General features: G+C 38.2%; 1 protein-coding gene and 2 long non-coding RNA genes across 6 annotated transcripts; 1 reads left to right on the forward strand and 2 right to left on the reverse strand.

Annotated features, from left to right (window-relative positions):
• Positions 1 to 1,835: 1,835 nt before the first annotated feature.
• LOC122972743 (RNA-binding Raly-like protein) lies at positions 1,836 to 105,434 on the reverse strand. Of its 2 annotated transcripts, none has more exons than XM_044340057.1 (9): positions 105,066 to 105,434; positions 67,202 to 67,475; positions 17,655 to 17,730; positions 16,471 to 16,518; positions 13,678 to 13,856; positions 8,548 to 8,661; positions 6,455 to 6,624; positions 4,220 to 4,258; positions 1,836 to 2,166 (listed from the first exon to the last, which is right to left on the reverse strand). In XM_044340057.1, the coding sequence occupies exons 2-8, from the start codon at positions 67,455 to 67,457 to the stop codon at positions 4,226 to 4,228; spliced, it is 876 nt and encodes a 291-aa protein (XP_044195992.1). In that variant the 5' UTR covers positions 67,458 to 67,475; positions 105,066 to 105,434; the 3' UTR covers positions 1,836 to 2,166; positions 4,220 to 4,225. The 2 variants fall into 2 exon arrangements, with proteins under 2 accessions (XP_044195992.1, XP_044195991.1); XM_044340056.1 differs by having other exon boundaries at positions 8,548 to 8,664; positions 105,066 to 105,421.
• Positions 105,435 to 240,186: 134,752 nt separating this feature from the next.
• Positions 240,187 to 242,075, forward strand: LOC122972622. 2 transcript variants are annotated; one of them, XR_006399792.1, is made up of 2 exons: positions 240,187 to 240,418; positions 240,738 to 242,075. It is a non-coding gene; the product is annotated as an uncharacterized LOC122972622 (long non-coding RNA). The 2 variants fall into 2 exon arrangements; XR_006399791.1 differs by having other exon boundaries at positions 240,187 to 240,338.
• A 7,373-nt stretch (positions 242,076 to 249,448) lies between these two features.
• On the reverse strand, positions 249,449 to 253,264 carry LOC122972729. 2 transcript variants are annotated; one of them, XR_006399834.1, is made up of 4 exons: positions 252,109 to 253,264; positions 250,339 to 251,678; positions 249,859 to 250,103; positions 249,449 to 249,576 (listed from the first exon to the last, which is right to left on the reverse strand). It is a non-coding gene; the product is annotated as an uncharacterized LOC122972729 (long non-coding RNA). The 2 variants fall into 2 exon arrangements; XR_006399833.1 differs by having other exon boundaries at positions 249,859 to 251,678.
• Between the last annotated feature and the right edge of the window lie 17,816 nt (positions 253,265 to 271,080).

The raw sequence follows: 271,080 nt of genomic DNA on the forward strand, positions 1-271,080 counted from the left end.
TCTCCACTCTGAGCGGACTCTGTTGGAGTCTGCAGCAACTCCACATGAGCTCCCTTGTGGACTTGATGAACTGTGAATTCACAACTGCCCAGTAATGCGACCGTTTATTCCACGTGTCTGCAAGTGCGACAAAGTCAGGACATTTGGATTCAGCCAAGAGCAGAGTTACTTAAAACAATGACAGAATCATATTTCTTTCTATGCTTTCACTTTAAAAACACTGTCAGGAGGAGGTGAGCATACAGCTAATATAGCACAAGTGTGTCAGGTGGTACACTACATAATAGTGCTGTACATTACACAAAAAATGGCAATTAAGGAAATATTGTATTTATAGTCTAGTTGCACAAAAATTTATATTTTTTTAAATCATATTGTAGAATATTTTGCTCCTACAACAGTATCTGTCTCCTTATCTATTACAGTATCAATAATCTGTCAAATATATTAGGTTACATTAAAATAAAAAAAACAACAAACATTTAGGCTAATGACAGAGCAACAGCAGTTAAATCTTACATTAAGTCGACTTCTTTAAAAGCTTTCAGAGCACTGTTCAAACAGGCTTAATAATGAAATCTGAAAGCTTTAACAGATGTTGGCTGATAAACACCATCAGTCCAATTTATGCTACTGAGGAATCACCTGGAAACACCTGGTATAGCTGAACAGTAGTTCCCAACACCTACCTCCTCCTTAGGATGGCTTTAAAGGAGATCTGAAAGCTTGAGAAAACAAACATGCCTCTGTCATTGTTTTGAGCAAAATTACTCTTCACAACTATTACATATCGCAAACAAATGGGCAAACTTGATGTGAATAATTAACAGTAGAACATGCTGACATCCAATCACTTGTGGCATAATTCACTTTGCAGCAATTTATTTATAATCAGGTTAATTATAATCACTCAGCTGAAGCTTAAGCCGCATTTGGAATTTTTGCATGTTAGCAGCTCTACATGGTAGCGATGTACCTGACAAATGTGAACGTCAACAAGCACAAATCATGAAAACTAATGTTAACAAACTGCACCAATGAGAGAAACCAAAGATTCAGTGTTGGAAAGTTTATTTTATATGTATACAGTTTGTATTTCACTTTAATATTGACTGTTATTAAAGAGGAATGTGATATTGTTTTCTATCACCACTTTGTGATTTAGGTTGTATTAAGGCAACACAAGCCATTGTATGTTATACTCAGATAATCTAAAAATCTTTCCACGTGTGATTTAAAATAACACAACTTCCACCATTTCCAGAAACCTTACCTCACTGCCTTGTCTACATCAGATGGAATCAATGCAGAATGCAGAGGGAGATGGCGAAGGAGAAGGAGAAAGGGCATTGGCTCCTGAACAGTAGCAGTCCATGTTGTGATGCACAAGCTGAGCAGGGAGGAGCGCATTGAGACGTTAGGGCACTGCTCCCTGGCAGGAGGCCTGTGCCAGTGTTGGCTCGCAAACACAGGAAGCCCTTTCTGCTTCTGAAACTTGGCAGGAGTTGGAATATATGATGGAACAGCCCCACAGGGCATTTGTGTGATAAATGGATAAAGCTGGATAAAGTTATGCTCACAGCTATTGGCTTAGTTAAATCCGAACCAGACGGAAATGATGTTTCATTCATTTTCTGAATGTTATACTGCGTTTGCAGATTGTTCTGACGGTCATTTATTCATTTGATTTTTGAGCAACAACATAAATTCATTGGAAAACAGTTTGTGAAATTACAGTGCAATCACATTTCATAAAAGCAGCAACAATTGATCAACAAAGTCATGTTCCCTTCGTTCAACGTAATTCAATTTATAAATCAGAAAAAAAACCTTCATTTCCTTCACTTGTCTTTTATTTTTTCTGCTTCTCTCAGGAACAAGATTAGCGCATGATACTGTCAGACTCTTGCAATGAAATATAAGTTCCACAAAATATCCATGAGGTAAAGTCAATGCATTAAAATGGGTGTTGAATACATTTTCTTTAGAGAGCACATCACATTCGCTTTGTGCTGCACAGTTGGGCATCTAAATGTGAGTCAGCATCTCTTGAACACAACTTACAGTCCAGAATGGGTGTCTTGATCCCCTCAGAGATCCTTTTCTGTCTCTTGAAGGTGATGATGAATTCTAATACCACGGACTGGGGGTGTCTGCTTCCTCACCCTGGCAAGATAAAGGAGAGAACCGATGAAAAACACATTATGGACTGTGTCTCCTCCTTAAAACACGATGGCTATTTATAATGCTGTAAATCTGATGAGGATTAAGCAGAGTTTAAAGCTTGTCCATTTTGAAAGGCCTCAGAAATATCTTGGGAAGAGCAGAAATATTTTGCTGAAGCCCAAGCTGCTTTTCTAATCCTTCTGGACATTACTTATTGAGGTTCTTCCCACTCTGATTTTCCTTGGTAGGCCTGCAAGCAAAACATTCATATATTCTCCACGACCTTCAGTGGGATTTTCAGGCTTTTAAATGTATGTGCTCTGAGGAGGTTTTGTGAAATGGCCACTGACAGAATTTTAAAAGGACAGACCTATGGAAAGGAAATGGAAAACTGAAGTGTAACGTGTGGGGTTTTTTTATGTGCTGGGAGAACTGGAACACCAAATGCCTGGACAGGCAGATAAAGATGAGGGGAAAAAAAGGTGCGGTGTTAGCAGAGAAATATTTTTCATGTGCACAAATAAACTTTACAGCATGTCATAAGTGAAAACTCTTGACAAAATATTTTAATACACCTTTTTCAAAAGCTAAATAAAAATAGGCCTAATCCTGGAAAACAAAACTATGACAGCAGGTACAACAATTTTATCAATTGTCTCTGACAGTATTGTTAGCTAACGTTACCGGTTTGTGGAAAAGAAAAAAAAGGAACAGATTTATTAACTATATTTATCTACAATCTCACAGAAAATTAGACAAGAAATTGCAAAGACAAACAATGAAAAACATGAGGGCCAGCATGCATTATTAAAACATTTATAAAAAGTTAAGCTAATGCTAACATAACACTGTCAAGGGCTGTGAATGTGGGTGTAATGCTAGCACTACTTTCAGTTGGTTATTGTTTGTGTTTATAGGCTACTGATGTATGCTGACCATCTAAATTTTATTCTAGTTCGTTAAAGGATTTTACTTTCTTCAAACAAAGCGTCTTTTATTAAACTTTTGGACAGAAGCAGGCTAGCAGTTTCCCCCTTGTTTCCAGTCTTTATGCTAAGCCAAGCTAGCCAGCTGCTGGCTGTAGCTTCATTCAGTAGTTAACACAGACATGAGAGTCTTCTAATCTAACCCTCGGCAAGAAAGTGAGTATATGTATTTTCTGAAATGTCAAAGTATTCCTTTAAGACATTGTAGGCTGTTTTGGTCAGTAAAATTTTAGTCCCACTCGTGTATTTTTAATTTTTATGTCATTTCAGCATTCTGAGCCCACAGCTGGCACCATCTTTGATGTGTACAGTTACCATTGTTATAGGTGTTCTGATCTAGTGCAAGGTTAGTGAGCCATTGATTACCTATTTCTTGTTTTTTTTGACTAATCTCAGACTTAACACTAGAAATAATCAAATGACTAAAAGTAAAATACATTTTTGTCAAAAGATTAAAACTAAAAATCAGGTGCCAAAGTTAACACTGCTGTACAGTCTCTAACGAACAAAGTTGCTTTTTGAGATTTCCATTGCTAATGCAAAAGCAAAAGAAAACTAACATAGCTCAATTCGATGTTACATCAATAGTGTGCAACCCATAAACACTGCTAAGCACCCCCGCTATGAAGAGCCAGCCAGCGCAGAGCCAACTGATGATGTGGCTGCATCATTACCCACACCCTGAGAGGTGAGAGGCAGGAAACTCTTTACCTTAGGGCTCACCATTTGTACCCCCTTCCACACAATTCAATTAGATGAATGTTGTTTATGGGCAGTTCTGGCCCATTGGAATGCCATTATTGCTCCCACTGTCAAATTCGGCATTAGCTGCCCTTCAGTGGAGCTGGTCTTCCAAATGTCATGGAGCTAATGACTTCGGAAATGATTAACGAATGTTTAGAGATGCTCAAGACACAGTTCAGTGGTTAAAGCTTTTAATGAGGACCGGATGTAAGGACTTTAATGAGGACTGGCTGTAAGAGCCTCCAGGACCTTTAGCATGCTTGTACAACAACCTCACAATGGCTGTTATGGACACTTGGATTGGAAAAAAAAAATCCTCTTACCTGATCTCAGTTGTCAATATCCGATACATGGTTCTCTATCTGAAAAGGAAAGCAAAGAGACAAAGTTAAAATCATGCATATGATAGCCTTTTAAACGGAGCACACAGGTTATATTTAATCTCCTCTAAAGGTCATTGCTGATATATGCTCAACAAGAGCAGCCATGCCAACCTATAGAATGGTCTTTGTAGTACATTATCACAATCTGTGATCAATGTGACCTTCAGGAAACAAATAAATCTCTTCCAGCATGTCTCCGAAAAATAATTTCTTCCATTAGCAAAGACACAAAGCTTTCATCATGGACGGCATGCCCATGCTCACGTGGTTAATGGATAATAAATATACCATAATAGAGAAAGCATTGTCAAAAGTATAGCCACACTGCACAGCTGAACCCAGATGAAACTGAAGATAATGGCTTTGATGTCACTGTGAGGTGTGAAATGAGTGACCGCATCGTTCAATTAATACTAGGGGGATATAATGTTTGTAATGGAGCACTGTAGGTGTCTTAAAGCCCCCCAGCATGCATATAGCTGTTAATTATTATTAAGATTAATTCATGAAGTCAGACAGAGAAGACAGTAATTAAATCTTTTTTGTTTAATTGCTAAATTAAACATACATAATTTAACATTAGATAATGGACATAATGGTGGAAAAGCACAGTATATTCATTAAAGAATTACGCGCAAGACCTTCATCAGACACCAGACTGTTTTAAGAGTTCTAGTTCAACAGTAGTTCATCTTGCAGCACATTTTTCATACTGAAATATGCATTTTTACACGATTTTCTGTGATTACAAGTAATCTACAATGCGTTTTTTGAGCACTATTGCAGGTGTGATCAAGTCTAAGCCACAAATGATTTATAAACTTTGCCTGCTAGCCAGCTTGCCTGATGAAATGAGTGAAACAATTAATCACTCAATCAATCAATCAATGTAAAAATAATTGGAAACTATTATTAATCGAGTCAAGTTAAGCAATTTTTGATTTGTATATCCCAATATCAAAAATCACATATTTGCCTCAGGGGGCTTTACAGTCTGTAAAGAAATACAACATCCTCTATACTTAGACCATCGATTCGAATAAGGAAAAACTCCCTAAAAAAAGCCTGATATTCCCTAGTTCCAGATTCTGTTCAACTGTGAGGGTTGGCTGCTTTTTTTGTCTTCTGTTCTGGTAAAATCTACTGAATACCTTGAGCACTAAGAAATGTGATGGACATTACTGTATCTACCATTTTCCAACATTTTATAGGCCAAAGGATTAATCCATTAAGCCAGATTAATCAATGAAAACAATTGTTAGTTGCAGCCCTCATTTGTTAAACCATGAGTAATATGTGAGTGCAATTGTCAATTTTATGTCAAGAAAAAGGCTTTGTTGTTGTAAAAAGTGGGTGAATTAAACTAGTCACTGTCATGCATAAGGTGACTCCCCAAAAATCTAAACTGAGTTTTAAATCCACCAACACTGGTCAAAAATCATTCAAATTAGCAATGCTGAAGAGTATAAATCATTCTGACAATGTGACAACACCAAGAATGAAACAATAAGTTGATTAATTGATAAGTCAAAGCAAAAAAAAAGTCAGAAAATTCGATTGTGTTGCTTTTCTCTATTTTATATCATTTTAAATGGAACATCTTTGAGTTTTAGATGCTAGGTCGAACAAAAAAGGTAATCTGTATACATCACCTTGGGCTCTGGGCATCTTTTTATTTTCTGACATTTTATATACCACGATTGTTAAAAAACAAACCAAAATAAAAATGAGTCTCCTCCACAGATCCTCTGATCATCTATTCCTTTAGTGTCCCTGTTAAAGAAAACCTCTTATGTACTGTTGTACATCCTCCACTTCAGCATCAGATCTACACCAGTCCATGCAGGTCTGGTCTTAAATGCTCTCCTATGTTCCTTCAGCCATCTGCTTTAATTATAGGCTGTATGTGTATGTGTGTGAGCTAGCGCCTGTGCCTGTGTGTGGGCCTGTGAAGAGCCATGCTTCCACTGTTTGAGCCAGGGTCGACAGGGAAAAACTGTCAGTCCAGGCGCCCTCACCATTCACTCATGTGAAGCCCTGCTCTCTCAGATCTCTGGTCATGAATAATTCTGGAAAATTAACTTTCAGAAGACGAAGACTGTCTTCCCACTTGAGATCTCCCAAAGTGCCTTGCTCTCTCCCTCCCTGTCAGGCCCTGTCAAACGTTTCTCTTACCAGATGGTGGCTGCCCTCCTCGTCGTAGTCGTCCTCGCCTCCATCGGTCATCTCTCCCGCCTCCACGTCAAGCGCCCCCTCGCCAGCCTCCTCCCCAGAGTTCTCTGCCGTCTCTGACACGGACTCCTCATGCAGGGAGTCGCAGTTGTCCTCGTACTTTCTCTGAGCCTCTGAGTGAGAAAGGAGGGCAGAGAGAAAGAATTCAGTCTGACAGTTTCTTAGCAGAGAAGTTTACTTGGCTGAATTTTTCTATTTTCTCAATTTGTGAACAAACTGGACCCCCAGCAGTCCCCCGAGGCGATGCACACTGTTGTGCTGAGCGTATGGTTTAACCTCAACAAACAATCAAGTGACTAAGACTGCAATTTGTATACCCTGTCTACACCCACGCATTTCTATAATACACTTCCATTTTAACTAACACAGTAATACTGTAGATGAATGGATGATGGCATGGACACAGGCAGTCGCTGCGTGGGTGGTGTAGACAAGCTTTTGGCATGGTTAACTTTTTCTGAAATTCCACTGAATGCTGCAATCTCTCATACACATTTAGAGTCAGCAAATTACATCTTTTTTGGTTTTAAATTAAAAGTAAATCTGGAAATTTATGGTACCAGCCAAAAGTATGGACACACTTTCTCATTCAAGTGAATGGGAAGATGTGTCTAAACTTTTGACTGGTAGTGTATGTGGAAGAAAAACTGGACAAAAATTGGAAAATCTGATTAAAAAAAAAAAAATTAACTCTACAAAAATTTGTGGAAAACTGCTGCTTAAGGGGCGTTTTCAGACCTGCACTTTTTAGTTTGGTTAAATGGAACTCTAGTTTGTCTTCCTCACTGGTTTGGGCAAGTCTGAACACAGTAATTGTACTCGGGTGCAGACTGAAACAACCATACCGAAACCCTTGAGGATTTTGTCTCAGTGCGGTCCCAAACGAACTGTGGTATGTTTGTAGTAAGAATGTGATCCAACCTCAATCTGACCCAACAACTAGGCATACTCTGTAAGTTTGAGCTAAATGGCCTCTGTAGCCAGGTGTGCTTTATATACTGGGTTGCAGATGAGCGAAATCAACAGTTGCTAGCAGCTAGCTGAAGAATGAACTGATCTGAACTAGCGCTAGAGTAGTTCCTTCAGAACCTTCTTCCTGTGTTTATGTTCTTTCTCCTGCCCTAGACACATCTGACCAATTAGCAGAGTGAACCACGCGTGGCTTGTGGTGATGCATTTTGGTTCGCTTGGATTCTTCTCTGTGTGAAAAGAAACTCATAATTAAGGGGAAAAAGCACCAAGTTCCACTGATTCGGACAAGAGCACTACTACAGGTTTGAAAATGCCCTTAGACTCTATACTAGTATACTGTTTCTTGTTTTATTTTAGAGTTTTGATTTGTAGACACCACATAATTTTGGTTTGAAATGAATACTGTAGAATTAAACTGATTGAACGGACCCAACATATCAACAATGAAGAAATCTGAACAATTAAAAAATCCAAAATGTTGCATTTTTATAGTAATAACTGCTTTGCCACCTGATCCGCCAATGGCCCTTTATGTGAATTTTGGCTTTTACACTTTAAATACATCCATCATCACCTTATGACCAGATAATCTTGGATTTTTCATTGTTTCTTGTATGTGGTTTAGCTGTTCCAATAAACTTCCAATAAATCACACAGCGGTTCACCTGGAGGAGATACAAGACTTATTTATGATTTATGTGATTTATTTGGCGTTCAACTGTCATCAAGTTTAAAGAGAGAATACACCAGAGTGTGAATAAACAGTGCAAACATGCTTGGTGAAAATAGGAACATGTGCTTTGTGGGGTAAAGTCAGAATGACCTTCACAGTGAGCTGCACTTGGAGACTGTCCTGTAGCGCAGGGCATCTATAAAGTCCTCTCATATAAACTGAGTCAGCATGGCGTTGACACCTGTCTGCTGTTATGACAGAGAGCTTTGCTGCTCTTATCTCCCACAATGTCACTAAGACTTATGGCCAGTGTGTGCTCTTAATTTCCCTCCCTCAGTGGTCCTTTTCCTTTCTCCCCCTGCTAGCTCGGATTCTGCTGTCTGTTTCTCACCAGACTCGGCTCTCTGCTGCTTCTCAATCTTCTCCAGACGTCCCAGCAAAGAGTCAATCTTCATCTTGATCTGAGTGAGCTCCCGTTTAATAGTCTGAAGCTGGTCCGTCTTCACTGCTGTGGCACAAAAAAGCAAACACACATCTTCACATACTGCGACTTTAAGATGGGCTTAGTTTCCCTAATACTAATTTGTACACTCATTTTAATGATGTTTTTTCATGTGGTTTATCACAGACTGCATGCTGTCATCTGTTAATACTTTAAGTTTTTAGTTTTATCATAACTCTGAGTCACACTTTCCTCAGGAAAGAACATCTCAATCTGTCCAACTGTAAAGTTACCCATCTGAAAATGTGAACCTGCTGCTTTCAATTTGAAGATTAGTGCATGGCTTACGTCCGCCACGCTGTTCAGCACTGCTCAAGTTTGGCTCAACTGTGCCAATATCTGAACAAACTACTGTTATCTTTCAGTTGCCAGTAGATGTTTGGCATTGGGTTGTTTCCACTGAAGGATGATATCTGGAAAGTCTTGTATTATAAAATGAAAACAGATTGTACTGAAACAGCATTAACGTCAGTCTGATGACAATGCATTTTTGAGTTTATCCAGTTATCCAAGAGTTTAAAGAATTATTGGTAATACTTGCAGGTTGCATAGTTTCCTAACATTTTCCTAGACAGAAAGTGCTATGGTAAATTCTTAGGAAGTTTCCTGGAAAAAACTATAATTTGGTGCTAATTATTATAGGGAAAATGGAGACAGTTGGTGCACTTCCATTTTAGTAATTCCAATTAAATGGTAGTGTAAATTAAATAGTCTTTTGTCAATGCTTAGCAGGTCAACAAATCATGGAAAAAAAATTGAATTGTCTTCAGGCAAGCATGCAATTCAACATATATGAAGAATTTGGTTTTACTTTAGTTTAAATAGATTTTGGTCAATTTTTCCACTTATAAAGATTTTAGCAGTACTTTAAGGAAATTCTTCAGAAAACTGTCAACTGCTTATGGACTTTAACAAATTCAAAGAAGTGTCTCATAATATTCTGTTTTCCCTTAAATTAGTGTTAAATTACAGTTATTTCCAGAAAATTATTAGGAAATTTTGAGGCCAATTAATTAAAGCTCTATCGAATTGTTGTGTAACTCAACAATACAGTACAATGAATTTAACTTAAACTTCATCTATAGAACATTAACTAGCATTTCATATTACTCCAGATTTCTTTGGCATCAAAACTGAAATGTTCAAATGAAAAACAATAGCAGTTCATTCACTTTTTTATATTTATATGTGCATTGTTTTCCATAAACCTTGCTAAAGGTCATTTTGCAGTTAAAATATAAATAACCCGTGGCGTGTATCATAATATGATGCAAAACAGCATTTGGTCTGTTAATCCATTCTAGTTTAAGTACCACTAAAAGGAAAATTAGATGATCAACACTTCTGTTTGGAACACTAAGCTGGATTTAAAAAAAAAAACACAACAAAAAACAAACTAATAATGTGTTTCGATTGCATTTTTAAATTTCATATACTGATTGCAACTTTGCCTGATCATTGCCTCACTAACAGCACTGCAAGAGAAACAGGAGGCACAATTTTCTCTCCCACAGCTTCTGTTTACTGCCTTATGAATAATTGCTCTCCCCTTCTTGCTTTGCTTTAGGTCTTACACTCAGTGTTCACTCCACAATACATTTATGAGGTTTGGGTAAATGAAGCGTAACTGTAACATGTCAAAGTTTGAGTCTTAACCGTGATATGTCATATGCAAATAACATCTGCTGGAAAAAAAAACTATCCGAGGGACGTCACCATTAATTCAATCTGGTCTGTCTCACGGTTGCTCAAACGAGGGTGTACTCCTTAGCAGCTTGAACTGAGCAGATTAACGAATTTGGACCATAAAGTAATAAGATAATCTTATTCCTTAACCCTCGGAAGCTGAAATGTGCCATCTTTTGAGAGGAGGGAAAAACAGACACCAGAAGTTGAGAAGTAAACATAAAATTCTCTTTGACACCTATCAGATTCTGTCAAGGCTGGAAAGAGGATGGATGAGTGCTCGGTAAACAAACCCACGAGTTCCTGTAAAGCTTCAGCCGGAAAATCAAGAGGCAGTAGACATGCACAGAATCAAAACATTACTTGTCTGGTATTATGTCTCCATGCAGCTCTTTAGGTTAATTTCACTGATGTGTATTTACACCCACACCACATCACAATGCAGAGCCACTACTATGTCTGCGTGCTGCTATGTATGAGCTAAACCGTTGCATAAAACATCAACATCTACAGTTAGAGGCGATGTCTGCGCATGATAACATTTTCTGACATATTAGCTCGCGGTAAACTGGATTTCCCAAAAGGACATTTTAATCTTTCAGAAGAATTCATGCTGAAAAACAACTGCCAGGTAAGATCCAATACATACTGTATGTTATTTTTTAGTATGTTACTTCCTTAAAATGGAGCAGAATGATTCATGTGTGCATGAGAGAGACAGAGAAAAGGAGTATATATATCCACACTGAAGGCCATATACATAAGGAATATGTGTGTGGAAATCCAAAGAACTAATCTCATGTTGTTTTGTAAAGCAGCCATCAACTGGAAAGCAACAGAGCAGCAGAAAATTAACTTTTCTGAGGTGAAAAAGGGGGAAAACTGTGGATATACAATGATATCTCGGTGGTGGGACACACTGAAGTGTCTCTATCTGCCTCTCAGTATCACCTGCTTCTATGTGCGCAAACCAGAATACACGAATGCACACGTGCACGTACGTATACCCCCACATTTACTCTTACTTCCTTATTCCAACATTATCTGAGCTTGCTCTGGGCAGCTTACTAGTTATCCTTTGATGATAAGAAAGTGTGGAACAGTCTCTAATTTATCGGCGCCTCCAGGCCTTTTTCCTTTTGTGCTATCAGTCACATAAGCTGCAGAGAGAAAACATACACATCCTAATCCAACACGGCATCTTTAGATAGCATGGGTTAAAGGAAAAGGGAGGAAAAAAATGACATTGTTATTTAATAAGCATTAGGAGAGATTTAGGGAATGAGTAATGGATCTAATTTTAGGACCTGATGATGAACCACAGAAATTTTATCTTGGGGATAGTGAGGATCTCTTGAATCACTGGTCTATGAAGATTAAACTGGACAAAGAGTTTTGGGGCTGGTATTGCTGATGTTATTCATACTGAAACGAATAGTTGTTGAAAAGTTACCAGCTTGGATCTATGAACTCTAGTGATACCATGTTTTATTACTTTTCCTCAATGCACCAATGTACACAAATGTAACCAATAATGCAATCCTGTACATGTATGCATATTTTTCATCAACATCCTAATAAATAAGAGCTATTTCCATAAAAACAGAGCAATCTTCACTACTTGAGATCATTACTGGATGTTGCCATATTTGGGGTGGTGTCTCTCTTTGCACTCATCAATACTTTGATATGAACTGTGGGTCGAATGACTGTTAGTAACATGCAAGGGGTGACTCACAGTGACAAATCCACATAGAATTATCAACTGACTCTGCACATCCCCTCAGCTCTATGAAAAGTTTTAGTGTCTTTCAGCTCATTGTTTTGGTTTTATGGCCCACAACTTGACCGTTTTGGCTCATTCTTGATCATCAATCCTGTTTTCGGACACAGGAAGCCATTGTTTTCAAAAAAAAAGGTCAGATAAACCTGCTGCACACTACCTGCTCAGCACCAAATGGTACACAGACAAAGTTAGCAACTAGCTGGCGAACACAGTAAAATATTTAGCAGCTAAAGAACAAAATATTTACCTCAGAAGGTAAGGTAGAGAGCCGAACAGAGCTAAAGGGAGAGTAAATACTGGACTTAATATTTGTTGGGTGGCCAGAAACAGGACCACAAATGAACATAGGCACCTGTCTCCTACTAAATATCACCTTCAGAAAGTGATATTATGTTCTGTTTCTCGCCTATTTCATACCAAAATAGTGGCCAAAAAAGTGCATACAAAACAGAGCAGGAAAAAAACGTAATGTTTGTGCCTCTGCTCTGAAACGGGGCTGCATGTTAAGCGGTTTTTATAATTTCCTTTCACAATCACAGTCTTTAAATAGGCCAACAGTCCCAACATGTCTACAAAAACTGACAGTGAACAAAGTAGATTGTGAATTAAAGTCAAAGTAGATTTAATGTGGGAAACACAAATCTATCCATCCTCATGAGCCATGCATCCGACGGCTGTTTTTTTCTTTCCCCCTCAAGTGAATCATTACTCGTACAGCCCAAGTGCTTCAAACTGCCCACCCTGTTGTTTGGACAAGCTAACCTCATTTTGCTGCCCAATCTATCTATGCCAAAGTCAATACTGATTTTTCATGGTACTGGCAGGGGCAAATTAGTCTCCCAAACATACAGCAGCACTGCTTAGACAGAGGAGAGAATTCATTGACTCTGTCCAAAAAGAGGATAGGAGATGGGCTTTTTTTCCCTTCTCTATAATACCAACTGCAACTGGGTCCTCCTGACAGACCTTACCAAGCTGCTTGCGCTGATAACACTGGCCTAGACAGGCAACAATGAAACAAACACTGTAGCCAATTACACAGGCGACGGATAGAGAACGTTTAGGAAAACACAGCTGACCACAGCTCCACAGAGATGGCCCCAATCTCACATTAATTACATTTAGGACGTTATAATGCATCACCAGTTAATCAGAAGACCAAATGAGATCCAGATGGATCCTGGTTGACAGGAATAACACTGTTTGCAGAATGGGTGCTGCTCTGAAAGCTTGGATTATATTTGTGTTTGTGATTTAGTGTTTTGCTCTACATTGCAGTGTGCCTTGTTCTGAGCTGCCGGAGTGAATTAAATAGCTTTTTATAGTGGCGCAGCACAAGTAGCACAGCTGAATCATACCATTGCTTCTTCTCTTGGAGCCAGGGTTTTGAGATTTGCATTAAGCCTTCAGTTTTTCAAAAGGACAAAAAAATGCCATTAGTATAATTAGCCAGTTTTTTTGTGAAAAATAAAAAATGAAATAAAAAAAATAATCTGACTAGTCTAGGGAAAACACAAGACAAGTAGAAAGCACCTTATTGTACGTACGTTTGAGCCCAGAGGAGGATGATGTGGGAGGTCTGGAGGATGAAGAGGAGGAAGAGGAGGTAGTTTTGATGGGGAAAGAGGTCTTCCCACGGCGGGAGGAGGGAGCGAGCACCCTGGAGCGTTTGAGAGGGATCACGGCTCTGGGTGGGGGGGCCACTCGGCCGTGGTAGTCAAAAAGCCTCAAGAAAAGAAAAACCTATAATATTACACTTCACCTTTGACACTTTTTCTATAAGCCACTGTCTATTATAAGAGAGCCTACAGCATTCAGAAAATGTCCATCTAGTGGAGCTAAAAGGTTTTTCCGTTTATTTCACCCCTTTATAAAGCCCATTATCTGTTGCCCGCATTGTATTTCAAAATAGATTTTCTATGGATTTTTTTTTTCTTTTCTTCTTTCAAACGGCACACATAAACAAAAAGCAGACACAACATCTACCAATATCTCTCTTTCTGTACAACTATCCAGACCATTATATGCATGAAAATAATCACTTCACATATCCTCTAAAAGTGAAGAGGATGAAAAGAAGAGGGCGCTAAATGTCAAATGAAGGTGTCAGTTGCGACTGCTCTCAGTGACAGTAGATGTCTGTCACAGCTCTCAACAAGTTTGACATTTAGAAAATGCCTCTACAAATAAGCGCTATGATCGCTGGTGGATAAATGACAGAGAAAACAAGTGTTCTTTCATCAGCATGTTTGAGTGGCATGCTTGATCTGTTCAGCCACTTTGACAAGTTGACTATTTGAAGGTTACACTGTGGGAAGGTTACTGAATTACATCTAACACTGGATTTTTGATAAAGAAGAGTCAAGATCTTGAGGGAAAACCTGTCGACCATTTACTAAACCCCTCCCCCAAACAGGAGCTGTCCAATCATAGCTTAGCAAACATACTATAACTATAACGCCAGGTCTGTCAAGCTTTGCATTTCTTCTGTTTAAGTGGCATGTATGGGGCTGTAGTTAGACTAATATTTGCAATTTAAAGAGTTGAGATGATGTTTTTTTTTCAAGCCTTTCCAAACTCTATAACACAAGAGCAAAAGTGTAACAGATTAATTAAAGTGTTTATCAGCTATGATTCACTAACAACATTAATTTGGAGTTATAGGTTAACAAAGCCCTGTTTGCAACCAGCACATTCACTCACTGTGTAGTATTTAACCACTGTGTGGAAGCTGGCCCTGGAAGCTATCAGAAAGTATAGGGTAACATTGACAGCTCTGTGCTGCTCTTTATTAGATTTGGAGGAAGTTTATACTACAGCAAGCCCAGCCAAGATACCCAAGGTAGTGTAATGTTTGCCTTTTTCATTGTAATGTTGAAAGTGAAAACTTACTGTTTGAAAATATGAACAAGTGTGTAAGCAAAGCAACCTAACAGGGTTATGTCAGAATGAAATCAGTCTGTTCTTAGACTTTCTTTATTGCACTTACAGTATATACATGTATTAAAGAAGTATTAGCTTTATTAGAGCTAGTTAGTCCTAATGGAGAGCCAAAGCTAAACCGGAACTTCAGGATTCAGTTCAAGAAGTAAAACCTCATTCTAAACCTTTATGATGTAATAACTAAAATTCCAGCCTTGGAACAGAGCCTTTCTCAACAGTATGTGAGGCTCAGTTGCTTCATATGTTTAGATAAGGATGGTAGCTTTTTGAAAAATGAACTAATATTATTGTTAATTCAATAGTTATGTTTTTAGCAGCCTTTGATGAACACCATTTCCCATTAGCCCTAGACGTTCCTGGGCTAGCTATATGTCACGGCACAACAGAGGAGGCGTGTCCATGAGCTCTGAGCAAACTTTACAAGTTTGTAAACGGCAGAGGTTACAACTAGAAATTTGATAGTTTTTTCAGCCTTTCTAGTTGTAGCTAATCTCTGCTGTCTACTACCTACCCATGGATATGGACATAACCCAAGTTACAATGATGTAAGTAGTGCGCGCTGCGCTTGTAGTCTTTTCATGGGGACTGTAGTTTTCTGTGCTCACAAAGCAATCTTTATCTTTGTTTAACTTTGTTAAAATCAGCACGATTTCAACTTCTGGTAGCAAGTGCAGTAGTGGATGCTGAGTTGTCTTTGAATATGGAAAGTAAACCCCAGGAACGCCAGGAAAGAAAGATAAAAGAAACGCTGAATGAGAGATTGCATTAAGTTATGGAAGCTAGAGGAACACTATGGCTCTTTATACTAGGTCTAACTAGGTTTACCCAATAGACTGATGCTGTTTCTATGTCTTCTACATGTACCATCAACTGGTGAGGATGATATTTTGCATGGGACATGCAGTTTTAGCCTCTGTTTTTTAGCATGATAGTGTATATGTAGCTATAAAGTTAATAGTTAAGACACCTTTTACAAGATTGTGGTTTTGTATAAGGTCAGGTGGAAACATTAAAAAGTCAGCTGGCAACCAATGGTAATCAAAAAACCAGTAATGGAGCTAACGTTAGCTTAATTAGCTAGCCAGCTACCGCTGTTTGAGTATTTGAGTGACAATTGTCATTTCGGCTGGAAAAATTCACAGTTGCTGACTAGATATGAGAAGGCTGCTTTTGTCTACGACAGTTTGAAATCAAGAACCCATTGTTTAAAATATTACTAAGCAAATTTCGAGCTGTAAATCTGCCACTGTTATCATTGTAAACTGCATACGTGTGCCGTGAGAGAATGGAAAGCTTGACAGGTGTAGCGACAGTACAGGAGAGGCAGGACGCAGTAACAGTCGATTGTGTCCTAGTTATATCTGAAATGTTTATAACATAGTGTGAATGATACATACCTGCTGTAGAAATCATCCCTGTAGTACTCGTAATCAAATTCATAACCACTATGAGAGCGAAAGACAGAGAGAGAGATAGAAGGGACAGGAGGGCAGAGACAGACGGAGAGAAACAGATAAAAAAAAATAAAGCAATGGGTTGTATTAAAAGGATCTGGATCCATTTTGGATCTGTCAAAATCAAGTAAGCAGATCAAACTCAAGCTGTTTGGACTTGAACCGACATGCTCTAGTTTATGCTTAAAGCACACCGCAGGTTAAGCAGTAAGCCTAAGCCACACTGGCATGCAAAGACCACAGATCAACAAAGAAAAAAAAAAACATTTGCAGAGGGGAAGTACAGTAAGAGAACGAAAGAAAAATCTTTTCTTAGAACCTGGAGAAGAAAATCAATGTTAAGTAGAGGCTCAGGATGGTAACTAATATAGAATTCAAAGAGAAAAATAAAATAAAAAGAGAGGGGCGTAGAAGGAGCTGTTTTGAAATGCTGCTATTCTTACAGGAATTTTAATTAGGATTAATGTATTATTATTTCAATTTAGAGTGGTGTAGTGTTGGTTTTTGCCTCTCCTGTTCCTGCTCCATAATTACCATATTACATCCTGGCTGTTTTCAGCTGCAGCTATAAAATGCAAAGGGTTTATAATAACACAATGCACAAACTGATAAATTAGTAAAATAAGACGTGTAATGCAACAAACTAACAATTCAAAATAGAGTAAATTAGTGGGAATATAAACTTTGCCAAAGTCAAACTATCACAGAAAAGTATCCCGGTGAATACAAAAGCAAGTCTGCCCCTGTGTCACTTTAGACTCCAGTAAACAAGCACGGCTTTGATCTGTTTGTGACCAGGAGATGTGTACAGGACAGAAAATCAGGGTCATGCTTAATGAAGCTTATACAACAGCATCCCCTTTGAGCTTTACGGGCCCGTGCCAAACCAACTCCAGTCAAGGCTGGGCTATGTGGAGTGTATTAAAAACTTAATTAGAAATTCAAGGTTCAAAAGAAGGAGAAGGGAAAAAAATCATAATAGGAATCCTCGTATTCTAAATGTTACGTCACATTTACATCAGATGAAGCAACGGGACGTGGAAGATTATTAATGGGTATCACGAGAGCTGCACCTTTGCATGTGAAGGAAGAGCATGTTGTAAAAAGGAAAGAAGGAGAAATCTTACCTGTAAACAGCTGAGAGCGGCCGTTTGGAGCCTGCTTTAGGCCTGTATGGCTTGGGCTCACCTGCCATGTTTATGTCTGAAAAAACACACACAGACAAATCACTTGTCAGTCATTTTCAACCTCAGCAAATAGCGTTTATATATCATATAGGACTACAACTAACGATTATTCTTATTATCAATTAATCCGGAGATTATTTTCTCAGCCAATTGATCAATTGTTTGGTCTACAACATGTCAGAAAACAGTGGAAAATGTCTATCAAAAGGTGCCGTCGTTACAGTGTTTCGTCTGACCGACAGTCTAAAACCTTAAGATATTCAATTTACAGTGATGTAAAACAGAGAAATCCTCACACAAGGGAATCTGAAACCAGAAAATGCTTGACATTTTTGCCTCAAAATTATTGAAGTGATTAATCAGTTATCAAATTAGTTGCTGATTTTCTGTTACTTTTCTGTAGATAGACTAAACAGTCATTCTAGCTCTAAAATTGTGCATACATGTAAATAAAGATTTGTTGATAACACTTCATTTTACTTCCCCTATTTAGCATTTATGACAGTAAATAAACACTTAATGGATGATTACAACACACTATGAGGCATTATAATGTAGTTGTTAGCAGATATAAGGACATTTTTAAGTGTTCAATGTATTTGTCAAAAATTAAACTCCTCATGTAAAGTAACTGTATAAACAGATAATGAAGGACAACATACTACAGTTGTAATCATATAAATAGAAAATTAAACACTTGTAATAATACAAAATGTCTTAATATTTCATATTTATACTAATTATTTTAGTAACTGCATAGGCTGATGAAAACCAAGAGATGTGGCTAAAAGCCCTGCAAGACATCTAGTACAGTAAGTGGACCTTAAGAATTGTTTTTCCAAGGTCAAGAATGACTCATCAAGTTCATGTCTTCATAAGTTTGGGATACATCTATAAACAGTCAATTAATGTTTAATAACACATTGTAAGGATCTGTTCATGTCAGTAATCATATATCATTAAATATAATACAGCTATATGATACTATATTATCACTCATTCATTAACTGTTTATACACCAGTTACAGAGGTAGTGTTGTCATGTACATACATTGATAAACAATTAAAATGTCTTCATATCTGCTAACAACTCCATTACAACATGTTAAGTGTTTATATACTATAAATGCTAAATAGGGGTTTAAGTAAAGTGTTTTAGATTTAACTACTGTACTAAAATATCAATTCATGAATAGGATTTCAGTCAATACGCATTACGTTCCTTTCTTCAAAAATCGCAACACAGAGCGACGGCTCAGTGCCTGAACACACGGGAGAATGAATGTACTACTTCATGATAAAGAAAGTAAAATATCAATTCAAAATCTCCAGAGGCTCTGTGTCATTTTCATAGTAAAAACTGGGCTTTTCATTTAAATAAGCAACACACAAAGCTGCAGCACTTTAGGACACATTCACTAATGTTAAGGTGCAATGCGGGAGCCAATTTTCTATGGCAAGACTGGAGACGTTGCTACCGTGCACTGGAAAGATTACAACAATGAAATTCTTGTTGCAAGGCAGGAGAGAATCCTTGAAAACATAAAAACAATGAAAAAGAATAAGCATATAAAGCAAAACCTCCTCCAACAAAAGCTCTATGTAAGAGGAGCTTTGATTTATGGTCCTTCGTTCTTTGTGTTAAAAAAAAAAATGTTACCATCAGGTGTACAGCTTTTTGACCAAGCCAGTCAGTGATGCAGAATTTTCAAATTGCTATCTGTACAATGCCAAGGGTGTTGCAAGGTCCTCGTATTTTTGTGCAGAGACTGAGTGGCTTCTGGGAGAGGAGCCAGTGGGTCAAAATAAGCACCCCGACTCAAAGTGAAACACTCAAAAGCGGAGGAAAATCAGTCCATAAACTTAATGGTTATAGCAGACATGAAGCTATATTCCCGAAAGTAACAAACTGCATGAGAATAACACCTTCTTCAGTATTAAATCCTTATCTGAGGTCAGTTACGAGAAGTACAAATAAAAGAAGATGAATAAACGACACAGAGGAGGCGGAAGAAAATGGATCACTTGAGGCAAAAAGCGAGAAAAAACAAATAATCTCTGCATAGACTGACCAGAATTCCATCATCTGCTTTTTATATTGTCTTTGATGTCACACAACCCATTTGCAACCAAGCTAGTCAGAAAGGCCATCAATCAATCAACAAGGTGCCCTTGAGACACTCAGCCCAAACTCGACGTGGTGAAGTCACTCCGGGTAAAAGTCTAAGTGCTTCATAGGTAGTGGATCACTTTAAAAGCACTTTTTGACAAATTGTTGTTTTTTTTTCATGCAGCCATCTTCTCGCTATCATTTTGTCCCTTCCAGCAATACACATTTGCTTAAATTATTTATGCGCCTGCCCTCCCCACCCCAACACCAAACAAGTAGAAGCGCCCCAATCCCCGGGAGTGGAATTGCACTGGGGTGAAAATAAGCTGCTGGCAAACCCTTGCCTCCTTCTCCCAGTGGCTGCTCTCATGAGAAATAGGATTAAACCCTGGTCTGTTTGTATACTACCTACTTAGACATGCTAGAACACAGACTTTTTAACGCAGAGCTGCATGGCCAATGAGTCAGTGAGTGTGTGAGCATACTTGACGGAGCACGTTGGGATTGACCGTGATGCTGATTTAGGAGATAATTATGATTTTGCTCATTAATCTGATGGTTTACTTAGAGACACATGAAGATCAAACATTTAATTAGAACTCAACTGTCCAACTAAGTATAACTGGTATCCAAAAACTCAAGCAATCAAAATATCCCAGACCTCAGATCTTCTTTTTTTTGACAGAGTTACTACAGTATATGGTTCACATTAAAGGGGAGTTTTTCCCTTGCTGCTGTCGCCAAGTGTTTGCTCATGGGGGAATGTTGGGTCCCTGCTCTGTGTGAAAAGTGCCCTGAGATCAGTTCTGTTGTGATTTTTGCGCTATATAAATAAAATTGACTTGACTTGATATACAGTACTCTGTTCAGCCAAACACTTTCTACACTGCAGGGCAGAAAGAAACAATTATTAATCGTTTGGTTTAAAAAAAATGTAAGAAAAAAGTGAAAAATGCCCAATTTTCCTTGAGCCTATTATGATAATTAACTTTTTTCCAGTTTACAATCACATAACAAAAAGAAAATAAAGAAATTCTCACAATTCAGAAGCTGGAACTAGAGTAAAGAACTTTATTGTATAACAATGAATCAAATCAAAGTAGTTGCCTATCGCCTATTAACTTTCTTAAGACAGACTCATTGATTAATCCACTAATTCTTTTAGCTCTATTCTTAGATACTAGTGCTGTAAAAAAGTAATTTTAAAATGATCATGATTGAATAATACTGCATATAAGCAAGGCATATTAGTCTTTTCAGTGTTTGGTATTTTCCCAAGGAAGCATGAGGTCCAGACTTTAAAGTGTGCACATATCATTGGGTTTTGGTGTGTCAGTATGCCAATTGTATTTCTGTCAATTGACTAATCAATAACTAGCTGTTGTATGTCTACTCTATTGTTTACATTCAGGCAAAACCTACTCTGTACACACATGTATATGGCACAGTATATGGCATTTACTGAGTAAATAGCACTTCTTCTTTTATTGATATTATATTTAATGATCCAAAGGAAGGTTAACTGCCTCTGATATAAAACCTTCTGTAAAACCCCATTAATATTTTCAGTTGTAATTTAATTGGTCAATTACTTTTTCAAACTGATTAATCATTTAGTCTATATAATGTCAGAAAACAATGTGAAATGCCAACACAGTATCCTTGTTTGCAAGATTCCACCTTTAAATTGCTCGTTTTGTCAGACCATTAATGAAACATCCAAAGATATTTAATTTACAATCATATCAAACTGAGAAAAGCGACACTTTATATCTTAGAAGCTGAAATGAGCAAACGTTTGTGAAATTACTTTACTGTTTAATCCATCAAGATTGTTGTGCAATTAATTTTCTGTTATTTGTTTCAGCATGATCAAATGTTTTCTACCCTGACAAAAAAAAATACAGAATACTGATTACTTATAACATTTGGTTTCTAAAAGTTGTTTTAAATCAAAGGCATATTAGCCATCAGCAGCTTTGATGCAAAATCTGTTTTTGCAAACCACCATCAAAACTCACTGCCTTGTTTTCGCACAAAGTCTCAGCTTGGTTCATCTACATATATGAAAAGGGGCTTAGGGGCTTACTATTATAATTACAAGCCACCCTAATAAGGATCCTCAATGCAGCTTTGAGCAGAACACTGTATCTGTGCAGCACTGAGGACTGAATTTGGTATGAATATGTTGTACCCTGAGTCGGGGACCAGAACTGTTTGGTTTATTCAGCGTGTGTCAGCTATTCTGTTTGCCATTGGTTTGTCTGCTTGCTCAATCTGCAGTTTGGTCAGAGAGGGAAGCGGCTGGAGCTCCCCGTGGTGCTGAACAACTTACAAAGGGGTTGTTAAGGGTCTGTTGCATTGCTACAGCTGGCTAGCGACTAGAACAAAAACGGCTCGCCCTTGCAGCTGTGTGAACATACATATGATGCAATTTGAATTTTGCAGCCCTGAAATTATTTATAGATATGTTTGAGCTTGACTCTTATTTTCTGAGACGGCGGGTGTCTGTCTGTCTATAGATACAGAAACATACAACAACCCAGGCATGAATAAATATTTAAGGTAACACTGTTACTGGCTGAGGAATCATTGAAGGGGATGGTTCTGGAGGTAAACTGCATTGGAAAGACAGAGGCACAGATCATAAGTAATCACTGAAGACAGACCTGTGTTACTCTGTCAAGAAAACAAGGATCCGTGACTCCCTGGAGGAACCTGCCCATGTGTTTTATTGGTCTCATTTGTTGCCTTACATCTCTGTCTCCCGCAGACTACTCTTGCTCATGCTTCCTGCTCTGCCCTCGGTCTCGCCCTATCCCTCAACGTCTCTTTCTCTATCTCCATTCCAGTCACTTTCTCTCCCTCTATCACCTCCGCTTCCCTCGCACATGCACTCACAAGGTGACCTGTGGGGCCCTTTTATTTGACACCTGTGCCGCCAACGAAAGCTTTGCAAGCCTTATTCTTCCCCTCCTTTCATTAGCAAGGGATGAATAACACCAGAGCAATGGAAGTCGAGGCTTTGAATAAATCAAGGCTATAAACTGTGCCATATGGCAACATATTGCAGGGGAATCGCTGGGATGAGAAAGTGCTCCAGTGAAAATCAACAAGACCCAAAAACATAAGGAGAGGGGAATAGGGGGAACAGGAAGACACCGTCATATTCCTAGAAAGAATATGAATGAACTACTGGAGCAGACACAAAACCCGCTGGTCCTGCTGAAGCCACAGCAAATCAGACCGCAATCTTTCATTTCTCATCTCCATCTCTCTCGCTCTCTCTGTGTCTTCCTGAAAGAGATGGTCTACTGTTTTTTGTTTTTTTCTCTATCTCACACAGAGGAGGGGAAACCAGCTAATACCCTGAGGCTTCAGAGGAAAGCTAACAGGCACGGGTAGCAGGGGTCACCACAAGGTCAGAAAGAGGGAGAGACAGAGAGATTGTGTCTCGGTCAGCCAAAGAACCTCTTTGTATTAGTGTGGGCAGAGAGTTGGAAGATGGACAGAAGGGTAGATTCCTGAAAATATATTCCTTCTGCAAGATGCTGTGCTCACCAGCCTATTGGAATAATGACAATACAATCACTCAGCTTTCAATAACTAATTTTGCCCAGGCTTCTCTTTAAATGTCGTGATAAAGAATATTGTTTTAACATATGTCAAGCATTACATGCTCAATACCGTTTTAGACCAAAATCCATTTAAAGTGACTGATGCCCTGGTTTTAAATAACATCAACAATATGGCCAAAAAACAACAAAAGCAGTAATTTGCATGTCAAACTACCTTTCCTCCATGTCTAATTCCCTCAACATTAACCTCACAATCAAAACACAGCTGCTTTTTTGTACATTTTTGCTGCTGCAAATGACCTGTTTGGACACCTGCTGTGGTGCAGCACAGCTACAACTGAAAAAACAACAATTGATGTGTCAGTTATCCCCTCTAATACTGTATGTCTGGTTCCTAATACAGAGACTGAAAAAAGCAAGTAGGGATTTAAAGGACACAATGCTCCTAAAAAAAAAAAATTAAAAATCGCTTTTTATTAGCTGTTGTAGTAGAACTAGTTCATTTTTGAAAGAATACCTTAAATAATGAAACAATAGGGATACCAAATGGTGCTTTTTATCCACTGGAACATTTTCAGAGGCTATCAATATATAATAAAATTGCTAAGTGCGAGAGTATTTTGGGTGTTCAGGGATCTGGAAGTAAAGTCTTGTTCATTTTCTGCATAGACAATGTTAGGTGGCTGGCAACTGAAGCTCTTCCCAGACTTGAATTGAAAAAGGAACTCTCCCAGATGAACTATGTTAGAAAATGCCTGACTCTTTGAAAAAAAAATCAAAAGTACTACATTACTACAACTCCCAAGGTGTATTTCCAGGGAAAGCATCCAATCACTGACCTTAAAAGTGTGTTACATGTGATGTTAACGATGAGTGGAAGTTAATCATAAATATTTTAGAAAATATAGTTGCAGCTTAAATGAATTCACTTTTGGATTCTGAGGAAATTCTGAGCAATTCTTCAACTATTGTAAAAAACTATGGTAACTATAGTAAAAAGTAATGTAGAGAACATGATGGAAATATGACAGTTCTGTTTGTTTCATGTATTAATTCGAGCATTACAATTTCTCACTCAACACAGATCTGATGTTTTTGTTTGCTGCTATTTTTTGTCTCAGTGGAATGGAAGGTTTAGTGGACGTTTAAGTCACACTTCATGTACGTCAAGATTTATTCACCATTTATTCATCTGTTTCGATTACACTTTACCACATTTTGATTTTAATGATACATCAAGTTTTCCACCTCAGTCAAGCATAAAAACAGTTTGAGATTTGTGTTTCCACTCATTGGTATTGTGGTATTTAGAGCCACATCAAATTGATGGGAAAAACCTGATTTCTCAGAAATGAAGATGAAATAACTGCATAAAACTGATGGCCATGACATAAACGTATATTACAATATCCAAAGCCCCCTCGTTTCTATGTTGAGGAACATTGATGATATTGAGAAAAAAGAAAAAAAAAAAAATTAAAACAGGAATTAACAGTAGGGAAAAATACCTCTGCAGCCAGTGGCTCCCCCCCATTTTGCAACTGTTGGTTGTAGTGTGGATTTGATGACAAAACAGCAACTGTTATAGATTTATTACAATTTATCACAAAAGCTAAGTCATCCAGCTCTGTCATATGATCAAACCTGTGATATTTATGGGACAGTCTTGCCAACCACTAAAAAACCTTGTCACCATCAAGGTGCAAAGCGTCTTTTGTCTTCCTGATTACCTAAAAAGCTTTGGCGTTCCCTTTTGAGTTATATCGCAGATGTACAGCACACCGACCAGGTGAGTGACTGCAATAAACTCCCTTTCAGACATATCAGTGAAAGACCTTCAAGGAATGAGAAATGTGTTTTCTTTTCCAAAAACAGAAGAAAATTCCCTACAGACCAGAGCTGATGGCTCTACATTTGTCACTTTTTCACTTGCGTGTTCTTTTATTTCATTCTCCTCTCTTCGAAAACACCAACTGTCTATTTGATGAGGTAAACATTAAAGGCAGAGAGAGAGAAACAGGAAGAATGAGAGAGAGGGTGGGAGAAAGAGCAACGCAGAGGGATCTGCCGATCATCTCCTCATGGAACGAGAAACTCTGGCGCCAATCTCCCCAATGTCTTAATTAATTGAACAAAGTAATAATGCAAATTGTTCCACAGTGGGAGACACGTAAGGAAAGAGACAAGAACAGAGTGAAGGAGCTGAATCAGCAGGTGATGGACGTGCAGAAGGGACGGGTAGGGTTGTGGGAAATTAATTTTCGCACAAGCTTCTACTTGGTTGTCTTTGACATGAACTCCACACTGAATTGTGAGGCTGGACCGGTCTACAGGGAAAGCAGGAGGACTGAAATGAAGGAATTGCGACATCTAATACCAACATTGTACATCATTAAATTGAATTTATTGAAAGGATAGCCCCTTGAGATGTAGCATCTCATTTTCAAGGGGGCCCTATAGACACAAATATAAAATTATAAAACAAATACAAACAATAAACAGTATTATATAACAAACATACACTGCAAATACACTGATACAGACAGCTCACTCGCCTTCTCCCACCCACACCCCGAGCCCTCAGCTGTTGTACAAGAAAAATTGGATACAATGACCCAGATAATAAATCAATTACATCAGCATAAAGAGCAATTGATGCAGTTCGTTTTCAGTTTATTGTAAATACACACAAATTGAAAGCATAAACAGATTGTTTTAAGATGAGAAAATAAAGAGGTAATAGATCTCAGAAAAAGAGGAAGATTATTCCAGTCAGGTGGAACTTTGAATGACCTGCGTCCAACTTCCTTGAAAATTCTGGGGACAAAAAAAAAAAAGATATTGCATATGTCTGATAGAACCAAAAGCATTTCAAATAGGAAGGACAATTGAAGTAAACACATTTGAAGTTGAATTGAACCCAGCGAAATTTCTTACTAGATTTTAACTTGCAACTAATTAAGTGATTCTTTCATGAAACAATGGTGAGATCTATATGGGCACCTCAAAACAAATCTACATAGAGAATTATATGCAACATTAAGGGGTCCAAGACAAGTGTCAGAGGTGTTCTGATAGACAATGTCAGCATAATCAATAATAAGTACTATCATCTGTCTTGAAATTAAAAACAATTGATTGAGTGATAAAGTGAACTCAGAGAACCATATGTTCTTTTTATGATAAAATCAATGTGGGGCTTAAAGGAGAGTTCAGGGTCAATCCAAAGTCCAACATATTTGAACGGATCAACCTTCTCAAGGGGTGACCCATCATCAAGATTAATATGCAAAGCAAAGGGATATGAACAACTGTATTGTGTACCAGACAATATGCTGCAGGACTTCTTATGTTATACAAGTTTGTTGTAATGAAACCAGTCTTGGACCGAGTTAAAATCAATCTATGAAGAATTCTGGATTTGTAGTATGTCAGAGTTAGAAGTGTAAATAATAGTGTCATCAGCATAAAGATGAGCAAAACAATTTGAGCCTATATGAGATAAGTCATTAATAAAAATAAAAAAAAGAAGCGGTCCCAGTGTGGAACCTTGTGGAACAGCCTTTTCAACAATTAAATAGCCGGACTAAGAACCCTGAAAGACAACATACTGTTATCTATTATGAAGACAGGCAGCAGAAGCGAGCATTTTGAGTTAAACCAATAGAATAGAGCTTATCAAAGAGGAAATAGTGATCAACCATATCAAAAGCCTTGGGAAGATCGATAGAAATCGCACCTGTGAGTTGGCCTTTATCAAAGGAGGAGAACATGTCATTAGTGAATTTTTTGAAGAAATGTCGTGGTGGAAAAGTTAGGTCTAAATCCTGAGGGATGCAGACAAACTGATGCACTCTGATAATTGAGTAAAAATAACTTTCTCAAAGATTTTATCAATTGGGAAGTAATTCTTCCGACTTGTGTGTCATGAGCTTTTGCATCATAATGTGGAAACAACATGGATGCAACAAAAATGTGTTGTATTTTGTCTCAGACTTGTTACTGAACCAGTACATTCCCTAAAACCACTAAAGTATTGCTTTACCTGACTTGTTATCAGGGTTAATGCTATTACATAACTTTTCTAACTAATCTAGGTCACTCTATGTGGACAGCGACCAGTGGTTACATCCTAATACCATATCACAAATTACATGTGAGCAAAAAATTGATATGGAATACATGAACTTGTAAGAAGTTTTTTGCAATCAACCAAACTTTTACTTTCATCTGCCATGTTTCTGCGTATATGACGTCAACTTTTGGCAAGTCATGTACCAAAATTTTCGCCTACTTTCTGAGTCATTGTTCCAACTTGAGGGGGCATTCACGTGAATTTTCCCAGTTGGAAACATCATTTTTCCAATTATTCTGACACCACATGAATGCCTCATGGGACCTGTCAGAGATTCTCAAGCTATCGCAGCCATCTTGTATCACTACCTGCAGGCAAGGCCCTGGCTGGTTTGGGCATCATAAAACTTAATTGACAGACTTCCTCAAAATCTCTGTGTGAATTACAGTAAAAAATGCCATTCACGGTGGATCCTTACTGTGTTGGACAGGTTTTGATTTTCAAAAAAAAAAATAGTGCAATAGTGCAAATAATAGAAATTGGTTGATAGTTATTCACACTGGATGGGTTTCCACCTTTGAGAAGAGGGGTAACTCTGGCACATTTCCATACGGAGGGAATTGAACAAGTAGATAAGTTAAATAAATCTGCAAGGGGATACATTAATACATGAGCAGCAAGTTTAACAAATTTGGCTTCCAAGCCGTCTGGACCAGCGCTACTGCTTTCTTTTAACTCATATAAATCATGAAAACTATCAGTTGGAAAGATTTTTCTAAAGGAAAATGAACCATTAATAGTAATAAAGTTTGAGGAACCAGCCGTATCATAGGAATTAAAGTGTTGGGAACCACAAATAGACAAAAAAAATGCTGATTAAAAGCTTTGGAAATAAGTGAAGGATCAGAAATAATTTCATTATTAATTCATATCTGGTTTATGCAGCTTTTGTTAATTTTATTGAGAATATGATTCAATGGATTCCAAAACTGTCTAGGGTTTTGAAAATCCTGAGAAAAGCTATCTTTATAGTAGTTGGATTTTGCATTCCTTGTTTTGGTCTTACATAAATTCCTAAAGTATCTGGAGGTTTCCCAATCAGCATAATCTTTAGACGAGCAATATTTGGCCCAGGTTTTATCCCTTTGTTTGAAAAGGTTGATAAGATGTGAGCTGATCCAGGGTATATGTCCTCCTTAAACTCTAATTGTTTTCATGGGAGCATGTTCATCAATTATGTTAGTAACTTCAGAAAGAGACTTCCATTCATAATCAACAAAAGGAATTAAGTGAAATCTATCCAATCTGTCCCAGTTAATAGAAGTTAAGTCTTGAATAAAACAATCTACATTAATATTCTTGCATTGTCTCAGTCTAATATATTTAGGAGGAGAACTTGGAATCTTAATTTTCCACACACAAAATATAATAGAGTGACCGCTTAAACAATCTGACATAACACCAGATTTAATTATCCTTTCAGGACTAGTGACAACTATGCAATCCAAAAGAGATGAAAATTGATAATCCACTCTTGTAGGTTCATTAATTAACCGAAGGAGGTTTACACTACCAAATACATTTCCATCATTGGAGGAGGAACAATCAAACCAGTTGCTATTGAAGTCACCCAAGATAATCATTTTATTATGCCTCTCGAGAGAATTAATAGTTGACAAAATATATTTTGTAGAGTGAGTTGGAGCAGAGGGAGGCCTATAAATGTTGCCAATAGTTAAATTTGTTATCATGAAGAACAATGTTATTGAAAAGACACTCAAAATTAAGTGGCTCTTCATTAGGAGTGACACACTCAGAAACAAGATTTGCAGCAATATATGTGGCCACCCCAACTCCTCTAGAAGCGCTATCAGCTCTATACAGAACAAAATGATCAATTTTAATTTTATCATCAGTGATTTTACTATGTAGCCATGTTTCAGATATAGTGATAATATTGGGTTTGTAAAGAGTAACCCTGGTTCTGAGGAGATCGATTTTTGAAACCAGGTTCCTAATATAAAGATGAATAACCTTTAAACCGTTCGCAGATTTAGTTGACGACATTGCATCATTACAAGAGTCTTGATTGGAGCTGATGCCACTGGTGTCGTATTATGGCATTATCCCTTAATAGGCTAACCAAAATAAAGTTTGCAATAAAGTCATTGTTTGCAAACAGAACAGAGAGAAGTAAACTGAAGTTACTGAAATAATGAAGTCAATGTTCCAGTTACGTGATGTGATCCAGGAGAAAATAACTAAAATATATCAGTCAAACAAAAGAAATTAAGAGGTTGGCAACTTGCAGGATGCTCTGCTCACAATACTGTCATGGGTAAGAGAAGGAGAGGTCATGGAAAAAGAGTTGAGCTTCCTCAGAACAGCAGAACGGTTTTCCCTCCACTATCACTCTCAGCGTACAAGGATCCAGCAGAGAGTGTCTGATATCAGTGGCATAGAGATTCTTTTTGACAGCATCAAACTTTTCTTGATCAAACTACCACTGCAGTCAGAATAAATATGGACTCGAGCACCCATGTAGGTGAGCTCCCTTCTCTCTTAGGCCAGACATAAAATCCTCACTTTGTCTTGGAGATGTGAGAACTTGACCAGGATAGGTCTAGGAGCAGACCTAGAGCTGGAGTTGAAGGTGGGAGAGCGGTGAGCCCTTTCGATGACTGGCAGATTGTTTATAGGTAAACCTCGGCTTGATCTATAGCGAGGAGAAAAATCAAACTTTTATACTTCGAAGTAGATGTAGATGAGTTGATGAAAACAATTAGAACAGGCCCAAATTAGGGAAGCAGACTGATGCTGCATTCACATGCTACTCAGATGGTCCCATTTCCCGAGTTGGGAAGTCATTCTTCCGACTTCAGTGTGTTCATGAGCTTTTGCATCATAATGTGGAAACAACATGGATGCTACAAAGATGTGTTGTATTTCCCAGTTGGAAACATCATTTTTCCAATTATTCTGACACCACATGAATGCCACATGGGACCTGTCAGAGATGCTCAAGCTATCGCGGCCATCTTATATCATGACCTGCAGGCAAGTCCTTGACTGGTTTGGGCATCATAAAACTTAATTGACAGACTTCCCCAAAATCTCAGTGTGAATTACAGTCAAAAATGCCATTCACAGTGGATCCTTACTGTGCTGGACAGGTTTTGATTTTCAAAAAAAGAAAAAAAAAAAAGCTCCCGCTCTATACTGAATCAGACCTCACATTTCATTCGCTTCACTTTCAGACGTTAGCCTTGTTCTTACTTTTTCTGTGCCTGCTAAGCCCTCAATCAAGGTCACAGATGCTTTGGTCCCTTCACACTGAAATAACCATTTACCTTTTCCTTTATCAAGCGCTAGGACATTTTCAGCACCTGCAGAAAAACAGCTTGTTTACTGACACTTCTCCACAAGAGGAGAGTCTCAGCAGGGAAACGCCGTGGACGGCTGTTGTTTAATTACAGGGAAAAAGAGTGGCAAGGAGACGGGAGGGGACTATCTGCATATCAAAGGTGCTGTTCTAGGAACCTTTGAAGATGAAACATCAAACGGGGCTGTTCAGGAGAGCCATGCATCAAAGTTCAAGGTGAGGTGATGTGGCTCTCTACATTTCTCTGATTGAATTCAAAATTTTGATTTACACATCGTATTTCTCTGCATCACATTAGGAACCACTTTTAAAATTCATTATATGGGTTATTTCATGTCACTGACTCTAACTTAAGGTTGGGTGATATGAACCATGAGATGCTCCAAATTGGTCGACCTACATGTCATTTTTTGGCATAAATATTTAATTTGATGAATTTGCCAAAAAAACAGACATTAATGTCTGCTTATTTTATCCATTAACAGTTTCTAAATTCATTTTCCACAATTGTATATCAATATACAGTATATATGCATTTTACGATATAAAAATACATATATTGTCATAGAAAATTTGCATATCCCTTACCCATACTCTACTATGTTATCAGAAGCACAGTCAAAGGAAAAATTACATTATTTCTTGGTTTCATCATTCCAGAAATCACAGAAAAACCTGCACTTTCACAACTTTCAAGGTGACACAAGCTTCATCCAGAAATCCTTTCTCCTTTCTTTAAGACAACAAGAATGTGTCCTGGCATCCGCATGGCATCCGTGACCAAGGTTGCATCTTTTATTGAAAGAATCATAACTTTGTGACATGATTATACACAAACATTTCAAAGATTTGATCTCCAGGTTTGCTTCACTAAATGCAGAAAATACGCAACTGGTTTTGGTCCCACAAAAATACCCTGTAATAACTAGAAACGCCACACTGCAAGTATTACTTTCATGTTTGATTACTTTGATTAATTTATCTAAATGTTTAACCTATAAAACCATCAATAAAATATAAATATAATGTGAAAAATGCCAATCACATGCTCCCAGACCCCAAGGTGACATCATCAAAATATTTGTTTGTTGGAACAAAAGACCCAAAGATGTTTAATTTGCATGAATCTAAAACAGTGAAAAGCAGCAAATCCTCACATTAGAGAAGCTGATAATTAATTATCAGAATTGTTGTTGGAAAGTTTTCTCTAAACTGGCTAATTGATTAACTATTATTATTATTATTATTATTATTATTATTATTATTATTATTATTATTATTATTTATTGATTAGCTAATTTATTATTAATTAACTAACTGTTTCAGAACTAAAAAGTAAGAAACCTTAAAAATTCTTTTACTTTGTAGATTTGTTGTCCCAAAGCCCAAGTTGACGTGTTTAAATTGCTTGTTTTGTCCGAGTGACTGTCCAAAACTTAAAGTTTAATATATAAGAAAACTACAAAAGCAGCAATTTTAGAGGCTCCAACCACTGCATTTTTGAAATTGTGGCAGATTCATTTTCTGATGATTCACCAATTAATCGACTAATCATTTCAGCTCTATTTCTGTGCTGTAGGAATTTCCCAAATTCATCTTCTCCCCTGGCTATAAAACGATGATCAGTGCCTCAAAAAATCACAGCCACTCTCCCATCCTGCCACTCTATAATACAGACCAGAGTTCACTAAGCACCCATTTTATTATACATGACTACAACATCTCAGTGAACATCCCATTACAAAACTGGAGCATTGCTCCCTCTGTAAACACTGAAGTGTGACTTTCAGTCTGCTGCCTTGCCTCAGTGCCTCTCTGCGGATGCATGGACCAAAGTCCAAGGGGATCAGCACATAATCCTCAGCCCCTTCAGGCACCGGCAGAACAGATAAAAGCATGGCATCCGTTTGAGATCACATCCCTCTGTGTGACCTGTAAAAGCCAGTGAGCTGTCTCACATGAGTCAACAATGATGCACTTCAAAAAGCGGACGATTCGGGCGGTTGGACGGATGAACATGACCCGGCGAGGGAACTGCCGCTGAGCTTAACGGTGGGGAGCGAGGCATTCAGCGGAAAACAAACACCAAGCAGTTGGTCGCAAACACATATGCATTTAGAACAAGTGTTTTCCTCTGATACTCTGTGCTAAGAAACAATCATGACAACCGTTGATAATCAGGTTATAGCCAACGACTTTCCTCACTGCTAAAATTAGGCCCTTATTGGCTCTTTGGTATGGAACCTACAACAGAAATCTTTGAGTTGTTCTTACATCATGCTGCTTTATGATTCTCACTAAGACATTTATATTTCATTTTAACCAGGAAATAAAGAGAATTACTGATTGAGAGAAATTTGACAGGCATATTGCTGCCCTATATGCATGAAAATCTGATGTAATCTTGTACTTGCCATTCAAAACCCATGTTCCCTGCATAGGTGTGTGAGTGTGAATGTGAGAGACAAGCGCTGTGATAGGAGGAGCGAGAGAGAGAGAAAGAGAGCAATATGTTACGAGTTCTCTAATTATTTCAGTGTGCTTGCCGTGACACTTGACAGACATTAATTTCACCATTCTGCAGACTGGTACACTGCTGCGGTCGCATCTGTCAACTGTGCACATTAGATCCAATATTAATACATGCCTTTCACCAAAGCCTGTTGCTCTAAATATTCTGCTTCTTCATGATAAGAACAAAAAAAAAAAAAAGAATCTGCCATTTTGCAACATTTCTCCTCCCTAAACCTTGTTGCTCACAGGAATGTTGATAATAAGGTGTCATGTACTTGTGAGTGTTGTCTCTGTGCGTCAGCGCTCGTACGTGTGCAGATGTCAGTGTGTGTGTCACTGAACGCTTGTCTTTATGTCACACTGATTGGCGATTCCCCTGGCAACAGTCCAAACAGCCTTTGCTCCCCTAAACGCGAGTGGAGCTGCTGGTGGGAGAGACGAGGACTCTGGGGGAGCGACATCTTGTGACAGCTCTGTCACATTATTTCATCATCGATATAGGAAACTCATTAGGTCCTTTCTGACAGATAAAATCACACTTCCAGTACACAGTGGAGTGGGATGTCGATGCTTGACACTGTCAAAAAAGTGCGGAGGCATAGCTTGTGAATTTTTTAATTTTAGCAACTGCATCTTAGGTGGTAACTAAAGTATCTGGAACAGATTATATTCTGTAATTGCTTGTGATTTATTCAAGAGAAGTAGAGCAGCCGACTAACAGCTCCACCAAGGATTGTGTTATGCATGATTTGTATTCCTTCCCATGGACATGCAAACTGAAATTTTGGGCAAAATGGAGCTAAGCTGAAAAGAAGTGTAGTCTGCAAGGCAGAAAAAAACACTCTTAGACGCACACACACACAAACATACACACAAACACAACTGCCCTTGACACATGGCTTCACATACATGGAGGACATCTGACAGAAGATCTAGCAGCCTGCCTCTTGTGGCCCCCTCATTCCCCCTCCATCCCTCCCTCGTTCCACACAATAAGCAGCACAGCACACACATACAGCCACAAACTAACATCTGCAGCACAGAAAGACACATTTATTTGTCATGCGCTGCAGCCCTTCTATCAAGAAAGAAATTGCAACTGAAACAAGAACTACTTAAACCCAGACATTTGGAACAAAATCTGCAGAGAAAAATCTAAAGAGTGATTGTCTAAAGGAGGTTTCTTGGATGATTCATTTTGATTAGCACGTCTCGAGCCTCACAGTCTCCCTAGCCTGAAGATGTGAAAACACACAGCAGTCACATACTGTACACAGAAGAACATATAAGGTACACTCACATGCGCAGAAAACAAATCCCGGTGATGCAGAGGGCTGGAACCCCATTTGATCTCCAAAGACTCCTGAGCTGAATCTTAAATATTTATGGCCTTCAGTGTGCGAAATACCCTGTGACAACTGGGGGGTCCTGGTGCCATGGGTGGTACTTCCATAACAGAATATAGGTATACATCAGCCACTATCGATCTAACTATACAAGAACATGCACGGTTGTGGTTTTTATTGGTCTATTTGTTAATTTGTTCTGATATAAGGATTGTTTAAGGACTTTTTAATTTTTTTTTCTCAAGATAAATAAAAGACTTTTATTTAGTATATGAATTAGTTCACATTTATTGGACTTTTTAAATATGCAGAAAGAAGCAGCACAGACATCAAACATATTAATTAATGTGCCTTTTTAAGTTTAAGAGACAAGCTCTTTAACTCACGAAGGACATCTTTCATCAAGGCCAAATCTTCTACAAACCCTGAGTTCGTCAGGTGCTTCCACAGGCCTTCGTATTTCTGTTTCTCAACATCACTGCAAGACATGTCCTTGCTGGCTGTTTTAAAGTGAACACCAGTGCAAGAAGATTCCTGCAGTAATCTTCCATTCCTTGTTGACAGATGATAGACTGAGTACAGCTTTGGGATGAAAAATTCAAAGTTATTGCAGCCAACTACTTTGAGCGAATCTTTCACTGCAAGCTCAAGCCGGTGTGCACGGCAGTGTACAGACTGAACACCGGGGAAGTCCTTTTGGAGTCTGGTTATCAGTCCAGTGGATTTTACTGTTGATTCTGATAAGATTTCTCCTCAAGAAGTCGTCAAATCCTGCCCCATGAAGACTTGAAAAGCACTGTAGATTAAGCTGGCGTCGGGGCCTTCTTTCAGTTCCACCATGTCAAGGAACACATTATCAACATCAACCTCACCTGTTACATTACAACGTACATAAATGATCATATAGGTATGGCTGTGAACAATGCTTTCATCTACTGTGATGCTTAACGGTTACCTTGTGATGCAGCCAGATTCACAAGATCACACGAGAATCCACCTTGTCAGGCTTCAAGTTATGCGCCAGTGACCTATGAGGATTCTTGCATGATCTTGTGCTCTCACAAGTCCAGCTGTCTCGCAAGGTAAGACGGTGATAGACAGATGGTTCATCCAATCACCTGCAAAATATTTTTTGAAAGTGCCTGCCTTTTTCCAAACAGTTTCCATGGACGACTTCTCAGATGGTTCTGTGTAACAAACCATCTGGCGCGTCAGTTTAGCTTAACAGAGGCTCAATCTTTTTAATGTTGTCAACAAATTTGTGCCACATTTCGTGAGCAATGTGCTCATTTATCTCTGTACAAGCTTTGTCAGATTTGTCAACGTTGCCAACATCAGTGCCATTTAGCTCCTGCATCTTGATAAGGGGCATGAGCTTTCTGAATGACTTTCTTTCCTTTACAATGGTGTATGCCGTTCTGAATGCGATAGCAGTCTTTTTAATTGAGCTGGGTTGCATATCCACAACTTGATTGGGCAGGGCGTTTTGTTGCCTTGCTGGCAATTTCCACAGCTCTTTCATGAACAAAACTTTGCTATACAGTAACGGACACAGTCAACCGAATCTCCCATAGCATCTTCCCCATCGGTGCTGCTCTCTGGCACGGGCGGGCCCTACTGTGGGAGCGGCATCGGTATCATATCCAAGCTAGCAGCTGAGGCACTAGCATGATCTTCATTAGCTGCTTGTTCACAGCCATCTTCATTTTCCGTTCCGTTTCTTAACTTTTTGGCGGTGACACCAAAATTTTCTAATAGAACAGTTTGTTTCTTCTTTGACATTGTGAGCCAACATAACACTGGCGCGAATAACAAAAAGCCACAGTGGACGCCCTGTAAATTACACTCTAATTGCATTTAAATGCCATAAATGCTGTGGTTACAATATATCTTTAAGGTGTTATTTTAAAAATGATAAAAGATTTCAAAAGTTACGTAAAAATAAACCTTGTTGTGTGGATGAATAGAAAAAAATCAGGTGAATTTTTGATTTGTGATTTTCAAAGGGTCCCAGCTGTAAATTAGGGAGTCTGAGACCCCCTGGGATCCCCCGTATTTCGCACACTGCCTTCAACTCAAATACTCAAATGCTCAGACTCACAAGAAAGAGGCAGAGAGGTTCTCTTTTCCTAATTAAATGAATCACAATAACGCCATAAAGATACGCACATGGGAACAAGGTGCATATTCACCTTTTGATAAAGAGCAAAGCAAAAAGATCCTCATTAGTTACTGAACAGGGATGAGTTTTACACAGCACATTTGTATCAATATAACAGCCTTCCTTGCTAATTTATTAACTTTTATATAATACATAATTACTATTTATAAAAGCCTTAACATTTGTACCACATCTATGCAGCACCATTACAGAACTGAGCATTTGGTACCAGGAAATAAATAATAAATCACCATAGTCTCAAACTAACTCTTTCCAAATGTTACACCTACACAAACCTCTTTACAGTTGTGTGTCGCTCACTCATCCATCGTTCTAACGTTGCTGAATCTGCACTACTGTGTCTGTATATCTTTATATGCTGCTGGAAGAAGTATTTCCCAACCCTACACTAACTGATGGCAGAACTGTCCCACAACAAAAATAATCATCACTCCTCCAGTACTTAAAATGCTCGTGCTTGCACCCAACAAGCCTAGGGATCTGCAATTGTAGGAGTTTCCATTCCTGCCGAGACCCGATGAAGTTGCTGTGCACGAGCAGGAGCTGTCCAAGGTGCTTAAAGTGATCAGTATATCAGTCTATAATAAAACCTGAGAGTTTGTAATAAACACATCGACATCAACAGATTTACTGTCTGCTGTCCACATAAATCAAACTCAAACATAGCGCTACACTACTACTACTACTACTGTTTCTTAAACACAGGGGCTTGGACCTGTAACCACTGGCAGTCTCTTGCAGCCTTTCTGACCTAATAGCTGACAGATAAAGTTCAGAACAACCTCTTAAACAAGCTCAACTACTCCACCATTTTCAGCCTACTGGCACAGATTCCTTGGCTTTTCCACCATCTCCCTCGCTCTTTTGCTCGAGAGCTCCTGGATTTTTTTGCCTGCTCTTGTCATCTCTTGACACTGACTGTTCTGTGCTCTGTGTCCAAATTTGGGTTCCCTCCCACCTTGTTTTTAAACAAGATGTACATCCAGAAAGTTATGCAGTGCAGTCTATTTGTAGCCTGTGCAGTGCACAATATATCTTTGCATTTCTGTTGAGGAAAGAAAATAATCAAGTTGTCTTTTCTAAACACAGCATATCTACCACAAATCAGTACTTCAAAACCTGTAAACAAACAGGGAGGGAAGTCATGGTATCTGAGTGTGAAATGTACTGAGCCAACAGCACATTAGCTAACTGGTAATTAGCAATGTGTTTACACACTTGAATTGTTAAGAGAGGTATTATCTTTGCATTTTTCTGACTTTTTTTTATTTGAGGAAAGCAGGAAACAGTTAAGCAGTATTGCTCAGTGGCATATTTAGTGTATCTGCCCTTTAATTAGGGCTGCAACGAATGATTATTTTCTTTATCGATTAATTTGTTTATTATCTTGTCGATTTATCGATTAGTTGTTTGCTCTATAAAATGTCCGAAAATGGTGAAAAATTCGGATCACTGTTTCACAAAGCCCAAGGTGACGTCTTCAGATGTCTTGTTTTGTCAGCCCACAACCCAAAGATAATCAGTTTACTGTCATAGAAGACTAAAGATACCAGAAAATAGTCACATTTGAGGAACTGGAATCAGAGAATTTGGACTTTTTTTTTTCTTAAAAAATAACTCAAAACAATTAATCGATTATCAAAATAGTTGGCAATTTTAATTTAATTAGTTGGTAACTAATCGATTAATCGTTGCAGCTCTAGCTTTAATTAGCTGAACATGCAATAAACAGGTGTGCATTCATTTGGATACCGTCAATATATATTGTTATAGTCCTGCAACTGAATTACGGTCACTATCAATTAATCTGCTTATTATTTGCTTGGTGAATCAATCATTACATCACTTGGTCTATGAAATGAATCACAATTTTTTACAGTCAAAATGACCTGAATACCAAAGTAACGTCTTCAAATCAATTGTTTTGTCTCACTCATGGTCCATAACCCAAATATATTCAGTTTACTATCAAATAAGATTGAGAAAAGCAGCAAATAATCACAATAAAGAAGCTTAAACTAGGTAATGGTTAACATTATTGCTTGAAAGATAACAAGACTTCAATCAATCATCTGTCAACTAATCAATTGATCAACTAATCCATTCAGCTGTTACTGTTACATCACTAGTGGTGCTCAATTTAGAACAGAAACTGAGTTTAGACAGCACAAACCTTTTACTTATCTCGCCACCACATAAGTGAAGTAATCTGTGATCATACTGTGTTCACTGTAGAAGAAACCTGCTGTTTGTGTGTGTGTGTGTGTGTGTGTGTGTGTGTGTGTGTGTGTGTGTGTGTGTGTGTATAAAGCACCAGCAGGACAAATGTCATATGAAACTAGAATTTAAATGTAAGTAAGTAATACATCATGCCTGAATGTGAAGTGTACCTGAAATTCATTATTAATAGCTAACACATAGCCTTGATAAGTCAACACATTTCATTGTAATGTATGCTTAAGTCAACAGAATGAATATATTTTAACGGAGCAGGTGCAAGGATGGCTTTTCAAACTGATATCTTGATGCAAAAATGATCAACCAGCAGGTTTCTGGGCTTCCTACTGGTCAGGTAAGGTGACCAGTGCAAAGATTAAATTTTTTTTAAAAAAAAGACAAGATAAAAGCTGCAGCCAGCCCGGCAGGCAGGATTTGGTTTTGCCTTTAACTTTGTCACCCCTGAAACTGTGTCTGCGTAAAACCACATTTCATGCAAATTATTCAACTTAAATAGGCCTGCATCCGATTTAAGGCGATCCGGATGCGTCTTTGCATGCATGTATAACGGCTTAACATCTGCAACTTCTATCTTCTGCAAACAACAGAGCGACATCAGCATAAAGAAAATGTCCTCGGTGTATGATGACATGAAGCTCTAATGATGCTGTGCAAACTTACATCGATGATTGCGACGCTTCCCCTTATACATGGTCATTATGTACGGGTCCAGCTTTGCGCTCTTTCAGATCCTCTTTGCTAGAGACACCGGGAGTCAGGACTTGAGCTCGCTGCGATACTTTCTGACTAGAAATAAATTAGCCCTTCAGACGGAGAATTGGAGGCACTTCTTGAGCGAGGATCATACCAAGCTCAGAGACGGTAGAGGGGGGGCCGAGCTACAGCGCATCTAATCCACACAGACATCAACCCAGTGACCGTCACAAATCCAGGAAATTAGGAGACAAAGATTAGAAAACGAGGAGAAACAAATAGTCCTGACTTCATAAAAAACTGGAGGGAACTGTCGCGATTTAATGCTGATCTTATCTACCCTCGAATTTCATTAATTTGAAAAAACGCATTGTTTGAATCCACTGAAGATGACAGCAATGTGTGCTCTCAGTTTAACTTCTTTATTCTCTTAACCTCAATTTATATTCATAAAGCAGTATTATCAAGCCATGAGCCAAACTTTTCTGACCTTATTACTATGTCAAACAATACACTTTACAATTTTTCTCTTTTATCATCTTTTTCCCTGTTCCCTATGTTTCCACAAGGTATATTACTGTCTGTATTAATAAAGATTATTGAAAAAGAAAAGTCATGACTTTCAAATGGAAAATTATGAATCATCCCTTAATAAAAAAGAGTGCATACTAAATTAAAAATGGATAGAAATACCTCACGAATCAGTAATAGAAAATAAAAAAGTACAATTTATTAACATCAGAAATTGGAGATGAATATGATTTAATTTATGTTAACTAACTGTGGAAATACTGTATTCTAAAGTGTATACAAGTGAGTTACAGCAAATTTTCTCCACAAAACACCATATAGTGTAGGTTTATCTATGCTTTAAAGCTTTAACGTATCTGTAAAATGTTAAGGATCAGGTTTCAACTAGCTTGTTCATTTTAAATCACTCTGCATAAGTATAGAGTTTACAGCCATGCCAGCAGCTCTGGGAGGCTGTACTTCAATCAATAGTTGTTGAGACCTTTCACTTAAAACCACAAATGTCAACCTTATGGTGGCACTAGAGGAAAAGTCAGGATCATCAAAGTAATAAAGTCTCATCCTCTGGGGACTATGAATGTCTGTATAAATGTCACGGCAATCCATCCAATAATTGCTGAGATATTTCAGTCTGGACTGACATTGCCATGAATAGAGCCATGCTGCTAGAATGTCTAAAAATGAAAAATGAGTAGGAACTTTGTCCTCGAAGTGTTTTTCTTTCTACTTTGTATTCTTCAAAAATGCCTCAAATTTATTCAGACTTTCTACTGAGAATAATTTGATTTAGATGTATTCACTGTTCGCTTTTATAGAAGTTTTTTGGCCTCTTTCTTCAAATGGCAATGTATTTTGCAATTTACAATTCAATGTGCGATTTGGTCATGCAGTTTGAAAATGCATTTTGCAATTGGCAATTCAATATGCAAAGTGGCAATACAATCCTCAGTTCAGTTTGAATTATTCATATTATTCATATCAATTGCATTTCATAGTGATGATATATTGGGTCTCTTTATTCAAACGGCAATGCATTTTGGCATCGGCAATTTAATGTGCCAGTGAAGAGGCCAGGATCCTCCTAGTGGAACTGGCAGGTAGTGGCACCTCATTGGCAGCCTGTGGCACTGCAGTGGCAGCCTGAGGCACTCTGTCGGCAGCTGTAAGTCTGTTTTAGCATGGCTCGTGAGCAACTGCATTCTACTTTTTTTGTTTTTCATTTATTTTTTATAATTTTGCCTGTTTTGAAATAAAAAGAAACAAAAATACACTCTTTACTAATCCTCTGTTTTTTATTGCAAGACTGAAATTGTGGTCAAATAAAAAAGTCGGCAACATGTTTTCACATTTTAATTACAAACTGGTCACTGACGTAGTTAAGTGGTGTAAATATTAAAATGTTAAATGAACAGCGCACTCTGGTAGCTGGTAAAGATGCATTCCACAACCCTTGTTGCACCCCCCATTTCTCTCTCCCTTTATTTTTTCCTGTCATATCTACACAGTACCTACAATAAAGGCATAAAATGCCCGCCCAAAATATAAAAAAATACAATTGTAAAAATATTTTAACATTTACTCCATTTACGTCAGTGTCAGACCACTAACTGCCACAGGAGTGCCACTAGATGCCACAGGAGTGCTACTAGATGCCACAGGAGTGCTGTGGCAGCTAGTGGCACAGTCTGTGGCAGTCGTCGCCACAGACTGCCACTGGGGTGCCACTACCTACCAGTGCCACTAGGAAGATCCTGGACTTTCTCCAAAAGAATGTGGTGACAAGTAAATGTAAATGTACTAGACTGGGGGCGTTGTTTCGCTGGCACATTGAATTGCCAATGCTAAAATGCAGTGCCACTTGAATAAAGAGACCAAAAAACCTCAGCAATATGAAATTCAATTGATTGGTCTTTCATTTTAATTTTTAATCAACATAATTCATAAAAAGAATTGAGGATTGAATTGCCACTTTGCACATTAAATTTATAACTGCAAAATGCATTTTCAAATCGCATGACCAAATTGCACATTAAATTGCCAATTGTAAAATACATTTCCATTTGAAAGAAGAGGTCAAAAAACTTCCATAACCTTCCTTTGCTTAATATTTTATCCCAATCCAACCTCTGAAAGAGGACCAAACCCTAAAATCAAGCGCTGTCTTTGACCTTCAAGGTGACACAGATTCTGCCTATAAAGCAGTGATAGATCCTCTCTGTGTTTAAGGCAAGAAGGCAGCAGCATCTAGCAGCTAATTACTGTGCTGTTATATTCATTCATGGCCTGATTATTATCTTATTCCATATGTGTACACAGTGACATTGGCATAAAAAAAAAAAAAAAAAATCCCTCCACAACCTCTGGGCACACTTGAGAAAAGGTGCATCTCATCTTACTTGCAAAGGGGATTGTGTTGCTAAGGAGACAGGGATAAGGAAGCAGCCTGGATCTTTATTTTGTGCGATTCATTCCACTATATTACATTATTGTTGTGTGGGTTGAATAGCAACACTTTTTATTTGGGCCAAGATGAATTGCACAGTAGAAACAAACAACTCTGAAGCCAACTGCATGGAAGTGCAGGAATTCAATCAATATTGTTCTCCTCTGAAACCACTCCTGCTCTCACATGCTCCAGAATGACAAATGGTCTTCTTTAGGTTTCTGCTTTGATGGATTTAATCTAAGTTTCATAGTGAATTTTGTGAAATCAAATGAATCAATACGGCAGATATGATTACTGGTTCATACGCTGGGCTATAGGTCAAAACCATTTATAGTAAAAATGGCCTTTTAGCACTGTGAAACTGTTATATTAAATATTTTTGTGGATGAGGAAAACAGAAAGAAGGTATAAACATGTTACAATGATCAACAGCCAACCTTGCAAAAAAGGAAAAATCTTGCCTGTATTTAAAAGCATAGCAGGGACATCTGCTGTCCATGATGGAATAATACAATAAACAGCCTCAAGATTAGAGGAGGAAACATGCAGTCAAAATGATACAAAGTGAGGACATTTTAATCCATCATAATTAATAGCTCTTCTCTTGATGTGCTTCATTTTGTGAGTTATTGCATTCAAAATGAGATCACTTTAAAAAAGGCCTGCTGTTTTTAATTCTCCCAACTGCCTCAAGGCCCTTGTTTTAATGAGCATCAGAATAAATCTCTGAGCAGAGCAAGGCTCCTCATTTGAAATGTTTTACATTTTCATTTTAAGAAACGTTTTTTCATTAAATGCTCCTTTGTGCAGCTGCATTTAGTAGTCTTGTGGTAGTGCTTCTTTTTCTTAGAATGGTCATGATGTTTCAAGTTGGATGTGAAACTTAAATTGCTGTAAACATAATGGAGAAAAACTGCTCCACCTGAAGTTGACAGTACAGTCTCAGCACAAGATCCATTTAGTAGCTGTTCTGGAGCTTTTGGTCATCTCAAATGGAACTGTAGATGTTGAAATTTTGATTTTTTTCGAGCACTTAAAGGACTCACTCATGTTGGCTTAAAAGATCTTCCACAGCAGATGAGGACGAGCCAAAACTAAATGAAACTATTGGTGAAATTGATTTGTCAACTGCTGTTTTCAAGGTCAAGCCTGAACTTTCATTCTCAGCACTAGCTGAGGTTTTTCCCTGACAGCCCCAAACCTCAAAGTCACTGCACTGTCTGGATAAAAATATTCAGTGTCTCAAACTTGAACTCCTCAGGAGGGTCGATCCTTCCAGAAACATGAGCTCAAACAAATTTCCATGATCTCCATGATGCTATTGAACTCTAAGTTCAGCTCCAAGTGTTATATTCTTTAAATCCCATATGTTCCTATGTGAGAAAGAGTAAAAACTTTCTAGACATCCTCCCACAGGGCCACCCTGCTGTCAAATTTACACTGTGACTATCCATCACTGCTCAGGACATAAGCAGCCACGGTTATTTCCCCTGCTATACTGCACAATGGGGCTTGTTAGATCCAGTAAAACTAATTGTCCTTAATATGAGGGGAAGATTGATGTGAAATTACCCAACTATTGTGGTGTTAACTTGGTGTGGTGATTGCCTAAAGAAGAAGAATATACCCTGGGTTTGTAGTAACCTCATAAAGTCTTCAAAGCACTAAGCACATCATTACCTTTTTTTTTTTTTTTTTTTAATATGAAGAGCTTTCTAGACGATGTGCATGAATCAACTTAATCCAAAGCGCTCTGCATTCTAAGACAATGTCTGCTGACATTTGAAAAACACTTCCTGTTAACAAATGACCCTCATTTATAGAGATGGAGGGATACAGTGGATGCCCAGGGGGAAGATTTTCTACATGATGGATATAAATCTGCTCAAGCCACCACATTCATTGGCCTATGACTTACACCCTCTCTTAGCTCATTAGAGAGGCACTGCTTTTGGCACTGAGTAATTGAGAACATATCTAGTGTGTCAACTGCCCCAACTGCTTAGCAGTCTGTGACAGCAAATTGTCTCTCTTTGCCATGCTTACAAAGCCACAGCGACACATCTGTTTGGATTTAGTCCAACTCCACAAACCAGTGTCAACCTTAAGGTATCAAAAAGAGATAACACAAACTGCCTCAGGCTCCAAGGTTTTTTTTCTCTCCCTATGGTGAATTTAGAAGCTGCACATTCTGTTCATTTAAATTCTTCGCATTAACAAATGAACAAAAACTCATCTGATCATAAATCGGTGCCACATTATTGCCTTGTTCTTGCACATTTCATAATTTTCTCAGTTTACACATGCAGATTAGATTAATCAAGGCGATTACTCAAAGGAGGCACTGTGCTCAAAAGGGAATTCATACCGGGAACATGAACAACAAACTGCTGTGAGCAACGCAAAATACTTCAAAACTAAGGAGTTTCAAAAGGATCCTTCACATGCACATTGCTCGGTCAATGAGTCAAAGACTACAGGAAACATTTCAACAGGTTTTCCACAAAAGCATACCTCTGAGTCAAGTGTTGATTGCAACTCAAACCTGGGAAGGAAAATTGCACACTCTAGTGGAGAGAAAACAGCATGACAACAATGGCTGCTTCCAACTGAGAGATTTAAAGGGAATCTGAAGCTCAACACTAAAATTTCTATTTCTTTATTGCACGACTTACAGCTAGTTTCTTCATGAGCCGAACACCAGAGGGACAGACTGTAGTATCATGCAGACAATTCCAAGAACAGCTCCATACACAGTGAATAATTAAATCCAATAATAGCAGCCCTGGTGATTTTTATATGCATGAGTGCATTTTCATATTCGGCTGATTAAACTCTACATTCAAATAAACCTCCTGCAGATTCTTCAAGTAATAAATTTCACTGGGCCGACTCTGTAAATTTGTCACCTGATATTTTGCTCTGATTTTTGATTAATGTCATAAATGTCTCTGTTTGTACATACACAGTCTTTAATTTTAAATTCCCTGGCTTTGGTTCTCTTTTTCTTTACAAGAAAAATGTGTTAATTCATTTGTTCATTTTCCCCTCCTGCTTATTCAGGGTTATTGCTTATCCCAGTATGTCTTGGGCCAAAAGTAGGAGACTACCTGTCTCCCAGTACCTTCTAAAGCCAAAACACAGAAAGAAATACAGAGGGAGACATAAAGTAAACAGAAGAAAGAAATAGAAACGACCAAGGCCGACACTGAAACCCAAGAGCTTTTTGTGAGGCGACAGCGCTAAATATGATTCAGAGGAGCCCTGTTGCCCGATCAGTATCTCAAAAATACAACACAAACTTTCCCATAAATCCAATTTATTACTATGTGTGTCTCAGTGATTATACAGTTGCACTGACATTTTGTTGTAAATTTGATTTTAATGCTGACAATCTTTTATGTCAAGGCATGTGCCATATTTTGAAATAGTGGGAATCACATTTTTTTATGACAAAACTCTGCTTACTGTACTGATAACTTGAATAAAACTTAACAATATATGCAAAAGAAATCCTTGACCAGGCTGATGATCCTGTTGATCCTCAGGAAGTAAACAGATAAGCATACACACATGCAAAAAACTCTATTTTAATTGTATTTTTCAGGGAGGGATTATTTTCTAAAGCCTGGGAAGAAAACACTCTTCTCATCCTTCCCCTAACACAGTACGCGCCTTCATTTAATCAGATTATTCTATTCATACATTACACATGATTTACATGTATCCAGCCTACATCTTCTCAAGACCTCATTTGGTTTTTATTTAGGATCTAATCTGCAATGTCCCTCCCTCCTGCTTCCTTCTTCTCCTCCCTCCTTCTCTCACTCACTCACTCGCTCACTCACTCACTCACTCACTCACTCACTCACTCACTCACTCACTCACTCAGTTTTGTCTCTCTTTTTGCTTCCTGTGCTCTCTCTCTCTCCATCTGTCAGGGTCAGCAGAGTGCAAAGAATCACATTAAGAAATATTCAAATGTTGAACCATTCGCAATTGCTATTCACACAGGCATTAAAGGCTGCCAAATCTAATTCAGCTCAGACGCTATCAGTGCCACGGCTGTTCACCCGCAGTCGGCAGAGATAATATAAACCACACAGGGCGGCAAGGGTTAGAAAAACCCAATACACAGACAATAATGTCTCCTGGATGTAATGGAGCCACAATAACTTAGCCATTTCCCACTGGAATGATTTTAACTGAAAGGGGGAGAAAAAGGAGAAGCAATGCTGATGGATTTCACTTCATTAATTCTACCTTCTGCATCTGAGATTAACAATTTCTTTGCTATGAGTTGGAAAAAATGACATTCCCAATGAAAAGAGTGATTCATGCGCCAAAGATAACAAATGGTACATTGTCAGCTTTGGTTTGAAATGAAGTTCTTTATTAAATAAAGTACACTTTTAAAATAATGTTCTGACTGGTAGATTAAAAGTGAACATGTGTTATATACTGTAAGAGATGCTTTACATCTCTAAATTGTAAATAACGGATCAGGGATATAAATGGTAGCATTGTTGATGAAACTCACTACTAAACTCAAATATAACCTCTGTAACACTTATTTCAATGTTTCTATACTTAATATTGACATCTTGGCTGCATGAACACACAGCTCACTGCATGAAAAAGAAAAAGTCAAATCTAAATGAGGAAACAGCAGCAAACACCACAGACTTTTAGACTTCTGAAGACTTGTTCAGACCACAAACTTTACATTTAAATAGCAATTACATAAAACATGTATTCAAAGTAAGAATTCCTATACCGTAATGCAACAAAAAATTAAAAAAAAAAAGTGTTTTTCTTTTTACACACAGCAATTTTCAGCTGATATGTCCAGTAATCTCCTTTCTCCTGAGGGAGTCATTGTTCTACAAAATCCTCCCCAAAGATATCTTTTTTTCATAGATCATCATACAACTGCAAGTACTTCAACAACTGGGTAACTCTCCCGTTGAGATGAAAATCAGCTATGCTTGGTCTGTTTATCATCTTTCAAAGTAGAAATTGCTTTAAAGGAAAACAGTTTTGCTGGTAGTTTCGCCTGAGAAAAACAAATACTACAAATAACTCATAGATTTATGCATTGTTTTGGTCAAAACACTGAAAAATCATTCATGCTGTTGTTGACTGTGAGGAGTTTTGAAAATGTGAAAATGTGTAATAGCAGTTTCTACACAGTACACACTTCTATACAGTACTTGTGAGGACCCTCACTGACATAACACAGTGCATGGACCCCAACCTTTACCTTAAATCTTAAACCACATCTTTACCCCCAAACAGCCTTTTTTTTGGAAGTGTGGCAAAAATCCTCTCACTTATTAAATATCCACATTCTAAATGTAACTCAGACTGGTCCCCACAAAGATATAAGTGTGAGAGCACACACACAAAGTGAGCCATGAGTGCAGTACCTCATTTGAAGTAATGCATTGTGTGAAGGAACTAATGGAGAGCTGGTTAAGGAAAGGAGAACAGAGTTACAGTACAAGTGAAAACACTGTGCAATACCACTTGATTATGCGGTCTACTTCCAGACAAGAGTATTTAAAGCCCTCACCAAACCCTTAACCTTACTCTGTGTCCAAATAAGGTTATTCTTTACTCATCTATGCCTCTGTTGGGTATTGGACAGGACACTAAAGTTAACTGAAGTCACGTAGTCTGTACTCAGGTCACATGCAATCCATTCTAAGAGGAGACCAGTCTGACCGTCTTGCACAAAGCACAGCGTATCTCTACCCGACCTTGGTTGCCATAGGATACAGCCAGCCTTATCAAGACAGCTGCTTATCCTAGCCAACCTCGGTAGGCAGAGAGATGAACCGCTCTGAAAGAGACAGATCATGACCTACTGCTCCCAAGATAGAAGATGACCAGAGAATGACCTGGGGAACACAAATAATCCCCCCGCACACTGTGCTGCAATAATACTGTAAAAATTAATAGTACACATTTCTAAAACTTAATGTGGACTCACTTTGATCTGATACATTGCATTTAGAGTACATAGGGGTTTATAATTTTCCTCTCATGCACTCATTCACACACAGATGACAGTGAGCTGCTGTAAGGAAATGGCTTAAACATTGGGAGTAGATGGGGTTCCTCGTCTTGCTCAAGGCCAATTTGACACGTGGACGGGAGGAGTTGGAGAATCTAACCATCAACCCTGTGATTAGTTGACAATCTGCTGTGCTGTACGTGCTGACCATATTTAACTGTTGTAAATGTTAGCAAGAATTGATAATGTCTTCACCGAAGTATAAAACATGACTACACATGCAATACTTCTCTTACCTCTTTCAGATGTTTAAATTCATAATAATGTACAACAATATTATTCTCCAGGCCTTCATTCTGATGTGTCTGATATCTGATTGCACCAAAATTCAGTCTTCATCCATGAGCACATTAAAGGATAGGTTCGCAACTTTTCGAGTCTGTTCTAAAACAATAGTCAGGTGCCTAAATGAATATTTACACATGATTTTCTTGCTGTAATCACTCCTATTAAGAGATCCCTTCATAATGTATTTTCAGTGTAAGTGATGGAGAACAAAATCCACAGTCTTCCTCTTATGCAAAAATGTATTTAACCTCTTACCAACCACCCCTATTTTTGTGTAGAAGCCTGAAAATAATGTATCCAAAATGAAAAAGGTTACTGTTCATAACTGTGGTCTAATTTTAAATGCAATTCTTGAAATTTCACTACCAAAAAGTCAGAATGAGTATAAGTTACAGAGGCTAAAGTGTCCCACAGGCAGGACAGTGTCATTTAACAGGTTCAAAGTTGAGGCTTTCATAAATCAAGACAATATCTTTCAAAATTATAGACATTTTAGTGCCAAATTCCCTCTTTTATGTTACGATCCTTACACTGCAGCTGAACAGGAAAACATTGTCCACATTTTTTTTTACTAAAAAGACAGTAACTGTGGAAGATAATCACTTAATTTGACAAACTCAGATAGCTGAAGCCTCATAACATCTTCAGATGAACCTTTGAATACATTTTAGCTTAAATGTATTTGCATATTTGGTGGTGATCTTATACTGGTCAGTACTGACAAGAGGAATGTTTCAGTGTTCATATGGGTACCTGACTGTTGTTTCAAGACAGACTTGAAACCCCCTTAAGACCCCTTTCCTCTGAACAGCTGACAAAAGGACAATATGAAACTGATACCAGTTAAAAATTAATTCATCAAGTAAAATTTTTCACCCAGTAAAATTACTTCACCCAGTATTTTAGGAAGACAAGCTAAAATAAGGCAGAAATGTTGCAATGTGAGCCACAAAAGCAACCTAATGCATATTGGTGTCAGTCACAAGTGGTAATAACTGCTGCGAGCCACAGTGTGGTGCTCAGTGACCACAGAGTGAAAAAGTGCCTCTTTAGACACATACTCCTCATTTCATGATCTCCATTTACTCCAAACATGAGTAGACGAGACTGACACTGTATTGACCCATCATTTCAAACCAAATGAACACTTGATGAATTTCCCCTTTTGTTATAACAAGTGCTCGTCTCGGCTGGGGCTCAAATTTCATGTGACAGAACAGCTCCCACAACTCAAAGTAATGAAGGCAGCCCATCTTCCCCTGTTAGATGAGCTGCATAAATACAGACACAGCTCATTAATAATTCTGTCACACAGGTAGGCTACGGAGAAAACGGTGACACACTTTTCAAGTCAAGCACGCAAAGTCCCAGAACTCATCAACAGCAGAGGCCCTCTTAGGTATGTTCACATACTCTGACTAAGCTTTACTGTCTTTGAAGGCTTTGGTACTGATATTGCATTATGTAGCACTACACTAGTACACATCTTTTATGAATATTCTGTACAAATTCTCCTCATATTAGCCAACCACTGCACCTCCTTTTATATAATGATTTGATTTGCAACTAGTTTATCACTTGTACTTCTCCACCAAGCCTACAGGCTAATAAGAATGTTGTCAAGGTCAAGAATGCACATCAAACCAGCTGTTATCTATTGAAGACAACCCCTCCCTTCGTGTATAAAGCTTGCGTTTGTCAATTTCTCCTTGGAGACACAGAACAACCAGCTGTGTGTTATACTTCTTCTCCCTTAACAGCTTCTATAGATGTTTTGTCACCTTGTCAGCTCCATACAGTGTATACCTTTTTTTCTTCTCTTTGACCCTCCAACCCAAATTGAGTTTTGCCAAGTGAGCAGGCAGTTTGGTGTCTTAATCAAATCTACACTGAATATGCAAAATATTCGGGACACTTTTTTTTTTATAAAGCGGTCAACCTAGGTAGAAATCATTATCCCTTACTGATTTCCCTAATTAAATCTATACCAGTCACAAAGGAAGAGACAAAGATAAAGGAGAGGAAGCTGAGTTTTAAGAGAGCTTTGAGGTAAGTAGATTGTGCAAAAGGGGCTGCAAGAATATTAGGATGATGTACTACCAGATGTTTTGTTTAATTACTGTATAGTCAATTAGACATGTTTGTGTGTGGATCTTTTGTCAGGAACAAATCAGTGCCCTCTCAGTTTAGTAAGTAAGTAAGTAACTATTTATATAGCACCTTTCAAGAGCAGAGATGTCACAAAGTGCTTCACATATGAAATCCTTCTGCTCCTTCACTCCCCAAAATAGCACAGGCTTGAGGTCTAAGAAGGCCAAGTAGCCAGTTTTGTCATGCACCACTGCTCTAAACAGAGCTCCAAGTACCTTGGATGGTTATGGCCTGACTGTAAACTGTATCTGGATGGTGTCAGGGAGCTTACCTCTGGCTGCAGCTTATGCAAAGAAGTGCTGAGTGCAGTAAACTCGAGGTAGTTAACCACCATCATGCTTCTGGTGACCTTTACCGGACAGTGAAGCCCAAGGCAACAGTCTCAGCTTATCCATGCCAATGACTGATCATTGATAACACCTGTGCTACTGTGGACAAGCATGTGGTCACTTCCCCTTTGCCCCACAGCTTCCTCAAGCTTAGACACGCCCTACAAGTATAGATTGTGTCTCTCAGCAGTCTTAACTGAGAGACAATAAACGCTACTAGACCAAATACACGCCTGCCTCATCTGAAAAACAGACCTAACGGGACTGTCATGAAAAATATTGTATACATAAAACACAACCTCCTGAAATTGCTGATAAAACATAGTCCATATTGCATCAAAGTTAAATATGGCTGTTTTTAATGTAAGGGCATTATCCAACAAATCATTTTGTATAAATTACCTTATTGCTGAGAATGAGCTAGACAATCTATTTCTCACTGAAACCTGGTTGGGTGTGGATGCACCAGTAACACTTAAAGAAGCCTGCAAATTACATGGTCTCCCATTCCTGAGAAGAAGACAGGAAAGGTGTGGGAACAGCTGCAATACTCACTGAAACTCTAAAGGGTAGAGACGCTGACATTTGAGTGTTTTCTTCTTTTGAGTATAATGCAGTAACCTTGAACTGCCGCCATTCAGTCTCTCTATTTTTTTGGTCGAGTTCTCTGAATTTTTTCTCATGCATTCACGCTAAATATGATTTTTATTTTGAATGTCTTTATTAGATTAATTTATTAGAGTGTATGGGCAGCATGTTAATGAGTGAACTCATGAAATAAGTCACATGAACTCATAACTTAGGTCACACTTTGGACCTGGTAATTTCATATTGGCTGAACATAAATGTTTCCTCTGTTGTTGACTTGGCTCTCTCAGACCACCACTGTGTATTTTTTAATGTCTTTTATTGTACACTGCCAACTTCTATAGAGCAAGCAGTAAAAAAAAAAAAACGCTGTCTTACTCCTGAAGTGACCTCAAACTTCTTAGCACACATCGCCAGAAACCAGATTACATCTACTCTCTCCGCAATTGACAGTCTCCTTAATGCATTTAACAATAATTTCACTACAGCCCTTGATGCTGTTGCACCACTTGAAATTAGAAAAACGATTAAAGTAGGAGCATGCCATGGAAGAATTATGAAACCACTAAATTAAAAAGGGACAGAGTGCAGATGGTGCAAAACTAAGTTACATGAGCATAAAGAGATTTAATCAGAAAAATTAAACCGACTGCTTGGCAATTTTATTTTTCTAACCTGATAAATTCTAACATAAGCAACCCCAGATTGCTTTTTAACAGTGTTGTTTACCTCATTAACCCTGTTACAGACAATAGTAACCATCTCATTGTTTCTAAATGTGATGAATTTGTGGATTACTTCAAATAGAAGACAGCAAACATCAGGTCTAGTATCTGTCAACTACACAACGCCATAGCAACTGAAGAAACAGCCAGCATGCATTGTGAAGCCTTGCTAGACAGGTTTAGCCTGGTTGAGCTGAAATGCTCAGGGAAGTGGTAACAACATTGAAGTCTTCCACATGCACCTTTAAGCCAATCCCAACGTCCTTTTTAAAAAAATGCACTTGTGAACCCTCTTTAAAAAAAAGTAGCCTTGGTCCCTCGATACCCAGCAGCTACAGACCAATCTTCAATCTTCCATTTTTAGGTAACATTTTAGAAAAACTATTGTACATTCAATTAAACTATTTTATTAACTCAAACAATAAGTTAGAAATGTTTCGGGCTAATCATCGTACTGAGACAGCCCTAGTAATGACATCAGGATATACCTAGATGCCAATAAACCTGAGGGATCACATTGAACTGTTGGGAACTGTTTTTAACTGGTTTTCCTCTTATCTTTCTGGCAGAGAGTTCTTTGTTGCAATTGATGATGACAAAACTTCCAAAATAACCTGTGGGATTCCCCAAAGATAGATTTTAGGGCCACTTCTTTTTAATCTATGTACGTTTCCCCTCTGTGATGTCATCAAGACGCATGGCATCTCTTTTCATGGTTATGCCGATGACACACGACTTTATGTGGCAGTGTCTCCTGATGACACAAGAACAATTCCCTTTTTAAATGTATTTTACATATTAATGTCTGGATGTCACAAAGCTTTTTACAGCTCCAACCAGGATACAACTGAACTTTTAGTCATAGGCTCTGAAGCTTAGAGAGAGAAACTAGGTGCAAAATTAAATTACCTCAGAAATACCCCAAGCCAACAAGCAAGAAACCTTGGTGTGGTTTTTGACTCACATCTGAACTTTAAGGCTTATGGTTTGTCACCAAATCTGCTTTTTATCACCTTAAAAATATTGCTAAAGTGTGACCATTTCTCTCCCTGAGTGACACAGAGAGACTAATGCAAGCAGACTGGACTACTGTAATGCTCTCCTATCTGGTCTACCCAAGAAAGTTATAAATCAGCCACAGCTGATTCAGAACTCTGCGGCCTGAGTGCTGACCGGGACCGTTAAGAGAGAACACATTACATCTGTTTTAAAGTCCTTACATTGGTTGCCTGTCAGTTTCTGTATTGATTTTAAAATTCTTTTACTTGTTTTTAAAGCAATTCATCGTCTTGCACTGGAATATACTGTATCTCACATTTACAGTGTTTGGACCAGTACAGCCCCTTGTTGTCTGGCACAAGTCTGTTAGTTGTTCTGAAGTGCAGGACTAAACCTTTGGTGTGACAGCTTTTAGCTTTTATGCTCCAAGCCACTGGAAGTGTTCAAATCTTTATATGTAAACTTAAAACCTGTTTCTTCAGCCCTGCTTTTGGTTAAGAATGGTTAATTTAATTTATTTTATTCACTTATTCTATTGTATTTATGTTGTAAAATGTTATTCTATTTTATTGTATCCATTATTATTATTGTTATTATTATTTTTGTTGTTGTTATTATTATATATTTTTTTCCCTTCTATTTTGTTTTGTCTTTTCAATCTATTTTATCTAGTTTTTAATCCATTTTTCATTTCACTGTATTTTACTAATGTTACCGTTATTATAGCTTTTAAATCTATTTTATTACATTGTTGTTTTCTTGTGTGCATTGGTCTCAAATTGGTTTTGGGGTTTTCCATGTCTTTTTTGTTGTTTTTACGGTCTGCACTTGTCCTGTCTTATTAAGGGCTTGTCAATCATCTGTGAGGCATTTTGAACTCCACTAACCTGTATGAAAGGTGCTATACAAATAAAGTTTGATTGACTGAAAGATTGAAGGCCATTTCCTGTCCTCGAGCTGTGAGTCAGTATTCCAAACTAACAACTGGACGTGATGATTCACAAGCCCGCAGCTTTGCAGTGTAATTGGCGAGGAGGCCTTGTGAGTAACAGGATGAGGGAACGGGGAAGGGTGGAAGCAAAGTAGCGTGAGAGAGCGAGGAGACGGAGGGGGAACGAATGCGAAGTCAAATAAGGAAATGTGAGAGGAAAAGCAAACACATGAGAGAGCAAGAGATTGCTCAAGGCGAGGTTATGGGCTGTTTTTAATGTTATTTTGTTTATACTGTCCATCTTCATTCAGGGGGGGCGAACTCCCCAGTGAGTCTGTCACAGTGATTCTTAATCCGCGCACTAAGCGTGGGAGTCAGAGAGGTTACGCTGCAGAGTCCTGTGAGCACGGGTCCTCAGAAACCCTCTGGGGTCGCAGTAATTATCACTGCATGTGTAATCACAAGTCACGAACCATTACTCACATGATACGTCACCTTTTGTCGCCCAGATTTCTCTTTTGTCGTTCAGCCTGAGGTGCATATCGACAATTATGGCGCGAATTAAGAGACAGACATGACTGACTGGATCAATTATTATGAAGTGTTAAAGGGCAGATTTTCCATTCCCTGGGGTCTGTGTCAGGTGTGTTACGAAGGTCTGTCTGTTTAGCTGAAGCTCTGTGTGAAGGTCACACTGCAGTGGTCTCTGTCATAGCAAGGCTGCACACCTGGAACACATGCACAGCTTCTTATTGGAGAATTATCTTTCAGCATGCACACATAGAGCATCTGTAAGAACACTAATCCCACACAAAAGGCTCATTACTCTTGATACACATCGCAGAAACACTACAGATAAAGTCAGAGTGAAGACAAGCCTCTTTAGTTAATGTGCTTATTCCAAATATGTTGTCTAATCAGAACAGGCAGTGTGCCAACATGCATATCTAGTGTACTGTATTATCGTTTGCATTACATGAAAGCCCAGATCGCAGATTTCAACCAACAAATTCACCCAAATGATCCATTCATCCTGTCTGCATCAGCATGCCCTAAATATGAACCTAAGCTCTCAGTAGTAAACAGGCATCTTTGATTATGCATGAGGAACAATTATCCAACTCCGTTCTTCTTCAGTGGTCCAAAGCCACTTTGCGTCTCTGTCTGTGTCCCCCCCACCCCCCCCACCCCCCATCCCTTTCTCTGTAGATGGATGTAATATTAATGAACACATCTTAGCCAGGATGCTTGTTAGGCTTTGAGCTAATCCTGTTTCTCACCGTCCCTTACAGACTGGGCTTCCATCAGTTTATTTACCAGCTAAAGGAAAAAGAAATGTAGCCTCAGACTGAGACTGAGCTAGCTGGCTGGTCAGCTGGAAGACATGAAGACAGGAATGAAGATGGATGTGTCTTTTTCTTACTGACACATATCAGCATCAATATTAAACATCAGATCCTGTCATGACCAGTAGTAGTACTTTACTACCTTACAAACTAATTAGTTGCATTGCAGCATTTCTCGAAAGTTAACACGGGAACTCTTGTGTTTTATTGACACTGGCCTTACTTTCTAATTGTTTTTAGGTCACACTGACTCCACTGCTGTAAAAATAGTAATAATTGCAAGATTTTTCAATTTTTTTCTGTCAAATATATATACATATATTCTTCTCTTCTGACCCTGTTAAAACCCAATATATAGGCTTCCCTTTGCCACAAACTTGCACATTTAATAAAGGTGAGAAAAAGAAAATTACCATAAATTGTTATTATTATGACAAATAAGGAAAAACATTTCATTCTATATGATACACGGGCTATGCATAAACAAATACTGTAATTATTATTATTTTTTGAAAAAAAAAAACAGTGAGGTTTAACTCAATTCTTGTGAACAAACTGTTATAAAGCTCAAAAAAACAGAAATCCAAACAGACTTAATGTAGGATTCAGGAGAGGTAGTGCTGTGTATAAAGTAAGTAAATACCAATTACTGATATGGAGAAGATGAACTTGTTGTATTGAAGCAGCTGAGGACTTCTGAAACATCAATAGTTCAAAATCAGATTCACAAGAAATTCTCTTAAAATTAGGATATAAAGTATCATTACATCAGTATTATGTACGTTTTTTGATCTGTTAGAGAGGAACATAACACTGGGTTTACATTTGTGTTAAAAAATGTGCTGTGACAATATGACTTGTTTACCAATAGTGTTATCAGTCTTTGTGATGCAAGACTGTAGCTCTGCTTTCAAAGAAAAGTTGTTGGTATCAAACAGACTTTGTGTTTCTTATTAACAGCCTTTCATCTCTGTGACATTACATAAGATTTTCTGTTTTTGATGCTGGTTTTATTTATGCTAACAGAAGTTCTGTGAAAAAAGACTTTATAATAATATAACACCATTTTAATTTAAATAACTAATTAAGTTCAAATAAAAAAAATTAATTCATGAGTTACCATCTTATCTGGGTAGAGTATTGTGCACTGCAAAGAAGAACAACTAAAAAGTTACCTATAAAAGTTCATATATGTATTTTTTGGATCACATACATTTAAAGACAATTCATTAACAAAGAATCAGCACATGATTGAAAAAAACTGTATTTCCTCCTCTGATATGTTTATGTCTTTATTGATGTGTAAACATATGTAACTGCACAAGAAACAATAAAAACTGTAATTGCCGTCTAGTGATAGCCGTTGCATTAGAAGAGCTGTCACCTAAATTGGCAGCGATAACAAGGTTTTAATCTTGTGCTTTTGATTTTCTATCAGTTTATTTACCACTGGAATATCTGGTGGCTGTATGCAGGTGGGCATTAGTTTTCATTTTGTTGGTGCTGAGTAGGCAGGTTTCTTTGTTTTGCTCAAGGGCACTTTAACACACTTACTGGCTAAGAGCACAAGAAAGAAATGCACTATATTAACTAGCCTGTTGCACTGATGGAGAATGAAACATTGAATGTGAGGGTGAATTACTTTGCTTATGTTATCATAGCAAAAAGGTCAAAGATCATTTAAATAACTTTATTTATATATAACTGAAGCACAAACACCTGCAGACAAAACATGCACATACACCAAAACAATGTTTTCTGACTTCCCCTCACATGTAAAAAACACATACAGACGTACATACACACACACAGCTTGCCCACTCAGCCCTGCGCTCTGACTCTGATTCACAGCTCAGTGTTTCTCTGCCTTCTGAACCCAGGTTTCTAATCAGAGAATTAGCTGCAGTTTCCCCTGCCAAAATCCACACAGTAATCCATCTCACTTTGTCCACACTGTGGCTCGTGCCCCACTAAAGCATTTGTCAGAATGTATGAAAGAGAGAGGTAAGGATAGAAATAAAGAAAAAGAAAGAAAAGAAAAAGAAAGAAAGAAAGAAAGAAAGAAAGAAAGAAAGAAAGAAAGGAAAAAGAAAGAAAACGAGACAGAAAGAGATCCTGGCAGCCGGGGAAATGTGCTTTCCTGGTTTCCCTGGTGGCTTTATTAAAGCCTATTAAGTGCACAATGACAATCTTTAAATTTCTTCAGTATTGTTTCCACAAAAGAAACATGCACTTATATTCTGAATACATTACAGCTCAAATAAATTCCTGGCTTGGGTATACTCTTGATGTTATTGTGTGGCTGCGGGCTTGCGCACTGCTATGTACCTGGTGTTATGGATGCTTTTGTCAAGCGCTGGGTCAGGCCAACTGTGCATTCAACGTCTGGCCCAGTCTCTCAGAGCGTGATTAATGAGGGAGAGGACAGACAACCAGGGTGCATTCTAATCACCCACAAGGACAAGGAGAGATATGGAAGGGAAAAAAGAGAGGGAATAAGAGATGGAGAGAGGAAATAGGAAGAAAGAGAGAGAAATAGATTATGTATTGACATTACAATTCGTGTGAAGTGCCTTTGCTCTCGTGAAAATCCTTTTTCTGAGAGAGGCACAAACCGTAATTCTCCAACGTATCCCCCTCTGCAAGCACACACAGCCCCCACATACAAACACACACACACACACACACACACATGCACAGACACACTGAATACTCTCACAGCCTGAGAAGCAAACACGGGGACATGAAAGACACAGAGGGGGCCTTATGGGGTTAGCTTTGGCAAAGCACAGTCCAGTGGATCAAGAAGAATTGGCCCCATCTAGTTGCATACTGCAAAACCCATAAGGCCTCTCACACATGGCTGTTCATGCCTCTGAACCTGGCTCTCAAAATGAAGTTACTGAGACGTGCAGTTATTGTAGACATAGTTGAAATTATCTATGCAAATTTCAAAGTGAGAGTGAGCCTGTGAATGCTAATGGTGAATGACAGAGAGAATCACAGCAGCCAGGTGGAGAAGATACAGGAGGATTGGTTTGGATAGACATTAAAGAAAAAAAAAATCCCCCTTCGGATATTCACTATTTTATGCCTGTGGTATTCACTGCATTCAAGTAGTTGCATGTATTTTGTGAGGAAATGTTGCTATTTGCTTTACAGCCTCACTTGAATCATATATTTCCTGCATTTTTTAAAAATACCTTTATATCTTTCTGCATTCAGGTCAACAGTACATGTAGTAGGACACCTGTGCAAAATGTTGAGTGTAAAGAATGGCCTTATCACTTTTAATACTGCCGAACTGGGGCCAAATTATGCCTTAAGGCGCCTATAGACTTGTATGTTACTTGTATGTCACACTGTGCGAGACAGGTCTAATAAAGTTTCGGTCACAATCTTTGTCCAGCTCTACAAGATCAATTTTGAGGCATGTCAGATGGCGTGATGAATGCCTGCTGAATCGTAGCGCTATGAATTTTTTTAAAAACACGCGAGTAGAGACATGTTATCACCTCGCACCATCCATCTGTAAATGTAGCAAAACAATAAACAAGCTCTGGCCATAGTGCTTGCAGGTCTATCCATCGAAAAACCTTAGAAGAGGAGGAGGAGAATATTGTGAAGCCAGTCACAGCCATGGACAAAGAGGGCAACATGGAATGGAGATATTGCAAATTGATTTTGAGGAACGAAAACATGTTTTTTTGCTGGAGCATTACACAAGCTGGCCGGTGTATTCAGAGTCATTTCATGTTGTACTCTGGTGGGTTGGTGTGTAAATGTGACTCATAGGAATAGTCACATGTTGGGATCTTTGGCTGCCAAAGCTCTAAATCAGCAGTTAGTGGACTAAGATCACAGTTTTGGATTGAAAACCACACAATTTCAGCAAATTTCACCAACTTATATCTGGGACAGCCCAAAACTGTGCAGAATAAATTCGCTTTTAAGAGAGGTAAAAACTTTAAGCGATCAAACGTCACAGTAGGTATGAAGCAAAAATTCCAAAATAACATTGAATCATCTTTATCTGAACAGTAATCCACAAGAAAATAAAAATAAAAATTCAGACATTAGCGTGTATCCAGAATTACTACATACACCCCCAGTAGACTGCTAAAATATTACTGTGGCCACACTTAAAGCAATCCTGCCTGCACATTCCTCTCCTACCTGTCCCTGCTCCGTCTTCTCCTTCTTCCCGATATAGTTCAGTTTCTGTGTCCTGTGCTGCTTGCTATGCATCATGTTGGCCCTAAATGACGATTGATTGCAGTGCCACTGCCTTTGTAATCCGCTTAGGATGGATTTTGCATCTAAATCACTTTATTATTTATGTGCCTAACTCTTGCCAATGCCATTTGGAGGCAGTATGATTGGTGATCCATCACACATTATCCTTCACTGTGGTCATTAATATTGTAATGGGATGGACCTTCACCATGAAACTTCCAGGTAGTAGGGAATGCAGATCTCTTCTGGGAGGCTGAGGCTACTCAAAACAGGAGTCAACAGAAGGAAGATTATCAGGTGTTCTTGCTACTCTCCAGAGATGTTGTTAGTTCACCCTCTCTCTGCTATTAACCTCTTTCTTCTGTCCTCCATCTCTCCTTTCTCTCCTTTTCTCCTAGGTTGCACAGCAACTTGTATCTTCATACATTGCCTCTCTAAGAAAAATATGGACTGTTATTCTTTCGTTGTCCTTTTCCATCAGGGCTTCAATCACCACCTGCCAATCACACACTTCTGCTGCCTCCGGGCAGACATAAAAAAGCACAAGGTGCCACATCCAGACATAGTTAAAACAACTGCCTCTATAGATGAGAAAAACAAGAAAAGACAGATACTAATCTTATTACATAAAGGGCAAGGTTGGTATGCATCACAAAGCATTTGGTGCAAATGCATCAAAGCAGACTTATACGACTATAACTCCTCAGAAAATCTCAGAACACTTTGAAAGTTTGATTTTGACTAGCACAGCATTGAATGTTCAAATAGCCTGCGGGTTATATACTATCATTGTACTGTATGGATTTCAAGAGTCAGCGCCAGCATGATATGGAGGCTCAGTGCATGCTGGGACAGCTCAGAGTGAAAAAATCTGTCAGTCTTTGTCTCCATGGCAGCCCACTGAGTCCATTGAGGAGTGAGACCATAAAGATACAGCAGATAGATCTCAGCGGGTGAGGACGGAATCTGCTCAGATTCATTTGAGGTTCATGGATGCCAGCAATCATCATGTCACTGTGTGTGTGTCATGAAGAATCCCCCCCAGTCAGCTTTTAGCCAGAGGGAAGGGAACACACATCAACGCAAGTGAGACATAGGGATATTTGCAGCTAACATGCCGTATGCTGCAACAGAGCAGCTGACCTCAAATGGCTGGAACACTTCCTGACATCATTGTAAGTGACTTTATTGTGATTGTAGTGAAATTAAAACTAGTTTGGGGGATGAAAAAAAAAGGAGAAAGAGAGAGACTGGGTTTGATTGTTTCAGCACCATGGAGAGAGACACAAAGAAAGGCTGGTCCCGAGCGCCAATTCAATACAATATGCACATTTTAGGCAGGATTTTAATATGCACAGAATTCACGTCAGAAAACCAATAAAATTTAGTTACTAAAAGATGTCAGCATTGGTCGGTATTATTTGTATTACCAAATTTACTTGATTTTTTTGGTCTTGCTTGATTTTTGCTTTTAATCGACGCTAATGACCAACAACGGAATGCAAAATGATTGAAAGCCTTCTAACAGCTAGAAAACATTAAAGGAACTGCACACCAACTGCACAGAGCATGCACAGAAAATAATGTTTTTGACCAATGATTTAAGACATACATTTTGTTTTGGACGACAAAATTCATGTCTTAAAATGGGCCAAAAATTTTTTTTGCATTGGTGGAACGTTCCAAATTGTGTCATTGATGTTTGCACAGCTAGTATTCCTCCTGTAATCTGTATTACTTTCTTGTATGTAAAGAAAACAGAACAAAAAAATCTAAATTAAAAGTAAAACAGAATAAAATCAATATAGAAACCATGAATAATAATAAAAACAAGCTAAAACAATTAAAACAAAAAAAAACAATTAAATAGCAATTTAAAAAAAAACAGATGCATGAATCAAAAGCTATGTTAAAAAGATAAGTTTTAACTGTTTTTTAAAGAACATTATTCAGGACACTACTGTATACTAACTGCCAAAACAGTATATTATGCAGATCTGCATTTGTGATAGTATTAATTGGGACACTGCTGGGAGTTTTGATGTTTCAACGTGAGAAGGAGACAAACACTAAAGTGATCAAATCATGTAAACCTCTGCTTTGTTGTTGTGTTTTTTGGCGTTGATTGGCACGATTGTACCACAATTTAATGCACACAGAGAACAGAGGGGCTACTCACAGCTGGAAAAACATTTTTAAAAAAATTTGGATGAGAACATCTCATATAACAACACATAATCTTTGGAAACATTCTCGCTTTCTCTTTTATGTATATGTTATAAATTTTACATTGGCAGGAGTATATAAATAATATTATTTTTTAATTACTTCCAAAAACAGATTTTCAGATTTTCTAGTATCATCTGGGACACAATTGGGATTTGAATGCCTCAGCAATATGGAGCGAGGGACACAAAAGCAACAACATGAGGTATACTCCAGGATTTCAGTACGCCTACTAACTGCTTGATTTTTGATGTTGATTGACAACATTTTCCCATAATTCAATGCACATAGGAAATGGAAGAGCTCCTCGCAACTGGAGAACATTAAAACTAATTTTGGCTGGCGATGAGAACATCTTGGGGAACAAGATTAAAGTATTTAATCTTTGGACAGACATTTTGCTTTCTCTGCTTTCTCTTTTGAACATTTCACCGCTGTGAAGAGAGGCGACAGAAGAACTGATTCTTCGCGTCTGCCCCTCCAAGACTAAATATTCAACATCCGTGCTTGTGTGAAGTGGTTATAGAGAAATTTCTTCATGCTTGTAACCATGAATTGCATAGAGATACAGTACTTACACCATTCAGAATAGCATTGCATGTACTGCTATTTAGTAATGATTGCTGTGCTCACAATCCTAGATGTGATCTCATGAACTCCTATTCACATTTGATAGGGTAATGGAGCATCCATTTTTCACTCAGCGGCGAGGGGAGGAAGATGCTGCCAGCTGTGTTATTATAGAATTTCTGCATTTGTTCATCAGCTGTTTTTTATCCATGCTCACACACACACACACACACACTCACACACACAGAGTGACAGTCTCATCTTCTGCGGTGGCGGCAGGCTATGACCTTTGACACTTGTGTATCATTGAGTGCACAGATTAGTCATCACCAATGCATTTGAGCAGCTGAAGTGGATCTGTGCAGTCGCAGTATGATGTGATTATTCCACTGACCTCTTTTCCAGTGACCACCGCCAGCAAAAAAAAAGCATGCTTTTTCAAAACGTAGCTCTGCCTCCACAATAACATGTTCTGCTTCTTTTTTACGTGGGCGTCGGATGATCTCACATACTCAGTGATGGTTAGGAGCGCATCTTTGAGTGCAGTTCCTTCGGTACACGGCGCCATATTAGCTTACCTACGTGATGTGATCTCTGAAATTGAGGTGCAATCAACTTGCAGATAATAACACTTTAATGAAACGTTTTGGAACAGGAAGACAGATCCTTGTCTTAGCCGTGTTAATATAAAAAGCATCAGCTTGGGAGGATGAGACTGAGGGTGTCCTTAATTGTCAATTAGGGATGTATCTCCCAGTAATACTCCCGCCACATGACTTGTAGATTGAGTGATAACAATGAGGGCAGGGTTGTCTCGCTGCAAGGTTTGTTTGAAATGAACTCTTTAGTTTATGAAAATACTTTCGATTATGTTTGCTTTCTCAACCAAAAACAGGCAATCACACTAGCAGAGAAGTCACAAATAAATCACTAATACTATTATTATGGATATGGTAGAGTGCTCAGTGATGGTTTTGGCTCTGACTGGCAATGGTCTTGGTTGTGACTAGGTTTTAATAATTGATGTGTTTTGCTGCTTATTCACTGATTACAGCATCCATATCGCCAAATATCAAACTAATGAAAGACTCAAAGAGCAAAAACGCATTAGCCACTATTAATCAGGCGAAGAAAGCTCATTACTTGTTGTTGATGTTTTTCTGTCTTGATGGAGAAATCATAAGAAAAAGATGCAAAAAATCTTTCATTGTTGCTATATTTTTTCTTTTAGTAAGATCGGTTTTCAGAGAAAGCCTTACATGTTAAGTTTGCAGAGGTAATATTAAATACGTATCCAAAAAGACAGCCCTTCATAAACAGCCAACATCCCCTTCACGATAGGAAGGTAAATGAGGAAACCATTTAGGTCTCTCAGCAGCCAGATGGATTTTACAAGTGGCTGGGACAGTCGAGTCAGACTATTGGTTGATATTAGAGGTTGATATAAAACCTGTCCTGCTGAACAGAGGAGACACAAAAACCTATAAATCAGCTTTGTATCTTCTTCCTGTAAATGTTCCACTTGTAGTCTGCACATAAATTATGTTAGCTCCAGCTTGTGTTCATTAACACAAGAGTTAACAGTCTGGGGAATATTATTTTTACTTCGTAATGCACTTGAAGGATGGTTTACCTCGGTTGTGTTCATTATATATAATACATATATAAACATATAAAACTTTCTTTCTTTCATTACTAACCCTAACACCAAAGTTTGCCCTGAGGATACTGTATAATGGAGTGGCAGAGTGTATGAGTGGTTAGAAGGATCATCTTTAGCCTGCAGTAAGTTGACAAGCATGTCTTGCTGAGATGCACATGCCAATTAAAGCACGCAGCCCAGTATCACGCCAGAGCGTGTAATCCACCCGTTGATCCACTAGAGGATACTGTGTCAGTGTCACGTTTTGCTTCGCCTAGACATGAAAAGTACACGCATGTACGACTTTTAAAAAGCCTGTCTAGTGGAGCAGTTCAGATTATGCCTATATAAAGTGATACATTTCCATATTTGGAGGTGGCGGGTTGGGTTGCAAAAAGTGGACTTAGTGGACCTTGCTGCAGGAGACCGCCATTCGCTTTCCAACGACGACTTAAACTTTAAACTTTAACCCACACCATGTTTCAAGTGATCATTTTAACCCTAAACCATGATTTTTCCCTTACCAAGTAATTATTGTGCCTAAAACTAACCAGATTTTAACCAGTGTTGTCACATCATAAAACCATCGCCCTTTGCGGGTACTGCCCCTTCATACATGTGTGTACTTCTCACGCTTAGGCGAGGCAGAACATGATGCTGACACGGTCGACTGCCACGTGTATTAAATGCTTTGGCGTGATACCGAGTTGAACCACAGCTGAATCAGCACTCTAGCCTCCCTGAGATGGGACAGACGCCATCACTGTCATCAATTAAGTGTCATATCATATCACAATCCCTGCTTTGTGGAGCTTGTTGTATCCTTGTAGGGAATGACGAGCCTAGATGCCAAATATCAACTCTACATTATAATCATAATAATCCTGACTGAACTTCCATCCTGCACTTCTGTCTTTGAGCATTTCATACTTATGTTTTTTCATTCTGTAGCATACTGACACCCAGTGATATCTGCACTCTTTACTCTCTGGACCCGATGTGCCCTGGTTGAAACACCAAACATGTGGCATGTCAGCTGCACCTCCACCCCAGTGTCCACATGTAGGCCTTGAGTCTATGTTCCAATAGGGGACAAGATATTATTGTCACTCCCCAATCCCTGCTGTGTGGAGCTTGCTGTATACTTGTGGGGAGTGATGAGGTCAGAGCCTTGATGCTACAATTAACTTATAACTAATTAATAATCCCTGCCAGTTCCTGACTGAACCTCCATCATGCACTGCTCTCTTTGATCATCTCATAGCAATATATTACTATTATATATTATATATATATTTTCTAACTGTCTTATACAAAAACCCAGTGATATTTGCACTTATTACACTCTGAACCCCATGTCTCTTAGTTGAAACACCTAACATGGTGCAGACTTTAATCAATAGGTCTCGTGCCTATATGCAATATTATCCAGTCGTGATAATTTTAGAATTATTTTCTAAAGCAGTAGTGTCTAGGAATGTGCTTTGTTGTATCTTTTAAATTCACCCCCCGGCTTCACAAAGAAGTTTGAAAAAGATAAAGCCCAAGATGAGACCATTCACAGACAAAACTAATTGTGTATTCAAACCTAAATGTTCAGGACAAATCATACAGGACAAACTTGAATGCTTTTGGAGGTAAAGTCAGCCACAGAAACCTCCCAATTTCTTCAAATTGTCCAGGCAGGTACCGTCTTCTAAAATATTCCAAATATTTTGCCTTGCAGCAATGAGCAAAACAAATGTGAATAAAAAAAAACATCTCACAGTCAGAATCCATAAAAAACAACCCATTACAAAGCATACGCACAGTACAAAATCGATGCTTGCACAGCATATTGTAGCTGCATCCCCTGCCACTTAACATATTCTGCTCTGCTCTAAGTGGTGTGTCACAAGAACTTTGACATACTTTTTGCAAGTTGCTGCCTAGTAAATGTTAAAATCAAGCTGTGCTTACATTCACTCGTGGATCAGTTAACAAATTCAGGAGGGATTTTCTCCAAAACAGCGTGACAACAAACACAGACACTTCAACATTTAGGAGCCAAGGGAGGTTCTAAACTAAAAATCGGAGAGATGCCCGAGGCGTTTTCTGTTCCCGAGAGAGACAATCCATTCCTCTAGCAAAGAACAGGCTTTGACGAAACATTCTGTATTTCAAGGGGAAAGTTTTTTTTTGTGCTGTAGACTGTATCTGCCTCCTCACATGTTCTTAGTGGGATCGCAATGCGAGCAATTACAGAAATTTCTTTGTCAGAAGACAAAGCAAAGAAGACTCACCAAGAGGCTGTCCAGCGATGATACGAGCGTTTTCTCCCGCCACAGCCGCTCGGGCATTCCTCTCATTCATGTACTGTACGAAGGCGTAACCCTTGTGCACGGAGCAACCCACTATCTTGCCGTACTTGGCAAAGATGACCTCTATGTCAGTCTTCTTGACGATTGCTGTGTTGAGGTTGCCGATAAAGACTCTGGAGTTGAGGGAACGTGGGTCATTCTTGTTGGTCACGTTGCTGGTCTGGGTTTTACCAGTCATTCTCCTCCAGTTGCCCTCCTGGGACACAGACAGAGGGGGGGAGGGGAGGGACAGGGCTTTAGAGGTTTTGGAAAGGCCAACTCCAGCTAATTCTGCTCCTAAAGAAAAGACAGGGTTAGTACTTGAATTTGCTCTTGGAATCTAAATCAGTCAATTGAAATTTGGATTACACACTTGATTAATGTGTAAGGTTTAAAGGTTTAGTCATCTACAAGGTCACTGGCCAGTCAACTGCTTACCTAAGACACATTTTTGCATGGTTGAAATGCTGGATGGCTGAGTGGGAGAACTGCATGTGAGTGTTGCAGCAGTTTTCTCCGCTTTGTGAGAAACCAAATACAGTAGTTGTCAGTGGGAACGCTTTGCTATCTCAATACCCATATTGTTGCATCCCTAATGCTTTGTGTGCCGTTTCACTGATCACAGAATGCCTCGGCTGTAATTCATGTTACAGTTTTATTCAGACTTTTTTTCTGTTGTCAAGTTATCACGTACATTAGCCTCAGCTTTTGTAGGCCTCCACTGCAATTATTTCTAAGTAACCTTTTCATAACCTGAATGAACGTTAGCTGAAAGATGATCAACTGCAGGATTATGGTAGCATTATCTGCCCTAGAAACAAGGATGCACTATTGAAAAATTCAAGCTATATATTTCATTTATATTTAGTTGTTCTTCCATTGATCCTCTTTCTAATGCACACATTATTTCATTATTATAGCTGTAGAAATCCAGGTTTTCATTACAGTTTATATTCCAAAATGGATTACATTTAGTGCATTAAATACTGTGAAATAATGTGAAGAAAACATTGAATATTCAATATTTGCTTCCTCCGAGTCTCCATCCCTGACATACGGCGATAACAACTATTCAGCTTTGAGACGAAGGACCTGAATAATGGATCCAATCCTCACTAAATAGGATTAGTAACCAAGGTAACACTGATGTTGTTGGAATATCACACGCACGCACACGCAGAGACACACACAAATGCGCACACACATTTTCTCACTGGCAGTCTTTTTTTTTTTTTTTTTTTTCTCTTTTTTCCAACTTAATTTTCTACTGCAGATCCTTACAGCTCAGTCACTTTGACTTGACACAGTGCGGCTTCAGTATCTCCCCAATTACATCATGTAGTTTTATTGTCAAGTGCTATCCTATAATGGGTTTGTTCAGCTAATTATAGCATGGCATGTGATTATGTCAAAAAATCTCAGAAACAGCGTGTAATTCGCCAATGAGTGATGGTTAAATTCCGCTGTAAGGTCGCTTGCACTGTACCTACGGTAGACGACGGAAGAGACTGTCCAGTCAACCGGGAAATTCGAGAGCAGGCATGTGATTTACAGCGGAAAGATTCTCTGTCAGGCATCCGTTACACCTGAGACTGAGATCATACTAGACATTCAGTTGCTCATTGGTGGATAAACACATATCATTTCACTTGGCAGCACATTTTCTTAGCATTACTTCACCTACAGTCTAATTCTATTCGTTTTCCCATGACTATTCAATACCAACTATGGGTGCATGACGATTCATGGTTCCTACGGGCTCTCTGTTTACAGTGGTGCATCGGTGTGTGTTGTTTCTGTGTGTGGGTGTGTGTGTGTGGGAATAAACTGCTGGTCGCCATCTCTCAAGTGGCCTTGACATTTATCAGCGGCAGACACTGAAAATTAATGTGGCACAGACACACACATACATGTCCTAACTCAAATGAGCTCCACTATGACCACCTAACGTTAGTTTAAACCCACAAGCTAACACCCTTCCCATATTGATGTACATGGACAGGGCACAGGAAAACATGACAAATCAGTGGAGAAGCGTTAGATTGCCTCTCTCAACAGATAAATCAGGAGTGGGAAACGGTCACGGAGCCCTTTTACAGCGCCTTACTGTTATATTTCATGTTGTCTCCTCTGTTGTTTTCTTTAGAGCAGGACACTAATTTATTCCATCAGTGGTTTTCCTGCTGACCTTGCCGTTTAGTTTATTTACAACCTCCATTAAGCTTCTCATCCTATGAGGTGATAGCGTCATGAGGAGAAACATGGGAAGACAACAACATAGGAATTGATAGGCACCGGGAGTCTAATTGGCAAAATGGCTGTTCAGAGGACTTGACATTTGTTATCACAAAAGCACAAAGAAAAACGTCATCCCAGAAACGCAGTCAGCAAACTGCTTTTAGAGGAAAAATGATGACCTGGTGTTCAAAGCCCGCTTTTAAAAAATGATTACAGCTTCTACAGTGCTGCCTTTTTGTCAGTAAAGAGCAGAAGACAGATAAGTCTTCATTTTCACTTTCATGCCAGCGTGGTCGTGTCAGATAGGTGTCACATTTTTCAAAAGGTGGATGTCTCCTTTTGGAATGAAACACTTTGCTGTTCTGGCATTATAGAAAATCCTGGCCTACTTTGCCTCTAATATGGTAGAAAAAAGCATCCCAGTTTAATGCCAATATCAATCTAATATGGATAAGGTCAGCGGAAAAAAACACCAAGGTCATGTGATTGACAGCACTTCTATTTTTCGGATAGAGAGAGGATTAAGTGAAGAAGTAGCCATATTACTGAGTTCTACTTTGCTATGTAATGCATTGTGCCTCGGTAGACAGGCTCTTAAAAGGTTGTTGTTTGGGTCTGGCCACCTGCCTGATTTATAGACATTTTTTCATGGAGGGAGGGAACTCATTGAATTGATTCCTTTTGTAATTTCCTACCACTCTACCACTGTACATTTCTCTTCGCCATGCCTCAGCCACTCTGCTCTGATTGTTGCCAAGGCAGCTTGACGGGCTGAGGTAAGGCTGGAGACGCTGCTCAGTGAAACAGAACACAGAAAGGTAGCCTTATACACCTTTTCCAATGGGGTTGCTGCCATGTACTGCAGAGGTTGAATAATTGTCTCATGGATTCATTCCATTTATATCTTGTCTTAAAATGTGTCTCTGCCTGTGAAAGCAATAGTAACAACTGAGAAAAAAATCCCCTCTATTTGTAAATCAATGCCTCTATTTGTATTGTAGGATGCAGAGCTCTCTGCGGTACATCCAGCCATATATTTGTGCACTTTTGTAAAGGCTATGGTCATAGGCTGAACATATTCTTCTCTATAACAACAAATTGCATACAGTAAGGACCCTTTTGTCTGATTTTAAAAGACTAAAGAAAAGAACAGTCGTGGAAATTCAGTTCAATATCAACAAGACAATAGCATTAAAGCAATTAAATGCCATATAGTGCATTCCACTTTATTACTCTGTCTCCTGAATAATTAGTTTAGTCTTCAAGATAAAGGAAGATAAACCTAATTTTTCTCACGTTTTCAATCAGTTGCTGCCCTTTGGCTTTATGAGTCAAAGCACTCAGTGTCAGGCTGGAATTCGACTCTGTAAGTAGACAGCTACAGCGAAGAGGGTCTATAAAAGAAAGAGGAACAACTGTAATTTTGCCAGCCAAGGGTGCTTGAAGCACTGTAAATGCAAAATGAATTTCAGTGGGACATTTACACAACATCACTACTTATGACTATAACAAGTCATTACTGGTGGGTCATTTTTTTCTTTACAATGGTTATATGGAGAAAGTTATCAATCAGTGTGTTTTAGATTTATAGTGTGAGGAGACATCAAGGATTGTGTGCTTTTGTCTGCAAGCCTCAGCAATGGAACTGAGGCTGTTTTGGCATTTGAAACCTTGTTGATAACCATGTTCCACATACATTTTTGCAGAATCAGATAACAACATCGCCTCAATCTCCCCCAGCACCAAATGGCAGACAGACAAGGTTAGCGACAAGCTGGTGAACATAGTGGAGCATTTAGCAAGTAAAGAGCCGAATATATCCATCAGCAATGGTCAAAATAGAGCAAAAGAGCTTTAAGGAAAGTGAATTATGGACTTACATTCGTCATGTGGTCGGAAACATGACTCCAAATGAATGCTTATGTTTCTCCATGTTTCCGGATGTGTAAATAGGCAATTGTTTGCTAACACGTTAGCCATATCAACTTTATAAGCTGTTAATATGTCAAAACCGTTTTTACAGCTTTTTTTGCTGCACCCCAAGTGACAAAATAATCTAGTACTATACTTTTAGCTTAGGTTATATCATAATATTTAAAGTTAGCATTCAAACTAGCATAAAAAAACCTCTGTTGATTATCATAACATCGCTTGGCCAGTAGTAGCAATATGTCCTTAAGAAATATTTAATTAAAAATGACAATTAAGATGCAATATATAACATTTTTGTAAATTGGTAGGAAAATATTCCAAAAGGTGAAAATATCTCAAATATGAAGTCTTCATATTCAGGGATGAGAGTTTAGGGTCTTCTTGATGTATCATAAGCTAAACCATTTATGACACTTAAGCATACAACTTTTAAATACATTAAAAGTGAGTTTAAAAAAAATAAGTATACTTTACAGAGTATTTTTTTAAAACTGGGATGGTTTACTATATTTATGATCTTGGGAGATGAAGCTCATACATCTTATCTGACTTCAATACCACAGCCTTTCTCAGCAGGGCCTTTTCCTCATCCCTGCAGCAAAGCTCATTTCACTACAAATAGTGGTTATATGCCTTGCAACTCCCACCGTTTTCTATTCCTCGTGAACTCTGTTCTCAGAAAATTCATTGACTTTTAGAAAGCCTGGAGCAACAATACAATTAGCTAAGATGCAAATGGAGCCATTTCTCAGTTGGCCCTCATTCACCTGCAGCAGGGAAATTGGTAATATGCGATGGGAGAGACTCCTGTGTGCTGGGGCATGGCAGGCATGGGATGATATACGAGTGGAATTTGTTATTGTCCTGGGGGAGTCCACTGTTTGTGATGGACAGGGGAACACTTCAACTGCAATGACAAGATTTCATTTTTTCCTACGGTAGTATACAGCCGCACAGAGTTGAAACTAATCTGGTCAAACACAGTGAGCTGTAGAGCACAGAATAGATCAATCTCTGTCTGCTCTTAATCCAATTTGATTGCTAAGGATAGCACCAGGGTGTTTTATGATATAAAACCCACTCCGCATGATTGTTTTGAAAGCTTCCTTTCTACTATGGAACATAGCTCAACAGGATATTTAAAAGCTTTCTCTCCACAGTGTGGCGGGATATTCCTATCTCCTCATAATGGGCAAACAGACAAATAACATTTGTTTCTCAAATACAATGAGAGTGTTTATGAGCATATCAGGCACATCTCTTTTTTTAGGGTAAAATCAACACGACAATTTAAGCAGGGTCGGAAAAGAGTTGCAATCCTTCACTTTCCTACTAGTAGCAATGCAAAAGTGGAAGCATACTCAAAGTCAGGTGGTGCTGGGTCTAAATATGTCATATACTGGATACTGTAGCAATGTATCATGTTTTATGCACTTATCAGATATTTTGAATGCATTTTATTTTCTCTGAGATGTGGTGAAGGGTACACACCATTCTTTAAACATTCATGCTTATTGCATTGACTTTCACACTTCACTTTTTTTAGAGAAATGCAGACACAAAAAGCTCTGCTACAGTTTATTTTTACTTGAGGGCTGCAGCCCTGTCTTATGCCAGAGACTGAGGAAATATATGTTATTATATCTAGACCCACTGTATGACCTCTACTATATATTATATACAGCTTTAAGACACAGTCATACAGGGCAGCTGATACCAGCAGTATCACTATAACTGTCAGTCTAACTAAAATTATAACTGCAATAACCACAGTTTAACTACACTTGCAAACTTTGCATGTTGGTGGGACCTAAAGACATTTAAAATTCAATACCCAGAAATGTGTATAAGTCAGCATAAAGCACACTACCAGCTCCAGTGGTCTGTGATGTCCACTTACAAAAAAAATATGTTGGTGAGCTTTCTCTGGACACACCTTGAGAAAGACTGTATTTCACTTGCACTTAATGATTTGTAAATGGAAAATGGTAAATAGCTGCATTTATATAGCACTTTTATCCAAAGTGCTTTGCAATTTGCTGCTCATTCACATATACAATCACACACCCATGGCACCCATGCAAGGTGCTGGCCTAACCATTGGGAACAATTTGGGGTTCAGTGTCTTGCACAAGGACACTTTGAAATGTGGAGTTGGGGATCAAACCGCCAACCCTGTGATTAGTGGATGACCCACTCTCTGCTCCTGAGCAAACACTGTCCCAACACTTAATGATTTGTCACTTCCTTCAGGCCTACTGTAGGAACACATAGTGTTTCAATTAAAGGTCAAAATAATTGAGTCACAGTAAAACTGGTGGGACACTGCTGTTGGTAATTGTCCACTTGCATACAATGGCTATTTTGTACATCGAAATCAATCGAAAGTGACAATAAAACTAATGAAAACGTAAAATAACATACAAAGAAAAGTGTCAAACATGCTGTGATGTTGTAAGGGTCTTATATTGTAGGTATTTGGCCATTGACCGTTCTGCTTTCCTCATTAAATCTGGATGTGTCATCATTAGCGCTCCAAGTTGCAGCTGCAGCTGGGACAAATTTTTAATGGGGGCAAATTAGCATTTGTTAACATCTACTCTGCAGGAGAGGTAAAACAAAGTCCCAACTCTTCATTAGGAGCATTAATCTATGCTTTAGAAAGTGTTTGACTGTAATGAAAACACAAACTGCAGCACAGGCTTCAGTATCTGCAACAGTCATGTGGCCAAACAGCAGTATGTTTTGTCAGAGTAGGGGACATTTCATTTAATCTTGTTCTCAGCTCCTTCCAATTAACAGTTCGCAGAAGGATATATCTTATTTATGGGCACCCCTGTGAGCCGCACTGTGCTATTGTAAGAGGATGACAGGCAATTTTTTGGCTTCAAAGGCTTGGCAACAGCTCAGTGGAATTTAAATGACCTCAAAATTCACAGGTTTCGTTTATGGAATTACTATGCAGAAAAGCAGGGATGTTATCTGTATCATGTAATCAAAATAAGCTAATTTTATGCACTTTACTCTTATTGTGGGTTACACTTATGAATGCTGTGTGCTCTGCTCCTGCTGAGTCACATTCCAAGAGGTTACTGGGAGGATGTATTTGGCATTGCCTTTTCTCTGGTGGCGTTGCACAGAGGGACTGGTTAGCCATCTGCAGCCTTGCCATGACCTATGTGTCACCAGAGGCCTGGTTCAGCAGCAGCTGCCCTTCCCTGTAGCACCGCCTGCCACTGAAACTGGTTAATGAGAAGATGCATGCCTGTCATCGGGTTTATAAGTGTACATATTTCTGCTGGTGGTGTAGCAGGGCGCTGTGACTTCGACACAATTAGAGGCAAAGTCAAGCTCTTTGTATGCTGTGAGCTGCAGCTGCCCCGACCATACGTTTACACCGCAAGCGACACAAACAATCAAGTCACCGGAAATTCATTAATTTTATATAGAGGTAAGCAGCCAGGGAAACTCGGCCTACATCGTGCAGAATTGGCCGAGAAAATTTGGCCATGGCTCTCTTTTATGTGGCCATCAGGCTTCAATGGGCAGGTTTTCCTGCTTCACTGTTTCCAATGTCAGTTTCATTTTTATTCATAATCATTTTGCCTGCCAAGTGCAAAATGGATGAGAAGTTTATTCTAGTCATTCATGGCTCCAAACATGACAGGAATAAACATCTCAGAACTGTTGCCACTTAGGGCCCGGGGTAAGTTATCTTATGCAATTGGAGTGTCTTGAACCACTTGTTGGCAAAACTTATAAAACTGCAATATGTGAACATGAGTAGAGATAATATGAGAAAAGTATCCACAAAGGTCTCTTTCCTGTGGTATTTTAAAAGAAGGAGATACTAATCACTGAAAATTGACAGTTCTGTGTGAAGGAACCTATATGATACATATGCTCAGGACATCAGTTTGAAACACCCCTCAGACGGACTTCGATAATACAAATCTCCATCATGTTATGTTTACGTCTGTGACTGCTCTTCTGTCTTATTGCCAGACTAAATGTTCAAAGGTAATATCTGCATATCAGAAACTTTGTGTAACACATCGACAAAGAAAAAAAAGAAAAAAGAAAAAAAAAAACAACAACCTTGCATCGCAAACTTCAAAGAATCCCCAACACTTCAAAAGCTTCTTCATGGTTCGGTGACTTATCTTCAAAGTCATGCCAAGGATTGAACTGATAGTGCTGCTGTGTATAGCAGGTACAAACATTCTTGTCAGCACCACTGAGGTGTGAGGTGTAGAGAAAGGGAGAGGAGATAAAACCGAAAGCTAATTGAGACAAAGTCTGTCCCTCGCTTGTGTGAAATACAAAGCCACTGGCTGAAGACATTTGGTAATTACAACTGCCAGAGAACCAATCAGTCAAATGAATACGCCATTAAAGGTTGAGGCAAGACATTAAGGTAAATTGGGGAATTACTGGTGATCCTGGAGGCCTATTCCAGTTGTTGTAGGGTTTACAGTAGATCTATCTTACCTCTTTGCTGTCTTGTGCATCACAGCGATTTCAAGAAATTGTTTGGAGAAAAATGGCCTTGGATGTTACAACTTGACAGAAATTGACTTGCTAACGTAAGGACTTTCTACAATTTCTCTTTCTGCACTTGGTTAATCGATATTTCCCTACAAATTGACATTGGCAGTATCCTTTGTCTTAAAGATGCAGAAAGAACTCACTACCAAATTACTTTACTTGTTATTTGAACATTTAATGGCCGGGCACAGCCAATACAATCCTCTAAATTGTGCAGATCTTTGGTAGAGACATTGAAACCCTCTGTGATTTTAATGGCTATGCATTTATTTTTTTAATAAGATTTCAGCCTTGGTAAATTCGGCGACAGCAAGTGCATTTTCCAAGACCTCTGTTTGAAATTACACATGCACCGACCACTGGGGGCAGCAAAACATACTTTGAGCGATACAATACAACAGAAGAAGAACAACTCAAGTACTGTATTTGTATTTACAGCAAACTCAAACTTATGCATTTTCTTGATACCTAAGAGAAAACTCTAAATATAAGAAAACTGGTGAAAGTTTTTGTATCACTTATAGGTGCTAATTAAGAAGAAATATTTCCATTCAAGTGTTCCTTGCATTAGGCCCATTGTCTTCTGAATGTTGTGCAATGTGTGCATAAAACATCTTTTGTCTTCCATACAAAATCCAGCACATGCATGTGTTTGTATCTGTAATTATCTGTGAGTGCCTTGTGAGTGGATACACATTCGAATCAGACATACAATGAAAACAACCATATGGAGAGGTATTTACTGAATGCAAATACTATACATTGAATGGCTGATGCTGAAATGAAATACTTGCCATAAATGGTGTCATAAATGGGGTTTCATACAAAGGAAATCTCAAGGATTATACATTTAATGAACACACATGTCCTCTGAGTGGAAAGGTTTATGCAGCTTTCATTACAGTTATAACCCCGCTCCCTCTATCCTATTCAAAAACATGCAGACAAAGATAATAAATATGACCCAGTTTGCAGAAACATACATAATACAGCAGGTGAAGAAGGTCAGACATTGTGGGAGTGTTTGTATATTTATGGTTTGCTTTCCATAACCCAAGAATAATCAATGCCCCTGCTTGACCCCCTCTTAAGCTTTATGGATCTGAGTCATAGACAGAACAGGTATGTGTAAAAAATTTTTTGCAGACATGAATGAATTTGAGACAAAAGCAGAGCTCACTAGCTGTTCAATTCAATTGATTTCTCTTAGTTTAAAATGTGCATATCAAAGTAGTCTCTTGTAGTGAAGGACCTCTTGTAGTGAAGGGCATAGTTCCCAAAAATCAAAGGAGACTTAGCAGCCCTGCATTTAAGAGCTAGATTTCAATAACCCAGGAGTCCCTGAAGAGCCATAAAACTGTTACTACTGAGATCATGACACATATTCTCACCGAATCCAAAGCGAGTCGTTGCATTTGTACAGTAGAGTCATGCAGAAGAAGGTTAAAACTAAAAAAGATTGAAACAGAAACTTAGATGGAAATTGAATGTTCAACAGCTTTATTTAATTGGCTGGCTGCATGTGGTGCCTCCATTAAAAATGGCTTCCGCCCTCTCTGTCTGTAAATAGACACTTCATCACGCCCCCTCATTTCATTTCCCTTTAATTGCACAGTGTTCGTGGTATAACAGTAAAGTAAAATTAAAACAGTCTCAATGTTTGCTGACAGCTTTACTCTTTACAGAGCTCACTTTATGTCTAAATAATTCAGAATTTGAAGATCTGCAGAAACACGATAAGATACGGTTGATTAAAGGGCTGATATCTATCTCTTCCTCTTTCTTTGTGTGTCTCTTACACATGTGCTATCACAATTGCAGCAGGTAGTAATTGGTGCTAATTCCACCTATTCTTAACTAGTCAAACCACAGCTCATTTACTCCAAACCAGTAATTGCAAGGCACAGTTACAGAGTTTTAAATCGCTAGCTAGTTGGAACCCAAGGGAACCCTCAAGGGCCTCCTTGGGCAATGAAGCCGTCATCGTGCTTCATGAAGTGTAGCAGTTTTTTTTGTTTTTTTTCTTCTTGCCCTAGCATATTTCCATTTATCAGGTCTACTGACACGCTGAATGAGAGCTGCAGACTTCAGTAAAATGGATGAGTGTCGAGGAAGACATATGAATCTACACACACAAACATCCATACATACACAAATGGAGACATACTCATAAAATATATAAACATAAGGACATCTGCATAAGCAGACATGCACACACACACACAGACAGAGACAAATATACACATGTATAGTCACTCACACAGAACACAGATACATGAAGTCGGTCACACACACACTTGTACACAAATATTGCAGATATTAAAGCGATGGAGAAGCTCACACGGTGGACCGATCACAATCCTTGAAGTATAAGTTTTGACAGTTTGACAGCACATGCTGTCTTTAGTGAAGCAGAAGAGGCTTATGGAGTCTGTCTGCTGCCCTCGACACTTCTTCTCCTTTTGGAGTAATAAACGCACACAGAATATGGTTTTATGCATAACACTACACAAGCTTGCAAAACTTCACCGCATGAGGCAAAACAAACACTTTTTTAAAAATAGACATAAGAAAAAAATACCAACTCAGTGGATTATCATATGCATCTGAAGGGTTTCATTTCAAAATGAGACATCAATCATCTGAAAAAAGGTGTCACCTACTCTTTTGGAATGACTGCTATCACAAAAGGCACAGAAGTTGCTTTAAAAGGTTTTAAACATCATATCTGACAATAGAATCATACTGGTTTTAGAAATAATAACTGTCAGGAAGAAACCGAACATCAGAAAAATGCATTTCAAGCTCTTGACCTGAATGAAACCCTTCATTTCCTTTTAGAGCTACACCGGATGACATGTAAGCTTTAAAGCACTGCGCAAAAGTCAGACCACATAATAACATACTAGCTGCGGATCAACACTTAGATCCTCTTAAGAGCAATCCATGAACTCAAACACTCAAATGGCCAACAAAAATGGCATAAGTTCCTATGACGGGAACGTTGCTTTGAGGGTGATGGGGCCACCTTTAAATGGAAACACCATCGGGGCTGTTTTTTAGCCGCACTTAGACAACTGTCACGTGTTGGTGTGACAAATAGTTCTCATTCCCAAAATTTAATCTATCTCCATGTCCTACATTCTGAATAAAGATTACTTAAGATGACTCTTCCCAAAAAATATGTGTAAATGATAAAAAAAAAAAATTGATTTGTGCAAAATAAAATCTTATCCATGAAGATTAGGGACTCTATATCTGTAAAATACTAAAATACCTTAAGATAGAAGTGAACTGCTAAACCTTTGATCCTCCTCTCTGTCTCCCTCTCAAGCCTTATCGTATTATCCATTTCCTCACTTGTTTGTTGCCATGAGTGACACCTCATGCTCTGCCTTATACAATATCTGTCAGATTTTATTATTAATGCTGATAGAGTGCCGGCTGAATCATCATGTGAATAAACCTCAGTGGCGGAGGATGGCGGAAGAGGAGTGCAGAGAGGTCACAAAATGATCAAAGAATCGTGGGGGAAATGGATGACAGACGGGGCGTTTTGCCTCGCCACACCAGCCCCAGGGAGTTTAAAATACATAGATAAACCGCTTTGTCATGGAAGAGTGAATCCTGTTAATTTGTCATGCTGGCGGAGTAATAACAAGTATTACACAATAATAAGCTTCCCTTGTGGATTCTCTCTTTCGCCTCTTGAAAGCAACATTTTACAATCCTGTAATCACCGCAAAATGAATCATCTAAAAATCAAATTCTCACTTATCATATGCTGTTATTTGCCTCGTTGCAAAGTTATGGATTTACTTTAATAAAACTATAAACACTGTCATGTGATAATCACAGCGCACTGATTCCCTGCTTTGCCTTGCAGAGTTGAAGAGGATTAAGCCTGGGTTCCCTTCATGGCTAACCCAATAATATGACAGAGCTGCAGGCAGCTTAGTGTTTACTGCCTCACATCTCTCCGAGGAGCTCGGAGGTACGCACAGACAGGCCTGATGTTTTTCTCTCCATCACCTCTGCTCCTTCTCACGCTAAATCACTACCGATACCTACTGCACTGCACCCCTCCCTGAGCCTCCACATTATATACCAACAGCTGCGACTGACTGCAGAGTTTCTGGTTTGTCACATATAGTGTGTAATGCACTGTGAGCTAATGCTTAGACTGTGGGATATTGGCAATACAGGCAATGTTATTGTCTTAAAAGCCCATTCTTTGCCTTAGAAATGAAATTTATGAAAACGTAGATCAAAGTTTTTTGATGTAAGTGGCTTCAGAAAAATATTAATAACTTAGCATTGTTTAGTGTCCCAAACAAAGGGTTAAGAGAAAATTAGACAGGTAGATTAAACCTGCATGAATTGATTTTTTTTTTTACTTTGGCAAGCAGCTGCTTAAACATCTAGCAGACATGACGCAACACTAGCATTCATTTGTATTTGTGTTTCTGGCCATCTGACAAATGTTAATCCAATATTCACTCTCCCTTTAATTCTGTTTTGGTCTCCACCAGAAAATATCTGGCTTTTTAGCGACTAAATACTTTACTTTGTTCACAAACTATAATCTCTAATTTAGTCTGTCTGGCGTTTGGTGTTGGGTGGGTAGCTGGGAGCTTTTTCGCTGAAAAATGAAGTCGATGAGAGCAATGAGTGTGAACCAAAACAATTCAGTCGCGGGCCATAAAACCAAAACAATTAGCTGAAAGCTGAAGGGAACAGCAGAGTCGGGTGATAAATCTCTGTTAAGAGCGACCCCTTTCACATAACTTATTTATTATAGCAGCTTTAAGTAACCAGTCTACACATTAACATTGGCAAATTAAAAATAATATATTTTATTATATAATATATATTTCAGCTAATAATCATATAGATAATTGGCCAAAAATCAGCCATTAGTATGGGATTTTCTGTATGTTATTTGTTCACTCCGTCGTTTTGAACCGCAGCGTTTTCTTCCATCGCTCAGTGACTTGCAATGTGTTCTGTGGTTGTCTGTCTTCCAAGTTAGTCATCAGACGTCCTTGGCAACATGACATACATTTTCAAGTCTATCACTCATGACAGCAGCACAGTGGTTATTTCAAAAGACAGTGACAGCGCACACACACACACACTGCAGCTGAGAGATTTTTCCTTTCCTGTGACAAAAATATGATGCTTTCTAATGAGTGCTGAGAAAAAACTGGGGCTGCAGTTTGTCAAATTTTGATGTATGCAACATGGATGCACAGTACAACAAATCTAACTTTATCAATGGTGACAGTAAGGAAATCCGATTCCTGCTTACCTGAGATAGTGGCAGGATTATTACCAGCAGAACAAAATGGAAAGAGAATGATTGGTATTTAAAGGCAGTGTAACAATTATATTTCTAAAACAAAAATGTCTTATTATTGTTAATCTATGTCTGTTAGTCTTTTTGACATTGCGGTCACATCAGATATTCATTACGTCCTAGGAAACTTAAACAGTCTTCCAAAAGAAGTCAGTTATGAGGAGCAATTTGCAAGTTTTTTTTATGAAAGTCTGAAGTACAAATCTCATTACTAACATCAGCTCGATCAATTTAGTTGTCTGTGTTTCGGTTATGAGATGACTGAATGTAACACAGCAATGAATGAAAGTGTTTTCACTGGGAATCTAGAGTATCCTGCTGAATCCACTTCGTAACGTTGCATCTCGGTTAATAACATTTTTAATGACAAAGACGACTACCGCCAGCTCTATTATTCAGTATGCAGAAGACACGTAATGACTTTCTTCTAATGACTCACCCGGGAGCTTATTGATGTAGGTGTATTTGGGTGTAATAGACGGGAGATGAAAAAGAATATGAAGGAAGATACTTTGATAGGAATTCAATGTCACTTTCAGAATAACTTCTAATTTGTATACCTGTGTAATTTTACTTACTCTAAAAAAAACGAATATGTTGACAGACAGAAACCTACACTGGCTGTATTGTGCTGCCTATAGGCCATTTTATCAGTGATGGCACTTTAGGGAATAGCTTTCCATTGGCTTAATGCAGTATACAATAGCTGAAATGTTCACAATGAACCATAGATAATCATTTTGTACACAATTCATGTCATGGTGACACTGATAGAGTGTTTTCATGTCCACAAACAGCTTCCCCTTAAGTAGCTTTGAGGCTGATAAATCATCTTATTCCACGCCGGCGGACATACAGCATATTCTGTATCTGCTTGGTTAAGCTCTTCATCTGAGCTCTATGATTTTTACACTGAGGGAAGTATTTTAACCCGAGACTATTTACGGCTGCACCATTCCATCACATGGAAATATTCTTGATGTTTTGTGCATAATTTTATACATCTTTAGAAACCACTAGAAGTTAAAGACACTGTCCTCCCAAGAACAGCATCAGTTGTTTCAGTGAATCCTCCAAAATGCCCTCACCTGTCCATGAGAAGGTTGCATCCATGAGATTTAATCTTTATTGTAATCACCCAAATTGCCCCCAAATTGCTATATAGGGTTACCTGTTCCACTCTGTGGGAAAGTTTCACTCACAAAAATGTTACTGGGGAGTGAAAAGAAGAACTTAACACCACTAAGCATTAAATCCTGCTGTCGGGAATCAGCTGACGTAACAGATTTAACAGTGTGGGTAGTCAACGCCTTAAGAGAATATCATACAGAAGGTGATGTTACACTGTTAGGTGTTATACCAGACTATGTTCCTCTGGACAGACCTGCATAAAGGCACTGTCAGAGAGAAAGAGAGAAAGAAATTCCCTAATACTGTACTGTATAAGTTGTCATGCCAAAAATAAAAACACTGTTGAACCCTCTTATTCTAGATGATTCAGATTAAGGCATTATAATTCTTTAGAAAGGTAGACTCTACATGACTGGTATGACAGGTCTGGACCATTCATGAGTTTTATTTGTACCTGGTGAATGTGACAAGTCCCTTTAAATCACTTGTGCATATCTCTTATGAACAAATCTGTTCCTACAGATGGTTGTTAAATGATCTCCAATTTTTGGCTGCAAAATATGAGTTAGTACTGACTGCTTGTTAAGAAAAACTAACAAGCAAATACAGATGCAGTTTTTTTTTTAAATTTCTGCAGATTTCACAAGCTGAGGACTCACTTGAACATTTTCTTTAGGCCTGTCCGTGTCAAGTGCTGTACCATGACCTTCTAAAAATGTTTCAGTTTTACACAAAGACCTGGAGAGTCTCCTACGTGCAAGCAAAGTGAATCTCTTGCTGGTGAAGGACACGAAATATGTTCACTGTAAATGCTCACACATACACATTTCTCCACACAAACATCTTCAAGACTCCTAAGGATAACTAGATAGTATTTTTTTTCGCAATGAAATACATACAAAAAGATTGCAGAGGGTGCTTTTCATTGACAAACTAGTTGGTCGAGCAGCCTGTTATTTATCACTGCTGGACAGGGATAGTCCAACAGCTGTGTGTAGAGTCATCTCAGTCATCCAGGTGTTAAGATGTCAGAACAAACAGAAACAATCCACTGGATTTGTTGATGTGGAGCAGAAAACATCGTGTCCTTCATTTAAATGGTTTCCTCTGATGACAGGTGGGAAATCCTCAGTATTTATTATCTTTGCAGGCCATGACCCACAACTGCTGCTGGATGAGGATGTAGTGGACGACACCTGCTCACTGTCGTTGTCCTCTGCAGGTGATGTCACTTTTCCATGTCACGTCCCGTTTCCCGGCACTAGGCCAGTGGGCAAGTTGGGAAAATGCCCAAGTATTGATTTTATGGCAGTTGTTAGAGTTGTAACAGAGCTGTAAGCAGCAGACTATTGTTGTAGCACCCATTCAGCCTCCAGCTTGACATACAGTATATGGTCTCTTTAACGGATTGTCTTCTCTTTCTAAATTATTTTCATTGTAATGTTTGAAAATGGATTTATTATTCTTTATGGATGCACTGAGTCTGGACATGATAGATTTCATTCCCCTCTGCAGTGACATGGTTGTACAAACATTAAAGAGGATATATCATGCTTTTCGTGATTATCTGTCATTTTTATACTCTTATGATGTTAGATATCTATGTTAAATATGTAAAAATGCTCCCTCAAAGTCAAAAGCCAGGGCTTCAGCCTGCTCTGAACACTTTGTTTGAGATGCTACCATTTCGTCCTCCTTGTGATGACATCAGATTGTTCGCGCATGCCCACAAACGTCGTCCGTTCACTAGCTTTTGTTACTAAGGTTGTTGCTAAGGTTGTTCCATGTTGTCAACTCGCATATTTTGGATCAAACATGTATTTAAGAAGTTTCCATTTTGAGTAAAGAATGTTTGTTGGCGTAGCCTCCTGAGCTGCCAGAGGTCTGCAGAGGAGCTAAAACATCCTGTTTCAGACAGAAGCTGAACTGAGGGGCTGCATAAAGGACCAGTATAAGAAAATTAAGGGTTTTTTTAAGCTGTAAATCATGCAAAGTAGAGCCCCAGAATAAAAATATAGACCTGGAAATGTGCTTGATATGTCCCCTTTAACCACATAGACAATACTGCTCTGCGGGTGTTAACGTACAGTATGCAGCCCTTATCGCCTTAGTTTGCTGCCAGGTTTAAAAACCACCACAAGCCTCTTACAGTATGTCTCACACTTTTCAAAAACTGAAAGTTTTCAGTTAGAGACAGGATAGATAGATGTATTTTGGGTCAGATTTTTCTGTTGACCTTGTTTGACGTTAACTGTTGGCTTTCAGCTCCTGTTATTCGTGCTTCTGTTCCTGGTTTTAGCTTTTCAGTTGGAGGATAATGGTGTTTGCCTTGTAATGTAAAGCTTGGATTATGCTCAGTTGGTGCTCAAACTGAAAGGTGAGAGTCTTCGTTGTCTGAGTTTTTTCTATGCCTCAATGTCAAGGTTCCTTTCTTCTTTAAAGCAGATAAAAACTAAAATTTGTCCTAGGCTGCAAACAGTAATCAGAAATGTGGAGAACATGATAATCATGTGTACAGGCAGATGAAAAACCAGGTTCCAAATGTGTGACGCTTGAGCATTTAAAACCAGGAACACATACATTGAAGCTGTACACAATAAGCAAATTCTCAAACTGTATGTAGTTTAATATCACAGCACTGATACTAAATGCATATATTACTTAGATGTTGTCAGTAAACATGTTAAAAAAAGTGTAGTTCCCACTTTTTACACATCATTTGCACAACAATATCAGGAATCACCTGAAAAAGTGACATAATTTGCAGTCTGAAATACTAATGCTTGTCTGAATAATCACAGTGAGCACATGGCATGGCTTGTGGCAGCAGAGACTCTGCATGAAACATTTTCTGAAGAGTTGTGGCATTTCATTGGAATCAAAAATAACATTTTTAACTAAGTCATATATATAGGATACACAAGATAGTTATGAGGTTTATGCTTTTTGACCCACAAATGTAAAAAAAAACATGTATTTTTTGTTATTTTTTCTTAATTTCTTACAATTTAAACCACTTCATCATGCTCACAAGGTCAGAATTGTTGCACAAAACAATCAGCGTGGTCATTGTGAACATTTCAAGTTAATACTCGTGATTAAGCACATGGAAAGCTATGCCCTAAAGAGTCATGACTGTACTACAGCTCCCTTGCTGTGTTTCTGCTAAACTGGCTCTATATCACATTTTCTTCAGTGTGAGACAAAGTAGGTGAACAGAGAACAGAGATTTTAATGGTTTTAAATTACAATCTATGACAATAAAACCATGAGTTTATAAGGATGTTTTAAAAAGATGCTTCTATTGTACTGTTCAGTGCATCAGAAAAGGAATGAATCTTAATATTCAGCTGAATTTATCAGCTAGTGTCCAAAGGGGGTATGTTCATCAAAACCCAACTGTGACTCCAGATGCTATATTCTTTATCCCTCCGCCAGTAATCAATACAAGTGCTGAAGTGTGCTCGTTTGTGCCGCTGGGTCATGTTTATTATGCGGTGTATATAGCAGACACAAATCTTGCTGGCGTAAAGAATTCTCTTTGAACAACACAGAGCAGCAGACAGGGATGCTGCTGCCACTCTGCAGTTCAGTGTGACGGTAAGTACTGCAAAATGTGCTGTGCTCACATGCTATAATGGTACAGTTACAAGAACAGAACACATATTTTGGGAAAACATGATAAGTAGAGATATTTTATGTTGCCACACTGGGAAGCATGATGTTTATAAAGTCAATTTACACTGCAATTCTTTTTCCAAAATGGTTGATGATATGAATTTTAGTATCGCTTTGATGTCTCACAACTTGACAATTAAAATTGTACTTGTCACAGCATGTGGAACTTGCTGGTCCAGGCTTGTTTTAAAAGGCGGTTGTGGTTGCTGAGGTCAAAATAGCGATTTCAGTGGTTTTTTGGGACGTGATTGTGTAATCCTACAGCACTTTCACTGCCTGTTTCCTGGCTCAGCATTCAAAGACACCTGCAAGAGTCAGGGCAGAAAGCCACAAATGCCATCACCAGAGGAAGTCATTAAGATTGTATAACACCCACTGCAACACCGCCACACAGATATCTTATAGTTATTTTGTGCTATAGGACAGAAAAATCCTTCACTCCTTCTAAATCTGGGAGCTCATGAAATATTTATGCCACTGGGCAAACAACAGGGCGTGTAATTATCATCAAACACAAGAGTACACAATGGCTGCAATCAAGCCACTTCTGTCTCTCTGTCAGTCAACTCAGGGAAAGGTTAAGTTTCCGTCCTACTCCACTAATTTCTGCTGACCTTTCCAGGGTGATGTCTCAAACCCTGCAAAGTTTCTCCAAATTTCTCGACACTTACTAAATCACTCAAAATACAATCAGCGCAAGGCTGTCTAAAAATAAACAGGCTCCTGATGGTGTGTGTGCAGCACTCTGCCAATGCACAAAAAAGGGAGCCCTTAACAGATTCCTCTGAAAAGTGTTGCCTGGATAAGACAATGACACATCCTGACACATTACTTTGACACTAGCGCAGATTCAAAGCAGGAGATGAGACTTGAAAGCACAACAAGGCCATGAAAATCCATCTTGAGAGTTTACATGGAGTATTTCTGTTGCTTTTAATGTGTTGATTCCTCTTACGAGACAGCATGATTCAGCACTGCTTGAAAATGTTTTGCATTTTTGCCTCGCTTTGGAGACAGTTTGTTGGGGGAAATGAGGTATTGCAGTAGTTACAAATGTGGGTTGCAGAATTGCCATCTCTGATCAGGACTGAATGCATCACTACACATACAATGAATACTCATTCTGTCTGTCTGAGTGATACTGCATAGGAATCGAAATTGGGTCAAAAATCGAAAGTTATATAACAGAACAAAAGCTTTTTATGTAGAGCACAAGCATGGTTTGCAAATCGAGTTATAGATCGGACTGGAGATGCACTCACAACCTTTTAGATACAATATCTCCGACCATGGGTCAGTGAAAGATATCGAGGATATAATTCCTTATGACAGTATATATTATTGTAAATGGAGCCTATAATGTCCTCACCTGGAGTGAAGGGATATTGTATTTTATTCAGGACGTGCTTACTAATAATCTTAGAAGATAATAGAATGGAAATATGACAGCTTTGCTTTGAGATTTTAAGACTTTATTCACCATTATCTGCTCCTAATGCGTCATCTTTATAATAATGTTTTGTTTAATAATAATGTACTGTGTTTGTTGGGGGAATTGGAGTTTTTTAGCAACTTGGGGCAGAGTTTACATTCTACAATTAAAGATATACACATAATGGGAATTTTACAAGCTATTTTTAGACTCAATGTTTTGTTTGAATTTGACTACTTTTAGAACTACAAAATAATACACCTAGATAAAACTTTATTTTAGAAAATAAAACTTACATTCAGTATATCTGACGAGTTAAAGGTAGAGTCAGTGATTCTAATCCAACATACTTTTTGTCAAATTCAGTAAATATCTCCTGACGGTCCACTAGTTGTCCCTTCGGTGAGTGGGCTGAAAAAAAAATGGTGATCATGCACAGCACTGGCTCTGTCAATGGGCGTGTAAACACAGTGGCTCAGAGCAAGCCACGCAAAACTAAACCAGCCAATCAGCAAGAGCAGCTGTCTGTGTGAGAACATGACAGTCTCCCATCTCCAGGACCCGCTGAATGGTGGGAGAGAGGCCGTTCACATAGAAAGTGTTTTCTCATGGTACAGATATGCTTGCATTTTATTATCCAAGACAGTTTCATGGAGACCCACCATGTTTTTTATGCTCTGAGTCTGTTTCTGTTGCATTTAGTGAAACGTAATCTGAGCAAGCAGCTGTTTAAATCACACAAATATACAGCTGTTTATGTGTCATACTTATTAAACATATCAGTTAATCATTAAAAACAAACACTGTTGATTTCTTCCTGTGTGGCCGACATGCAAACTATTTTGGTTCAGTAAATTCCTGCTGTCAGTCAGTCTGGTGAAGGCAGTTCGTCCGTCCGCAGGTCGAGTGAGAAGTGAGGAGGCCGCGGAGCGGAGAAGAGTGTGGATGGACTGTTGTTCTCACATGGGACAATTTTTTTTCAATAAAGTGTGAAAGAAACAGAAGTGACTCTACAGCTGACACATCACTCTTGATTCCGCCATATTTCTCTTTTGGTCGTTGCCTTGGCAACGTGCATCCATGAACTTGGGGGGCGGAGCTTCTGAAGGGGCGTGAAGGGAGGGTGTATTTGTTTGGGTGTTTAGTTCAAATATCAATAATCTTTCTCCAGAATGACTGACTCTACCTTTAACTGAATGAGTAAAATATTAAATAAAGCAAATGATAAAAACATATCAATACTTGACCATGGCTTCTGGTCAAAATTTACTGATGGGAAAGGAAGTTAACGGAAGTTAAACGGAAGTTAAATTGAGGTAACTTGTGACCTCAGCAAAGTCCCAAATCCTTTGGTGCAAGTATAATACTAGTGCAGCATGGCACATAGTTTAAGGAGGTCCAGGTCATCTTCTCTATAGAAAAACTATTCTTCTACCAGACTTAAATATACATAAACCAAAATTATATTATACTACACTAAATTATATATATATACTGTATATTTCTGGTAGTATTTTCATATTTTGGCAATACATTTCTCTCTTATCTAGTTATTTTAATTTTCAACATTATCCATTTTAAAGTTTTGTAGTGCAAAAGTCCAAAAATGCATGTTTACTTCATTCTATTGTAATGTTTGAGGCTGGAAAGTTTCAGCTCTAGATATTTGGAAGGCAGGACCCAGTTCTTGGATATAAACCCTGACCTTATAAATAAGTGTCTATTTAGTATCCACACACCACTCAGGAAATGTAATTACCCTCCAGCTGATCTGAATTATTCCTTCAATGTACTCTCCAGCCTACATTTAAGGGCCTCTGAGCTGATTTTTATGACTCAAGCATAATGGCATTGGTCACAAAAGATTTTTTTTTTCACATCACTGCAGTCCTGTGGCAGCAAGAGAAAACAGTTTTTTCCCTCCTTTATTATAAAATATCAGGGTTTTTCTTTCTGGAACTTATATCCAGTAAATTGTGTTTTAAACATTTCTTATCATCATCGTCTGTAGACAAGCAGCTTCAGACAGAGTTAAGGCTCCAGGAGGGGACCAAGCTGCAATATAGCACTCCTATTATGTTACTTGAAGTAGGTCATTTTGACACAAGAAGTATCTAAATAGCTGATATAGATACATTCATCACATATATTGTCTATCAAGACTCACTTTTAAATGAGCTCTGCAAGACGAACAGTGTCTCTTTGGTACAACAAGTTCTCCAAATTTAACGACCTGACCATGTGACTCCAGAATGATACATAGGAGCATTTTCTAACCTGGAGCCCCTATCGGCAGTAATCGGCAGGACAACATCATTTGTTTGTGCTTTCCAAAACCTTTAAGGATAACTGTTAAAAAATAAAGATGTTTTATGATGTGACAACTCTGTGGTTAAGGTCTGGTTAGGTTTAGGCACGAAACCACTTGGTTTGATTTAGGGGGAGATCATAATTTAGATTAAAATGATCACTTTGTTAAGGTTAGAGAAACATGTGATGTGGGTTAAAGTTACTGTTTCCTTAAAGTTAGGCGACCTTTGTCGTTATGGCTACAATAATAACCACAGGGTTAAGGTTAGGAGACAATCATAGTTATGTTTTTAAGAAAAAATTGCCTCGACTTGCAGTTGGAAGCGTGACACTTGCTGTTGGACATGGGAAACAAACAGCTGCCTCCTGTGGCAAAGTAGTCTGTTAGGTTGCTATCTGCATCCACCCCTCTGCCTCTAAATGAAGAAATAGTTGACATAATATACATCATCTGAACTGTCCCGCTGCTTCTGCATCTGTCACTCAAATAGGTTGTTTTTTGGGCGACTGACATCACAATCTATTGTGTCATTTTTCTTGGGAGGACAGTCTCCTTCCGTAAGATATGCTTTCACTTTGAGCAAACAAGAATATTGTCCAAACACGTCGTAAAGAACTACTGTGCCATCTTCACAGTCACACTTTCTGCTTCTTATCCAAAGAATAAGCAACGGCCCTCCGTCAGCTGCCAGCTTGCTGATGTCCTGTAGTGCCTCCGAATTGAAATTGATTGAAACAACTCCCTCAGTGTGGTTGAAGTATTTTTGCCCTGAGAGGTTGTAGTCAGGACAAATATTATTAAGGTGACCTTCTCTACTTCCTCCCACTTGTGCACTTTATGCGGAGTGGCTGAACAAGGACACGTGTGAGCCAGAACTTATTAGAGAAGTGAGGGTAACAATAAAACTATGGCAACACATTAAGCCTGGGAAAAAAAAAATATATATATTTTTTGCCTTTCCTATTTCTTTTTCCTAATATGCATGTGGAGTTTCCATCTTCATGCTGGTGTGCCCACAGTGCTTCTCATTATTCCCACAGCAGTAACAAGACAGGTTAATGCACTTGCTGTCTGAAAGAGTATAGTGCAGCTGTTTGGTGGTTATTGCTTGGGCAATTGGATGTTTAATACCCATGCCTTCTTTGGTAAAATTTGCATAAAAGAGTAAAACAGATTTCAGAAGCATAATAGACTCCCACTAATTACACCATGTGTTCTTTAAACATAGATCTGAGCAATTTGTGAATCAAAGCAGCATCACCTTCAACTTTTTCCTTTTCTGCCATTAACTCCCGCTGCTACACCTCGCTTTAATAGCGTCTCGAGCCACTTTCAACCTCTTCGACACCTACTGTAGCACCTCACCGCTCTCCTTTGTGCCACTGAGGGCTGATGTTGGCAGATCTGTGTGTCAAAATCAAAGAGTGGCAACACTGACTCCTCCACAGAAAAGGATGGAAAATCAGCTTAGATGAGACAGCTGGAGCCAGGGAGCGAGTGAGTGGGACAGGCAGAAACGGAGGAGACTATAGGCAGTTTCTTGTGTGCTTTCATAGAAATGGATCTGCAATAACAGCTGGCGACTCTCTGATAAAAGGCAAAGGAAAAAAGAAAAAAACCAGAGCAAGGCGAAAAATAAAGCCCAGAGAAATTTGTTCCCATTTTGCTGAGAACTTACTTCATGTTTTCTCTGAATCAAGATGCCAAGCCACAGTAAACATTTTGTACTGTGACTGTATAGGCAATATACATTGATTAATTGCTTTAGTTCTACACAAACCACCTACCATATGTTACTGTTTAGATTCTCCCCATATTGTATTGCTTCAATAAATTCATTACATCCAAAGCAGTTAAGCCACTTAGATTTGTTTGTCATTTTTGATAAAGCAATTATTATTTTTCCTCCTGCTAATTTCCATGAATGAGAATTAAAATAAACCTAAATCTGGCAGGTCAATCACTCTCAACTCTCTCCATTGTTTAACGCAGTCAGGATGATGTTTCTGGATTTGAGTCTTATCTGTGAATGTGCCGCTGTCCTGAGCGCCCGAATCAGAGCTAACACAGAAGAAGTGGCTTGCCAATAGATAAAGAGAAGGAGACAGACAGCTAAATAATCAGCCTGCAAAGACCTGGCAGTAGAATGTAATTACTGAATGAATGGACAAAGCATCTGTCTTTCTCCAGGCTTCTGGTGAGATCTTTTAGGATGGAGAGCGGGGCGTCGTCGAGGGAATGGAGGAGAATGAGAAAGAGGATGAAAAAGGTGAAGATATAAAGGGCAGGAGTCCAATGAGGGCAAGTCTCATCACATCATCTCATCAGTGTACTTGCTGTAGATTTGCTCAGAGTGATGTAGCCGCGCAACATTTTGCAAAAAATGCAAAATTATGCAGTCAGACCGGAAAGTTTGTATTATGTGTATTTGTTTATGTCACAAAAATATCTGAATTTGTATCTCTGTTTGGATTTATATCACACTTGACCAGAGTCCTATACCTGAAGTTATTAGATTAATCATTCATTCATTCATTTTCTGTGTTAAATTGTTTTCTACTGCCATTTCTACTCATACATATAAATTTTTCTACCAATAAAATATACAAAATAACATTGTGTTTTAACCATGTGCCTAAATGAATCAAATAATAAAACATGAACTAGTTAGAGTAATTCCAAACTAAGTCTAAAACTGTACAGCCGTTTATGGTCTTGGTGGAAATGAGTAGCAGAAAGAGGATCAGAATAGCGTTCGACCATATTGCATGATTTTTCTTAAGAAACTGGTGGGCTAAGTGGGGCTGTAGTGTCAGTGATAAAAAAAAAAGGAGAAAGCTGTTGACAAAAAACTGAAAATCTCTCGGGCATTTTGCACTTTTGAGAAAGTTCTTAACATCATCTCGACAGTTTCCTGTCTGCTGTAAAGTTGCTCAAGATGTCAGGCTTCAATGTGGTACCATGAAGTAAAAATAACACCGGTACAACAGTCAAACTTGATCCTGCATGTACTGCACTACAAATCTGGTGAAAAGTGGTGAAAAGTTATTAAGGATTTGGGGATGAACCCAAATGCCTGAATACTGAACGTAAAACTATGTACACTTCCTTATATTTAGCCTGTTTTTGCACATCATGGAAAGTCATGCTGCTTTGGTTACTATTGTAGAGACAACCTGAATTGCTTTGATACTGAAGAAAAAAAAACTGATTCTGAGATATTTTTTTCTATTATTTCTGAACAGATTTATGAATATTTATCCCCAATGAACCACATAAATCCTAATGTCTGTGTGTTTCACTTTAACTGAGATATAACTGGTATATGGACAAATATGACAGCAAAAATTCACATGCAGTTATGAGTGCAGTATCTGTTCATATCCAATTTGTAGTTTTTATAACTCCACTGATAACTGTTTGCCTTTATTCTTATTTAGAAACCCTGTTGGTCTGTAATTTTATTTGAATCAACATTTTTAAGGTTTCAGAAACTCTGAGCTACTGTGTTCATGATTGACAATGCAATATACTGTATATGTCGTGTCTTCATTACTGTTTTGCTTCAGATTTGGCCAAAAAAAAAAAAAATGTGATCATAATGTCAAACTGTGACTCTGCACCTGTACCTGTTGAACCAGACAGTTAGCTGAGTGCATCGGGTCTATTTGTTCTGTGTGTGTCTGAACGAGGTATGCGCTCTCTAGCTGGTTATGAACTCTCCTAAGTGGTTTTGTATCAGAAAAGGTGGAAGACTGTTTGGCTTTCATCTAACAGTATTCAACACTACAGCGGTGAATAGTGTTCCTGAGATACCGCCAAAATCCTTACAGACTGTCAGCTTGGCAAACACACATTTCTGACCCATAACTCTTGAAAAATAATAAAAGCTAAGGTTCCAGTTTTACGGTGACATTTCTTTCAGTATGAGTCTGTCACTTTGTGGTCGTGTGTTGATTTTTCTTCTCTCAACAAGCATTTCTATCCTACTACTATTGCTTCACACATTTACATCCAATATTACTTCCATTCTCTTAATTGGGAGCTGGAATTGCTTTTTAAATTGTTTCAACTTGCATTGACTGACCTAATTAGTTCAATGATTACACTCCCTGGGAAGAGATCCCTGCCTAAATGATGTGACTAATTTGAATGAATATTTCAAACCCATGTCTGCAATTAATGTCATTTACATATGTAATGTGTCTGCTTGATTACTTAATTATGTTTGTATTCCCTGATGATGTCAATGACAGGTGTCTTTTAGAGTATAGTATAATAAGAAGAGTCCCAAGCAGATGTCCTAGTTCATTCAACTCTTATGGATGTTTCACCACATGCAGAAACTGTGGCTCTACTTGCATTACAGAGCTGTCGAGCTCCCGTGGCTTACAACGACTTTACATCTACCCCTGACAAATATATTCACTGTCAACCACTGACTTGTCAAAAAAATGACAGAAATGGATTTTCCTTGCAGTTAGTTCCCCATGGCTGTGGAAAAACGAACAGAAAAAGAAATAAAATAAAATGATATAAATTTAGAATCTTTCTTCTATTTTAGTTATTTAGTTATTTAATGAAACTTTTAGTCATCTAGTATTCATACATGTTAAAATATCTGCTCAAGTTGTCTTTTGCAATACAGTTTCATTTGTTTAACAGGATTTTTTTTTTTTTTGAAAGATTTTCAAACAACTGAAATGACCTCAAATGACTCATATGTTTAGGAGTTGCAGCACAGTAAGCTGTTCCTCCCCCACTGGGAGAAACATGCTCTAAATGGAATAGTTCAATATTGTGGGAAATACACGTATTTGTTTTCTTGAAGAGAGTTAAATGAGCACATCAATAGGACTCCCATATTTGTAAGTTAAGTATAAGGCCACATCCAGCAGCTGTTAGCTAAGCTAAGCACAAAGTCATTGCATTGGCCAAGAAATAGTCCAGCACAGAACCCCCCATAAAACTAAAAATGAGCTGTTTTTGTTTTTGTCACAGATTAAAGAAACACAATATCATGTGTTAATTAGTGATCTTCAGAGGTGCTGGTTGATCTTAGCCTTTTGAGAGAGCCAGGCTAGCTGTTTCCCTATTTCCAGTCTTTATGCTAAGCTAAGATGAATGGCTCCTGGATGTAGCCTTGCAGTATATTTAACCAACAAATATTATAATAGTATCAATCTTCTCATCTAACTATCGACAAGAAAGTGAATAAGTGTATTTACCAATATGTCGAACTGTTGATTAACTTGCCCCCAAAGTTTGTGAACGTGCAGATAGACAAGGCTGGATTACCAACTGGACAAAGTGGTCAAATGCCCCATAGCCCCAGATGTTTAGGGTCCCCAAGGCAATTATTTTAAATGAATTATTAATAAAAACTCAAATGGAAAGATAACTCCACCGGTTTTGCTAATCTTGCAGCCTTGTCTTGTGTCAATATCTAGTTTTAATGTCTATAGTTTAAGTTTGAGAGATTATAGTTTTGCTTACATGGCAAATAATTGTAAATAAATTGGCATTTAATCAATTTATAACTAAATTAATTTGTGGAGCATGGGGGGCTGAATGGAGGCCCACAGCTAATTTCTGCCCTGCGACCCCTTAGCAGCTATATCCGGCCCTGCTAATAAGGCTTGTAGCATTGGTTTCCAACATGGAGGCCAGACACCTCATGAGACAGTGAAGAAGATAGGAAACAGAAATTCATTCAAGATATTCCTCTAATCCTTGATTGTGCAATTTAACCGATTCAGGCTTCTAACTTGAGTCAGGTAGAACAGGAGGAAAATCACATTCTGGGGTCCAAAGATTGGTGATGATGAGTCACAAATAGACAATGATTTGCTTTGAGGGGTCACAAGGGTCAAAAAGGTTGGGAATCACTGGTTTATAGGATATGTAGATTCAAACTGAAAACTCTTAACTGTGTTTTAAATGTGCTATTCTCTCTCTCTGTAAACATAAATCCAGAGGAAAAGATTACCATAAAGAAGCGAAGGAATTATAAGTAAGTAAAATCAATATCCCTCAATAATGCTACTTGATTGATACAGGTTCAATATTATAGATTGAAGATTTTTTTTTTAATATTTACAATAAAAAAGGTCTAAAGCATGTCTTTGCAGAGTGATGAGTGCAGGCCCAAGATATTTGTTAGAGAAAGGGATGGAAACAGAAGTAAAGGCTGTAATAGCTGCTGGTATCTGAGAGTACACACAGCAATGAGCTCCTTGATTTCCTCTGATGTCAAAACCTGGAGAAAAAAATCAATGTGAAGAATGAAGCCTTATTTACACACGCCACCTGATAGACTGTGGCTCACTGCAAGATGTCAACAAGCTATTAATGTTTCAGGAGAAGATTGCTTTTCGAGGCTAAGTGGGGAATTAAATGATGGGAGTTCTTTTTTTACCCATGAACACATTGGTGAGCAGAGCAACATTTTAGCGAGACAGATGTTTTTGTCTTTTTTTTTTTTTTTTTTTACTCAGATTTAGCTCAGAGGGCGTTTGTAGCCTGAGTGTAATCAGACAGGCATTTGCCATTCTTAATCTCAGTCTGGTTTGTGTGCAATCCTGTTCAGGATGCGTAATTGCACGCACACAAACACACAAGGGGGATTATCACATATGGGTTGGGCTCACTTTGCATCACATACTGATAAACCAAGAGATGAGAAGATGGTGATAAAATGTAAGAGGGGAAATAGCAAATTCCTGCATTAAACTCAATTTGCTCCTCCTAGTTAGTAAAAGTTCTGCTGAACAAAACAACACAAGGAGGAAGGACAACATTTAAATGACTATGTGAGCCTCTCTGAATGAAAAAACCCCAAGTCTGTCCATATGCTGTAGTCAGTTAAGGATTCCCTGTCAAGCTCAATCAAAGTTTGAATGTGGAGGGGAATGCATTTTTGCCATCACCAACAGTCCCTCGCTATCCTTGAGTGAACCGTTTGTTGAGAGAAACATAAAAGGTTTGCTCGGTGGACATGTTTTTGCCCCCAGGGGTACACAAACTCAATAGCTAGCTATAGCTACAGGTAGCTAGCCGTCTCTCCTTGAGTGCACCTGTGCTTTCCTAGTGGCAGACACTGAAAATTGAGGTCATGATCCTCATGAGTATGTGAGTCAAGATGCCTCTGTGTTGAAATATCTCTCATTTTCTCTGTTTCAGGGTACATTTCCTTGCAATATCTATTTGTGATATTTCTAAGTATATAACCTTTCTCTATCACTGATACACAAAATATAAACATCTTCCTCATGTGAATTTGCAGCCCTTTTTTTTGCACAGTTCACAATTCTTTCACTGCTTCTCTCCGTGTACATCTTCCTCTGTAGATAATACTGCAGTATTGCATCAATCTTTGTGTATTATATATCTTTTTCTTTACACTGAATTACACTGACAAGGAGAACTTTTAATACTTAAACCAAACAGAATGCACTGGAATTCAATTTCAAGTGCCAAAGTAAATAGTCGGGACACCAATGCAAATGAGAGATGACATTTTTCTAGTCCTTTGCTTAATTAATCATAATAGGTTATTGTTTGTAGAATGAATTTCCAAAAATGGCTATTTTAATCCACTTGTAGTTTAATATATAACATAATTATGCCTGCAAAAGGTTAAGGGATTTGAGTACTTTTTTGAAGCCACAGTAAGCTCTTATTAAATTTAAGCCCTAGGCGAGAGTGTAGTGTAAATACACCTGACTTATCAGTCTAAATCACCTTAATATATTGTGCTGCAGTAAAGGGAACCATCCCACCTCTTTAGTTTGAATTCTGTAAGTAAATTAAGGTTTGGTGTCAGGTTCTGTCATAGAAAAAGACTAATTTAAACTTAATATGAAGTCTAAACTGTCTCCTTAACAGCAGGAGAATGTGAGCAGCCTGTCCAGTCAAAGCAAACCAACATGAAACATTTTACTTTTCTCCTTTGGCATCTTTTGTATAAAATGATCACAGGCTGTCCAGGCTGGTAATCATTAGTTTGTGTGCTGACATGATGTGACTCTTTTTTCTGGATGTAAACATCAAAGTTTTTAAACCTCTGACTCCTCTTTCTGGCTGTTTTAAGAAAAAAAAAAGTTTCTTTATGCAGATTTAAATAAAACTTTTGCAGTTATGGCTGTCACTATACGGCAGGTATCATGTCTTTTGAGACCGTGGATCTCGGCGTGTTGATGCATCCACGGCTGGTCTAGAGCAGGTGAGAGACAGCTGAGGCAAGCAGGACGACAGTGAGAACAGCTGATCCCTGCAGAACCAGCTTGGAGCTGACCCAGATGAGGACGCTCCACTGTAATCGTGTCCCTGAGGTAATCTAGGCAGGACATTATCTGCTTCGCTGCTTCTCTGCAGCATCTGGAGGGCTCTGCCACCTGCTCTGGAAGGCCTCACACAGCTCCTCTGCCTCTTTTTATTTCGGGTTTGTTTGTTTACTTTTCTCTCCTGGACTCAGCGAACATCACACAGCCACTCCGACATATCAGATATGTGCCCGTGAAGCACAGATCAAGTTGTCGTCTTTGTTTGTCTGAACACGTGTCTCCGCACTGAAGACACTGAGTTCTGACAGTGTCTCTTGCCAATAATTTAAGTATAATAAAAGTCCCATGCCGTTATTGCCATGAGGAATGCTCAACTACTTATCTAATAGCAAACAAAAATGATCTCCCAATTAAATGTTTCCCATACACGCTTATTATTTTCATGCCATAGCCAGTTCCAAATTGCCAGTACTGGTTTTTGCATTATAATGTTAATGTTAATTAATTAAGCATGCCTTATAGGTTGCCTCTGGCAACCAAGAATATTTTTAATTATTTAATTCGAAATGCAATCAGCATTTAAACTCTAAAAACCTGTATTACCTATCTTTTAACACTGCTTTTTGTATCACGCAGTGCCCTTTGTTTTCTATTTGATCTGCTGTGAATGTTTCGGTCCCTAATTTATGTTTTAGTGAGTTTAAGACAATTTCTCACCCTGATGGAAGTAAATAAAACTATTTTCTATTCTAAATAGTTGATCAGCTTGGCTTCACATGTGGCATTACTCATGTTTCTACAATGCTTTATCCTGAATGGTTAGTACCATGAAGAAAGAAGATATATGTATTGAATGAAAGCTCTTCTTGGCACTTCAGAGACCTTGAAAACATTTTCATAAACCTATCTGAAGTGGTATTAGGTAACAATGATGATGTTTTTCTGTCACAGGGATTAAATAAATAATAAAATAATAAATCAATAATAAAGAAAGGAAAATATTACTATTGAATAGTTTTTTTTTTCAAAGTCAAATACTGAAAAAGCTTCGACTGCCTCTGTTAAATTCTGCTATTCTCTCCCCACTAATGCATGTTTGTGTGAGATGTTTATGTACATGTACGCTGTATAATATTCATGATGTTTTATGGAGCAACACTGAAACATTCTGCAACAACAGTTCAGCCACATTTCCATATATATGTATATACACATGTGTTATATATGTGCACCTATTCGAGCAGAGACTTTCCATTATTTCCAGAAAAGAGCGGAGACTGGCAAGTCATCTTTAGTACGGTCATCTTCCTGCCTGAGGGTTAAACTTTAATGATGAAGCTCAGCAGACGGATGTGAAAAACACGTTTTAATATGCCAAAAAGTTAAATGTGATGAAACAAGCTTGTGCACCCACAGTGAGTCTCACCATTTTCTAAAATTACAGTTTAATAATAGAGGGGGTTGAAGGGAAGATGCTGCTGCAGAAAATGCCATGATGTGAATTAATAATGATTTACTCTCGTCTACAATGAAAAACAATACACATAGGTTTCAGGGACAAACAAAACAGAATCTATATGTAATCTGAAAACTAATTTGGAATGTTTTGATCCCATGTGATGCTGCTACTGAATGTAATTTGATGAACAGCGTGATTAGAAAATTGTATTGAATATGTTAACTCGACCTGAAACAGATGTGGCCTGGAAGCAATCAGGTTGGCTGGATCGATATCTGAGCACTGAGCTGATAAAGTAGTGAAACAGCATGAACTCTTCTTACTTTCTTTCTGTAACGAACTGGCATAAAAGTGATGTTGCATACATTTGGATCCATCTGCCTTTTTGACTTTAGGATGTACTTTTTTAGCAGATGCTTATCCGACGACTTTTATTTCCTTCTAAAGCTAGAAAAAGTAGTTCCCCTGTGAATAAGGACAAATAAAGCGATTGCTGTTTAATTGGCTATTTCTAAATTGCATTGATACAGTTGTAAGTTACCCTTTCACACCCAACACATGGAACTCTCACTCTTACTCTTGTTTTGTTTACTAGATTTTTAATCAAAGGTTAAATACTGTAAAAGAATATTCATTTACTGTGTTAGTTAAAAGTCACTGCTTTCTAACTTCTCTAGATGTCTCTATTAACACCTGTGCAAGTCGCAAAGAAAGACACACTAAAGAGCAAATGTTAATGAAATGAAATAACTAAAAGGAAACTTTGATCTAAATTTCTGAAAACACACTCAGGTCTCAGTGTGTCAGAGCAGAAGGCTCATTTAAGTGATGCACTGTAACTCAAATGGTTCCCATAATAGACAATGGAAAGTCATTCAGCCTGACCCTATTCTCCAGATATGGGTTTAATTGCCCAGAATATGAAGTGTGAGATCCCCTCACTTATCAAATTAACAGCTCAGAAAAGGACAGTAAAGTACTTAACACTCGTTTCAGTAGGATGAGTCGTGGAAAATGTAAGCTGTTTATCTGTTAAAAGGAGTGGAGCAGGAAAAGAATGCCTCATTAAGAGAGTAAAACATGATTTTAGTTTAGTTCTTTTAACAGTTTCAGTTTGATTTTTACCTTTATAATCTCTCTAAACTTTGACCGTCCAGCTTCCAAAAATACAGATGAAAGAAACTCTGGGTTGATAAAAAAAAAAATCTTTAGCTCATTTGAGTTGCTTCAATTAATACTGTGTGCTTACAGCAATTAAGCTTTAGAGCAGCAAACAGAGATTTGTGAACTTTTAAGCTGCTGATTTTACCTCTCTGTTGCCTGCAGGTACTACTCTGGGTTGAAATACCTACCCACAAAAACATTTAATCTCTATTTTATCTATAGTTGATAGTCTCCTAAAAGACACAGAATTGAACATCAACCAAAGATAATGCAGTAAAACACAGTGCTCTTTGTAATATAGATGTAAATACAACATTACTAATCAGTAGGCCTGAGTATCAGCTCTCAGTCAAAGAAGCTAAACATCATTTTAGGTATAGTGCATTAATAATGCATTAACAAAGTATTTAACAAATGTGATTGTTGGTACACTACCAGTATTATGTAAAGTAATATAACTAATTTCATTATAATTTACTATTTCCTAGATTGATATGGATGATGGATATTAAGAGTTGAGTTGAGGTTAAGTAATGGATTAAATGAGATGTATGCTGATAAATCTGAAAGTGTAAAGTTTAGATTGACTTTGTAGCTACCGTACATTCAGCTGATGTTAGCTCATAAAAGGGCCTTTTATACACACACACACACACACACACACACACACAAAATCAACTACTTGTGTGCTTTCATGGAACAAAAGGGCCAATAAACTGAGTGAAGCTCCTCTGCTGCTTCTGAGCACTTGTTTCAGACTCCCTTTCAACATTTTAAAGTGGTTGAGGAAAACGATATTTAAAATTTGCCCCAGAACATTAACTGTAAAAACAGTCATCTTGACATATATTCTTTTCTACATATTCCTCATCTTCTTTAGTTCACATTTTGGTTAAGTATACAATGCATTTGTACCAAAACTTTGTCTTACGAACAATATACAACAGAGGATACATCTGTGCTTGTAACATGTATCTATGTTGCTTACAGTGTTCATACTGTGCTACTGAATCCAACATTCTGTAATAATTACACAAAATGCATATAAAAGATGCAATACGTCGCATGTTAATTATGTTTCAATTTGTCCAACTCTGTCATGCTGAAAACTAAACTGCTGTTTTAATAGAATAGATACAAATGCTAGTCAAAGCACTCCCTCACTGCATAAACAGTTACACTCAGATTAACAAGCATGCATGCAAAACTCACACGTCCTATAGTTAAGCACATGCTTAGTGTACACAACTTGCTCTGGCGAGATGTTTTATTCATGGTAGCAGAGGTATAGCCACACATGAGCTATCATATTTCTCCGCAAGTCTCCTGAGCAGGTCTGGCTCGGCCCAGATAACAGGAAACCTGCCTGGAGGGGAGACACAACACCGCAGGACGTAATAGAAGCTATCATAATGCTTAGCAGGAGAGATGTCCAGGAGCTCGTACTGTGGTGGCGTGGCAGAAACACCTCTCAACTAGGGACGTGAGGAAATGTCCATGTGTGGTGATGCAATGATTCGAGGTTTGAAATCCAATGAATGCATCTGTTTTAAATGTTTGAACCTATGTGAACTGCAGGTATGTCACTGAAACCTTACAAGACTACTGTTTACATGCTATAAAAGCTGGTTGTTTGTTAGCTGTACCCTCAGCAGAGTTAAAACAGGAAGAAAGTGCCTTGAAGAAGTTGCTGAAAATATCATCTAGACACTCTGGGATGATGTCATTTGATGTATTTAATCACTGAATCAGTTGAGTTATGTTTTAGATTTGTAAAACTTTGATGAAGAATCAAATTTAATCAAATCAAATCAGTGACAGATTGTGAGATGCTCTTTTAACAGCTGTGTGAAGGCACTTTTTATATATACAAGACACAGTGGCAACTTCGCACCAATACTCTGGTTTAAATGTGGGAATTTAATGACAGCTCTGTTACTAAGGGGACCTGCAATACACCCATATACTGAACATTCAGACTATAAGGCACAGTATGCATTCCTGACAGTTTTGCAGTTCCATTAAAATCTTTGCTGTAGCTCTTTATCTACATCTACTTTATGACCTACATGGATTTAACAGTAGACAGGGAAATCAATACAAGATAACAGCTTTCCAGTACCGAATAAAACATTGTTAATCGATTGCTCTAATATGTTTGCCTTATTAAAAATGGAAATTTACCTAACCACTTTTGCATTCAATGTTTATTAACATTCCATGTCACCACTTTATGATTATGATCCACTATGGCAGCCTGTTTAATGACACTGAGACTTAACAGTCTATACTCAGATTTAATGGTCCAGTCTCATACATTTTATAGGCCTACAATATTATACTGACAAAACCTGTGTTCTGTTAAACTGAATGCATATGGATCCAAATGAAGCAAATTGATGAGATCTCGTGTATGAGCTTAACTTATTTCTCACAATGGTGAGTAAAAACTAAAACCAGCACTTTGGCTTACAGAGAAATAATTTAGATCGGTCCAAAATAAGATTTGTTGACTTCAGTTTAGCTCCAGTACTTTTTGAGTAGGGACTCATCCTCTCCAAGACTTTACTCAGGAAGTTTCCTCTGCACGCTGCCATGGACACACAGCAATGTTACAGTGGCTCAAAATGATCAAGTCAAAGAAGATAACACTCAGCAAAATAGCTTACAAAACCAGAAAACACTGGAAAGTCAGTTCAGTAACTAACTGCAGACAATGCCCTTCTCTAAGACGGGATGATATCTATTTACTCATGTTTGCATTTCCTGCAGATCACCCAATAATCTGAAGTTAAACCTGCCTCTTGAAGGATTAATTCACTCTAAGTCCTCTTTCAGTCCTGTCAGTAGCTCTATTCATTTCCTACAAAATCAGATTTGACAAATCCAAGAGTATTTATGAATCTAGGCCTACAAAAGCCGATTTGAGTTTGTCCAGCAATAAGGAGGGCACTTAAGTGTAGCACAGTAATTTGCTTATGACATCTCTGTAGTGCAAACTGAGGTTATCCTAATTATTTTCCCAACTACTGACTTGGTGGCATACTGCAGAGACGCCTGCTGCAGCAAAGAAGCCGAAATTGTTTTTTTTTTTCTTTCCCTGCCCCTCCAAGTCAATATATGGATAGAGTTTGGATGTACTTTATCTGTGGAAGATCATTGCAGTCGTTACAGTGCATCCTTCCGGACCTGAATGTAGCTACTTACATTTATTCCTCAGCTGCGACGGCTTGGTTGTTGGTAAGGAAGAACTCAAAACAAAGAAAACACTGTGATCAAATGCGTGTGATTTCCAATCCTTGTTCTTGAATTGTTGATCACATCTCTTGTTTTTTTTTTTTGTTTTTTTTTTAATGAAGCATTACGGTCAAATCGATCAGATCAGGTAACCTTCAGATAACATTGATAAAGAATGCCATCTCTAAGGAACAATTTGGCCAGCCTTATAAAATAACACGTCAGCCACAGGTGCATATTTCTGTCACCTTATTCTTTATTGTAAATACAGAAACGTGTCACTCATCCACTCATATTATATACCTGCAAAAGGGAAAATGTCTGTTCATCCTCGTTGATACAGAAAACAAAAACGCATTGAACTCCCCCAAGAATCAAAACTCCCTTTGTCCACCCAGCATCATCTATTCAAAAAAATGATAACATCCAAAAATACTTGACACTGACACCAGCAAAAGTATAATGAAATCGAAAAAAAGAGAGAAACACAAAAACAACAAACCTGTGAGCTCAGCTGCAAGAAAAGTATCACGTTAAAACGTCATCGGGCTTTAAAAATGACTCCTTCTTATAAAGAAAAGAGGAACAAAGTAAAAGCAAGGGTCTGACCGGTGGTCTTCACCGAGACATGAAAATCACAAAACTCGAAGGCAACAAACAACACTGCAAAATGCAAACCAAAGCATAGCAACAGCAAAAGTCGACAGAAACAAAAAAATAAAAATGTTTCAAAACCACCAATAAATGTTTCAAAAATCTCAATACTGACAAAAGCTGCTTGGTTTCGACCCTCGAAACAAAACTGCAAGCAAGTAAAGGCTTTCTCAAGACCGATAACGCACCCGTTTACCCTCTTGGGACTCTCGATCAGAATAACTGCATGCTAAAAACTTGAAGCCTGGATGTGAAAAACGCTCAAAACCACCATGTCAATGCTCAATTCAAACACCAGCAAAAGGAGGAAAAATAAAAAAGGGGGCAATTAAAAAGACAAAAAATGCTTACAAAAAAAAGCCATTGGAAATGTACTCACCGAGCGGGAGTAAAATGTTGCAATAAAAATGTGATATGGCTCAAAATACAGTATGGCGGTGCAAGCCGAAATGCTGTGCCTTTTCTCTAGATCTCTGCCTCCAGTTCTGTCATGTGACTGATTCAGCCCCGGCTTCCAGCAATGAGAGACCAGTGTTGAACAGCTGATCCTGAATGCTCTCCTAACGGCTTGGCTCTCTCCAAAAGTAAAAAGAGGTAGTCCTTATCATCCCACAGTTATGACTGAGCTGCTTGTGTGTTTCTCTTTTGCTTTTTTTTTTTTTTTCTGTTTTAAAGATGCAGAGCTCACTCGGTGTCATCGCCGCGGCGGGATCCAGACATGCTTTCATTTCGCTCAGAGGAAGCATGCAGTGCAGGTTTCTGCTCCTAACGAGAAATCAAGAGACATACGGGTGGGTTATTATACTGGGGTTGATCAACGTATGTACGTACATGAGGCCCATTTAGGAAAAACAAAAAAAACGGTATCATACTCGTAATATCACGCAGCCCTGTCCATAGTGCTGAAATGTAGGGGGGGTAGGACAAATAATAAGCAACAGTATCATAGTCTTAGCATCACCCTGCTCTGCCCATGGTGCTGAAACCGAGGCAGTGCAGAGCGCTGAAGACAAACCATGGTTTCACCTCTGTCTAATGCTCTAAAACTGAGGGAGTAAAGAACAATTTAGAACAAACAAACAGAGCTGTCATATTAACAACACCCAGCCCTGTTCGTGCTGCTGAATCTTAGGGAATAAACCATCATTTAGACCAGTATTGTATTATGTGTAAAATCATTCACTTATTTACTACTCGCTACAAAGAGATTTCTATGTAGAGGACTGTACAGTATAATGTGTCAGATGAATGAATAAAACAACGTTCAGAGACTTTTCTTTAATATGGCTTCCATTTCAATTTACATTTAATTCTGTCTGCACACTGCATGATGCTATTTTGCAGGCGGTATTATGTTTGAGTAGTTTGAGTCTGTTAAATAGGTTTTAATAATTCTCACTTGACATTTGGATAGCACTAAAACTTGCTGAGCGAACTATGAAGTGGAATTTAATAGTGAATAGTGAATGGTTTCAGATACAGACATATTCTCAACAAGACCCAGCCCTGTCCATGGTGCTGAAACAGAGGGAGGGCAAGGGGAGTAATATTTCCACTGTCTATGGCGCTAAACAAACAATCATACTTTTACATCACCCAGCTCTGTCCATGGTGCTGAACATTAGGGACTGTAGCATAATTTAGACCAAACATCAGTATAATAGGCTGTGTCAGATTGTTCACTTATTCCCACTGGACAGAGGATTCTATGTAAAGGAATATGTAATGTGCAAAATAGCAAAAACAACTACTGGTTATTCCTTTCATCTGGCATTTATTTAAATTTGTATGATGGTAGCTAGCTCTTGGTTACTGAACATAGATTGTACACAAGTTTTTATGCAGTACTGTGGGACATTTTGAGTCTGCAACATAGGGTAGCCTATAATAATTCTCACAAATTCTCACAATATATCTTGTCAACACTACAAAATGGCATACACACTATAAAGGAGACTATGTAGTGAATAGTAAACAATTTTGGACACAGTCATATTCTTAGCATCACCTATCCCTGTCCAAGGTGCTGAAACTGAGGGCTTGTCACATGATTTAAAGCAAACTATCAAAAGAATCATACAATTAACATCACCCAGCTCTGTCCATGGAGCAGGATTTAAAGCAAACTATCAACGCTATCATTCATTTAAAATCAACTATAGCCCTGTCTGTGGTGCTGAAACGGAGGGCTTGTTGCATGAATTAAAGTAAACTATTAACAGTGTCACATAACTAACATCACCTAGCCCTGTCCATGGTGCTGAAGCTGATGAATTGTATGATTTAAAGCAAGCAATCAACAGTGTCATACAATTAACATCACCTAGCCCTGTCCATGGTGCTGAAGCTGATGAATTGTATGATTTAAAGCAAACAATCATCAGTGTCATACAATTAACATCATCCAGAGCCCTGTCCATGGTGCTGAAGCTAAGGGAGCATAGCATAATTTAGAACAACAACAAACAACACTATCATACTCTTTATGTTGTCCAGCACTGTCCATGGTGCTGAAACTGGGTTGTCAATGTGTCTAAACACTTACTGCTCAGGCATCATGGATGGAGCCTGCTGTTTTTGTTATTTCTTTTCCTTTTTTTCATTTTGGTCCAGAACCCAAAGAGGTGATTCTATGTGGGAGCTTTTTAATGGCATTTTGGATTCATGGTGCCTACGTGATTTTCTGCAAAACCTACGCTCATTTGTTAAATAAATACACCTGAGAAACATAGGTTATTGCTGATTGCGCCAGACAGGAAAGTAATAATGTGTTATTGATGCATTAGCGTCTGACTGCAGTTGTCAGACAAAATTCATACAAGTTCATGTAACACACAGTGCTGGAGACAACTGTCACCATTCATTCATCATAACCATGGTTGGTGCACTGTTTCCACCTTAAGCACTGTCTAATTTAATTTTCTTTTCAGATCACATCCAAGCCTTTGGGGAGGCACAATGTAAAATGCTTTACAGTCTCTAAAAAATACATTGGCTGTCCAAGAACAGTGATCCAAGTTTCCTTGAAGCAAAATCTAGCACCTTTATCACTGAGTGTGTTTACCTCTTCTTTCATTTAACCACCAGAGTCACTTTGGCAACATATTGTACATCATTGTTTTTTTCTACTGTATCTCATTTGGTGTGATATGTCAACAGTGTCATAGCACATTGGTCCCTGTGCCTATAAACTAAATTTGACGGTCAGAGCGTTGCTGTGCAAGACATGTTGGACTGTAATTATAAATGCCTGGGGGTGTTCATGACCTAACTCACTGTCAATAAGGTTATTCAGAAAGCTGCAGAGGTCTGACTTAAGACTTGGATAGTAAAGAGATAGGTGCCAAAACATGGGCTGAGTAGAGGTGACAAAGAACATGATGCAATTAAACCCCAGCCAGCATAATTCCTTGTAATCCAATACCACACCCTATAATAAACTCTGACTAATGCATGACATTATTATTGACAAATAGGCATTTTCTTTAATCAACCTTTCTCGGAGTTTAATGCTGCATAACCTTTAATGCATGCTGTGGGAGATATATACCTGGAAAATAAATAATTTACGTCACACTCGACATGATTTATACATATGTGACCATAAACACAGGAGATGCTGTCATGTTTACTGCGATACACACACAGCTTTCATGTCTGTGTAGTTTATCAGCCATGCTGGTGCATCAGGAAGAGACATGCTAGGTTAAAGGAACGCCCTTTATGAATATCTGAAATGAGAAATATCAATCATATCAACCTTTTGACATGGTGGGGCTCTTTCTGTGCCACCAGCAGCACTGACACAGCCAAATAAACAACAAGAACATACATATTTTCTATTAATTTCTGTGTGAACCTGGATCTCAGTGTTTTACAAATTAAATAAGACATAAAGCTAAACAGAATCATAATTCATTGCCTGGTATGAAATCCTCATTAGTACAGCACCATGCAAGAACTACACATTGCCGTTGGCCATAAAGATCCAATCAGAGGCAGAGCTCAAAACATGTGGGCTTTTGGGCTTTTCCACACATCCAGAGTTTTTCTTCTCGAGGTGTATTAATCAATATTTGTTTGCACATTATTTATAGGTTGGAATAAATTTAAAAGACAGAAATGAAGAAAAGAAAAGAATAAAACTTATTAAAATGTATGACTATCATTGCAATTCAGTTATCCAGGTACGTCTTATGATACTAAGGTGTTATATACAGTAGAAAGCATCAATGCCCCTCTCAGTAAATGCCCTCTGCAAAGAATAAATGTTGTTTCATTAAGAAAATATGACCTAATGTCCCCTTTTTCCTTTTCTTTTCTTTTTTCTGTGATGTTTTGTGTTAAATCGGATGAACCTTCTATAATTTAGTCACATGATGCTCATCTCCTACACAACTGAGGCCCACTTCAATGTGTGGAAGGAGTGCACGGGATCCAGTGGCAATACAAAAAAAAAACGAAAAAAAAAACAAACTATAGACTGAATTAATTTTCTTTATTAATGCAATGACAGGATTTGCATTCTTTAATTACCATTTTGTGAAGGAGACTGCAGAAATCATGCTGGATATTTTAATCAAAAATAAATGGAGTGTGCACACATAACTGTAAGGGGATTTAATGCTCATTACAATCAATGGGTTACATTTATAAATCCTGAGCTTGAGGTGGAAGGATTATATCAAATAATAAAAATGAAAATACACTTGAAAGCCTTTTTTGCATTACCTCTGTTTGCTAATATCAGGATTGAAATATGGGTTTTATTTGAATCATTGCAGGAATGGGTTTTTTTTTGCCATTATGCATATTTCAGAGGTTGGAGTTGTGCTTGTGTGGGCTGGGTCAGTTAGAAAAATGTCAACCAATGCATTTTAGGTATCAGACTCCCATCTGTTTTTGTGGCACCTTCATTTTCATTCCATCCTTTGTCCCTGTCAATGCCTGCACTCTGTCCAAGCTGACTGACCCACAGCAGCCTGTTGGGAGCATGTGGGGGGCTTACTGACATGAACAGCAGTCACCCTGCAGAGAGTCTTCATGTTCGGAGGTCTTATAAATATGTATACTGAAAACCAACAGACTCTGGACCATTTTACCGCTAACACTTTAGGTTTGAAGATGTGCTGTAGCTATAATTCAGTTAACTAAAAAACAAACAACTAGTTCTTTGATTTATCTAAAAGGTTTTATGTGTCATATTTTATCACATACAGTATAGATTTTAAGAGATTCAGTATTGTAAACAAGATAATCAGCAAGAAGATTGATAGTTTCTACCAGCCTTAAGGCCTGGACAAAAATTTGTGCCAAAAAACAACAAATTCTAATGGAATTGATGCAATTGGTGGATGCAAGTGGGGGCAAAGTAAAGCTGAAATTTTCCATGACAATTTGAACTCTGGTGAGCTACGACCTGGAAATTCACACCATTGATCAACAGAAAGCCTTCTTGACGGTGGTGACATTTGAGGGAATGAAGAGCCAGTGAGCCCAAAGGGAGGGAGCTGTGGTAGCTCATTACTGTAGTTTGTTGCACCGTCCACTTTTATTCATCCCTCCTCTGTGGGGTTATAAATTGTTCCACAAAAGAGGAGAGTTTGCAAACAGAAGGGTCAAGGGTACAGATACATCTGTTGAATAACTGTTGGAAATTATTGTCTGTTTGCTACCGAGCTGAAAGTAAGCAAGTTTCCCCCGAAACCTTGTTTACCCTCTTCAATAAAAATGAAATGGTGTACAATTCTGAGAACAAAATGCAAGGGAGGAGTATACAGCACAATACAGTGAGAATATAAAGAAGCTTGTGACTGACTAGCATTAGCATATCCCAGCTGGCTAGAATGTTAGCCATTAATTCACCAGCCCAGTAGTTCACTAACTAACTAACCCTGCAAGTAGTCACAATGTCACCAAGCTTCTTCTTTTACAAAGATGCTAGCATGAGTTTTTCTGTGCCACTTTCTGTTGTGAACAGGCCTTTACAGTGTCAGCTATTAGGTTGCATTGCTATAAAGCACAAAGCAGGGTTCATCAAGTGCAAAAAATTTCAAAGGCAACTGAGACACCAATGGAAAAAAAAAAAAAAAAACCTCTTTCAAGACATTTTATCCTACTCATTAAAGGAAAAGAGAAAACCTAAAACAGAGAAGAAACAGAAAACACTGCATTTTGAAGCTCATGTGTTTTGACAGTATGCTTTACTCATAACAAATATGCCTGGTATTTGAATTTCATCTTGTAGAACACGGATATTAGGCCAAGCTAAAATTTAGTGTACTTTGGGCAAAGTCAGGCAGACATACTGCAGGTAAAACAAACGTATTATGCTCAAAACAGATAAAGTATGACTTTCTGAATGTCAAGTTCAATGTAACATAGAAATTATCTTGCAGCTTGCATAATATAATAGAAATCTGGAACTGAAAATATGTCCCCTGAGATTTTTATTAATCAGCCTGATATAATAATACTACTGCCAAGTTCCACATAAAGGGCTTCCCTCTATTTACCTGACTTGAGGAAAAGATTATAACTCATGACTTAAGAGCTTATGTATTGTAACTCTCAAAGGTCTGCTGATACATCTGTCAGTTTGCGACTTTGATGACCGTTTCCTGATCTGCAGTGAAAGTCAAAAAGACAACTTATCTCATTTAAACCCTGTACAGGCTTTAAACGGTGCTTAATTACTGTACAATTTCAATGTATAAATAAATGTACAGGCACAGAGCTGCAGAACATATAAATAAATAAATAAAACCACAGTATCTTATTATAATTTGAACACCCTCTTGTCATAATGAGATTCTTTTATCATGACACAAGCACTGGATCTCACATGTCACAGCTGAAGGTTAGACAGACGAACAAAGATAGCGGAACATGGTGTCCCATAAAGAATAATGCAGCACTCAAATTTCACTTTGGTTCTCTCTGTGATAGAGTAGGAAAAGTCCTTTGTAGTATCCGCATACTAATGACAATCCCATTAAATATTATATTGCTAAGGGAGAGCATGGTCTCATTCTATGTTAGCTCGGAAAGAAAGACTTGATTAGTTCATCTGGATGCTCATGTTCAACTATTTCTGTAGAAAGAAAGTGGCAACACTTTCAATTTCAATTTTTTATAATTAGATTGTTTTTCTCATATAAACTGGATGGTATTCTCATTACAACAAGATACTATGTTTTTGCACCTTTCCTGTTATACCTACAAAAAAAATGCACATTTCTTGTCATGATTGTGGTTCTGCACTGGTGTATAATCTGGATTAAAGGGGAATTCCCATATTTTTCAACCCTAATCCTATTTTCATATTTATGGCTGTGCTGCCTAGTAATTTTGAACTTGAGCGTCTCCTCCTTTGTAGAGATTTGGGAGATGCAAATCCCACAAAAATAAAAAGACAAGCCCGACCAAAAGTGAACACAGAACAAGTGTTCCCTTGATCAGCTATTGTAGCATGATCGTGTGTCAATTCCTTTTGATGGACAACCATATATTGTTCGAACCGGAGAACACAAGCAAGGAGCGAAATAAAATGGTGGAGGAAACTGTACTATTTATTATGTGATCAATTTAACTAATGTATTTTTGGTATCTTTAAGTAGAAAAACTCAACCAGGGACAGGGGTCACAAATTAGCCTTGGGTAGAAATCCTATATGCCACACATCTGACTTGTTGATGACAGATTTGGAAAATTTAGATGTGTGAGAATGATTCCAACTGTGTAAATACAACAAACCTAAGACTGTTTCACCTCTCAAATTTCAACTGGAAGAAAAGGAGGAAAATAATTTCAGGACATTTTTGTAACATCTGTTGACCTCTGTTGAGGTACAATCATGCAATGGAACACAATATGTAATATTAAAGCAGCTTAATAGATTGTCTGCTAGTTAGCCATCTCCTTTCCTTGTTTATTTCAGTCAGACTTAGAGATCAGTGTTTGAGATAATTGATGTAAAATTTAAGGCTTGAAAAAGATTGAGGAGGCCCACACTGCTCTGCCTTGTCTGAATCTCTACAATGGAGGTTGAGGGTGGAAATGATTACCAGCCATTATTCAGCATGTCTGCAATTATGAGAATAAGACCCAGGTTGAAAACTACCAGAATTTTCCTTTAATAAGACTCATTCAGTAATCTATTTATCTGTACAGCCAAAGAATTATAACCGTTTCTATTAGAACTTCATGAGTGCTATGACGCTAGGGCCACCACAGAAATCCCAGGCTCTGATTAATATTCCTTAAGATGGGCCCAGAATTTTTTTTTACCTATGCCCCAGTGAACTGCATTTGGTTGTTTGTCTGTTTGACTCATTTGCTTGCTTGCTATATAAGTACTGGAGTTGAATGGCTGAATCGTTCTCATCAAAATAACATTCAACAGTTGTTGTAATTCTCATGCAAACCAAGGCGCTCTCCTCTGCGTTGTCTGGCTGTGAAATACGACCCAATTACAGGCGTTCTATATTCACTCACACTGTTTTTTCCTTCACCCTCCAAGTAATAGTTATTTTGATGTCTTGTCAAGAGAGGTAAACAAAAGTATGAATTGACAGGTTAAAGGGTCAGACACACACAGACAGTCAAATGGCCAGCCAGACATGTAGACGCACACACAAACACGTGCACCAAACTTCAGTTTGGCGATTAACTGACAGCGTGCTGCACTGCCATCTTAAAAAGCGTTTACACTTCCAATTAGGTTCAGTGACAAGGAGCTGGGAAAAAATATAGGTCATGTTACATTCCAACCCAGTTTCACATCAAAATGTATAATAGCTAAAACTTACTGGTTTCACAATAATGGCTCTAAAATTGTGAGATGCCCACATTTTTTGGCTTATTCTTTTCTATTGGCCTGTGTCCACATCATGTGACTGTCAAGTTTTTGTCTGCAAAAACAAAACTAACCAACAAAAAAAAAAGGTTGACATTCCTTTTATTCTCAGTAGAAAATCCAATATATTAAGACAGTTTTGGCATTAAAATGCATTTTGATAACATTTCTAGCAAGAAATGTCATTCAGTGAATATATATGATGATTAGATTGTCATTTATTATGAAGATTTCAGGCTTTCTATCGTTGCCAATGTGGTTGCTATGGATGCTGCCATCACTGAAACCATGTAGCTTCTTCTGTCTGTGCGTTGTGTAATTATCTAAGCTGTTATGTTATCTGTGTTATTTTATGAAACTGTTTGGATGATGTTCTATTGATAAATGTAGGTTTTAGAGTGCGCCGGGGATGAATTGAATTTAAAATCCAGAATTTGAAGCTTTGCGATTGGCTGACCAGAGGACCCGACACCTGGAAACATTTTCCTCACTGTCACCATGTTAAGGTTTTCTTTTAATGATATCTTTAACATTTCTCAACATAAAAACACAAAAGCGTCCTTGATAACTCAACAATACAATAGGTTAATGTTAAGGCAGTTTTAATTATTTCTCCTTTGATTCTGAGAAATAGAGTTATATCTGAAATAAACCAACATCTTTACTTTTTCTTAAAATAGATCATCTGGATGCAGTTCAATTACTAGTTTGGATGTTCTAGATATTTGAAATATGCAGTAGATATCTTTTTACAACCATAGTTACAACTCTACTTTGCACTGGAGGAACTACAACTGTGGTGCGGATTTGTATCAAGTTGTATGGTGCGGCTCTAGGGAATTGTAGTTTTTCCTAGAATTGAAAGTTGTAATTGAGAGTAAACTGACGAGTTTAAGTTAATTTAAAATATCTAATTTAATAACCATGTTTTACCCATATTTGACAGTTATTTACTATACTCACATGACAATAGAGGAGCTCTCTATAACAGTTGGTCTGCAGCCCCCTTTTGTTGATGAATTACAATTCTTCAAACATGCACCGAGGTCAAGGTTCAAAGGTCAGTATTTCAAAGCAGGAGCCATGTAGAATCTTTATAGTGACATATGTTACTCTCTAGGTCGAGATCTTTCCAACAATGTATTTGGTTGAGCTTTATGACAAAGTTTTAATTTTCTCATTTCATGGACACAAACTATCCCAGGCCTAGTTTTCGAGAGCACTTTGAAGGCCCAATATATGAAATGAAGCTTTTTGTTTGTTTGTTTTAATGGAAATAGTGACCATATGAGTCACCTTCAGAAATTACAATACTGCTGAAAATCTAGGGCATTTCTACAGGCTTGGAGGAAGACCTGAAGTGCTTCAGTTAGGGTTAGGATTAGGGTTAAGACTGAAAAGACCAACCTGTTCTCATTCAAGCAGAAGATACTATTTACACAGCCCTGCAGATTTTTTGTATTTTATGATTCTTGGTTTTGTGTGTATTTTCTGTGGTTTTATGTAAGCATGACATAGTCCATTCAATCAGAATCTGTTTTATTAGCTAGTGCAAACATACGAAGAATGAGAACCATTTAAGTACAATAATAATAATAATAATAATAATAATAATAATAATAATAATAATAATAATAATAATAATAATAATAATAATAAAGTATTCTTCAAATTAAATTGAAATTTTAAAATCTATTTACAGAATGTAATTATTAATTATTATTAATGGAATAGTTTTGAAATGGAATATAAAACCTGACATGAAATATTGACAGCAGTACGAAGGAAATATAGACTGTGCTATGGACAAAGAAATTAGGTGAATGAAATATATGAAGGTGACAAGAGCAAAAATTAAATGTGACATGTGCATAAATAATTGAATGATGTAACAGTGGAGGCTGAATGTGCTGAACAATCTGAAGTCCAGTTTGATTAAATATATGAAAGTAGCAAGCGCAGGGATTAAATGAAAGAGGTGAAATGTAAAGTCCAGTTTGATAACCCCATCTTCATCCTGTTTATATGGCCATAGTACAAGCTTTGATGCACACACACACATACACAGAACGTTGGAGTACTTTATTGGATGACGTGGCTAAATTGATTGATCAATAAATAATTGAGGAAGACTATGTTTTAAGAAAGATGATTTCATATCAAATATCCTCAGCCACGTATCCTTGGACATATAAATTTAAATGAGAAACTTCACATTTTACAATCACAGGCTATAAAACACCTTTTCTTAACAGAGATGGTGGTGTTTGGATCCGGGTTGCAGCCAACGGGCAGCAATTTGAAATGGAATTAAGCCCACTGACGGCACTTCTTTAACCCTCCACTATCAAAAACTGGCAAAAACACTTTGTTTCTCAGAATCAAGGGAGAAATAATTAAAATTGATGGCCTTGAAGGTGCAATAAATGACACTGAGCCTCACTGGAAACAACTATTTGCTATGTGAGGATATAGTGGAGTGATGGCGACCTGAGCAGTGAATGAAGTCACACTCCCTCTGTGTGTGTTGTTATCCGAGATTCTCTGTTCTTTGTTTTGGTAGCTGCACTGGCCACGTGTGCATTTTAGTGCATGTGAATCCCCATGTCTGTTTCCAAGATGGTGGCTGTGTCACAAACTTTCTCCAATTACAGCTAAACTGTACACTAAAATATGTTCCTGAAAGTGAGAAAAAGGCAATGCAGTAACAGAATCTTGATCCATATTTGATCAGCACTGCCTAGTTTGACAATTTGATCAGTTTTTTTTCAACTTTATTGAGTAAACATTATCAAGTATTGTATTGTTGAGTTATCAAGAACACTTTAGTGTTTTTGTGTTGAGAAACGTTAAAGATATCATTAAAAGAAAGCTTAAAATTCTGGATTTCAAAATCAATTTAACTCTAAAAATCTGCATTTTTTATTGAAAGAACATCATCAAACAGTTACATGAAACAACATAAATAACATAACAGCTCATGTAACATAATTACACAATAGACAGACAGTGATTCAAACAGCATGCAACGTGGTTTCAGCTATAGCAGCATCCATAGCAACCACCATAGCAACGATAGAAAGCCTGAAAAAATCTTCATAATAACTGACAAACTAAACATCATATATGTTCACTGAGTGAGGATTATGAAAATAAAATGCACATTTCTCGCTAGAAATGATATCAAAACACTTTCTAATCCAGAAACTACCTTAAAATATTGCATTCTCCACTGAGAATAAAAGGAAAGTCAGCCTTGTTTTTCATTTGTTTTTTGTTTTTGTTTTCGCAGACAGAAACCTGACAGTCACATGACTTAAACGCAGGCCAATAGAAAAGAATAGGCCAAAAAACAAACAAACAAAAAAGTAGGCATCTCACAATTGTAGAACCATTATTGCGAAACTAATACGTTTTTCACTGTGGACCAACGTAGCTGTTACAAATTTTGATGTGAGACTGGGTTGTACATGCTGATGAACAAAATAATTGACTTTGCAAAGGGAGGTAAACAGTGTCAGAGCTCATTCCAAACTGAAACACAGAAAAGGAGGAACCAAAAGGAGGAAGAAGAAAGGCCCCTGTGAACAGATGCGCGCTCGTCTGATGTACTTACATTGTTAACAGCAGTCAGATTAATTGTCACATCGCACGGGGACATTTCCATTCTGGTGTGAGTGCCACAGGCTCCCGCAGAGACACAGGCAGGATGACCTTTTCACCACAAAGTAGCAGGACACTCCTGGCCACTACACAGCCAGGAGCATTGTGGGATTGAGACAGGCAGATTGTATTGTGTGCCGCACATGCCCTTTTGATAATTAATTAACATAAGTCCACGTCACTTAATCTGTTTGCATGTGGCGTTACTGTTCCTCTGTGTGCCTTGCCCTTTCTCCATGGTGTTATTGCATTGCAAATCGGAGCATACAGTACTCAGTCTGGCTGAAGATACAGGTAGGAACAAATTTGCTTTAGGCTTTAATATTTCTAATGATGGACATCTTATTGTAGTTTTTGCAGATACTAAACCATTTAAGTACTTTGTTTGATCACAGGAGCATGAAATTGGTCCAACTGTGACTGTGGGGAATAAATTGCGTGTGGCTTAATTAATATGAGTTCACTGATTTTTAATGTGTTACTTAAAAATCTCTTTACCTGCTGCATATTAGTTTATGCATGTTTTTTTTCCTCATATACCCAAATTAATGCTATATGTGCACCAAACAGCAACACAAAGTCGGTTTCAACTTTGAGATGGGGAAAAATAGAGTACTGATATATATATGTATTGATGGACATTATCAACCCCCAGCTGCCTCCTCTTTTTCTCTGCCCTTTTCCAAATGTCCCCTAATAGCAAAGCAGCTGCTGGGTAAGACCGAACGCACTGTGTAAAGTGAGATTATGTAATGGCTAGTGTCATTATTTGTCAGCAGTGGATGTGGGGGGAAAAAATCACCTGAAATTGTCAATTTGTCCTCAGTATTTTTCAAGGCCATTTATGAAATGTACAGAGAATTATTTGGTATTCAAGACTTGTATGTTTCCCATTTTTATGTCTGCCTGCAAGCTTGTAATAAAAAAAAAAAAAAAACAGGACCTGCATGGGATGCCTTTGATTTTGATATATTAAAGACCTCTGCATAACTGTTTGTCACCTCTGATTTGTTGCTTCTGATGCCTCTGTGTTGCTGAAAAAGAAAAAAGTATGTCCGCTGAAAACAGAAGTTAAGGTTTGCGCCCTGGTAGTCAGAATTACAAGTAAATATAAATGCCATATAAATGCCTGTCCACCATTTGACTGTGAAACTACATTGGCTGTTTTATCCACAGGGCTCCTGTCACACTTTTCATTACATTTCTAAAATATACTGTACAAGTTGTGGTGTATAATATTTTAACCTCATATAACATTAAGCTGCTAATCTTATATTCATGTTAGATGGTGAAGGTGGTATGTCCCTGTAGTTAGTTGACAAAAAAACACCTTTTGCTTGACAACTTTTTTATTTATTCACTATTTTTGACAGGGAAGTCATCAAGCTAATGTGTGCATTTGATACAGGGTTAGTTGCTGGTAAAATGTTAACAATAGCATGATGGCTAATTAACTTCCTGTTTGTTCAGGTAAATTGAGCCAACATTTCCTCAAGTGACAGTTGATGTTGATGAATGAAGGCTAAAACTTAAGACAAGACAGGACACTGTGGCACAGCATACAGTGGTAAGCTAAATTTGGAATCAAAACTTCATTAGACTGATTAGTCTCAATTTCATAGCTGAGTGGAGCCACACTCAGGTCAGTTATGTTTTTGAAGAATTAATTTTAAATACATTTTTCTTACCCAGTATCTATATGGTGTACAATACACCATATATGGTCGCCATTGAAGCAGTGCATGTGCCCCAACCCAATCCTGATTTTGTCTTTCTATTCAAAACTTTATTATCTACAAGTTTAACTCAGTTTAATATTGTTGATTGATACGTATCTGCTATTGAATGTCAGCTGGTCTGATCTCTTTGAAGTCAATCAAATCCACTGAGATCAGAGTCTTATCAAAGTGTTGGTGTGATGTGATAAGGGCTAATTCGCAGAACACATTTACAATATTTTCTATACACAAGCCAATCTTTTGTATTTTCTTCCCTAATCTTCCACATTTTAAAGAGAATTTTCCCCTCATCACTGCCTACCGCTCATGCATAAGATGCAGGTAGTAAATAATCATTATATTCTCTAAAGTTCTGTGTTATGGAAATATTTAAGGAGTATATTTCCACCTTCATACGATAAGAAAAACAGGATAGATTTTATTTGTTTTGGTTATTCTCTTAATGTTGCGCTACTTTCATTTTGTTAATATTGAGACTGTATTGCTGCAGAGGCAAAGCATTAAAGGCACAATAGTTTACAGTTTACATTTATAGCTATTGACAAAACAAGCCCTAAGGTTGAGACTCATAATGAGATCATTCTCTAGATTCTCAAACATCACTAAGGGGAAATATAAGGTTAAATTATTCCATTATGCAAACATGATATATGTAGTGGGCTATAATCCACACCAAGGGGTCTTTTTGATACTACTACTACCACTACCAACCCTTAATCTAGGGAAAAAGTATGTCTTAGTATGTCTTAGTTATTGGAACTGAATATCTTGTTGGGAATTGAAGTGGTAGATCAATAAACAAAGTTGCAAAAGGGGGGAATGTGGTGTTTGTATTTATATGTGTGTTTCCTAAGGTTCATCTCCAAGCAAAGTTAAAGGGTCTGTTGATTCAGACAAACTGGAGGGTCTTTGGTTTGGAGGTACAGGTGATTGGAAGGAGAGCTCCCAGTGGTCACTGCAGAAGCCATGAACATCCTTCTTAATCAGATCCTGCAGAAGCTGATAGTGAAAAGAGGTTTCACAATGGCCAGGAGTAGTTTGGCTTCTATGCAGGTTTTCCTTACACACATTCTGCAGAAAACTGAGGGCAGAAGAGAGTCTAAGGGTTTGCCCATTATTGTTCCCTCCCATTGAACCTCCTTATGGCAGTGAATGGCCTTTTTGTGGCTTTGGCATGTGAGGTTTGCAGCTAGCTGACAAGCTTCCAGCCTCAGCTGTGTGCCACGAGCCTCTTGGCTTTAAAACGCACTGCTTACTGTATGGTGCTGCAGTCTTGCTGCAGGGCCACGAGGACTCCATGCAGGATCAGGTTCTACCTGACGTGATTTTAATTTCAGAACTTGTAGATTTTTAAGTTGCTATACTGCAATAACAACAATAAGTAATCCAAATTAAACAAAATATGTCATCATGGTTACAATATAATAATTTAATAATAATAATAATAATAATACAGCTGCAGTCATGGTTAAAGAAACATAGCTGACTGTGGGTAGGAAACTGTGGTCTCCTAAAGTCCCATGTTTTGACTGGTGCATTCACAGCCTCTGCAGACTTTGTCATTCTGCTACAGACGACTGACATCCTCCTTTGCTCCTGAGTCATAATCACTGAAACCGCTTTGTCACCTCAATGTTCTGGTTCTGTAAAAGTGACAAAAGGGAAAGTACAGTGTGACCAAAAATATACATGACCAACATATAGTATACTTTACAGTAGTGAAAAACACCCTGTGTCATTGTTTTTATCTGTTGTTTGATGTACAGAAGGAGGAAAAACTATGTCTTTTGAAATTTAAAACAAGCCTATAATTTGGAGAAAGAAAGAAAGAAAGAAAGAAAGAATAGCATTTGAAAATAATCTTAACCAGTGTCAGATGGTACGGGGTAAAGTAACTAAACAAGTGGGGTTGGAAAAAGTGAGTGTTTTTGTTCATTTTTTCTTTTTTGTACGTGGACAGCAATGTGTTTGTACTGTGTATTACAGTGTTGCATTATTGTTTTTCATAATACTAATACAAAAAGAAAATTAAACCTTTTTGCTGTGTAAATACTGTAGCTGAATGTTAGATTGACTCCTTTTGTTACTGCCATCTTTGCACAAAGTTTATTTGGTTTTGTGGCCTTGGACAAAATGATTACAGAGTGGCTTTGACCCCAGAGAGTCTTACAAATTTTCGAAACTACAATTAAATGGTATTCAGAGTGCAGTTTTTCATTTGTGTGCCCACGGTCTGACTACAATTCTGGAGTCTGCTGTCTAACAAGTAAATGTTATGTGACTGTGGAGTTGAAGTGCCATTATTACATGACATGGATGCTAACAGTGACCTTCAGTGCTAAAGTATACGGATAGATGGCACATAGAACATAATCTGGAACATCTGAGGAAACACATCTATCAATTCACTGAAAACAAATAATGCCTTACTGGTGAGAAATTCATACTGTAGCGGTACTCCACATCTTATTCACATATACGTGAAACTTTTGCAAAACTGAGACTAAAAGTTAAGGGCGCCCATCTGAACACAGTTACATTATCATAAAAAAACCTCAGCAAGGACAAATTATATTTATTTTTCTATTAGTAGGAGCAATTTCTCTAAAGCAATTAAAAACTCAACAATGAATTATTCATGCAATTATTCATCATAAATGTAATTATTATACTAATGTTACCTTAGGCTCTTCTACTAACTCAGTGGGAAAACAGAAAAAAGTCTAAATGAAACAAAGCTAATTTTTAACCAAATTCCATTTAAGCATGTAACACTTAATTAATGATGGGGTTCTTAATGAGCAAATGCTCATTTATTAGTGTTCGTGATGTACAAACAGATTAGTGAATTACCTATACAGGCAAACAGGAAATCTCTGATTATTTGCATTTATGGAGGCCTTCTGAGGATGTTAACATTTACAGTCACTATTCTTGCATTTTTCTGATGTTGAAAATGTTGAAACAAGTTTTTTTTATGTTACATATTCTGTCAGATTTCAACAGAAAACAATGTTGTAGAAGATGCAGTATGTTTTCTTCTCCTTTTTATTTGTGCTGATTGGCTGCATTAAAAAAAACAGTGATCTGAATCTGTTTACAGATAACTAGCTGCTCATAATTTCAGTTTTGTATTATAAGCACTAGAATGAATAGGCAAATGCTGACCGAGGCTCTTTTTCTACTTGTTTCTCTGCATAAACAGCCAGTTGTGACAATAACGCTGCACTTACTCAACGGGGATTTGTAGCTTATATGCTAACTACATGAATATTAATTATGCTTTCAAACTATATGCCTTACACAAGAGACTTAGCCTGCATCTAATTATCACTCTCAGCTTAATTCTCCAGCCACTTGCAAGGATTCAGACTTGTTCTTCTTCACATTTGTTTGGAAATTAAATCTGATACTGAGAGCAGATGAGGGAAAAGTTAAAGAACTGTGAGGCAAAACTGAATTTGAAACCAGAGCTTCAACCAACATTACAGAGTGAGAAAGTGCTGTTGATTTATTTATTCCATCCACAGAGGATCACTTTGACTAACAGAATGTCTAACTCACTAGTGAACCAAGCTACAAAGTTACAGGCTGAGAACTTCCACGTATCGCCAGTAGAGAGACATAGGATTCAGAAACCTGCTTTTCAAAATGTTTTGTTAAAATGTAAAATGTTGTTACACGTCGTCCTTCCACCAACATCAGCACCCAAGCAAAATGAGCACCATTAGCAAGGTCAACACTCACATAAAGGCTTTTATTTTCTACTAACTGTACACATGAAAACAGGAAGAAATTTTATGTATTTTTCATTCTCTTGCTGTTAACACGCTAATGCACTACCTCTGTTTATTATTTGTTATAAATAATCCACCCGCCTTTTGTATTTCTAAGATTCTTTTGTCTGGTGATGGTTTTTCTTTTGTTTGTTTGTTTTTTTTACCAGCAGAAACCTCTGAGCAACAATTAATTTATTTTCTATGTTTTGATGAAAAAATCATCACTAGATCCCTCCCAATGAGTTTTTACTGACCTGTAGTGACACAAACAAACAGTATACAACCTTGTACTTCCACAATGTGAACTTTTCAGGAGAAAAGAAAAACAACTGTGTTAAAAGCTTGAAGAAAGGTATTTTTGCACTATTAAATTGGTTTTGAAGTGGTTATATGAACCGACGGTATGAGGTATGAAAAACCATGTGGGAACACGTGAAGGACAGATTCAAGTCAGTCAATCTTGGATGCTTCACGGTGCCAAACCTACATAATGTCAACTCTTACCTGGGTTGCACTGACACACATAGTTAACGTAGTCATTTTCCTATATTTCATTAATTCACAGCTTTCCTTTAACATAATATTTACATGAACTGCTGCAATCTAGTGAATCATGATGAAAGGTACATGTACAACTATAATTTTCATCATTGTCGTGACTGTAAGATGAAAACACACACTCCTCCAAATTAAACGACAAAATTCATTGTTGGTCCAGCCTTTGTCTTCAATAACCGCGTAGTTACGGTTAGGGGACAGTCATGGTCATGCTTTTTTAATTTACATTGACTTACTGGTAATGCGAATCAAGCTGCAATCTCCTGTATTATAGTCCAATGTTTTGTTGACCCATCTATTTGTCACATCCTCATAATTAAATCAAAGACGGTGCATATTCACTCGAAGGAAAATTGCTCACCTAGTGCATGAGCCAAAAAAATGTTTCTAGCTTCTGGTTTGCTTCTGCATTGTATGTCAGGCCCTTTAAAATAGCTTTTCTATGAATATAAAACCTTCATGGATTAAAAATGAAGTATACACAGAGTAATTATTGACCTTGTAGTTCGATGAGTCCTGTTAAAAGTTTTACAGACATATCTTTTATAATGGTGGTCTGTAAGGGAAATGCTTTTTGGGCCGCAGGAGATTTTTTTGTTGCACTACCGCAAGTGACCACTGGGACAAATAAGCAGCAAGGCTGAGTGATCATCCACCCTGACTTCCTTCCTACACGGACATTGTTGCCCAACAAAAATGTCACATGAATGTTGAAAGGTTTTTTTGGGGCACCTAAATGACTGATTCTGTTGTTTTTCTTAGGGAGGGCAGTGCTTAATTACAGTTTCTATGAAAGAGGTAAAGGCAACTAATGAATGTGAGAAGCAGACGGCTGAGATCACGTTCCAACAAGATGATAATTAATTAGTCCTGTATGTCATCTTAGTGCTGTGCTGTGGGATCCAGACACAATCTGCACTTCTGTTAATTGGTTTTGTTTTGAGGCATTTGGACACTTTTATTCAAAGCTGCCAGCCAAATGAGTGTGTAGAAAGTCAGCATGTTGCAAAATAAATTAATTGAGTAACTTTTCTTTTTTAAGAAAGATGATATTTCTTCACATCTAATGTCCCATTGACTGAAGAAATCTATTAATATGAGCCTGCTGGTGATACACAGATGTAAAACTTGGTATTTTTGTACTGTGTATCCTGCTAATTGAAGGGGCACTCCACCAGTTTTAAATATGGGAGGGTCTACTGAACAATGATATGAAATTGCATGATCTATCCGTGTAGGATCCAGCATTTTTGGAGTTTGACTCATTGACTAAAAGTTGTAAAAGATGTCTCAGCGTCTGCTTTTTGCCCCCAACTTAGTCAACTTAATGAAAATAAAATAGAACTTTTTTTTTACACCCCTTCAAATTTGAGTAACTGTGCACAGCAATGTCTGGGCCAAAGAAAAAAATTTGTTTTAGTTTTATTAAAATTATTTTTTAAAATCTTTAGACATCCATTCATGAATTGCACTAAAGCAGTTTTGCTTTAGTTGTCTTGCTAACTGTGTCTAGCTTCATAGCGATACTACGATTAACATTATCAAATTATGGGACCAAAGGGGGAGCATGTACACAGAAGAACAGGAATGAACCGAAAACTGTTCCTTAGGGTCAATTAAAGTGGGTCAATTTGAAGTTGTAATGACACCATCTTTAACTTTCAATGGCGTTCTTCAAATAAATGAAAAGTAAATAGACAGATAAATGTTTCGTCTCTAATAAATATCCTCAGCAAATTCATGTATGAATGAAGGTATAAAATTCCTCATATACTGTATATGTAATATACATGCAAGGAAAATAACTTGTAATAAATATTTATTAATAAAATCTATTTAATATCCAAGCTCTATCCATGATCTACTTCTTCCAACATGATTCCACAACATCAGGAGAGTACTTTTTTGAGACTACATGCATGAGCTATATGTCAAGTCAAGTCAAAATAATTGGTATATCTCCTGTCAGCATCATTGTATAGAAATCATCGAAGAAAAACATCCAGGAAATATAAATAAAGAACCTGAGGGGAAGAGGATACATTCACAATGAATTATGCGTCATACAGTGTGTTTTATTTCAACAATTAGTATTCATGAATGTTCCTTATGTCAATGTATTGTATGGATTATTAATAATGTGGTTTCTCATTTCATGTTTAACAATCTTTCATCATCAGCAGTTGACCTTTCTCAACATAATTGAAACAGATTCCCTTCGACCTCTTTCCTTTCACAAGTCTTTGCTTCCATCCTAGTTTATATTCCTCACTGTGCTTCTTCCTGGCGTACACATTACTATTTGCTTTACCCCCTGCTGCACCTCAGTTGTTTGTCATGCCACGATGAAAGGCACATGTTTGAACTCTATGTAAACTCGTTGTCGTCTCAGCTGACTTTTTTGTAGAAATTCTAGGCCTTCTGAAACCTCAACAGCTCATTAGTGGGTCTCTGGTAGGACAGTGGATTCGTTACGTCTATCAGCGAACAATGAAACATGATTCTGAATTGTTTGGTTCATTGCTATGCTTTTTTTCTCACTTCACAGCCTGTTATTACTAGCAGGGGCAGTTGTTTTTCGCTTAAAGAATAATTATAAGCATCAATAATTAACAAAATTAAATACTATTTACAAATCCTGCCCTATGCAAAGTACGGTATACAGCAGCTGTTATTTGAGAAAAAATAAGGTTTAAACTTCTCAGGCTGGCCAGCAAATTGTGTAACAAATAGAAAAGTTTGTGATGCCTTCATTTTATGCTTTTTAAAACTGATAATGTGCAAAATTGCCATGGAAAATGTGAATACTGCAATCTGCTTTTGGATCTTCAAATAATGTTGAGGGCAAAATGCAACATGTGTTATTTTAGCTTTCTTGTCCAATTGCATTTACATTTACATTTAGTCATTTGGCAGGTGCTTTTATCCAAAGCTACTTACAAGCAAGGCAAGACAATCAAGCATTAGAAGACAGTGACTCAGAAGAGACGTGGTACAAATTCTCAGGTAGCTGACTGGGTACAAGTGCAATGAGAAAGAGAGATAGACAGAATTTTTTTGTTAGTTTTTTTTTAAAGTAAGAAACAACTGGTAGTAGACAAGCATAAGAAATACCATAAACGGGAAGAAAGTGATGCAACAATCGACAAAGTGCTAAAAAGTTACAAATTTTGATTATTTATTGTACATAGTGAATAAGTGTATCTGTTTTACTATACTGTTTATCTGTCTCAATATTAGTACTGAATTGAATATAATGTAATTCAAAACTTAACAACAGCAAATCACATGAATTTCGTCAGTCAAAAGCTGAGCTAACTGCTACTGCTCTGCTAAGCTAGTTAGCTTTTAGCAGTTTTTTTAGTTGTATTTAGTGACTACTTCATTTAGTTATGTGTAGTAACAAACTGAAGTTTTGAGCTCATCAAAATGGATATTTTTCAATGACGGCTAACGGCTAGGAAAAAATCAATAAGTAAGTACTTTAAGTGTTACCTAAGGCTAACCATGGCTATCTCACCAATTAGCTTTCACATGCCAGAATGCAGTAACTATGCAACAATGTACAGTTGTAATTGGATTTTTTACTCTTTATTCTGGTTCACTTTTCTTGTTGTTTTCATGGAAATTACACATTTCTGTAGATTTTTTATGGTAAAATAGACACCAAAAAGTCAGAGTCTGGTCTTAACTCAGTTTTGACCAAATCCAGTGACTTGCATTGAATTGTGGTGAATAAAATAATGGTGAATGGAAATAGTAAATTAGGCTACATTTTCTTTGCACCAGGAAAACTTTCTTATAATTATATGAGGCAACACTGACATTTTTATTTCAGTACAAACAGTTCAGAAGTGATTATCTAGAAGTTTAAGCTCCCTAAAATGTCATCAACCTACCTTTGTCTTTCTTAGATTGTTTTTTTAGATAAAATATGACCAACATTAGCTGATACTAATGAACAATATACACCTTTCCATGTAATATTCCTGCAAACTTTTATTTAATTTCAACATGTGAAAAGGCTTTATAGTTCAAAATCACAAATGACAAATTTTCCTCAGAGAACTTTAAAATCTGTACAACACACAACATTTTCTAGACCATTGATCAGTACAGTTTATCCACAAACTCCACTAACAAAACTATAAAAACAAATATACAAAAATCCTTTAAAATGAAATTAATCCACAGTAAGAGCAACATAGGAGGGATCTCGCCTCCAGCAGGACTGATAATTTAGGAAAGCATAATGACATATTAAGAGTGTAAGAAGTTAAAGAATATGCTGCCAAGCATTTTGAAGTATTGCAGGATCTCATTTTGGCAAAAATCACTGTCTGACTTCACATTTTCTGACATTCATGCATTGCAGGCCCCCAGGGGACCAGTTTGGTGTTCACCGATTGTCTATCTGAAGCGTATAAGGTGATATTTCACAGTGTTCTGAGAGTGTAATGAACTGTTTCTCCTAACACCTCCTCCTGAAAAAATCACAACATTGACAGTTAATGCAGCATGGTGCAAAAAAATACAGTATGTTTGTTTGTTGAAGAGAAGAAAATGTTGTGGTTCTTGTGAGGCAACAATTTCCACAGTGTTAGTGTGAGAGTGGATTTCCTTTGGAAAATTTGCCATATTGAAGGAAAAACAGAAGAGAATCAAATGAAAGTGATGTTGCAAGACCTCAGAGCTGTCTGTCTTAGCATGGTGGATACTGTTTTTGTCTTTGGCTGGAGAAATAGATTTTTTATTTTAGTGATGGATTAAACTTTTGTATGAAATGACCAAATTTCATTTAAAAACCTCATTCTGCCTTTATCTCAATTTTGACTTTACCCTGTCCATATTCAGTCCTTTAAAGTAGTTTAAAAAGCTAGCCCAGGAAACAAAACACAATATTTGAACACACATCGAACAATAATTTCTCTAAGGTCGGATTCATTGGAGGTGTAGTAAAATTTGAAAAGAAAACTTTTTCAAGGACAGGAGTGACATGAGTGAGTAGAGGCAATGTGGTCCATAGACTATTTCAATGAGAAGATGTGTAATTAATTCATCTTTTCTCAATTCCATTGCCTGTCAGGCATCCCTGTGGCACACTGTGCCTTTATTATTTCGCCATTAATGACAACTCGCTATCAATCACAAGGAGTTTCTTAACTCTGAGCTGCTTGATTATGGACTGCTCATCTTCCCATCCTCAACAATGAGTAATTGCCTGGGATCAGCTTGGGGAGTCTATGACAAATGAAGGTTAACAAATGAAGACTTTCAAGTATCTCATCTAAAAGCAATTAATAACAAGATGACAACTCGTGTAAGCAAAGCAACAGGACAGTAGGGGGATGTTTATGTGGTCAAAAAACTAAAAAAAAAAACAGGATGTCCAGAGATTGTGATGGTGCTGGCATATGTCTAAAGTTTCAGCGATTATCATCAATGTTCCAGAGATGCAGGCTAAAGGAAGATGGAGCGAGTGGAAGAGGCAAGTGCAGACAGAGATTTTTCTACAAAGGCCTATAGGGCTGAAAGGAAGCTCTGATAAGGCTTCTAAATGTCTTTGCCAGGACTTGTACTGTGGTGAAAATTGAATCATAACAGACAAGAAAAGATAAGCCAAGGAAATAATCATGTTTTTATTCTTACAGCAACAGCATGATAAAAGCATCAATCTCACCACTGCAGCTATTAAGATTTAAAACACCAATTAGAGGCTAAACGAACGTATAGGTCCATTTAAGAATTACAAGGAATTAAATCAATTGGATTAAGAAGGAATGAGCAACTAGTGTTTGGGATTTTATGAGACAAACAGTGTTGTGAAGAATTTATTTAAAATAAATGTTCTGTTTTTAGATCCAAGTATAACATTCATATCTGTGTGTTGATATGTGATAAGTTACACAAGGTACAATTTTCATCAGAAAATTTTAAGCACATCTTTGACCAACAGTAGCAGCAGCTTTGAAGAAAATTGTGCAAAATGAATGTTTTATCAGAAATGTCAGTCAAAGACAATTTGGTGAGTGAAGTGTGTCTGCAGTTGCATAGGTTCGTGTGGCTGCTCTTTTATTTTGTTGATTTCAAGGATATTATTTTATAATATCTAAATCCTTGTTTAATGGTCTGGTGGTAATGTATGGATTCTCTTTTTCATTATGTAAAGCTGAGTATGCTCAAAATATAGCACTCAGGTCAATCTGAGCATAAACTGGCACCAAAATGGATCATTCCTCAAATAGTTATAACATCACACCTTTAACAAACATAGCAGTAAACTCTATATTGCATATACTAAGTGTAAATTAATGACTAATAATGACTTCTGACATTGTCCCTTTGTCATAACTCTTATCTAAAATAGTGGTTGTCTCAAAAATGTGTGTATAATTTTGAATAGTATGACAAAGTTACTAAAAATTATATCTGATGATAACTTGTACCGGCATAAGAATTCATCATTTTTCATCATTGTTAATTCATGCTTGTTAGTGCATCCAGGAAATCATGATCCTGCGGTTGCAATAATTAATGCAAATTCAACCAATATTGCAAATTTTGCAAAATTTCCACATTTAACAGTCCCTCCAGGAAATTGCGATTTTGCAATCGTAATAATTAATGCGAGAGCTTGCAATTTTGCTAAATTACTGCAACTTTTCTGCTGGGAAATGGCCAAATCAACAGACCACTTGTGATTTGGACCAAATGTTACATTTTGTGTTGTGATAACTTATGTCATCACAGCGTACAGGAAGTGATTACATATGACTGTTCATTGGTAGTAGATTTCATTATTTTCCTTTATTTTCATTTTTCAGAAAAGCTGCTGTAAAATCAAGCATTTTGGTCACAATAATCACAAAAAAACTCTGCAAAATCCTTGAGGGACTAGCTTGTGTTGAGTTATAATACTATGCAACTATTTTCCAGCTCAATATATTGTAGGGAAAATGTAATGTCAGATAGATTGTATTTTTTTTTACATACCAACACAGTAATCATATAATACCTTCTTTGTGAACACACTATGTGCACAATGTTCAGACTCAATCTAACCGCCAAATGTTCTCACTTCATGTTTTCCATTTCTTTTCCTTCTAACATTCTCTCATGCAAACTAAAGCCTGAGTGAGTTTTTTATGTTTATGCAACTAAACCACTTAGTAGGTTGGGGAGACATTGGGGTCATGGTTGGATATTGAATAAGTCTATGCTCATTTGAAGTGAGACATGATATAAACTCTGGAGCTTTAGTATGCCACTCATTGTACCCTCTTTTTCCATCACACTCCTTCCTGTATTGGGACTAAATTTTGCCTGTAAGCATAAATCCTCTGCAGGGTTTCCACTGATTCTTTTTTTATGTATCTTTAGATATGGTTCACTGCTATTCACATATGTTTAAAAATAAAGGCTCAGGATGACTTAACAAAAGACTACCATCAAGCCTGAATAATGCAATGTGATATGTTCTATACAATGACCAGAGCCAGCAGGGCTAATGTCATCCAGTGTGCTGACATGCTTTATGATCGGAAACTAACTGTGGTACATTAAGTATATTGGTGGAAAATTACTTGGCATTCAAACTCACTTCAAAAGGACGGTAAAAGTGGATTTCAGCAGAAAATAAATACACATCCCAATATATGCTTTGCTGATATTTGACCCAGTGGATTTGTAAGTGTAACAAGGTTTATCAGCCACCCAACTCAAGTGTCCCTTGTCAATTGTGGCTTTTCTAGATAAATGACTGCACCGTTTGCCACAGCAGAGGCAAAGAAAAATATCTGACAGCATGATGATACTAAGTAGAGTGAAAGCGGGGACAGGAACTGTGAAGTATCAGTCGAGTTTTCACCACAGAGCTGGTGACTCAGCACAGGCCAGCAGTGGATTTCAATAAATCAAAAAGCTAACTGGACTCATGGGGTGGCCATGGCTGAGTGTTTCTCATTACAGCTGGGTAAGTCAACAAAGAGCTGAGTGACAGTTTGGAGAGGAGCCAGGGGATTATCTACACACATCCGAGGTTGTAAGCAACTTTATTGCAAATTCCTTACTTTACCTGTTTTCCCACAATACATCAACACTCCCTTTTGATTTGTCTTTACAGTGAAACCTACTACAGATTTACTGTCCACAACAGTTGGCTTAGTTCTTCATAACTGTAGCTACAACTATAAGAGCCCCAGCCAAGCAAAGCTGTACTTACTGACAAATACTGCTACCACCAGTAAAGAAATCACAGTGAGTATTTTATTAGATTTACCTCATAAAAGTAGACATACAAGAATACAAGCTGGACATCAAGTTAACAGCTCCCCAACTGCATGACAGGTAAAGTCTTTTAGCCTAAAAATTAACTGGTTAATTATTTGCAAGGCAATTTATCTTCAATTCTCAATTTCACCGATCAACTTAAACCATATCTCCTAAAATACATTTTTATAGATAAAGAAGACATACAGTGGAGGTGAAGGTGGATGTTCAAACATCCCAAACACAGGACGAATGTAGATTGTTATAAGATTTGGGAAAAATCATGAGTTTTGCAAAGTCTGCACGACCCAACCTGATATTTGGGGCCTGGGGGCATAAAAACTAGCTAACAATTGCACAAAAGAACATTAGCATTTATTTGGTGTTGTGGATCTGGCCATCAGACAAATGTCAAGTCCAATTTTCAGTACCCGTCAATTATGTTTTGGTCTCCACCACCTCCTGAGAAAAATATCTGGCCCCAAACACTCCACCTTGTTCACCAGCTATAGTTGCCTGTTGCAGCTGAAACTGAGGTTGATTAGCTTGGAGTTCTGTGTCAGAAAACAAAAACAATGAAGAGATGCCAAAAATGCTGAGGAAAACTGTAGAGGTGGATGATAACTTGTCAAGTTGATAATTGTCAGTATGAATGAAACCTTTTACACATAGTAATCTGATTGATAAATTAACTAAGAGTCAACAACCATGCTACGGCTCTGTTAGGCTTTACTTAGACACAGCAGTGATTTAAGCTAAATGCTAATGCAAGCACATTAACATACTCTCAATGACAATGCTAACATTAGGCAGGTTAATGTTTACCATGTTCACCGTCTTAGTTTAGCATGTTATAATGCTAACATTTGCTAATTAGCGCTAACACAAAACATAGCTGAGCCTGGTGAAAATGTAATTTGTAAGTATTAGTAATAAATGAAGTATTGTGAATTAAAAAGTGATGGACCGACTGACTGACAGACTGACATTTGCAAAAACATAGCATTATTTGTTCTCTACAAAACATACTATGTGCTTATGCAAATTATTTGTATATGACCATATATTTTCATGAATGTATAGGTCTGAAGAATGAGAAAGAATTACAGTAATAAAAGATGAAAATGATATGCTTAAAACTAGGAATGCAATAATATATCACTGCCATGACTTGGGACTTTTTTTCTGCATTAATGGTCATGACTGGGTTAGCCTTCATGTTAAAGGTGCTCTCCGGTTCCCCAGTGAGTGTCAACTTCTCTTAAAGTCTCCTTGAGCAAGACACTAAACCCTTAATTGCTCTGTGGCTCGGTGCTTCCTGGCCGACTCTCCACTTTTAGCTCTCTGGTGACATTCATACATATTCATTATGAGCTATTGTATTGTATGTGCTTTAGGGATAACTCTGTATACCTGTGTTTAATATGGTATTAATTATCTCTTAATAATCATAAATATAGTAAAATGTGCCCTTTAATAAACATTGATTAAACTGGATGAACAAAATTCAACACTCATGATTTTAAATGGTACCACTCTAGGCATATTCTATCATCAAAGACCCATTAGAGCAAGCTTTATTAATACTGACCTGCATAATGAACTATATCACATTCGATAACACTTTTGGTAACACTTGCTTTTCATTGCTGACAGAATCTATTTCCCTACATAACTTGACTGAATGCAAAAGAAGCTGAGAATGCTATTGGTGGAAGCAAACAAAATTACAAGCTCTACTTACGCAAGCAAACATAATTAACAGTCACAGAATCTGACAGTGCACCTGTTATAGTCCTGAAAACCCATCCTGCCTGAGGTGTAAATCTGCTGCAGATCTGCTTCCTCTATAATGATGCCGTCGCTCTGAAATTGTAAAATTGTCTCATTGTCTCAGGTTTTTTGTAAAATGCTGACAATTTCCTGTGAATGTTTCCAAACACACCGTGGTGACCATGCTCAATCTTTATAGTCTTAATGCTGATTTTTTGTCAAGCTCCAGTAAATCTTGCCCTTTCTGCTCAAGGAACTGCATCCTAAGTGGCTGCTGTGTTTGTCTGTATATGTGTCGGTGTCTGCCTGTGTGCATGTGTGCTCAACACTTGACTTTAATGAGCTCATGAAATCTTCCGGACTGCTCTAATAGCTGCATTCTAAGTCTGGGCTAGAGGGTCGCGGTGCGTCGGTGGGAGCCGAGGAGAGCACCAGCGCCTGGCAGCCTGCAGCCAAGTCATCTATCAGCACAGCTTAGGTCCATCGCCACTGTTCAGCACCGTGGCAGAGGCGCAGCCTGACATACACCGCTTTGGCTGGAAATGCAGAGACAAATCGCACTTTCACCCTGCACATTTTGTGTCATTATCTAAGAGCAGCATTCAGAGAGCGAGAAAGAAGGCAGAGCGGGAACGATGCACAGACACAGCCAGTCGTATTACATCCTGACATTTCAGTATGCTCCCAAAATAGCCCCAATCACTTATCTTCCCTTAGATTAATAGTTACTGTTATTACTGGTTATTCAACCCATTAGCAGTTTGTACATCCAGGGGAGAGGTCTCATTTTAAGGATGCCAGTAATTTAAAATACAAAAAAAAAAAGAGAGAGAGAGAGATCTGTCTGTACAAATATACCACCTATTCAGTTAAAGTTGAAGTTTCTCTGTGTTATGTACCACAACCCATATCAGTATGGCTATGAAGGCTCTGAAAATGCCAAGCTTATTACCATGCACCGGCCCGCTTGATGAAAACTAAGCCTTGATTTCAGAAGAAGCTGATATGAGAGGGGGGTCGGGGGGTGGGTGGGAGGGGATTAGCAGCCTGTCAGCATGCTGGAGGAGAATGCAGACAGAGCCCTGATGTAGCTGTCTGTGGCATCAAAGTTCATCTTTATTAAAGAATCTAATGAGAGGATTTGCAAATACAGCATCTAATAAATCACAGATGATCAATGTAGCAGATACAAAGTTGTTGTTTTTTTTTCTTTGTCTCACAAAGAAATATCTGAGTCACAGCCTCAAATTAGAAGTATTTAGCTTGATCGCCACCTTCTAAAATCTTTTTTTCATAATTTCAGACAAGTTCATACTTTCTTTGATCATAATCACTGACCCATAAATAGCACAACCAACGTTGATTAATTTCCTTGAGTTATTACATAGCTCATCATGAAAAAGATACACGTATTTCACAAGATTTGGCTTTGTTTCAGTGTAATGCTGAGCAGTCAAATCCTTTCTAAACTATGAATCCTAATATCACTTCATGCGACGAGGAGAATCATTAAAAAACAGTAAAACCACAGAGACAAATGTAATACTTAATGCAAATTTTGCACAAGACAAAGACCTCATTCTCTGTGGCCAATACGGTATTGAATGTGAAAAGACAGTGGAGGCAATTAAAGTGGAAGAGATCTAGATTTCCAATATTAATCCACATTTTAATGTATGACTTGTTAAATAATGCGGTCAATTCATAATACATAACACAGGAGGTAACAAAGGCACTATACCACAGACAGGAACTGCTGTCTGCGGGTATAAAAACGCTTAATCCTTCAGAAATAATCAGATAAATCTTCACATAAAATAATTTCTCCTCTTGTAGTGCGCCTGAATAATCCTTTACTGTGACAGCAGAAAGATGGGAGCAATGGTCATTGATCGTAGCAGTGATTGTAAGGAGGCACTGGATTGAGTCAAACAATCACCCGCAATTACATTGATTGGATGAATCTCCAATAGAGAACTGCGGCTAAACAAAGAGGAAGCAGTTGGAAACCAGAGAGGACAGTGTGAGGTGATGAATGATTCACTGTGTATTCTGCACCTGTAATTTAGTTTGACAAGCTGATGAGACTGCGCCGCATGCCGCACTGCATGCTAATATGCTTCGTGCACACTAGTCCTGACCACCTCTTAGAAACGCCTCTTACCACATAATGCGCTGAAAAGTTTGAAAATAATAACACAGAGTGAGGACCGAAGAGTCTTTGATGAAGACAGGAACTGGCCTCTGTTGGGGTTTAATTAGACATCAAGAAGTTTGAACAACCCCACTTTATCAGTCTCACCATGTGCAAGAAAGAAAGAAAAAAATCCTCTGACAGCTTACAGTACGTCTGGATGAAAATGACCTATTCCTATTCAATAGCAAAATAATTCCACATGTGTGTCCTATCTTCCCTACACCTGCTCATCACTCACATCCATGCCAGCGCACTCTCCATCCAGAAATCATATCCTATCACCCTCCTCCAAGACTGACAAGACTGTCTTCCCCTTATTTTGTTTCATTCCTTTCCCATACGTCTAAATCCTTCCATCTGGATGAGAGATGTGCATGATGATTTATGCCAGTTGTGAAAACAGGCATCCAGCATCTTCACACTGTGCAAGCTGGTTTTTGTTCAAAAGAAACTGGTGCACCATTTTACCAAGCTTTGTCACCTTGTAAGCACTTCAGAAGTTACTGTGTGTATAATGTGATCTTTTTTTTTGAAAGGCTGAATAGTGTCATTATTTTTTCTGTTTTGTTTGTATTTGAGGTTTAAAACTAAAATGTATTATAATATAAGGAAAATATTCAGAGATGTTCTTCAGAATGCAAAATTGAAAAACAAAGGAAATCATCCATGTAACCTAAGATATCCAGAGAAATTTAAAAGCAAGATACTGTAAAAAGGCAAAGGTGTCATGACAACATGACAGTAGATAAAATAATTTTCTCCTCTACAGATGCAATTTGGTTTCATTGCCATTCCAGCTCCAACACTAACAACGCTCATATAGAACATTTTATCTCTAAAAGAGCAATGTAGAAAACATACGCTAGCATGCGTCTCACTTTTAGCCTACACTGAACTCTCTTTTTCAGGAGTTGAAATGACAAACGTTGCCAGCAGCAGTTTATATGAGCTACAGTTAATCAAATCTGATTCCATAATTAACTGGACCAAAAGCCAAATGAAATTATCGGGTGTTGTTGAGCTAATGTGCTTTCTGGAAGTCTGTGTCTGGACTAGGCCAAAGATTGCTTGTTAGGGAAAGGAACAGATGATGAGTCGTCTCTGGTGAAATCAACAGCTGTTTGCATCTTGCCAAATTTTAGCAGATGGAAAATTCTGCTTGTTTACTTGTTTATTGTCTGAAAGTTTGACCTGTTGTATCTTTTCCATCTAATATCTGGTGGGCTCGAAATGTTAGTGCTACTTTGAATTGTATGAGATGAGTTGGGTGCTGTTTTGAGGCTTATTTAGTTAAAAAGTTTAGTTAAAAGTTAAAAATACAGCTCATTTTACAGTTATACTTGCAGAATTACAATTCTTAAAAAAAACTTCCTTCATATAAAAAATAAAAAAGTGAGTTCATAAAGGGTTTGATAAAAAGGATTTCTTGATGGTCAAGAGATACAAAGATGTAGTCAGAGGTCAGATGATCAGTCAGTGGTAAAACTGTGCTGAGGCCAGAAACAAAACTTTAGGATCCTATTTCTCACCCATTTAAAAGCCCATTATCTTTGTGTCTCTGCTCTGCCATGCGCCCACTCTCCTGTCTGTTTTGCCTTTTCTGACACATCAGATTGGACCTCAGAGTTAGCGGGAGAGATATGTAGAGCTCACATGGTGGCCGCTACTTTGAATTACAAAGTGAAAAGTGAAAAGCTGTTTTTGCTCGGTGTGGAAGCAGCAGTTTTCTTGGATTGAAAATGATGATAAATAAATAAATAACACAAAAAAATAACCCAAAAAACAATAACAACAACAAAAAAAGAATACAGTATGTGTATGCTTTGTTTCAGTTTCCAAGCAAAGCAGATGGAGCTGGCTCATTTTTAAGCATCTACAATTACCGCAAGCGTACTATCGATGCCCAAAACAACAGGCAGCAGAACCAAATCTGTGTTGGCTAAACCAGAAGCTAATGCTTCATCAAGTCCTGTTAATGCTCTGGCAAGAAGGATGAAGAAAGAGATCACCCAACTGCATGCATTCACACTGGTATTGTTTTTCACAATATGAACAAAAATGTTTCTTTTTGTTATGACTAAAAGGTTAATTTTAATTAAGGTTTGTGCAACAAAACATTGCTGTTATTTTAGTATTTTACAGTCCAGTCCATCCCCGTGTTCTTTGATTCATTTCCCACCTTTGTGCCAGCAAAATATGATGGATGAAAATTGCATCCTGTCATCTAAACTGTACATGTATGCATGCATAAAAGTAGAGGTAGTCAGGATCACGGGTTAGACTTTGCGGTGCATACTTTGTATGGAAATGCATCATCCGCACCGTAGAATTGTGGCTGAGCAATGTGTTCCCTCCAAGGTACCGAAAATTAAAGCATCAGAGACAAAATAGCTTGTCAAGCTCTGCAATGCATAAAGTATAAAGGTGATGATTAATAATGCCTAAACTAAGATACTTATACATAAAAAAATGATAGACTGTGTCTGTTGTCGGAAGCTCCTTTGTCTATGTGGTGACTTATGAGCTAAACTGTGTGTCTACCAGAACATTGTTATGTTCACTGATGCAGTACTTCATCTAAGATGAAGAATTTAACAGAGAGCCACTGTGTTCTTAACCTGTAGAAACATCTGCAGACAAATAAAAATCATGAGTATTGTCACCTAATTCAAAAGCCTTTTTGTTCATTGTTTATGTTAGAAAAGCTTTACTTTAGCAGATACATGAAGAGCTACAAACACTTCAAATCAAATGGTTGGTGATGGTCACCAACCCTGAGCTGATAGCAAAATTCACCCTTCCAACACTGTTCAGGGTAAATTTATGTATGCTGTTAATTACAATTCTAGACAGTTTTAGTTGATTTGTTGTCTTGTGGTCACATCAAGCATGTTTCCACAATCGCACAATCACTAAAAAGGAAAATCCCATTAGCTGTGCTTCAATGAACACCGAAACAAACAAATCTTACATGGGGCAGCTCAGACTGTTTGCACAGACACATTCTGTTCCTTTGAGATGGCTGATTCAATTTAAAGTGCTCACAGCCAAAGAGTTCAACAACCTTTGATTAAACTGACATGTTTCATCATGTAACTTATGTTGTATTAAATATCACAGGAGAAATCCTCCTTGGGAACAATTAACCTGGAGCACCATGTCAACCGTCACAATGAGATACTGTATCAAACTTGTACTCCTCTTCATAGTGTTGTTAGTGAACATCTGGCTCATTTGTGTGAGTTATATTTTTCATTGTAAAGTCTAACTAAATGTTGACCTTGTGCTCGCTCAGACTCCAGTGAGGGCTACAAAAAGGTAGCCAAAGTAAAAATGTCATGTGAAGCCAATTATAACCAACACTTTGAAGGATTTTGCCAATTAACCAAGTGGCTCTGTTACCCCCAACCTCCCATTTTTACCTGATGTTTATTCTTGACCCATATCCTTTTAGAATAATTGTTTCTGTCTCTGCTAATGAATGTGACCTGGACCCGACTCCTGAACTGTGACGGCTTTGAGCAGACTGTTTTTCATCGAGGAGCACTCACTGCTCTGTTAGAAGAAGCCCACTTTTATTAAGGTATAAGTGAAGGTAAGTGTTTGTCAGTTAACATCACATATTAGTGTGCTCATCCTGAAAACTACCTTTAATTTTTCATCATGGCTTTGATCAAAGTACCAAGACAAATGCATTGTGTTACATATATTAGTAATAATACTCTTTCTTCATTGTTAGTTCCACTGCAGAACAATCATATGGGCTCCCCTGACAGAGTTGAACAACTAAACAGCAATGCAAATTTTCATGTACAGCAAATGTAAACTTAATCAAACACAATGTCCTCTGGCAAACAAGAGTCTCAGTTTATCTGTTTGCTCCCATTTAAGGACCATTAACTGTTTTCCTCATTTCATTCTGTTTGTCTCTTTAGATGAACCCCAATGCAGCCTATCTATATTGGCTTAATTCGTCTTTTGGTTGTTTTGCACATCCGAAATAGTAATGCATCTAAAGCAAGCTCATGAGTCTTAGTTTAGGGCTGCTTGGATATTCCATCATTGTAAAAAACAGTCTTCTTTGGTATTGTGAAATGTGCTGGCTGCTTGTATTTGCTGTGGAAAACACAAGTGATCAGAAGTCTAGGCAGGTGGGCATAGCTTTTATTTTGGCACATTGCAGGTGGAAATGGAAGATGAGTTCAGTGTCCTCACAGTACAGTATGTGAGAATAGCCGGTCATGAGTCAGTTCCCTGGAAATGATCTTAGAGCAGGAACATTACTGAAAAAAAAAAAAACAGATTAAACAGATGAAAAGTGCTGTAGTAGACTCACTTTGGTAGTTCTTCAATGTACAAAATTACCTTTCATTTAATTGTTTCTGAGAAGGAAGTAGATGAATAATGGGATACATGTCAAGGTGATTATAGAGGCAAAAATAGCAGACAAACAGAATAAAAACAGGAAATTAGGAGGAAATTAGGTCTAGGAAAGTAGGAAGTTATGTCATTACACTCCCATACAGTTAGTTTGACAATAATGTCTGTTCCATGTTCATAAGACATAACAAGGCTTTACATAAAGCCTCCTTTTTCCCAAATTTGGGACATTGTGCAAGCTACAAGCCCATTTTCTTGCAAAAAGGTAAACATTTTTTTAAATTTAAGGTATACATTTGTAAATCTTGTTAGCATTCAGCAACATATCACTTGAGTCTGTTCAGACTGTTTAGTGTATTTAGACTGGATGCAATGCAAATTTTAGATGCAGCACGACTGTGTACAAAGACTTAAAAAACATAAATAAATAGACATAATAGGGTGTGAAAACACATGAATTCACTCTAGGTCACTCTAGCATCAACTGGTGTGAAGACGTACCGATGCAAGTTGGCAAGACCATGCACATAAAACAAGGTAAAAATTAACTTCACGTTCAGTTTGAACACACTTTCAGTCAATTTTATTAACCTGTACAATAAATTCTAGTTTAGCTTAGATTGTGGAGAGAAAATGTCATGTTTCACCTTTTCAGGAAGAATAATGAAAGAAACTCTCGAAGCTAAAAGAGACTACATTGCTTGAGATAAGTAACCCATTGTAGTGGACCTTTTATTGTTGCCTTTGTGCTGGTTATTGTCACATTGTAATGCAGCAGAGCAGAGAGCAGTGCACAGTGAGATTTGAAAGTCCTTCAATAGGACCAAGGTCTACTGCCTGCCAAATTTCCTGGAAAGATTTTCACCAGTTGTTTAGATCTTTCTCTGAAAGACAATCAGAGTCACAGAAGAGCAGAAGAATAAGGAGAATGTACTTTTCCTGGAGCTGCAAATCAATTCTGTTGGTTACCTTTGCAGAAAATAGAATCAGGACCAAGCTTGCCACGGCAGTTTAAGTGCATAATTTGCCATTAATGAGTGCAATTTTGCAGGCTAATCTTCCTGTTGAGTTCAGTGAGAAGTTCAGCATAGGAAATCAGCAGTGACTAAAGACCCATTATTAATGTAATGTGTGCATCTCTAGTTAGACTTTTGTATCGAGCCAATAGCTGAAGTATTGTACTTATCTAATGAATATTATAGGATTATAGCATTATACTTCACTTTTGCAATAGTTGGACATTAATTAAAATAGTATTGTTGAAAAAGAAGTGATGTAAATAAATGCAATACAAAACTTGAGTCTTAGTATCCTACAATTTTGTATTGAACCAGTCAAATAAAGTAGAAATTTCATAAATTCCAATATACTGCCTATTCAAAAAATGACCTGAATTTTTTCAAGGTGCAGTCGCTGTTGTTCAGTTGGGTGGTGAAATTGGAAGACCGGCGATGAAGAAATCAAATACTGTTAAGATGCACATTTGCCATTTCCTCAGGAAATATAAGAAATTTAAGCTGCATCAAACCATTTTTGACCACAATGGGGAAGAAAAATCAGAAACAACTTGCAAACATCAGAGTCTTGATATATTAAAGGCCTACAAAGCGCTTATGGCCAATAAAATATTACCTGGTAACAGTATTATTGTATCATTACCTTAGACACAGACACCAATATTCATTCACTTTTTATCCCTGGTTTGGTCCAGTAACTCTTGAGAAAAATATCTGTATCTTTGGCTTGCTATATGTTCAGATCTTCCACAGCTACATGTTGACTTTGGCTCTTTGCAATGTCTTGGCAAAGAGGATCATGGGAGCTCATGAGCTAAGAGCTGCCCATGTTGAGAGCCACTGAGACTCAACCATATGGACAATCAAACACTTAGATGAAAGCAGCTGAAATCTGAAAATCACCGCAGACGTGGGTGTTGATTCTCAGTGGGATAAATAGTATTAGCAAACATTTTACATCACTGGCAATCATTTGATTCATATAACACAAAGCTTATGTTTCAGTATAGGAAAAGTTCTTAATACTTTTTTTTGCTGAATACCTACTGTGACGCTTCATGTTTCCACCCTGATGAACTGAAATTTTGATGCACTGATCACTCAGGAATTTCATTTTTGCAATATCAATGTAAGTTTAATTTCTTACCATGTGGACAAGAAGAAATGTCAAATTTAATACTGCATTAAGAAACATCTTCACTGATTTATGACGACAGTTTATCCAGCAATCAAAAGAAAATCCCTCTGAATTGTATATTTTTGTCCCTTCCACGAACCCGTATTTTAATTTTATGACTTTCCTGATTTAATACTCATACCATAAATATTAAAGTTCAAAATTTGTTTAAGTGTATCCATGTGGGCATGTTGCCAAAAGCAGTGGTGCAACAGAAATCTAATATGAATTAGATTCAATGTGAATAAAGCAACAGCAAGGCCTCAGTGCAGTCTGCATAATCCAGTAGTCCCAGAAGCTGCTCTAGTTTGAATGAGGAAAAGATCTGCATAGAGTTGTTAAATCAATTAGTCAAAGCCTGGCCTAATAATTGCAATATAACCAGATAATTTCCAGCTCAAAGCGCTCTCTCAGCTTTTCCTCCATCTTTCTCTTTGGCTCTGTCATACCTTCAGGTATTTGAAGCAGGCCGGCTCTCAAAGGGAGAGAGCGGGATAGAACCAGGCAGACATGTCGTTGGTGCTGCAACATTAGGGCCAGTCTGTTAGGGCTGTCTCTCTCTGTCACAGTCTCAGCCACTTCTCTGTTATCTGTACTGAACACATGTCCACCCGTACTATTACACACAGACTGCTAATGGAGCATAAGACTGAGGTGGACCTCCCATTCACTGCTGGTTCCACCACTGCTTCTCTGACTCAAATGGTATTCATGGCTGCACAGAAAGAGACACAAACACACGTGCAAACACGTTCTTGACAATCACACATTTTCTATGAATTATAAATGTACTCCAGATTTTTTTTTTCCTCAAATCTATGACAAAGCGCCCTTATTTTACTGGTGGAGGAAAAAAAAAAGATTATTTTCACGGAGACGGACAATGGACGGCTTTGCTGGAGGCAAAATAGCTGTAATAGAAATGGTAATGTCCTCCTTCTATCTGATCACGTTCGATTTGAGATGCACTCTCTGGGTGGCAATTTGAGTTATAGAGCTTTCCTATTTCCTTCCTCTCTGTCTTTCGGGCTGCATCCAATAACACGGTGGGATGCTGAGAGAGGACTGTTTAGAGCCTGACAGAAAAGCAACTCAATGAATTTGATCTAACTCTTTGATCTTTCAGATGCATGCTTATGCACATACACACACAAATCGCACACACAGGGGAGCACAATTACTTTCTCTAATCCCTTCCATGTTGCTGTGGGGCTGGAGTTTGTCCCAGTATATACTGGGCAGAAGTCAGGGAAATACCCTGGATAGGTTGTGAGTAAATACGGTGGCTACACATTCTTAAAGGTAATTCTTTTTATTTCTCCTCTGGTTCATCTGCTCATTCTTGTTTTCTACTTCCAACTTGATGCCAGTCCAACATGTTATTGTTATATGGGAGGAAGCTGAAAACACAAGGCCAATCATCTTAAGTCATGTAGAAGAAAACAAATATATTCATGCCACAGCCTATAGCACCAGCAACCCTCTCTCCTCAAATTTACATTTATACCACTTGATTGTTTTGCCGAAAATGTTTCAGAGGAAAACTGCTGCCTGGATCATGTTCAGTGGTGATTTTTCTCCAGTCCTGAAAGTTTAATGTACACCACAGAAGTCATAGGGAGGTGGACTTTGACACAACAAACTTGGATTCAGGTACTGAATATGGTTTAGGTTTATATGCTACTGAAACACTTACTGTAGGTTAGGTTATGGAAAGATAGTGGTCTGGTTAAATATTGAACAAGTAAACACAAATGTTGACATTTTTAATATATAACCAAGATTACAACTGAGCGTCAAAATAAATCTATGAAAATGTTGATTATGCTTCACTTACCATGTGCGAATATTATAGGGCGAAGAAATTAAATATAATAAAAAATGAATTGTTTGTAAATGTTTTGCAGATATGTCCATTAACAACCTAATTTAACCTCATATAAGTAATCATGAATTAGTTAATTGTGAAAGGATGAAATTAACATCAAATGAACAACTTTCGTCCGCAGCTGAAGGTCATGTGAGAGTTAGAATATAAGAACATAAATATATTCACGTCACATTACAGTTAAAACCTAAAGCATCAGACAAACATGTACATGGTAAAAGCAGGCATTCCTGTAAGAAAACATTAGTGCTTTCAAAATCAATTTTTGAATTGATTTAAAATAATTAATTTGTTAAAAATTTGCATGATTTATGCATTAATGTCTTTCAGAATCTGTAGCAGCCTCAGTTTTAAAGCTAGAGTGACAATACTGTTATCATTTGAAACTAGACGACCATTGAACCATGGCGTCATGATAGCTTGTTGGGAAGGGGGGTAAATAACTTTCCTAATTTAGGCTAAATGTTGGTGAGGGAAAAGAGGTCCCTTCTCTCTCTTTCTGTCTTCCATGTGTGAATCAGAATCTTTCCTTGTTTTTTGTTTTTTCTTCATATTTGCATGGACGATCATGGACCTTGTTGAAATTCGACTGGCACTTGAACATGGAACACATTTATTGTTGTTAATTGTCATTTATATTAGTGCATATAAGAAATGATTGCCTTCTAAGATGATATTTAATTTTGATTGCTTTGATGGTTTTGAAATTCAACTGGCACTTTAAAAGCCTGGCTTTTGTTATTATTTGTTAGTGCATATAAGAAATGTGCCTTTCAAGCTGACAGTCAGTGACCTTGATGGTTTTATTGGAAATCTGTAGTTCACAGGAGAGAATCTGTGTTCAAAGTTTAAAAGATAATAAAACAATAGTATCTGAACTTCCTCGATATTAATTGTACATGAATTCTGTGATTTTACATTTTAATATCCATTATTACAAGCCTCAATATCAAGAAGAAAAAAGCAATTAATCATGATTAATCACAGCAAACTGTCCGATTAATTAGTTATTTTTTTTAATCGATTAACAGCCCTAGAAAACATGCTTTAGAACATAAATGATAAGAAGTCAAGACATTCAGTCTGTGTTCTTACTTTGAGCCATCCAACAGATTACTAAACCACAAAGAGGTGATGTTAATCTGTAAATGAGAATGCTTATTTTTATATGAGTACCCTAAGTCCAAAGAGTCTTAATATAAGAGTAAGAGTTATCTCTTATTATAATATCTGGTTATTTAATGTTGTAGTACATTTAATCTGGCATATGCTCTGTGTGTTACAGTTATAGTTCCTGCATCATAATTGAAGGGGCTTTCCATGCTATTTCCCATTACTGTAAACCATGTTGGGGATATGCCAGCCCTCCGTCTTTCACATACTAGATTATATACGTGTTTTTATGCAGACTTTGATTATGGGTGCTTATTTACTGTAAATCTCTAGATTGACATGGCTGTATGTTGTTGTTGGATATGAAATAAATACTTCTACTCACAGAGAATAAAAAAGAATTTGAGGAAACACATCATAGAGGATGTTTTAGAAGTATAGCGTCACATACATCACGCCGGTTCAGAATTATTCTCTGTGCCAGAGAGACCACAGGGGCCAACTGCACTAAACAAAAGGCAGTAAGGAAAAAGAAGTCTTAGTGGATGACAGTGACCAATGAGCACCACTGCACCCTCAGGCTGAACCCTGAGTCCATTTAATCTGCTTTTCCTCACTTTCTTATCAACCAACTGTAGAGGCTCTGCTAGCACCCGCAGATCTAGCAAACCAGACCAAAAAGTCCATGTTTTACACAAACTCTAACTTTCCGAAAGTTGTCAGACTTGTAAGAAAGGAGATTGTTAAAAAAAAAGACAAAGAATACAACATTTATATATCTTTTTTTTGTTGTGGAATTGAAGAGACAGCAAGAATTTGCTGATTGCAGGTTTAGAGAACAAATAAGGAGCTTGGAAGCGAAAACACCTCCTGCTGTGTCTGGAAAATAAGTAGAATAAAAGTTACTCAAATGGAGAACAATAGTAGCTTAAATACTCTCAACAGCTGTGACCTCTTATCAGGAGACTCCATGGGAATATGAGAGAAATGCAATATGGGGGTCAGAGAAAGGCCTCATCCTTCTGAACAATGAATCTACTGGCAAAAATCAATGGTAAGGGGATTTATGAAAAAGTCAGAGGTGTGTTGGGTGGGGGGTGTTTTTGAAATGTTTTTATTCATGAAAATAAATCAGAACCACAGTGGGCCTATATACACTATGAAGCATATTAGGCTATTTCTTGCAGCTGTTATAGTAAGATTTATAAAATAATCATGAACCTTAATAAAACAATTATGAAACTTGAACTTGACCACTGCATTTGCAGAAATATTGCAAATGCTCCCCCCCTGGCAAATCACATCCTGGTAAAGCATTACATTACTCAACATTACTATTAACTAGCTACAGATAATCTTCAGGCTAAAAAACACAGCTCATACAATATTTGAACTGATGTATATTATGTTTTGGGAGAAATATTTGAGCTTCAGGCTGATTTTCTTTCTATCAGGGTGTTAATTCAAACCGTGTTAATTCAAGCTGTTGTTTTTTTTTTTTATAGATGAGCCTGGAGAATTTAGGACATTGTGTTGTGAAAACAGAAACTCAAACCTCATGAATCATAATTAAGGCTAGTATGAAAGAAAATTTTTTTTTTTTTTTTTTTGAGCTGTGATTTTATACAATAAAATCACAGCTCAACACATCAGAGGTCTGTGGGCGGGATTAAGCATTATGATGTCATCTTCCTGTGCCAGAGGCAGAAACATGGCCTTGAGAATGCATACAAGCTTGGATGAGATCAACACAGCTTTAATGTGAGACTGTTATGGGGTAATGATAAATGCCAAAACATAATGAAACAGTGGCACAAGAAGAAAAAGTGGTCAAGTTACTGAACTGCTACACTGCAATATCAAGCTAAAGTTTGCTAACATTAGCCTCCTCAAGCTATTATTCATACTAGACCAAGGAAGGCTATAGCAGCAAAACCCCTGAATGTATTGAACTTTAAATTTTCATGAAGTCAAATCTTCATGAGTAAGAGAAATAATTTTATTCTTTCAAAACTTACACAGTCTCACTTTAAAGGTTTTTAGAAGTCTACTTAGGCGTAGTTTTTCATCAGTGTTAAAAGAAATGCTCTGAACAACCACTGAAGCTTTTGTGTTGACTGGAAACAACATCAACAGGACTGGTACGTCAGTCACAATCTGTTAGCCTAAAATAATACTACCTTCTAAACAGACAAAAATGAGGATGATGTCTGCAGAATTAAGTAAAAACTAAATGGCAATGCAGTTTGATTATCAGGATAACAAACTGACCACAGCTTCAAATTTAAAACATGTAGTCTGTGATATTTCTGCATATACGAGCCAAAGCATTGCTACAGCATAGACGAACCAATCAGTTGCTTGTTTATTTTCCAACTATCCCACCATTAAACATCAACAAATCATTAAACTGTGACATATTTCTTGAATAAAACATGACCCGACATCATGAGAGCAGGATCAGTATATAATATACAAACACATTCGAATGAAAGGTTACCGGCTTTTCTATCACAAAATAACTGCAAAGGCTGCACTCTGTTCTTTTGCTGTTACCCATTTGCCATCACTATGAATGCAACTTCACTGGAACAATTTTAACATATACCAGTGACTCAGAGGAATTCTCCAGAGACAGTGGAAGAATAATTACCACTTCTATTCCTGGGTGAACAGTAAAGCGCTCGTTCAGGAATCCTCAAGTGGCCCACCAGTGCTGAGAGCCACCATGCTCCAGCTTTAAATGTGATAAGGCAGCAACTGATTTGCATGATCCACTTACTGTGTGATGTTAAAATTCAACACATTCTGAAACAAAAGTCACTTTTGGGCAGAAATGAATGAATTTTCTAGAGAAACTAATCAACCCTTTCTATCTTTTTTTTTAAAGGATATGCTAAAAAAAAAAGGAATAAGAAAGAATATTTTTCACTGAATCAGTTTATTGTGGTAGGCACTCTACTGTATATGACACACATGTGGCTAAAGAAGCCTTTAAGACTGTATAGGAGAACCATGTATTTACAGATCAATTACAGACTGATTTTTGTTGCTGTCAGAGTTGTCTTTCCAGCTGCCTGTTTCCCTGAATAGAACATTTTTAATCACACTGATTAGGAAGATGGACATTAGTTCTAAGGCTTTCCATGTGATGATTGTCCCAGACAGTTGTCCTGTTTGAATAAATTAATCAGATCAAAGTTGTGTCCCTGACGATGGGAACAGCACATGCATCAACCACAGATTTGCTTTCTCCTTGGGGATGGGAAGTAGCCATTAGTCAAGAAAATGATCTGATCACTTCTGTCAATGACAGTGTTGTGAACAAGCGTGTTGCATCACTGAACGCTGTGAGGGGTATTAACCTCGATCACATTCCCTTTCTTGGGAGCTTTCAAATCTACTTTGTAGCCTAAGAATAGCAGCTATTGTAGCAAGGAATTATTGGCTGATGTTTTTGTCTGTTATTCTCTGTCTTTGTATCTCTCTGATACGCTATATCACATGGCTGAAGCCAATAAAACACTGACTGAAAAGGCTGAGCATGGGCTTGTATTACATTTAAACCATAGCCTTAAAGGAAACCTTGTAAGATTTCCAGTGTAATTCAGCCGACAGCCCTCTCACTCTGTCTATAGAAATCGTGGAATGATGAACTTCTAATCTCTCCGTCCTCTGTTTGCTTTGTTGTTGTAGTCTCCTGTACTTTTTTTTTTTATCCAGGTCAGAAGCTTCATTCTGGTTTCTAAAGTCTCTTTGAAAAAGAAAAACTCCAAGTGCAGCACAAAACACCAAGTGAGGCCAGTGTTCAAAAATTCAGTGCACTGCCACCACGCTTGTGGAGCATTCAGAGCCAGATGGTTTCTCAGAGTGAAAAGTCAGTGTCGTATTAAAAATGCATCCTTGTTGGTCTAAGAAGTTGTAGCTAAATGGAATAGTTGCTGCGTTTTGAGTAGTTTGGATTTAATTCAGTATGTGAATCTCTGACCTTTGACCCCTCCAGTATAAGCTATGCTAGAAGCTATGGGTTTTATTTGGAGTATACTTCCCGCTTTACTGTCTTCTGGTGATCAAAGCAGCCGACACGTCATTGTGGCATCATCATCAAAGTGGCTTTTTGTTTTACAGAGAACTATTAGCTATAAATTCTTCAGTGCACTATCAGGTTTTGGGACATTTTGGCAAATGCAAATAGCCTGCCTGGCTCAGTCCAAAGGTAACAAAATCTGCCTGCAGGCACCTCTAAAGCTCATTAATTAACGTGTTATATCTCATTTGTTTAATCCGTACAAAACCTGACATGTTTCCCTGTTTTCAGTCTTAACGCTAACCTAATCTTCTCTTCAAGTCAAGTCAAGTCAGTTTTATTTATATCGTGCCAAATCACAACAGAAGTTATCTCAGGGCACTTTTCACATAGAGCAGGTCTAGACTGTACTCTTTAATTTACAGAGACCCAACATTCCCTCATGAGCAAGCACTTCTCTAGCTTCATATTTAACAAACAAATATGAGAGTGGTATCAATCTTTTCGTCTACCCCTCAGCAAGAAAGTAAATAAAATGTCAAAATATTTCTTTAAAGGGTACTTTTCAATAGCAGTCATGCTTTTTAAAAGGTCTGATCTTCCTTAAGATGAGACATGTCAACAAATGATCGCCGTCTCCCATGTAGCCAAGCACAAGGGCCATGAATTAACTCAGTTTTGAATTCCCTGTATGCGCACGTCCTGCTGTCATTCGCATGTCACATCACTGCTCAGGAAGCTGAGGTTGACCTTCTCATCAGGACAGGGGTGCACGATGAAGGACAAGAAATCGCTGTACCATTAACACGGCCCGGGCTCTACTTGCTCTACATCAATGGGGGAATACATTTTTATGATAGAGCCCCAGATGATTTACTGTTCCTATAAACGTGCTTTCAGTGATATTGCAGAGCTCAAAGGAATTTAGAGCAGCATATATTCTAAATTAATTGTCTATCAAAAAATCACTTAACCCCATGAGTGTTTGAACTGTGATAAAGACCGGGCTGGTGTGTATAGGTGATGAGAGGCATCTATCATAGCATTCATTCATTTCCTCATACTACACTACAATAGATGAAACAGAGCGGCTGCCATAATTTTCAAACTATAGAATACATTACAGCCACAAAATCTTTAACCACAGCTTTATTAAAATTCTGTTCTACTTATGAAATGTATTAAATATTAACACCTCATACATACTGTAGTTGCTTCTTGGCCTCATTGAACTAAAGCAGGAGCAATACCTCAGTCTGTTTTTATGTGCAAAAAATGTTGGTATTTTACTATTTCAAACATAAACTATGCTGCGATGAATATAATATTATATACTCTAGTATAACTTTTAATAGTTTTCCCTCTTTTGTTGTTTCTTTTGTTCGTTCTTCAAAGCAGAAAGATGTAAAAAAGGAGAAAGTGTAATAACTAATGGTGTATGGCCGTTAAATATAGGAATACAAATGACAGATGAATTAGTATCTGTTTGCCACTAAACTTTATTGTATAATCCTTACACTTCCTCCAGCTCTGTAGCTCCAAAAGTTTATGAAGTGTGTTGCGATGCAGTCTGACCCCAGGTGAACTCGTGGCAGTTGGCCATCAGAGCGCGATGCTCCACTCTCCTCTTCTTTCATCTCTTACCTATCTCTCCTGCAGCCTGGTCAGAGATTATCACCGCACGCAAGAGGCACAGGAACAGCACAGCACAGCAGGAAAAAAAAAGGTTGAGTACGATCTGTGCAGGAGTGGATGTTGGTGTAATATACTGTTACCTGCTACATTTATATTACTGTTTTCATATGCATTAGCAGAGTGTGATATTAACAGTCAGTGCGGCTTCTCTGGTCCAGAAAGAATGCTCTCCTCCTCGTCCGCCTCTTCCCCCTCTCCTCCTGTCTGTAGCCCGGCATGTAACTAGCCTCCCTCTGCAGGACCTGCACACAGGGAGGAGGGAGATTTGAGCTGTTGGGAGCCGATGTTTTCTCCCTCAATGAGAACATGACTAAGAATAATAGCGCTCAGTGATGCGTTGCGGTTGTCTGCACTGTTGTGCACAACAACATTGATTAGATTACCTCTCTGACTAATGGCCACTTCCCCTCCCTTAGAGGAGAAAGTGAATCTCTATCTGATAGTCACTCTTCCATTCAGCCCTGGCTCTTTCCACCACTTCTTTATCTACAGTGCATCCATCTTAGCTGACTCAGAAAAGGAAGAATCATTAAAACTTTACTTGATATCCTCTTTTTTTTTGTCACAAATTCAGCAAATTGTGGGCATACAAGCTACAGTGTCCGTGTACCTGTGCTTGAGGGAGATGTACGAAAGTGAGTCGGCATCAACATTATCTGTGCAGCTGAGGAGTAAGTTTAAAACACAATGCTGTGCGCTCTGTGCTTTGCCCTTTACATAATGGTTTTAAATGCTCACATGAGATCAGTATTCCCCTAGAGTCTGAAGAGGTTTAAATCTCCTTGCTCCCTAACCTTTATTCTTCATTCCTGAGTTTCTCTTTGCCTCACAATAACCCTGACCATACTCCCTTGGGCAGCTCCAACACTTCTAGTTAGCACTTCAATTGCAATCCCTCACCTGCCTCAAATACCACAACTACTGAATTTTAACAGCATGCATAAACAAACCTTGAAAATGTAGAGAAACAAATGGAGGGAAAAGATAAGATGAAAGAGGCTGAAGACCAAGGTCCAGTACTTAACTCCAATTAAAATGATGAAACAGGCCAGACTGGTGGAAACCAGTAACCTTGAGTTGTAAGATTTAACAAGAGTCTATAGCCATGATAGCAGCTCTGTGAGGGTTTTGTGCTAATAAGGCACAGTGACACACACAATGACAGTGCAAATGTAATGATGTTAGGTTGATATGTCTACGAGGTTCACTATTTTAGCTGAGTTACCGCAATTATGAGTTTCTGACTTGTAAATAGTGTTCACGCTAAACTCAAAGTCGTAATTACAACTGGAAAACTGGGATTAGTGCCTGAAAACCAAGCCAACATGGATCCCTCACGTCAGCCAAAGGCCGTCGTTCAATGTAATAACATCCAAACTTAATGGATATAATATATTTTTGTCGATACACAGTATTTTAAACTCTTATACCACCAACTCAGTTATCATACAACCTTCCAGAGTTGTCAGATGACGTGAGTGCTCACAAGGCCTTAGCTTGGGAATCTTTCCGATCCTTCCCATCCATCTGACATAGCATGAACATGGCATTAGTGTGTTAGCATGCAAACATGTGCTAATTAGCACTGAACAACGTCATTAACTTTGCAGGTATTTGGTCAAACTAAAGTATTAGACGTTAATAGATATTTTTAACCCGATGATGGTGCTGGATGAAACAATCCTGGGGTGAATATGAATGTTTGAACTAAAATTCACGGCGATCCATCAAATATTTGTCCATACATTTCATCTAAATCACAAATATCATGGCAGTACCAGAGAACAAGTCAGGGGATCATCCTGAGTCAGAGGGATTCATCCTCTGGGAATCTTTCCAAATTCCATGGCAGTCCATCCAGTTGTTGTTGAGATGTTTCAGTCTAGACTAAAGTAGTGGACCGACCAATTGACCAACAGACCGACACTGACATCCCAAGAGTAATGACACTAGCATGGCAAAAAAAAAGAAAAAAGTGGAAAAACAAAAAAATCGTGCAGTTTGGCAGTACCAGCTGCCTCTGATGTGCGCACAAAGCTAATCGTCTGGAACAGCTTTGAAGCGATGTACTGTCTGGGAGTCAACAACATTTGGTAATTACAAGGGGATGTGAATCCTAATTGTTACACATATAAAGCATACACAGTCAGGACATATAGCCCTCGGGGCAGGAATTTGTTTCCCCCCTGACAGATTACTTCCTATTTGTCTATTCTCTTCTGTAATCCCAGTCATCGGTCTCTCACGGCTCACATGGACAAATAAGCATTACAGTGTTTACATACACAACAACTTTGTCCAAACCGTTGTCCAGAAGCTCCTCTCAGCACAACAGATGGATGCTTCTCCTTGGCAAAATGATGCAGTTTTAATCAAAAAACAAACTTGACATAATCATTGTGGTGTGATGGCAGGATGCCACCGAAATCTGTGAACCATTGATCAAAATTTGACCAGGTATTGTCAATCCGCTGACAGGTTTGCAGTCTAGATTGGATTTGAGGCACAGACCCTGCAATGATCACATATAACAGCCGTCTAGGGCTCTAATTTTCACTCCATTATGAATGAGTTGGTTGTTTGATGAGAGACATCTGTCTCAGCTCCAATGTATTATCACCAGCAGCCTGTTGGTAGAGCGGACAGACAATGGCAGTTTGGCAGGAAATACACAGTAAAATGCCCTACGAAAATGAATGTTGAACCTGTATACTGTATGTGAGTCTATCTGACCACCATCTGCCATAGCCCAGAATAGCTGGCTGTGTGCCTCTATGTGTGTGTGCGTACATTTCTGTGTAAATGTTTGGTATCTCCATCTGATGTTTGCTCAGTTAATCAATAGCGGTGATGCTGTACTCCGATGACATATAGTCCAGGCATCCCTATCTCCTCACCCTAATCAGATTAACAGTGAATACCATCTATGTACACACTGGCCTCCTGGCCAGGATTTGGAGCTCTGAGATGCTGCCAGTATCGCCACAGAAGGAGAACAAGAACACAGTCTGAAAATTGCAGGTCTATTGGGAGTTTTGTAAAAAAAAAAATAACAACAGATTTCTGTGATAAGAAAGCAATTACAGGACTTTTAAAACATTCAATTTATGCTTTCTGTAAATCAAACAAACACGCCTGGTCAAGATTACAAGTAGAATTCTCCAGAATGCAGGTGAGTGATATCTCACAGGGAACTTAATCTTGTCTCAGGAAATGCATAAACGAGCAGCGGAGATTATATTCAAACTGGCAAACAGCTGAATGCAAACATTAGCCGCAATCATGAAAGTCATTTCTTCTATGATTTCTATCAGTGAGAGCCAATTCTGCACTGGGTAGTGGCATCAGCATGGAGCATTACTTCCAATGGTTAAGAGAAAACACTTGCTACGTTTGGAATTGTTTCATATTTCTATTCCTGCCTTTTCATCCATGTAATGCCATTCTCTCATAATCAGTTGAGGATTTAATTTCACAGAAAGGATTCAAAACAAATGGATCCGGCAGCCGTTTGCCATTCACCATATTCATCCATCTCCTTCATATTGAAAATAATTCTGCGAGGCCTCCCTGCTCTCCATGAATCCATTTAATTTACTGGTTCCTCAGAGCCTTTTTTTTTTTTTTTTTTGACAGTTTGGCCCTGCAACCAAGCGTCCACTTTGAGGGGAAACAACATCAAATCAAGTTCTGCTGGTCTCAGCCTCTTCACCTCTTCATGTGTGATTTTAGCTGTGATCGTTTCCCTCGTTGTTTGCGATCTCCTCAAACACCCCATTGAGTGGAAACAGATCCTGTCAACAAGGGGACAAAGGCAAACACAGGCGGGTGTTGTGTGAAATGAAAGGTGAAGCTGCGCACAATCATTACAATGCCGGTCATCCCTTTAAGAACTAGAAGCATGCATAGTCTGTTTTTCTTTCGTTGAGGGCTCTCAGAAATCCCATTGACCCCTACCTCCATGTGTGAGTTGATTTTTTATTTTTCTTTAGACAAGCTGATGTTTTCAGTCCTAAAAATTGACTTCTAGGCTCACTGTTGCACTTTATGTCAACCTTAAAGTGAAGTGAAGTGAATTACAGCTGCTCTATGAATGCATATATTATAAAACTTGACTCATAACTATTATATTCTTAAATATAATACTATAATAATTCAGTATCTAAATGTACTGAATTATTATGCTTTTATAGAATCTCACATTCTCCTCTGCTGCCAAGTTTTATTCTAAAATGAGAGGCACCGAATGAAAATAAGAGGCACCGAATTACACGACAGAGATACAGTACGTTTCCTCAAAAAGTTCATTTTTCAATAGATAAGTGCCCCTTTCTCAGTTCTAATCACATATCAAGAGTTGGCAGTGACTTTTCTCGCTCTTCCACATTAATTATGGATTCTCTGGTAATTTTCATTAATTACAGAAATGCCTGCAGTTAATCATCATTATTCTCTTTGGGTATTCGGGTTATTTTCTGTATTCAAAGGTCGAGGAACTTGTGCATGTTGATAAGAAATCATCACAGAGATCGCTCCAACTCTGTGGGCATGAATTGAAAAGAGCTTTTGGAGAAGAAAAGAGGAGTGCCCTATGGCAATTCAGATGACTATTAATTTGACCTCTCTGCATTAATGTCTGTGTGTATATGTGTGTGTGTGTTAGAGCCGATTCATAATAGGGCTTGCTAATATTTCCTCGCGGTTACATTCTTGCATGAGCAGAGGATGTGCTGTATCATCGGAGCATTTTGCATACACTTAAGTATGTTCCCTACAAAAGTAACTTCAAGATAAAGTTTTATATAACTTTCTTAAATTATGGTGCATTCTGGGCCCATATTCATCAAAACGCCTCACAATCTCTCTTTCGAATTGTACTCAAAGTTAACAAAGGACTAAAAACACCCCTGCCTCAGATTTGAGGGCTTCCTACGCTTGCTTTCAGCAAGGTGAAGTACTACTCTAAAGAGTCTAAAATGCAGAAAATGTGTTGTTGTTACGTGTATTGGCAATAGATGTAACTAAGCTATCAAGGTTATTATGCAAAAAGCTTAAATTATGATATTTAGCAATAAGCCATTTGCACTTGGCTGTAAATGAACACTGGCAGGACAAATAATATGACTCAGCTGTGTGACATAGCTTACTCAGCCCTATCCAACCACATCGTTTTAAAATGCCCGTAATAGTACCACATTGTGGATTGTGAAACTCTCCACTGAGATCTACTGTACTGTACACCAGCTGTTAACTCATGAGCCCTTACAGCAGGGGAAAAAAATGTTTATTTCTGTAATGTCATCCAGTTTTGGGAAATACACCATAGCAATATGAACAATATAACAATAGTTCAGTAAATATAAGCCACGTCTGTAGTTTTAAATAAATTAAATGAGTAATTAATAAGCAAACATGTAAATAAACCCACAATATTCAGCTTGTTTTTCCATTGCTGGGTGCTGTTGTGCGGCATGTATGACAGAGCAGTACGAGTGATCGAAGTTGGATTTATTATTGCCAAAACTGTTGGTTTTCACACTTTTAAATAATGACTGTTGTAAGCTACATTTCCCCTGATGCTGTGAGGTTGCAGAGACCTTGGTTTATTTGAAGAGAACAAGTGCTCTCTTTTATACCCAACACAAGGTCAATCACTTTTCTTCTTCTTTTTTGCCAAGGCTGTCTTTTAGTAACCATATTGTCTCACCTCTCACTGGATGTGCTGCACGTGTCTGCCTTACCACCATCTCCTCCCAACAGGTCAGGACACATATGGAGCAACGTAAATATCAGCAAAGATACAATATGAGTGTGTCAGGTAAATATGTGAAACCCTGTTGATCAGGATGTTGGCGGGCAGTTCTGTGAGGTTTGGAGGACCAAAATGAGCACAAAAGTCCAGGAACTTGGTTCAGAGCTCTGCTTTTTACTGTTTTTCAATTACAATATACATAATGCAAATGCCATAAATACTAAACAAAAGGAAAGTTAATGACACAAAGGGGGTCCCGCGGCCCACAGACGAAAGGCCAAATGAACTCACCGTAGCCCAGCAGTAGCTTTAAATACTTCCTGGTCAAACCACCTAGCTAATGTCTAGGGGTTATTAAAAATGATGGTAACTTTTTAATTGATGCTTTAAAATATACAGTAACTCTACAACATGATATTCAGGCTAGAGTTAATTTAACAAAGGTTGGTAGGAAAACAAAACACAAAAAAAACAAAAACCCAATGCTTCCTCCCTCCCACAGTCCCCAATCTGGTACGGTCCATATTGTCAACACCTGGTGGAGAAAGTGGCATTCATGTGCACACGTTCATGAGAGCACCGTCCTCAACCATTAAGTGGAGCTCAGAGAAAACATTTATTAGAAATCAAATAAGAAACCAATGAAACAAATACTCGATTGAAAACATACTAAATAAAGCAAATGTATTAATTAATAAAAGTGGATTCTGAGTTTAGATGTTTACATGTTACAAATCAAATATTCAACTAAACTAAAAAAAAAAAGCACTTACACCTGATTGGTGAAGGAGTGTGTGAAGCTCCCTCACAGTTAATTCCTACTGTAAGTAAAGAAATTTGAAAAAAAAAAACCCTGTCAGTTACAACTGATCCCCTCTGACTTCCAAAGAGACGCTTAAAAGCCTCCGTTTTCCTTTTAATGTCAATCAGGTTGACCTGGTATACAAACACGATAAACAAAACATCTCATAATGTACATACTGCCTTGCGTCTGTGTTTAATGACTCTCATTTTTCAGATGCAAACATTTGCATAAAAGAACAAAAATGGCTTGTGTCAATAAGCATCGACCGTACAATAGCACACTCTGGCATCTCACACCCTATTGTTCTCCTGCACTAATCTAGGGCTCAGTCTACGGCGACAGATTCATTCCACTTTTCTCCTAATTAGCATATTTGATTATGCAAAGGAATTCTCTTGACTTTGCCGGGCTTCCTGAGAGCCTCTATCAAATTTCCACTGATGAGGAATACTCTGATCACAATTAAATGATAAATGGTTAAGTGTTGCATATGGAAATCACAGTCTGTTTTGTTTAGATGCAGGGTTTTTTTTTTCTTCATACTATAATGAATAGCTCTGAATTAGCATGAAAGGTCACATCCATACCAGGTCGAGGATTTGGCACTCTACATCGCATGGTGATTGCTGCTTTACATAAATCATGTAGTCCTGTGTTGAGAACAATATTCTCCTCTAAGTGATTTCCTCTGTAAACAAACTTTCCTCGCAATTTGCGGATCTGCACCCCAAGGATTTGTTTGTGTGTATCAGATGTCTCAGCCTGACATCCTTATGCTAATCATCCTATTTAAAAAGCTCAGTGTCTTAATACTTCTGTATAGTTTTGCCAAAACAGTTAGTTGCGATGTGAAGTCCTCTTTAATGTGGCATTTGATAAAAGTGAAGAACCACTGTGATGAAGTTTTTTTTTTTTTTTTTTTTTTTGATAAGTAAATTTACATTAAAGAAACTCACATAATGAAATCAATATTTTTAAGATCCTCCCATGCTCTCTTGAGGTCATTGATGTGTGTTAGCATTCAATCGGAGGTTAATGGCGTCCAATGAACCCGAGGCAGATTAAAGGAGAAGATACGTCTCCACTCAGATGTTAATAAAATTCAATTACAGAGACAATTTTCTGTAACTCATGTGAAAAATACCTGGCTTTGGTGTAAGAAAGAAGGAAGACGGCAACGAGAATGCACCCAAAAACTTTTCGAATCAGTGTTAGGTCACTGAAATATTAATAAACGATAATAATTTAAACTACTACATTATAAATTATTGGTTGGATTTGAGCATGCTCTGAGCAGATGTTGAGTATTTGGTTTGAATAAGGCTCCATGTCTTTTCAGAGCTCTATCTTTGTCACATTTGGGATTGACATAATAAAAAGGCGTAATTATACATATCTCATCTAGCAGGGACCAGCACAACATGGATTTTGTTGTTTATAAATGGAGAGATTTCAGTTGTACAGAATTCCTAAAGCTCATTTGTTTGTGTGTTCAGCCAGAGGTTGCAGTAATCCCCCAGTAGGCCACTCTGATCTTCCATTACACATTGTATTGAACAGCCTGTGGGGGAGGAAATACAGTTGCTTGTTCTTTCACCCCCAAGACAGCCTTTTTTTTTTTTTTTGCTTTGAACACATCTTTGTGGTTTATTGGAAAAGAGCACAATGCACAACTATCTCATGTTGTATAAGAAATGTTCTCTATTGTTTCATTAATCAGCGCTGTGTAATCTGTGTTTCTTATTCAAGGCTGGCGAGTTACAAATGAGAGGACAGCTGAAGGCAATAGCATGAGAAAAAACAAGATGCAAAGATAAAAACCCACAGGTGAAACAGCAGCTAGACAAATAGTCCACAAGTGAGGGCTTAAAAGAACAGCCTGCGTTGTGTAGCAACGGAGCATGGTTTGAAAGTAAAACTCCGCAGGTGACAGCATTTGAAAGCAAACCACTTGATTTTTTCCATTATAAAAATGACTAAAACTAGCCTACATTGTTGATTGAAAATGCATTTGGGGGGGGAAATGATTTCTTTCTTAAATGGAGACATGTCATGCACATTTCCAGGTCTATATTTTTTATTCTGGGGCTCTACTGGAATATCTTTGCATGATTTACAGTTTAAAAAACACCTTATCTGTCTTATATTGGCTGTTTATGCAGTCCCTCAGTTCAGCCTCCGTCTGAAACAGGCCGTTTTAGCTCCTGTGTCTTTAAGGCCCCCTTCCTGATGAGCCCAATCTGTTCTGATCGGCCATCTTCGGCAGACTTCCACCAGTTCTCACTTCTCAAATACATCCGTACATGTTTGAACCTGAATCTGGTCGGAAATATGAGTGGACAATGTGATCAACCCATGGAACAACCTTAGCAACAAAGGCTATGGAACAGATGGCCATTTGTGGGCATGTACGATCTGATGTCAGTTAGATGGGGAAGTAGAGGTGACTTTGCAAACAAAGCATTCAGTTCAGGCTGAAGCCCTGGGTTTTGACTTGAAGGTGGCATTTTTACATACATTCACCTCAAGTTTCAGAACCTGTTTAACGTTGACATTCAACATCATAACAGTATATAAATGACAGAAAATCACAAAAAACTTTAAATCCTAAATGCAAGCAGCTTCTTTAGTGCCAGCAGCCACATAAGCACTGTAATAGTAAAGGGCTAATTGTGTTTGAGATAATTTGGAGTTGTGGCTTGTTCATGTATTCTGACTGCAGAATATAATGAAGAGTAACATAATAAGACAGAAGACAAAGCGGGGATAAAATTGCAGTCTGGTCTCTGTTAATAAAAATGTGGAGACTAAACAGGAAATGATGGTGAAGGTGACAGAGAGAGAACACTCATTGAGAATTTTACAAACGATGAGTGCGCATTACAAGTGCAGAACTAAAGGCCGTTATGTAAAACAAGCTCATTTGGGCATTAAAAAAAAAAAAACAGAAACATCCTGTGCATCCATAAAATCTCTCTCCCATTCATACAATGTTCTCTGGAACACGTCCAGACTAAAGAGGAAGTTTATGTTTAAAAACTGTGAATATAGTTATTGTGCCAGTTGTGGGCAGAGGAGGATGACATTATTTTGGCTTGTGCCTTGCGCTATAAAATACATTCAATTACTGTGAATGTACTTTAAGTCTGTAGCACTGTATTTGAATAATACGGATCAGGGCAGTTAAAAGATTAGTTTTAACATTAATCAAAGTAACAATTCACAGTTGTTTATTCACTTAATTACATTAACAGAGAGAGTGCAAGACTTCCCAAGGTATAGGTCATCAAATTTAATATGAAGTGTTGGAAAAAGTTCAATAAAGATAATTTTCTGCCTTTATTTCTTTATGGATGAATTTCTGCTATTTATTTCTGCTCTAATTATCATCACTTCTACTTTCCCACACGGACAAAGTCCCTTACATTCATAGATTCCGACATCTCGATATCTAACCAACTATTTTTCTGCCCACGTTTCTTAAGCCAATTGCTCCTTGCATGACATTATAAAATATAAGTGAAATCCTGTCATTCTATCTTTCAGACATACTATTATACAGTGGCCCCTAAGGGCAAAGCACACAAGAGTGAAAGCGCAAACATTAATAAAAACACGCTCCAAATCAAGACATGCTAAATACCAAAAGACATACAAAAAGTGAAAACACAAATATTCAGAAAAATGCTTCAAAACTGCTGAACCAGAAGTTCCAACTTCTGCCTGCAGGCTTTACTCCACCGCCACCAGCATCTAGTCCTCTCCTATGATCTCCGGCTTTCAGTGGCCTTCACTTGATGACGATGCTTCACATATAACAATAATAATAACAACATCTAGAAAACACATTTATTTGACACGTAACCATCAACACTAGATTGAAACTTTTACAATGCATGGTGGGTAGATAATGAGAGCCAATTATTTCACATTTGTAACATTATTTCAAATTAAATATACTAGACCAGAGGATAAGGGAGCATATCAATGTTCAAGAGAAAAAAACACACATAAAAGGCTCAACCAGGTTATAAGAACTATAACCTCAGCTCTCTTTCTATGAAAAAAATCAACATTTGCAATAAAAGAAACACTAGGACTAAAAAGATACAGGGTTTAGTCATGCATATTAGAAAAGAATTCAATAGAATATTACCTGACCTGAACTATATCTGTTTTAGATTATTTTAGGTTTGCTTTTACTGGACATTTTACGAGGAGAGAAGGAGGTCTGACATGCATCAAAGAGCCACAGTCCACTTTTTGCTTTATTATGAATTAAACTGTTATATATTTTTCTTCTTGATTGTTTTGTGCATCTGTCTATATATCTACAAAACTGGATAAATAACCTTGGAAAAAAAAGAACACTATAAAAAAAAAACCCAAAAAAACACAGAAAGTAAACAGCTTTCAAGCAGATGACAACTCCTGCAGGGAGAAAGGGGTTTCTGCGGTATTGATAATGTTCAACAGCCTACAGATATCAAAAAATGAGTGGTGGCCCATTATGAACTCAGTCTGATCACAGGAAACAACCTGAGGGAGGTTTCAAATTTCAAGCTGCCAAGTAAAAACATTAACTAGGATCTGTGGTTTTTAGTTTGTGAGCCAAATTGTGATTGCAATTGAGGCTAACCACATTCTACTGGGCTCACAATCTTTCTTTTTAACAGGAGATCGGGGACAAGGACGGATATATCTGAAGTTTTCTAACAAAAAATCTTTATTCAAATTTTAACTCTAACTCAATTTCAAAGAGTTCTCTATAGGCTAAATTAATTCTGCAGCTGCCTTTGGTTAATTATAAGAAGCTCAAGGCTATTTAGAAAGCATCCTAAGTGAATCTTCTCTGCTGGAGGTTCACTTTGTACACACTAGAGTAAAACACCTCAAAAACCTTTCTCAGAGCTTATACAGACAGCATCGTCAGGGCAGCCTTCAAACTTGGAGATCAGACTACAAGCAGCTCAGCGTTTGAGTTGACAAAAAGTTGAGTAAATTCCACTTTATATTTATGTGCTGAGAAGTGCAAGCATGAAGTCAGACACCCATTAATACACCTCTATCATGCACCATAACATTTTAGAAAAGAGGGAACCAACTTGAACAGATCGTTCTTAGCTCAAAGTCATTTAGGATCCCCAGGCGCACTGAATTGCATGTCTGTGCACTCTGGGTGGAAACTGGAGCACAAGGACAACATGGAGAATATGCGATCTACATACAGAAAGCACAGCGGTGACATAAATTTGTCCGTCTTGATGCAAGGCGACAGCGCAACCACTTAGCCACTGTGATGCCCAAATAGATCTGGGATGTACTGCCTGATGCCTCCCACTTTATCCTCTGTGGGTTCGTTCATCATTCTTTTAATATCTAAATTAAGCTGCTGTATGAATTTTTACTCTCGTTTATGCTGCATGAAGTGACACATGATTCTAACTCAGAAGTTATTGAAAATGAGGATATTATTAAAGCAGAGCAGCCATCATCTTCAAAACTGATTAGCTGAAATATCTGTGGTGCCAAAGCATTGACAGAACAAAACATTGTCTGGGGTGCTTGCTGCGCAGATAGTTAAACTGAAAGACTATGAGAAATTTAAATATATATATATATATATATATATATATATAGAAATTTAAATATATATATATTCTGTATGTATCATGTATTTTTCATGAGACTGGACTATCATGAAAAGTTGTAAAGCTGATGTTATAAAGCTCAGAAGTAACAATAAGACAAAAGAATAAGAGTCAGACAGAACAGACTGGAGGCGAGCGGCTTCAGAATAAAGGAAATTATGCTGAGGGAGAGAAGAAAGGGGATTTGATAAAAAAAAAAAAATAAGAGGGGGTAGGAAGAAAGGGGTACTGAAGCAATAGGCAAGTAAGAATCCTGCCTGATCACAAGAGCTCTGCACAAATCAGATGCTGATGTCAGCGTATTTGAAGCAGCGGAACCCACCATGGGAATAAAATTCTCCAAACCTCGGGAAGAGCGGAGAAAAAGAGAAAGTGAGGCACAAGAGAACTTGGTGAAGTTCAGGGATTACTGGAGATGGAGAAAACTAGCGAGGAAGAGGAAGAAGAAAAAGAAGAGCACAACTAACATTTATATGCAACTACAGTAGAACTGTGATACTTAACATGAAGCTCAAAGGATGGTGATGTTCGAAAGTCAGTGGCTTGATTGTTTTGTCAGTTGTCCCAAGCTGCTCATACTGTGACTCTAAACCTATACTACACTATATAATAGTTTAGTGTGCTAAATGAGGCTAGTCTTGCTAGTCTACCCTGAAATATTTTACGCATTTTAAGCCCAAAAAGTGAAAAGCAAAGCAGCAAATATCCCCACATTTGAGAAAATTCCAAGCATTCACTTCAGACAAATGAAGAAGGTTGTGCAATTGCAGACTTGGCATGTTAGTGTTACAAATAATGTGCATTGGCAATACATCTATTTAATTTGGTTTAAATTACACTGACTAACAGACTTTGGCTTCCATCTCTTTTTGGTTTTCAAGTGTTTCCATATTATTAAGATCCAAGTCAAATTGGATTTGTCTTGTAATTACACAAACAATTTTGGGAAAAGAAAAAAAAACACACACACACACAACAGAAATCATATGGACTATATTGACTTTCTCTCATTTTAAACAAATTTTGGATACTTTCTGGTAGTAATTTGTTTTTGACTGTTATGTTGCCACCTCATATAAAGGGGAAGAGGATGTCGTTTGGCTCTGAAAAACATTGAAAGGAATGTTGTGGAAGCAGGTTGGCAGGCAGGATTATGTGCAAAAATGGTGATTTTTTTTTAAACAAAAATCTTAATAAAACAGAAGCAAGAAATGAACCCCAGGAAATAAAACAATAACTTAAACTGAAGCAAAACAAAAAAAAACAAATAATCTCTGCAGCCTTACGACAAGCTGACACCTACTCTCTTCCCTCGCTTATCACAATTGGCCAGTGACTGGCCTTTTACCTTCTCAGCCTCACTGAACTGGAACATACCATCTCTTCAGGTTATCACTGGGTGCGCTAGACTGATGCAAAGCTTTCACAGCGTATAGACCAACATTGATTTTCAAATCGAATTTCTCCGCTACTGCTGACAATCACAATTTTTTTTAAGGTTACACTCATACAGCCATGAATGCACCAAATCAGAGCAGTTTTATCCTTCCTGCCTCAACTTGACAGTGCTTAGTGACTCACTACTTAGTGCACCTAATGATGCACGCCTGTTGTCACTATCACTAATTAAGCAGACAATCTGCCCTAACATCACAAAACACTCTCAAAAGAGAAAGACATCACAGCAGGACTGAAGCCCTCCAACAAAACATTGTAAAACACAAACTACTCAATTGAAACTTGTATTCTCTTGAGTTTGTGACTTATAAAATAACAGAAACATTGGACTGAAATTAATTTTTAAATAAATTCAAAAAAATGTAATGTTGGGAACCAGAGTTTAATGAAAAGGGAGAGCTTATATGTGATTTGTGGTGTCTACCAAGTCCATTTTAGAGCCTTTGTTTACAATTCTCTCTTCTAAGTCTTGAATATATACATCAATATATAATATACATCAAGTTTACCACCTGGATGTTACACATGGACACTATTTACAGGGTGGAAACAGGTAATTAAGTGCATACGTATCAACCACTCATCCCAAACACATGATTTTTGACTTACAGGTATTGTAGTCCAATGACCCATATCAACTACAAAGATGGAAGCTAAGTGATGTGTCTCAATGTTTGAGCAGAATCCTGCAAGCAAAGTCTTAATTTCTACACCATATATTTCATATGCTGACAAAGCCTCTCCCTTTCCAAAGGCTACTGCAAACGCATCCAGGAAATGAAGCCATCTTTTGTTCAGATTTGGAGGACACAACTGGTTTTTATCTTGTACAGGTTTCGGTATCCTGTCATTCATTGTGTACCAGACAATGGCGCTGGTCTCTGTGAGCTTAGCCCATCTTGTTTGGGGAGGTGGCGCAGGTTCAGTCATTTGTACACAGATGTACACATATATACATAAATAATCATACTGTGTTGGCAACATATAAATACATTTTTTGTCATCACACTACTGTTCATTGCATTATGTGGACGTATAAACCCATAAATGTGACAATATCTTCCTTTATTTTTTCATAAAAGCAAAAGAGCTCCAGCTTTTTATGTGTGGAGATCACCACTGTCGGCAATGCCACAAGAACTCCACAACCTACATCTTCCTCTAGGTCAGCCAAATGACCAACTTGGCCCGCGGAAAGAGACAATTAAAAGAAACTGCCTTTTAATGTACAGTGTACATAGACACCAGACCACAGGGCCTCTCCAGGGTGTCACAAAACATCACTCAACAGGATATTTGGACAGCTGAATAATGTGCAAATACTGTGAAGTCCCACACAGAGTTAGTCAGAAAGTGCTTATCCTTCTTGTAGTTGTGGAGCAAGCTAGAAGGAGACCCAATTCTGTGCTCCTTTAGCAGAAAATGTCTGTATGTATTACAGTGTGCATGCTAGCATTACTGTAGCCCAATTAAGGTAATAGCTTGATTAAAAGATTGATGTGGTTCACCGGAGCCTTGATCCTGCAGCAATCTGAGATTACATCAGTTGCCTGATGATCAAGTTAATTTCTAGGGTTATGTATCATTGCTTACAGGCTAAAAGGAAAATTAGAAAATAGCAGCAAAATGGAGCAACACTGGGGTGACCCAGTGGTTGGTCTTTATTCAAATCAACTACTTTGTAGTCACTTCACTCAGACACCTTTGTGGCACAAAAATCAAAACATCAAAAGAAACCAGTATTAATAGTACACATGCCAAAGAAATCAGCAAATTGGCTCCATGTGTTTACTGTACAAGTTTACATGACAGTTTTGGATTAGAGTACAGCCTGACTTTAATCCCATTTATACCTGGTATTAACACGTGATCTGTATCTGGATGTCTTATCTGGGTGAAGAAAAACACATGTTAATGCCAGGTGTTAATTCACACATTGCAGTCTGAATGCTATTAACCACATTTAGAAGTGGCCTGGCTCACAATGTGATCAGATCTCAGCCAGGTGTAAATACAATCTGTACAGTTTGGGAAAAAGTACACACCCAACAAGCTGGAAGGTCACGTAACGCCACCACTTCTTGCATCTTAATCAAGCTCAACAAAAAGCTAAAGACAAGCCCTTCCTCTGCAAAGGAAAGATAAGTATGTAGCAATAGTATGCAAATATAATTTAATAGAATGACATCATTACACTTGGGGACGTACGTATGTTTAGTCATGTCAGTCTGACAGTGATGCCAAACCAAAACCAGAGAGAGGGAGACACAATCACACACACAAGGAGAGAGAGAGAGGAAGAGAGAGATAGAGGAACTCAATAGCAGAACGTCAGCAGCGTAAAGCTCCTGATCAAGCTGTTTAAGTAGACATCCAGGGAAAAAGGAATAGCCAAAGTGTTTTAACACCTTGCTATTATAAGTCAAACTGTAGTGAACATCGGTCTCCAACAGTAAATGTCAAGGGCAGAGGCAAAGTCAGAGGGATGAGCCTATATACTGTAAAAGAAGCCATTTGTCACTGTTCTGCATTCCATTACAGAGGCTGCAATTTGTAGCCGTGGCACAGCACCATACAGGAAAGAGAGGGAGAAAAATATCCTCTATCGTCTATTACAGCCCAGATAATCTCCACAAAGCTGCCATGCAATGCACCTCCGGTCCCCTTTTGCATTTTGGAAGTATCCTCAGGAGGTAGAATGGAAAATACTGTTAGGTCTTTGATTTGAATGAATGGTTTGTTCAAACAACTAACATCATCTAGCAGATTAACCTTACTCTGTTCTTCTCCGTGCTCACCTGCAGGAAATCGTCTAACTGGAAGAATCAGATAAAACGGCGCTTGCTGCCACATTTTTTATGAAAATCACACAAATGGCAAGACGAATTTTACAACTCACAAAAGGATGATATATCCCTTGCAATTGGATGTTCTGTTGCTGAAGTAGCCTTAGGTTCAAGTCATGTTACTTATGCTACAATACACTCTATATTTAGAACAGCTTGATCAATCCTTGATGATAGAGCCATTTTTTGGCTGCAGGCACTAATACAGACATTGAACTTTCTCTGATGCAGCACTTTCCGTATAAGTGGGCAATTTTGCTGACTTTCACATTGCAGGTCAATGATAAATTGGATTCAAAGTAAACAGTGATGAAGCACCTTAAGCAGTCAGTATTGGCAGTCATAAACCCTGCTCTATATTCCGGCGATTCCTAATCATCACTGACAAATATACTTAGGAGTACCTTTGGGGCACCTTTGACAGAGGCATTGTGTGCACCAGAGATGAAACCCTCTCCCCCTGGTTGATCAGGCAGCCAACCTGACCTTCCTGCCTCCTGTTGCCATTTTTGGACTATATTTTCACAGTAATCCACTCATCTGACAGCATCTTCAAGCTCTTTCATAATAATCTTTAATAAGGACGACCTTTGATGCCACAGACAGCTTCACTGGGCCGTCTGATTTCTCCTCGGCATGCCGACAGGCTAGTAATCCTCCTCTCTTATCTTGGCTCCCTCTGATATCAAGGCTTAGTTTTCTTCGGGCTGTGGCAGCTGTTGGTAATGAACTTGGCATTTTCACTCCAGCACATTCAGAGTTAGGGTTGATTGCCAAACCATTAAAAGGAAATTTGTGTTTTGATGATATGATACTGTGACTAAGTAGTTCACAGAAATTGCGTTAACCCTCTCCAAAAGGGGGTTCAAATCATCGTCAGTTCTGCAGCACTGTCATTTCACCAAGGAGGCAATTGTATCCACAAGTGTGCCAATAAATATTGCAGTTTTAAGGTATTTTATCCTGTCGTTTCTCTGGAAAAAAAATGCCAAGCCATTTCGACAAAATGCTTCCTGTTGGATAATAAAACTTAACATGTACAAGAGTTATATGTCCCTGAATTTCCCATCAGGGCAGTACATGTAAGCCTGTGCCTGCGCCACAGCGCTGAGCAGTGAAAACCGCCTAAGCTGAGCTGATAGATGGTTGAGCTGCAGGCATCTAGGACTGCCAAGCATCAGCGCTCAGCTCACTCCGGTCTCAAGCTTGCAGCCCTGGAATACGCCAAAGAGGAGAGGTATTGGAGCACTATCAGTATTCTCAGAGATTATAATGTCATTACAAGCTTGTACCATTGAGAATAGCACTTGGAAACACACACACACACACACACACACATCTGGAAGGTGGACTTTAAATGAAAATATATGCAGCTAAATTCAGACTCATTGCTGCCAGCACTGTAGGAAAGACAGACAGGTAATGTATTAATATTCCCATCATGGCTATCACAGCCAGTCATAGTGATGGGGGTCTCACCACTGAACTAGCACAATACCCCTGTGTCCAGCAATAGTCTTATGAACAGGCATTAGTCTTGGTTCATTTAGGACATCATAATCTGGAGGGCATTGCAAATTCTGTGCATTTTAATTGAAATTAAGACGGAAAAATTAAGGCTGAAAAAAGAAGTCAACTCTCTGTGACACTCCACAAACCATCAAGGTGACAACCGGGCAATGAGGTGACATCCAAGCAGGAGAAAAATTTTTAAAAATCCTGGCGAGGAATTTCAAGGCCACCCCTGGTAATCAGCACCCACAGCTGTTTGTGCCACAGAAGACACCAAGTGGCACTAACAACAAGCCAGCACCATATGTGTGGGCCATTAGCGTTCAGTGTTTATTTACTGTACAAATCATGAATGTTTCCATATTGGGATGGGAAATGTGAAAACATACACTCCTGGCTCACCTGTAACAGATGGTAGGGTTCTATCTAAATTGAGCTGTTTATGTCTTTCTGGTCAAGGGGAATGGACTATACCTGACCTTAAAATGCAGAAAATAGACTGAACAGCCTGTCCTCCAAAGAAAAATGACTGTATAGGTCATAAATTCAGTCGCAAAAAATGACCTATAGTTATGTAAAGTGACAGATGCCATCTAGCGACTGTAGTAATTATGATCCAGAGAAGTGACGCAGTTCAGATGACATCTATATAAAGTGACACATTTCCATAATCAGAGGTGGCAGGTTGGGTGGATGGGTAGATAGACAGATGGCAAAAAGTGGACTTAGCTGCGGGAGGCCGCTCTTCACTTCACATTTCCAACCGTGAGTATCACTACGATTGTTGTGGCTTTTACTGTTGCCATGACGAAGAAGGTTGTCTAACTTTAAGGAAGTAGTAACTTTGACCCACATCATGTTCCAAGTGATCATTTTAACCCAAACCACGATCTTTCCCTAACCTTAACCAAGTGGTTTTTGCACCTAAACGTAACCAGACCTTAACCACAGCGTTGTCACATCATAAAATATAATTTGTTTTTAACAGTGATTGTAATGATCCTGGAAAGCACAGATAAATGATGCAGTCCTGCCGATAACTTCCAACAGAGGAGGCATATTAGAAAATGCTCCTATGGGTTTTTCTGGAGTGCATGATACAAACAACCTATGTGGTCATTTAATTATCAGGACATGTTCGAACTGAAACAATCCCCAAAATAATCTGCGCTGGGCTCTCTGTCTAGTGGATGCATGGTGTCTTTTTCTTTTGTTCCTTTCCTGCCAATTGAAGCAATGCCAACCTGTAATTCTCTTCTCTCCTCCAGATCCCCACACTGACATCAAGTGAAACAAGTCCATCCCTCCTGCCTCCAGAGGCAAGCTGCCAAATGGTTCCATAAGCATGCCTCTGGAGGAACTAGGCCAGGCAATAACGTTGCTCATTCTCTGCAAGTCAGATGGGAAAGTGCTACTGCAGCAAGGCACCATGGAGAGTCACTTTAGAAGTGCAATTCAATTGCAAAGGTATGAACAAATGATACATGGTTACATACCGATGAGACCATTGTAAAACTTTAAATACAATCTTACTGAACTACTGCCCTTTTGACTCTACCCCTGAGAGAGAAAAAAATCTTTTCCAGTTTTCCGAATTGTCTGGTAACTAGTCAGCTGAGAGATAGTGGAGTTTTGTGTTGTAACATACTGATTTGGTCTGAGAGTGAACTGACAGCGGCACTAAGGTAGAGGCAGGATAAATGTGTGCAAGGGGGACAGGAATCACTTCCACTGCATTTCCTGATAGGTCGGAAATACTAGAACCTACACACATTTCCACACTTTGATACTATCATGTACTTTATCTCATTAAGCTGGCATTGTGTTTGCATGCCTAATGCTCTTAAATTTGGTCTAAATTTAATGCAATGATAAAGACACAACATTTTATTCTTACAAGAAATTTTAGGTAGATATTGCCTTGTAAGAGACATTTTAGTGACTTTACCTTTTTCTTCTTGTGCAAGGTTACAGTTGCACTATGATTTAGCAAATAGCATTATCCTGTATTCGTCACTTGCGGCCACAGTTAATTTCAGCAAAAGTGGTAAAATAGGTATATTATTATTACACTCACAGCAATGCTAAGTGACAACTACAGGATAAAAGAGTCTTAAAGTCAGCAAACTGACTCACTAATGTCAGTTACAAACCAATATCTAGCTGACGTTTGCTAAAATTAGCTAACTTTAGCCATCAGAGAGCCAGAGCAACAGTGGAACAGAAGTAAGAAAAGCTCAGCAGGAGAGACAGAAGTTGAAGTTGAAAACTGTTTTAGATAGAATATGTAATAAAAGCTGAGGATGATAACAACCTTGTCTTAAAAACCTGTGGAACTTGCTTTTTTTCCCGCAAAGGAAAAATGAAAGTAAAGTTCAATGAGAGATTGTATTGAGAAGCAGAAACTAGTTGAACAGAGTTTTTGGATTTCTTTACCAAGAGCAAGTAAGACTGTAGCAGTAAAACCCCTGTGCATTGGACTGGGCAAGGATGAGTTTAAATTCATATGAATTCAACTTTCCATTTTAAAGAGGCTTTTTTTTCAAAAGTTTCTGTCTTTTCTTTCTTTCTTATAAAAGGAATATATTTTCTAGTAAATATCAGCTAATTATGTAAGCCTGGATCATGTTGTAGACAGGGCTGCTACATTAATGTTTCTCTTACAACATGCATGTATGAATGTACATACAAGCTCAATCATGAAAACATGTGAAAACTACATTTACAGCAGCCCAGTTTATCCTGTGTTTATAAGGAAGCACACTGATATATTCATTATCTGTATCTTGTCAATATGTGTTTGGTTTCATGTGCTAAAGTAAAAACTGAATATTTTACTGTAATAAATAATGAGTAAGGTGCAACCTGATAAATCTGGTCAACTTGCTCTCTCTGCAGCAGACTACAAACAGTGTCTCCAACCATAGTAAATTCAGTTTTTACTGCTCCGCCGTACAGATTCACAAAATCATGTTTTTTTTAATATAAAAAATAATAAGAATTACAGATTTAATCTTTAAGTTAATGTCACAACAATCTCACATATCCTCTTCCTCCACTTACAACTATACTTGTCATAAATACCCAGGAAATTTACCAGTATCTCTACTCTGTAAGCATTTCCCTCATTTTTAACATGCTCAATGTGTGCGGCTCACAGCAACTCAAAAAGCAACTGAAACACATGCTTTCAACACATGGTAATAACATGCCAAACTCAAAAAGCGACAGAAGCACATGCTTTCAACACGTGGTAATGACACCCACGCTGCATGTGGATTTCTTCACAAAGGAATCTGTGAGCATTGATCAGGAGTCAGGAGAACTGGCTTCAAATAGGAACTTAGGTACTGAAACATCATCAACACTGAAACAACTCAAGGACTGTGCTGCACATGGCGCACACGCCTTCTGGCTTCTGTGATATTCTCTTTAATGTTGGCTTGCGAGCTATATCTGAAGCATTATACACCGCAGTTACACAACTTTAAATAACTGATGACACTGTTACTACAGCATTTCACTTATAATAGTGTTTTGTTGCTTTTAGCATTGTTACTCATACACTCTCCTGTTCACTACACTCGCTACTGTTGCACTCAGGTCATGGAGTTGCATCTCTACATTTGAGTTTGTGAATAAAACTTGAGCAATTCTCTTTTGGACTGTCTACCCATAAGCTCAAACACTCATACTCTTAATAAAATAAATGCACAACTTCCATATTATCCTGATTCACGACTCGGTTGAGCTTGTTATACTATAGATACATGCCTGGGTTTGTGTTTGCATACTCTGAGCTGAAGCAGTTAGTTACAGTTTTTCTCAGTTGCTTTGGTTCAATTCTCGACTGACAGTCATCAAAACAATATGTGAAATTTGTCACAATATTTTGTCACCTGTGCACAACAGAAACAGAGCATTTCTCATTCTTTGTTACCAATTGCAAATGTTTTAGCACATTTAGGGAAATGACTAAGTACAATTGTCTGCAATTTGAACAATTATTGGTTGTATATGTCTTTGTGATCAAAATAGATCATGTTTCTTCTCAGCTGAATAGTTTTACTCTCAGAATTATGTTATTTCATTGTGTAACTGAGCCCATGTTTCATAAATTCCATCGATATGGAGTCATAATAAAGTCTGCTAGATTGATAAATTTGTTGTCAGGTGAAACTCAAACTTCACTTACGAATGTGCTGTCCAGTTTGCGGGTGTTAGTCATGAGTACTGGTATTGTAAAACACTTTTATAGAGCTTGAGGGCAACAGAGTCTCTACAATTTGTGAACATGGATGAGCTTGTTCAGATGAACATTGGATGAGGGCAACGGAGGTGTAAAGTGTACAATCATCGAACACAAAATCAAATGTCTTTGCTTGCTGCAATCGATGCTGCTTGTGATGATACAACAGCAGAAGCGTGCAGAGGACGGTTGCAGCATACAAGACGATTCTTCCCCCATTGCATTGCAAGGGAGAGCATTAGGAGTGAGGTCGATGAGAATCTGTGGCCAAACAAACAGGAGCGACAGGATGATTCCCAGCACTGTAACTTTATTTTATTACTATACCACTGCATATTGTAGGTTCTTCTGTTTACTGTACTGTACTGTGTTGTGTGACCATTGCAGGAAAATAAAATATTTTTTCCTCACATTACATGCAAATCTAAGTTTGCTTTACAAAGTGGAATGTGAAACCTTGTACTCTTGAAATCAGTGTCTGAAGAGTCACTTTGATACATAACAGCAGTCAGTGAGCTTCAGAAAAATAAGTCTGATACAGTAGGCATTCAGTGTCAGTGAAAACATGTAGGACAAGTCTGTTTGGAAATTAGGAGATGAGGAACACACTGAACACACTTCCAGAGTCCACTGTCATTCTGACAAAACATTGAAGTATCATGACCACCTTAGTTTTACACAATGTCAAAGGAACGTGTCATTTTGGTGGCAATGACTTATTCATTGACACAATGACTTAATTTTGGAACATGAATTAAAGGTTTTGGGTGAGTTACAGCCTTTTGCAGGTTAACTATAGTATTTTGCTGCATGTATGAGCTGTTTTGGGAAATGTATCTTCAGTGCTGAGAACTTTAAAAATGTTTCAAGAAATACGCCAAAGCAATTTAAAACCAAAGCAATTTAAAACCAAAGCAATTGAGAAAAACTGTAATCAGCAGAAAATTAATAGCAACTCTTTGGTTAATAATTTAAGTCGTTTTTGAAGCAAAATGCCAAACATTCAGCTTCTGAACTGTGAGGAATTGCTGCATTTATTTGTCTTTTATATAGTAGTAAGCTGAATGTCTTTGAATTTGATTGGACAAAATAAGCTATTTGAGAACACTGTTATGGACATTTTTCATTATTTTTTATGAAGCACTACTCTGAGCATACAGAGTGGTTTGTGTCTATAGATATTTTGCTACTTTTTTCTAACTTGTTGTCTATTGGAGTCCACTGTTACCAACACGTACTCATGACCACAGCCGCCAAAGCGCTGTGAAGGACAACGCTACTAGCTTTTCACCAACACCCTTCAAACCTACAAGGGGGCATATCTGGGTGGAGCAACACTTTAATCAAGGGCAAAAAACAACGTCTCCTTCACACTGAGTGAATACCTTTTCTATCAAATATGTACTAATCATTTGCATGCAGAGATAGATAGACAGATAGATATATTTATATATATATAAAGAGAGAGAGAGAGACATTTTCAACATGAAACTCTGTTGACAGTGAAGCTTGATTTTTTCTCTTCCCTAAGGTGAGCCTGAGAGGACAGAATGACACATTAGCTGCTCTCTCATCTCCACACCTGCATTTTCACCAGTGGCAAACTGTGTCTGGTGGTGCATGCCATTAAGCCATTTTTTGCATACATTTGAATGAGAAAGTACTTTTTTTGTGAGGAATAAGCATAGCAGTGAGTGAAGGTAGACACAGAGGTAGTGGGAGATTTCTTTTGTAGCCTGCTGAGAATCTCATCAAATACAACAGAAAAACACATTAGGCTGTCATCACTGGCTCTGTTATGTTGAGGAGTGGTAACATGGATGTACAACATGGGTACAAATCAAAAACTACTCACTTCATGTGTACTGCAAGCTGCACATGTCCACTACAGAGAAAAAAAGATACTGCTTGAATTTACTTGACACTTAAAAATTTAAACACCATCACTCATTTTTTAAAGGGGATTTATAATGCAAATTCTATATTATACATTATATTATCTATATTTTATTTATATTTATCTATATTTATACAGGTCTATATTTATATTCTGGGGTATTACTGGTATATCTTTGCATGATTTACTGTTCCTTTATGCAGCCCCTCAGTTCAGCCTGAAACAGTCAGTTTTAGGTCCTGTCTCTTTAAGGCCGCCCTCCCAATGAGCCCACTCTGTTCTGATTGGTTAGCTTCCTGAAGCTGCGTCTTGGCCAGTGGCTACAGTCGGACTTCACTTTTTATAGTTTTCAGTAGAACAAAGAAACCTTGTTGGATTGGTTCCCAATGTTTATCCAAAAGCAGTCAACCCATAGCAAATTCTGGATGCACCGGGAAAGTTCAAGATCTAGCAAGGATCAGAGTTCAAAACAGATATTACCTTCTATGGAAACTCAGTCTAATGGAAACAAGAGTCTCGTGGAGGGGGGACATTCCTTTTCACCCCCCAACTCCTGAAGGCTTGTCCTAGGCCATAAATCTCCTGTCACCTGTATTGGATAAACACAGAAACAAAGAAACAAATACAAACCGTATAAGGAGAATAAGTCTTAATGTTTCATGTTAGTTTACTTTCACATTCTTTACTCAAAATAGAAACTTCCCAAATACATCCGTACATGTTTGAGCCTGAAATATGCGAATGGAATGACTTTAGCAACAAAGGCTACAGAACAGATGGCCGTTTGTGGATATGCACGATGAGGAAGTAGAGATAACTTTGCAAACAAAGCGCTCAGAGCAGGCTGAAGCCATGGATGTTGTCTTTCAGGGAGGATTTTTACATACGTTGACCTAAAGTTTTGGAACTTTGACCATGTTTAACATACCGACATCATAACAGTATAAAAATAATCACAATCACATAATGCTATGTCCCCTTTAAAAAGTCTGATTTCAAGGCAGGAAACAAGGTTGGAGAGTTTTTGCAAAAAAAAAGTGTGCAATACTCACTAGTGATTTGCAAGGACATACTGTATTGCTTGAATTTGTTTTAAATTGGACACATGTCTACCAGTGATGAACAATTCCCACCATTCAGCTGCAGATAAAGAACAGGTAAACCCGAGGCTGTCTAATATTAGCGCGGGAAGACTCGACTGCATGATGACAGAAGCACAGATGAACCTCTCTTCAATCCTTGACACCTTATTTAAATGTCAAAAGAGGAACATCACTGAGCATTAGCTTAGAACTATTTCTTTGCTATGCTCTATCGCCACATCAGTCTGTCACTCAGCATTCACAGTGTGAGACAAAAGAGATGAGTCTGTTTCACTTCCTTGTCCAAGGCAAAAGCTTTGTAGAGAGGGAATTTTAAAAGATGTAACTTATTGTGTGTCTGACATCAAATGTGATTTCTTTTCATTTCTTTCTTTTGAACAGGTGTTAGAACCAGTGCTGGATAGTAAAAAAAAAATTATCATGCTCTGACTGACTGTATGATCTGTCTCTCATCCACTGTCAATCAAACAAACCTGGAAGACAGTCTGAGTACAGTCTCCAACTGTGCCCCAATTACATACTAATCTTGCTGTGTATATGTAGTATGTGGAGCGCTCATGTGAGAAAATGACAAAATTATGTAAATATGCAAATTCCAGTATCAAAGTGAAATCACTTGGTTTGTGCTGTTGATGGACACTATGTCAACACACACTACAGGAATACCAAGCGGTAAAAAAAGTGAAGAAAAATGATGATGGTGTAACGACTACAGCAACAGCTCACAATTTTAATGTTGCAGCATAACTGACTCACACTTTGCATAATTTTCTGTAGAAAACAAATAAATCTATATACTTTTTTGCTTATTTTACAAACTCAATTAACAGGCTGTTTGAGCAGGCACTTTGCCTAACTTAGTTACAAAAATGAGTGAAGAAACTTTTGTAATTAAAGAAAAATACCCAAGGTTACACTAGCAATATTATCAAACAAAAAAAGACCAGCAAACTGACATTGTTATATGCTAATTCAGTAGGAAAATGTTCTGAGGTGCTGGCATTAGTTATCTGTCACATCTGCATTTCTTTCCACAACAGAATCTGAAAAAAGGCAATCCACAGTGAATCTTGCACTAAAACAGATGAGTCTAAGTTTGGTGCCGCTATTTCTTCACCACATCACAGCAACGTGATTAAGTTAAAGTACACCTAATCAAATTACTGGGAAAACATTTCATACAGTCTGAAATAGGGTTATTTCAGACAGCAGGGGGGAGAATAATTGTTTCATTTTACAAGGTGAACATAAAGTGACTAGAAAGTCATCCAAACCATCGCCCCATTTTCTCTTTGGTTACGTAACTCTGCTGTCCACAGTTCCCTTCAGCCCGTGTCACGAAAGTTGAAACTCTCTGAGAAGTGACTGAATTACCACTCGACTTGTGAATAATGCAGACAGGATGTCAGTAACATAGGGTGGAGAGGGGTTTCTGCTGAGAACAGCAGGTGCCTTTCATCATCATGACACAAGCAACAAGCGAGACACAGCGGGGTGTTTGCTCAGCACAAAGATAAATAAAGCGCATAAGCACGCATGCACGCATGTAGAAAGCATGTGTGTTTCTCTGTGTGTTTGAGAGTGAGAACAAGAGGGAAGGAGAATCACATCCTTGGGGAAATTACCTCCAGAATGTGGTATTGAGTGCACTTTACTGATGGAAACAAAAGCATTTTTGAGTGCCTTGCCTAGCGGTGGAATTGAAGGGCAAATTGTTTTGGTGGTTTGCAAATGAGTCCAAAATAACACCAGTAAAGTAAAGAAACTTGTAAACCAGGACTACTGTGTTCTCCCGCTGACAATCAGAAGAATAGTGATATGTGGATTTTTTTTTTTCAACTTTTCATTTAAAAAAACTAGAATCATCTTGGGTCCTTTCAAAACATTAATGTTCTTTCCTTTAATGCATTACTTATGGAGCAGCGCATTGATGTTAAATAACTGTTAGCTCACACCGCATATACAGTGCATGTGTGTATTCTCTGTAGTCGGTATCAGAGGCCATAGCAGATCTCTCGCTAATGAACCGAGCTATCAGGGCACAAAAGTGAAACACATGAAGCTGAAAAGCATTGGCATTCCCCTTTAAGGATCCATTTCAACTTTTAATCACCCTTGAAATTCCCTTTGATATGTTACCAAGAGGAGTAGGAGAGAGGAGATGAGACAACGCAGGCTTTCAGCAGCCTGTACTGTATGATGATGCCTGCTGTAGATAGCTCCTCTGTCTAATTACCTAAAACTTCAGCTGCGATTTCCTTTGAAGACGGCTGCCTCACAGGCAAGATCAGACTGTGACCGTAGGCTAAATCACTCTAACATTCACTTCATGTGCTCAGGACTGTTGGGTGAAAACTGCAGGAGATTTCAGTCATGATTTGTCATTTCTATGGTAATTTAAAGCTGAAATTTTGGGATTGAGCTCTTTGAAGCCGGATTTTAGAAAGGTCACATCGTCATATAGGCAACAAAATTCATGTAATCAAAAAAAATGTTTTAGAAACACTGAATGTGAAACACTCGATGTAAAAATCAGTTAAAGAGTTTTGTTATTGCTTTACTTGTTGTGGCGTAATGCTCCTTGATTCATCTTTAAATGTCTCTCAAAGATAGATTCACAGTCAGCCATAGATTTAGAAGTGTGTTTGAAGTAAAATAAAATTCTTCCAGTAGTTAAAACTGATGCAACAACATGCTAAAGCTGATCTCATGTTCAACTAAAGCCCAAAGTTTCTGATGTGATTTTGTGCTTTATGAATAAACATTACTTAACAATATGACTATTTATCAATTGACTTAACATTCTGATTGCATGTTTCTAGTTTTATGAAGGATATTGGCTATTAGACTTTTACTAATTACGAAAGTGTTCATCATCTGTCAGTGTCAGCTTCTGTTGTTTTGTGTAAAACATGCAGCATTTCTCTATCTGCTTGTATTTCCTGCATTTGCAGTGTGTTTCTCTATGCCTTCCATATGTTCAATTACATCACATTTAAAGGGACATGTACAATATAAATTTTTGAGATTTGATTGCTTTGAGAGAAAGTTTTGCTTCCTTGCTGAGAATTAGATGAGAAGATTGAAACCCTTCACATGTCTTTATTATACTGGTGCTAGGAGACGGTTAGCTTAGCTTAGCATTAACACTGGATACCACCACCACCACCTGACCTAGCTAAGAAATAATCAGTGGGACATAACCCACCATAAAACCACAACATGTAATTTTTACACTTCGGCTTTTATTATGATTAAGCAAATGAGACATGACATGTAATTAGTGAGCATTAGAGGTCCTGGCTGATTCTGTTACCTTTGGACAGAGCCAAGCTAGCTGATTCTCTTTGTCTCCAGCCTTTATGCTAAATTAAGCTAAGCTAACTGTGCCCTGGTTTCAGCTTTAACGTGAAAAGATTTGAGTGGTATTTTGTCATTTAACTCTTGGTCTATTTCCCAAAAGTATTTGTTTAAAATTCTACTTTTGAATTATTTTCTTAATGCTTTTTTATTTATCTGGAAGATAAATAAAGATTTAAAGATTTATCTGGGGAAAAAAAGTGTAAAGTGCCCAGTTTTGAGTTTTAGGGAACAATCTGAAATCACACCATGAAAACAATATGACTTTACTAGAATGAAGTTGGAAATTACTGTAATTAGAGTTACAGAAATAAGATCCTCTATACTGTAGTTTTAAGCATTGGCGGGATTAACCTGTTCTAACTAGATCTAATTAGCTTGTTTTCATTTGTCCTCATTATCAAACCACAATGTTACAGCCTGGAAATGGCTCCTTAAAGGTAATTAACAGTACACTGTAACAGTAGGAGTAACAGTGTAAGTGGGAACTGTAGCCACATGTTGAGAAGCTTTTTCAATATACAATGCTGGCTAACAAACCAACTAACTGTGTTGTAAAATTGGTGAATGTTCCCTAATTTGCTTGCATTTTATCCATTTCCAGCATTTTTTTTCTAAATGACAAGAGATTGTCTTCATTTGCATGTATTTTTTGTGCTCTCTGTAAAGAATACTTTGCTACAACCAGTAAAAAACAACATTTAATTTAAACACATTTTATAGCTTCCTAATTAAAGATATATTTAAATAAACAGCCTGTAGGTTTTATTTGATAACCACATTTACATTGTAGCACTCTAATATCCACACTGAGACATTTGTGGCATTTAAACTAAATAAATATATCACATAGACATCATGGTTTTCCGCATGTGCATAGTCTCATCAATTACTATCTCCTCACCTAAATGTAAATAAAAGTCTAATTTTATACTATCAAATATTGAACAGATGCTGTTCAGTAATTTATTGGATTAGAAGTCAATGTTTATCATCTCGGTGACAATGAGGAGGCTCCTCCTCCGTCATCTCAGCTACTTCATGTCAGGTTCCCCTTCTATCCCCTGTGGAGTTTATGCTATGTCTATATTAATCGTCAGCAAATCAAATAAATGACTCTGCCCTCCTATTAGCTCCTCCGCCTGTTACCACGGAAACCTAAAGGCCAATGACTGTGATAGGGGGGGGAGGGGGAAGGATGGCTGCTTGAAGTAAAGGAGGAAGAACATGGCTTTGACACCCAGGAGGGGTATCAGGTAGGTAAGACAGAGGTTAGTGCTGCTCATACATCACATGCTGTCATCTTGAGAGTGTCACATTAGGGAACGAAAGGCGAGAAAATCCAGTCAGGAGTGTAAAATGTCACTTATGTTCTACTGTACACCATCTAGACTCTGTCTCCACTGCTGCAGTCTGCTCTTCCACTTCATTGTTCTTTACCTTTTTTTTAATGCTTCAATGTCAAACTTCATTTTTGTCAAATCCGGCTTATTACAACCCCTACTGAGACTGTGAGAAGGAAACTCAGGCATAGACGCAGTTTCCTTTTTCCTTATGATATATTTTCTAAGAGCTACAAATACAACTCCTAATTTGCATACATTCTTTGTGATTTGAACAAAGTAACCATAGTAAAGGAAAAAAGAGCAAGAGTAAAGCCAACTATGAGAAGTAAAAAACTGAGGAAATCCTAAAAGACACAACAGTATTACACTAATTGGATTATAAGCCACTAGTAGCAACTACAGCAATATTATACCTAAACCTAACATGCGGGACTCAGGATGCATTTGCCAACGCATACAACAAATACAATTTAGATGTACTTATACATAAATTCAATTTCTAGGAAACACGGTCGAGGAAACATAACCACCTTGTTTACTCAGGGTCAACAGACCTCCATTTAACATTTTGTCCAGACTACGGTGACCATCTCAAAAGACCAAAGATAGTTAATGGATAATTGAATGTGTAAGGACACTTTTAAGTTCAGTTGTAATTATTGTTTCAGATGAAGATTACAGAAAGCAGCAGGGTAAAGGCTGGGTCCTAGTACTTGATTTTTTGGTAGTGTGGTTGCTGTAGTTGTACAATATTGATATATTGTGATGAACATCTTAGCAAACAACAGACACTGAGCAATATTGGCATGGATTTCCATTATTCACTTTTCTTTTATCTCTGGTTTGGTCTCCACCAACTGTTGTGGGAAAAAATGCTCCACTATGTTTACCAGCTGCTTGATAAGTTTGTCTGTCTGCTGGTTGGTGATGAGCAGGTAGCATACAGTGGTCTATGAAAGGGGTCTATAAATCAGAATCTGATCCTGAATGAAGGGAAAGAACCTGCTGTCACATAGTTGAGATTTCAAAAGGAAGTTTCAGAATGATAAGATCGTGTCTTAGTTTCCTCACAAAGTCATTTTTTTAAAAGCAGTCGGAGCTTGCTAGCTTAGCTTTAGCACAGATATATTTCTTTAGCTGAGTAACAGAAGTGCACTTGTTTTAAATGCCATCCAAAGATTAAAGATCAAAAGGTTTGTCTTTGTCTGTCTGCTGGTTGGTGATGAGCAGGTAGCTTACAGAGGTCTATGAAAGGTATTTTTTTTGCTGAAAATAGCTGCCTGCTAAAGCTAGAAACAAGGTTGATGAGAGTTGAAATGGAACAAAAATAGTAAGTTTTAAGGTCATAAAACCAAAACAATGAGCTGAAAGACCCTAAAAGGCAGAGGGGAACTGCAGAGTTGGATCATAATTCTCTGTGGGTTAATCATTATTAGCAATCACTTTTATATTACACATTCATTTGATCCAATGTTAATAAAAAAATATTCATTGGTGCAGCATTAAGGTCAAGCATTAGAATTGATTATAAGAATAATTATTAATCAGAAGTAATGATAATATGAGAAACTACAGGTGAGGAAAGGTACAGGAACAGATCCTGGGTAAAAGCAAGTTCAAAAAAAAGTTTTCTCTTAAAAGTTTAAATAGAAGTGCACCTTCTGAAATCTACAGGGAGGCTGTTTCAGAGTCTGGGGGTGTGTGAGCTAAATGCAGCATGACCGTAGGCTTTAGTTCTGGAGCAAAGAACAGTGAGAGTGCAGCTAAACACAGTCATCTGTTGGGGACATAAAGTCAGAGATCACTAATATATTAGTAATCAGCAATATAAAGTCATCTGAAAACAATGAGAAGTGCCAATTAAGAGATTTTACTAAAGGATCCATTTCATGTCTGATCAGTTCTTGTCTGACAATGGTTACCTTTACAGTCAAATGTGTACTTAGAAAAAAATATCAGTATTACAAATTACTTACAGAGGCTTTGACACAGATGTATGTTTAAAAAATTAAAGTAAGGTTTAAATTTCCAGGGTTAATGTGAGGCTATGTGTTGGGTGCTCGCTGTGTGTATATGTGAGTGTGTGTTTCTGTATCTGTTTTCTGATTAAGTAATAAAACATGAGTACATGTTTTCTTTGTGTTGGCGAAAACTGGAAAACGCCCAAGGCCCTCTTGGAGCCAGTGAGCACCACAAACTGAAATAATTACACTTAATGACCAACCCTTACAAACACATAGACACAAAAAAGAAAAGTTTCTTTACTCTAGAAGTTGTAGCCACCCACAATATTTAAAATATTCTGCTAAACTAGGGGTGTATCGGTAAGCAAAATTGACAGCTCGGTATGTAACTAGCATACATCCATGAGCATGTTACTGCTAAGTGGTGGGCTACCAGAACGCTCTTCTTGTTCCACACATCAGAATAAGTGAATTATGAAACAATTTTGTAGGTAATTGTTTGGGTCACAGCACTGGCGCCAGAATATGGTGGGCAATGTGACTTTTGTCCCCCAACTTTCAGGTGTTTTGGTAATGAAGTGGTAACATCTAAGCCAGGTATTACGGTAAGCCTACTCTAACATGTTGGACCTTTAAATCCCAACACAGTCAACCATTGTGTAATTCAAATGAAATTAAAGTGGTCTGACATCCAATAAAGTTTGATTATGGATTGTGTGTGTGTGTGTGTGTGTGTGATGTGTTGTGTGTGTGTGTGTTTATTTGCCTAACTGCACATCCCGAGTGCTTTCTTTGCTAGCATACTGTACATTACGTAGGTAACGAGCTAGGCTAGCTAGCTAACAAAATGAATGAGCCGCTGGCAAAAAAAAAAAAAAGTTTGTGCAGAGCAAACGTGGTTTTGCTACCAAGCCTAGGCCTACAGTGTCCTTGCCAGTGGACGTGTCAGATGTGTGCAGCTGCCATCGCTGCTTTAGCTTCAATATGTGTGGACACATGCTGCTAGGAGGAAAAAATAAATAAACAAAACAAAATCTGCTACCATTTTGATCTGGAAATACCCTGATGAGAAGAGTGAATGCATTTCTTTGCATATTTTAGTTGTACAAAAAAGGTAGGGTTTGGCTGTCATCCAAAGCTGGATGTCCCACACTTCAAAACTCATTCTGGCGCTGCCGGGTCATGGAGCATATTCTTCGTACAACTGCTGGCATCAAACTGTAACGTCCATACCTTGACGGTTTGGGACGAATACACGTTACACTCCTCTGATAAACTGTGAGACCTCGGCACTAAAACAAAATATTGCCTCTTGCCTGAAAGCAAATTTTACTTGTTGTTGCGTCACTTGTGCCTGAGGGGGAAAAAAGAAAACAAAACATGACAAAGGAGTACAGAGAAACACAAAGAGAGAAGAAAATAGAAGTTTTGTTGACAACTTTTTTCATCAAAGGAACAGTTGCCTCTTGTGTGTGCTGCTATTATCACTGTCTGCAAGCTTCGGTGACACAAATGTTGGGTCTTTTGCCAGCACCGCTGCAACAATAATGGCATGTGTTACTGTGTGGATACAGACAGTGTAGATATTGTGAGTCAGAGAGAAGTTGATATCCTGTAAAGACGGTGTAATGCTGGCCAACTTTGCAGTATGGCAACTGACAGCATGTGATTTGTCATTGTTGCTGAACAACATTTCTCATGACACAAGACCTTTCTCATGACTGATTTTGGATACTTCATGTCACAGAGAGGTGGGTTAAAATGGGAAAAGTTCAGAATTAGGGGAGCAGTGATATCATCTTTGCCCAAGGCCCCAAAAGCTTCATATTTCCGGTCCCTGAGTGGGTGCAGAAAATACAGAATGTTGTGAGGAAAGTTGTTCTCATCATCCAGCATGTCAAGCACAATGACTGATGATGATGCAAGCCCACAGTAACTTTTTTTTTTTTTTTAGATGGAACAAAACAGATCAACAAATGGAAAATAAACCACAGATAACAAGATTGCAACTGGATCCCTTTTAGATTGTTTCTGTGTAAAATAATTCAGCTTTCTGTGTGCACACACAGAATACTGTTTCTGTTAAACTGTCAACCAACTGAGGTGAACATTCATCCATCATTCATGTGTTATGTACTCATGTGGTGTAGAAGGTTTTTTTTGACTGGGAGTATTGAAAGCAATACAAAAAACAAAATTGGAGTACATGCAAAAATTCTTGTAAGTTATCTAAATTAATCTTTATGGAAACAAGCAGCAATACAATTATTATTAATACCATCCTTTCACTTGAATATCATTCATATCTCTAGAGCTATCCATTAGAATTGTTAAGGGGATTACACAGCTCTGTGTCCCTGGGAAATCCTTTGTGAAGGTGCTGGAGAGGAGACTCTCCAAAAGCTCAGATTCAAGAGGAAAAAATGTAGATTTTGTCCTGGTCACGGATGAACAGACTTTAACAGATAAAATAAGAGCCAATTGGGAGTTTGCTAATCCTGTCTGTATGTGCTTTGTGGTATGGGAATAGGGCTAAAGCAGTGTTACCAGATATCCTGTGTACCAAATACACTTCTGTAAGATATTTAAAGATCTGGTATTATTGCCTTTTAACACTGAGTCTATTTCAAACATATCTGTGACATTTAATTCACCAAAACTTCTTTAGATTTCACTAAATGCATCTTTCCTTACAGCCCAGATTCCCCTCTGTTCTCTAGCAGGCTGTTTCAGAAGCTATTTATAAAATCAGCATTATTAATGACCACCTACTTCGATTGGCTGGAGGTGTGGCCCACACCTTTACCCCCAGCCAATCAGAATACGACCTAATGAATAATGCACGCATCTTTACCTGGAGCAATGGCTGCAGCTGCAGACATAAGACAGATCCTGGATGAAGGGGAAGAACCTGCTGTTGCACAGTTGAAATCTCAAAAGGAAGTTTCAGAAAAGTGAGATCATGTCTTAATTTCCTTACAAAGTAAAAGTCATTTTTTAAAACGTAGCCGGAGTTTGCTAGCTTAGCTTTAACACAGATATATTATATTTCTTTAGCTGAGTAACAGAAGTGCACTTGTTTTAAAATGTCATCCAAAGATTGAAGATCAAAAGGTTGAAAATCTTGTGGTGTACTGAGTCTTGTTAAGCAGACAGTCACACACACACACACACACAACAACTTGACGATAACGGAGGGAAGATGGTCTCCAGAAATGAATTTCAACCATTCCCGATGTAAATTTCCATCCTCTGGAAGGCCATGTAGGGACTTTTTAGCTGCTGAACAACCAGCAACACTTCCAGTGTCCTGCTTTGCTTGTCATCCAGCTGCAATGCAAACTAAGACTACAGAAGTTTACAGCAGGGATGGCTTCATCCTAAAGCTTCCTGCATATTTGATTTGAATTGGTGTGACGTGGTAACAGGTTCTGCCTCAACACTGCTCACTCTTGAGTTGTGAATTTCAAAATTTAAATCAACTTTAAAAGACAGAGGAGATAGAATTATTTTATGGCACAGGAGGGCCTCCACCATCAAAATCCCAAAGCTCATTTTTCTTGTTTTCCACAATACCAGCCCTTTGAGTTTTATATACTCGGAGTAAAAGCTGCATTCACATTCTTGGTATTGAGTCAGGGTGCTTTGATTATCTCTTAATTTTATATTTTGTGATATTTTAAAGGAATAGTAAAGGAATAGTTCAACACAATGAACAGCAGCCAGGAACTGATAAGCTCAGGGAACAGGGGCAGAAAGATCACTGGTCAGGTGCGGTGATGTGAATGTAGGTATTTTGACAGCATGGGCAGAAATGACAGAGAAAATAGAAGAGGATGAAATAGCGGCATTCACTCGATGAACAAAGGCAGAATGTGAGAGAATAGATCTTCCTGAACTTTCGCCAAAGCTTCATATGACAAGACTGATACCGCTCTCACATCTGTATGCTAAATATGAAGCTAGAGACAGATTGTAGGGGAGAGTGGGGCAAAATGAGGCAGTGGGTAAGCTGACCCACCCCCTGTATCTAGGCAACTGTGCACATTATTTGTCATGTGGCCATAAATTCAGGAAGCACCCATCATGTCTACCTGACTGTGATGGAGAGAAGAACATGAGAGAGGTGGTAAGTATTTGTTTACACTGAATTTTCTGCACGTCAGGTATGTCAAAGCATAACTGGTGATTTGTAAAGGTATAAAACCATGTGAATCGCATAGCTTAAGATTAGCCTGAATTGCTAAGCTAGGCTGTTTTTTCATAAATGGTGGCTATGGGGTAAATTAAACTGTGGTTCAACTTAAATTTTAACAATGTAGAAATGTAATCATGCCAATAACTTACAAGAGAAAAACCAACTGGCACTCAACACCCCTTGAAGAGATGGAGAGAGCAGCCAGTGATGTCAATCCATCAGATCAGTGGCAAAAGACAGAAATATTGACATGTCTTACAAAAGAAGGATATAAATGAAAAAAGAGTAGGGTACAGTGAAACAGCAGAAGCAAAGAGGTTCCTCACAGAGGAGATCGAGAATCAGCTTTCAGACCATATCAAGAAGCTGGCTGACCAGTTCCATGGCTTTACTCCAAAGAAATGATGTGAACTGGCACTGGAATAGGCAGCAAGAAACAACATTCATGTCCCCAACAGCTGGGAAAAGAAGGGTTTAACGGGTAAGGTATGCAGGAAATTACATGACTCAGTAGGTCAGCAAAGGCTAACTTATATTGTGTCGTTTAAGACAGCACTTTGATAGAATGAGTTATAGCCTACTTTTTTAGGTCGAGATTGGTTCAAGACTTTAATGACACACCACCGCGACATCTTTGGGAAGGGCCACAGCCTTCAAGATGGCTGGCACCGCCTTTTCATTCAAGGAAAATGATGATGCATCTTTCCCACTGAGTGATGTGCTGAAGAAGCCGCCTCAACCTCTGAAGACTGCAAGGAGAGAGCAACAATTCATATTTCCCTGCAACCTTAGTCATTTTTGTTTGTTGAGTTGTCTTAAAAAGTCATATGGTCAGTTTACCCCCAGATGGCTCAATTTACCCACTCACTCGGATCAACTTACCCCTAACCTGAGGCAAGTTGAGCCACAGAAACACTTTTTTTTTTCTTTTTTTGCACACACATTTTCCTTTGTTATACATTGCCTTACCTAGAGGGCAACATACGTAAAAACTGGCTCATCTTACCCCCTTTCTTAGCTTAGCTTAACATAAAGACTGAAAACAAGGGGAATCAACTAGCCTGGCTTTGTCCAAAGGTGCCTAACAGCACTTGAAGCTCACTGATTAACATGTTATATCATTTAATTTGTACAAAAATCTAAATATAAAGGTGGCAAGTTGTATTTTGGGGGGTATGTATTTTTCATAGCGTCTTCCTGGAGTCTCAACTGGTTGTAAGGCGTCCTTTTTTGACAAAGCCAGACTAGTCGATTCTCCCTGCTTCCAGTCTTTATGCTACTGGATGTAGCTTCATATTTACTCAGCAGACATGAGCATGGCATCAATCGTCTCATCTTAATCTCAGCAAGAAAGCACATAAGCGTATTTCTCAAAATGTCAAACTATTCCTTTAAAGATATTATGCAGGAAATTTTATACTCCTAACAGGCATGTGCTTTGTCCCTTTTCTTCTTTTGTGATATCACTGACAGGATATTAAAGCACTGCTGAGATCCAAAGACACATGATGTGAAAATGGTGTGAAGATCATTTTGTCCTTTTGGCCTCATTGGACAGCAGCTCATTTATTCCAGTGTCATGAGTGAATGTAAAAATGAGTTATGAGATTAAGCATGATTATCTTGCTCCAGTGGTCAGTGTTTGGCCACAAGTTTTGGATAGTGAGTGACAAACTTTGGTCACTCGGCTCTTGGCACAAGTGACCAAAATTAGGTTTAACCATATGGCAGCTTGGCGCGAGGAGCTCAGTGATCCAAGTGGACAGTGAAGCCATCGTGTAAGGATTCCCCTGAAGCAACTTGCCTGACTGGGAGAAAACCCCAAGGAACAACATCTCCCATCTGGTCCGGAAGTGTCTCACCATCTCCCTACATTGATTTCTCCTTTTTGCACTGCAATCCCACCCAGACTAAGTGGCGAGCAAATGGATGGATTAATGGAAGATTGAAATATAGATCACATACCCAAACAAAGATTTGAATGCTCTTTTGTCAGCAACCGCAAATTACTCAGCCTTGTCATTAAAAAGATGCCTGGAGGATACATAAATAGTATATGTGAGTGTTGGCAGTCATTTGTGTGGATTCATCAGTTCAGCAGGTATACAATGAGCCCAGTGATTGAGTACCCACTTAATGTTTTTTATGACTGTGTAAGTTTAAAAAGGCCATGGTTTTCATCAGTCGAGTACCTGCTGCAATGTGACCTCATGCAATAGCCTTACAATAAAAATATAATATCAGTCAGTCATGTGGAATAATATGTTTCTTTGGACTTGTGTTCATGCAAATCTGTGCATTTTAAACAAACAAGCATCACCTAACAGTACACCAGACCTTTGCAGAGTTTCCACACCGAAGAAGCAAAGGCATATCATGACAAATTGTAGTTTTTATGAGATGCTTAAAGGTAAAAAAAAAAAAAATACACAACAATGATGAAAAAAAAAAAAAAGAGAGAGAGAGACAGTTCTGATCTGACCCGTCTTTTCATTAAAAGACGTCAAATTGAGCCTGACAGTAATGAGTCTGGTTTGGAGGAAAGATGATACATCACCACTCCTCACTGCGCCCACTCAAGGTTACAGTCTTGAAGGGTACTTCGAAAAAGTGTCTCTGCGGAGCCCAAATCAAAGCTTTGAGACCAAAGCATTGCACCTTCTTGTGTCACTTGTCACCAAGTTTCTAGCTTGGCTTATGTGCTCATTTTATTTTGCTTTTTTTTTAACACTCAGCCCACTGAATGAGCTCTTAAAAACAAGAACTTGAAGCAGGTAACAGTGAGGATGACGTAAATATCTTTAAGCTGCAAATGGCTTACTTCCATTTCCCTGCTGTGAACAAGCATTTGCAAAATCAAGTAAAGCCTCAGCACACTTTAGGCTTTTCATAATTTTTGTTAGGTTAGGTGTTAGTTGATCAAACTACTTTATGTTGCCTCACTACAGTCAAAAAAACAAATGAAATGTGTAATCTGATAAATGAAAGCATACTTTAAATAAACACATAGCAGGTAAAAATGTTTCTGTGAAATAAAAAAATATAAGGTCTGATTAATTGTTAGTACCTGAAAAAAGAGGGTTTATCTAGAATCGTTAGAATTTAAGGAAATTCAATTATATTCTCCTGGAGGGTTAATTATTATATCATTAGATGGTGCTTCTATCTACAGCATCATATTTTTGGCAATCATGCTCTAAAGTGCATGTGTGTTTAAGCTTTAATGAGTATTAATAATGTATTGTTGATTATTTACTGTTTAAGTACTGTGTATGTAGGTTTATGCAGCCGTGAGATGATTTATTTAAAGGAGCAGGCTGACTGCTGGAGACTTTGGCCCAGTATGTGACAACAGGTTTTGCACCAAAATAAAAAGAGTCCAAAAGCTTACCCTGTCCACTGCTAAGGCTAATGTTTTAGTATAACATATATGTTTAAGGAAAATGCTGGTGTTGTTCTATTTATGTTATTATCAACAAATCCCATGAGAAGCCCAAATCCAACAATGTGTTTGTCAAGAACTGAACAATGGCTTGGACTCAAATGCAGACAGACTTTAATCACAACTGGGTCGGTACACAGGTGATCAGTCAGCAAAACAAGATATCCAAATCAGTAGGCTAAAGGCAAGGTCGAAGACAAAAACAGGTCAGTAAACTAGAAGGCTCACAAGGAAAAATAGGCTGGAACGCTGTCACACAGGAAACAAGACGAACTGGCACAGAAGGAAGGGAACACTGAGACTGTGGGTACGTCTCAAGTCTTATTTTATGGCTCCTCGCTTCTCGCCTGAACCGGAAGTTGTTCCTGATGCGCCATTTTGACAAGCGTCCCAAGTCTCTTATTCTGCTCCGAGGAGTGAGGAGAGAGGAGGGATCTCTGAGGAGGGAGGAAACACAAGAGTAGCCTTCACAGAAGTCTTTTACCGGTTGACACGCCCCCTTATTGGATATCAGTTATTGATCGGATGCTGCAGCTGATCAGACTGATCTGATACATCACTGCAGTTTCATACCGAAGTGGAGACAGATTGTAGATTCAATTTAAATGTATCACTCCCAAGTTTTATTCCTTATTTGATTTCTGATTCATCATGTAGTTAAAATCTATTAATTGTCGACCTGATAAACAAAAGAACCATTAACAACTTTCTTTTGTCGGGTTTGATATGAGTTACATCATTTCCATTTTCCCTGAAAAATTTAGCCAAATACATATTTTCCAGTGTTCAGAAGACACCCTGATCATATTCTGGGTTATTGAATGATGAATTCACTATCAGGGTTATCAAAAAATATAGATGGAAATGATCAATAAACAGTATAAACGCATTCTGCGAGTAGAAATGGTTTCTACAGCTGATCCAGCTGTGATCAGCTGTCGCCGTCATCAGAAACGGACGTCGCTTCACATGACGCTTCAGAGGAGAGGATGTCTCATGTCTCTTAAAACAAATTTCCTTGTTTCCTCTCTCCTCGCTTGGTTTCCTTGCGTCTCTCCTTGCATCCACGGTGGGAGGGAAAAGACGCCAGTGAGGGAAACATGGATGCAATTTAAGAGACTTGGGATGCATCCATACTCTGGGGGAGGGGAGACAATGAGACACAGGTGCAACACATCAGGGCAGGGCAGGTAATCACACATGAGGGAGACACACGAGGGCAGAAAGTGAAGGACCTGAAACGAGACAAGAGGTGAGTATCAAGATAAAACAGGAAGTACAAGACTGGGAGAAACAAAAAGATAACTCAGCCTTCCAGCCGGGGCATGACAGTGTTAGTCCATCTCTCAATCCTTTCTGATGTTCCCAGCCTGTCTGTGGTGCTCATGATTTCTAATTAAAGTGTAAATCTCTAAAAAAGAAATTTAAAAAAAAAGAAAGAAAAAGTCACAGATATATGGTTTAATTATTAAAGTATGCAAAACAATTTCCTAAAACAGTAGGAAACTGTGTTTTTTAGTGCTAATAGGTATTTCTAGCAGCGGTATGACATATGTGGGATCGACTTTAAATAAACTACAGAGCCCATGTTCATGGTAATGAAGGAACATAGACCCAATGCAACAGTGTGGCTCACTGTGTGTTTTTAATAGTTCTGGGAAAACAATGGAGCTCTATGGCACAGCAGGATATCAAGGTTTGGCTAAACAGGCAAATAAGAATAAATTAATTCTATATATGGGATTTGTGGATAATAAGATAAATATAGAATATCATTAGACATATCTTTTAACTACATGAGCGGCATTATATATCTCTCTTTATGTTTTGCTTTCCCAGGAAGTGAGTTAATCATGCTGCTGTTTATTCTTAATCTACTTCATTGCAGGCACCAAAATCTGATGCCAATTTTGTATTAATGAGAAAAAACACCAAAAAAACTCTCATGTTGGATAATGCAGATTACCTTTCATTAAATAATCAGTGGGTTGAGTGGACAAAAAAGTCTGCTCAATCTTTTAAAAGGAAGAACTGTACTATTTTTTTGAAAAATATTCAACACACTATTGGCATAAAACATCAAGTAAGTAGTTAAATATCTCAAGAGAGACATATCCACTGATTTTATAGGTCAGAAGCAGATATAAATACAAGTTAGTGAAGGGCTTCAAGAGATTTATCTTCAAGCCTGTCATCATATGATTGGTTGTCATGTTCTATACCGTTACCTGGCTGCTCCCTGAAGGGACAGGTGGTCCCAACAGAAGGACATGTCCTTCTATGCATGTCTCAGTGACTGCAAATGTTAGGAGACAGTAAAATACAGATGTACCGTCCTCCTGTCTGGGTTGTGTGGAGCTTTTTGACGGTTTAGTAACTCATTCCCTTTCATTTATCAAAAAAAAAAGATGAAGTTTTAAAAAGACATCTAACATAAATTCAGATAGAGATTACAAAAACCTCGTAGCACTGATGGAATATGAAGTTTGAAAATCACAATGAATTTCAGCTTTCATCTGAGAGAAGACAATACAAAAGCATAAAATTGCCCTATGCTATCAAAAGCTATTTATTTCCTGTTTGTTTGTAACTTGGCTATTTGCTCTCTTAATCAAAGCAGCTTATTATTCCTGGCTGGTTGTTAAGTTGGTTTGTACATCTGTTCATTTGTTGCTCAATCGCCAACATTAGAGGTTTGATTCCCACTAGAACTGTGCAATCATGGTAGCGTAAGATTTTAAATAAATATGTTGACCACAGATGTTTATTTTTATGTGATCTTTTTTTGTCTCTTTGTTCAGCACCATCGGAGTACAAATTCCATGATTAATTGAATTGAATTAGGATCTATTTCTTTTTACAAAGTTTTAGTCTGATCTTGATGCATGCTTCTAGTATTTTCTTGAGGACATCAAATTTATTTTCCTCATGAAATAGAAAGTGTATTCTGTAAGTGTCATGTTTCAAACATCTTATGTCTTCACATTGTCTCTTAAGCTCATGGCTTCTGTCTCTGAGGTCAAGAAAAAGTGGTCAGGAATGGACAAAGGCCTTTTTTTTCCACCAGTAGGTCCAAACTACTGCTGTTTCCCTGTTGTATGCGCTACTTAATTGCATTCCCTTTGCATACCAGGTGTGAAATCCCTGATTGTATGACTACAATGAAAACCAGCAGGATTCTGGGTGCCAATCACTGAAAATCACTGCTTTAAGGTTGGATGAAAGTGTCCGCCACCATGCAGCTTCCTCATGTCCCTAGTGATGGTGCATAATATGTTTTAAGCAATATGCTTTTGCAATTTCCAAGACACTGTGTTCTGCAACATAATCTCAGTTGCTTATGAATAGTTATTATTGAGTTATACATGTTCCAGTGAAGGTTGTGATGGATTTCTTCACAATGGACTTATGAAACTGCTACTGAATGGCGAGTTACGAACTAAATATTCAGGTCTTTTATGTGAAAGCAGCTGAAGATCCTTGGACATTCAAGTAAAGAATATGGTCTGAATGGTCTGAGGGTTACATAACTGTATGCTATTATGAACTGTGGCACTCACCAAATCTGCCCCTGCATCCTCCTGCATCTTTCTTCCACTACAGCTAAAACAGTCATCACAGACTAATCTTCTGTCCATTGTGAGGGGTACAAAAGTAGACATATTGTAACTTTGAATTTTTCAATGTAGTATGCTATTTTCTAGAACATTGCTTGCACCTACTCACAGCAGAAAAAATAATCACATTTTAGAGCAGTAGCATATAAGATGCATCAAAAATTAGAGCTTCAGTGGTTCCTTCATAGATCTCTATCTATAAAATTTGCATGGACATACAGTATGTGCCCACATCTGTTTTTATGTGCACAAAGGATTAGGATCAGCAGTAGGATGTCTACATACCATATGGGTAGATACATTTATAAAGGAAAAAAACATTTGCATAAGAAGTTAAGCAATGGCAGCATTTATGTCCAGACAAGACTAAGAGTCTACAGTCATTTAGTGCTTCTGTGAGGCTGCTTAAACACAGCAGTGTTTTCAGATTAGCAGGCGGAAGCAGGTATAATGTTTACCATGTTTACGATCCGAATTTAGCATGGTAGCATGCTAACATTTATTATTGTCTTTTTTATTATTATTATTAATTGTATTCCTTTATTAGACACCAACAGATGATGGATTCTCTTGTCTCAGATGATGCCTGCTCTCCAGATGTTCAGATAAAATGTACATACAGTAGTGTAAGACATACTGCAGCCTTGAAAAGTACACTGACAGCATGGTCCTGGTCAGTTGATAATGCTATTCAGCCTAATGAGAGACAAGCTTAGGCCAAAACTTGACTTTGGTTTCCCTCAACTGTATGATTTTGATGAGCAGCTCTGCTGTCTTACGGACATTCGGAAGCTGCCACAAATGGCTGTCTTGAAAGTCATTCGATCAGAAAGTGATGCCAGCCCGACCGGAATTGCAGACATTGAGACACTCTCTTATTTGCCCCTGGCTGGCAGCCCTCAGGAGCTTTCTGATGTTTTTTCAGAGCAAACTCTTTTATATGAAGAGGTGTGGCAACTTGTGAGTGTGAGGTAAAAACTTATTTTGTTCTAGGAGAGCCACTTCAGCTATGACAAGGATGACAATATAAAACAGATATGTTTCAGTACATATTGATGTGACATGCGGCAGGTGGTTTAGTGGTTTAAGAGGCTATAACTGCTCGCAGATAGTGCACAAGTGGCTCATATGTCATCTAATTGCACCATACTCTGTCCAGCATCCCTCAGAAAGTTAACATTTAATCTGTACAATTCTGCAGGGCATGATTTACCTCCAGTTCTATAATTAAGTGTAAATGCAGGATGTGTGCCCTTTACTGTATGTAGCAAGGCACAAAGTAGAGGTATAGTAGGGTGGTCAGGGAGGTGGATGCATGTTGCACATTCAATCCTTATGTGTGTTTTAGGCCCCATTTTCACCTGTCATCTCATTTCTTATCCAAATAAAATGTAGCTGTGATTCAATATACTTTCATTTACGCTTAGCCACATATATGCATCTCCATTGACCAAATCTGATTACAATCCAGCTTGGTTTTTCCTGGGCTACATGCAAATTAGGGTCGGCTTCATTTCAACTCAGGATGTCGTGGTAAGGCACCTGAAGTTGTTGGTAACTGCCATAAAGAAGACATAATCTTGGATTGTTTACCATTCACACTTAGCAATAACAGCTAGCTAGCTAACAACTATCCATAAACTACCCCAAATACGCTCAATGGCATACGAGCAAGTCCAAACAAGTTTAATTGTCTTCATGGACTATCATTCACACCTTTCCACACAGATCCTTAAGCAGTCAAACTGTTCAGGGATCAGTGAAATGCTACAACAGCAACACTTTCCCCCGTCTTAAGCAACAGGGAGAATGACTGCTAATTTCGGTGTAACTTCACCTGCTTTTATCAGGGGGAACTGACTATGTAGAGGCAAATCAGTTCGAACAATTTGATTTCAATCCATCTTGATTGCTTCTTGGATGCATTTACTCAACAGATAGCTATCTGATCCACCTAAGACACATGAAGTGACTAAGTGTAAATGGGATCTAGTCACTTAACTATAGCCATATCTTATCCATACAGCAGTTGCCATGCACAGATAATGTATAAATAAATCACTTTAAAAACACTGGAATCACACATAAGAAAGTGAATGTAATCTGGGATTATTTGGTGTGAGGTTTGAATCCAGAGTCGCCATTGGGAGCACCAGGAAAAATCCTGGTGGACTGGTTGCTCTGTGTGCCGCTTGAGCAGCCAATTATACAAAAACAAGAGCGTTCTCGGCCCAGTGCGTCCTCGGCCCACTTTGCACCAGCCCACATAAAACAGCCCGGGGCCATTTTTTAGTCCCAGTCCATCCATGTTTGAATGTGTCACATCATCCCCATCTCACCCTTCCTTGTCTTTCTTATCAGTAAACTATAAGATTGAGGCAAAACATCCAAAAGGCGGGGACCAGCTGTTCAGATCTTAAAGTGGTTGTGGTGTCATTAGTTGCTGGTAGCATCAACATAAAACTCATGCGAGCTGCAGTGCAGTTTCCTGTTGTACAATGGCGGCTGAGATCACAGTAGCACAAAAATAAAGATAGAGGGAAACTTATCTATAATTCAAAGGTGACCATTGATAGAAGATTGTAGACTGGTGAATTGGCATCTTCAGGAAGTTGCCATCCATTTGAGGTCAATCATAAGGTGCAGAGTTTTCCTCATTTCCCTGGTGTAAACCTGTCCTTATTTTTCTCTACACCTTTGACTCAATGTTCTTTTACCAGCACACAACTCATGGATTCATACAGCCAGAAGGCAAGAAGTGCAGAAAGATGGCTGAGGCGTTATGACATTTTGACTGATTGATTTCTGTTATGTATGTTGTTCAAAGTTAAATAAATATTCTATGTTACTCAAACTTTATAAAAATGTAATTTCTATTTGAGTGCCTTGTTGTATGGCAACTCCAACAACCTGTTTGCAATTAATTATTGACATTAGCTTCAGAATAAACTCACTTGTACATGTGAAGGCCTTGTATAAAGATCTCTGTAGGAAACATGATCTAATTGATTCTTTTGGTGTAGTGTAGTCACTTGGTTTTGAACAGTCCTGAATACATGAGTACATAAAATAAAATCAGTATTATCTCTCTTTTCTATGGAACAAGTTGACACCAACACAAGGCACACTGTTTTCCCAATCAGAATTCCCCATGGATGATCTAAAAATGTACAAAACATGGAAGGTTTATTTTTTCATTTAACAAATAATTTGCAGGGAGTCTACAGAAACTGTACTCCTTTCTTCTTTGCCAATATCGTTCTGATAATGGCCAAAATGGAACATGGCAAGAGAAAATAAGCATTCGAAATGACAGTTGGTCGTTTTATCCAGTGTACTGTGACATAATAGAACACAATCGATGCAGCGTCTGGAACATCTTAAGACACCCTAAAGCAAAGTAGTATGTCAGATTTGTTTTGCCTTTGTTATCATACTGTGACAGTGTTCCCTCCTCCCATACGCTGAATATAATTATACCCCTTCCATCCTTTCTTTCTTCCTACTGTGTGTGTTCTCTGTAAACCAAGACTCATCAACAGCTGAGACAAGACATGATCTCAAACAATTAAAAATGTTGTATATACAGAGTATGACCTGAAGAAGTGGTATCAATCTGAGATAATGGCTTTCCTAAAACGATTCTCTGTAAACGAGAGTTTTAAGAACAGAATTTGTTTGATGTGTTTGATGGAACTTAATTGGTTTAAGTTAAAGTGCTCAAAGTGAATCCAGTGTTCATACAAGAAACATAACTCGGTCATTTCAAGTAAATAAATCTTGATTCATGCCACCGGAGAAACACCTTTCACCGCAGTCTCATGGTTCATGTCAGAACCACAAAAGAATCATTCTGGTAAATTAATCTTGTCTTTCCAATATGCAGTTGACTCACTCAATCCCTGCGCTGTCGGTTTGACAAAGTGCTGAGGGACAACTAACGAACCAGATGCCCTTACATGCACCTGAAAGGAGAAGGAAGAAAAAAAATGAGGAGATACTGCTGGGTTCATTTCCCTGTTCGCTCAGATAATAGATTTTTTTGAACCTGTGAGCTGCTGCTTAGATAATCGCGTCACCTCTGCTTTTTATCTTACTCATATCTGTGGCCTGTAAAGTCATATCCATACAGAGTGATACTGCTGCAGCAAAAAATGTCATGAATTAAAGGCTTTCAGCAAATTCATGATACTAAAGTTCTTATGCTGCTAATGCAACATTATTATGATACTGTAATTTAGTGCACTGTGTCCAACCACACACTAACTCAGGGGCTGCATATAACACAGATGAAGAAACTACATACAGTAGACCAGAAACTTTCCATACCTTGCAACAGACCTTTTTCACGGCAGACATCTTGACATGTCAAAGCAAGAAAAGCACAGGTGCAATAAATAATATGAATGATGACTGAATCCCATTTTTCCAAATTCATGACCCTGGCATAGAGTGTGATTGATTCACTAGTCTGGCTTCCCTGAACGCTTGACTGGAACTGATGTTATCAGTTCCATGACAAGTCAAAATGGCTCCTGTGAAAAAGCTCCTTCTCGCCCTTTGCCAGTCACCTGTTCCTTCCCCTACCTGCAGACCTATTCCTCATTCCATCATCAAGTCCCAGAGTGCTCATGCCGGCCACTCCACCCCTCCTCTTATGCTACGTTCCAGACGAATCGGAACTTGGAAATTTCCGACCTCCTACTTGAAAAAGTATGATAGAAGGGCTCTCGAAGTTGGAGTTTCGACTGGGAAACTCGGGCCAATTTCATGCACACCGACTTCAACCAGGAGCAGATGCTCTGACATCACTACATACAGCAGCATCCACAGAAGTGAACATAGAGGTCAACACCATGCATGACAGGTAATCAACTTAAGGCCATATAGCAATTCCTCCTTCCTAAAAATGCTGCAAATCCCAGTTCAGTATAAACATTTTTCACAGCAGACATTTTGTTATTTAATAGCAGGCAATGCACAGGTGGAACTAATAGCATTAATAAAGGTTGTATTCCATTCGTGAATACTAGCAAGCAGACATGCATAATAGCATGACTCTGAAACTGACACTAACACCTTAATATAAATCAGCCATCATTAATGTTATTAATTGGAGCTGTGCTTTTCATGCTTGACATTTGACATTGTCTGCTGTGAAAAAGGTCTATTTATACTAGTAAAGTACACTTTAATTCAATCTGCTTCACCTGTCTGTGTGCACTTGTGCCCTTCTATTTACAGGGTTGGTTCAGATTTTTTTGAAGTGGGGTTTGTATGAGGTACTTATCCATACTCAGTGTATTACCTACAGTAGATGGCGGTCGGCGCGCCCCCAGTTTGGAGAGGCAGGCAGAAGCTAAGCAATGTACTGCTGTGGACAGGGTGCAGCAGCAAAACGTATTTTAGCCAGCTAAAAAAAAAACACCTGAGAAAATGAATATCAGTTTAAGTGTACACTATATTTAGATTATTTTCACCATTTTACCTTGCCGTCAGACAGCCCTTTCCTTTAGCACTACATTTTCTCAACCTTCTGTATTCCTAAGCATAAGCGCACCTGTGCCGCACACTGTATTATGCCGCAGATCAGCTGTTTGGGTCAGATAGTACTGTTGGAGATCAGACTCAAATCAAACTAATCAAGATTTCAAAGATGATACATGCTTGTGCTTTTCTGAGCTGTATAAACAAAGAAGTGTCACCATAATGATTTCACTGTCTTCCGTTGAGTGATATTATCCTCAGACAGCTGTGGCTAGTTGCACTGAATATAGTCATCAGCACTTCACGGGCAATATTGAGACAACTCTGCGTTTGCAGTGATCATTTGCAGAGGATTATGTAAAACCACCGCCAAATAATCCAGATAGACGCTTGCTGAAGAGCACTGCTGTACCCAACCATCAGGTAAGATAGCACTAAATACATACAAATAAATGAAAAGACTTACCAAACAACCAGTAAAGAAATGCTTATGATTTTTTTTCCTGTCTCATTTCGAATACACCCACATATATACTGTACATCTATTATATAGGCTATAGTGAGGGTAACTTATCTTTTTTGGTTTGTGTTTATGATGGAGATGTACACCTTCAGGCTATTAAAATATGCATGAGGAATTAGGCTCATTCATGATTTGCATGCACAATATTGCTTTCACAGGCATGTACTTCACAAAGTACAATACAAGAAAAACATGAAGCACAGCAAATGTTTTCCGGGGCCCCACAATCCACACCAAAGGAGGCACCAGTAAAGAGCCATCAGGCCTCCACATTAGCATCACAACTGAAGTTTGTTCTCACCAGCCCTGAACAGTCCCTCCCCAGAGAAAGACCATCAACCTCTGTGGCTTATCTTGCCTTTCCTGCTGTTCGGTCTGAATTAGAGGTAAGCTGATGAGTGCTGTCTGCAGTTCATTGTTACTTCACAAAACATATGATGGTGATACATAATGTGAATTTTTATTGTTAGTTAACATACTTGTGAAAATGAAGTATTTCAACTTTTCCATAAAGTTATCAGTAAGTATTCTGAGTGTAAATGAGTTTGTAGCATCTATTCAAACAATTAGTCCTCACAAAAATTTATTTTGATATTAACCTAATTTTTCCTACATTTTTGTCATCTCTTACTTAAGATGAGTAGCACTTCAGAGGAGACACCAGCTGATGAAGCAGGTGACAGCGTCTTTTTTCCACCCAGTAGCAAATCCACCTCCACACACACACATCTGCCTCAGATTTGGAGACTGCAGCAGCTGGAGAGTCCAGTCAGTTGTCTATGAGGAGATGGATTGTGAATGAGCCTCATCTTATGCAACTGTTTGTAAATTGTCATCAGTGTGGGGTTGCCATTGATGATAGGAAAATCTCCAGCTCTGGGTCCAAGATAAGGATAGAGTGGAACTGTCTGGCTGGGCACAGTGGAGTATGGCAAGTCTTGACGTCAAAGGAAAAACAACCTTTTGTCTTCAGAAGCCATTTGTTTCACTGGCACAACGGAGACAGAAATTTCAGAGTGAGCTGAAGTTTTAAAGTAACAATTGCCAAAGAAGACAGCTTATTATTCAGTGCAGTCTGCGTACCTCATACCAATGGCCTATAAAGAAATACAGGAAAAGCTTAATGTCTGTGGGGATGCCAGGTGGGTAATAAGCAATAGTACTTGCAAACATCTGCTTAAGTGCATTATATTGATGTGTTTTGGCACTGTGATTTTGTTTTCTCTAGTCAGGTTTCTGAGACCACAAGCTCACCTATGATGGAGCCGGTGGGCTTCCGCAGGATCGATTACTAGCCTCTGGAGTGTCTGTCGATGTTGTCACTACAGACTGTGCTCCTTCAATAAGGAAGATCATGAGGGAGTCTTACCTTGACCCCAGACATCAATTCGATCCGTGCCATGTAGCAAAAGGTTAGTGTTCTAATATGTGAATTGATCAGTGGTTACAAAAAAGTACTTGATATAAAAAATAAAAGAAACAAAAGCAAATGTTTCATGATATTGGTATCATACAAGAGCTATTTTCATGTAGACTTTTCAGTTATGGTCTGTCATTACATTGCATTATATTCATTTCACTTAAGTCCACAGAGGAGATAAAAAATTATAATCTTGAATAATGCTTGAAATTCACATTTCTCATTTTATTCAACTGATAACTGTATACAGTTTGAATCATTTGAAAGTTTTAATCTATTCTGAAATATCCACCTGTGGACCAAGTCCTGTAAGTGTGGTCATACATATTCTTTTCTTGAACTTCTATCTATATAGTTTTGGAAAAAAAAGCAAGAGCAGCAGTAACAAAAAAGAAAACTGACATCTCAGGGTTATATATGATTATATTTATAAGGTGAAAGTCTCTAATATAACTTTTTTTTTTAAATAACAAGAACTGAGACGGAGATGGACCTCTATCTTGCATCATATGTGTGGCGTCCACTGGTGGGAAGAGGATGGACAGAAGTACAGGTGTTACCATGATGACCTCAGTGAATAAGACCAAAGAAAGAAGACGTGGCTGGTGAAGGGAGGTGCTGCTGACAATGCTCTAAAGGACATTGTGATGGACAAAACCCTCCTGAAGGACCTGAGTCACGTGTTTGTTCAAGCACACAGGTAATTACATAACACTACATAAAAATGACAGACACAATATATAGTAGGGCATTCATGAATACGCTGCTCAATGCTAAAGTATGCATGGAAGAGGAGGCACTTCAAGTACACCTCCATGCAGGCCAGAACTCAACTCAGTATCATGGACCACAGCTATAATGTTGGCCGGGAAGATGGTACTAACCTTGAGGGTAAGAACATAAAGGCAAAATTGCTATTTCAGCAAGACAGACTGTCTGTCTCAAATTTTCTGTCTTTAAAATTTATTTTGTAAATATAATATACTGATGCAATGCTTTTTCTGTTATCAATAACATGTTGAGTCAAATGTAGTAACATGCTAATTAATACTGCTTTGACCAACAGTTCAAAGGGATATAACGTATTTCACTCAGAGCTCTCAAATCAGTGGATGGTCAGACAGATACAGATGGGTGACAAATTGAAGGAAAAACCAACATAAAGAGTCTTAGTAAGGTGTTGGGCCATCATGTGCCACCAGAACAGCTTCAGTGGGCCTTGGCATTGATTCTACAGTCTCTGAACTCTACTGGGGAATTAAACACCATTCTTCCAAAAGATATTCCCTCATTTAGTGTTTTGATGATGGTGGCAGAGAGTGTTGTCTAACACGTCAGTCCAAAATCTCCCATAGGTGTTCAATTGGGTTGAGATCTGGTGACTGCAAAGGCCATAACATATGATTCACATCATTTTCATACTCATCAAATCATTCAGTGACCCCTTGTGCCCTGTGGATGGGGGCATTGTCATCCTGGAGGAGACCACTTCCATCAGGATAGAAATGTTTCATCATAGGATAAAGGTGATCACACAGAACAACTTTGTATTGATTTGTAGTGACCCTTGCCCATGCCAGCAAAATTCCCTCCACAGCATAACAGAGCCACCAGATCCCCTCACTGTAGGGGTCAAGCATTCAGACCTGTACCAAACAATAAATCAAACAATAAATGTCATAAATACAATCCAATATTTAGATATAAAATATAGAATAGTAGGGATAGTTACTATTGATATGTACTTCCACAATCTGTCTATTACAAACATTTGGAAATGAGATTGTATTCTTGCATTTATATACATGTCATTAGTATATCATCCTTATGAGTTGGAAACAGGTAAAGTTGCAAACTACAACAACAAATGTACACCAATGGCTGTATATTTTGTGATTCCAGCGTAGTTTGCCTATACAAACAGCTAACATAAGTAGTCCACGTTGATAAGGTAAACATAGTCTACGAAACTTTGGTTGTCTAATAATCAGACATTATGCAATAAAATGTAGTGAGAGCCAAAACTTACTCTGAAGACAAGTTGACATTATCAGTGTTTCCATTTTTGGTATTTTGACCAAAACCGCCACAGTTGTTTAAGCTTTAAGCTCTTTTCTTTTTGTTCTTTGTTCCTGTATTTGCATGCTGATTTATTAAGTTATTCAGTCGCAGTTGCAGTGAAGCATGTTTATCACGTCAGTTGGTTTGGTTCCTCTTGGTGCATCACTACAGGGAGAGAAAGAATCTTGCTGTCTAGTTTACGCTCCCTGCCTCACTGTTGATGCTTTCCAACCAAATAGGATGGGGCAAGAGGAAACTAAATCCTCGTATCCATTAAAGTTGTGACACCGAGGGGTCTGCAACAACTTCAGAGAAAGAATTTGTCTAAGATAGATGGCTCTGGGACAACCCACTGGGCAAATTCTGCCCTTAGCATTAGAGATTCCAAATGACCACCCTGCCAAACAGAGTTATCTCTCTTAACATATGGTTTCTAATATTAGAAAGAGATTAGTGGCTGCCTTGAATCACTGTGAGAGCATGCATGGGTGAGAGAATGCAAATACATTACAAGGAATATGATTTGAAAATATCTGCAAGTTGCTATTCAAGGTCAAATAGAAGTCCTCCACTCTGTATGCTGGTCAAACAGGAAGTGTTGTCTGTGCTAATGCCAGAACATTTTGATCTGTGATTACCTTCAGGGGTCCAGAAAAGTCTCTCAAAGTGTGAAAAGCATGGAAATAGCACTGTCAAGCAAAAACTTGACTGTCTCTGCCCTTACTGCTTGGAGTGCCACAGTGTCCCATTTTTGGAACATTTTTTCTCTAATGTCACACCATAGAGGCATGCAGGCAGCCTAATGCCCCTCTGGTCACCATTAGTGCTCCGCTGGTCAGTACAAAACCCCCTCCAGTCAACCTGAGTGTCTCTCTGGTGTGACCTCAAGGTAATATGACCAATAAAATTAACCCTGCACATAAGAGTTGCCATTTTTACCCCAAACCTCGTCTTTCTGTGCACACCATTGCACATGGATGTGTAATTTTGAGGGTAGAGGGTAATAACTGGGTCTGTCATCATGAGCGACATCTCTCACATACACATTTTCATCTGACCCATTAAAATAAAACTATTGATTACAGCAGCTTAAATCAAGGTCCTATTAATAGCTTTTTTTCCACATGCTTTCAACTGCATCTCCTGGTCTTCCTCAGCAGAACAGGAGTTTGCCCCTTTGTCATGAGGAAAATATCGACTGGACAAATTCTTTTATATTTCAAATACCTCCATGATAATTGAGAAAACTCAATCAACTAAGGAATATTATGAGATGTGATTAAAAACCCCTGAAAAAGCAGGAAGTGGACTTTGAGTTAAGATTTTTCCTTACTATTAATACATTTTATTTCCCATATGAGTAAAATAACAATAACAACGTTTACCTTACCACAGTATACTGTTTATTCATTACCATAATGAGCTAAGGATAAGTGTTCAATATAAATATATATGAAATTAGCTAAGCAGCACCTTACTGAGCAGACTGATGATAATTGAGTACATTATCTGCATAGCAGCAAGTGAAGAAAATTAACAAGATAATCACACAAAGAGTAAACATGTAGGCCCACAGTGCATTGGATTATCTGAAATACATTTTTCAGTATGTTTAATAAAATGCAGGAGAAATTACAGGTTGTTTCTATGCTTTTTTTGTTTATTTGTTTATTTAGTTGTAGCTGTAAACATCAACTTTTTTATTTTTCCTTATAGTCCTTGTGAAAACAGAAAGTTTTATATGTTTAAACCCACAGTATTCAGGTAAAGGTCTTTTTTTTATAAATTAACATGTACTATAGGGTTTGAACTTTGCTGTCAGGTGTAGGACCAGTCATTTGCACCACAAGACCGACAGCCAATGGGGAAATAACAACCTACGGTCCCTGAAATGGTACATTTTTATTGAAAATCAATGCACTATACAGCACAAACATCTTCATTTTCCCTGTGTATGATAAACCATCATTTCTAAAAATGGCACACTTGGACCTGAGATGTCTCCGCTGTTATCAGGCCAGCTGGCAGCCGGTCCACACCGCTCACTCACTGTGTTGAAAGGTGTAAGGCGTTTTGATAAGAGTTTTGAGTTTACCTGCAGTGCCATGTTTCTTGCTGGGTGTTATGACGGCCTGTATTACTCTTTGGGGTGTTGTGTCTGCCCTCCAGGCGGTTTCACTGTTATCTGGGCCCAGCCAGGCTCACATAGGAGAGCTATAAATGAGTGCTGAGAAATGCGATAGCTCATGTGTGGCCATACACTACCTTTTACTCTCATGAATAAAACATAAGGAAGTATGGACCATTTATGCAAGAAATACATGTGTGCCTATCCAATTACCTGTATCTGTCTTTATCACAAACCCTGTTTGTATTCCTGTTTCTCTCCCACACATAGAAATTTCAAATTTCTTTGGCATCAAGCTCCTGTTTTGTATTGTAATGGCACTCTCCAACTCTCCAATCATATCTTAATGAGAGATTGGATTGTGGAGGAGAAAACCAAACTCTCTTTTTTTTCTTTCATTCTTTCCGTGAGGCGTTCCTCCTCTGCTCCATGCTCTTCTTCAAGAGATAAACAGCTTACCTTTGGTATGACCCATTCCACTTTAATAAGCTCTAAGTACTCCACTGTCCCACTTTTCAAAGCCATTAATTTGATAAGTGAGGGGATCTCTCACTTAGCAATCATATTCTGGACAATTAAACCCATATCTGAAGAATAGGGCCTGTCTGGAGGGCTTTTTAGTGCCAATTATGTGGAACCGTTTGACTCAATGTCTAATACTTTGTTGAAATGAGCCATTGTTGTCAGATAGCCACCACTGACGTCGTATTTAGTGTTCATTTCATTTTAATTTAAACACTGAGGAGCAGGTTTTACTCCATCACTGACGTGATATCCATCGGCAAAATTGTAACTTCATTGAGATTTTTTTTCACATTCCTTTAAAAGGAAATTAGGGTTTTCAACAACCTTTTTGTAGTTTCGGCTATCATTTCTAAAGATTATGTTGAAATTTTACTCATCTGGTTCATTGCCTAGATCTAGGAATTTAGTGACATTAGTACAACAGACCCAACAGGGCAAAAAAAAAAAAAAAAAAAAAAAAAAATCAGTGGTCTGCTCCAGTGTATCCGAACCTCTCTGTATTTGGATGTGAAACCTGAAACGAGCACACCTCTTCACTGTCTAATTTTGGGCTGTCCCAGACAAAACATGACAATCTTGAGAGAAACATAGTGAAATTTTTGGTTGTCAATCAAAACAGTCTGACAGCCAATTAAGAGTTTTGGCTGCCCAAAGGCTACATCAACATTCTGACAGTATCACAAATTTAGGGCCAAAATTTCTCAATGTGACAGCTGGTGCAACCAACATTTACAAACCAACCAATCATAATACAATATGAAATTACATAAAATACACAGACAAGCTAGCATAATACCCAATTTGGATGATAATACTTCTTCAGTGGCTTGATAACAGTCAAAACAGTCCAACCTGAACCCAGTGTGCATATATAATTTGTTTTAAAAGAACAAACCCAATACAAAAGGGATAGTCAGACAGCCAGACTCCATCAAAATTAACCCACCTCATTTGATCCAGATTATTCAAACTGAACACTGGCAGCAGCATGATGCCCCACCAATTAACAAGCAGCCAAAAAGAGTAGTACAGCAGATGTTGTTGGATAGTTGCTGGAGCTTGGATCAGATCAAATATATTAGAAAGATCTCTACCTCCTGCCCTGTTGAACTCAATGTAGCAATGTCCCAAGATTAGACAGAGGAATGATTGCCAAAACTAAATAAGTGAGACCCAGGTTGTGAAAAACAAAAATCCACAAAAATAATTTTCCATCACTGAATTGATTTAACAGCAGGGACGCCTGTGGGCGCATCGACCTGACTGACCCGAGTTCAAGCCCAACACCACCACCAGCAGCCTTTCCGCTGTCCCGACAGGACAAATGAAGAAGTATGAGGTATGGAACAACTGGATAAACACAAGCAGCAGAGCCAACAGTGCACAGAGATCAGTCAAACATCATCGCCTCCTGACAGCTGGGTCAGCCAGGTCTCATGTAATAGTGATGAATGTTTCCCCTGCACTAATATGAAGTTTCAAGTCCACAAACAACACTAGGTCAAAACCTAGTATATGGCTGGACTTTGTTTAAAAAGCTAGAGGGCTTTTAATTTGAGAGAATGGGTGGTGAGCAAGCCCCCAGGAAGTGTGCCAGGGTCTGAATGAAGCCAATTTGACAGAAGGCCTTTCTCAATAGCAAGTACGCCAAGTTTGGACATGCGTACTTGTTAGTTGGGACTTGGCAAGATCGACTCAGGAGTACAAACTTCCAAGGATGGGAAGATGTATTACGTAGGACGCATCATTCTGCAACTGGACCAGCAGTGACAAAATAACCTCAACTCAAAGCTCCACTAACACTTTTTTTCTCACAAAAAATAACCTCATTAATAGAGATATGTAGTAAATTATGTTATTCAGTCTGTAATGTAGTTATAATAAAATCTAAACTGTTATGTAGCTGAATAAAATAGAACAAAATGTAATATACACTGATCTGTTCATTTTAATACATTTATATTTATTGAAATGCTGTGATATCTGTACATATCGAGCCCCAGTGGCAGCACTGTTGTTCTGTCCAGTGAAAACATGAAGCTTCACTTTACCTTCAGACAAACTAATGTGGCAGCTACAATTGTTAGATTTCATCTGTGAGACCAACATTTATCTTCCAAAAGGAATTATATCATATATCAAAATGCTGCGGAGACATTAGAGCCAGCGGCAAATTATCAAAGAGCTGCACAGATCAGTTAAATGTTAAATTTAAAAAGTTAAATGTTCTCCCCGGGATGACGACGGACATTGATTAGCCAATCATCTCAGGAGTCGGGCTGATAGCAGCTGAGATGATGCTGGTCTCACCCAGCCGGCGGCTCCTAACATCTCCAAAAACATCGGAGCAAATTTCCAAATATTTGGATAAACTGACCACATATTGCGAATCTAAATGGTTACTTTCTCACCTGCAAAAATATTAAAACTTAATAAAGTGACATATTAACAGTCCTACCGTGATAATTACAACAGCTTTCATCCTGGCTCAAAATCTCCGCCATCGCTGCCAGTTGGTGCGACATGCATTCTGGGATACTTGGCTTTCCCCAGCTTTGGCTGCCCTCGGCCATCCAATGGTGTGACTTCATCACTCAGCCGGTGAGTGAGTCAGTGACGGACAGACATTTCAGTACTGGTTCCTGTGGTCCAGTCAAAAATAAATAAAAAATTGTGGACTCTCTAATACATCTCAGAGTGACTCACAGCGGTCTTATTTCTTTCACATTTTTGAGTTTATTTGATGGCAGCGAGTGAGTCACTTGTGTGATCACAGCTCAGGAGGAGAAAATTCTCTGCGGGCATGTCACTGACCGATCATGACGCATGCTTTAGTCACTCTTTGATTCAGATTGCTTTTCAGAAAATGAACAGCATGTTATGATTACAAACTGCTCCTAGAAGAGGCACATGTTTTTAATAGTTTAAACCTTTATTTGGAAATTTGTGACTCAATACAAATTGTTCAAAAAGGAACAATGTATTGCTGTTCATATGTTTTGTCAAAAGAGATTTTAGAAATAATCACACCATTATTATAACTGAAGAGGGAAAAATGACTCTTTGATCATTTAAAAACAGTCCAGGTAACGCTCACTCTCTCAAACTGGTTTCTGTGATACCATATAAAGGAGCTTTGTAATAGTAGCAGACATGGGATGGTACATTTTGTGGTTTGTTTCTGTCTAGGTGTTTCATCCGTGGAACAAGCCACCTTGTTTTGGTAGACGAGATTAGATCATGATTCACTTCATGGAATCAATTTCACAGTGTATTACAGCAGCATCCCCTGCAAGAACAGTCTGAATGTCATTTTGGGGAATGATTTGTCTCGCTCCGAGTGCACAAGCGTTTCCTGCGTACTGTACCTGCACTCCTCAGTTTATCATATTTGCCCTCAGAAAATCTTTATTAGCGTGAAAGGCTTGCATTGGGTCTCAAGGGAGAGCAGGCTGGCACTGATGCAGATGACAGCAGCAGTCTCTTTCACACTCTGTAGTGTTGACAGACGTGGAAATAGTAAGGATGTGTCAGGAAGCACTGCAGAATTCACTGCTCGAGCCGCACAGGCTATAAATAATTCAGGAAATAACAATCAGGGCTGTTTATTCTTCCCGAAGTTATCCGTAAGTATGACTGACTTGTTTTGAAGACGGTTTCTGTTTTGGCAGATTTCGGGGCTGACAGTGACTGCTCCCTGTCAGTGTGTTGTGTGCATGCTGACGTTGTGTCTGCCACCTGATGAAGCCGGCAGGTTGCGAGTGCATGCGGCTGAGGCGGTAGTGACACTAAACTGCCACATAACCTAATGTACTTGCAGTCATGATTCAGGAATTGTTACATTTTGAGTATTTCCAGGCAAAAACTGGAACATGTAGCAAATAGTTAAGAATCACTTTCGGTGACACACAGGGCTGGAGCTTATATTGAGGATGCTGAGGTCATAACCTCGATATTTTTTTCTGGGTTTTATATATTACAGGCTGATTCCAGTAGTTTTTAGACTCAATATTATCAATTTGGACTACTTTTGACAACCAATAACCCATCTGTATTTTATTCCTGGCAGTGAGGAGAAGACTTGGAACTGGTATTTAGACTGTGTTTGGTCTAAAAGTAACAAAATAATAGGAAAAATCTACTAGCGGCTCTGTGAGGTTGTACCAGCACTACAGTGCTTTGAACTTAATGATAATGTCAGAATGTTAACATGCTTTCAGTGCTAACATGCTGCCATGTTCATGATCTTAGTTTAGCAGGTTAACATACTAACATTTGCTAATTAGCACTAAACACTAAGTACAGCTCAGGCTGATGGGAATGTAATTTGTTTTGAATGAATTACATGGTTACATGAATTATTATTATAGTAGTATTAAAATTAAACTTTGACCTGATGAATGTGCTGGATAAAAAGTTAAGGAACTACCAAAGATATTTAACAATGAATTCTGAGGGAAACGTAAGTTTGGGAAATGTACCAAACTTCATGGCAACTTATCCAATACTTATTGAGATATTTCAGCCTGGACCAGTGGTGGATTGAACAACCGGAGCAGAGTGGCTGCTATAGAGCCACGCTGCTGGCATGGCTAAAAATGTACATATTTATTCATTCATTTAAATAAATGAATAAAATATGACCAGATAGATAGATAGATAGATAGATAGATAGATAGATAGATATGTGATACAGAAATAAAACTAACTATCTAACTAACTATTGAGCTGTGCTGTACATCATATTGTTTGTCTTTGTCTTCCATTTATTTTTGATATTTTGACCAAGTTAATATACTCATTTAATGTGTTGCAATTATCAAATTGACAGAAAAATATCTTACATACATAAAAATAGATGCAGGGATAAAACATGCCAGTGTCAGATCAGGCAAATGTCAGTGAATCTAGTAGCTCTTTTACAGTTTCCTCCCTTGAAAATTCAAACCAATCCCTGCATTAATTTGTTAAGGAGCCTTTTTTTTTTTTACAGCCTGAAGTTTTCAAAATCTATGAGGGAACTTGTGCAATTATTTTCACAAACAGATTGTAATTGTGAGCTAAAATTAGCCCCAGACAAACAAGGATTGATTTATAAGAGAGCATTAATTACTCCACTGTCATGACCAATGATGCTAATTAGCAATAGCCTTTAACTGTCAGTGGGCCGCCTCAAAAGACTGATTTGCTTAACTAAGTGTTAAAGAATATATTTTGCTGGTGTCAGAACACTTGATTAATGAAACAACTCAGAATAGTTAAACTATTAAAGTTTTATGACAATAAATCAGGAAAGGATACTTCTTTTTTCTTTCTGACATGGATTGGGGTGTTAAAAGAATCTTTCATAATATTGTTTTCCTCATATGCAATGGGAACACTATAATAAGCCATATGCTTCTGAGATCTTGAGTAAATAAAAACTGATCATCATGATTTTTAGAATAGTATTCGAAGCTATTATTGCATACAAAATGCTGTCATCACTCATTTTTCATTACAAAGGCCTATTTCCATGTTGTTGTTGCTTGAACATAATTTAATTGTTGAAGTTCAACTTATTGGCTTGCATTATTCTAAATATGCACTCTCACATTGATCTTCAATAAATCACTGAATCTACAATGACACTGAGAAATCACCCCAACACTGTCAAAGTAAAAAAAGATCCTGTGCTAAAAAAATCTATTCGTGCAAATGATAAAATGGCAGCTGCCTCAAAGGATAAATCAAGGAAAATATGGCTAAAAATATCCAAACAAATTGATCCATGATTCTCGAGAACATATGTGACACAGCTCAATGTAATGTTCAGCAAAACAAGGCGAGAAGAAAACAAACAGTGTGAAGAAGAGGCAGAGGAGAGGTGTGAGGCAGGTGGAGGAGAGCAGGTGGCAGAACCGTCCAGATGCTGCGGAGAAGCAGCGAAGCAGATAATGTCCTGCCTAGATTACCTCCGGGGCCCGATTACAGTGGAGCGTCCACATCTGGGTCAGCTCCAAGCCGGTTCTGTAGGGATCAGCTGTTCCCATTGTCTTGCTGATGGTCAGAGGTCTCATCTGTCCTGAAACGCAGAGGTTTGAAAACATCTTTATGTGTAGTAAAATGATATGTTAATTTCTAAAATGCCACATATCCATTTAGGACAACAGTTGTGTGAAATATAAAATTCCTATGCCAAGATCAGACTGGGAACAAAATTCGGCCCTAGCAATTTTTGCCTGGACCGGCCCCATTTTTCCCCAACACACGCACTTGTGAGTTGCAGCATAAAGCAATATCCGGCTATTTATAACATATAGTACATATATAAAACAAATATGACTCACACTGGACAAAAGCTTTCCTATGATGGTCTGTGTCTGTGTGTATGATGTGAGAGCTATTTATAGTTAATCATAAGACATTGTGTTCACAGCTGATCTGCTTAACAGTCAGGATTCATGCCACCGACACTATTTAAAAGTTCATTCGCTGGTATTGTCAGACTTTGACAAGCAGCATGCCTGCACCCTATTAGAGCAAACTCAGAGTGACTCACCAGTCGACATCAGTTAAAAAAACAGCATACCACAGTGGCCTTAAGCAGCGAATAGAATATTATAGCAGGCATATCACCTACCTTAGGCAGTGAGAAGAGGTCTCATCAGTGTTTCAAGATTGTAGTGCTCCATAATCTATTCTTGATGACTTTTAAAGTTGAAAAGCCACGCTTGCATGCCACTTGCATAGCGGAGAGGGTCAGCTCTGGAACTCTACTGTTAACACTAATGTTAGCAGTATCACCTGCTAGAGGTTGTCATTCACCTTTTGCTTGTCCTCAGCAGCGGCCTCCGCTTCTTGCCCCTGTTGTCTCAAAATACAGGATTGCCAGTTCAAGCGTGGCCTACACTAAGTTAATAATTTTTTCAGTTATTATGGTTTCAATCACTAAATTTGGGCCCTCCAATGTGTGCTGGTGGTCATTTTTGGAAATTATTGCTCCATTAATAGGATTTGAAGATTTATAGTAGGATTTGTTCGCTCACCTGCTGCTCTCCCCGGCAGAGAGTCAAGCTATTATCGCAGTATTTCGGTAAGTTTAATTTTACTCGATTATGATACCTGCCCTCTTAGCACGATTTAGCTAAATTAGTTAGCCTGCGTTTGCACCACTCTGAGTTCCCAGTGAATTAGCTTTGCTACAATGCAAACCAATTGGGGACATCACACCTCAACTAAATCCATCTTTATATACAGGCTATGGTTTATATACAGCATTAAGGATAATTAGTCTAAACTTTCTAGAAAGTAACTTTTATAAGAGTACATATTAATGGTTGGTGACTGGAAGATTATAATTTTTGACTCATGCAGCGAGGCTTCTTTATAACTGGTACTTACGGTGGTCATTTTGCGTATCAGTGTCATTTCTTAAATTACAAAGGCCAGAGGCTGGTAGTCCTAATTATGACCAAGAACAAATGGAGATTAGATACTCAATCTTCAGACAAAACTTCATGAATGTAATAATTTTGTCTTCATGGATATGATGGTGCTCTTCTATTTTTTTCTTATTTAATCACGCAAGGTCCTGCAACAAGGTATAATTCTAAGATTAATACCATAACTTGGTACTTTTATGGTTTTTAGTGATATTAGGTTTGGAATCACACCAACTGCAATACATAAAAGTTGTGTATTAGCACTTTGTAACAGGAACTGCAATAAATCAATGAGTATTTTGTCTTTTACGGCATTTGGTTTACGGCATTTACAGCATTTGACCATAAAATGAAGCATGAAATCACAATATAAGTTATCTTCCAATATACTTTCAGTTTTGAGTGACCAGTATATTTTGAAGGACAGCTTATACAATGACTTGCTACTAAAATGCACTAGAATCTCATATCTGATGTCCACCACCATCCTCCATGTTGCCTCACATGTATTTATTGAAAGACAGAATTGGTTTTGTTGTGTTTTATTCCCCCAGGATCCACCAGCATCCATGTCCTCATAACATACTGTTCCCTTCTTTTCATTTGCTTCCTGAATATTCTCCTCAAATGAATTCTTGACCTCTTGCAGAAAGCCACAGTCCACATGTTGACATGTAAACAAGACTTCATCCTTTCTATTGATTTTCCCTCCAGGTTTAAACATGGGAAGAAACAAAGGTGTGTGTGTGCAAGGAGTGTGGCATGAGAGACAGCTGACAGACTCTTGGCAGTGCCATCGTTGGAGAGTGCAAACATAATTAACTAATCATGCTGGCTGACATGTTACAGATGTAATTGACTGCCAGTGTAAGTTTGAAATATTCATACAGAAGAGTTGCAACAGTTAGACAGTGATACTGTAAAAAACACAATCCCAAAACTAATTGGGTCAGCCGCTGCTCAAAGAGGCAATTTAGAAAGCAATTACAGTCTCCGGTTTGCTCCTGAGCGTCTGATAACTGCGTGAAAATGTCTAAATCCTCTGATGGATCTCGCCAAAATAGAGGTTTGCTCTTTTCAAACATGACTTCACAGCGCCTAATCAATTTCGGCATCACAGGTAAGCGATGAATGCACAGATATTACAGCTACCAATCCTTGACAGAACTGCATTCTGTAGGAATGTGTCCAATCCCATGATCCAATCCCATTATCACCAAAGTAACGGTCCCTGGCTGCATATGATCAAACACGGGATTTGTGCCTCTGAAGTTTCACTGACTGAAACGAAATCCAAAGCAGTTGAAAATGGAGTGACTGATGTTGAAGGTAAATAAAATTGCTCACATATTCACTCTGGTAGAAAGGGTAGCATATAAAAGGGTAATCAATACGGAATGACTGGGTGATACAATATGTTATGTCACAATAATTTCTTTGTAATGAATAAGATAATTAATGTCAAGTCAGTTCCAGGTTGTTTATAACTCATCTTTGGAGATGTGTTCAATATTTAGTATATTGTCTATGAAGGGTAAATTCACCCAAATTACAAAACCACAGATAGTTTATTTGTTTTCAGATATCTGTCTCAGAGAATTCTGTGTCTTCCCCAATACAGTGAAGGGTTTTTGGGAATTGTGTGTGCATTTTCACACACAATTGCACAGATTTGGAGAATGAAAAACTCCAAAACAAAAAAACCAAAAACAACAATAACTCCAAAATTGATGCCCAGGTCAACAGTATTCATGTTTTTTTCTACCTTGATGGTGGGCCAGTGAAAACCGATGACAGATACATCTTTAGATTTCATTCCATTAAATCTAATGGGAGGAGTTGATCCTCTGGGAAGCATGAATGTGCTTATGGAATTTGTGTTAAAGGGGACATGTCATGCACATTTACAGATCTATATTTTTATTCTGGCGTGCTACTGGAGTATCTTTGCATGATCTGACTCCTTATTTATCTTACACTGGCTAGAAAGACAATGTAAACAAACAGTAGAAGTAGGATTTCACTTCTTTACTCAAGGTGGAAACTTCTCAAATTAATCCGCTTGTACATGTTCAAGCCCGAAGTCGACAGAAATGGATAGTTTTAGGACAGACCGTCTTTCCTGTAGCAGTAAGGGGATTTCTCTGACACCACTGCTGCTCTGCAAGCAAATAATGATTTACAGCTCTTACAATTAGCTCAGAGATTCTAATATAGTAGCCAGGGAGCAGCATGTTGCCTCAGCCATAAATCAAGAGGAATTACAAACTAGAAGACATGCCAAGACTGAACATGGAAATGCATCACCGCGACTAAATATGCATCTACATATTCCATCCATTCATTCATATACTTTCATTTCCACATCCATCAGTGCATAGCTTGATAAAGATTAGTCACAATGAGTGCCTTGAGTCAGCTAATACTCAGCTAAATCATTAATTTGCTCCAATTAAAGAGGCGAAATCCTATTTCTAGCTCGCATACTCAGTCTTTGAAACAGCTGCGTTATTAGTTGTTGATTAAGTTTGTTTGTGAGCCTCTGTTCATTTGCATTTTTGAAGCTCCTTACAATTTTCAGCTCCCAAAATGCATCCAGAGTAAGCCGGCAGATGGCTGCTTTTGAGTGTTTATCAAGCAACACTAACTTTTATGTCTTTCACTCTCATCTCCTGAGACTCATTATCAATGCTAGTTAAGTACTGTAGTAAAAAAGCAGTTCAGAGGTTGAACACCTGGCAAGAGAGATGAAGGATAATGAAAAATTCTTGACATTTTTTTGTAAAAACGAATCAATATATAACAAAATAGAGGTTGAGGAGAACACACTGCAAGGTTAATCCTAATATGGGAAACCCCATTGCTCTGTCCATTCAATGAGGACCCCCACGATCCTGTGTCAATAGACCATCCTCAAATTGTATTTGTAAAATCCATCACTTAATCTCATTTTCTTTCATAGCCAGGCTTTATCAGTGAGGGGTGTCAGGGCCCGAGGCACAAACCAACTGAAAACCATCAGAATAATTCCATCAGATTGCCCAGAGATCTCATTACAGGGCTGGAGTGGGACACTAAGCATTAGACTTTCACTGTTGCCAGCAGAGGCTCTCTGAAGGCGGTGGGTTGGCTGATTGACAGACTGAAGGTTCTTTCAGGGTGAGTTCATAGTTAAATTGCCTTCTGCTCCCATTCTCTGTATCAGTGCTCTGTCTCTCAACTCTCACATTCTCTGATACCCACTTTCAAGTCCTTTATGTAAAAGGTGTAGAGGAGCAGCCAACGCACATAACAGTAGATTTTATGATAAAAGAATCTAATTTAATAGTGTTTTTTTTTTTTTTAAATCGGCTACCAGATACTTCAGTTAAACTAGGTTTTCAGTATGATGCATGTACTTAAATATATTAAACCCACCAAATGCACTTAGGCAATTCTTGTATTTTTAATGCAACCAGTAAGTTCGAGTATCAGTTATTGGCTGTAATTAGCCATGCTTGCTGTATGGCTAGACTAGCCATGAAATTTTAAACAGAAAATGAATGGCCCCAGAGGATGAAGCCTGATTTGTGATCCCCTGAATTTTCTTCTAGCACCACAATGAGGCTGATATTGTTTTAAGTAAAACTATCGGATGGATTGCCATGAAATTTGGTACACACGTTACTGATCACTTCCTGAACATTTCATCTAGCGCCACCTTCAGGTCATTTGTCCAATCCATTCTTAATGACTACATACTTGCAAAACTACTGACATATTTCCATCAGCCTCAACTGTAATTTGTATTTAGTGATAGTTAGCAAAAGTTAGCATGTTAAGATGCTAAACTAAGATGGTGAACATGTTAAAAATTATACCTACTAACATCAGCATGTTAGCATTCTCATATTCAGCATGTTAGCATGCAGACATTTGCATTTAGCTTAAAGTACTGCTCTGCCTTGAAGAGCTGCTAGCATGGCTGGATTCTTAGTCTTAGTTTTAATGTGATATATGGGTAATCATTCTGGCTTTATAGCAAACAAGATAGGCTTTCTGGCACAGTTTGTGTCCTCAAAGTTTGATACTTCATCACAGACATCTCCAAGAACATTTTGTTATCTGCTTGACTCATGAGACTGCAAACATTTTGCCAAATACTAAAAGCATCTTATATCATGTAGAACATCACACCTAGAACAATGTTTATTCAAAAGAAAATATCTTGAGAGTTCACATGATCACTGGATCTTTTTTCTCTGGTGCAGCTCCTTGATGGCGTAGAAACAGATGTGATTTTTCAAATCATCTCAAGGGCAAAGTGTGAATTGTACATTGTCAGATAAAAGCTGCTCAGCAGCTACACAGCATCTAACTAATGAAATACAAATCGCAGTGTGAAGCTCTGCTATGAATTTGGAGTCGGAAATCTCTTTATATGTGCCTAACTGCAGCATCTGGAGAGAAAACTGCACATTTTCTCAAGCTAAAGGCTCTGCTGGGAGCTAAAGGTTTAATGGCTTCTGGCTGCTTTGCAAAAGGCTTTTACTGTGGCATATTTTGTATTATACAGGGTATATGGTCTAGGGAAGAATCAGTAACATACAGTAAAGCATATGCCAATGATCCACAAATCTTTTTTTCTGTATTGACAAATCATCATATATAGCTTGTAATAAACATGTTCTATTTATTCCATACTTTTCTATCATTTCTGTTGGCCCTTCACCTCTTTTAAGAGGGGTGTCTCTCCAACAGTAGCTGTACCTGACTTCACTAAGCTGTCTTTCTTCTTCTCTCCGTCTCCCCCAGACTTGGTCCATTTATTCTCCAATTATATTCCATTACTGGACCATATACTGGAGGCTGGACCATTTAGCTTTTTGACCCCTTTTTTTCTCTCTTGGATGAGGGTGTCGACTGGTCCAGCAGCAAATCCACTGACAACCAAAAAGAAAAAGTAGAATAACGATGCAAATAAACTCACTCTCAACAAGGACTATACCTTCCACTGAATGAGTGGCAGTCTCTTAATGCTATTTGTGATTTTCTATGGGATTATGATACAATTGAACAGTACAAAACGTCTCAGAAGAAAGTCTTTACTTACGTCAACAAATCATTGTGTCTGAGAATAGAAAATCCACTTTCATTGCATAAGACTCTTAGCCATTGTGTCTGGTTTAGACTGGAAATACAAAAGCATGGAGGGGACAAAGACAGAAACGAAACCAATTTAGGAGAGAACTCTCATTTATAATCCAAGGTTTGTTCTGATAGACAGTAGGTGCTTTGATCGAAGGATTCATGCTTTACTCTACATTTTTCATGGGTTTTTTGGAGCCTTATGAACCAGTTTCTTCTCCTTTCATCTCTAGGCATTGCCAGCTGTTATTGCACATGAACAAAGCTTGACCAGAAGTCTTGCATATAACACAATTTCCACATAAACTGAAGTCTTCATAGAATTATAACCAGAATGTGACAAGACGGATGTGTCTTCTTGATTTCGTCTGTCTACCATGGATGATATGAAAAAGATGCCAAACTTCACTGAAAAAAATAACAATTTTTCAGTACAAAATATAATCCATGCATTTTCTGCAAGACTGAGGTGGGTGAGTTTTAATCATGTGTCAAGGTCTTTTGATCCACTAAGCATAATTTATGACCAGTTTACAGTTTTGTTGTCAAATATGAGCAAGCTTTGAATCCCATTACGACTACGGTGTCCTCACTGCAGCTCTCTTTGGGCTAATACAAGAATTCTCCTCATGTGACAGATGAATGTTTGTAATTGGGCCACATCTTGCATACATTACATTAAAATAGCAGTGGAAAAGATGAATGCAGAGCGCAAATTCCTCCTGTGTTTCTTTTGCCCTCTGGCTGCGCTTGTTAGCGTTTAATGATCACTTGATCATATGTGATGTCTTTTTGGTCAGCTAAGGATAACATGGTGAGGAGTGGGAGGAGGTGAATGACTAATAATAACTTCTCTTCCGACCCTTTAGTGAAAACAATGTTGCACATTCGGGACAGTTGTAGCCTTAAGATATCTGTGCTTGTGTCTGTAAGGTCAAGAGTTCAAGTCCTACCAGTTCACTGATGGGAGAAATCTGGTTGGTGAGGCTGAATGAGCCCTGGTCAAAGTGCCCTTGAGCAAGACTCGAGCTGCTCTAGTGGGCACAAAGCAGAAGATTGTGGTTGTACTGGGCAGCTCCCAAGTGTGAATAAGTGTAACCCTATCCGGGAGAAACCATAGTAGTGCTGTGAACACGCTTGTCTGCTCAGCAAACCTTTCCCTGCATAATTAACGCTTGGAAAAATGAATGTGGGTGAATGTGAGTGAGGTCAGCCTGCTGTTACCATCTGTGCAGCGGGAGTAGAGGAATATTTCCTATTCTGCACTGAAAATACAGAATGACACCCACAATGCCATATCCTCAGTACCCTCTGAAGTATTTAAAAGCACAGGAGATCGCTAAATTCACACCCATAAAATGTGTTTTCAAATATTTATATGGTCTGATGCTCAGTTTTGTGGAAAATTTGTGAATATGTTGCAGCCCCTGGGTACTTCTGCCAGAGTGAAATATAGAAAATGCACAATCCTTTTATTGCAAACCTTTATGAATCTGATTTTATCCTTCAAGGATAAGGAACTTGTTTACCTTGGACTTTAAATGGCTTTGTTATTTTAAAATATATTTTTAAAATGGTTGCAGCATTAGCATTGCAGCCAAGCATAAAAAAAATCATGTTTAAGATAAGACTATAAGAGAAAAGAAAAGAAAGAAAATAGAGATATAACATTAAAAAGCCATATACATTACAAAACTTTAGACTATTTAAATGAACTGACTGTAACCTCTATAGTTACTGTTGCTATGCCTAGCTTTTAGTTCTCACAGTTTACAATAACAATGGCAGATTTAAAACTCAATTTTTTTGTAATTTTTTAAACAACGGGTCCTCATTTCCTGACAAACATAACAAAAGCAGGCTTCTCATAGCCAACAAACATTAATTTCTTTCCTGAAATGACAACTCACTGGCAGATTTTATTAGTTCTAGCTAGTTTGCTAATTAAGCTAGCTCCACAAGTTTATTTAAAAATAAAGGAGCTAATGTTAGCAAACTACGGCTCAAAAGTGCTTGTTTCTCACATACTGGGTGGTCAAGAGGTATCTGTGAAGATACTGCAAATGTTAACACTTGTAACCCATCTAGAGATCACAGAGCACTTAAACGAATATTGGACCAGTGTCTATAAGTTCATAGGGAGGGGTTGAGGGAGAAAGTAATAGATAGACACAATAAGTAGCTGGAGCCGGAGAGTATATTCAATTTGGCAAAAATATATTTAAAACCTTTGTAGAAAAGGGGGGAAAAAAGTCCTATGTCACTAAACATTAATATCTTATGTAGTGCGTTCAGTAGCCCAATAAACCTTTAAAGTTAGAACACATAATACCACAAATCATGTGAAATTGGTAACATAACCCAGCTCACTTTGTAATTGACTTCATGACTTCCAAGAGCCGTTTACTCTAATGGAAGTCAGCGTCCCTCTGAGGTTTCTGTCAATTCTGCTGGTTTCCATCAGTTAGGATAGTTTCAAGTCAGTTTTAGTTCTGATGTGCTCTTAGTTCTGAGTTTGCTGTTATTCTGGCTCCATCTGAAAATAATGAGTCAAGAGATTAGATGTGGAGCTGTAAAAGCCCTATACTCAAACGATGGAGATGAATGAATGGATGGTTACCTCCTCAGAGTAATGAGGTAATCAGGTCCAATGGTGGCTCGCCCTCACCTTCATTAATGGAGAATCCAAAATCAAAGGTATTTCCAGGGAATCTAAAAAAAACCTAGCCAAGACGCTGCCAAATCAGAGCAATCAACTCTCATAACTGTTGTCTCAAAGCACGTTTAGCATCCACAACACATTTATCAAATTAAACCTTATACAGAATTAGTTTCTCACTCGGTTAGCACTCTAAATCTGCTCTCATTGTTTTTTCTTGCTCCGTACTGTCAGATTTTACTTCCTCTCTCTAACAGGAATTCTGCATTGCCTGATCTAACCAATAAGAAACAAATCTGAATAAAATGACTCACAGGCAGACACATAAATTGACCTATTCACTTTGTTTTTAATGAAACAGAAAATAACACTGAAAATGAAATAATTTTATGGAAGTCTTTTCTCTACTGGGTTAAACAAGTCGTGCTTATTTAGTTTTTTTTATTACGAAACCTTTTTAACTTTGTTATTTACATTTAGTTTGACATTAATGTGCAGACATTAAAGCAAACCCCACCACAATGGCACCAACACCGTGCATGAATGTAAATTATAAACAATGTAAGCTACTCTGCTGTGATACAATACACCAAGCGGCTGATTCTGAATGTGTCTTTGTGTTTATGTCTTCCCATTCACACGAACCGTAACTAAATGAAACTATTTTGTTCACTCAGCACCGAGGCTTAGCCACCGTCTGCTGCTCTGCTGGTTCCGCCGCTCGCTCTCCTCAATCTGTGCCAGAGGCTGTGTCCGTCCAGGAGATTCACTGCTGTGTACTGAGCCCATCAAGAGAACCGCTTTGTTGTAAACAGAGGAAGCTCAGGTCCATGATGAGGTTTTGAAGCCAGGGTAAGTGGAGTGGGTCAAAGCACAACAAATCAACAGGGCTTCACCAAGTAACGTGATCTGGCCCAAAGCCAAACAAGTACAGTAAGAGGGGAAAGAAAGGTGAATCACTTATGTCTTAACTTCAGACACTATGATACTTGTAGCTAAATGACACAAAATACAGAATTGAGGTGTCATTGCTTCACAAATTGACCATGGGCAGGACTAAACCCTTCTCCTTCATTTTAAGTTAAATATTATTAGGCTATCAGCAAAAGTTGTAAAATTACAATGTAATTATTGGTTTATGGATAATCCTTTAAATCATTTGAATGTTAATGGAAGAAACTGCAACATCAATCCCCTTATAAAAAGCCATCATCAATTATTGTCTAGTTTCAAGTAATTGCTATTTAATAATGTCTCTACCCGCTAAATACTCATACATTTTATTCATGGCGTCTAGCTCTGGATTCATTTATTATGGTTACTACAGTATGAGTACAGTCTGTCGACTTTTGTGCCTGAGTTTCAGGCCTGTTAGTTTAATCAGCATCTATCATTAAACTCTGTTTTAAGATTCCTACGCGTGTAGGAATTCTGTGAAGTCTTTTTTTAATTGCACATATCTAAAATGCCTATATTATAGAGAGTTCTAATATTTCCTTTGAAATTCACATTCATTCATAACAATTTAATTATACAAGTGGGTCCCTGTTTTGTTTGTATCTAACACACATTGAAAATACAAATTTCTGCCTTCAGTTTCATGCTATTCTTCTGACTGACAATTGGTGGTGGTTACGCTACAATAATTGCAACAATGAGCCAACAAAGGCAAGAAAAAAGGAGACTGAGCGAGCAAAAGGATTGTTTTGTGTGTCTTAATCAGCTCTGCAAATGTTTTATTAGGAAGAAATATTTGTTAAACCTCAAGATTCAAGATATTAATTGTCACTCCGGTTATACAAGTAAAATCGTGTGAAATAATATATATATTACTATGCTATGGAAGTAAGTATATTACATAGCATCTGTTGTTATTTTTTTACTCAGTTATCCTTTAATTTAATGATGTCTTATTTATGTAACATAGACTTTGCCACAAGGGCAACATTAAAAGAGAAAGATGCTATTCAATCAACATCGAACATTTAAGGTTGTAATTCATGTATTTCAATGATTTCATAAATACTTCTGTCTTCACACATTTACCAATTCATTTGTTAAACTAATTTTTGCCAATAGAATAAAATGTCATAATATTTATTGTAATCCTACATCATCACATATAGTATCATGAAGATTCATCAGATCCTCTCAATATGTCAAATATTTATGTATAAAGAAGATTATTGATTTATACTCCCACTCTCCTCTACATTATCTCTCATGTAAACGTCTTTAATCAAACTTCCCTGCAGTAGTTATTACATTTCATTTGCAGTATAATTAATGAGATTATCCTTGTGTTTGACCGTTCTCAACTGCAGTATTAATCTCAGTGTACAGTAATCCTGATGTTATCTAAGACAGTGGTTCCCAACCAGGGGTATGTGTATCCCAAGGGGTACTTGAGCAGCTTGCAGGGGGTACGTGGAAAGATTGGGGATTAATTTATTTCCAAAATGATAAGAAAATGTTTCAAGTCATTTCATAACCCCATTGCTAAAATGGTATGTGTGCATTGCAATTAGTTTCCCCCCCCCCCCAGCAGGTGTCAACGGTTACAATACTCTGTGAAGAGGTCATGTTCACGCATGTCAAAATGGCGCACAAACCAACTAGCTAGCAAACATGGATAAATGGCTCAAATGTCCAGTTGCTGTTGCTCCAGATTCAGGTTTAGGGGAGCCTGGTGACTAAGAAGAGGCTAAGCCCAAACACCAGCAGTTCAGTGAAAAATATATATTTTGTATGGATTTACTTGAATGTCCGTGGATCCACCACAGCCACAGTGTTTTCTTGACAAACAATTCAGTGAAGCCCACCCATCTACAGTGGCACCAGAGGACCAAACACTCAGGAAGTCTTGGTAAAACTGAGGACTGTTTCAATTGAAAACTGTCAGAATTCAAGTCAAGTCAGCCTACACTGAAGAAAGCGATAAATCTGTCAAAAAAGCACTGGAGGCGTCTTACGCTGTGTCACTACTTGTGGCTAAGTCTAAAAAAGCCACATTCTATCATTGAAGATCTCACTCTCCCTGCAGTCATAGTTTTGTCTGAAACTATGATTGATAAGAAAGCAGCCGATGCACTCAAGACAGTTCTATTATCAAACAACACAGTTTTCTGTCAGATTGATGATATGTCCATTAATATTGTTGGACAAGTGGTGGATAAAATGAAGCAAACAGGTCAGTTCTCCTTGCAGTTGGATGAATTAACAGATGTTAGTGGGGAAGCTCAGCTCCTGGCCTTAGTGCATTATAAAGACATGTTGGACATAAATGAGCATATTTTGTTTTACAAGAAGCTTACAGGAAAGACGACTGGCAAGGGGATTTTTTTCAGGTTGTAGACAGCTTTTTCAAAGACAACAATCTGGAGTGGAAATCCTGCAGTCACATTTGTACAGATGGTGCGGCACCAATTACAGGGAGAGTGCATGGGTTACTTGGGCGTGTGAAGAGGGTAAAACCCAACACAAAGTGGATGCACTGTTTATTATTCACTGGAAGGCACTTGCCAGCAAGAGGATGAGCCCTGAGTTAAAGGGGACCTATTATGCTTTTCCTTATTTTCAGTCATGTATATAATGTTACAGTGTCAGATGTTCATATTAAATGTGGCCAAAGTGTCAAATAATGAGTTAAACGTAGGTAGAAGTACCAAAAAGAACCGGGTTCAGGCTGTTCTGAACTCTTTCGTCGGCTCGTGAGGGATTTCTTTATATGGTCATCTGCTCCACACACAACACGTGAGTTCACCGCTCCACTCCGCTAACATTATGGTATTTTTCCCTTGTTTTGGGGGTAGTCACGCCGAGCCATGACTCGAGTTGAGCTGGCATGCTGTGAGTGTTTTTCTATTACCCAGCACAGCAAAGCAAAATAAGTAGTTTACCTGTTGGAGGTGTGCTGGTCGTCTGCAACTCTTCATCAAACAGCATCATCACTGTGGTTGTTTCTGCTTGTACTATTCCTCCCTGCATCATTTCTAACTGATCCGCTGAACAAAGAGTTCCAAATATGTTGCCTGGTTTTTAGCACCGCGAACGAAGCTCTGCTGATTTGGTGAAGAAAACATTTAATTTCCTGTAAATTCTTTGCAATAAAAGTCTGTTTTTTTAGTAATTTAAAAACTTTTATGGGTGCTGGTGAGAGCAATTTGGTGCAGTCTAGCATCATATTATCCCTTGGGAAGGCATCAATTTATGCATGAAAAGTGTAAAACATTTTACTTTCAAAAAGTATGCTACTAGTAATGAAGGAGTCCTATTTCTCTCCTTACTGCACAAAAAAATGTACTTATGTATGTAAACATACTTACTTTAACTATCCAACTATATTTTAAAATAAAAATAACACAAATATCTGTACTTATTATCTTTATCAACTTAAAGGCAACCAGAATCTAAATCAGTCAGTAAAAGAAAAAAGTTAAAATTCTTGTCACTTTCATTCATATTAACATATGTGACTGAACACTGACAGTCTTCCAGATTATGGAGGGCTGTAGTTGCATTAGTTTGTGAGGGTCTCTTTTCCCCTTGTTTGCCTGTATCTTGTCCAGGTGTAGCTGTTGAAGCAGCAGCAGCAGCAGAGGGTGCTGAGGAAGATTTCCCTTTTGATGGACCTCTTGATTGGTGAACTGCTCAGCCATTTTGTTATCTCTCCCTGTGTGCCCTATGAACGTACTCATAGGGGAAAGTTATGGATGTGTACTCTGTCACACACACATGCACAGGGGAACAATTTGAGTTTTAGACTTGTGTGTTAGTGTATGTGTGAGGTTGTCTATCTTTGTGAGGACCGTATACAACCCTATTGTGATATGCACCAAGCAGCAGGCACATTCAAAATTTCTCTGAAAGTTTTCTAGTAATAATATATTATCTGGTGTGAACAATCGACAGGCCCCCATGTAGGTAACACGGATACAAGTAGTGCAAAGGTGTGTAAGAGTGCAAAGATTGCTGAAATAAACACTGAATGGATAAAGTAATAAGTCAGGGCTGTAATTTTAATATATGCGGGAATTCTTTCACATATACTGTGTGTTCTTCTAATAGTGTGTAATGCTACAGTAAATCAGAGGCATGCATACTGGAGTTAAATGAAAAATATTTATTTGCACTAAAATGGGCAGAACTTTTGGCTGACCCTACAAACTCCTGACTAAATTCATCATGGGGAAAAATAACTGAGGAAGCCCATTAGGTGGAAAGGCTGAGCTAAAGCAAAGGGTCTGGAGAAGATGGAAGAGGAAGGGAGAGGAAGAGGAAGAGCTGTGACAGAACTGACAAGTGTGATGGCTATCCTTGTATGTAAAAAAATAAAATAAAATAAAACAAAAAGAGTGCACGTCAAAAACATCAAATAAAGTATAAAAATCCTGCCCTCTTTTTTTGCAGCGAAAACTTTGGTGGGAAATCCAAATCCAGCATTACCCTACTGGATTTTGTCTTTCACACAGAGGGCAAAGAGATCTCGTAAGTCCTGCTTGATCCCCGTGACAAGCTTCACACTCTTGATGTTCCCGAGATCATTTCTGTCACAGTGAATCAACAGGACATCTGGCACAGCTCTTCCTCCAAGGCAACGATGAAAGAAAGGGAGGAGGTTCCTCCAAACCATACCACCCCACCCAAACCACTGGGAGAACAGGAGCTAAGACTACCTGTTGGAGACAGAGGCTGAACTGAGGGGCTGCATAATGAGCCAATATAAGATACATTAGGAGTTTTTTGAACTGTGAATCATGCAAAGCTACTCCAGTGGAGTCCCAGAATAAAAATATAGAGCTGGAAACGAGCATAATGGGTCCCCTTCAAGTTCTGTTTTGGATGACACAGTTAAGGTGATTAATTTCATTCAGTCCAGGGCAATGAATCACAGGCTGTTTCAAAATCTTTGTCATGACAGCCTGGTCAGAGCACGAGCGGCTACTGTTTCATACTGACGTCTGCTGGCTGTCTCATGGTAAAACGATACTGAAACGATTTGAACTTTACACTGATGTCTGTTTTCCTGAAAGAGCACTTCACCACCCACACCACCCCTTGCGGCAGTGTTCGAGGACGCGGAGTGGGTTGCACGTCTGGCATATCTTGCTTGATGTGTTCACCAAACTGAACGACCTCAACCTATCACTTCAAGGCAAGGACTCATATATCCTTAACATGTAGGGCAAAGTATATGCATTCATAAAGAAGGTCTAATTATGGAAGAGGAAATGTGAGGATGGAGATTTGAGGCTGTTTCCCACTGCTTAATGCCCGTCTTGATGTTTAACAGAAGTCCTGTGATATGGTGTGAAAATGGTGCAAGCACATCTGTCCGAATTGATTTCAACCAATACCTCCATGATATTGAAGCAAAGTCAGAAAAACTGGACTGGGTGAGGAACCCATTCAATGTGAATGAAAGCAACAACAGACTTCCTGCAAGACCGCAAGAAAATGTTATGGATTTGTCCTCTGACCCCGGGCTAAAGATGGCACATGCTGACATGATGATGTTGAAAAGAAATATCCTGAGCTGGGAAAATGTACATTGAATGAACTTTTGCCTTTTGGATCTACTTATATGTGACCTTCTCAGCTTTGACTCACATCAAAACCTCGAGGCTGAATGTGGAGAACAGCCTGGTAACAGCTGTTGCCACATTGCCCCCAGAACTATTAAAGCTTATGAAAGGCAAACATGCTCAAGTGTCTTATTAAAGCTCAGGTGACTGATGAAAAGGAGTTGAAACTGCTACTGGGTGAGTCAATATTATTTTTTCACTCACAATACATGTAAATATCTTAAAATATTTTCATTTAGTAAGCAGTTGTTGTGCAGTTTAATATGAGTTTAATAGAACAAATTTAGGAGAATCATCAACACACATGAGTGAGGGGGTGTTGTTGGCATGGCGAAGCAGCTCAAGGGGTACATAAGACAAAAAATGTTGGGAACCACTGATCTAAGACTGCAAACAAATGAGTTCTAACATTTGTCTGCTGTTAAACAAGTACTGCAGTTAAACAGCGGAGTAATCTGAACACATGGGTTATGTTTTCTTGACTTCAACAAAGCAGTGGCTGTAACATACATGCTTGTTGTTAAAAGTATCTGCCATCAAGTTGCAGCATCCATCACTTCTTCCTCTTAATATGTTTGGGAGTTTTTACTGTGTGGATGTAAATTTCTCCCCTCGTACAAATTGCCAAGAAAGGAAATGAAGCCTTCAGCTTGATTGCCTGTAAAAAAAACCAATTAGATATTTGACCTATCAAAATGTAATCTCCGGTAACTGGAAATGAAAATATATGTGATTTTTTTGATGCATATTAATCATGAAAACAGATATATTGCTATTACGCTGAGATTAGTTGCCTGTGGCGTTTTCTTGAGGAAGCATTCTGAGAGAAAATTGATGTGAAAATCACATCTTAATTGAGTTTCCTGCCCAAGGAAGGATCCATAATGGAACCAGCACCAAAATATTAGTTGTTTTATGCTTGAAATGTTAAAGGAACTCGAACAACTTGAGGCAACTTTATTAGAAACATTTACAGGAATACTAAATGATGATAACATGGATTGAAAAAGTGTGTATTCTGTTTTTATTTTGTTTAATGTGAACCTTTCTTAATATCCTAGATATTTCTTTTCAAGAAATGTTCACTAATTAATTAATTTAGTTAGATATTTCTATGAAAATTGAGTCATAGAGTAATAATCTGGTGTCAGAAAAGTGCTCAGTGGGTCTAATCATGTTAGGGAAAAGGAATGAAGATGTTATGTTATTAAAGATTTTTGATGATTATTAAGTGGCCTCTGACTGCTCAAAAAAACAACAAAAACCTTCCTAAATACTTAAAATCATGCTCCGCTTGGAGAGTTTTTCCCCTGCCACAGCGAAGAGTCAACATGTGTTTCCTCAGTCAGAAAATCCCTTCCCCAGGAGCCCGCTAACACCTTCTATCACACGCCATCAGCAGGATGTTTATTTTCCAACACCCTGCTGCTGATTGTGCCGTGGGTGATTTAATAAGCGGAGAGAAATTGACTTTGCAGGGTTTGATGCTTCACCCCGGCGAGGTTAGCTACATGCAGCACACATTATTGGAGCAGAAGCGAGCGTTCGCTATTCACCGGGCTGGCTGATGCATGGACCAAAATGGTTACCTGGTGGCTCAGCTGCAGCGAGTCTCCTCAAAATGTTTGATTGCAGCAATCTCCTGTGTCTGCTGGTAATCACACATCAAGCTGTGTACATGCTCCAATTTAGATATGACTGAGAGAACAGCATGGCGTATAGGACAGTGTTAGAGAACAGGAAGAATTAATATATCAAATTTAAGCAGAAAACCAAAACTCTTACCTTAAATTCTTCATCTGGGATTTCTGAAATTGAGAAAAGCCAACATGTAGACATGTGCTTTGTCATTTAGTCAGTCAAGGACAGCACCTTTAACATTAGGGCGCCATAAATGTGCCACACTTCCACCCAACAGGGACACTGAGATAAATGGCTACCAGGAACACACAGACTGCACCATTTCTCACTGGGACCATCTGATTCTTCTACAAACAAAAATGCATGCCATCATCAGAAATATTTGAATTATACAATGAAAAATCTACACATTAAAGGCTTTGAGAGATACAATAACTGCATTTTCTGTTTAAGTTTTTGAGTTTTAACCAAATATGGGGTTGCAGCATATTACAGTTTACAGAAACAAACAGCACCTCCACAAACATCAGAAGAAATTACTCCTTTATGAGATATACTGTATTAAACTTCAGGGAAAACCAGCAAAGACCATCATCTAGTAACTAAATTGATCACAAGAAGAGTTACTGTAATTAATAAGAGCAGCAAATCATGAAAAGATGAAAAACAAGTGAAAAAAGTTGAGGCAAACAGATTAGTTGAGTGGGATCATGAGAGAAAAATGTCTTAGTTAGGTCTTAGGTTAGTTTGATAATCACCAGCTGGACACACATTTTACCCAACAGAGTGAACACTGAGTTAAAGTAAGTTTAAATTAGATATTGTACCTGAGTGTTTGAATCAGTTGTAGAGCTGTGTTCCCACTTCCCATCAGCAAAATAATTTGTTAAACTCAGACGCTGATGAATCTCTCATCGAACCGAATTATTTTCTATTAACAGAGATATTTAAAAATCATTCAGATAAAGCTGTCAGGCTTCTCGTTTTAACCGGCACTGACCATTGTTGTTGCAGGTTAAATTGACATTCACCAGTGGGAGATTATATCAGCTGTAGCTAATGAACATTAGTTCTCTAATGCCTAAAATGAAACTTGGCATTTAGCTCCTCTGCTAACCAGTTTCCAGGGGAAAATCAGCAACAGTTTAACAGATTTCAATGAAATTTGTTGGAAGCACCAAAAAAAAGCACATGTGGACACATATATTAAGATTAAAGGTGTACTCCAGTACATTTATAGTAGTGCTAGTAGTTTAGTACTTCCATTTTGTTGGGGAACTTGGAAGAGACTAATTTTTATAAGAATGGTCAAATTTGAAGCAGCAGAGGCCGATCTCAATTTATAGTCTCCACAGGTAATGCTCTAAAATGGCTGGATCCTACATTTCTCATAATGCAATGAATAGCATCTTTAGCAAACCACATCTTTCAAACTCCACACCCCCTGTTTGTTACGCTAGCCTGACGATCAGACTGAATCGCCATTTAGTTTCACTTAATTTATTCATCAATGGAATCGCTGAACGAATCAGAGATGTGGGCAGTAATTCAGAGGTCTGGAACCAGGTTATTGCAACACAGGCTTTCTGTGAAAAGAAAATAGCTGTCTCTGAGCCCGAGCCAAGAGATAACCCAGATGAACATCCAGATTCAAAGAAGACAAAATTATACATGTTTTCAAAAGCTGACTAGAACTCTCCATATCAAATAAACTGATCTGCATGTGTAAAATTAGCTTAGTGCCTTTTTAAAAATGTAAATTTTAAAAACATTAGCTCTTTAGAGGATTGTGTAGCCTTGGTGGAGAATGCTTTCTAATATTGCTTATACATTTTTTAATTTAGAAAAAAAAAAGTTCAGAAAAAGTATAGATTTTACATCATCCAGCACCAACTAACTAAGGCACATTGCAGTAAACCCATGATAACCATGAAACACTTGAAAACATACAGATCAGAGCACCGTGAGAAGAACATGCAAGGTTTTATGTATAATACATAAACCATCAGTCATATTAAGCTGGTATATAAATGGATACTCCACTTTGCATCTCCTCTCATGTTTAACAAGCAGACTGATTACTGGCCTACCCTTCAGAGACCAAGCAATGTATCCAGTTCAGGCCACAGCTCAATAAGTATTGATAAATCAGCCTTATTCACTGCCCAGAGCTTACAGTACCATATCTCCTGCATCAGCAGATAATTTCTCCAGGGCAGCTTGTGTTTGGGTGTGCAGATTTGTTGCGGCACTATCTACAGCCATGCAAGTCTATAATTAACATTTCCACCGAGATGTTTAGTGACCAGCTAATAGCGTCGAAGTGAATCCCAACCAGCTCTATACAAGTCCTGTGAGAACCATGATTTCAAGTTCATTAGAGTGCTTTCATCTTAAATTAAAAGGAGAGAAGAAAAAAAATTCACCAACAGGCACTGAGCACCCACTAATGTGGTTTCTAAGTTTTTGAAATGCAACGAGACAATTCCTCTTTTTAGATTAAATAATATATCAGAGTCATGCAGGGATTCGGGCCTTGAGGAAAACCTTGCTTGCATCACACCTCTCTATTCATTAATGCAGTTTCGAACATGCTACTTTTTAACATTTAGCACAAGGACATCACGGTTTCAAGGTTGCATCTTAATTTATTGAGAGCGTCTGGGAATCACTTTTGTGTATAGCATGTTAGACTCCTTATAGCCCTCGTTACTAAAAGGGAGGTGTTTTATATAAATGCAAGTTGTTGCTTTTTGCCCCTCCAAAAGTTAGCTGCAACGGGCACGCAAGCTAATGTAGAAGATGCAGAGAAGCTGACATTTGATATTGACTGATCAAAAGTTTGCTTACAGCAAAAGAAAACACCAAGGAAAGTGATGTGTTTCATAAATTATTGAAATTAGGCAATCTAACATTTAAAATTGAAATCAAAATAGCTTTTATGTACATGGGAGGAAGTGTAAAAAGACAATCTATTTGTTTGGACTTCACAAAACTTTTAATTAAGCCTGAATCACGATAAAGGCGAATATCTTCAATCTCATGCTCCTTCATCTTCTGCCTACTACACTCAAGTATCCTTTCATAAATAAGCTCTGGCGTGGGTCATTAATAACAGGAGACAGTCATTACATCTCTTCCGCATGCTGAATAATTTAGCTGCTGGTTGCCTTGTGCGCTCACTGTAAATATGCTCATACGCTCAATTTTGGCTCGCCGCGCCGTGGACCGCAGACACATCAGTCTAATCAGGCTCCCACTCCCCCTGTTGCTGCTGCAGAGCGACAGCGGCAGCAACCTTCATCGCTGTTTTTGGCTCGAGCACATCACAACCTGAACAAACACATTTAATTGGATTAGTCTGCTGGATGCCGCGTTCTTACAATGTCCTCACAGAGACAGGAGTCGCACACCTTTGATCTCTGAAGGGGCAAACGCAGCCTGTTAACACGGCGGAACAAATCAGAAGGGCGCACGGACCGGAAGAGCAGGTGACCTTTGCCGTTTTCCACAGCCACATTTGCAACCTGACAAACCTCTCCTCGTTTTTAAATGTGAAGTTCTTCGAGGTCATGTTATTATTTAGCATGAAAAGAGCCTTTGAAGATATTTAATTGCCATTCGTGAGAGAAAATGCTGTGTAGACAAAGGCCTAGTTTGTTGGGAGGGTGGGGGGGGGTTTGGTAATCATGACAGAAAAAGCATTAAAACCTCTGGACCAGGGTTGCTGGAGTGTTGTGTTTAATGTACTTGCTTTGTTTGTTAATGTGAACTCAATGTATCAGATCAATGGACTGTATAGTAGTGCATCAATACATGACACAAATAAAGCATTCTGTAATCACACCGTCATTGAATTAAACTACTTTTTCAGGGATAGAGCATAGCTTTTAAATCTTTCATTGTTGCCTGTGTCTAAATGTATTACAGCTGACTGAAGGTGTCAACTGTATATAGACATACGAGAATGCTGAAAGCATGTTTAGGCCTCTCTCGTGTTGTGTGGGTATAACGGCTGGGAGGGAAAAATAAATATGCAGTAACGACTGAGAGTTTAGCGATGGAAGAGCAGAGTGAGCTGATAGATTTCATCACGGTCTGCTTCTTTTCTCCATCATTACGCAGTATACGTGAAGCAGAATAAATAAGCTTTAAGCTGGTGCTTTAAATGAGACACCAATCAACTTCTAATTCTTGTGCTTTATAAATTAATTTGTGTAAATACAGAGAGCAAATAAAACTGTATACGAGTGAGAGCACATGCAAGCGATAATCATTTCTAGAAGAAGAAAGAAGCAGAAAAATCTTTTGCGTTTATAGATTTTTGTGCTCTGGTTTTGAGATATCTGTCTTGTAAATTACTGGTGATCACAGTATTGAAAAATGACATTTGAAAGAATCAACGTCAACATCTCTTTTCAAACACACACAACACACAACAAGACTGTCCTCATCAGGAAAACAACAACCATCTCCATAGAAAGTAAGAGTGCTGAGGGCCCTGCAGCAACCCTGTCCCCAGGTGCATCACTACCTAGTTCAATGGCATCAATGAGAAGAAGTATCAGAAGTATCCTTCATCTTTTTATAGACAGATATGACACGAACATGACAATATTTTAGTTTCATGATTCAGTTTCACTTAATTTCTTCTCTGATTCATGTAATCTTCAAACACATTATTCACTTCAGATCACTTGCAGGTTTTACAGCTCAACTTCCCACACAGTCTATCATTTCAATACTCACTGTCTCAGTGAGGCAGGATCTAGCATATTACCAGTAATAGACTTTTCCTCAGGGATGTCCTTCATAATCCCCCTATCTATTTTTGTTTAGTTTTTCCTTCCTAATGTGCCTTACAGTGCTGTACAATAGCTTACACTAGAACCAGGTGAAAATTTGTAAAGCATTTAGATATTTAACAGCTGATTAGATTTACACTGAGAAAAAAACAACATAGCTTTCCTGGTGATGGTGTTAAAGGGGACGTATTATGGTTTTTGTGATTTTATGTTATTTTTATACTGTTTTAATGTAAGATGTCTATGTTGAACATGGTCAAAATTCCAAAAAATTGAGGTGAACGTATGTAAAATGCCGCCCTCAAGTCCAAGATGCAAAGTTCCCTCTACTTCCCCGTCAAACCGGCATCAGATTGTTCACGCACGCCCACAAACGGCTATCCATTTCCTTAGTCTTTGTTGCTAAGGTTGTTGCTAAGTTGTTTCTTGGGCTGTTCGCGTCGTCCACTCTCATATTTTGGATCGGATTCAGGCTTGAACAAGTATGGATTGCAAAGATTATATTTCAAGGAAAAAATGAGAAAATGAACTGAAATCCTACTACTACTGTTTGTTTACATAGCCTAGATAGCTGGCAGAAGTCAGCCGAGGGGTAGCTTCTACAAGTTGACCAATCAGAACAGAGTGGGCTCATGGGGAGGGGAGCCTTAAAGAGACAGGAGCTAAAACGACCTGTTTGAGATGGAGGCTGAACTGAGGAGCTGCATAAAGAGCCATTATAAGATAAATAAGATATTCCAGTAGAGCCCCAGAATATAAATATGGACCTGGAAATGTTCATGATACGTCCCTTTTAAGAGGGTTTGGACAGGATTTATCTCTAGCATTAGCACACTACAGCATGCAAAGACTAAAGTTCACATGTGCTTTCAACCAACAGCAGCACTTTTGCTACGATTTGAATAACATTATAATCATGTGTTCTATGTTCAAGTGGAGAGGTTGGGTCTGCAAAGCGCATGACTGTGACACAGTGAAAAGTGAGGTCTGTGGAAAAACAACTTTTTAAATTAAAATTTTCAATACTGTGAGCAGCGAATTTAAAATGAAAACTGTATTGGGGTGAAAGCAGATATTATATTTCAAAACCTTGACCAATTAAATCAGAGCTATCTGCGTGGTTAGACACCACAATGAGTAGGTGACAAAATATGTTTTTTTGTATTTTGGGTGAGTCAACTCTTTAGCAGCAAACATTGGGGAGGGGGGGGGGGGGGGGGGACAGATGCAGACGACATGTGACAATGCTCCCAGGCTAGATTCAAATCATTAACATTGTTTGTGCTTTATCCAGCTGGGACACACACACACACACACACACAACACATTCTTTCAACAAACATTAAAGAATATGATTTTTTCCTCAGGCTATACTTGCACATTTTACTAAAGCCTTTTGCTCTGTGTTTTACATTAAATTCCGTGCTCTCCTTCCAATGTTAACCTCTTTACTGCATTATTTTCTCTACTAAAGTTGTAGTTTCAAGCAAATAAAACTGTCCTGAATGAGGACAAAACAATGGGGACACTTTGTACAGTTCGTTTCTGTCAAAACTGTACAGAGAGCCACTGTAAATTTTGGAAATTCACCTTTTTTTTGGCACTGACAAGTATGACTATGGGTGCAACAATAGCAATAACCGTGTAGGAAGGAGTGTGAGTGAGAGGAGGGAGCATACATGTTGCCTTTGTTGTTTGGCTGCTCTTAACAATAAATACAAAATACTCAGCTGGAAACAGTGTGGTGATTAGAGAGTGTCAGGTATTTTTGACTGATTATTTGAAATAACAGTTCACCCACCACAGCAAACCTACGTGTGATTGTATCATCAGTGTTTAACTGGCCTTGGTGTCTTGTGGGTGGTAAAGTTAATTAAACTGTCATTGTTTTAGCATTTATCTTGATGCAATCTCCATCCAACATTTTTTAAAGACTTTGATGTTAAATCAAAAACTTTGATGTAAGAATTCATAAAAGTGAGTTTCATATTTATGCAAATTATGAGAAAACAGTGAAGGACACACTAAGATTGACAGCTGGAGGTAATGGTTTTCAAGCTGGAATACCTGAGAGCTTTGATTTTTTTTTTAGCTTTCTGACATCAGTTCTTATGAATATGCTCAAAATGTAAACCTATATTCTGTATAGTGTAATATTTGCATCAGTTAGTGTGGTGCTCGGGAGAATTTGCTAATATTGCGTCATTGCACTTTATTGAAGTTTCAAATTCACCGATGGCCTGACCTGGGCGCTGCGTAATGACTCAGTAGTGAGAAAAGCGAGGCAGAGACTGTTTCACTTCAGATGCTTGAGGAAATTCAAGGGTATTCCCTCAAATACTGAGGAATTTCTACTCCCGCACCATCGAGAGTGTTCTGACAGGGAACATCACTGCCTGGTAGGAAGAAGACTGCAAGGCCCTGCAAAGAGCGGTTCAATCGGCCGCTCTACCCTGCCCAGAGGATATTTACACCAGGCCGGCGCTGAAAGGCACTGAGGGCTTTTACCCTATGCATAACACATATATTTATTATTATTGCTATTCTATTTAAACTCTTTTTAATGCACAGGATTATATTTCACCGTATATGATTATATGTGGCAAATAAACTTAGAAAAAAAACAAATAAGCTTCCGAAATCCTTTCAAATCCCATTGGATAAACTGAAAAATGCAATTTGGTGGACACAAAATACCAGGTTGCTTTTTAAAGAGTTTTGAGATGACTGTAAGGCCTTTGAACATGAAAGGTGAATAAATACACCTGCTTCAAAAAGGCTAATGGGTTCTTACAAATTACAAATGACATCTCAGATTTCAGTCTTTTCTCCAATCTGTTTTTTCTAACAAATACAGAAACAATTCAAAAGGCACACTAGTTGTGGGTATGGACATTTTCACAACACAACAGCACAAAGCCTGGCTGCAGTGGTAACATCTATTTCTGAGTGTTATCACTTGCCTCTGATTTGCCTCTTCTATACCCTCCTGTCACCATGGCAGCAGCAATAGGAAGCAGTTTGATAACTCTGTTTCTTTATCAGAAAAAAGCCTGGCTGACATTTGGACTAAGATAGCTGATATAACATTGCGGCCGACGTTCATTTCACCTCTTTCAACCTCTCTGTATGTATTTTCATAGGTGAATAATCATAGTGAAAACAGATATGTCATGATAAAGCAATAGGATGAATTGTTGTTAGTTGCGTTGTATTGTGACAATGCTAGTCAGTTTCAACTGACTTCATCTTGATCCCACTACTTCTAAATCCAGTATGTAGCAATATCAAAGATACATGAAAAGGTCTATTGTGTGTGTGTCAGTAGTATTTTACTTGTATTTTTTGAAAGTCTTTTGAAAGGTTGTTTTTTTTTGTTTAAAATCCAAGCCTTTCTGGTTCCATAGTCACAAATACACCTTTTTCACAGCAGATATCTTCATCCGTCATGACGGGAAAAGCACAGGTGTCACTAATAACATAAACAATGGCTCAGCCCTGCAACCAACTCACCTAAATGGAATACAGCAATCATTAATGGCTAACATTTATAAACAGTAGTGATTTATAACACATGATAATGTCACTGTAAGCAGATATGTGTCAGTGTATTGCAACAACTACAACTCATCTTGTGGGAATCCATACTTTAAGTGGAGGCTGATATACAGTATGAACAGATAATGATTGGCAGTATAGTAAAACAGTTTTATAATATAAAATATGTCTTCATAGGAGGTAGGAGTTGATTTATAATTGCTGGCAAACACACATATATCTGTTATAAACCATTTATTAAATAGCTGTGTACTGTTTATAAATTATAAATAAGTTGTCTTGTTGCTACATGTATGATATGCAACAAGGGTCATGCGGCTGGGAGTTGAACCGTGGACATTGCGGTTATGTGGCACAGTATGTGCCTTAACCATTTGGCCACTGGGGCGCCCTTAACTAGTATTTCATTATTTGCTGGTTGGGTGTTGTTTCAAAAGGTGAAAGAAATGGTGACCACAGTCAGGACAAATTCTTTTCATATGACATTAGTATTTTGTTTTATGGTAGAAAAAGCTGGACAAGAAAGTCAATATTGGAAAACTTTGCAAAACCTTTGCTTTCCTTGCTTTCTACAATATGGCTACATTCACAATACAGGCCTTAATGCTGAATTCAGATTTTTGAGTCAGATCTGGGGTTTTTTGTGTGAGTGTGTTGATGGGTGAGATTCATGTTTGTAAGTGAGTGACATGTATCCGACTCCAGTGTGAACACCAATGAAGTCCTAAAGTGCACATGAGCGCAAGAATAACAACAATAATGCCATTTGTGTGACAGTCAAATCATAAACATGGATGTTATGGCTTTGCTAGCATTCAGTTACAATAAGTTCCCTCCATTTCGGCTTGAATAGATGCTTCTCCATAATGTGAACTTAGCCTATGTGTGCATGGCTAAACACAGTATGGTTACGGTTAAAAAAAAAAAACATCATGGTAATGGCAAATATATAATATGGTTAAGGTTAACCAAAACACTTGGTTAGGGTTAGTGAAAGACTGTGGTTATAGGTAATAAGATGGCAAATTGCAAGTGTGTGACAGGATGAAAACTCTACAGTAGTCTCCTGCCTCAAAGTCTGGTGTAATAGACCTTTTTCACAGCGGACATTTTGACGTGTCATAACAATGACATTAACAATGTCTCAGTTCCATTCATGTATCCAAGTAATCCATACCAGTGTCATGATAAATGGGATTTGGCCATCATTAATGTCATTAAATACACTTGTTCTTTTCCTGCTTTGACATGTCAAAATGTCTGCTGTGAAAAAGGTCTATAAACCCCTGACCTCCACACCTCATACTTTCTCCTTCACTTCATAAAGAATACACTACTTCCTGCTATAGCACTGGATGTAAATTGTGACATATGCATTTGTCCACATTATTCCTCAGGAGACTGGGCTGTCTTTTCCAAACAGTATAATTACTCTTTACTTGTTGCTTCTAAAACATGCGCAAGGGTTTGAAAAGTCACTAAATCTTCAAAACAAAGTCAAAGACTCAATTTTTCTGTGTAATATTTCATATTTCTGAAAACATTTGGGTCTTCAGTTTAGCTATAAATGTAAGTGAACACTGTTGGAATTTGATGCCTGAGGAGAGCCACACTAATTTATGTTCAATTAAATTAGTCATGTTGAACGTGATAATTACTCATGTTAAGCGAAATGATCATCCAGCACTAGACACTGATACAATGTGCCATGACTAGAGCTTGTGGGCATTTTATTTTCTTAGTCATAACAGCAGGGATGGACCGGCTCTAATTTAGAAGATTTAAAAGCTTGCAGCCTGAAAATGTACCAACTAAAACCCTTTGTGTGTGTATGTGTGTGTGGGTGGATGGGTGTGTGTGTGTGTGTGTATGGTACAGTGTGGTACTGCTCACCCTCTTTGTGATTATACTATGTAGAATACAGTAAATAGTATATAGGGTAATAAACCTGAAGTAATAAACCTTATTTATTTACTACCTTTAAAAATGTAAGTTAAATGCTTCATATATGATTTTTAAAACAGGGCGGAAAAACTGATTAAACATGCTTGTGAAAGGATGAAAATGTGGTAGGTAGTGGCAGGGGTAGAGGCTCTGAGTCCTGCCCTCCTAGCAGGAGTGGTAGTTCTGGTAATTGAGGCTCATTATTGATGATTTGGTGCACCTGCTGTTTGGCCTATTTAAACATCTCTCTGCTCTCCTTCACTGTTTGCTTTCCAGAGGGCACAACCTTGCTGCAGAGCCTCTAGTCAAATTCAGTGGTTTGCTTGCGTATGCTCACAAATATGTTTCCCGATTCCACACAACGCATGAATCCTAAAACTAATGCAGTTTGCTCACAGCTGGAAAAACATTAAACCAAATTGTAGATGGCATTGAGGTAGCAAAGGAAGATAATGGATATAATTTTAAGTTAAATTGGTAGTAGCTTTCCACAGTCACAGTTTGAATTCCAGAAATGTATGTTGTAAATTCCTGTTTGTAGTAAACTAATTAGTTTCTTGAATTTTATTGCAAAACACTACACTTAATATAAACTGTACATTAGTATGTAGAATGGAATGGGCATTTTTGCTAGTTTTATTGGGTAATTGAGTTTTCATAAAGCCTTCAGTAAGGCATCTTGACCATTTGTGTGCTTCTGTGTGTGTCTGTGTGGTTAGAACCAGCTGGATCCTAGTCGCTAGAAATTATTCCACAAATAGATTTTGAGACGTGATTTTAAAGGATGATGCAGCCAGCCTAAACTCGAATGACGACTTGTTGCTATAATTTCCAGGAACCGGGTATTTGAAGCCCCTGAGTCTGCAGTGTTTGGAGCCATGGAGTGCCCGCCAGCTACTGACGATCCCTTTGCCCTCACTGGTGTCCCTGCTGGAGCTCCAACCTTGCCTCAGCCGCAAACTGTTTTTGCAGTAGCTCGGCTGCTGAATCTGCAGCAGCTCGTTCCAGCAGTCCACACAGTGCTCCTGCGAGGGGGTGAAGGTCGAACTTTACAGCATCCAGATCCAAAAGGCCTCCTGCTAGCACGACTGGAATTCACATTTTTTATCTTCTTGCCATTGCCCATCACAGTATCATGGTGATCAGTAGTTCAGTAGTTAGTTGGGCAAAAGCCTTTTAGTATCTTGGAGCAATGATCCCCAACATTACCAGCATTCCTGCATGCTGTCAGAGGGGTCCACTGCCAAGAACACTGATGTAATTCAACCCTACATAAACTACAAACTGGTCAGCTCAGACATGCTGAAAGATGAGTCTGGCAAGCTTGGTGACAAGAATCTGGCATGCAGATATTTTTTTTCCATTTTTGGGTAGAAAAACAAACCCATCGTAGTTCTAATAGAAAGAAATATTTAATCTCTTGTCCTTATCTCACAAAATCTTAAACAGTCATTGTGAATTCCCACTTGTCAGTGTTACTTTTGATGTAGAAGTTCAGCTGCTCATTGAGGCAATTAATTTATTTGAAATTATTTTCCCAGTGGTATGCACAAACAACTTGTAGGAATCTGTCAACAACCTAATCTGCATTCACAATCACCCAGCTGTTTCTGTGGGATGGTACAGAGTTCATTCAGAGTGTTATTCTTCATAGTTTCATCTGTGAAAAGTTTTTATTTTTATTTTTGACTCTTTCAACTTGGTTGAGGGTTGACATTGTTCTGATTATGACATTTTCATTGTTTTTGGCAGCTGTTTTTCAAAACCTTTTTGAGGTCCCTGTTCAGTCCACTGACCATTACATTGACTGTTACACTCAAGCAAAGGATTGGTAATGTCTACAGCTTACCTGAAATGGTCCTAATCTTACCTGCAAAATGGAAAATTGTATCATTCCACTGGGGATCATGTTTCCTTTTTCCTTATTTAAATATGGTGTACCTCAAGGCTCCATTTCAGGTCCACTTGCATTCTCTTTGCAACTACTGTATGTTACTGTCCAATACTGCACTTTTTTTGTTAAAATCTGTCTATAAACCCAGTGGTTCATGTTGAATTTGCCAAAACACATTCATGTAATCGGAAAAATCATAATTTGAAATAACCTGGTAATGTCTGACATTTTAGTTTAGCCAAGTAAAAATGAATGAGGAGCATCCAGTCCTGGAAATCAGTTAAACATCGATTTTTAATTAGTCAGTTAATCCAATTAAGTAACCAATGTCTGTCCTTACAAGAAGCAGCAATGTAACCTCACAATACACCACATAACAAACATCAACAAACCTTAAATGATTTATGTGACAAAAGATCTGCTGCTCATAACTCATGGAAATACATGTCAAAGATGTCATAGATTTGTATTTAACAGACTGCACTGTAAATGAACTCGCCTTACAAAGAGCATGCATCAGTGAAAATCCCAGAATAATATGCTCTACAAAGCACCAGTGACTGTTTAGGGAGCTCAAGGGATCCATATCCCCCCACTGAGCTGTGCCTCGCTGCATACAAAACCTCATAAACATTTTTTCACAGTTAGTCCTGTAAGACTGCTGCGTTGATCCCAGCTCTGAGTATTTGATGTGTGGCTGCTAAATAAACAGCTAATCCTGTATGTTTCCTTAGAAACAAGGGGAAAAAAGTGACTGAAATTGGATTTAAGGCACCAAAAGACTAAAGAAAATGACAATGTTGCAATAATTACTTTACATGACAGGGGAACATTATACCAGCCTGATTTAGCCATCTGTTAAACAGAGTCATACTACCATTCAGCTCGTTCTAAATAATTTAGTACCCTGCTGTCGTAGACTGTATACCTCCTGGTGCAAGATTCATACATTGAGACAGCTATCAAATATTGAGAGCCCTGTCTTTGTATATACAGTATCCTTCATGATGAGTATGAATGTCAGATATTCTGTATCTATCTTTTATAAAAAAAAATATTTAATTTTTGGCAGCATTTGGTGTGTTTGTATTAATTGTGTGATGTGAAAACAGCAGGGGTACAAATGAGTGATTGCAGGGAGGCAGCAGGAACACAATGATCTCAGCAGTTATATTTACAAGGATGCTTATGTGAACCAAATATGGCAAGATTCTCTTTAATGTCAGGTTCCAACCTATGATTGCACATTGGCTTGAGAGACTGGTGCTCTCGAACACTGTAATTACTTACAGTAAGTGTCTTTAGAAAGAATGGCAGCTCACACAGGCAGGGGATGGACTTTTGTCTCAATTAGTCTGCTCTGTTTCATCTCCTTTCTCTCCAAAGACACCAGTAGCATCGAGATTGTCCTACATACATCTGCTCTCCTTAACACAACAGATAAAATGTCACAGAATAGAAACTGAAGCACTGAAAGGCTTTCTTTGAAATCAAACCATTCGTTTTTTTTTTATGTCTGTCATCACTCTACAGTTGTATTTGTGATTTGCAAACAAACTGCATCCTTACTGATGAAGGAAGTCAGCATTAACATCTGCTACCTTCTGTGAAAGCAGCCCCTGAAAGACGTTTGATAGCTGACAGCTTTTGATAACTCATTTATGACAATTTGTCTTTTTGTCTTCAGTGTTTATTTCTGCTGTTCCTATTAATGCTCAGTCTGCGGAAGGGCACAAGCCTATGTCTAGCTTTGTTGTTTTACATTACCAAACAGGTGGGGTTTTTTTTCGTTTGACAGTACATTTGAATATTCCTTCTATCTGTCACGATGTAGAAGGACAACCAAACCTCCTTTAGAATTGATTAAATTAAAGATAAGCTTTCATCATATACAGATACACTTCTAGGAATTATATAGTGCTCATTGGAGTATTATGAATATGTATTTGGAGAAAATGCTATCAGAAATTTGAGAGGTAACCTCACTTGACCTCTTCAGTGCAGTCATACTCTACAGTCATGTACCAGTGTTAAAACAGAGGCTGAACCACCAGCAGGTCTTTGCTCCCTGTGCGTCCATTTCATCATGTTCCAATCCACCACAAGCTATATACTGTTACAAAAGCTCAGAGAGGGCAAAAGGCAGACCTGTCATCATGACAGGGCACTGGGGTGTCAAAGAGGCAGGCAGCACTACAGGCAAGGTCTGCCAGTGCTATATGGGGATTTTTTGGCGACAGTCAGAACAGGGCAAAGTTTTAAATGTCTCACTAGGAGAGAGAGGGAATGTGTATCCGGCAACCTGTATTAGGTTTAACATGAAAATACATGCATTTTGTCCCCACTATCCTTGCAGACCATGCAGAGCTAAGATTTTGGGGGTTTTTTTGCAAGTTGGACAAAAAGGTTAAAGGTATGTATACAAAGCAGACAGGGCGGTCATGGTCAGAGGGCAGTGAACAGTGGACTGATGACCTCTCTCTTCTGCAAAAAACAAACCAATCTGCTCTTATAACCCGACTGCAAACTGGCATTTCCATTTGGTTTTCATATGATATTTGTTTTGTTTTTTCAAACATTTTTCAAATCCAGATGCAAAGCCCAGTTTGTATTGTCTGCTGATGTTAAAATGAGTGTCAAAGGCAGGGCTATACTTTTGTTCACATGGCAATTTTGGCAGTAATTATGCATCTGCAAACATTAAAAATTGAGTTTGAGCACACGTCCACGTCAAAGGCCCAGTCATACCCACATTTATAACTGCAACATTTCGGGCTAAAAATCAGTTCACTTCAATTCAATCACTGCAATCTGTGGATCTGCTTGTGGAGGTGAAGGAAATTTATGTAGTGCTTTCACCAAGAATTCAATTTTTGAATTCTATTAAATCTTTGACATATAAAATAGGGACAAATGCTGAGCAATCTGTATACGCAATTGGGAGTCCAATATTCAGGATGCCATTTATTTTTCAATCCAATTCCACAGAATCCTGCTCTGCCAGAGTATGAGGTACTGCACAAAGAGATGTAGCATGTTTTTTGGGTTTTTTTTTAGTCAGTTGTAAGAAAGGAATAGATGGCACAAAAACATCCCTTTGAATTAAAGGTGCTTTCTTTTTGATCGATTGCAGCGCTGGGTTTTTATTGTATCGTGCATAAGGCTGCTGCAATGCAGTTGACGCCCTGCCATCGGTTTCACGCTATACTGAGTGCCAGAGATGGTGGCGGTAATGTTGTAAGAAACGTAGAAATGTGCCAAAACAGTTCGTGAAGAAGAAGACTGCTAGCACGCAACATGAATATAAACAATGCATGACTTAAAATATAAAAAATTACTTTCTGCATGTGTTTATGAGGAAGGAAATGCTCTCAGTTTTGGTGAGAAATACTGAATGTAAACATAACTCTTCTTCACAAGAAAACTCCACAGGGCACCTTTTAATTCTTATGGTCTGGTTGGCAACCAAGACTAAGTATAGTCACCATGTCATAAAGCTTAAGGCACTATCTTTGCAAATTCTAAGGTGATTTTTAATGATTGAGATTTTAAGAAAATCCAGCTTGCCCTGGCCTACACTTCTTGCTCAAAGTGAAAAGATTATGCAGCCTAGATAATGACATCTGAAATGTATTTCACTCAAGTCAAATTACCCAAAACTTTGCAAAGTTTACTACTGCATTCCTACAACTGAAGTGTTCACCACTCTCTGGAGAAGCTGATTAATGCTGTAATAAACCCAAACACATACTGACACATTAATGACCAAAAATAGTTGTTTTTCATGATGCTTTCAAACTGTAAAGTGCTAGTCAGCCCATCCGTTTACTCATTTTAAAATCATCGCTGCAGGTACATTTTGGATTCACCTCCCACACTGTTTTCGAGCATTGTGTGCACCGACACCATCTGGCATTAAGTGAAGCACTGTGAGAAATATGGCTGCAGCATGGATGCCTGACTGCCAAGGGCAACCTGGGGCAAGTGCTTTGTAGCTGAGGATATGTTTACAGTGTCTAATAGATCGGCACGGGCCCAGAAATCTGACCTGTCCACCTTAGGCCACAGACAAGGGTCAAACAAGTCGGTGGAGTGAAATGTTAAGGTTTAATCACCAAGCACTGAAGTGTTCAAGGGCAAGCAGAATATTCCAGCTATGAGCAAATGTATTTGCAGGTATTGGTGGAAAAAGAAATGTTTGTGATCTCCCTTTTTTTACTACAGTTCCCTCTCTAATACAACTACCAAGTCATTTTCTGTTGATTGTATACTGTAATGTCAAAACTCCTCATCTGCAGGCTTGAAAAATTTGCATGCTAGGTATCATCTATTCCCTCAAGTCACAATCCCCATAAAACTCATTGCTTCCCCTCCCCTTGCCCCCTGCACAGGTGACAAGCTAAAATGAGAGATAGCACCATTTGCTTCCTATAGCTAATTGGATTAGTGCTTAAGGCACTACAATAACGGCTGAATTTAGAGAGGCAAGCAGAGAGAATGGGGGAGTGGGGGGCTGAGTGGTAGAGCCAATTTTCCAGTGAAATGAGCTTTGCTCCAGGTAAAGAGAAAACTCCTGCAGAGAAATAGAGAAGCTCTGTGTGTTGGAAGATTTTATGCTACCAGACGCAGTAATATTGTATCACAGAATTTACATTCAGTGGCTTTACAAGAAGGGGGCACAGGGTTGTAAATGACATGTTTATACCATCGTCACAATGCAGCAAATTAATTACGTGTCATAATAGGAGATGATTTGGCCTTTATATCATGGCCATGGAGAATACTTGATTCTGATTAGTTGGAAGGGTGTGCATCATTTTAGATAACAGTGCGGCTAAATTAACATGCGAACATATTAATGGTAAGTCCATTTAAACTAACAAACTAAAATCCTGAAAAACACTGCTTGCGGGGCTCTTAGCCACTTGTTCATGATGAATTATCCCTTACATAATGGTTAAAAAGTATGAATGGGTTTATTTATGACCATGCTTCCAATGACTGTGATGCAAACAACTGTAGATTTAGGTTACAATTGTGTAGAATTTTAATGTGATTGTAGCATATTTCAATTTACATAATGAGGTGTATTTCTGTCAGCCACACCGTCATTCTTGATACTACCAGGAGAGGGTAAGTAAAAAATTTGTTTATATAGCACCTTTCACAGACACCAGTCACAACGTGCTTCACAGTTAAAATAAGTAAAACAGAGATAAACAACAGATAAAACACACAGGGGAAAAACAGGCATAAAACACAAGTTAAAACATAAAATACCACATGCTACCTAAATGCCTCTCTGAACAGATGGGTTTTTAACTGCTTTTTAAGAGTCCACAGAATCTAGAGACCTCATACTTATTGAGGAACTATTCCAAAGTTTAGGTGCTGCTGACTGGAATGCACAATCTCTCTGAGTCTTGAAATTTGTCCAAGGGACACTTAGAAGACCCTGATTAGAGGACCCAAGAGCTCGGCTTATGATGTGGGGGTGTAGAGGCTCCACTATATAATGTGGAGCCTGGCCATGTAGGGCTCTATAAGTAAGCACCAAGATTTTAAAATGAATTCTAAAATTAACAGGAAGCCAGTGCAGAGAGGTTAAAATAGGTGTAATGTGTGACCACCTGTTGGATTGTGTTAAAAGCCTAGCAGCAGTATTTTGGTGTTTGGTGTTGGCGTTTGTAAAAGGTCCAAGGAAGATTTATTAAGGCAGGTAAAAAGAGAATTACAGTTGTCTAGACTTAATGAGATAAAAGCATTTATTGGCATCTCCATTTCAGCTTTTGACACAACACAACTTTTTGTTTGGCTATGCTTCTTAAGTAAAAGAAACATGATTGAGTCAGCGTCCTAATATAAGCACCAAATCTGGATGGAAAAATGGATTCGTCAAAATGACACAAATACACAGACTTGACCGAGAAGATGAGGATAAGGCACCAAGGTCTGATCTGATCACTGAATGAAGGGTATCAGGAGCAATAATCAAGACCTCAGTTCAATCTACATTTAACTGCATGAAATTATTTTATAATAAAGGATATACTATAATATAATATAATATAATATAATAATATTTAAATGGTTGTTTAATACAGACAGTCTATCAAGCTCATCAGGTTTGAATTAAAATAATAACTGGATGTCATCAGCATACAAATGATAGGAGATGTTGCTGAAAATACCAATAATCTGTCCTAATGGAAGCATGTATCACGGACACACAAGAGGACAGTAAAGTTCTCTGTTCAATAAAAATATCTAATCATGTTGATGATCTATTGCTCTACAAGCCAGAGCTTGGAACAATCCCATCAAGTGTTGGATCTCTGCCTGACACGTGACCCTGAAGCCGGATGTTTGATATTCTCCACTTTACATCAGCAGATGCTCCTCCACCGGGCCATCCTGTTACAGGTCAACCCACCTGGTGTGTCTGCCAAAATCGCAGAGAAATACTCACAGATGTGGAAAGAAAGTGTTGTGGGCAACATCATTGTATAACCTGTGATATTCTATTTATCATGTGTTATGCTTTCTCCCAGGTGGCCCTGATCTGATGTGATTGAGGGAGGACCTATAAAGAGGGCAGGGATCTGGCTCTCTCACTCTCTCTTCTCCACTTCCCAGCCTTGGCAGCAGCTGTTTGTTCTTGTGTTTGTTCTGCTATGCTTTAGCTTTGCCTCTGTTAGTCTTTGGTTTGTTTGGTGGGTCCAGTAGTCCTGTTTTCACAGCTTTCTTTCTGTAGTTTTTATGTGGATTTAATTTAGAGGGGAGAGCCCAGATCCTACGACCCTTTTGTGGGTTGTTGTTTTTGTTAATAAATTGGTTTAATTATTGTGAACTATCCTGACTCTTTAATTATGTTGCGCCTTCTGTGGAATGAGCTGTTTTTAGAGGGTCGTAACAATCATGAACCCCGTGTTTCCATGATGCCACATATGGAAGCCTATATTTTGCAGGAGGGGGTCCAGTGCCTTGCCAGATGGATCTGGAATGATATCCGGGCAGCGGCTGATCTCCCCAGACCCTGAGGAGACCCTGGGGGTGACAGACCGTTCCGCTACGCAGCATACAGACAATTTGTTGTGTGGCACTGGGACAGGGTCACAGAGTTGTTATACCCAGTTGCTGTGTCTGGATGATAAGCAACCGTTGTCCAGATCCACATGGACAATACCAAGTTTTCATCCCTGCTAGGGTGAAAGCTGTAGTAGTGCTGTGTGAGCAGTAATTTACATTGTGCAATACCAATATTTATATTGAGTGGATGAAGATAGGTACAGTTTGTTTGTTTATTTATTTATTATTATTATATTTGTTACATTATTATTTGTTATATTCCTTTTTTATCCCCAGGAGGGTGTATACAATAATACAAAGCAGGTTTTATTTATTTCTTGTTTTGCATAACCTGTTCTCACTTGTTTGAATAAAATCTTGAAAATGATAAATGCCTTTTCTTTACACTTTAAGCATAAACAATCAAGCTGTTACATTTATTACCTCTTTACATTCTGCACAAATAATTACAACCAAATACTGCAACTTATATAGGATATATACAATATGTAATTACCACAAACTATATATATATATATATATATATATATATATATATATATATATATATGTAGGAGGGCAGAAAAGGCGTGTCCAAAGGTTACTTGACTGTTGATTTAAAAGCAGGTCAGTGTTGGCTGACAGGTCAGGCTGTGTATGTGATATCATATGAGTGCTGTGGCAATCTTCCACTGTTTTGGCAGTGATTGTCCTTTAATAAGAATATCATAATTACATATCTGACAGTAATTACTGCATTGCAAAGACACCCACATTACTGTCAAAGTGATAGTTAAATGATAACACTACAACTTTGGCTCCATTTTATGCAGTGACAGTAACAGTTTTTAATGTTTAATGTTAAATACCTATTGTGGGAGCAAAGTATTATTTGGCCATGTTTACAACAGAGCCATATGGATTTTAAAGTTGCTTTTGCACACAAGAATGTCACCACTTCATGCTCAAGCTACAATATTGTAAGCCAACTCACCTAGCTCTCTGCTAACTTGCATCTGCAACAGCTCCTGGGTGGTAGGGGCAGGGACACCTGACAGAACCCCATGTTGACGGGGATTGTAAGGCCTCCTGGTTCTGATCCGTGGCATCCCCTCAGTAGCAAACAGCTTTCTCTGCAGGATAGCGCTCAAGGGGTCTGTGATGTAGCTGTAATCCTTCTCCACTTTCAATGTGTACAAGCTCCACTTCCTGGACTTATTGTTGTTCACCTTGCTGTACCTGACATAAGAGAAAGAAAATTAAGCTTTGTGAAATGTGCTTATTACCTTACATAGCACAGTAATTTACATATCCACATAAAATGTCATCAACACACTAAATCAGCACCATGCATTTTGTTCTCATTACCCAGACAAAACAATGTAATTGTATTTGTCATAATACTGGATCTGCCTTGAATCAGCACCTATAAGTTTACTGAGTAAAATGCATAGGAGCACTTATAATACAATACACTGAATTGAGCCATCAGCTTTTCTCTTTGCTGGTCTGTGGATGTGGTGATTGTAGTTCAGGCCAGCCAGCATGGTCCAAGCTGCGTATACAGGAGGGGAAAAGCTGAAGCGCTTGCTCGCATACATAAATATGTGATTGTGGAAGGACTCCAGTTCTGTAGTTGACCTGAGAGCACAGTGGAAACAATATAGAATTGCTTTATGTTCTGATAATACAAATTAAGCCATAGCAGCACCAAATCTGAATTACAGTGAAATATTTGATAGGAGAAAACAGTAATTTGAACATAAACCTATGCTGAAATACTCATATATAGATACTTGTGAATGTCCTTTAGCAAGCGTGCATCAAGAATAAGTTCTGTCAACCCACATGTCCACATATCCTGAGGAAAAACAATTACAAATGTATTGTGAATACTGAGGGCAGCAAGAAATCAAATCCAGTTTGCACAAACCACAGGTGAGCACAATAACCAGTCAGCAAAAGGGTCTGACCTGTTGGCAAAGGTCTAGAGAGCATTTTTAATTTGAGGTTTTTAAAGTAATATTTTGTCCAAAGCATTATTTTATATGTAACCTTTTGGTACAACTAACTCACATAAATACAGCAGTATATCAGTAATTAAATAATTACTCTATAAATGATATTTAGGGATGAGTGAATGGCATCAGGCACTGTTTGAAATCAAATAAAAGCTTTAAAATCTCTTGCCTTGAATGTCTAAATATCAACACTGAATATAATTTTTTGTAATACAAATAACTTTTCATAGTTATTTGCAGTCTTATAGCAATGTCAGAAGTGGTTGCAGATATATTTGTTCCACATCTGTAGAATGGAGCACCCTTTTGCTGCACTGCCTGAACATTGAACAAAATAAATTTTGCTCTTGAACCCATGCCAGATGTTCAAGGTGTGGTGGACTCTGCTGTCTTTGTATTTCCCTTTGTCTGGAGGACAAAAAAATGTAATAGAACACATATGCTATGCAACCATCCAAAACAATGTCCAGTCATAATAATGTAAGTGATGAATGTGGTCTGGGACTTTATGTAGATAGTCTCATTACTGCACCAACCCCTAAAGACAACTACAATAAATCCATTTACTGAAGAGGGCTGATATTTGGGTAGGAGCTTATATGCAAATTTCATTACATTTAGCTCTTAAAGGAGTGTCTCAAAGGTACACATGAAGCCCTCCTTCTCCATCACAACAGAGTTCCTCAGTGTCTCTTGCTTGTGAATGTTGACCATGCAGATCATCTGTTTGGATTCATTGTCCATGGCAGTGTATATTGTGCACAGAATCCAGGACTGTCCATCTGACCACCTCCTTTGAATAGAAATGAGAACAAAAAGAGAGCAAATAGGGTAACTACAGTCTTCAATAAAAAGCTGAACATATAATTGTATGCTGCTCCAATTGCATGTTTCATACTTTTGGGTTGTGGTCTTGTGAATCCATGCTTTGAACGTGTGGATGATGAATCTGTCTCATAACTACAACAAAAACACAAAGGCTACATCACCACATTTGTAAAATGTCACATTTAAATCCAATATAGACTTACATATGATAAATACTATCACCGGCAAATGATGTAAACAAACATGGCTACATAGTCTACTAGTTTACACCTACAGCATAGCTAACATTAGCATTGGGCTAATACATAAGGTAGCTACATAAGTAGCTCTACGTTGGCTACAAACTTGAGGAAAATAACAAATTCCAAAAACATAACAAAACAGATAATAATTACCTGTCCAACAGAAATACGGCAAACATGGTGTCACTCTTCAGGCCCTTTACCTCTCTCAGTTGTTGCCATTGTTGAAAATCAAATCCGATGTTCACTTTGGTTTTGACCTCTTGCCTGATCTAACCTCTCTTTGATCGTAGCCTTTTCAACTTCTGTCTTTCTTTTCTTTTCTTTGTTTAGCAAGCTGTCGGAGGTCGAGGTGGAACTGGAAATTTTGACTACACTTTCTCTGCCTTTTTTGAGGTTTAGCAATATGTCTGCCTAGCCTTGTGGAAGACTCAGTCACGCACAATGAGTGCACAGGCAGAGTGCATGCAGGTTGGTAGGAAGCCAGGGAGGCCGTCCGTTCATTTCATTCAGCCTGAATGAAATGATTGGATGGGCTTATTACAGGCCTGCGACAGCACAGATACCAGATTTTTTTCTTTTTATTGTCAGAGCATTCGATTTTTTGATTGCTGTCGGGATGTGCAGAGAATTTCAACGAATATAACAAAAAATACTTCTAAAATACATTACTCACTCTACCTTTAAGGAGAGTGTAATTTATGAAAACCAGATTGAAATTTATCAAACACCCTGTGCAAATCCAGTGTTTGAACAAGTTTCTTTTCAGCAGTCTTTTCTAAAATTTTGGAGAAGAAAGGGAGCTTAGAAATAGGCCTATAGTTGTCTGGCAGGGACGCCTGATGGTAAGGTGTTGAGCAAGAGGAAAGCCTTGGACAGGTGAAGAGGTCTCACAGAGCTGTGGAACTATGGTTACGCTCAGAGAGGCAATCCGTTTGGACTGCCCAGAAACCACGTCCATGAAGCTGGACAAAAGAGAGTCTTTCTTCCGCAGTTCATCAAAAAGCCATTAAATATCCACCTTAAGGTCAGCAATCTTTTTCTTTGCTTTCTGGAGTAACACATAGTCATCTCAGGGCGTAGTCGTCATAGCTGAGTCACTTAGCTTAGCCATCAGGCTAAAATCGAGCCTGGCTAAGCAAGTAGCCAAAGACAGAAGGCACGGTGTAATGAAGCTGAATTTCTTCCCACACTGCTCACAATGTTCAATGTTCGTTGTTCAGGAGGTTTTTCACCGGAAACAACCGGACCCATTGACCAAAACGGGCAAAAACACTGAATAAAGCAGTTTCACGTTAAAATCTGTGTTTCTCTGGTGCTTTTGGGCGGACAGAGGATGACTGGAAGTGGTTGGGAGCCAAGGGGCATTGTCACTGCTATGAACATTTCTTAAAAAATCCATGTCCAATGACTAAAATTCTTAAAATACTAGTTAAAAACAACCAAGATCCAAAAAGTGTATCACAAAAATGTGTCCAAAAACTGGATAAAAAGTCAATTCCTGACAGACCCTCTGGCAGTCAAAACACAGACGTAAATGCACGAACTGTCTGAATAGGACACCAAAGTGGGGAATTTTTAAATCCAACACATAATGACTTTAATATTTGATATATTATAATATTTTTGATTTTTATTTTTCTGTCCTCAAGTGTACCTTGAGGTGAAATTCTGAGTATCTTTCTAAGAGGTTGGTTCAGCCACTGTTATATATCTGTTAAAAAGTTCTTCCTGCACCCTGGCAGGCTGCCTCTAGCGATAATCAGGGCAGAGTGAGGAAGGTTGTTAGAAAAACAACATATAATGGTGGAAAATTACACATAGGAAGTCAATTCAAGAACTTGGAGCTTAATTAGCCTGTTGGCATGAAACCTCTCCTCACTCTTTATTCTTTTACAATTCTTTTTTTTAACAACAGCATTTATTATATTTCACAATTGGTGGTTCACCTGCAGCCACCTTTTTCTGATGATTTCAAAGTTCCTCAGTTCACCACTCATGACTTAAATCTGCACAAAGCAATTCGGCAGCTCCAGATGGCAGGAGGTGGTAAGATGTTTGCACACGTGAATATGCAAAATTAATGTAACCTGATGTAAACTCACACAGCACACTTGTTCACTAATTAGTGTGTGATGTTTCATATAACTGTGACAAAAAGAAGAACAAAATGCATGTTTTTAAAAGGAAATGTTTGGTTCTTCCTCTGGCTGATATAGATAGAGACATATCACCCCCAATAATTTCATAGCCTTTTATTTTAAGCATCAGGCCACAAATAATTAAGTTTCTGTTCATTGTCCTGATTCTGATAACATTATAATCCATCTCATATTCTCATCTCAGTTCATAAAAAAAACACTTCTGTGTGGGGGCTGATGTAGCTCCTTTAATTAAAGTTGATAAATGGTTGATTTGGCTACAACTGTGGTTACTGGTGTTAACAGACAGCAAGCACGGTTTAATACTACAACAAACCCTCCTTGAGTGGCTACAGAGAGACATAATAAGAGCAACTAGTGCATGCAAACTCATATTGTTTTAATAAAGAAGACAGTCAATAATCAGCCATTTCCTATCATGCCTTAGCAACCGGATTTTGATTTTCATGCACAGTGAGTAGTTTTCCAAACAACAGCTGAACAGTAGGAGATGGGTTACCTTGCTGAGAAGATGGAGGTGTGCAGCCTGTCACTTGAACTCACTGTGACTTCTCCTCCTTGTTCGATTACTCCCTGCAATATTTAAAACAAATCTGCTGTCAAAAAATGCTGAAAATTACATTTTGTAGACACGTATTTGATTAATGATCACAAACAGCACAAACTTTGATAACAAATATATTGCGTTTCCTGTGATTTCTTTTTAACCAGCTGCGGTAGTAAATGTGCAGGTTGCGTTAGCAGTAACTTAATACAGGTATGATACGGCTGCAGAGAGTGAACAGTAAACAGTTATGCTGATATCAGTGAAATAAATTATTAACAGTAACACTGCATTACATGCTGCATTGTTTCTTATGACGGTGGACTCCACTACCAATGAAAACTACTGTATAGAGGGGTAATTGCAAAATTTAAATATGTTGATTGCAAAAAACGACAATAAATATAAATAAATATAATCAATTCATGATTTTTTTCATTTTTGGTTCCAGAGCATTTGTGGGTTTTTTTTAAGATGACCACAGTTAATATGTAATTAGATCAGAACGTCATGCTGAGTGTAAAAGTGTTACACATGAATAGTATCCCATTTATAAAAACACATTGCACTTTCTGGGGAAGTTTATAGCTATTACTCCTCCAGAACCACATGATCATTTACAGTGTCAGAATCTATATTAATCTGCATGAATATCCCGCTGTACCTTTTTATTTTAGATACCTCATAATTACTTATTATCTGTGGCAAAACGGGGCATACAGCTTTATGCAGAGTGTAAATAAATGCAGCAGTTACTGTCGGGAAACAGGGGGTTTGAGGTTTGAGGCGCACTATTAAAACATGACATGGAATAGAAAATTGCTGAGATGCAATGGAAAAGACAAGGACTTATGGTTATTCTCCAGTGCTGATTTATCTGATGAGAGAGGCAATTTAACACTTCTGCGCTGATTTGTGGGTGTTCTTCATGCCCTGTCCAGCTAGATCAATATGGGTGTCAGAGTTATGGCCTTAAATTACTGTTAGAGGCTCATTACGAAGCAAAGCTCAATAGAATTGAGGGTGTTGGTATGGTTTGTGTAGGTTTGTGTGTGTGAGTGCACCTGTGAGTGCATCCTTCTGAAGTGCCTGCCAATAAACACCAAGGCCATGAGGTGGTTTGAGTTGCAGAGGTTTAATCAACCAGAGGCATGATCTCTCCCTCACGCACTCACATTCTCACACACACGGAAATACAAACCAAGGGGGGAAAAGACCAAACTCTCCTTGAAGTTACCTTCTGAAACCTGGGTGTCTCTGGGTATACAATATAATATACGGCAAATAATGTTGCAGTGCAGATAAAACATGAAATAGTATGTCCACAATGGGATGATCAAAGGCCAGAAAAAGCAATAAAAGAAGTGTGTCTATCCATCAACGGGCTGCTGAACACCTAGAATGATTTTAGTCTCAGGTGGACTAGATGCCTGACAGACTCTCCTCTCTAAATCACATGGCTGCTCTCTTATTTCCTGGATGACTGGACAGTTTCTCCCCTCAGCCATGTACAAAACAAGCAACTTCTGAAAGGGAAACTTCACCAGTCACATTTATTTATTATTGATTTTTCTTTTGTGTTGCTGCTCAGAGTGACATCTTATGAGGCTTAAAGAATTAATGGAACTCCGCATACACTTTGTAAATATAATAGTATTCTCTACAAAGGATGTGCCCGAATACAAATATGTTATCTGGCAAAGCACAAATAGTGGGTTTTTTATGAACATTTGTTTCATACAAATATTTTAAAAATTATTTGTTTCCGGGAATAACACTATCTCAGTCTCTCTCCTCTGCTCCGCTGTCACGTCTAGCAGGTCTCAACGAGGGGAGTCACATCCACCTGCTACGTGATGCACATTTCCTTATTTGGACATCACTCTCGGAGTTGGGGGTGCTCTCCATGACCTGTTGTTCCCCTTCTCCTTTCCACAAAGTTAGGTTGTGAAAAAAAAAGCAATAAATGAAAAGTGCAAAGCAAGAATCACCTTTGAAGTTCTTCTCTACATCTATGTTACACGCTGTGCTGTCTCTGTGTTATGGATGTTTAAATACCTACGGGTCTATCTGCACGCTGGTGATGCACTCTGTTTAACTCGGTAGTCAGCGCAGTCATCTATGATCTGGGAGACTGGAGTTCAAGACCCATTGTGGGGACTTCCTTCATAAGATAGTTTATTCATTAACACTTATTTTAAAACTTTAATATCCTAAAATTAAAAGCGTATTAAAAATAAAAGCTGGATTTTTACACCTATTTCCACTTTTATTCAAATACAAATATAAATATAAATAATTTTGCTGCCTCAACAAATATAAATACAAATACAAATACTGGTCACATCCCTGGGCACATCCCTATTCTCTACTCTGTCTGTCTTTCTGCTTTGAAGTCTTTTATTAGTTTACAAGCTGTATTCCTTAATGTAATTTTCCTCAGAACTACGTATTATTTTACAGCACTGCTAAGCTTCTTATTTGTACAGCTACTCTTTCAAACATTACATCCATGAGCTAGTTGGAAACACCAACTTTTTAAAGTTTCCAGTTGACACATTTTAAAACAAGAATCTTGCAAAATATCATACATTTAATGACTATATATATAATATTATGCTAAAAAAAGTGAGGCTAAAGCTTGATGTCCTCACCACTCTTGTGTTGCAGTGTAGAGCTAGTTAGTCCAAGTAATATGGTTCATATTATATTTGATATTGCTATAGTTATTTTGCCCTGACATAACCCTGTTTGTTACTTAGCTTACATACTTGTTTATATATTCAAGTCGTATTGCTGGAGTGAAAACTTCCCTAAATCCAATAAAGAGCAGGATCTCTAACATTAGGCTGAACTCTGATAGCAACTCAGATCAGCTTCCACAAAGTGGGACACTACTACACAGTGGATGCGCTAGTTGTGAACAGGGTTTTGCTTTTAACGTAACTTGTACTGCACAAACTAATGTACTGTAGTCAATTAATGATGAGCTCAATAACGACTGTAGCTATTAGAGCAGATAAACACCTTGTTCTATTAATTTCTTACTCTTGTGTTTTTGGTTTTAGAAATGCAGTGACAGTGACATCAGAGACACTACATCAATGTTTACTGACAGTCTATAAAGCAGGACACACCACACCATGTTTTGTAGAAAATGTGCAGCCTACGGTTGGATAAAGGGTCCAACACAAGTCTCCTGTTCTTCTTGAAGAACATCACCCCGACAGTATCAGACTATCAGGTTACCTTGCTCCCAGACCTGTCACTGGCTGATGTGCTTGGCTGCCGAATGTCTGAGGACACAAGTGAGACCATCCTAATGAGAGATAAGAGCAGAGGCATGCCTGTGTGTTCCAGCATGTGTTTGTGTTGGGCACACCTGGGTACAGAAGGCTCACACTAAGGCTATGTCTACACTGCATGTCTTCTAAATTTTAAATGACCTTTTTTTTGTGTGTGAAAATGACTTGCACCCACACTAGCATTTAGCTTAAAGATCTGCCCACAGAGAAACCAGAACAACTGAAAAATGGCTAAATCTCCTCTTTGTCCTCTTTTCAGTTGCAACAGCAAAATTGAGCATCACAGCAGGAAAATGCTTTAATTATTGGGGGCTGCCAACTGAATATAAAATGAGTGATGTCACTGTGTATATATATTTTTTTACTGTATTGCAGATCGCAGTCACTCACTAGGCTGGCCCCCATAAGCTACACACAGAAAAAGCATGAAGCGGTTCTAACAAATGCAAACTTTATTACCTTTTTTCATAAACTAATTCACCACACGACAAGAAGCATAACCATTACCAGCCTGTTATAAACAGTGGTTAAAGGTGCAGTGTGTATAATTTAGTGGCAGAAATGGAATATAATATTCATAAGTATGTTTTAATTAGTGTATAAGCTGAAAATAAGAATCACTGTGTCTTCCACGGAGCCCACCATGTTGCACCACCATGTTTCTACAGTAGTCCACAACGGACAAACCAAACTCTCTAGGCTCTAGAGAGGGCCTTTTGTGTTTTTCACAAGTTTTCTGGCCACTGTAGCTTCTCCTACATGCTTAGAAGGGGAGGGTTAGAGGAGGGGAGGTGTATTCAGTTGGTTACAATCTGCAACCTCACTGCAAGATGCCACTAAATCTTACACAATGCACCTTTTAAAGCAAAAATAGTTTGAGCGCTGTCCTTGGTGCTGAAGATGTCCCCCTTGGCCATTCGAATTAAATGCAAAACAAGGTCTATGCTCCAGAGCTTTTAGGTTTGACATTATTCTTGAAATCCATTGTTGGAGTAGCAAGCGGAGATCACCACAGGCAAATAATCCACCACTACCAAGACAAGACAGCTGTAAACAACTAACACTGTTACTGCTGCCGCTATTAGGTTACTCCTACTATCTGAACTCGAACATAGGAAAGATTGTTTTTTTTTACCTATAATTCCACATCCACAGCAAATAACAGACACGTTTTATTTCCTCTTAGCAAATCGCTCAGAGAAATGCCGTCTAGTGAAGTTAGACATTTTTTCCACTCTATTTTAGTTATGAGGTTCTACTTTATAGCCTCATGTACAATGTTCAAGGTGCACACACTCACGCTGACTCTCACACACATACAAAGTGACTGAAATTGATAAACAAGCAGTGAATGCACGGTAGCAGAGTTATGAATAAAATCATGTCTGGGGTTTTGCTCGTCTTAGAGGGAGAGGGCATGTCAACATTGTTGTACAGGTGCACAGGTCTTAACTTTGTTCACAAGCTGCTTTACTGAATTATTCTCCCTAAGTGCTTGCAAGCGTTGCTGAAGGAGTCGGACACACTCCAGGGCAGCGCGAACAGTAGGCCCGAAAAGAGCCTTGCTGCACATCAAGCCAAAATATGCTCCCAACAAATAACTTACTCAATAAATAATTCGAATATATTTTTCCCACACATCCCTACAACTCAGTTTTAACCCACTGTACATATAACCACGCTAATGGTAGGGCAAACACAGCTCAGCCAAATCTCGCGACATGGTCTGAAAAACCAGCAAAAACACAAGTTAATGAAAACAGCTGCACTGTATGTTCAACTTTTTTTTTGAAAGTTCAGCTGAACTCCACTTCCACACAGCCCCAAATCCTCACTGGGGAGTTTATGTTATTGTTTTTGCAAAAGCTCAGTTTTTCCCATACTCACAGAAACACCAAGCTGGTGTTTTCAGATTTACACACTCTGGAGAACATTTCTGAAAAGCTCAGTTTAGACTGAACGGAGGGCTGAAACAGAGAGAGAGAAAAAGATAAGTTTGGAAATTTAGTTTAGCTTAGTGTGGACGCACTTTGAGTGGTAGAGAGCAGCCGTAAAAACATTTTATGTATTACAAAAGGATTTACTTATTCAGTTATATTAGTATTAAACAACTTAATCATATATAAAGAGTTGTGTTTATATTAAGAGTCTCTTACTAGTTGGTTAAAACCGCATGGTATGTTTAAGTTGTACTTTGTGTATCATATTTACTATATTGCATTATATTTATTATATAGCATTATATTTAATATGTAATGAGAAAGAACATCTTTAAATAATTTTGCAATCAGATTTTTATACATTCATTTCTACAACAAAATCAATTCAATACTCTAAATTGAATGAATACTAACTGAATAAATCCTAAACACATAGTCCAGCTTACCCTGTTTTTTTCACAGTTTTAAGACAAAGTCAGCAAACTTAAAGCATATCACAGTTAAACAGCCATTCAAATTTGTGATCATCTTAATACCAAAATTTTGGACAATTTTGGATTTACAGTCTAAAATACCTGTTTTGATATAATGAAATTTTGGCTTTTGGGCTGTTTTAAGTGTGCTTTTGTTCTTCCTGCTTTCACTGTATCCAGTTTTTACAATTAGTGTCTAAATGAAATGCGCCTTTGCACCTGCATTCAAACGTATTAATATTGTATTCTGGGAATATAGATGCACACATTTAACCACAGTTTATCAAAGGAGGGTACTTTCAGCATTATTCACAGTCATACAGGTATTCAGTCCTGTGAGCTGCCTAATACCCATTACAGTCTCGTCTGACAGATTTTACCAGATTTTTCCCGCTGGTCTGGGGGGGCGAATGAACAAAGCCACCTGCTCTAATCACTGAGCCATCACAGCAGCACGGAGTTTGAATGTATTCAATATGTACTCTGCACTGTAATTCATTGTGCCAGAATGTGACTGTGGTGTTCCTTTTTGTATGATTTGCATTCATTTCACTTAGTAATTTTGACAATTTACCATTTTTACAGGTCATATTAGGCCAATAGGGTATATTTATACCTTTGATCAAGAGAGCTTCAAAGCCTTTACCACTCACTGAAACATTATTGACCATATGTCTGCCTGATATAACATTCAGACACCATGAGGAGGCTGCCTTTGATCTATCAACCGAAAACTTGTCCACACAACTTAAAGCAAATAATTAAGCAAGCACAAAGTAGGACACACTTTCACGCTCCCAATATTGAATTTTTTGAACTGGTAAAGCTTCAAATAGTTGAACAGCTCACTGGGCAAATAAAGGTTTGAATTTGTAAAAGCCACAACCTGACTGTGTGACAGAGGCTTATCTTTGAATTCTGGAAGTGCCAAAATTTCTCCATGTTTTTCACGGCTTACACTGTTGCTGTATATTTAATGAACTATAAGCTGAGCAAATAGAAATTCAAAACTAGACTAATGGGCAAGTTTTGCCATTTTTCACACTGCATTTTTAATGAAAAGCTTGAGAGGTTAATCTAAAAAAAAAAAAAAAAAACAAAACAAAACAAAAAAAAAAAAAACAGCCAATGTTCCACGAAGATTCATATGTGTTGTCATAAAACACTTCACTGAGCCCAGTTACCATGTTGCCAGAAGAGCGCTGTGCATTCGACGTAATTAGGATTTTGTTTGGCAGTGTCTCCAAAGCTTGTAGCCTCTGTAGATAATCCTAACAGGCTACACAATGTGTTTGTCTGAGCTATGAGAGAACTGTGAACTCATGCCTGAGCCTGTAAGCTGCCACAGAAGAAAATGAATGAACACCCACATTCACAACAAAGCAGACTTAAAGAGAGAGAGAAGCAGGAAGAGAAAAAAAAAAAAAAACTGTGGCAGAAAAGGTGGCTGTTCAAGTGATGACACATAGCATGGCATCCGTTCTACCGCGGAGAGAAATGACTTCAGATCAGAGTTTGTGCAGAAAGTTTTTGTGTGGGTAAGTCAGTCCTACATTTGTCCAGCAGTTTGTAGTTTAAAACAGTTTCTCTATAGAACGCAGGAACTTTAGAGCCTTTTTCACATTCTTTATTGCAAGGTCAATTTTTTTCAGAATTATTCACACCTTTGGATGATTTCTGAAGGAATAGAACATTTGGAAATAAACTTATTCACTTTCTTGCTGAGAGTTAGATGAGAAGATCGATACCACTCATATAAAGGTTGACAACTAGTGTAGCGTAGGGAACAGCTAGTCTGGCTCTTTTTTTAATTCGCCCATACCAACACCTCTAAAGGTCATTAATTAACATGTTATATATTGTTTGTTTAATCATTACTAAAGCCAGTGTAAAAAAAAACAAGATGTGGTTTTACGGGGGTTACAGTGACTTCTTGAACCGCAACTTGTTGCTTTTACACTTAAGTTATTCTACAGATTTAGAAAAACAAGATGTGTTCATTTGTGAGCTTTAAAGGTGCTGATAGACTGATTTTTATTACATTTTGAACCTGTTTTCAGTCTTTATGCTAAGCTAAGCTAACGTCTCCTGGCTCCAGCTTCATATTTAACAGACTAATATGAAAGTGGCATCAATCTTTTTATCTGCTCTCAGCAAGAAAGTAAATAAGCATATTTCCCAGAATGAGTATTCCTAGTTAAATAAAATGAATAGATAGATAACAATATCTCTGAACAAAAAAAAAGAAAAAAAAAAGAAAATGTCACTTTGCTTCAACTTCAAAATAATAAATAAAAATTCAGAATCTAATTAAAAGTTAGACTTTATATAAATAAATGTCAAATAAAATGTCATTGCCTGTGTAGCAGCTTTGAGCCAGCCATTTTAGTAGCTGACTAGAATTAATATAAACTCATTGATTTTCATGTAATTGTTGATGACTTTGTGAGTTTGGGGCTCATTAAAACAACAGCACAATGCAGATTCGCAGCTTAGCGCCGTCAAACTCGCATCTCTGACCTCCAAGGACCACTGCGTTTAACAGGGAACTGCCTCTCATTACTTATCCTTTATCTACTGTCTCATTATACCCTTGTTCTGTTTTTTGAATTTTTCTATTACTGTCTTTGCAATGCAAATCTGCTGCTTAAATCAGCAGCTCTGTGTATACAAAGGCAAGAAAAAAAAAATGACTCATCCTATTAGCTTTGAGAAATCTGGGCACTTGGGGAAGAAGTCAGGCTGTAAAAAGGGAAAAGGGTCTGAAGAATATTCCCATCATCCTAAATGCTGCTTCTCTTTTTTTTTTTTTTTGGCAAAGTATGATTCATATGAGAGAGAGAGAGACTTCTTATAATCTTGGCAGCGCAGCATCAGGTCTGCAGTAAACTAATGTGTATGTGCTGATATGCCTTCCTGGATGGTGGATGATAGCTCATGTGTCATGACTGCAGGCCTATCACTCGCTGCGTTCCCCCCGCAGTGTGAGCCAATATGTTCAGTAGACATAGATGTGGGCATTGCCTAATGGAATCCAGTCAGCATTGCTGATACCATCACTAAGTCACACTGCCAAGCCTCGATAACACTGGGCTCTCTCCCTCTTTGGAGCTATGGCAAGTGTCCTGGAGAGCCCTGCAGGACGTTACATATTAATACTTCTCGACATTTGCTGGGTGATAAGCAGCCTGGATATAAATATTTCTTTTTATGAATCCACTTGGGCACAGCTTCCTCACAGAAGACAATCTCTGGCTATTTTCCTCTTTGTTGGACCCGTATCTGAAAACAAATGTTCTGTCCTCGGTAACCTGTGCTTCTTAAAGATACATCATCACACCAACGGAAAGCAGAATTTGGTGAGAGTATGATTCATACTGTCACTATACTGTATTATGTGGGATTGAAGGAATAGTTCTACATTTTGGGGAATTTCCTGCTGAAAATTAAAAGAGAAGATTGATATCATTCATGTGGTATCAATCTTCTCATCTCACTCTCCGCGAGAAAGTGCATGAGCATATTTCCGAAAATGTCTCTTTAATGGAAAGAGAGTCTGCTTACAGTTACTGTGAGCCACTGTCACCAGGTATGAACGTGTGTGTGTGTGTGTGTGTGTGTGTGTGTGTGAGGGTCGGTCTCTATGTGTCTGGGCGCCACAGAGCCTTGAAATCTAAATGTGAAATGCAGAGTGAAACGAATACAAACCACACGGATCTTCCTCCTCCTCACCCTCTCCGCCGAGTGAAAAATTCATGTTCTATTACCCCATCAAATATGAATTGCAGTTTATAAGATCACATTTGAAATTCCAGGTCACAGCTCATGCATTCCCAAATACTTTTGGTAACATCATCCGGGTCTATTTCGGGAGCCTCCTAACACACCAGCTGATAGGAGTAGTTTAAAAACGTATTTGTTCACATCATGAAGAGCTATCGTATGGAATAAATGTTCAGGTAAAGACTGTGACAAACAAAGCTATCGCCGTTTAAAATGCTGAAATAATGAAGCAGAGATACTATATATGGAGATATATTTAAATGTGTGCATCAGTGCTGCATGAGTTATGAGATTGCCTGATCACTTGTCACGAACTGGCATAAGGGAATGAGGCATGTGTCATATCTTGTTTAAGCAGCCTGATGCAGTGTGTTTTGGTGGATGGTTCACAGCTACTCCTCAGCCTCTCATTGCAGCTCATGTTGTTGAACGGTACCTCCCCTCCGGCTGTTAACTGACTGGGGAAGTTTCCCGCCGGATACCATGACGACGGCTGGCATCCGTGCTTTGCATCGTGGCAAATGGAGGTCATCCGAAGAGACAGCACCCTTACCTCTTACCTTCACCGGAGCTGCTGCCATGGCTACACGAGCCCAGCAGACTGTCTGAGCCCTAAGCCATCCCAGCATGCAGTTCACCACTCAGCGGGCTGGAGCCACCGACCGTTCTGAACGTACATATGCTCATGCCGGGGAATTCAGGTGCCAGGAGACAAACGCAGCATGTGGTTTGCTTCTCTTACACATCCAAGTCCTTTGGGGCTTTACGTATCCTAGTCCCTTCAGCTCAGTGTAGAAAAAAAACACAACCGCTGCCATGAACGAGTTCCACACTTCCCTCTTGGCAAGTAGCCAACAGCATGAAATGATCAAAACACATTAATCATTCATCACAAAGTAAAGATTCCATATCTCTCATGTGTGTGCATCAACAAGATATTTTAAAGTTTGATCCTCTCCAAATCCATAAAGTTACTTGCAGAATTTTAGTATTTATGTTTGTGTTTTTCATCCATTCTTTGCTCTGCACTGGTTATATATCCATCTTCCAGTATACCATTAAAGGGGACGTATCTTGTACATTTCTAGGTCTACATTTTTATTCTGGGGCTCTGCTGGAATATCTTTGCATGATTTACAGTTCAAAAAAACTCCTTTTTTATCTTATACAGGCCCTTTATGCAGCCCCTCGGTTCACCTTCTGTCTGAAACAGGTCGTTTCAGCTTTAAGGACCTCCTCCTGATGAGCCCACTCTGTTCTGATTGGTTAGCTGCAGGAAGCTGTATTTATATACCTTAACCTCAAGTTTTAATACTTTAACTATGTTTAACATAGACATCCAACATCCAACAGTATATGAATGACAGAAAATCACAAAAAGCATAATAGATCCCCTTTTAATGCGATGATTCCAGGCTTCAGACAGATATAAGATATAAAACTAGACTAATTTACGTTGCATTATTTTGATCAGGGATTATTTTATAGCATACAATGTATTTTCTCTTTCCAATTAAAGTGTACCACCTCAAACCCACTTTCATTTATGTTATTAAACTGAACTAGACAAGGCCTCACAGCACTCTTGCATGAATGGTTTTCTTTTGTGCCGTCGACAGTGTTTGACTCAGCTACTGTATGTCCTGATCTGGCTCTGAGTCTGGTGCTTGGGGCAGTAAATACCTGTGATTGGAGGGCTGTGATGGAGAAAAAAAAAAAAAAAAAAAGAAGAAGAATGAAACAGCACAGCCTCCTGCAGTTAGAGAGGACAGGTACAGAGCAGGATGAGCCTGCAGAGGATATACAGCAAAGAGAAAAATGTTCAGCTGGCAATCAAAGGCACAGGATGTAGAGAAATCGGGTACCTGGCTTTTGAAAGATTATTCCTCGTAAGAGTAGTTGTTTTCAGGCTTATTGTTTGAATTTATGTGTTCAAGTTGAAATGACATCAGAGAGATTTTAATATCAACATGTGCGTAGATGACGCAAAAAAAAAAAAAAAACATAAAAAGAAAACTGTAAAACAGAGGAATGTGCTTATACCTCATTATTGTGCCTGTTCCTCAATATTGCCTTCAGCTAATGACAGTGAGGACAGTGAAAGATGAATTGTCATTGACAGTGGAGCCAAATGGCAGCGCAAAGAATCGGGAGCGTGAATAGCAAACTGAATCAAATATTAAATTCATTCAGAGGGGGGGATAACACTGGCGGTGACAGTGTAATCAATCCACATTTTGGCCTGATCTATTGTGTAACAGCTCAGACAAAAGAGCACAAATGAAGAAAGTAGTCGATTTCTCCTCCGCTGTGAAACCCATCTCCCTTTCACTCTTTCTTTCTGTCCTCACTCATTTCTTAATGTTCCTTTGCTCCCGCTGTTCTCCTTCCTCCAGATCACTTAAACTCTATTTTCTTGTGTAACTTCAATACATTACAGTTTTGTGTGATTACATGTGGTATAGCTTCACATTTCAGAGTTATTTGCGGTAGTTTATATGTGGTACCACCACAGTGGAGAGACTGCCTGCTCAATTTCTTTCCCCGTGACAGATTTCATCCTCTGCGTATCCATCTTTCTTACCAGCTTGGGCCACATTGCTTCTGAAATAGGAAGAAAAGGTCAGAGCGTTAATGCACAAAGTGACAGCAGATACATCACCTAAATCTATGGTGACTTTTGGCAATACATCCCACACACGGACACTCAATTTTTATTGGGAGAAAACAGGAGTGATGACAGAGATTGGGAAACATACAAAGTCTCTTTGTGTCTTAAGGGGGCTTTGATTTGTTATTGTTAATGGTGTCTAACAAGAAGATAAAAGAAGTGGGGGGGGAGTCATTTTGCTAATATAACTCATATTAAAGACGAAGTATAGACTCAATTTATTTTCCATTAAATCATCATTTCGCTGATTAAAAACAGATGGTGACCAGTGTACCTCATAATGTCTTCACACCTCAAAACTGTGAGTTTGAACTATGGGACATTTCCTCTAGCAATGCATTTGCATTTTAGCTTTTACAGGGTTTTTTTTCACTTTTTACCCAAGGATATTATCACAGTGTCCTGTTGTCATTTTTTGCTCCTTGTTTTAAGAACATTTAAGGAGAAATTTTCTTACCATGTGCACCCTCATGCTGCTGTTTTCCGTTGCTTTTATCACACATTTTCCTCACCTAAATTGTGTCTTAAGTAAACATGAGAGTTCCTCCCAGTAAGTAAAAGGGCACCAATTTTGACTCGATTTTGTACAATCACGCTTTATTTTTACATTTGTCTTTCAGATTAAGGCTGATGGCAGAGTCTTGCTTTTGATTTGTCAGTTGGCTTCACCGGGTTGTGACTGACGGTTGAATATTTATCCTGGAGCCCAAAAATGTGGAAATCAGGGAGGCAGAAACTGGAAGTAAGATGCCTTTGGCTCTCGCTGTGCTCCCAAATGTGCACATTAATTTGAAACACAGTTTTTCAAAGTGTTCAAATGAACACTTCAAATGAATGAAATTTTAATATAACCCTGATATTGGCACTCTGTTGCAGCTTTGCAAAATGTGATTGATGGCAGGACTTGTTGTTTCCTCTGCCATTTTGAATTCACAGAGAGTGAATGAGCCAGAGAGGCAAACCTGACTAGTGTGGCAAAACTGATTTGATGTGAGTTATTTATTCTACAAAGAAAAATAAATATATACACAGTTTAAAGCTTCACAAATCAATGTTCTTATATTAAGAATGGAATAAATTACTATGTGCAATATGAAAGGTGGCGCATGTAGTAGAGAATTATCACCCAACTCTGCAAGTCTTCTCACAGTCTTTCAGGTCATTGTTAAAGTTTTGCAGCCACAGCTTTGCTCCTCTCCAGATAAACTCTATGTACTCTGCCTGCCAACTGCACCAAATAAAGCACTTAGCAGCTAAAGAGACACACATTTTTCACAGGAGTTGGTGGAGACCAAAAGGAGAATGAATATTGGACTTAAATTTGCTAGGTGGACAGAAACTGTACTCAGAAAAAAAAGCTAATATTGCTCATGTCTGCTGGATGTGTAAAAAAGTTCACCACATCAACTTACTTAGTTCTTGGTGATAATATATGTCTATATGTGTCTAACATGTAGTAATATAATGTTTACAAATTGCTGCGCTGCCTCCTAGTGGACAAAAAATAAATGAATGCAGGTTTAAATACACTAAAATATTCTTGCATATTAAGATAAAATAGAACATAGTTGAAAAATAATAATTAACAAAGGTGCAAGGTACATGGTGCAATGTATGAATGAAAAGTACAACGTTTGGGTTACTATGTTCCAAATTACAAGAAATGAAGAAACTGTAAAATATTAGACCTAAACTGTGTATGTAAAAAAAAACCCAAAAAACCCAAAATGCATCTATGTTACTATATAATGTTTGAAATTACAAGTACAGAAACATATAAAGTGAAAATTGATAATTAAAGACACTGAATTGTATGATGATGTCATACACCACAGTATGGCTCTTCCTTGGCCATTTGTGTCCTGCAAGAAACTAAACCGAACTGTGCAAGTGCAGATTATTGATTTAATATATGAGCCTGTTATTTTTATGGTCATTACAGTGTGGATAACCCTTAAAGGTTCAGTTAAATGTCCCGTAGATTGCAGGTTGTTGGAACCATTTGTAAAGAGGCACTTTTTTACACCCTCTGTCTCTATCACTCTTTGTCCTTGTGGGTGATTAGAATGCACCCTGGTTGTCTGTCTGCTTGCTCATTAATCACACTGTGAGAGACTGGGCCCAACACTAAATATACAGTTTGTCCTCATCTCAGCACTCCACACAAAGTGCTATTACAGCAGAAAACCACATAGGGTCATAAATGACTCATAAGCAGGGCTAATGGTTGGCTATCACTCGTTATAGAGGCCTTACTTATGCGTAAGGTGAAGAGTAACTCCCCACCATGCCTTATGAAGCAAATTTTCACCTCATGTTATTTGTTATTTGTTTGAGTATTTGTGTTTATTCCCCCCACGCAGCCAGAATACATTACTGTACATTAGCTGTAAGCTAGCGAGCAACAGTGCACCGACCATGTCTGAGGGTGCGCGTGTGTCTTTGTGTTCAGCTCAGCCTTTGACCGAAACTCACCAGGAGCTCTGGTTCTTTCTGATATTTACCCCCAGTCTCTCTTCTTTTTTCCTTTCTCCTCTCCATGCACATCCATGAAGTACATTCTAGTACGTTTCCCCTCCAGTCAGCAGTCAACATGGAAAAAGAGAGACTAATTAGATAACACCCGACAGTGGAGGTCAGCACCTCCGCGGCTCGCTACTGCAGGTCGGGAAGTGAGAAAGAAGATAAATCCACTTTTTAATCCCAAAGTTTAAAAAATAAACTCTGAGCTCTCCTCCAGCCAGTAAACGGCTCCGGATCAGAGCAGAATCCAGAGACTCCAGGTGTTTATTCCTCCAGAAGCTCCAGCTCTGCTCCCCGCTTTCTTCTCCAGATCTCCCCGGAGCTCAGCAACTGTTGGCTCCATCCGTCCTCTTTGCCTGGTCCTCTACACACAACACTCTGCAAAACCCAAATTTTTCACTCAAGTTGACGCGAATTTCATGTATTCGCTTCACGTAAATAGCATCGCCTGGCACAAATTCACGTCTTTGCCTTGACTTTGTATGTAACTGCACTGTGTGAAAAATTTGCTTTGCGTTTGGTGTGAACACGCCATTACACTCATTAAAAACAAAATATTGGAGACCAACAGCAAACACTGAGTCCATTACCATTACATTACAATTTACATTTGCAAGGATTTTTTCAGTTCCCAGCAAAAGGTTCTCAAAAAATGGGTGGTGACCCAACACCTAAATGCTTAAAAATGGATAGAATACATACACTGACTGAAACAACTGACAAATTGTTCCTTTTGACAAGTAATACATATCCAGATGTTATCAGTCTTCATCTCTGCCTGAATAATTTGTCTGTCAATGAAGCCAGGAAGGCTTAAAGAGGCAGACAACAAGTCTCTGCAGTGAGTAAATAAGAAGCAAAGATGCCCAAGACAGGACACACCACAAAGATACAACCATCAATGCACAACAACTTCATCATACTATTAGGTTATTTTTAAAAGATATCCACTTTTCCTTTCTGATGTAACATCTGATTCAGCTATTTAGATTCAGCAATGTTGCTGGCAGATTATATCAGCTGTAGCTACATTTATCTAAGTAGGACAAAAAGGGTAGGTACTACTTTGGTATACCGATAGGTAGGTAATAAAGCAAAGGTTAGCTCCATGAGCTGATTGAAAACGTCTTGTTCTAATATAACCCTGTTATGCTTTGAAAGACAGGATCAGATTTATTGTTTGGAAAGGGAGGATGATGACCAATTGGCAAACGTAACACTATCAGATAACAAGTTGGGTTAAGGTTGCTGGAGTTCCCCGTTTCCAATTAACAGCAGGACAGAGCTGTGTCTCACCTTAACTCTGATGTAGTAGCAAGGAAATGGTGGTGGGGAAATACAACACAGTGGATGTAGTAGTGGTGAACTTTTTTTTTCTTTAAATATAACTTGGAAGCCCACAAATTATAGTTATCAAATGATATGCTACGCATTAGCCTTGGAAGTAATGCTAGGTTACTTGGTAGCTAGTTAGTCAGACACTGTTAATTATAATATTGAGAAAACTTGTTTTTTTCCCAAATGCAACTACTGAGTATTTTAAATTCCGGCACCACTCCGATATGCGTGTCGGACTGGAATCTTCTCCATAGCAACAGTGGCTGAAGCTTATGGGTGTTGCAGTATTCAGAACCGTCCGCCAAAATGACAAAACCTTCTCAGAAACAAAGTTGAAACAATTAAAACTGGGTAGTTACATTATCCTTGAGAGTCCCATGTTTCTA

This window comes from Thunnus albacares, chromosome 21, assembly GCF_914725855.1.
Source record: "Thunnus albacares chromosome 21, fThuAlb1.1, whole genome shotgun sequence".
Classification (NCBI taxonomy): domain Eukaryota; kingdom Metazoa; phylum Chordata; class Actinopteri; order Scombriformes; family Scombridae; genus Thunnus; species Thunnus albacares.

Coding starts and splice junctions, on each gene's coding strand:
- LOC122972743 (XM_044340056.1), bottom strand. CDS start 67,457: ATGACTGGTAAAACCCAGACCAGCAACGTGACCAACAAGAATGACCCA. Junction 17,731..67,201: donor CATCGCTGGACAGCCTCTTG/GTGAGTCTTCTT, acceptor GTGTTTTTTCAG/ACATAAACATGGCAGGTGAG. Junction 13,857..16,470: donor AGGGATGATTTCTACAGCAG/GTATGTATCATT, acceptor TCTTTTCTTGAG/GCTTTTTGACTACCACGGCC.